Source organism: Pisolithus orientalis, assembly GCF_024613125.1.
Source record: "Pisolithus orientalis strain OTSU chromosome Unknown F5J12scaffold_9, whole genome shotgun sequence".
Lineage (NCBI taxonomy): Eukaryota > Fungi > Basidiomycota > Agaricomycetes > Boletales > Pisolithaceae > Pisolithus > Pisolithus orientalis.
This window is the reverse complement of record NW_026260790.1, coordinates 390,468-661,867: the sequence shown is the minus strand read 5'-3', so window position 1 is coordinate 661,867 and position 271,400 is coordinate 390,468. Positions and strand designations below refer to the sequence as shown.

General features: G+C 47.1%; 61 protein-coding genes and 1 non-coding gene across 62 annotated transcripts; 36 read left to right on the top strand and 26 right to left on the bottom strand.

Annotated features, from left to right (window-relative positions):
- Positions 1-6,097: 6,097 nt before the first annotated feature.
- On the bottom strand, positions 6,098-9,098 carry F5J12DRAFT_781787 (uncharacterized protein; the record flags this gene model as incomplete). Its single annotated transcript, XM_051742616.1, has 10 exons — positions 6,098-6,226; positions 6,281-6,289; positions 6,445-7,116; positions 7,268-7,301; positions 7,334-8,083; positions 8,135-8,145; positions 8,174-8,251; positions 8,599-8,740; positions 8,791-8,840; positions 8,994-9,098. 10 exons carry the CDS (start codon positions 9,096-9,098, stop codon positions 6,098-6,100), a joined length of 1,980 nt encoding a protein of 659 aa, XP_051601402.1.
- A 1,714-nt stretch (positions 9,099-10,812) lies between these two features.
- F5J12DRAFT_781786 (uncharacterized protein) lies at positions 10,813-11,635 on the bottom strand (the record flags this gene model as incomplete). Its single annotated transcript, XM_051742615.1, has 3 exons — positions 10,813-11,204; positions 11,251-11,440; positions 11,480-11,635. 3 exons carry the CDS (start codon positions 11,633-11,635, stop codon positions 10,813-10,815), a joined length of 738 nt encoding a protein of 245 aa, XP_051601401.1.
- Positions 11,636-12,993: 1,358 nt separating this feature from the next.
- Positions 12,994-13,504, top strand: F5J12DRAFT_781785 (uncharacterized protein; the record flags this gene model as incomplete). Its single annotated transcript, XM_051742614.1, has 2 exons — positions 12,994-13,248; positions 13,301-13,504. 2 exons carry the CDS (start codon positions 12,994-12,996, stop codon positions 13,502-13,504), a joined length of 459 nt encoding a protein of 152 aa, XP_051601400.1.
- A 1,283-nt stretch (positions 13,505-14,787) lies between these two features.
- F5J12DRAFT_718839 (uncharacterized protein) lies at positions 14,788-14,961 on the bottom strand (the record flags this gene model as incomplete). The annotated part of the gene is made up of 1 exon (XM_051741132.1): positions 14,788-14,961. A coding segment is annotated over one exon (174 nt), but the record flags the coding sequence as incomplete, so codon positions are not given.
- Positions 14,962-15,545: 584 nt separating this feature from the next.
- Positions 15,546-17,684, bottom strand: F5J12DRAFT_781783 (uncharacterized protein; the record flags this gene model as incomplete). The annotated part of the gene is made up of 10 exons (XM_051742613.1): positions 15,546-15,811; positions 15,912-16,037; positions 16,260-16,329; positions 16,381-16,543; positions 16,597-16,760; positions 16,827-16,870; positions 16,899-17,218; positions 17,265-17,281; positions 17,421-17,513; positions 17,568-17,684. The coding sequence occupies 10 exons, from the start codon at positions 17,682-17,684 to the stop codon at positions 15,546-15,548; spliced, it is 1,380 nt and encodes a 459-aa protein (XP_051601398.1).
- A 382-nt stretch (positions 17,685-18,066) lies between these two features.
- Positions 18,067-22,151, top strand: F5J12DRAFT_781782 (uncharacterized protein; the record flags this gene model as incomplete). The annotated part of the gene is made up of 19 exons (XM_051742612.1): positions 18,067-18,155; positions 18,209-18,488; positions 18,542-18,831; positions 18,877-18,887; positions 18,914-18,986; positions 19,031-19,096; positions 19,127-19,320; positions 19,369-19,447; positions 19,574-19,665; positions 19,713-19,805; positions 19,885-19,973; positions 20,134-20,228; positions 20,290-20,434; positions 20,845-20,919; positions 21,114-21,169; positions 21,323-21,389; positions 21,493-21,597; positions 21,799-21,817; positions 21,946-22,151. 19 exons carry the CDS (start codon positions 18,067-18,069, stop codon positions 22,149-22,151), a joined length of 2,124 nt encoding a protein of 707 aa, XP_051601397.1.
- A 583-nt stretch (positions 22,152-22,734) lies between these two features.
- On the top strand, positions 22,735-23,119 carry F5J12DRAFT_891297 (uncharacterized protein; the record flags this gene model as incomplete). Its single annotated transcript, XM_051747474.1, has 2 exons — positions 22,735-22,926; positions 22,973-23,119. The coding sequence occupies 2 exons, from the start codon at positions 22,735-22,737 to the stop codon at positions 23,117-23,119; spliced, it is 339 nt and encodes a 112-aa protein (XP_051601396.1).
- Positions 23,120-29,826: 6,707 nt separating this feature from the next.
- On the top strand, positions 29,827-30,267 carry F5J12DRAFT_699670 (uncharacterized protein; the record flags this gene model as incomplete). The annotated part of the gene is made up of 2 exons (XM_051740482.1): positions 29,827-29,985; positions 30,037-30,267. Coding segments are annotated over 2 exons (390 nt in total), but the record flags the coding sequence as incomplete, so codon positions are not given.
- Positions 30,268-31,183: 916 nt separating this feature from the next.
- Positions 31,184-31,828, top strand: F5J12DRAFT_692322 (uncharacterized protein; the record flags this gene model as incomplete). Its single annotated transcript, XM_051740398.1, has 1 exon — positions 31,184-31,828. A coding segment is annotated over one exon (645 nt), but the record flags the coding sequence as incomplete, so codon positions are not given.
- A 450-nt stretch (positions 31,829-32,278) lies between these two features.
- F5J12DRAFT_891296 (uncharacterized protein) lies at positions 32,279-32,803 on the top strand (the record flags this gene model as incomplete). Its single annotated transcript, XM_051747473.1, has 1 exon — positions 32,279-32,803. One exon carries the CDS (start codon positions 32,279-32,281, stop codon positions 32,801-32,803), a length of 525 nt encoding a protein of 174 aa, XP_051601393.1.
- A 3,135-nt stretch (positions 32,804-35,938) lies between these two features.
- On the top strand, positions 35,939-36,154 carry F5J12DRAFT_718819 (uncharacterized protein; the record flags this gene model as incomplete). Its single annotated transcript, XM_051741130.1, has 1 exon — positions 35,939-36,154. One exon carries the CDS (start codon positions 35,939-35,941, stop codon positions 36,152-36,154), a length of 216 nt encoding a protein of 71 aa, XP_051601392.1.
- Positions 36,155-37,287: 1,133 nt separating this feature from the next.
- Positions 37,288-38,704, bottom strand: F5J12DRAFT_821737 (uncharacterized protein). Its single transcript, XM_051745324.1, has one exon. It carries the CDS (start codon positions 38,344-38,346, stop codon positions 37,297-37,299), a length of 1,050 nt encoding a protein of 349 aa, XP_051601391.1. The 5' UTR covers positions 38,347-38,704; the 3' UTR covers positions 37,288-37,296.
- Positions 38,705-41,911: 3,207 nt separating this feature from the next.
- Positions 41,912-42,097, bottom strand: F5J12DRAFT_718876 (uncharacterized protein; the record flags this gene model as incomplete). Its single annotated transcript, XM_051741136.1, has 1 exon — positions 41,912-42,097. The coding sequence occupies one exon, from the start codon at positions 42,095-42,097 to the stop codon at positions 41,912-41,914; it is 186 nt and encodes a 61-aa protein (XP_051601390.1).
- A 3,449-nt stretch (positions 42,098-45,546) lies between these two features.
- Positions 45,547-45,705, bottom strand: F5J12DRAFT_718537 (uncharacterized protein; the record flags this gene model as incomplete). Its single annotated transcript, XM_051741116.1, has 1 exon — positions 45,547-45,705. A coding segment is annotated over one exon (159 nt), but the record flags the coding sequence as incomplete, so codon positions are not given.
- A 513-nt stretch (positions 45,706-46,218) lies between these two features.
- Positions 46,219-47,568, bottom strand: F5J12DRAFT_781777 (uncharacterized protein; the record flags this gene model as incomplete). The annotated part of the gene is made up of 6 exons (XM_051742611.1): positions 46,219-46,527; positions 46,583-46,685; positions 46,965-47,014; positions 47,061-47,177; positions 47,239-47,473; positions 47,537-47,568. The coding sequence occupies 6 exons, from the start codon at positions 47,566-47,568 to the stop codon at positions 46,219-46,221; spliced, it is 846 nt and encodes a 281-aa protein (XP_051601388.1).
- Positions 47,569-48,422: 854 nt separating this feature from the next.
- F5J12DRAFT_904923 (uncharacterized protein) lies at positions 48,423-51,670 on the top strand (the record flags this gene model as incomplete). Its single annotated transcript, XM_051748596.1, has 15 exons — positions 48,423-48,505; positions 48,686-48,971; positions 49,131-49,202; positions 49,255-49,459; positions 49,621-49,700; positions 49,731-49,868; positions 49,914-50,093; positions 50,200-50,232; positions 50,283-50,304; positions 50,341-50,459; positions 50,526-50,694; positions 50,836-50,956; positions 51,028-51,243; positions 51,271-51,414; positions 51,475-51,670. 15 exons carry the CDS (start codon positions 48,423-48,425, stop codon positions 51,668-51,670), a joined length of 2,064 nt encoding a protein of 687 aa, XP_051601387.1.
- Positions 51,671-74,372: 22,702 nt separating this feature from the next.
- On the top strand, positions 74,373-77,729 carry F5J12DRAFT_781774 (uncharacterized protein; the record flags this gene model as incomplete). The annotated part of the gene is made up of 17 exons (XM_051742610.1): positions 74,373-74,545; positions 74,592-74,674; positions 74,725-74,808; positions 74,872-75,030; positions 75,067-75,158; positions 75,256-75,326; positions 75,401-75,603; positions 75,653-75,792; positions 75,912-75,999; positions 76,054-76,093; positions 76,142-76,452; positions 76,509-76,564; positions 76,860-77,013; positions 77,060-77,160; positions 77,256-77,317; positions 77,432-77,477; positions 77,619-77,729. The coding sequence occupies 17 exons, from the start codon at positions 74,373-74,375 to the stop codon at positions 77,727-77,729; spliced, it is 1,974 nt and encodes a 657-aa protein (XP_051601386.1).
- Positions 77,730-106,658: 28,929 nt separating this feature from the next.
- On the bottom strand, positions 106,659-107,577 carry F5J12DRAFT_718814 (uncharacterized protein; the record flags this gene model as incomplete). The annotated part of the gene is made up of 4 exons (XM_051741129.1): positions 106,659-106,903; positions 106,963-107,045; positions 107,105-107,277; positions 107,398-107,577. 4 exons carry the CDS (start codon positions 107,575-107,577, stop codon positions 106,659-106,661), a joined length of 681 nt encoding a protein of 226 aa, XP_051601385.1.
- A 15,853-nt stretch (positions 107,578-123,430) lies between these two features.
- F5J12DRAFT_904922 (uncharacterized protein) lies at positions 123,431-126,338 on the bottom strand (the record flags this gene model as incomplete). Its single annotated transcript, XM_051748595.1, has 15 exons — positions 123,431-123,532; positions 123,597-123,617; positions 123,673-123,885; positions 123,953-124,047; positions 124,094-124,138; positions 124,187-124,260; positions 124,430-124,653; positions 124,703-124,944; positions 124,998-125,029; positions 125,084-125,128; positions 125,152-125,296; positions 125,344-125,495; positions 125,550-125,659; positions 125,717-126,046; positions 126,105-126,338. 15 exons carry the CDS (start codon positions 126,336-126,338, stop codon positions 123,431-123,433), a joined length of 2,064 nt encoding a protein of 687 aa, XP_051601384.1.
- An 85-nt stretch (positions 126,339-126,423) lies between these two features.
- F5J12DRAFT_821710 (uncharacterized protein) lies at positions 126,424-127,318 on the top strand. The gene is made up of 5 exons (XM_051745323.1): positions 126,424-126,547; positions 126,599-126,704; positions 126,754-126,969; positions 127,022-127,126; positions 127,178-127,318. The coding sequence occupies exons 1-5, from the start codon at positions 126,459-126,461 to the stop codon at positions 127,268-127,270; spliced, it is 609 nt and encodes a 202-aa protein (XP_051601383.1). The 5' UTR covers positions 126,424-126,458; the 3' UTR covers positions 127,271-127,318.
- Positions 127,319-127,361: 43 nt separating this feature from the next.
- F5J12DRAFT_t89 lies at positions 127,362-127,433 on the top strand. The gene has a single exon. It is a non-coding gene; the product is annotated as a tRNA-Met (tRNA).
- Positions 127,434-127,505: 72 nt separating this feature from the next.
- On the top strand, positions 127,506-127,998 carry F5J12DRAFT_718782 (uncharacterized protein; the record flags this gene model as incomplete). Its single annotated transcript, XM_051741127.1, has 2 exons — positions 127,506-127,779; positions 127,832-127,998. 2 exons carry the CDS (start codon positions 127,506-127,508, stop codon positions 127,996-127,998), a joined length of 441 nt encoding a protein of 146 aa, XP_051601382.1.
- Positions 127,999-128,065: 67 nt separating this feature from the next.
- Positions 128,066-129,322, top strand: F5J12DRAFT_821703 (uncharacterized protein). Its single transcript, XM_051745322.1, has 2 exons — positions 128,066-128,959; positions 129,022-129,322. Exons 1-2 carry the CDS (start codon positions 128,285-128,287, stop codon positions 129,082-129,084), a joined length of 738 nt encoding a protein of 245 aa, XP_051601381.1. The 5' UTR covers positions 128,066-128,284; the 3' UTR covers positions 129,085-129,322.
- An 8,478-nt stretch (positions 129,323-137,800) lies between these two features.
- Positions 137,801-139,681, top strand: F5J12DRAFT_565980 (phosphatidylserine decarboxylase-domain-containing protein). Its single transcript, XM_051740081.1, has 4 exons — positions 137,801-138,050; positions 138,103-138,963; positions 139,015-139,166; positions 139,231-139,681. Exons 2-4 carry the CDS (start codon positions 138,120-138,122, stop codon positions 139,438-139,440), a joined length of 1,206 nt encoding a protein of 401 aa, XP_051601380.1. The 5' UTR covers positions 137,801-138,050; positions 138,103-138,119; the 3' UTR covers positions 139,441-139,681.
- Positions 139,682-140,134: 453 nt separating this feature from the next.
- F5J12DRAFT_565940 (uncharacterized protein) lies at positions 140,135-141,140 on the top strand. The gene has a single exon (XM_051740080.1). The coding sequence runs from the start codon at positions 140,472-140,474 to the stop codon at positions 141,069-141,071; it is 600 nt and encodes a 199-aa protein (XP_051601379.1). The 5' UTR covers positions 140,135-140,471; the 3' UTR covers positions 141,072-141,140.
- Positions 141,141-141,210: 70 nt separating this feature from the next.
- F5J12DRAFT_904919 (uncharacterized protein) lies at positions 141,211-141,998 on the bottom strand (the record flags this gene model as incomplete). Its single annotated transcript, XM_051748594.1, has 2 exons — positions 141,211-141,868; positions 141,922-141,998. 2 exons carry the CDS (start codon positions 141,996-141,998, stop codon positions 141,211-141,213), a joined length of 735 nt encoding a protein of 244 aa, XP_051601378.1.
- A 372-nt stretch (positions 141,999-142,370) lies between these two features.
- On the top strand, positions 142,371-144,828 carry F5J12DRAFT_821685 (cyclophilin-like domain-containing protein). The gene is made up of 13 exons (XM_051745321.1): positions 142,371-142,507; positions 142,560-142,605; positions 142,658-142,685; positions 142,740-142,813; positions 142,872-142,985; positions 143,041-143,106; positions 143,166-143,189; positions 143,245-143,272; positions 143,329-143,481; positions 143,544-143,638; positions 143,692-143,816; positions 143,875-143,963; positions 144,029-144,828. The coding sequence occupies exons 1-13, from the start codon at positions 142,433-142,435 to the stop codon at positions 144,570-144,572; spliced, it is 1,461 nt and encodes a 486-aa protein (XP_051601377.1). The 5' UTR covers positions 142,371-142,432; the 3' UTR covers positions 144,573-144,828.
- On the top strand, positions 144,827-145,971 carry F5J12DRAFT_565846 (thymidylate kinase). The gene is made up of 3 exons (XM_051740079.1): positions 144,827-145,125; positions 145,231-145,339; positions 145,421-145,971. Exons 1-3 carry the CDS (start codon positions 144,984-144,986, stop codon positions 145,839-145,841), a joined length of 672 nt encoding a protein of 223 aa, XP_051601376.1. The 5' UTR covers positions 144,827-144,983; the 3' UTR covers positions 145,842-145,971.
- Positions 145,970-147,747, bottom strand: F5J12DRAFT_565762 (UBC-like protein). The gene is made up of 7 exons (XM_051740078.1): positions 147,446-147,747; positions 147,309-147,390; positions 147,242-147,255; positions 147,092-147,184; positions 146,866-147,032; positions 146,564-146,708; positions 145,970-146,460 (listed from the first exon to the last, which is right to left on the bottom strand). Exons 1-7 carry the CDS (start codon positions 147,470-147,472, stop codon positions 146,101-146,103), a joined length of 888 nt encoding a protein of 295 aa, XP_051601375.1. The 5' UTR covers positions 147,473-147,747; the 3' UTR covers positions 145,970-146,100.
- Positions 147,748-148,011: 264 nt separating this feature from the next.
- F5J12DRAFT_920510 (WD40-repeat-containing domain protein) lies at positions 148,012-150,356 on the top strand (the record flags this gene model as incomplete). The annotated part of the gene is made up of 10 exons (XM_051749264.1): positions 148,012-148,088; positions 148,139-148,387; positions 148,447-148,669; positions 148,743-149,043; positions 149,101-149,308; positions 149,356-149,482; positions 149,531-149,803; positions 149,862-149,983; positions 150,033-150,154; positions 150,287-150,356. The coding sequence occupies exons 2-10, from the start codon at positions 148,181-148,183 to the stop codon at positions 150,354-150,356; spliced, it is 1,653 nt and encodes a 550-aa protein (XP_051601374.1). The 5' UTR covers positions 148,012-148,088; positions 148,139-148,180.
- Positions 150,357-151,715: 1,359 nt separating this feature from the next.
- Positions 151,716-153,309, bottom strand: F5J12DRAFT_821666 (acetyl-CoA acetyl transferase). Its single transcript, XM_051745320.1, has 5 exons — positions 153,165-153,309; positions 152,825-153,113; positions 152,388-152,774; positions 152,011-152,337; positions 151,716-151,954 (listed from the first exon to the last, which is right to left on the bottom strand). The coding sequence occupies exons 1-5, from the start codon at positions 153,288-153,290 to the stop codon at positions 151,830-151,832; spliced, it is 1,254 nt and encodes a 417-aa protein (XP_051601373.1). The 5' UTR covers positions 153,291-153,309; the 3' UTR covers positions 151,716-151,829.
- Positions 153,310-153,666: 357 nt separating this feature from the next.
- On the bottom strand, positions 153,667-155,250 carry F5J12DRAFT_821664 (uncharacterized protein). Its single transcript, XM_051745319.1, has 4 exons — positions 155,011-155,250; positions 154,662-154,957; positions 154,501-154,602; positions 153,667-154,451 (listed from the first exon to the last, which is right to left on the bottom strand). The coding sequence occupies exons 1-4, from the start codon at positions 155,068-155,070 to the stop codon at positions 153,926-153,928; spliced, it is 984 nt and encodes a 327-aa protein (XP_051601372.1). The 5' UTR covers positions 155,071-155,250; the 3' UTR covers positions 153,667-153,925.
- A 22,525-nt stretch (positions 155,251-177,775) lies between these two features.
- Positions 177,776-179,582, top strand: F5J12DRAFT_718578 (major facilitator superfamily domain-containing protein; the record flags this gene model as incomplete). The annotated part of the gene is made up of 7 exons (XM_051741118.1): positions 177,776-177,955; positions 178,007-178,072; positions 178,129-178,291; positions 178,353-178,488; positions 178,544-178,703; positions 178,758-179,280; positions 179,335-179,582. The coding sequence occupies 7 exons, from the start codon at positions 177,776-177,778 to the stop codon at positions 179,580-179,582; spliced, it is 1,476 nt and encodes a 491-aa protein (XP_051601371.1).
- Positions 179,583-179,790: 208 nt separating this feature from the next.
- Positions 179,791-180,294, bottom strand: F5J12DRAFT_891262 (uncharacterized protein; the record flags this gene model as incomplete). Its single annotated transcript, XM_051747472.1, has 2 exons — positions 179,791-180,191; positions 180,252-180,294. 2 exons carry the CDS (start codon positions 180,292-180,294, stop codon positions 179,791-179,793), a joined length of 444 nt encoding a protein of 147 aa, XP_051601370.1.
- A 1,742-nt stretch (positions 180,295-182,036) lies between these two features.
- On the top strand, positions 182,037-184,249 carry F5J12DRAFT_821629 (major facilitator superfamily domain-containing protein). The gene is made up of 7 exons (XM_051745317.1): positions 182,037-182,337; positions 182,394-182,459; positions 182,517-182,677; positions 182,741-182,875; positions 182,931-183,090; positions 183,145-183,667; positions 183,769-184,249. Exons 1-7 carry the CDS (start codon positions 182,161-182,163, stop codon positions 183,966-183,968), a joined length of 1,422 nt encoding a protein of 473 aa, XP_051601369.1. The 5' UTR covers positions 182,037-182,160; the 3' UTR covers positions 183,969-184,249.
- A 599-nt stretch (positions 184,250-184,848) lies between these two features.
- On the top strand, positions 184,849-185,259 carry F5J12DRAFT_718557 (uncharacterized protein; the record flags this gene model as incomplete). Its single annotated transcript, XM_051741117.1, has 1 exon — positions 184,849-185,259. A coding segment is annotated over one exon (411 nt), but the record flags the coding sequence as incomplete, so codon positions are not given.
- Positions 185,260-187,078: 1,819 nt separating this feature from the next.
- Positions 187,079-188,896, top strand: F5J12DRAFT_904911 (major facilitator superfamily domain-containing protein; the record flags this gene model as incomplete). Its single annotated transcript, XM_051748593.1, has 7 exons — positions 187,079-187,255; positions 187,317-187,382; positions 187,442-187,602; positions 187,666-187,800; positions 187,859-188,172; positions 188,195-188,596; positions 188,649-188,896. 7 exons carry the CDS (start codon positions 187,079-187,081, stop codon positions 188,894-188,896), a joined length of 1,503 nt encoding a protein of 500 aa, XP_051601367.1.
- Positions 188,897-189,117: 221 nt separating this feature from the next.
- Positions 189,118-191,471, top strand: F5J12DRAFT_821601 (uncharacterized protein). Its single transcript, XM_051745316.1, has 7 exons — positions 189,118-189,347; positions 189,398-189,673; positions 189,724-189,912; positions 189,964-190,388; positions 190,442-190,509; positions 190,561-190,745; positions 190,808-191,471. Exons 1-7 carry the CDS (start codon positions 189,195-189,197, stop codon positions 191,384-191,386), a joined length of 1,875 nt encoding a protein of 624 aa, XP_051601366.1. The 5' UTR covers positions 189,118-189,194; the 3' UTR covers positions 191,387-191,471.
- Positions 191,472-191,512: 41 nt separating this feature from the next.
- On the top strand, positions 191,513-195,156 carry F5J12DRAFT_904910 (small nuclear ribonucleoprotein; the record flags this gene model as incomplete). The annotated part of the gene is made up of 6 exons (XM_051748592.1): positions 191,513-192,457; positions 192,495-192,806; positions 192,829-194,128; positions 194,177-194,500; positions 194,553-194,968; positions 195,025-195,156. 6 exons carry the CDS (start codon positions 191,513-191,515, stop codon positions 195,154-195,156), a joined length of 3,429 nt encoding a protein of 1,142 aa, XP_051601365.1.
- A 107-nt stretch (positions 195,157-195,263) lies between these two features.
- On the bottom strand, positions 195,264-196,458 carry F5J12DRAFT_565331 (carbonic anhydrase). Its single transcript, XM_051740077.1, has 5 exons — positions 196,406-196,458; positions 196,164-196,355; positions 196,017-196,111; positions 195,887-195,960; positions 195,264-195,831 (listed from the first exon to the last, which is right to left on the bottom strand). The coding sequence occupies exons 2-5, from the start codon at positions 196,266-196,268 to the stop codon at positions 195,431-195,433; spliced, it is 675 nt and encodes a 224-aa protein (XP_051601364.1). The 5' UTR covers positions 196,269-196,355; positions 196,406-196,458; the 3' UTR covers positions 195,264-195,430.
- A 576-nt stretch (positions 196,459-197,034) lies between these two features.
- F5J12DRAFT_718740 (RNase P subunit p30-domain-containing protein) lies at positions 197,035-198,403 on the bottom strand (the record flags this gene model as incomplete). The annotated part of the gene is made up of 5 exons (XM_051741123.1): positions 197,035-197,354; positions 197,429-197,508; positions 197,561-197,973; positions 198,025-198,197; positions 198,247-198,403. The coding sequence occupies 5 exons, from the start codon at positions 198,401-198,403 to the stop codon at positions 197,035-197,037; spliced, it is 1,143 nt and encodes a 380-aa protein (XP_051601363.1).
- Positions 198,404-198,469: 66 nt separating this feature from the next.
- F5J12DRAFT_821585 (acetyl-CoA carboxylase) lies at positions 198,470-206,079 on the bottom strand. Its single transcript, XM_051745315.1, has 15 exons — positions 205,965-206,079; positions 205,831-205,913; positions 205,705-205,723; positions 205,012-205,656; positions 204,718-204,963; positions 203,566-204,665; positions 202,806-203,513; positions 202,662-202,783; positions 202,460-202,606; positions 202,307-202,410; positions 202,088-202,256; positions 200,767-202,030; positions 199,176-200,722; positions 198,718-199,127; positions 198,470-198,665 (listed from the first exon to the last, which is right to left on the bottom strand). Exons 1-15 carry the CDS (start codon positions 206,002-206,004, stop codon positions 198,637-198,639), a joined length of 6,633 nt encoding a protein of 2,210 aa, XP_051601362.1. The 5' UTR covers positions 206,005-206,079; the 3' UTR covers positions 198,470-198,636.
- Positions 206,080-207,544: 1,465 nt separating this feature from the next.
- On the top strand, positions 207,545-208,179 carry F5J12DRAFT_920503 (dynein light chain type 1-domain-containing protein; the record flags this gene model as incomplete). The annotated part of the gene is made up of 2 exons (XM_051749263.1): positions 207,545-207,809; positions 207,941-208,179. The coding sequence occupies 2 exons, from the start codon at positions 207,545-207,547 to the stop codon at positions 208,000-208,002; spliced, it is 327 nt and encodes a 108-aa protein (XP_051601361.1). The 3' UTR covers positions 208,003-208,179.
- A 3,207-nt stretch (positions 208,180-211,386) lies between these two features.
- On the bottom strand, positions 211,387-215,735 carry F5J12DRAFT_821574 (ARM repeat-containing protein). Its single transcript, XM_051745314.1, has 16 exons — positions 215,651-215,735; positions 215,518-215,589; positions 215,370-215,459; positions 215,165-215,298; positions 214,840-215,109; positions 214,746-214,788; positions 214,566-214,682; positions 214,382-214,509; positions 214,218-214,329; positions 213,852-214,169; positions 213,246-213,801; positions 212,833-213,176; positions 212,693-212,782; positions 212,644-212,656; positions 212,293-212,552; positions 211,387-212,234 (listed from the first exon to the last, which is right to left on the bottom strand). Exons 1-16 carry the CDS (start codon positions 215,654-215,656, stop codon positions 211,593-211,595), a joined length of 3,195 nt encoding a protein of 1,064 aa, XP_051601360.1. The 5' UTR covers positions 215,657-215,735; the 3' UTR covers positions 211,387-211,592.
- Positions 215,736-215,797: 62 nt separating this feature from the next.
- On the bottom strand, positions 215,798-217,323 carry F5J12DRAFT_821573 (uncharacterized protein). Its single transcript, XM_051745313.1, has 5 exons — positions 217,101-217,323; positions 216,920-217,046; positions 216,671-216,859; positions 216,204-216,618; positions 215,798-216,145 (listed from the first exon to the last, which is right to left on the bottom strand). The coding sequence occupies exons 2-5, from the start codon at positions 217,037-217,039 to the stop codon at positions 215,934-215,936; spliced, it is 936 nt and encodes a 311-aa protein (XP_051601359.1). The 5' UTR covers positions 217,040-217,046; positions 217,101-217,323; the 3' UTR covers positions 215,798-215,933.
- A 945-nt stretch (positions 217,324-218,268) lies between these two features.
- F5J12DRAFT_904904 (glycoside hydrolase family 25 protein) lies at positions 218,269-219,243 on the top strand (the record flags this gene model as incomplete). The annotated part of the gene is made up of 5 exons (XM_051748591.1): positions 218,269-218,440; positions 218,494-218,628; positions 218,684-218,753; positions 218,801-218,878; positions 219,021-219,243. The coding sequence occupies 5 exons, from the start codon at positions 218,269-218,271 to the stop codon at positions 219,241-219,243; spliced, it is 678 nt and encodes a 225-aa protein (XP_051601358.1).
- Positions 219,244-219,733: 490 nt separating this feature from the next.
- On the top strand, positions 219,734-221,528 carry F5J12DRAFT_821563 (uncharacterized protein). Its single transcript, XM_051745312.1, has 4 exons — positions 219,734-220,160; positions 220,217-220,458; positions 220,515-220,734; positions 220,809-221,528. Exons 1-4 carry the CDS (start codon positions 219,936-219,938, stop codon positions 221,385-221,387), a joined length of 1,266 nt encoding a protein of 421 aa, XP_051601357.1. The 5' UTR covers positions 219,734-219,935; the 3' UTR covers positions 221,388-221,528.
- Positions 221,529-222,357: 829 nt separating this feature from the next.
- F5J12DRAFT_781756 (uncharacterized protein) lies at positions 222,358-223,954 on the top strand (the record flags this gene model as incomplete). Its single annotated transcript, XM_051742609.1, has 6 exons — positions 222,358-222,479; positions 222,876-222,940; positions 222,980-223,159; positions 223,325-223,446; positions 223,716-223,746; positions 223,848-223,954. 6 exons carry the CDS (start codon positions 222,358-222,360, stop codon positions 223,952-223,954), a joined length of 627 nt encoding a protein of 208 aa, XP_051601356.1.
- A 1,126-nt stretch (positions 223,955-225,080) lies between these two features.
- On the top strand, positions 225,081-230,227 carry F5J12DRAFT_718867 (P-loop containing nucleoside triphosphate hydrolase protein; the record flags this gene model as incomplete). The annotated part of the gene is made up of 23 exons (XM_051741133.1): positions 225,081-225,283; positions 225,330-225,402; positions 225,455-225,647; positions 225,698-225,871; positions 225,922-226,105; positions 226,165-226,379; positions 226,431-226,469; positions 226,522-226,605; positions 226,658-227,788; positions 227,844-227,887; positions 227,940-228,004; positions 228,063-228,190; positions 228,240-228,268; positions 228,315-228,388; positions 228,444-228,526; positions 228,582-228,622; positions 228,671-228,979; positions 229,033-229,337; positions 229,391-229,514; positions 229,567-229,700; positions 229,753-229,808; positions 229,869-230,052; positions 230,119-230,227. 23 exons carry the CDS (start codon positions 225,081-225,083, stop codon positions 230,225-230,227), a joined length of 3,981 nt encoding a protein of 1,326 aa, XP_051601355.1.
- A 223-nt stretch (positions 230,228-230,450) lies between these two features.
- On the top strand, positions 230,451-232,349 carry F5J12DRAFT_821517 (Dihydroorotate dehydrogenase-domain-containing protein). The gene is made up of 6 exons (XM_051745311.1): positions 230,451-230,887; positions 230,954-231,026; positions 231,083-231,141; positions 231,195-231,505; positions 231,572-231,804; positions 231,862-232,349. The coding sequence occupies exons 1-6, from the start codon at positions 230,522-230,524 to the stop codon at positions 232,305-232,307; spliced, it is 1,488 nt and encodes a 495-aa protein (XP_051601354.1). The 5' UTR covers positions 230,451-230,521; the 3' UTR covers positions 232,308-232,349.
- Positions 232,350-232,545: 196 nt separating this feature from the next.
- F5J12DRAFT_718454 (uncharacterized protein) lies at positions 232,546-234,242 on the top strand (the record flags this gene model as incomplete). Its single annotated transcript, XM_051741115.1, has 3 exons — positions 232,546-232,787; positions 232,853-233,387; positions 233,442-234,242. The coding sequence occupies 3 exons, from the start codon at positions 232,546-232,548 to the stop codon at positions 234,240-234,242; spliced, it is 1,578 nt and encodes a 525-aa protein (XP_051601353.1).
- Positions 234,243-236,078: 1,836 nt separating this feature from the next.
- F5J12DRAFT_891249 (uncharacterized protein) lies at positions 236,079-237,747 on the top strand (the record flags this gene model as incomplete). Its single annotated transcript, XM_051747471.1, has 3 exons — positions 236,079-236,290; positions 236,358-236,892; positions 236,947-237,747. The coding sequence occupies 3 exons, from the start codon at positions 236,079-236,081 to the stop codon at positions 237,745-237,747; spliced, it is 1,548 nt and encodes a 515-aa protein (XP_051601352.1).
- A 2,202-nt stretch (positions 237,748-239,949) lies between these two features.
- On the top strand, positions 239,950-241,967 carry F5J12DRAFT_564626 (uncharacterized protein). The gene is made up of 3 exons (XM_051740075.1): positions 239,950-240,426; positions 240,492-241,026; positions 241,081-241,967. Exons 1-3 carry the CDS (start codon positions 240,215-240,217, stop codon positions 241,879-241,881), a joined length of 1,548 nt encoding a protein of 515 aa, XP_051601351.1. The 5' UTR covers positions 239,950-240,214; the 3' UTR covers positions 241,882-241,967.
- A 166-nt stretch (positions 241,968-242,133) lies between these two features.
- On the bottom strand, positions 242,134-244,198 carry F5J12DRAFT_718870 (MFS general substrate transporter; the record flags this gene model as incomplete). The annotated part of the gene is made up of 12 exons (XM_051741134.1): positions 242,134-242,525; positions 242,580-242,681; positions 242,734-242,822; positions 242,917-243,179; positions 243,232-243,352; positions 243,409-243,475; positions 243,536-243,595; positions 243,650-243,716; positions 243,766-243,808; positions 243,857-243,885; positions 243,930-243,998; positions 244,064-244,198. The coding sequence occupies 12 exons, from the start codon at positions 244,196-244,198 to the stop codon at positions 242,134-242,136; spliced, it is 1,437 nt and encodes a 478-aa protein (XP_051601350.1).
- A 1,364-nt stretch (positions 244,199-245,562) lies between these two features.
- F5J12DRAFT_891246 (uncharacterized protein) lies at positions 245,563-246,452 on the top strand (the record flags this gene model as incomplete). Its single annotated transcript, XM_051747470.1, has 3 exons — positions 245,563-245,791; positions 245,856-246,263; positions 246,352-246,452. The coding sequence occupies 3 exons, from the start codon at positions 245,563-245,565 to the stop codon at positions 246,450-246,452; spliced, it is 738 nt and encodes a 245-aa protein (XP_051601349.1).
- Positions 246,453-248,022: 1,570 nt separating this feature from the next.
- On the top strand, positions 248,023-249,944 carry F5J12DRAFT_564535 (uncharacterized protein). The gene is made up of 3 exons (XM_051740074.1): positions 248,023-248,424; positions 248,489-249,023; positions 249,092-249,944. The coding sequence occupies exons 1-3, from the start codon at positions 248,192-248,194 to the stop codon at positions 249,890-249,892; spliced, it is 1,569 nt and encodes a 522-aa protein (XP_051601348.1). The 5' UTR covers positions 248,023-248,191; the 3' UTR covers positions 249,893-249,944.
- A 1,249-nt stretch (positions 249,945-251,193) lies between these two features.
- Positions 251,194-252,953, top strand: F5J12DRAFT_821443 (uncharacterized protein; the record flags this gene model as incomplete). The annotated part of the gene is made up of 5 exons (XM_051745310.1): positions 251,194-251,471; positions 251,540-252,074; positions 252,143-252,491; positions 252,514-252,734; positions 252,786-252,953. The coding sequence occupies exons 1-5, from the start codon at positions 251,239-251,241 to the stop codon at positions 252,951-252,953; spliced, it is 1,506 nt and encodes a 501-aa protein (XP_051601347.1). The 5' UTR covers positions 251,194-251,238.
- Positions 252,954-253,155: 202 nt separating this feature from the next.
- F5J12DRAFT_781748 (uncharacterized protein) lies at positions 253,156-253,805 on the bottom strand (the record flags this gene model as incomplete). Its single annotated transcript, XM_051742608.1, has 2 exons — positions 253,156-253,263; positions 253,488-253,805. 2 exons carry the CDS (start codon positions 253,803-253,805, stop codon positions 253,156-253,158), a joined length of 426 nt encoding a protein of 141 aa, XP_051601346.1.
- A 1,658-nt stretch (positions 253,806-255,463) lies between these two features.
- On the bottom strand, positions 255,464-255,853 carry F5J12DRAFT_698907 (uncharacterized protein; the record flags this gene model as incomplete). The annotated part of the gene is made up of 1 exon (XM_051740475.1): positions 255,464-255,853. A coding segment is annotated over one exon (390 nt), but the record flags the coding sequence as incomplete, so codon positions are not given.
- A 6,953-nt stretch (positions 255,854-262,806) lies between these two features.
- Positions 262,807-263,049, bottom strand: F5J12DRAFT_718605 (uncharacterized protein; the record flags this gene model as incomplete). The annotated part of the gene is made up of 1 exon (XM_051741120.1): positions 262,807-263,049. A coding segment is annotated over one exon (243 nt), but the record flags the coding sequence as incomplete, so codon positions are not given.
- Positions 263,050-264,896: 1,847 nt separating this feature from the next.
- F5J12DRAFT_904895 (uncharacterized protein) lies at positions 264,897-266,149 on the bottom strand (the record flags this gene model as incomplete). Its single annotated transcript, XM_051748590.1, has 5 exons — positions 264,897-265,229; positions 265,263-265,495; positions 265,520-265,536; positions 265,571-265,577; positions 265,951-266,149. 5 exons carry the CDS (start codon positions 266,147-266,149, stop codon positions 264,897-264,899), a joined length of 789 nt encoding a protein of 262 aa, XP_051601343.1.
- Positions 266,150-270,660: 4,511 nt separating this feature from the next.
- F5J12DRAFT_891242 (uncharacterized protein) lies at positions 270,661-271,109 on the bottom strand (the record flags this gene model as incomplete). Its single annotated transcript, XM_051747469.1, has 2 exons — positions 270,661-271,020; positions 271,083-271,109. 2 exons carry the CDS (start codon positions 271,107-271,109, stop codon positions 270,661-270,663), a joined length of 387 nt encoding a protein of 128 aa, XP_051601342.1.
- Between the last annotated feature and the right edge of the window lie 291 nt (positions 271,110-271,400).

The following is a 271,400-nucleotide window of genomic DNA, read 5'->3' as shown; positions in this document are numbered from 1 at the left end:
TAGGGGAGCCATATACTCCCTGAGGCTGGAACAGGAATCTGTCACTAAATTCCACTGACCTCTGTGACAAAACCCTATCACTCTATGCCTTTGGACACTTTTGGAATTCTTCCTGCTCATAACCTTGTGCTTCCTCCCAACCCCTGTTGCCTTCAGAGTTCCTCCTGACCTTCAGCATGTTGCCCAGTCATCAATAAGCTGATCCAGAAATTCCACATTCACCCAGAGTCATCCAGAATTCAGTAGCTGAGCCACATCACCACTCATCCATGCCAGTTGCCTCTAAAAAACTCCAGTTACCCCTGTCACCCCAAATTTCACAAGCTGGACTTCATGCCAGTATGCTCTGCCCTCCTATGCTTCCCCTTCCTGCCAGCTCTGCCCCTCACTTGTACATGTACCCTCATTCTGTTGGAAGATACCCCTTACTGTTGTCCCATTTTACTCTCATCTACCACTTGCTGGACTATTTCACATGCATCTGTATTTCACTGATGTCTTTCATCCTTTCCTTTATTTTCTGGTCTTTTAGTTTTTCCACCCCACCTTACTCTGACTTGTACCTACATCCCTTGTACTATATAATTCTGATGTAATGTTGGAAACATAACACCCACTTGTAGAGTCACTATCTGTGTGTGTTTCATGAGTTCAAGAGTTCCTAGAGTCTAAGTGCATATATTGAGTCTACAGTGTCTACAGCATTTCCAGTGGTCTTTGTGTCTCCTGCATCCTCCATTCCTATGCACCTTATCCTGTTTCTCTCTCATCTCCATACACTCTCCTCATTGCATAATGGCTTCTCAGAATTTCATATACCCATCTCGCTGTTCCTCACATGTCCACATCCATCTGGAATTAAATTCCATGGCCCTCACATGAATACCTCTCCCTTTCTAGTTTTATTCTCAACTTCTCCTTCCGCCCAGCACCCCTTGGGATGTTCCTAGGGAATTCTCTCTACAGCCCTCCTCTAGTTGCACACTTCCCAGAAGTCATGTCCCACACTGAGTTGGGGGTAGCTGTGTGGACCAGCTGGGAGAGTTGAGGGGCACCATTGGCAGACATGATATGATTGAGAGGGATTGATGATGGGGGGGAAGAATCCAATTGATGTGAAGGTTTGAGCTGTGCACTAATAATTATATACTTAGCAGCCATGAGGTGATTATGTCATTGGTCCAGATGCCTTTATGCAGCATTCAACAGTCTTCTCACATTCCTTGGCACCATGCTTCATTCACTTCTACATGGAATTCACCAGTGTTCCTGAATCCTTGGCACCCCACCTTCTCCATCACCATGCAGCATCATTGTTTACATCTTCTGTGCCACATGGCTGACCAGGGACAGTCAGCATCAAAGTCCCCCACAGGTGTAAGGAATCCGTGTTCCTTGGATGCATAAGCCCCTATCATCAACCATTCCACAACTATCATTATGCCCCCAGACCACTCACATCCACTGATGCTCATGTGCTGTCTTCCTGCCTACCTTGCTACCTTCCCATGCCCTTGCTCCCTCTTGTGCATCATGATACCTGCAGCCACTGTACTCCTGTTGCTTCCTTTCCTTCAGACACTTTTCTTTACCACAGTCTCTGTTCCTCTTGCACTAGTAGTATGCCCTTGGCACTTGTTGCAACCTGTCCTATGTGTATGCACTGTCACACACCTTTCCTTTGTTCATACCTTGTCTTACTTAGGTTCTGGGTTTGCCTGGACTATAAAGCCCTGTACTTAGGTACAGAATGATGTTGGAGTTTATCACTTTTACCTTAGTTGTGGTTCACCAAGCACAACATTACATAATCCAAAAGCGGACACTTAGCAGTTTATTTTTTTTTAACTGCACCTCAGCTTCAACCAACTTGAAGTCTGAGGTGGGACTCCTTCCATTCATTATATTGGAACACTTACTTACCTACCTACAGTATATTCCTCTCTATAGGTAGTTAATTGTTCAGCTTCAACCAACTTGAAGTCTGAGTATATTCCTCTCTATAGACTTGACAATCCTGCAGCTCGTCATCCTCCAAAAGGTTATGAGCCCCACCTGCGAGTTCTAATCCTAGGAAAGTTGAACATGTCAAGTCTGGTACAAAGTGTCTACTATGTCTGGTCTGTCAGCATCCACTTCTGGTCCCTCAAAGGTCCCAGTCTCCACCTCAACAGTAACCTCTACTACACCTTTGGGTAAAGCTACTCAAGCCTCCAGTTAACTCTATGACATACTGTCCCTTGAAGACAATGGTTTGAACTTCCAGACATGGAAGTACTGAATTATGATGATCCTAGATGTCTGTGGACTTTAGGAGCTTGTAGAAGGAAAGTTGAAGGCACCTGATGTAGCAGTTGATCCAGTTGCATGTGCAGACTGGCACTACAAGGATAAAGAAGCAAGGGCTCAAATCATGCTTACTCTAAAGGATGACCCACTTAGTGGTGTTCTGCATGCCACAATGGCAGCAGAAGTCTGGAAAAAGCTATGCGAGCGCTATGAAGGCAAAGGGAAACAAATGATAGCCTACCTTATAGGCAAACTATTTCATGGTACCCTAGCAGATGATGTCTCAATGGAGACACAGCTTAATGCCATGTGGCAGAAGGCAACAATCCTAAAGTCTCTTGGACAGCCCCTTGAAGACTCTCTTGTTGCCATAGCCATGGTCATCTCCCTTCCAACCTCATACTTAACCCTTTGCACTATACTCATGTCATCCGATGAGAAACTAACTCTGGACTCTGTCATTTCCCAAGTCTTGATAGAAGAGAAGTCTTGCTGCACCTCTTTGGCACAAACTGCCCTCGTAACAAAGACACCTAACAAAAAGGGAAAGAGGAATGACAAGAAAAAGAAAAAGGCTTGTGGCTATTGCAAGAAGATGAACCATGTCGAAGATGACTGCTACAAGAAGAAGGCTGATGAGGCAGCCAAGTCCCTGTCACAGGCTGAAAAGGATAAGCCTAAGGAGGACAAACTTGTTGCTAAAGTCACACGCATCTCACCTGCTGAAGACAGTGCCCTACAGCTCTTCATGGCCACTGACAATGGCAAGAATCTACACATGCACTGGGTCATTGACTCTGGTGCCTCTGTGAATATGTGCTGTCAGCATAAATGGTTCACTTCGCTAAAGATGCTCTCACCCCCACAGCCTGTAGTCATTGGAAATGGGAGCACAATTCCTGCTACTGCCATTGGACAGATTGAACTTCATATGGATCTTCCAAATGGGAAGACCAGTAGAATCCTACTACAGAAGGTCTACTTTGTTCCAGATCTCAGTGCAAACCTCCTCTCGGTGGCATACCTTGCCACTAGAAATGTCCAGGTCACCTTCATGGGTGGAACATGCTCAATCACCGATGGTACAGACACTGTAGGTGTGGGTCATCATCAAGGCTCACTCTACATCCTTGCAGCAAGGACTCCCTCTCTGAGTCATGGAACACTTGTCATACAAGGACCATCTCCACTACTTGACCCTACCCTTACTTTCCTGGCACTCGCAGCTGCAGCACCAAAGTCTGTAGCCACACCTGACTTGTGGCATTGACAACTTGGGCATGCAAATACAAAATCTGTGCTTAAACTGGTTAAAGCAGGAATGATTGAAGGCATGGAGCTTACCAGCACTGAGCACTTGAGCTCTGTATGCCAACCTTGCCTTGAAGGGAAGCAACACCATAAGGTGATACCCATCAGGTCAAACATTGAAAGCCCAACAGTACTCTACCAGACATACTCTGATGTATGTGGCCCCATGGAGACTACAGCCTGAACTGGACACTGCTACTTCATAACCTTCATTGATGCTCACTCGCACCACCTTGTGGTTAAACTAATAAAATCCAAGGATGAAGTCTTCCCCTCAGTGAAAGACTATCTTGCTTGAGCTGAAGTCGAGACTGGCAAAAAAGCAAATTATTTTTGGAGTGACAGAGGTGGGGAGTATGGCTCAGATGAGTTCAAGGCCTACCTCAAGTCAAAAGGGGTCCACCACAAGAAGACAAATGCCTATACCCCACAGGAGAATGGCATTGCCGAGTGGATGAACTGCACACTTGTTGAAAGTGCACAGGCAATGCTAAAAGATGCTGGACTGCCAAATAAATATTGGGGGGATGCTATCCAGTATGTGGCCTACCTAATCAACCAATCACCAACCTGTGCTATCTCCAAGGATGTCACACCATATGAAGCCTTTACAGGGATTAAGCCATCACTAGCCCATATCCAAACCTTTGGCTGCACCACACACGTACATATACCTGAGGAAAAAAGAAAGAAGCTAGATGCGAAGTCCTTAAAATGCATTCATCTGGGCTTTGTGGAGAACAAGAAAGCATACCTATGCTTACACCAGCCCACTGGTTGTGTCTTCGAATCCCAGGATGTAGTATTTGATGAGGGAAGCACAGCAGCAGGCCTAGATCACATCTGGATAGAAGAAGATCCTGCAGGCATGGTTAGTAAACCAGTGAACATAAGAGGGAATGCCCAAAAGGGCAATATGTCACACCTGGATACCATCAGGGCTTCAGGCATGGAAGGCCATGCTCACATGGAGTCTGATGATGGGGATCTTGAGTCTAGTGAGGCAGAGAGTGAAGATGTTGTCCATGAGGTCAAAATCGAGTGAAATGATGCACCTGATCACTCAGGATCAATGGTAGATCATTCCCCACAGCACTTGGAGGGTAACATGCCAGGCAGCAGCCAGAGTCCTAAAAAAGCGCTTGAAACAGCCTCAAAACCATCAGTAAAGTGAGCTAGGACGACACTGAAACCTACCATGCATAAAGCAACACCCCTGCAGCCCTATCCAACTCCAATTCCACCTTGAGAGACCTGCAGGTCCACCACAACACGAAAAGCACCACCTAGAGATGATGATTATCACTTTTTCATCAATTCCTATGACAGGACAACCTTACCTAGTCAACAGCTTGCAGCACCAGAGGGTTCAGGTGCAGAGAGTGAGGGTGGAAGCCCCATCAATGAAGTCACTTGAGAGTGAGAGCATGCACATGGCAACATGAGGCTGAGGTGGCTGAGACGAATGAGGAAGTGGCTTACAAAGCATCCACAACACATGACAATGAACCTCACTCATTCAACGATGCAATGTGATGCACCAATGCAGATCAGTGGTACACTGTGATGATTGACAAATTACAGACCTTTAAGTCCATCGGACTGTATGAGGAAGTTGCCCTGCCTCCTGGCCATAAACTGATTGACTCAAAATGGGTCTACAAGATCAAGTGAGGGCTGACTGGTGAAATTGAGAGGTACAAGGCTCATTTGGTAGCCAAAGGCTTTGCACAGGTACATGGGATCAACTACACAGAGACATTTGCACCTGTTATGCAAGCTGGGGATAGGTTCAGGACAGGGGCCAGGGATAGCTTAAGGCTCAGCCTTAGCTATAGAGTAGACTCAAGGGGTAATACAGAATTGAGGGTAATACTGAGTTGATATTCTGACTGAGGTGCTATGAAGTATGTACAGGGGTTAAATACATGAAGCTGGGCCAGAGTAAAGGACATGAAGGCAGACTTGTGAATAAGCGATTATCAAGATGATTGCAAGGTATGGACAGCTGTGGGGGCTGTGCTGAGAGTAATAGTCAAAGTCCAGGTGACCAGCATAACCAGGGTTGCACACAGGATTTGTACAGTAAGCAAAAGTCAGATGAATGGACTAGACTAAATATAGCACAAGCATAGGAGCACAGACTGGAGTTGTGTCCAGGTGACCTGGACATGGACCTGGGAGGACCAGGGTGGAGCAGTGCAAGGCTGGGAGGCCAGAGTGGACCAGAGATAGGGGTAAAACACCAGACTTGAGTTAAGGTAGGGCTCAAACAGTTTCAATACATATCATGTGATGTGACAGAGTGTGACAGAGAGTTGGCAAAGAGCCAGCACTGGTCCAAAGTGTGGCAGCTCTGGAGCATTGCTTCCATAATAGGAAACCTGAGGCTCCAACTTTTGGTATAGTCCATTAAAAGATTGTAGCATTACTGTTGTATGATACTTCATCTAACCTATGGTACTTGCATTAGAATTAGTTTACCTTCTTTTCATTATCAAATTCCTCTAAGATTGTTGATGGCAAAACCTGATGTCCATGATATCTCTTTGCAGCCCATGCAGCCTGCTCTCCATTCAACCCCTTGTGATATGCATCCATAAACCTGTGGGATTGAGTTGAAAATCTAGATGTGTATTAGCTCATTCCAATACTATGGTATATTAATAAAATTACTTACTTTCACATGCTATCCAATGGTACAGAATCCAGTGCCTTTATGACATTCATCTCCAGCTTGGATTCCTTTGATGAAGGTGGATAACAGCAGTAGGTCTGTTTTGCATACCCCCAGCACTGTTCAATAAAATTTAATTCACAGTGAAATTTAGGCAGACAGACCACATGGAATCCCCTTGCTGGGCATGTGGATTCCAGGATTGTTTCAATATTAATGAAATCTGGTTGATTAAATAGAATCTGGTGGCAGCAGCACATTGTTGCACTTGGCTCGCAGTGCTTGCATTGTGCCTTCAAGTGTGTGATGTTAAAGCCCAGTTCTATCAAGATCTGTGCCATCCCCTTAAATTTCCCAGAATGATGATGGCCATCTGGCCAGTAGAACTCCTGTGGTGTCTCATCTTTGAAGAATCCATATGTGATCCGAGCCTTTGTTGTCAGTGGTTTTCCATTGGGACCCAGCACAGCCTGTCCACTTGCATCTTGGACTGGCACATCAACCCCCCACTCTCTGCATCCCTTAGGCATGTTTTGTGCTGACAAAGAGTCCTCTGATCGTTTCATGTGAGTGGATGCATTATCAAAGATAAAGACATGATCTTCATTTGGATAGTGTTTCTCAAGGATAGCCATTGCTCTTTCAACATGATGGATGGTCTGATCATTTGAAAAATACCCATCATGGCCCTTTCCTGGATGAAACAAAATCCTGGCCAACTCAGTTCCATCAGGTGAGCACAGCCATCCATGATCAGCTGACACAAATTCAGCCACCATCAGAGTTGGCCTCTCTCCTTTTGGTTGTGGAGTTGACATCTTGCTCATGTGTACCCAGCCCTTTTTGCATCAATCATGAGCATAGAAGATTGATTCATCATGGAACCAGATGATGACAGTGGGCTGTGAGTCCCCAGGGGCACAAGGAAGCACCTCAACAAGCTTCCCCTCGATTACCTGCCAACTCCACATCCTTGGCTCAAGTGCATACCATGAAGGAAGGAATTTGTTTTGTCAGAATGAAACTACATCCTCCCTTTCATGGCCATCAACATACTGACCCTTACAAGTCACAGTCCAATGAAATCCACATCCAGCCATCCATTGTTTGGCAGTTGCCAGTGAGATATTTTTTCGGAGTCCATGCCACTGCATTACATCTGGCTGTGCAAAATAATCAATGATTGCAGTGGCTGTGACATTTTTCCCCAGAGATTGGAGGTGGGTGACTAGTTCTGATTTCAGATCTTCATCATTGATCCTGGATTTCGTCCAGGAGACCCCATATTTACTCAGTGGTAAGCTCACATGATCCAGGATAAACACCGTTGACCATTCCCTCAGTTTCCTTGACATGTATGTTCCCCATCCAATAAATGTGGCTGTCTTGTTTGCAGCTGTCATCCAAGTGCCACTATCAATGTATGCCCAAAGGAAATATTCCATCCCCATTAGTCGCTTTTCAAGAGATTTCATAAGTTCATTTGGTCTTTGTCTGTGTCCACATGTTCTCAGCAGTCTTAGCAACTCCACAACATCCACCAATGCACTTTGTGCCTGAGGGACTGTTGGGATCATTGACCAGAGAATGCAGATTGTCACCAGGCAATTGGAAACATAGTGAAACTTAGTTTTGGGTGACTGGAGGTGAGCTGGATGTGCATCTATTGCACCACAGTTGAAGCTGATGTGTCCATCATTTCTGTTGTCTCCATCAAATGATTCAAACCCATCCAACTCCACTGCTGACATATGGTCACCAAAATGCACTTGCAAACTTTCATACCCCTTGATAGTGTAGAAATATCTGTAGGTAGTCCTCAGTAGTGTCCAAGCTACTACTGTATATTAGCAGTACCTGTAGGCAGTCTACAGGATATCAGTATAGTAAACATACTAGGAACAATAAGTTCTTACCCTCAGTAGTGTCCAAGCTACTGAGGGAACAGTGTAATGACTGCAGTATGTGTGCGCTCTAGGGGCTTATGTAAGCAGCCAAAACATCATACCAAAGTGAACAGAAAAGACAGGGGAGAATATATCTCCAACAGATAGGGCCCAACCCATCTGGTTCCCCATTGCAAGTTGGGGGCTCAAGCTCTGGTTCCAAGTCTGAGTCTGAATCTGAGTCTGAGTCCAAGTCATCCAAGTCCAAGTTGTCCAAGTCCAGGTCAGGCAAGTCAGGACTGTCAGGTAATGTTTCTTGTATTACTGGAATAGATAACTCGGTTGATCCACATGAAATTTCACAGAGATCTAAGCTAGCAGGGGGAATCTTACACCAGTATGGCTCTAGTTGCACAATGCAGTGAGTAGACTTACATTATCTTTGTTCTCCTCGGCCTTGATGAAGTCTGACACACTCTTCTTCTTTGCCCAGCATCCAAGGTGTGCAAGGCCAGCTTGCATCCTCCTTGAATGCTTGGGCATTGGGCCAACCAATGCACCAGAGAGTGTGGCAATGCTTCAGACAATATTTGTACATGATATTAGACTTAACAATACTACTTTTACTTTGTAAAATTATCTCCTTCTTTGTTGCAACTAATTTTGATATTCTGAAACTATCAAAATCTCAGTACTGATGATTTAGACAATCTGACAGTTTGCATTTTGTAATTCTAGCTAGTGTTCATTTTCCTATTGTTTTTTCCTTGTTTTGTCACATTTTATCATGCTTTGTCATGTGACATGCATCAAAACTGTTTCTGCCCTACCTTATCTAGGCCAGAGTTGGGTTTTCCAGGCTGGACCAGGACTGGACTTGACCAGAGATAGGGGCTAAGGGTCTGGACTGGACCAGGATTGAGTCTGAGAGTCATGGATGTGACAGTATGTACATCCCATCCTTGTCTGCCCCCTCTCAGCCCATCCAGCCTGGACAGCACATTCTTTTTGTCAGTATGACCCCTAGGAGGACATTTTTTGGTCACCTCAGGTCTGTCATTCAGCTAGAAAGGTCTTATGTGGTCATTTCAGTCTCTCTGGTCTGAGAAGCATATGGATCCTTCCTCCCTGCTCCCTGCAACATCTTCATACCAATCTTGTCCTTCATTCTTCCAAAATTGTGACAGCTGCAGTATAATCTACTGTTCTGCACTCTCCCTGATCGCATCCATGATGAGTATGATGCACATCTTGCCTTCTTATTGCAAGATACAGCAGAAGATGCTCCTTCATCCTCTCTTCCAACAGAGCCTCATTCATGAAGTTTTTATTCACTTCACTGAGAGGACAGTTGGGGGGGAAGGTTGCAATCCCTTATGCTCCTGTCACACCACAGACCCCCAAAGCTTGACCCCTTTCTGACACTTGACTCACCCTGTGCACTTTTGGATGTACTATATGGGCATCAGATCAGCACTGCCTCTCTGTCATCCCACCTTGGCCTAGAAGTGATCTCTTTGAGATGTGCCATGCACAGCCTCCCCCTAATGAGATTCCAGTGTGCTTTCCCAGTTTCTGACATCACTTGACTCATATTTTGAAATTCTGACTGTCCTTGACTCACCTATTGCCAATACTTACCAATCTTTTGACTTTGCTTACTGACTCTTTGCTTTCTGGCTTACTTATCCTTACCAATGCTTGCAAATGCTTTCTAAGTTGATTACTCACCCCTTACATTCCTTACTTATCAGCTACCAATCGCTTACCAAGTGTTTACACCTTGTTTTCCATAGGCAACACCCCTGTACTGTATATAAATCAATGTACTTAGATAATAATAATAAAAAGAAGACATCAGAGAGCCCCTCTTGCTCACATTTTTATCATCTCTTAGTGAATCATTCATCAGCTTTGATAGTTGAGACTATCAGTGTCCTATATGCATTGGCTTGGCTGGCAAGCTTCCATCTATGGGGCTTATATATCAGTGGCCCATGTAATATGGCTCAGCTGGACCTGCAGTGTTCCATTTGGAATGGTGGGAGCATATTTCAGTGTGCCATGCAGATTGGACTCAGCCCAAATAGGAGTGCCCATGTACTATGGATGGCCCATAGTCCATTGTACCATGTACTTAGGGTAGGCCCAGATATCATGATCCAGTAGGACAGGCTGGATGAATATTGCAGTGTTTCATGGTGTATGGGAGGCCCATGATACAGTGTCCCATTTGTCTTGAGTCAGCCTGTGTATTATGATCACCAATCATGTGGTCTGGCACATATGCCACAGTCTTGTGCACAACAAGGAAACCAATTTCCCAGTGTGCTGTCTGACTGGATTTGGCTTGAATTGAAGTGTTCCAACAATTACTGGCCAGCCATAGTCAATATGTGGGAGAGGTAGATGGAAAATAACTTGGCTTTGGATGGCATATAATATCTATAGAACTACCTTTACATGGACCCCCTATAGGATATGTGGAGGTTATATGGAATGTCCCACTGGACCTGCAGGCATCAACCAAGTCCAGACATTCTGTACTCTCATCCAATCCCCACAGGGTATCCCTATCCAATTGTGTATGTTGTTCCTCATGTAGTAGGCAATGCAACATCAGTTCCCACCCACAGAACTAACCCCATGTCAAAGAAGCTGGCCAGAAAATGCAACTACAGAGCCAGGGATGTAAAGGAACTGAAGGCCAAGCATGGGGATATCCAATACACAATCTTCATAATTGCCAACCATGACCAGCATGTCATACCAATTGGACTGTGGGTGTGGGTCCTGGAAAAAGGGTGTAGTCCAGTTAGAGATTATGGAGACATTAGTAAAAACTAACAGCCAGTGCTGCAAGGCATCTTGCATATCTTGGTTATGCTGATTGGACCATGTGTCCAATGACTGCATGGCTTGCTTGCCAGTGTCATACAGGCCTGGGTGCATAATCAAAAGGGCACTGGACAGGATGGCAGCTGGGAGGTAAGACCACTGGGACCATTCATGACCAGCATCCATCTGTAGGTCAGCAGAAACTGATGGGGCAAAGTTCAAGGTCTGGATGCCACTTGAGAGACATACTCCTGAGGTAATATAACCATACCATATGCCCCTCTTGGTGCCTAGCTGGGGAAAACTCCAGGCACCCCAGTGACCATGAAGTTTGATTGAAATATTCAGCATTTTTCTGCCAGGAGCCACTTATCATACTCTTCAACAGTGCATGGTGAAGGGGGTCCAGAGTGGCAGGCATGTGTGTCTGCAGGGATGCCTGAATGATATAGAATGTCAAGGAAATGTTCAAACTGACTTGCAAATCATTGGTGAGGGCACTGGGAAGGTACCACAATGCAATGGTATCACTGGTACCAAGGATTACCATAGCTTCAACCACAAAGCCAGTCAGACTTGATGGATGTGCCACCAGGTGGCCTGCCTCCCAGGTTTCATCAACCCCCAATCCCATAGCAGAAAGGCACTCAGACAGTCAGATCAGATTGATGCTGCTTTGCTCTGCAATACAATTTACATTTGATTTTACATTCAGCCAGGACATCAGCTTACTTCTATTATTGTATGCTGCATGCATGCTGGCCACTATCTGATTCATAGCAACAATGCCATGTGTTGGAATGTGGAGTGGAGGATTTGGTTTGGGGGCATGTGATCCTGGGAAGGTTTGACTGCAGAATTCCTGGTGCATATAGTGTGTAATATCCCAGGTTGCACTGTAATTTATTGCCATTAAGAACATAAGATGATATGGAAAGCATGGTGTTGATGAGGGGTTAGCTGGTAGCTGTAGTGTGTAGTATGGAAACCATGGCTATGTATGCCAGCATGGTTACACATCATTGGTAAATGACCATTCTGGCCTTTGAAAACAGGTGCCACTATGGCAGCATAGTACCTCCAGCTTCCACATATTATTCCAGCATGGTACAGGTACCAAGATAAAGGCAATAGATAGCAAGTTCTGCTATGGCTCTGGCACTAGCTACACTTCCTACCACACCAGTTGCATTTCATGGTGTTCATGTTTCTTTATACACCATGCCCAAGCATTGGATGATGGACTGGGGCCTTTCCACCTAATTGTGTATTCTACAGCCATTGAGAAAACATGATGTGGCCTTTTCTAGTACAGGTCTGGCAGTGCCAGTAATGCATGGATACAATGTTCTGCTACAGCTACACTTCCTACCATGCTGGTCATATTTCAGTGTGTTGACCTTTTGTTATACACTGTGCACAAGCATTGGATGATAGCCTGGGGCCTTTCCAACTCATGTCTATTCCACAGCCATTGAGAAAATGCAACATTGCCTTTTCCAGTACAGGTCTGGCAGTGCTGGTAATGCATGGATACACTATGGTCTTGTTATTGGTCTTCTTCAGGTTGATTTCCAGCCACTTGGCTCATAACAGCTGCTGTGCCAGGATAGGCCACTTTCTATTCTGGCCTCCTGGGATGTGATTATTGACAGTCTCTTATCTTGTGGTCATCACATGTGTCAGCCACATTGCTATGTAATAACATTTGCATGCAATCCAACTCTGCTCTGAATCACCATGGATGTCAGGACCACTAATCTATCCTACCTCTCCATGATAATCCAATACATTGGTGTCCCATTTAGACAGTTCACATATGCTTTGCAACAGGCCAACAACCCAAGCAATCAACTACCAGATGACTGGTATGGCAGGTTCAGGTGGAAACAGTGAGTTAGTCAAAATTGATGCTGGTTTGTTGTGTCATGGACTTGTCCACAGCATATATTGAAGCAGGTCCTGGCTACCCACAATTCACATGGGACAATAATGAAGGTCCCACATGTCACCAATGAACTGCTTTGGTGGTCAGCCATACAAAATATGGGAGAGACTGCCCTGATGGCACACATCATGGAGTTGAATGTCCTGCAGATCAAAACTGGAGAAGTGAAACACATGATCCACACTGGTCCTATACCCCATACCTGGTGCATGAGGGACCCTACCCATCTGGATGGCTATGATCATCAGTCATTGGAGGAAGTTTTGCAGGAGGCCATGGAATTCTTTGTTGGGGTTGAGGTGTGTGGTGGGATTTTTTTCAATCATTCCATTGAATCCATGTGTGCCATAGGAAGGAAAAGAGTGTCTTCCACTGCTGTGTGACATGGACCAGATGCCATCAGATAGCATTGGCCAGTTGATTGAAAGCTGTGATGAGATGATCCATCAGGAGGAGGAGATTCACCAAGTCCATGGTGTGATGGAATTCTGCAGTGAATGGCTCACCCTTTTTGACAGGATTGGACAAGTACAGGAGCAGCTTGAGGACTTCTGAGTCAATTCAGTTACCTGGCCAGGAGCCAGCAATAAGTAGGGTGCTGTCCTCATTACACATCTCATTAGAATCTTGGTATGTAATTTCCCTGTCATGACCATGACATCGACATAAGCCCCTAACACCTACTCCGCCCTCTTCCGACATGTTCCCACGCTTCTCCGCCCTCTTCCGACGCATTCCCACGCTCCTCCGAGCCTCCTGACACCTCTCCAAGGTCCCCTGTCCATAGTTCCAACCAACTCTGCTCAACTCCACCCTCAGGCTGGTCACATGGAGGCCAGACCTTCATCTGTGCCTCCTCCAAGGCCTTGGTCAGCCCAGTGGGCTGTTGGACTTGTGGCCCTGCATTCCAGATAGGGTTCTGCCCTTGTGTTGGTTTTTCTGCATTCTTCTGCTCCTTTGGTATTTACCCTCTCTCCCTCATTGTAGTAGTTTCCTTGTCTTGGTTAAGGTCCCCATCATCCCTACCCTCTATCCCTTGTGTCAGAGGGACTGCTAACCTGTTATATGCTTATTGGTTTGCATTTTACACTGCACTGCCCTTGACCTATGTCATATATAAGGCCACATAGTACTCTGATGTAATCAGTATGAATATTGAATACAGTCCCCACCTTTGACTCCCTCTCAGTTCCCTCTGGAGTTTCATCTCCACTCCCTCTGAGTCTGCTCCACCTCTGAAATATGAGGGCTGAGCTTGCACAAGGGGGCAGTGCACTAGCTGAACCCAACACCCTCTCATCCAACCTCCAACTCTGACCTCTGCCTCCAAAACTTTCCTCCATACCCCTCTGCTCACTGTTCATTGAATATCTCACCACTTGGTGGTCAGATTCACTTCAGACTTTGACCACTGTACTCTGCAGCACAATCCACTCCTACTCCACCCTAAGAGGAAGTCAGGGGTGTTGTGTGACCCTGACACCCTGGTTTAATATTATCTAGAGATGTATGTACATTACTCATCCCATTCAAATCTTGAAGTACATCCTAGTGTTCTGGCTAAATCCTGATACATCTGGGACTGCCTAGCTGTATAGCATGCAAAACTGGTATTGCCCACTGCCAATGCCTCCATATGCTGGCCACTCCAGAATTTCTCCTTGTGTAAGAAGAATTTCTGTGTCCACCTGGTCTCCAGTGTGAATAACTCTAGCTCTTCTTCCCAGTGATCCCATAGTGCTTTTGTATGCAGCCAGTGGACTCAATAAGCTGTGAGAATTCAGTCAGTTCAGTATTTCACACAAGCCCAATTGATCTGCCTACATTCTGACATCCTGTCATTTGTGGCAGAATCTTGGGGAAGGAAGGTCCACAGTCCAAAACCAGACCAGAGTGTTGTCACAATGACCTCTTGCATTTGGGTCTGCAATTGTGGCACTCTCAGTCAGGTCTGCCCTATTCAATTCTTGGTATTTGCCAAGAATGTCCTCCCCAGCCCCCAGTGCAATAAGTTGCTTTCAGCACTGGCAATAGATGGCAGCATGCCACTGAACCATTGCCTCTGCATTGGATATCTGGCCCCATGCCCAGGTTGTCATTTTGTAGTTCCCTCCTTTCTGGACATTTGTACAAAATATCATGGCCTTGTCCACAAGGGCAAGATGCAATTCATGCAATTCATCATTTGCCTGGCCCTGTCTCAGATGTATTTCCTGTTCCACAAGACTGCTGAGGCCAATGTCATGGAAATACTGTACTCTGATATATGATGGCAGTGGAACATCACAGACCTCCTGGTGATCAGGACAACCAGGGAGGAACAGATCATCAGTTTTGTCATTACTGTCCCTGTCAAATGGGGCTATACTTCTGGGCCTTTGCCAGGGGTTAGTCATTTCTGATGACCTGGGCTGCTCCATGTACTAGTGCATCAATCTGTGATTGCAACTGGTCTGCCTCTGTTGCCCTGGCATCCATCTGTCATGTATCCATAGCAGGTGCTATTTGAGCCTGCACAACCTTTAATGCCCATGCAATCCAGGTAGCTGAACCACATGAGCTGCTGAATGAACAGTCATTATGGATTAGGTCAATCTCAATGGCTTTCATGGTGGGTGCTACCATGATGTATGTAAGTCACAGGACAGATGATACAGTTGGCCCCCTTACCCTTCTCCAGCCAGACTTCATATATGTCCATGGCTTGTGGAGTATTCCACTGGCATGACTTCCCCACAAGTTCTTGTTCCACCCATAAATGATGCAAGCCATCTGGTACCTTGCTATCCAACTTGCCAAATTTATCTTGGATTGCTGCTAATGACTGCTTGGCAACCTTGAACTTCTGTTTCAATGCCAATGCTATGGCAAGTACAGTGAGGGACAAAAGTGTTGCAATGTTTGTGAGGTGTGACTTGCTGCTGATGTAGCTTGGGCTATTCTGCACAGACAATCATGATACCTATACCATTGGGAAGGGGTGACTCTAGGCTCTCCAGTGCACTATGGTTCAGTCCAAACAAAGCCACACATGCTGAGATACACCCTATTCTTTCCAAAAAGTGCATTGCAATGCTTTTGTCCCTGACTGGTAAAATAGTGAAAAGTGATCTTTTGATGGGATTGAGGGCATGAAGGATGGGAAAATATGATTACATAATAAACCACATGATCCTCTGGATGATTTGTCAGCATGTAAACAATGACAAACATTGGACTTGTACCATTAACCCTCCCTCTTTTACCACAACTCATGAAATCATCTCTCTAGCTCACATGGTCATTTTCTCAAGGAATTATTATCAAATACTGGTGGATTCCAGCTTATTCCTTTGTGCATTTGCTTGATTAACAGCCCAGTGGTTATTGCAGTCAGATTTCTGCATGATGCAATCAGTCCAGTGTCTTTGGAGAGATCATGGAGCACCCACTTCTATTTGATTTATGGTCCCAGTCAAGTATTCCTTGTATGGAGCTGATGTGTCCATGAAGCCATTTCCATCCATGAGCCAGACCTCTTCAGCAGCATTCTTGGGCAGCATATGCTTCACCTTGAAGTTGCTGTCCATCACAAAGGTCCTAGCAAACTGCCAGCTATGCAAGTCAAGCTAACAATGTGTATTTGCAATAATAAATAGAATACTGACTCAGAGAGATCAATGTCCTGATCCAGTACCTTGATCCCTGGCTGGGGACAGGCAGAGCAGAAGAGGACAAGTTCACCAGCCCAGAGATCAGGTGACTGTTGATGGAATCCCTGCCATTTCAACAGCTTTAGGACCCTCACATTCTTGACACCCTGAGCAATTCCCTATACCTATTCTTCAACTGACAGGAACAATGTGGCATATGGTAAGACAGGGGTGATTGCACTCACCAGCACTAGGTGAGGAAACATGCTCAAGGTGACTCTCTGAATTGCTATAATAGTTCATGGCAGAGGCTCCACATTCAACATTGTCCCTGATGAAGTCCTCCAGCACTTGGAAAGTGAAAGTTGTCCTCAGTGCCTTTGTTGTAGTGGGGAATAGGCTGGCCATGGTAAGCTGAAGATGTGAATCCTCAGACCCAGGGCAGTTGCAATACTGCACATTGCAAAAGTGCATGCCACCAGTGTCCACAACTGTCAGATAGCTTCTATCATTTGGTGGGTTGAGATGTGCTGGTTGTTGACTCTCCTCAATGTCCTCCCACTCTTCATCTACATGGCTGGCAGCATCCTGCCAGGCATGGTGCTCTGCCATGGCCCAAGTGTAGCACCAAACCAACCTATGATATCAGTCATCACAGATGATGGGTTGAAACCAGAACTCACAAGCCATAGAATGAAGTCTTCAAAGAATCTTCCATTCCATTTGTGTACCTGATGGAATGGTCTGAGTTTGTGCTGCTTGATGCAACATGTTTCACAAGACAATGGGCAATGCACACAGTCCATGCATCTGTATGGTGCCCCTTCTGCTTTACACACAAAACAAGCCATGACATCAGGCAGGGCCTCCATGTCCAGGAGCACAGACAGGTATCTACTCTTATAGGGCAGCCATTCTTCCAGATAACTGTTCTGCAATACCATAAGGCACACATCACCAGCACCAGGATGTTTGATAATGCACACCTGGCTTTTTGGAATTCTCAATGTCCTTAGTGGTGATGCATCATCCATGTAGTAATATATGTTGGCATCATTACCCTGGACTAAATTGGGTTCCTGGATGCTCAAAGATCCTGCCATAGTAGGTGATTCATTTCTTTGGCCATTTGCATATCTTGCCTTCTTTCTCAGAGTAAACTTGACCATCCCTTCTTTGGATCCCCTGGTTGTTTTCACCTTTTTCAGGTGACATGGGTTACCAGGGTGGCCACTGTGGCTCAGGCCATTTGTGACATGCCCATGTCTAGTATCAAGTCCTTGCAGGATGTCTGCAGGCCCTATTGTGATGCCTGGCCTGACTTTTGGGTCAGATCTTGGAATCAATGTCAGAAGATCCAATTGGGATCAAACTATACTTTATCTATATATAGTAGCAGATTAGATGATAGATGAATCAGCTTACCATGTTTGGCCATGCTACTGATCAACTGGAACAAGACCATACCAACAATTGGTATGTATCATGACTGGAACCTTACTCACCCCCTGGAACTTTATTCAAGAATTGGTGACAGTAACTATGAGCAATGGACTCCAAATTTTCTTTCAACAGTAGGTAACATTACCTGCAACTAACCAACTCCAACATCTTCTCCAACATTCAGAATGGCCAGCAGCAATCACAGTACTAATTGTGTTAATACCTCAGATGAGGAGGACTTTTCCTCCAATGAGGAATCTAGCTCAGATAGCATGGAGACTGCAAAATCTGTGCCAGGAAAGCTGAGACTGGATGAACTTCAAATCCTCCAAGACAGTCTGAAGGATTGGAAGGAAGCTGACACAAACAAAAGGGCCTCACTGATGGAGGGAATGCAAAACAAAATCAAGTGGCTGGATGCCAACAAGAGCCTCAAACAAAATGAATGGAATAGAAAATGGATGGTAAGCTTGACAGTTTTGATGTGCTTGCAGTCAATGTCAAGTATATTTTACAGGCCATCAAGAATTGGATGTATAATAACAATCAGTCCTGGGCATGGAAGGCCCTGGTTAAGTATGGCTCCAAATGGACCACCCTGAAGGTGATCAAGCTGCAGCATAAGAAGGATATCCAGCAAGTACTTGTGAAGGCCAGAATACAGCCCAGGACATCAGCTATGATCAAACACTATCAGCCAGCTATTCAGAAGGTAGTCCAGTCATCAACCAAACCTGAATTGGACCAGGCAGCCCATTTGGCAAAAGAGTGGAATGAAAGAAAGCTGCCACCCAAAGCCCAGGCAGAGTAAGCATCCAAGTTCTCACATGGGTAATACTAACTTAAATGCAGAGTGGCAACAAGTAAGGGCTGAAAGCATGCAAAACAGTTTGGACACAACATGTGGAAGCAGTGTGGGATGAGAGTGGTGATCATAAGGATGGTGAAGTGATGGTTAGAGTGTGAGTACTTTCCTGACAGGCTTCACTGTATCTGACCAGTGTAGGAATGACTTCAATGACAAGCTGAGTGATGGAGAGCTCTATTTGGATTGGGAAGACCTTCATGGAAAGTAGTCAGCCTACACAAAGAAGGCCTTCAGGGCCAATGGTACAGAGGATGGCAGTGGAGAGGATGAGGCCAGTCAAACCATGGTAAAAGCATGGAAAGGAAAAAAGTGGTCTCAATTCTCCCTGTCCACCAATGACAATGGCACACCCATTCTTCCAAATCTCTTGGACTTATGGACACCAGAATTAAAGGACATCATGAGGGTGTTCATAACTGGCCATTATTGTACATGCCAATTTCCATGGCTGATGAGTTACTAACATCTAAACACAGGCTTGGCTTGCTGGAAGATGAATGCCAGCATACCTTGGGCTGCAATAACTGACAACCAGGCATCATATTTGTCTTCTAAGTATCTTCCTCCCAAAATCCCATTCAAAGAGCCCACCAGGCTGACACAGCATGAATAAATTGAAACCTTGGAGTTCTGGAAGGAGCAACAGCAGGAGCACCCAGAAGATGTCTTCTGGTTCTGAAGGTGGAGATCTCAGTATGGTTCCCTGGAGGAGCTGGTCACCAAACAACAATTCTGGTCAGAAAAAGCCAAAGGGAAGAGACCCTGGACAGAAGGTGAGGCCATGATCAATTTGGATATACATAACTGATTGCACATTAAGTAAATTCTGCTGATGGCTCTGACTATGGACATCACTCAGAGGAGGAACCAGCTCCTCCCACAAAACCTTGCACCAAATGGCAATGGATAGATGGTATGTCAGAGCCAGTCAGATTCATTACTGGTAACCATGACATGACCTTGAAATTGTGCACCAAAGATCATCCCACCAGAACATCCAATGCACAGGAGGACAACAGATGAAGGAACCAGTCCACATCAGACTGGTGCAATACAGCTACTGCATACCCCAAGCCAGCTGGTAAGTGGTATCCAGCAACAATGAATATTGCTGATAGATATGTATCAGACAATCATGCCAATGATGGTGGCAATTTAACTGCAAGGAAGCCCAAGCCCAACCCAAAAATCAGATCCAATGGTTGGTTCCCATGCACACTTGGTTAATGCTCTCATTACAGCATTCTACAGCAGCCCAGAATGATAACATGGTCATATCCAAGTCCCACCATGGAAATGGTGGCAGTAGGGAAGGGCTGACACCTAATGATTGGAGGTATACATCCATCACACAATTACACATGCTTATCCATGTCAGCAGTTGATCTGGTGGGTAGGAATTCAAACACCAGGCCTAGAGGCCATGTGATGGACAGGGAAGATAGACTGTTGGATCAAGCAGAAGAGAATGGTGTGGCTTGTCACCCAGAGCAGAATTGGAGGCCCCCACAGTGGCCAGATGATAATTATCCTACCCCAACTGTGAGGAGGTGAAGGTAGAATTGTGGCCAGTACCTAATGTTGTCACATAGACTTGCAACAAACATATATAATGGTATTGTACACAGTGCAAGAATTACTGGTGAATTACCAGCCCCATAGCTACCATGTACCATCACCCACTGTTGCAATCCAATCCTGGCCAATTTGTGATGACAGTGACCATATTGTATTGCCACAATTACTGGACTCCCCAGAACATCACCACTTTTCCATTCAACATAATGTTCATTGAAATGAGTTAGATGAACAAATTATAGCTGGTCTGGTTTAAGACAGTAGCCTCTACCTGCCAGCTCTTCCTGCAGAAGATCTGCTAACTGATGCTGGAATCTGGTGAGCATGGCATGCTGCTCAACATGTGATTGCCACTCCCTGGTTGCATCCACCAGGGTATTGGCATAATACCAATATGCAGTGTAGGAATAGGTAAGATGAAGTACCTAGAACTAGTAATATGTCACTGGGTGAGTGTGTGCTTGACCCAAAAGGGAGATTCTGTTTTGAGAAAAGAAGAAGTGTAGCAAAAGGTGTAAAAAATGCGAAAAGAACAGGAAAACTTAGCCCTGGTTGCTGCCTGTTATACCAAACCTCTTGCCAATCCTCCTGGCCCTTTGGGTACTTCCCAAAGTAATAAATTCTGACCTCAAAAACTTGCCAGAATGTGAGAATAGAATACCCTGCTGCTGAGGGACTCAAACATGAATTACTTGTATGGTAAGCTGAACTCACATGAACACAGCATGTGTGCTTAGTCAGCAACATAGCTACTTGCCACTAAGTCCAGTGGTACACAACATGAAAACAAAAGAAAGAAACAAAACAAAACACCCCCAACCCCTATCTCCTGACCAAGATGATTTCTTGTAGGGAATTCAATCCCATTCCCTACAGCAGTGATCAGATTGGCATTGTGTGCAGCATTGATGTCTGGTTGGTGTGCCCCACTCCTAGCCACAATACTGGAGATCCACCTTGACATTTGAACTGGTAGACATGTTTAGCTATAGTTGTGTAGGAATTTCTGTACTTCTGTTCAGTTTGTGGAGTATCAACTCCCAGCTGTATGGCAAACTCCTGGGAGACTGCAAAAAGCTCCAAATGTGAAAATGGGATTGGCACTGGTGATGGGGATCTGGCTGGCAGTATTGGCATGGAGCTGAGTGATGCAGGAGTGTCTGAATGGTCCATAGGTTGCTGAGGACCAGAGAAATCACCACCAGGCGATGCAAATGTTGTTGGGCTGGGAACCAGGGTAGGATTGTGACAAGCTGGTGACACTGAGGGAGTTAAGGACTGAAATGGGGGCCCATGCAATAAGATGAACAGTAATGATGATTGGCCAGCTGCCTGAGTTGGGTAGATGTAAGTTGATGATCTTGTGGCAGCAGGTGACTGAAATGCCAGTTCTTGTAAAGGACTGACTGGTGGGGACTGAAATGGTGGGGGGGACCCCCAAGCCAGCTCATGCAATGGAGTAGCTGGGGCAACAGGCAGTGGTGATTTGTCCCATGCCAGCTCAAGTAACAGGGTGCTGTCAGAGAGGCATGTTGATATGGAGTCCCAAGGAGGCTCAACCAATGGGCTACCAGAGGAGGGAGACAGTGCCAATGACTCCAATGCTGGCTCTATCAAAGGTGGTCTGGGTGAACCAGAGGACTGGAAGGAGGGTTCCATTCTGGTTGTGCATATTGTTTGAGCCAGGGACAGCTCAAAAGGTGGCTCGCATAATGGGGATGATGGCACATCTGGCAGGTCATCTTCAGTAAACATTTCCTCATCCTCATTGAGAGATGTGAGCTGCTGCATATCATGGCATGATGGAATTACTGCACAGTCATTAGAAGTAATGATCCTTGGACTGGTTGACTTATGGAGTTTATCTGGACTGCTGGAACTGAATCTAGCATTTCTGGGAGCCATATGAAAGTTCAAAATGTTGTACATGCCATGGGGATTACACTGATGTTTGAGAATGATTTCAGTACCAGTGATAAGATTGTATTACACAATATTTTTTCACCAGTCATCATGCAGGATGTGCAAGTGCATACATAATGGAAATGGGCACTTAGTGGAATGACTGTCAACTGCCATACATTACTCCCACCAAAATATGTTCAATGGTTAAACCAGTACATTGAATATTGTAAATCACAGCATCACCAGAGTGAGCATTTGTATTGTGCTTATGTAAGCCTGTTGAATGGTGTATGCTAGCTAGTGAATTCACCACACCACTCAAGCACCCACCACCTGCACACCTAAGCTTTAACAGCACTATGTCTACCACCAACACCAGCACCTTTGTCCCAGCACAATTGACTGACAACATCCAGCCAGTCATCACCACTGAAAATGCCAAGCAGATGGTCAAGGAGGCTGCCAGGGTTACAGTGCAGGCACTGAGAGGACTTCAGGGCTGGGATGCTAAGCACTGGGGCAAAGTGGCTCAGCTTGTGTGGGCCCAGCTGGTAAGTGAAATTGCAGCCATGATATCCATTCCTGACATCTATGTAGGGAATGGTCCACATGGTTGTTGAACATCTACCCCCAGCATTTGAGATCCCTCCACATCTTATTGCTATTGATATGCACATGGTTGACCCAGCAACAATCTTTGCCACACAGATGTGGCCACCTTTCAACCAGATGATGACAGCATGAGAGGCTGATGTGAAGGATCATGCATGGTATCACCTTCACCAGCAGCCCAAGTCTCACCCATATTGCAAGGTCATGGAGGAACTTACCTGGCCTTTGCTGAGGGCTGAGCACCAGGCAGTCCATGGATGAGGGGAAGGGGAAAGAATTGGGTATGGATGAGGATCAAGGGATTTGGCTTCCAGGTGAGCACTAATTCTGAGGATGGCACTCGGGTGGACCACTGATATGGGATCCAAAGATGGACCCACAGACCCTATAGCTAGGACCACTGGAGTGGCAATGCAGAAACTGGGAAATGAGGAGGATCAGAGCAGGGAGACAGTATGGGGCCATAGCCAGTCAAGATGTGGCCAAGCCTGTTTATGCCAGTGGTCAGACCAGTAGAGGCCAGAGCCAGTCAAGGAGACCAACAAAGAAGGTGAAATCAGCAGTCAACAAGGATGTGCAGGACTGGTGAGACATCAACAACCCTCCTGAGTTCTGGGAGGTAGTGCCAGAAGCTGACTGGTGTGTGAGATGCTGGGAAAGGAGTTGGCCCTGTATGGTGCTAGCTGGCAGGGCATGCTGGCAATGCCACTGTACCAAATACTCATGCAGCTTGCTCAAGGGGAGGGGAGACAAGTCTGAGATGCAGCAAAAAGCCTCCCATCCAAGGCCTCACCAGCAATGATCCCCAGAAGACACTGCTGGCCTTCCCACCACTTCAATGCTTGCTGTGCCAGCTCCATTGACTAGTCAACAAGCCAAACATCAAAGGGCACCAAGCTGAAATCAATCCACCAGTCCATCCAAAGTAACAAGCAATCATTTGTCTCCTGGCCCATGGACTGGCTACCCCAGTAAGTTATTCACAGTCCTATATTTTTGGCTAAACAGTTGAACTAATATTTCTATTGAGTAGTGGAAATCATTACTCTGTCATGGCTATCCCAGTCATGGTCTTGTGCAGGCAGTGTTGCAACAGAGCCACCCATCACTCCAGCACCAACTACTACAACTGGTGCTGATGAGCCATGCCATTGTGACAAGTGTCAGGAAGAGGTTACTGTCCTCAAGTGGGAGAATGCTGACATGAGGCAGGAGATAGAGATAACCCATACTGAGCTCACTGCTCTCCATTAGGTGGTAGATGCCATCCAGAATCACCTATTCCTGGCCCCAAACATGCTTAACCATCCTCTGGTCCCCTTTCACATCACTTCCAACCCTACACCAGTACCTCACATGCCAGTCATGGTGGAACTTGGCACTGCCACCAGAGTTGTAGAGGTTCAATCATCCCAAAGCAGCTCAAGACAGGAGTCCACTGAACCCCCCCTGGCTTCATTTGAGGGAGGTGCTGGCTTGGAAGTACCTCCTTCAAGTGTGGAACCTGTGCATGGACCTGCTGGAGGTCCAACAATCTCTATTACTCCACCACTGCCAACAGTAGGATTGGAGCCCAGACAGGAAGGTAGGATGGAGGTCAACTAACATTAATGTATGTCTCATTGCACAATCTATTGATGTTTTTTGTTTTGTTTTTGTACTTGTACTTTGTTAGCTCCAGCAATATATTCTGTATTGTCACAATGTAGTGCAATCTCCAGGAAGAAGTGGCTACTCCTGATGGTAGTTGTTACTGTATGATTCAGATACTGGAAAACCAATCTGGTATGGTGATGGCTGTACCAGTGGTGTGACAAGAACTAAGGGCCAATGGAGTCATGGTTCACCTAGATGTTTGAATGATGACTGGCTGGCATAACTCCATGGTTTTTGCTGTGTAGCTTGATGGTGTGACTTTCATGGTACTCTTCTGGCTTGCTGGTGGCCATAAGGCATTGAATTCACAGTTTAAATGTACTGGGTAGTTGGGTAGTCCTCTGGTCATTACCAGAGCCACCATTGCAGTAATACATGCATCTCCAGCATGGTACTGGTACTGGTATGCACATACACTGTGGTCCTGCTCCCAGGAGGTCAGGCATGGTATTGTTGCCAGGGTCCATGGTACAGCATTGGGCCCAGGATGGCTGGTATGACATTATTACCAGGATGGACCAAATAGTATAATTTCTGGGCTGGCTTCCATGGCATTGGCACTGGGATGGTGTTCATGGCATTGGTGCTGGGATGGCTTTCATGATGGCCCCATGGCATTGGGGATGTGCTGGAACACATTACATTGGTACTGGGACAGCTTGCATGATGGCCCCATGGCATTGGGGATGTGCTGGAACACATGGCATTGGTGTAGTGCCAGCTCACATTACATTGGTACTGGGACAGCTTGCATGATGGCCCCATGGCATTGGGGATGTGCTGAAACATGTGGCATTGGTGCCAGGATGCCTTCCATGGCATTGGTCCTGGGTTGGTGTTGGCCTGGCTGACATTGCATTGGTGCCAGGATGCCTTCCATGGCATTGGTATTGGGTCTGCCCACATGGAATTGATGTTGTGCCAGCCTGCATGGCATTGGTATTGGGCCTGTTCATATTGCATTGGTGTTGGCCCAGCTCACATGGTAATGTTGCCAGGATGGATGGCATGGCATTGGTGTTGTGCTGGCTCATATGGAATTGGTGTTGGGCTGGCTTGCATGACATTGTTGCCAGGGGTGAACTCAGGGGCTGAGCCCATCCATACCTTATAGGGACACCTAACTTTGGGCTTACCTGGGACTACTCATATTGCAGTGGCTACACCTACCCTGTGGAGCACCTGTATCCCATGGTGACCATAATTCCACAGCTAGCTTGTACCCCATGATGACAATTCTAACCTCAGCCCAGCCATTCTCCATGGTGACTCCTACTCTTGGGCTCAGCTTTATGCTATGGTGACATTCATTCATTGGGCTCTCCCATAGTCCATGATGACACTTACTCCCCAGCCTGCTTGTAACTGACAATGACAATTCAAACCACAGCTGCATCATTCCTCATGACAACATTTACTCTCAGGCTCAGCTGTACTACATGGTGACACTCATCAGTTGGGCTCTCCCATACTACAAGGTGACAATAAGTTCATGGCTCTCATGTAACACACATGCACAAGCCATACATGGGCTTGACCTCTGCTGGCCTGTCAGCAACAGCTGATTGTCAGCCTCCACTGACCATCTCATACAGCCTAACCAGGTGCATGGGCTTGATTGTTGGTATGCAGCAATGGTAGATGAGCTGAATATGTTTCAGAAGCTCAGGCTGTATGAGGAGGTTGGACACCCCTCAGATCAAAAGATCATCAGTTCAAAGTGGGTATACAAAGTAAAGCAAGGACTGACAGGCAACATCAAGAAGTACAAGGCACTAGGGAGTTCACTCAAATTCACAGAGTGGACTATACTGATACTTTTTCCCCCATTGCAAAGTTTACTACCATTCAAATCTTGCTTGCCCTCACAGCCAAGTATGACCACAAATTACATCAAATGGATGTCAAGTCAGCCTTCCTGAATGGAAAACTTGATGAAGAAGTCTTCCTTTGACCACCTCCCAGGTTCTGTACATCTGCAGATGTTATTTGGTGCCTTCACTGTGCCCTCTACTACAGACTCAAACAAGCTCTGAAGGCTTGGTATACCCACTTGAGGGAGGTATTTGAAGCTCTGGGCTTCACATGCAGTGATGCAGACCATAGTTTGTTTTACAAATTCAAAGATGGAATTCTGATTATAGTTGCTGTCTTTGTGGATGATAAGCTCATCCTGTCAAAGATCCATGATGCTATTAACCACTCAAGACTCAGCTCTCCTCAGAGTATGACCTATCAGTTTTGGGTGAGCACAATGGATCTTAGGAATGGAGATCATCCCAGACTGTGATAAAGGATAAATTGAGCTCTCACAGGAAAGATATATCAAATCTATACTCCAGCACTTTGGGTTGTAAGATATGTATCCTGTTGGTACACCTATTGAGCCTAGTCTCCAACTTGAAAAACTTGAACAGGCCAAGTTGGACATTGCACACCATCAGAGTGCTCTTGGAATCTTGATGTATGTATGATATGTTAGCTACTTGCCCTGACCTTGCCTATGCAGTGGGTGTCCTTAGCAGGCATGCAGTGACTCTGGGTGAGCACCACTGGGTGGCCCTCAAAAGAGTCTACTGCTGTCTCCAAGGGACCACTACCTTGCATCTTCACTATACTGCAGCTTCAGGACCACTCCAGTTGGGTATGCCAATGCAGACTGGGCATCTGATGTTAATGATCACCATTCTATCACTGGCTATGCATTCATCTTATGTGGTGGTGCAGTGAGCTGGTTGTTGAAGAAACAAACCTCTGTTGCTCTTTTGAGCACTGAGGCTGAGTACATGGCTGTTTGGGCAGCTGTGATGCTGCTTGGTGAAATTGACATGGCTGCATGAGTGAACCCCACCCCTCTCCATGTTGACAATCAGTCAGCAATCTTGTTGGCAAGAAATGCAATGTTTCATGATCATATGAAACACATTGCCATTTGTCATCACTTCATTCAAGAGAAGATTGAGTCAGGGGATGTCTCTGTGGTGTACTTGTCTACAAACAAGCAGCTGGCAGACATCTTGACCAAGGGGCTTTCTAAAGATAAGCACATTTGTTTTTCTATTGGCTTAGGGGTTACTTATTGAGATATTCACTGTTGAGTGGGTGTGTTGGTGCACATTAATTATATTTCTTACACTGGTAATATCTTACATAAGCACAGTCATTTCAGCACATTGGTTTTCCTTCATGTGCCTCAGTCTTCTCCCAATAGAAGCCTGAGTATCTTTCTCTTTGTTAGTCTGTCCCTACTCAGAAACTACCCCACAAAATGACCATCCAAGAGTGAGGTTGGCCAATTCCACCTTCAGGGGTGGGATCATCCAAGACTGAGGTCAGCCCATCTCATCTTCAGGGGATGGGACCATCCAAGACTGAGGTCAGCCCATCCCACCTTCAGGAGGTGGGACCCTCCACCAGTGAGGTTGGCCCATCCCACCTTCAGGGGGTGGGATCATGTTACAGCCACCCTCACTTCCATATGTTGGCCTACCCATCATCAGGGACAACTGGCCAACATCAGTTAGTCCCACCTTTAGGCCAAAATGTACACATTGGATGACACAGTTTCAGGACTATGGTTGACTGGACTATGAGAAGGGATGTGCTAGGAAACTTGCCCCCAAATTTATCAGCCCCTTCCACATACAAGAGGACTACTGCAACAACACCATCTTGTTGGATATTCCCATGGAACTCAAACAATGTGGAGTACACCCAAGAGGTGGGCATCCATCAAATGTCAAACACTCACCCAGGTTTGGTGGTACTGCTTATGAGTACCTGGGGTCCTACTTTTTTTTTTCTTTTTGAGAAATTTTGCATGTCCTGCAGCATTTTCATTCCAAACAAGTTTCTACAATGTAGCTCTGCATTTTAGCCTTTATGATAGCAGACAGACCCACCCAAATATATGTTGTCTCCATCATTCCAGACACTCAATTTGTGATATATCATTGCAATTTTGAGACTTATGAGCAATTTAACTTACCAGTACCCAAACCTGGATTTGGCAATCAGCCATCCTAATATGTGTCCAAGATCTAGATCAACATGTCTGTTTACTGTAAGACTTGGTAAGACACATTAAACATGTCTTTCTTGACACACTCATCCTCCCTCATTATCTATGTACCATACCACCCCATAGTTGTCTCATAGAGTGTCTTGTCACTGGACATCAACTTCTAATGGACATCAATACTGTATCTCATAATCCCTCAGCACCATTCAACTCTTGGATTGCATGTGAAAGGTCTTAGCCAATGGACATAATATTTAATCATAGAACTCTCCCCTTATCATCTACTCCCCCATCACCACTGCCTGGAGCTTCCCAAAGCAATGATGAACTTTCCACCCCACAATTAACATGAGGCATTGTACAGGAAGCTTCCCCATTTGGGATGCTCCTGCCTGACCCATGGCTCTCATGTCCTCTATCTAATAACTCCCAGCCCTCACTTGTCCTAGAGCAAGCAACCCCAAACTCCATTTCCCAAGATCAGATTCATGATCTCTTGGAGATGGGGACAAGCAATGCATTTTTCATTCTCTTTCAGCATGGACACTTACTTACTCAGGTTGTTGGTGGATATCACATCCTTGAATTCCCTCATTGTAGCCAATCCATTAAAACAAGCATTCCAAGGATGGTCATGCTGAAGGAAAGCAGCTATTTCAACACCCTGACTAGCCATTACCACTGCAAGCCATGTCTCATTGCTGCTGCTCACAAGGAAAAACAAGCAATGTCTACTGTTATGGATAAAATCAGTTCACCCATGACCACCCAGCACTTGGTAACCCCTTCTTTCACTATATGTAAGGACAAGCTCTTCAGATTCACTGTTTTCTAATAGGTATGTTCTTGATCTGTTTCGACTTCTTTTCCCTGGCTGAACAGTTTCCTACAGACAACTGTAATGCCAAATGTCATGGTTGGATGCTCCCCCACACAGCCCAGTTCTCCTGATCAGAAATTCACATCACTCCCTACCATCCTCATGTCTTGGTCTCTCCTTGTACTGGTTGAGTCCACTGGGAACTGACATCCAAGTGAATATTCCATGGTCCTGCACAGTCATGGGGGGTCCTCACAAGCTTCCATTCACTATTAACCCCATTGATGGTCAAGTCTTTGTGAGATCTCCCAAGTGGCATGCATTGCACAGTCTGACAATTTACCCTGCTCTCCCTGTGCAGGACTTGACATCAAGATCCATGACTTGGGCAAGACAATCACTTCATACAAGACCTGCACTCAGAGATCCCTCCTCACTATTGTTCAACTGCAGGCTCTCATTGATGAGCACAACAATGAACTCAATCAATGGAAATTCAAGGTAATTATTTACTTCTGTTACTGCTCTTTTCATTACTAACCAGCAAGACAGTCTCTCAATGATACCAGAAGAATCAGCCATACTCTTGATACCCTCAATATGCATTCAACACTCATTATGGCACTTTCGCAGTCAGATGCCCCTTGGCTTCATCACATACTTCACACTCTCCACATGAATGGTGCCAGCATTTGCACAATTCTTTGCCAGATCAAAGACACTATCACAAATGGGTACAGGCCTCATAGCTACAATCAAGACAAACTTGACATTGCACTACTTTGTTTACCATGTTGGAGGGGGGAATCTCCTATCTGTGCTCACCCAGCATCTCTGCATACCCACTGTGCACACTGTTTGCTGCTAATCAAGCACAGTCAAGATAACCCCAACCATTGGCCCCATCACCTGTGTGACTATCACCAACAATATTTGATTGGTTGTGATTGAGATGCATGCTGCTGCCAGTCTTACTACTCCCTGTGAGGTGAGCCTTCTCACAGATGACATTGCACTCAAAGAGGCTGCCATGTACCATCTGGCTGAAAATGGGGTTGGAGGTTACTGCTGGAAGCATGCCAGAAATGTATACCCCTTCCTTGACACCTACAAGTCTGCAGAACAGCTTGCCATAAAGCTCTCTACAGGTGATGTCCATCTCAGCAAGGAAATGTCAGTCATTGTCACCCACTGCTTTGGTGAAGACCAAACATACCCACTTCTTGCCACACCATTGTGTAAAGAGGAGGACCATGTTGACTGGGAGGACCTCATGAATAAGCTTATCAATACTTGGTATGACACTGATGCTAAGCCTGCTGTGGTCATTTGCAACTGACAGTGACACAACACATCACAAAGCTGGTCATGAGGTTTTCATGGCTATTAAGTTAACTCTCACATCTCCACTCTATGGCATTCTATCAGGACTCCCTGGACCCAACCTATATACTGGCCCATATGAGATGACAATGGATTTTGACTACAAGCATCTTCTTAAACATAAGTTTTCCTTGTGGCTCAGAATGTATGAGACTAATGCTTTTTCTAAGGGGTCTGTACAGCACTTGGCTTGTCACATGGAATTCTGCTTGATAATGGGTGACTTCTTACTTCCAAGATGTTCCTTCACTACTTGACCTGGCTTGATGACATGGATGAAAATCTGGCAAACAGGTTGCTATTCCATGATGACCCCCAGGATGTTCCTCATGCCATTGAATTCATTCAGGCAATTGTTTGCCTCACAGAGATAGATCCAACCTGGCCCCTGTATACTAGACATGGTGGGATCCCAGATGACAATGCTGTCATCAACTTCAAGGCCATCAAGATGCTTGTGCATATTCTACATCATTTGCTCAAACTGTTCATCAATACTACACTCTCACTTTCTCAGCAGGTCAGCTACATCAGCACATGCTGCCACCTCCTCTTTTGTCAGTATCAGCTCAACCATGCTTCATTCTTACTGAACCAACTTTACTACAACATAATGATGGCTGTGAAGAACATCATTTTCTGCATCATGAAGCAACTCTGGCTTGACTCCTCATCCAAGTTCTCCCTCCTCAACGTTGGGACAGATCAAATTGAAATCTTGTTTGCATTGATCTGTATGTGTGGTGGACACAACAGTGCTGTGAAGTACAAGCAAGGTATGGACCACCTTCACTCAGCCTGTGATATCAGTGGTGTCTACTTGCACAATCCTGATCTCCACCATGGGCATCATCAGCTCAACTTAATGCACTCAGAACACATTGACCATATCAACCATGATATGTGGCAGGGTGACACTGTTGTCCACAACTGCAACTTGCAGGGTGTGTGGTTCAAGGGATGTGCTGCAGCAGTCACCATTCTCTCCTCCTCTCCCTTGTTCCCAGAAGAATATGAGTTCAATGCAATATTTTCAGTTGAAGGAGTCAACTTGATGTGCATGTTTGGTGGAGGAAGTATCCTAGTATCAACCAAGGGGATGAGGGCAAAGACAGAAGCACCTTGTTACATGCAGACTCAGGAGGCAAGGATGCTCCACCTCAGGTGCCAATTGTTGATACTCTCAATGAAGAACCTTGAACCATTGGGACCAATGAAGAAGATGAAGAGCCTTCACTCTCTTTTGAGGATCAGCTTGAGCATGAGGTGGAGAATGGACTTGTCAGTGAAGACTTCAAAGGTCCATTGTCATCTGCAGAAGCTATGATAGATGTTGCTGACAATCCATTGCATCCACCTTCCCCCTCTGGACTATCTCTCATATAAGGGAAAGTGTGTCCATAAAGCATCCATGTGTTGGCTCCTACTCAACAAGGACTTCTCTGCCAAATTGCATGACCAACTCATTCATGTCCATGGTTTCACTCTGGTCAACAAACTTGCCAAGAGTCTTCAGCCTTCAATCTTTTCTGACATGGATCCATCCTTTGTTGTCAGCAATCCTTTCATTACTCACATTTGTCTTAATGATCAAACAACATCCTCAGCACTGGTTCACTCAACAAACATCTACAAAAATGGCATTGTGTGTAATGACATCCATATCAAGACTCTTCATGTGAACAGGTCAAAGATCAAGGTCTCTGGTAATGTCCTCATACTCATCCCTTCTGAGTTGAACTTGATGTGGATTTGGATGGTAGTGTATCTCAAAGCTTTGTCACCTGTTCCTGGGCTTGCTGTCACCACTCAGAAGGTCATAGAAATCTCCACAACCAAGTCACTTGTTGAACTTGTCAATCCCAATGTCATTATGGCATCTGCCCACCTCCCTTCTGACAAGGCCAAGGAGAACAACTCTCAGGACCTTATATGATCACTCAAGAATGAGCCCCTCAAGGTGGCAGTGGATCTTATTTGGAAATGGATGTTGGAGATGAAGATCCCCATATCAACCATTGCACTACATCAAGTGGATTCCACAAATGGGCTATTCCCTTACTGCTTAATGGATGGTGAGTGATGTGTTTTGTTACTTTGTTAGTAATCTTATACATTTTCAGGTTCTACTCCTCTCATTTGTGAGGTGGAAACTCTGCAACTATCATCTACCAAGGCCATCACAGTGATTTGCCCATGATGGACAACTTGTCCCCTTTCTGCTTTTATGACTTGTTTATGTTGCTCTGATGTTGTACTATAGCTCCAGTGTCTGGCTCCTCACTGTGCATTGATTGTGCCAGCCAGTATAGCCTTCATTGCCTGCCTACCCCATCTCTGACACTGTATGACTCTTATTTATTTGACTGATTGTTCTGTTGACTACTGTGGATATGCATTGTGACATGTCTGTCATGACTGGTATGGTACCCTTGTTTAGGGGTATATAAACCCATGTACTTTACCTTGTATCCTCAGTTTTTCAATAGCTTGCAACTCAGCTAACTTCCTTCTCACCCATCCTCTGTTCTCTCTCCATGCAAACAACCTTAGGGACTCACCAGCAGACTGAACCTCTGTCAGACATCTGAGATAACTGAGCCATAGGGGTTATGACAAGTTTGGCCCATAGACTCCCCCTCACACACTTCATGCCTATTCCATTTGAAGAAGTCACTGCGCTCGGGCATAACAGTTTGCATTGCCATCCTCTTGAGTACACCCAGCATTTCATGCGAGCTTACTGTGTATCCACATGCCAAATGATGACTGACAATTTCCAGGCTGCCAGTTCCCACACATAGTTAGTCTGGGAAAAGTTGAAGGGCACATGGCAAAGCACATAAATGACCACCATGGTCAAGGCCCAGACATGTTGTTCAAAGTAGTATAGTGGGGATTCCATCTGGCTACCCTACCCAGAAGTGGAATGACTCAAAGCCCTAACACACTACCTCAAGGCACAGGGCACCTCATCCATCAATGAACTCCCAAGGCAGGTGAACCATCTCAACAAAGAATTCACCTTATCTGGCACTTGGTATGATGAGACCATTCATGCATGTGCATGCTTGACCTGACTGATGATGTAGTAACTGGTGTTGCTTTGACAACATCAAACTAAGTAATGCCCACTCACCAGAGCATCTCCTCAGGTTTTAACCCTCACAAGAAAATATATAAAGGGCAGCGAGGGCTCTCAACCACCCAGTGCTACATCCCCACCAGAATGCCATGCCCTGTATTCTGACCACTCCAGCTTGAACAATTTTGGGTCATGGCTGAGACCATCCATGCCAGAACCTTTGATCTCACCAGGGACTGCCTCCCTGCCAGATATGTCACCTTTTGCAAGACTAATACTGAACATCTGGACCTGGCTTTTCATTACACACTACCAGATGGGTTTGTTTGCAAGCCCCTTCATCCTTGGGGACATGGAGCAAACAGTCACCAAGACTGCTGCAAGAGAGGGAACTTCCTCTCTGGGATGATCTTCAATTGGTTCAAAGCTGACACCAGAGCTTGTAAGAAAACACCCGAAATGGTATCTAGATCACAAGCTAAACACAGAATAGAAACCAGTGCCACTACAACTGTACATGCTAACAGTGGGCCCTGAAGGGGACACCCATGGAATGTCCACTCTACCCCTCACAAGGGCAACAATACCCACAACATGACAATGCAATTCACTCCCTACCAATGACCTGCCATCTCCCAAGGCTTGACACAACTTCACCCCACTGTTGGCATTCAGCATACCTTCCCAGGGACAGCAGCCTGCAGGGACAGACACAGCAAGAGTGCCATCAACCCCACTTCCACAGTTTGTAAGGAGCCTGGAACTCTGGATGAACTGCTTGACAAAATCATCAACACTGAAGCTGTTCCCACAGGTGGTGATGCTAGCACCATTCTGTGGGGTTGTTTCTGAGTAGTGACAGACTAATAAGAGAAGATACTCAGGCTTCTATTGGGAGAAGACTGAGGTACAACTAACCTAATAAGAGAAGATACTGAATAGCTTCAGTAAGGTAGCTGTAACTCATAATAAGGGAACCTCACCTCAGGCTTCTATTGGGAGAAGACTGAGGTGCACAAAGGGAAAACAATGTGCTGAAATGACTGTGCTTATGTAAGATATTACCAGTGTAAGACATATAATCAATGCACATCAATACACCAGCCTCAGTCCAGGTACAAAACTCATCATTATCCTACTGCTCTATCTCATCCTCATGAACTTGATCCTAGTCATCTCAAGCATGACCATTTGATCTCCCCAGAAGATCAGGAGGGCAGATGTAATGACCTGCACTCCTGCAGATACAACAATGGAGCCAAGTTCAATATGTCAGCCTTGACACTTCCTCTTTAGTACGGTCCTTTGTGTACATAGTATATGAAGACTCATGTAGTAGGTAGGAGGGAACAGTTTTACCAAGAGACCCTTGGCCAGTTCTGACAAACAATGCTTGAGACCTTGTGATGGAAACCCTCTTACCACTGTGACCAAGTCGTGCAACTGTCACAATTGTCTTCATGTGTGAAAGGTCCATTCTTTGCAAAGACAAGCATAAGATGCCAATGAGTGTTGAATGCATCAACATAGACATATCCAGCCAGGCCAGTGGTCAGCATGATTGCAAGGGCATTGAGAATGTGAATGGTGGTATTGGTGTCACAGTTCCATGTAGCCTTGTTACTGTACTTGCTGGCTCCTTCATAAGGCATATCAAGATCTGAGTGGATGAAGAGAAAGAGCTGCTCAAAGATGCTCAGAAAGATGGTGTTGGTCACTCATTAAAACATTCTGGTGGTTTTATTGAGGTGCCATGTCATGGATGGACATTTCGCAATCTGCTGGTCAGTGTCGCCACAACCCAGAAATGCACTGATAACCTGCAACAGTCAATAGCAGTAACCTCAATGAATAGCACACCTCAAAGTTGCTAGAGGTTTGGCTAATTCCTCAGGTGTTTGTCAGGTGTTTGTGGTGAGTTTTCAGCTGAGAATATCAGTATTCAAACTCCAACTGCTCTGGTCTAATGCATTGTCCATAGCTGTCATGGAGTCTGAGCTGTCTGCTCCTCCTCTGGCATCACAACCCACCAGATCAGCAACAAAAGCAGTGGTCCCTTGCATTATATGGGAGAACACTTATGCTGCATGGACTGATCATCTTATCGAGTGGTGTAGGACCCATGAAGCAGAGTGGAAGAAGTTGTTTTCTGACTCCACACAAGATGCTCAAGAGGAAGGTAGGATTAAGCAACAATTGTGACATGGGAAGAATGTGATATATGTTGAGATTGTGAAAGTGATCTTCTCAGTTGATGAGTCCCCCAGATTCCAAGTCCTCACTCAAGACAATCCAGCTGTTTTTGCCACTCTGATCCATAGTCAGCTTGACATGTACATGCATATCTTTTTAACAAAAATTCACTGCTCAACTGTTACAGTTTAAAAATGAAGTACCAAAAGCAGAATGCATTACTTGGGCAGACAGGTGCCAGGTGCACCTACAAGGATCTCACAAGCAGCAACAGCACAAAAAGTATAATTGGTACATAACTATTTCATTCCTAAAGACATTAGTTTACTGATTGTTATCAGTGATGATTGAGAGGGAGTTTCCTTGGTGGGGTGAATTGCATGGGTGGTGATGCACAAATCCTGCCTACAACAGCACCTGGAGTGCTGCTGATAGTGGGCAGGATTTTGCTAGGTGCACAGTTGAACTCTTCAAGCTGCAGCCAAACCCACCATCTGGAGATTCTGTCAATCCTGCTGCAGGCCTGCCAAATTCACCTCAGCTGGAGGAGGGTGAAATAGAAGGGGATGGCAACATTCATACTAATAACAACTTTTTTGCAGACAATTCTGAACTGATGCATGTTGACAGTGACCCCCCCTTGTCACACATCAAGATGCCATCATTTCCCATACCATCCCCCTCCCCACTCTTCTCTGAGTGAGAGCTGCTGCCACCTGTTGTTCCATCAGCCAACCCATCACATCTCCCCCATTTTTCTGAATGGTTGTCACTGTCATCCCTCCCTGCTAATTCTGAGTGGTTTTTGCTTGCTCCCCCTGCCATCCTTTAACTTTTCTGAGTTGTCTCCTGTCATATCTCCTCCCCCCTCTACTTTTAACAGGGTGAATTCTATTAGCTTGAACAATGACCCCCCTCCCTTTGTATCCCATCATCCAAAACTCCAGCCAGCATGTCCATCCCTCGAGCAGGATCAACCCCTCCTGAAATACTGGTGAGCCTCCACTCCAAATATGGACAAGTCTTCCAACTCCAACATTGCTTCATCCAACATGTTTTCAGCACTTTGTCTCTCATTGTCTTCCCCCCCCAGCATCACCACTTTCTCCAATGACAGCAATTCCAAGCTGTCATCAAAGCCATCCCCCATTCTACCATTTCCAGCCCTTGATGGCCCGAGGGTGGTAAAGTTGTCGCTCCGACCCCCTGCCCTCTTCCTCCGACTCGCTCGACCGATGTTCATCAGAGAGCCTTCTCTGATTTGGAAACAGTTCAGCAAGAGTGCGAGACAGGCGCCTCCCGACTCCTAGCAGGACGGCTGCATCGATATCACTCCTCCCACCACTCACCCGAACATGGTCGTACGAGAAACCTGGCAAAGCCCAAGCGGCGTAAGGCTTGCCATGGGACCCACTCGTCAACCATTTTGTTCTGAATGTCTTGTTGTATTTCCAGATCCACACAGTGCAGCATAAGCAACTCCGTTTACTACATCCGATAGGCTGCTGACGTGTATGATCCAAAGCATGGACCGGGTTGCTGAGATGAAGCAGGATGCGAATTTCCGCATGGAGCCGGGTAGTGACGGAACGACTGCTGTCCCACACCTGCCGCATGTTCTGAACCTTCTCATGCAACGCGGTCGCCGTTTCCGGCGCGAGGGGGACACCGCCGAGTGCCCGTGATATGACGCCCATGTAGTTTTCGTCCAGATCTAGCCTAGTCTCGCAAGTGCCCTCCATACGGCCGACCCAACGATGGTTAATGCCTTGCGAGAAACGGCGCTGGGCATGCTCGATGAGGGTGCTGATGTCGTTGTAATACTGGGCAACCTTAGCAAGGCGGCGTTTCAACTTTTCTGCCTCCAGTTTCCGTTTGTGATACAAAACGTCGTGTTCTTGGCAGAGCCAACGTAGCAGACGGGATCTTTTGAGAACGAGGACGGCGATCACAAGATGTGCGTAGCGGTTGCAGAGGTCTGGCGTTTCTCTGATATTCTGCAAGTTGAAACCTTTAATCATGTCGGTGATAACCGTCAAAAGATCGCGCATCATTGTCTCAGCCGAGACTTGGTTTCCATTATACTTCAAGTCGCGATAGTCCGTAGAAGAGGGAAATTCATCCTCAATGGATGATGCGGGTTGGTAGACCCCTAGGACTCGGTTGAGGTTGTCAGAGGATGTGTCCACAGCTTCACGCATCTTCACGATCCGCTTCGTGATGTTCTCCCCGCAGCGAGTAAACAGGAAAGGCAAAACATCAAGAGCAATGTTCGTGGGAGTGGTGATCAACCTGATCAGCTCAAGAGCAGCCTGACGGTCTTCGTCGGTGGGAACAGCGTTCTTTGCTAAGACAAGCGTGATACTCCCACAGGTGTCGAATGCAGCAGCAAAGACATCTCCGGGCCTTCCGGTGGTCAGTGCGACCGCGATAGTGTCGAGAACGCGAATGGTAGTACTGGTGTCACTGTCCCGCGTATGCTTGCTACTAAACTGACCAGAATCTTCATAATCCGCATCGAGATCCGAGTAGCCGAAGTGATGGAGCAGCTGAAGCTGCTCGGAAAGACGGACTTGGTCGCTCATCAACACATTCGGGGGGATTCGAGATGCCATGTCGTGGATGGAATGTTTCGCAATCTGCTGTTACAGGCGGACTGGTCAGTGTCGCCACAATCTGAAAGCACCCCAATAACCTACGATAGACGATAACAGTAACTGGAAGGGGTTCTGAGGGTTCTTGGACACCCGGCGATACACGTAGATAAATATGATGTAGATCCTGAGTTGAAATATTTCAACTCCGAGCGCGGGCGTGTTCTCCAGTGAATTTTCTAGTTTAGGATTCCCTCGGTATTGTAATTATCACAAGAATAACAACGCTCTCATTGCCAAGATAACAATAAGAATAAGAACCGCCGGCATCTATGCCGCTAGAACCCAAGAATAGCAATCAGGACCACCAGCCGCAGTGGCCTTAGACTATGCCGCTGGAACACGAGAATAACAATAAGGACCGCCAGCCGCAGTGGCCTCCGCTGCCGGAACACAGGAATAACAATAGGGTGGCTTAAAGTTGGCGCCTACGCTGCCATCGCCGCCTACGCCTACAGCAAGACTACCCACAAATTAGCTGTAGGCGTAGGCACCAACTTTGAGTGACCCTAACAAGGACTGCCAACCGCAGTGGCCTCTGCCGCCGGAACACATGAATAACAACAAGAATCACACCAGCGGTTTGGAGAATTCTGATGGCCCAAAATGGAAATGCGACGAACATCATGGGTGAAGTACAACGCAGGTGGCACTGGTCTATTCATCTCAGCTTAGTATAGGTCAAATTCAGCCCTAGCAATAGGTGCTCGTAATCTTTGTTCCTATATTTGTGCTGAAAGCGATCCGCGTCCGGGTTTTTGGTAAAGGAGGCACGGGAAAGTACAGGACAAAACGAAACTACCAAGCAACTGATGGGATCGGAACATCTGTGGAGGGCATGAGGCAGAACATGGGAGGTGGGGAGGGTGTCATAGAACTACTAGTTCTAGGATGGGCGTGTGTGATGGAACACCGAGGGTGATAGTCACATGGTAAGTTAGTTTTGGTCGGAAGGGTCTCAAGCTTTCTCAGCAGGATCTAGCCAAGTTGTCTCTTAATAAAACTGGGGAATCATCAGGAAATTAATTGATGTCTATTGTGCCTGTCATGTACACAGATAGTCAAAAAAGTCCAGATAGTTGCCAGGACTATTTCTAGTAGATTCTATTTCTATTTTGACTATCCAGTCTATTTTTGACTATTCATTGACTATCCACACTATTTTTTTTTGACTTTGACAAAAACTAAGTAGAAAATAGCTCAGCCACTGCCTGAGTATGGGCAAGATGACTGAGGGTTTTGTAAGTGAGAGAAGTGAAGTATATATATGTGTAAATGAGCTCATAAGAACAAGGGACAAGGGGTAAGAAAAGATACTAGCAGTGATACATAACCTGTCAAAAACAGAAGCATGGGAAAAAAGGCCAGTTCATCTAAGGTTCATCTAAGGTTCATCAGAGGTTCATCTGCTATCCACTTATGTAACCTTGTCACTTCTTGACACTCCCACTCAAGCAAAGTTGAAGTCCCATAGCCTTGGTCATGATGTCAGCTACCATGTCTCCAGTTGGGACAGCATCAGTGTAGCCATGGAAATCCATGTCCATGGAGATGTCTGAGCCATCATAGACTAGCTCTAAGTCCTTTGTGGCTTGCATGTAGCATAGGACCCTCTTTGCCATCTCCCATTGTGTCTCAGTGGGTGCTGCACTGAAATGGCTGAGTACTCCAACTAGGAATGCGAGGTCTGGCCACATTCCAAGCATGGCATACATCAGTGAGCCTATGACAGTTAGGTAGGACACATGCTGGCCTTCAATGGTTATCTCTGGGACTGGTGGTCCATCCTCTGGTATGGTCACAGTCAGTTTTAGGTTGTGTGGCAGTGGGGTGTACACTGGTTTGCAGTTTTTCATGCCAGTGTGTTCTAACACAGTCCAGATGTACTGTGACTGGGATAATGTGATGGTCCAGTTTTGCTGGTCACATTGGAGTTCAATCCCTAGGATGTACTTGGCCACTCCAAGGTCCTGCATCTTGAAAGATGATGCTAGAGTGGATTTTACCTCATCCATGAGCTTCTGGGAACTTGCAGCCAAGAGTAGGTCATCCACATAGACCACCAAGAAACAAACCTGTTTGCCCTTTTGGAGAACATACAGGCAGGTCTCAGCATCCAGCCAGGTGAAGCTGATTTCACCAAGTTTATGGTCAAGGGTGTCATTCCAAGTCCAGCCAGCCTGCTTAAGCCCATAGAGGGAGCCCTGAGCTGTGAACAGTAACTTGGTTGTATTGGGACTCCAGATGGTGGGGACATGTATAATTCTTCCTCCAACTCACCATTTAGGTAGGCAGTGGAAACATCCATTTGGTCCAACTCCAGGTTATGCTTTGCTGCCAGTGCAATGATGATCCTTACAGACTCTAGGTTTGCTACAGGGGCAAAAACCTCCTGGTAGTCTACACCCTCTCCTTGGGTGAAGCCATGGGCAACTATTCAGAGTTTGTACTGCTCTATCTTGCCTGCTTGATCATGCTTGATCTGGAAAACTGGCTTTGAGGTGATTGGGATAACTCCAGCTGGGACTGGGACTGTCTCATACACATGGTTGGAATTTAGGGAAAGTAGTTCTTCTTCAAGGGCTGATCTCCAGAGGTGGCTATCTGGTTGAGAGAAGGCTTCATTGAGAGTCTGGGGGAGGTCATCATTTGATGGACCAGTACCTGCAACTCCAGTGAAGAAAGTGCCATTATCTAGTAGTTCAGACAGGAAGGCACCTGGGATTTCAGGCTCAGTTGGGGCTGGTGCTTCTTCATGACTTCAGTGTGCTGCTTCATCATCTAAGGTCCACTGGTAATCTCAGTTTTTGTCTGCTGGCCTTTTCTCCCTTGCACTCTGACATGAGCCAGGCACCATCCTAGCTGGGTGACGTGGTGGTGATCTGGGTGGTTGGAGTATTTGCTGTGGTGAAGTCTGAGGTTCTGGTAACTGGACTTGCAGTTCCAGTGTATGAGGGCAGCTACCTGGACCAGGGTCTGGATTTATTTCCTCTGGGGCTGGTGGGTTGATATGTGGGGGTGGTGGATCTCCTCCCACTGCTCCCACTGGCTCTGGTAATTGTGGAGGCAGGTTGATGTCATCCTCTTCTTCTTCAGGAGAACTGGGGTCAGGTCAGTGGAGTTGTGGTGGGATAAGGCCCTCCCACTGTTTGCCAGTGGGGTCTGGTGTCCATGGCCTTAACTCCAGAAGGCTGAGGGAACCAGATTCATCAAACCTCACATGCTGGCTAGAGGACACAGTGCATTTCTGTAGGTCCAGGAGTTTGTAGGCTTGTTGTCCATGGGTGTAACCAATCATGATGGCCTTTTGGGCATGTGGGTAGAACTTTCCTGGCTGCTGGTCCCTTGGAATTAGTGCATATGCTGGGCACCCAAAACTCTGGAAGATGGTTGGGTCCACTCATCAGTTGAAGACCACTTCATATGGTGTTCATCCTTTGATGCCTTCAGCTGGACTTCAGGCAGTGACATAGGCTGCTGTGGCCATGGTGTCAGCCCAGAAAGACTTTGGCAGCTTTGACTCTTTGAGTATGGTGTTTGCCAGGGTTGACAAAGTCTGGTTCATGTGCTCTGCAAGTCCATTTTGCTCTGGGGTGTCTGGCACTGAGGTCTCATGCTGGACACCATCAGATTGGAGTTGTTCCTGGAACTTTGCACCAGTGAACTCTCCACCATTGTCACTCCAGAGGTACTCAAGAGCCTCAGTGGTGAATGACTCCTCTCCTAACTCCTGCTGGAAGTAAGTTTTGATGTCTGACCTCCACTGCTAGTAGGCCTTTGCAGCTTTGCTTTTGTGCTTTATGAAGTATACCCAAGGGAAGCATGTGAAGTCATCAACTATCACCACCCAATACCAGTAGCCTTCCCTGGAGGCTGGTGTGATGGGGCCTCCAACATCAGTGTGTACCATTTGGAAAGGTCAGGTAGTGCAAGGGCCTTTGGTGGGCTTGAATGGTAGTTTCTTCATTTTTGCTGTTGTGCATGGCTCACAGAACTCTGGTTCTCCAGTCAAAGAGTTGATGCCTGGGAGTTGGCCCTCCCTTGTCATGTGCCAGAGCCAGTCAGTGGAAATGTGTCCCATTCACCAGTGCAGCAAGTTTATGTCAACTGTGGCATGTGCACTCTCAGCTGGTATGACTGGGGTCACATTTGCATGGTAGAGGTTTTGCTGGTGAGCACCAGTCATGACTGGTTCCCTTCCCTGGTATATGGAGCAGGTATTTGAGTCCCCTGGGAAGTATGTGGATAGACCAGACTTCACCAACTTGTTTACAGAGATGAGGGTTACCTTGAAGTTGGGTACATATAGGACATCTGAGAGGATAAAATCATTTGTTGTGCCAGAAACCTTGGTTTTCAGTGTTACTGTACCAATGCCAGTGGCCTCAACAGTGGAGCTATCACCAAGGGTGACTGGTCTGCCAGGGTTTAGTTCCCTGAATGAAGTGAACCATGTCCAGTGATGGGCCATGTGCAATGTGGCTCCAGAGTCAATGATGCTGTTTGGGGTTTTTCCAGGAGCTGGCTTGGTCAATAGGTAAGCATGAATACAGTTGATTAGCTTTTGGGATACAGATGCGGTAGCTACATGAGCAGAGTCTGGTGGACTGGTGTCTGGTGCCATCTCAGCCATATTTGACTTCTCACCCTTCTTAGCTTGTCCTCCACCTTCCCTTCCCTTCCACAGCTCCTTTACCCACTTTTGGTAGGACCAACAGTTGTTGGTGCTGTGGCCAGAGCTCTGATGGTGCTCACACCATTTGTCTCCAGTTGACCCCTTTACTTGGGCCTTAAGGCCAGTTTCCAGTGCCCCAGAGAGTGTCAGTTGGCCAGCCTCAGACATGATGTGAGTTTCTACCTTATCAAAGGTCAACTTGTCTGGTTTGACAGTGTTGATGATGGCAGAGGTGAACATGCTCCACTCTGGGGTTTTTGGTAGTGAATTGAGTAAAGTGAATGTGAGTAGTTTGGTGTCAACAGCAAACTTCATGCTGGTGAGCCAGGATTCTGTGGTCCTCATACCAGCAATGTGGTCAGATATGCTCATTGTGCCATCCCAGGTGGAGTCTAGTGTTGGAGTTTATTGCCTTTACCTTAGTTGTGGTTCACTGAGCACAGCATTATGTAATCCAAAAGCGGACACTTAGCAGTTTATTTTTTCCTTACTGCACCTCAGCTTCAACCAACTTGAAGTCTGAGTATATTCCTCTCCATAGACTTGACAATCCTGCAGCATGTCATCCTCCAAAATCTAGTAATTGCCAGTACAGATAGTAGGCATTGGCAAGGTTCAAGTCTTCATGTAGCACTAACAGCACATCATATAGGGACTTTGCTGTGGTGTGTTTTTGGGTTTTGATGAGGAGGGCATCTGATAGTTGATCTTGTATGATGCTGTGTGCCTTTTCATCACATTCAGTCCACTTCTGGAGTTCCTCTGGGTCTGGTGTGGAAGTGTGGATGCTGGTGTTTGTGCCAGACTTGGATGTAGATGTGCCAGTGCTGGTACTGGTGACTGGGCTTGAGCCAGGTTTGAGGTCTGTGCCTAGTACAACCCCTAAGACCTTTCCACAGCAAAGTTGGACAGTGATTCAGAGTTTCCAGATCTCATAATTGTTTGGCCCTGTTAGTATGGGCAAGTCAGTTGCAGTGGTGCTAGTAGTAGCTGACATCTTGAGTAGTGAAGCTCGGGTGCCTGTTATGCAGGTAGGTCAGCAAACCAAAGGATTTTTGGGGGGAAATTTTTTTTGGGGGGTGCAAGTCATCTGGTGTTGTGTGAGGAGCTAGGATGCGCCCTCAGGGCTCATAACCTGACAAAAACTAAGTAGAAAATAGGTCAGCCACTGCCTGAGTATGGGCAAGATGACTGGGTATTCACCTAAGTAGAAAATAGCTAACATATAATTAGTAAAGTGTAAAACAAATGCAAGGGATAACTATACCTCAGCCACTGCCTGAGTATGGGCAAGACAACTGGGGGTTTTGTAAGTGAGAGAAGTGAAGTATATATATGTGAAAACAAGCTCATAAGAACAAGGGACAAGGGGTAAGAAAAGATACTAGCAGTGATACATAACCTGTCAAAAACAGCAGTGTGGAAAAAAAGGTCTGTTCATCTAAGGTTTGTCTAAGGTTCATCAGAGGTTTGTCTGCTGGCCACTTATGTAACCTTGTCACTTGTTGACAGACTATTTGTACTATTTGTGACTTTCCAGACTTTTTGTGAGGGTGACTTTTTTGACAATCTTGAAGCAGGCTCACATGGTTCACAAATAATGCATCATGAGATGTCATTCATTTACCACAAAGCATAGTAGAAAAAAAAATTAGAATGGGCATAGTAAGCACTTGTGTCTCAATTCAAGCACAAGTGGGGATCAGACTTGAAGCAGTGGAATGAGCATCCAAGTGATTGGGGGAGGGGTGAGAGAGAGAGTATGCAATATATGTATGAAATATTTCTGCACTGTGCAATGTAGGGGATTCCAATGAGGGGACATCCAGCCAAGTCTGTCCTGTCAACTTGTCAGCAAGATACTCATAGCATACACAAATCTTACAGATACTTTGACATAAATCAGTATTAACAGCAGAATAAAGCTCATCCATCAGGTCACCTGGAGAACTGCCATTGTCCAATGTCTCTGTGGAGGGGATAATGAGGGTATGAGCCATAGCAATGATCTCACTCATCATGGCATTATTGCATTTAGAAATGGATGTGTGATAGTCATGAGTGCTGGTGCCTCAATTCCACTCAGAGAATGCCAGTGCACTCGATGACTCCTTCCCAGACACTTTGTTGAGCTTGAGTGGAGTTTTTGCCATCACCCTCATACCATGGGTACTCATTTGATCATTGACTTGCACCTCCCCCCTTTGGAATAGCCAAATGGCATGTTCAAGCTAAAGTAACAGTTAAAACTGCAGATCAAGGACTGACAAAGAGTTACATACTGTGGCAGCACAAAGGGAATGTGCCCCTCTGACAGCATGTTTCTTCATCATGTTGGTGCCCAGTCCTGGAATGTCAGGGCATCTGATACACAGCCAAAGATGGGCATGTGTGAAGAGTTGCAGAATGAAGTGTGATCAATAAGCATGTGCTGGGTTTGTCACATTGAGGTCTTGATATAGGAAGGAAAGCACTCCATCCATGAGTTTGTTGCAAGTTTGCCTGACAGCAGTGGTGGACTGTGCATCATCATCTGGATCCAATGCAAGAAAATGAGCAATGAGTATGATGGTGGTAGAGCCAAAGTTGCTGCTCCACAGACTGAGTTGCCAAGTTGCCTGCCCAAAAAATGAGTGAAGCATCTAGTTTAAGTATAAACAGAATAATCTTACCAGCATGGAAGTCAGTGTCCCTGGGCATACTGCATGAGAATTGAAATCTGAGACAAGGGAGGTCATGATAATTCAAAGGGCAGTCATGAGCTCCAGATCTGGGATTTCCCACAGATCGGGGAAGAACCTGGCCCACATGAGGAGAGTGGGAAGCATTTGTTTCAACCATCTTCTATCCTCTTGCAGCTCTTCAGGCAATTTTGCATTGACAAAATGTATGCACCTGCAAGTTGTGCTGTTGGTCCCTATTGAAAGTGGCCAATCTGATGTGGAACTTGCTAAGGCCAACTCCCTTGATTCTTGAGTCATAGCTTTAGTTCCATGCTGGCTCCTGTCACTAACCTTCACTTTCTTCACTGGCTTGTCAATTCTGATATTAGTCTGCAACTTGACATACATAGGTTAGTGATGACCTTAAGTGAACCAGAGGACATACCATTGTAGTAACATGTGGCTCCTTTACAACCTTCATGTGAACATTTACATCATGGAGGTCACAGAAAGGGCCCCTGTCATCTGCTGTCAGGAATGTAATTTCCCTACTGGGGGAATTGTTTTATTTTGTTTGTTTTATTTTGTTTTCATTCTAGGTATTTTTCTGCTAGTGGTACTTAGAATTTCGCTTTTTGGTTGCTTAGTCAGCCCTACCTAGTACTGGATGTAGTTAGTTTTTTTTTAAAAAAAAACAATAGATGAGTTACCCTAAGATGAGAGATGAGTTCAAGCAGGTCATTCCCTGCACCAAGACAGCCTTAGAAGCCTTCAGATGACTACCAGGATCCAGTCCCAGGTTATAGAAGCCCCTTTGGCCTACTCACTCCCCATCAGATTTCACCCTTCCCCTCACTCTCCCATTTAAATCCTTTTCCTACACTGCATTCTCAACTTTGGATGAGGAGACATATGTATTCAACATTGTCACAATCAGCATGCCTGTGCTTTAAGCTGGCCTGCACTGCATGGGAAATAGGATTTTTGGCCTTGAGATCACTCTTGGCATCAGCACTTGTGTTAGTAGTGTGCACCATAGCCTAGAAATAGTACCAGTGTGTGAGAGAGACTCATGGGCTTTCATGATCAAAAGAAAAATACCTCAACAGGCTTCTGGTACCATGTAAACTTGGCAGAGATGGTAAGGGGGTCCCTGAAGTATTGTTCATCCTCATCATGGGCCACTGCAGGAATGTCATTGCTGATCATATGGTTAGTGGTTTGAACTTGGGAGCCCAATGTTACAGAATTGTGGGGGGTACCATTTCCAACAGGTGTGATGCTGCTGGCCCAGCTCTTGACATGACCAGCCAAAAGAGTCCTATTGTTCAGGGCACTAACATTCCAGGTAAGGTTCATTCAGTGAGCAGTAGGAGCATCATGCAAGAGAAGAGCACACCATACTGGGACTTTCCTGGGTTGGGTGCACATGCTGAAGTTGCCACATTGTCACCCAGCAGTTCAGTAGTATTGTGTTGTCTTGGCAGCTTATTGCTCAAGCCCAAACAATCATTGGCAGTCACATGGTAAGAATCTACTTCTATATTCACAACTGTTGATTGATTATCAGCATCCAGAACCAATGAATTATGAAATTTGCAACCACACCCTCACCATGAGGCAAGTCAGATATATTTGTAGGTCTGCTTTGCCTGCCCTTCAGTTTCAGTTTTGGCTTCACAGCTTCACTTTGACAGCATCTTGCATTGCCTGCTCTACCTCCATGGTTGCCTCCATCTCTGAGATCTGGGTGCAGCCCTGTTGAACTGCAGTGGTGCAGGTATCACTCAAACCCTTTGCATGCAAGTCATTGGCTTTCTTCTGGCTTGAAGTGTGTCATTTAACCTGCACATCAAGAACTATGTGTCCTGGGTGCAGATTAGCCTTCTCTCTTTGTGGACAATGACTTCTAGAAGAATTGTCAGCCAACATAGTACCTGCAATACAAGGTGGCAGATGGAGACAGAGCAAGGTGAGTTTAAACTTCACTTCTTTATGCAAAAAAGAACTCACAAACAATGTACCTAGTTTTCTGTACAAAGTCCTGCTTACCTCAAGTTAATTCACCCATGCTGTCCCAATGTCTTTCCTTAGATTGAAGATGCCTGCATGCCTGACATTTAGCATGCTATGACACCCTTGTGCTGAACTGGGGTGTAACTGTTGGTTTAGAAATCTCTCAGATCTTACTCAACACATGTGCATGCATCATCCTGGTTTAGGCCATGTTCCCCCAAGTTTCACTGTCAGCACAGGGTTGCCTGACCATTTGGGACAAGACTACAATGGAATGGACCACAATGCAGCCATGTTTCCTCCAGCAACTGAGTATGACATTCCAACTCCTGGCCATCAAGAACTCAGTGATGTTGATGGTGATGGTGGTGGTGATGACTCTGACTCATTGGGCCAGGAACATGAGAGTCTAGGGCTGGAATTCATTGATCCTGCATGTAGGACTTATTGCAATTTTCATCCAGGTCTGAACAGTAATTCACATATATGCTATGATAACTACTTTGACTAATACCTCATCCATAGCATGAAGATGTGATGCCAGCAGTCAATATCTGTTGGATGATGCACCACCACCACTGTCTGCAGAGAGGTCTTCTGATGACTGGTCCCCCTTCAGAAACCAGCTTGAATTCAAGCTTGCAGATTTTCTCTTTAGGCAGGCCAAAATGCCTGCCAAAAAAATCAACACATTGCTTGAAATCTGGGCTGTGTCATTACTTCCCTTATGTGGGGAACTGCTATTCACTAACCAGAAAGACCTTTATTGTGTCATCTACAGCACATCCATCAGCAAGGTCAAGTGGGAGAGTTTTGTGGTGTGGTATGCTGACAATGGATGAGATGGACAAGACAGCAATATGGCTCCTTAAATGCTTGACAGTTACAGTGTATGGTATTGAGATCCACATAAAGTCATCCACAATGTCCTTGCTCACACTGACTTAATAGGTCAAATTGACTATGTACCATACTAGGAGTATGATTCTACAAACAATCAAAGGTGCTGGGAGGATTTCATGTCAGGAGCCTGGGTGTGGAACAAGGTGGTAAGTAGTGCCCACTTCAGCTTGAAACTTGATGCTAACTTCACTCTCCTAGGACAGAATCATTAGTGAAGATCCAATGATGGCTGGGGCGACACTAATTCCCATTATTCTTGGTAGTGACAAGACAATGGTATCAGTAGCAACTGGCCAGACTGACTATTACCCCTTGTATCTCTCCATCAGAAATGTTTGCAACACTGTTTGTCATGCTCACTGCAATGTGGTAGTCCTCATTGGGTTCCTGGCAATGCCAAAGAGTAAGATCCCACATTCTATGAGTTTGTATCACTGCTAACATACCATTTAGCCACTAGAGAACATGCTGGTTCCTCTGCTTTCTGAAATTTCAAAAGGCAGCTTTTCCACTCCTTGCTAACATGCATTCTTTGTTCACTTTGACCCACCATGAGTGTCCCAGAAATAATATTATGTGGCAACAAATACTATTGGTGTGTCATATATGCACTAGCAGCTTATATAGCTGACTATGAGGAACAAGTTCTGTTGTCTTGTATCATATAGAATTAGTGCCTGAAGTGCCTCACACACCAGGAGAGTCTGGATGATGACATGCTCCATTATCATCATGAGCATGCCAATGCTGTGATCAAAGAATTTGACTTTTGTAAACTGTGGGACACATATGGGATTGTTGGCAACATAGTGGTAAGTGTAACCCCATGTTTTCTTTCATTTTCTAATCAAAGACAGCCATTTACAAATGATTTTCCACACACAGACATCTATGGCATGCTTTCACCAGATACCCTCCACCAGCTTATCAAAGGTGGGTTCAAGGACCACCTGGTGGATTGGGTCAAGTGTTACCTAATCCATGTTCATGGAAAGACACAGGTGGAAAAAGTCTTGGACAAAATTGACTGGCAGTATGTGACTTCAATCAATATTTGTATCTACTTCATGGTGTTTCAGGATCACAGCTGTTGCCCCATATACTGGGCTGCAGCATTTTCCTCAAGGTTGACACTTCAAACAGTGGACTGGCAACAATTCCAAGGGCCTTATGAAGGTGTGCTCATCTGTATTTCCTTCATGTGATTATTGACCAGTCCTTCTCAGGTTTACATCACAGCAATTGAAGGTTATGTTCCACAATATGTTGTCTTCACATTTTGAGCCTTTCTGGAATTTTGTTACCTTGTTCATTGGAATGTTATCACTCAACAGATGCTTGTTGAAATTGATGATGCACTCAGGCACTTCCACCTTTATTGTGAAGTCTTCTGGAATGCTGGGGTAGTTGATACCTTCTCACTGCCATGGCAACATGCTATGAAGCATTAATACCACCTTATCTGTCAGTTCAGTGCACCAAATGGCCTCTGCTCTTCAGTTACAGAGTCCAAACATATTAAGGCCATCAAATGGCCTTATCAGCACACTAACCACTTTCAAGCTCTCAGACAGATGCTTTTGATCAACCAGAGGCTTGACAAGCTCATCACCACACATGCTGGCTTTAAAGAACATGGTATGTTAAATGAACCATTACTATCACATGTGCTTGGGGCTCTGGGTATGAGTATTAATCCTACGATTCACCCATTTCTGATGGGCATTCAGGTCAATGTTCCAATGATGCCAATGATCCATACAACCAAGTTTGGGAAAGCCATGACATGGCCAATGAAATTGAAAGAACAAACAGGGAGTTATGAGGAGGAACCAGGTGATACTGTTGACACTCCCAGGTCAGTCAAGGCCCATGTATCATTGGCTCATACTCATCATATGTCTTAACCTTATACTCTGTACATACTCAGATGCTAACTGGTTTAAATATCTTAGAATGTAAGTGCACAAGGACAGTAGGTGCCCTAGCAGCTGAACTCTGCCTGCCACAGCTTCTCAACATTCTGCACCATTTCCTCTACTTGCAACTCTTTCCCACTGATGATCTGGATGACATCCCCCTTGACAAGTGCCCACTCTATGATGGTAGCATGCATGTCTACAACTCTGCATGTTCCACTTTTTTTGCACAAAGCAATCTATGTGGCCTCTATGGCATGTGCTGTGAGTACATTCATTCCTGCCCCATGTGGAGGAATGAAGGACCCTGTTTTGACTGTGTCTTCATTGTAACCAATCCAGAGGCAGAGGGTATGCATGGACTGGACATTGCCTGCATTCTGTGCTTTTTTTCATTCAAGTATCAAGGCACTTTGTATCCATGCACTGTCATACATTGGTTCAACTGAATGGGGGATGGCCCAGACATAGCTACAGGGATGTGGATTGTCTGCCCAAGTTACAATCCACACAACATCCCACATATCACCATCATTCACATTGATGTGATATATCATGTGGCCCATCTCATCCCTGTTGATGGCACCCATGACATCAACACCAGGGACATCAAGCCTCATGACTCCTATGATATGTTCAATTCCTTCTATGTGAACAAATTTGCTGACCATTGTGCATTTGAAATTGTATTCTAGCTTGCCATGGTATGCTCAATGTGTGCTCAAGAACCACCTGAATCAATCAGCCAAATTTACCATGTAACATTTGCTATCCAATTCCTGACCAAGAGTCAAAGCAGGTTCATCTATCAAGTTGACTGGTGGCAGCTTGTACTAATTAGTATCCCAGACTCTGCACTGGACACATGCTCACCTGCCATCTGAACCAACCCATACATCTCTGAGGTGTGTCATCTCATCTCATAGTGACTACAGTTGCTAAAGAATGCCCAAGCGACTGGTGGTCAGCTTCCTGCTGCCCCTGGTCTGCAAGACATTCACCCAAATGCCTATGCTAACCCATCTACACTTCCACCTGGCTTGAGTGGCCCTCTGCTCCTCCTTCAGTTGACTTCCACCCACCCCCTACTTAGGTCTGACTCCAGAGGTCTGGGAAATAATGATAGCCTTCATTTTCCCCTGCCTCCTGTGCCTGTTAGCCATGCCTCTCCTCCATTCAGGGGTCTTCCCCCTCCTGTTTCCATCAATGAATCACAGCATCCCACCTCTCACACTGCACTTTCCCCCATGGATGTCAATGCCCCCATCACTGTGACTTCTCTGGCCCTTCCCAGGATAGTGTTGGTCATGGTGCCACTGGTCACCCATGTGTCTTGCCACACCACCCTGTCCCACAACAGCAGCTCCTGACAGAAGAACTATAATCTTCTGCCAACCAGGATCTGGCACAGCACTCAGAGTACTTCAGCCACCCACTACATGTCCCTTCAGGATCTGTGTCACCTGCTCCCCATCCCACTTGCCCTTGCTCTCTTGTTTCCACCTTCCCAGCCTACCCTCCTCCAAGTCATCAGCCAATCAGGCTGGCTCAGCTGAGCATTCTGGCTTCCAAGCATACACCCCCTTTGTATCCACACAACCTACATGCAGCAAATCACAATATGGCCTGGGATTTCCACAGTCCTCACCCAGAACACCACTGTGACTGGGAGGATCATGACCACCATGGATGTTCTGAATATCTGACTCACCCTTTACAGCAACCTTACTATGCCTCCCATTCCCCAGGACCTCACTGTGCTCTAAGTCCCATGGAGACATCCCCTCACTCTGCCCATCACCCACAGCCCCATTGGGACTCAAAGCCCCCTGGTGGCCCATCCCATCAACCTCTGGGTCCTCCTGAAAGTGGGCACTGGTGCTATGATCCCACCAGATTCAACACACATGAACATCTGGTGGAGCAAGATGTGGAGTCAAGAAGGCACTCAAGTTCAGTTGTTAACTCACCAGAGGCAGTACCTTGTGTCCCACTTCATACAAATATTCACATGTCTATGTCTCCAGAGCCATCATCAGCCAACTTGAAGAACAGGAGGAAGAAGCTGCAACTGATGAAGGGCAAGGATTCAAACATGCAAAGTACTGGTGGGTCCATCCCTAGTGATGCCCCAAAGAGGAAGAAGCATCAATGTCAGGTCAAGGATGACTCTGCCTGTTTGGATTCAAACAGGTTACCCACTAATCTACCCTCATCATTCAAGGTCACCCCATTCTCAGTGAAGGATGGACCAGATGTGGCAAGTTTGATGCAGTTCTGGACATTGTTTGCTACAGCTGTCACTGACTAGTGCCACCCCACACCTGCTGTCCTGAGTGGTACATGAAGATTATGATGAAGGCATTGCTGATGCATTGGTTAACCTGTCCCAGACCAGTCCTGCCAAGCAGTTGGCTTCTGTGCATGACAACTACAATGTGATGATGCACTTGCCAACACTGTCTAATGCAAGCCACCACACCATCAATTTGCCACATTATGCTGCCCCCCATCATCAATCTGCATTGTCCTCCAACAGTCCTTCACCTGCTTCATCCAGAGCATCATCCCTCAAGTGCCTACTCAGTCCTGCAATGGAGGAAACAGACAGTAAGTGCACTCAAGTTGAGAGTGTGAAGTGAGGTAGTGGTTTGTCTTCTGGACAACACACCCCTGTTCCATCTTGCTCATCTTGCTCCTTCCACATGCTGCCCACACCACACTCACCTGATTCTCATCCACATAACAAGAGTCACTCAAACATTTCCAAGACAAGGATTCTCTTTTGATGGATGCATGTATTTCAACTGTGGTGGGTGCAGGCAAAGACTCAATGAGTGAGTGCTTGCAGACAGTACTCAAAAGGTGTTAGAATGACCATGTGGCCAACCATCTGGGACATGAACTTGAGAAGCAGTTAGGTGTTGTATATGACTTGAGTACTAAAAGAACAGAGACCCCTGTATATACAGTATATGGCACAGAATAACACTTTCTTTACTAATACTACTACTATCTTGACTAGTTTGACTTTTGAACTTTTCAAGAATTACTATCTTGACTATTTAAACTATTTTGACTAATCTAAACTTTGTCTGTATTGAGTGTGACCAGAAATAGCCATAATAGTTGAAATAGATAAATAATTCCATAAAAAGCACAGGTGGTATTTGGTTAACTTCCTGATGATGTGTCTATGAGTGCAGGTCTTTTATATACCAATGTACATGAGGGTCAGTACAGAAAAGGGAAAGAGACATCAAAGAGAATGTGAGGTTCATGTCAAGTCATTGGAGATTTATAGGGATCTGCATGGGTACCTGTAACCAACACAGGTATCTGTACCCATACCCATGTGGGTGTGGGTGGGGGTCTGGCTTTCAGACACCCACAGATTTCCATACCCACACCCACAAGCCAGGGTAGCCATGTTATGTTTCACCTGGTCCTTGCCTGCTGCTTTCCTTGTGTTGATCCTATGGCCTATACTTGTCTTTTCTAGCCATCTTCTCTTTGTTCTGACAGCCTACTATTACCACCACTAGCATTAGTCTCTCATGCCTTGCTGCATACTCTTGTTGTCATTGTTCAACCATTGGCATATTTGCTTATGGACATGCAGGCTGTTGAGAATACAGGTTGACATCACACCCAAATGAAGAAACAACACTATGCCTGAGGGTGGGATGAATGTCATACCCAAAAGGGGGGGAGGGGTAAAAAGACATAGCAGGAATAAGGGCAGAAATACCCTGATGAATGATATATCAAATACATGACATAGATACAAGGTAGCTATTGCACAGGAAGTAATCTCGATGAGATGAGAACATCTGCTTGTCAACCTGCCTACTCACCTGACCACACTGAACTCAAGTGATAATGCACAGGCCCAACCTTGCACCTCTGCCTAAGAGAGTTACATCAGCCTACCAGCATGCATCATTGCTGAAAGGTTATGAGCCCCATCTGCTCATAACTTACCCATCACTGAGTCATCACCATAGAGCTAAGAGGGTCCAATCACCTATCTGCCTGAGGGGAGAGAAGAGAGATATCAAGAACAAGGGCACCAGCCAATCTGTAAGGCTTGCTTCCTAAACAAGATGCCACCCCTAACACACAGACCAGCAGACTAACATGGTCAATGACTCTTGTGGGACCAGTGGCATCAGCCACAGTTCCGAGGATGCCTTTGGTAATGTCACACTCACTTACAGACTCATCTACAGTGGTAGGCCCCTCATTGCACCCAATGGGGTTGAGCCTGGCCATCAAATGGTCCTCAATGTCAACAATGGTGATGTTGAAAGGGAAATGAAATGCTAGGTGAGAGAGGACAATAGGGGGAGATGAAGGTAGTGAAGACAGGGAAACTCACTGCTAATAGCTGGAAGCATGGAAAAAGAAGATCACTGCCATACTTTGGCTCCAATATTGGTACAAAATGGTGACAGACAATGACCCAAAACCATCTGACACTCTAGTCAACCTGTCATGACCATGACATTGGCATAAGCCCCTAACATCTACTCCACCCTCTTCTGATGCATTCCTGCACTCCTCTGACCCTTCTGACACATCTCTGCACCTTTATGAGGTCCCCTGTCCATATTCCGACCAACTCCACCCACCTCCACTCTCAGGCCAGTCATGTGAAGGCCAGACCTTCACCTGTGCCTCCTCTGAGACCTTGGTCAGCTTGTCAGGATGTCAGACTTGTGGCCCTGCATCCCAGATAGGGTTCTGCCCTTGTGTCAGTTTTTCTCTGTTCTTCCACTCCTTTGGTATTTACCCTCTCTCCCTCATTGTAGTAGTTCCCTTGTCTCAGCTAAGGTCCCTGTCATCCCTATCCTCTATCCCTTGTGTCAGAGGTACTGCTAACCTGTTATACATTTATTGGCTTGCATTCTACACTGCCCTGCCCTTGACCTACATCATATATAAGGCCATGTAGTACTCCAATGTAATCAGCATGAATATTGACAATAAAGTCCCCACTTCCAACTCCATCTGAGTCCCCTCTGGAGTTTTGCCTCCACTCCCCTGAGTCCACTCTGCCTCTGAAATACAAGGGCTGAGCTCATGCAAGAGGGCAGCACACTAGCTGAACCCAATGCCCTCTCATCTGACCTCTGACCTCCAACTCCAATTCCTGTCTCTGAAACTTTCCTCCATACCCCTCTGCTCACTGTTTGTTGAATATCTCACCACCCAGTGGTTGGATTCACTTCAGACTTTGACTGCTGTATTCCACAGCCCAACCTGCTCCTACTCTGCCCTAAGAGGAAGTCAGGCGTGTTGTGTGACTTTGACACAACCCCTTTGGAGACCTATTAGGGCTGGAAATTTTGATAGATCTATTAACCTAACTGGTGTCATTTTTTTGGGAATCCCAACTTTTTGGGCTTTCCAAAGGCTAAATAGATCTGCTTTCCAGGTCAAACCTGGACTTTTCTCAGGCTAAATAGACCCACATTCCCAAGCCATGGCCAGTTGGAAGCCATTCTTACAGAGTTACACAACTTGAGACCATCAATGATGTCACTTGCATTGGAATCCTTTCTGTGGGGTTGTTTCTGAGTAGTGATAGACTAATAAGAGAAGATACTCAGGCTTCTATTGGGAGAAGACTGAGGTACAACCAACCTAATAAGAGAAGATACTAAACAGCTTCAGTAAGGTAGCTGTAACTCATAATAAGGGAACCTCACCTCAGGCTTCTATTGGGAGAAGACTGAGGTGCACAAAGGAAAAACAATGTGCCATAATGACTGTACTTATGTAAGATATTACCAGTGTAAGAAATAGGAAATATAACTAATGTGCATCAACAATCCTAAATGATCAGAAGGACTCCTTGAATGGCAGGGGAATGGGGGAGAACTGAGAGCAGGCAGATGGTGTAGGGAGAGAGAGATGCAGGGCAGATCATAGAAGAAAGGGGAGGTAGAACTCCACATATGACATCAGAATCATCTAGGTGTTTAACTCTCAGGAGATATCCTCCTGAACAAACACTCCACCCATCCTTATGCACTCACACTAACCTACCCTGTGCTTCAGCCCACCTGGACATCTTGGATCATCAACTGACCACAGTGATATGGTACCTTCACCAGGATGTATTTAAGTAGTGGGTACCACACTCTGTGTCTTTTTTTTGGCTACTTTGCAACTCACCTCAATATATCTTCTCTTCCATGAGTCTTTCTGCACCAAGTTTCACACCCGACAAGAAGACTCTTCAACAAAGTCAAAGCAAAGAAGCAAGCCATGGGGTAATGACAAGTTCAGTCTCTAAAGTTCCATCTATCCTATTTGTGCTCAGTCCATTTTATGAAGTCACCTGGGTCAGAGCATAAACAGAAGCAAAAAACTCTTGTGGACTTGAAAGGGCTTGATGACTCCCTCCAAAGAAAGTCTCTTGCTCTTGTGGATCCTTCACACTGGCAAAAATGGAACTACACCCTTCAACACTCAATCAAATCACCCAGTCTACAGGTAGCCACTAGGCTGTAAGTCATCCCTAGATTGATGTTCACACTGTCCATCAAAGAGTCTGAACCCTACTGAAAGCCACCTGTTCCACCACATTGGGGATTGTTTGGAAGAGGACTGGGCCACAACCCTCCCCTACCATCTCATTTGTCTACTGCTACAAATCCAACAGTCACTTTCTTGTTGAGACAGCATGAGGAGGAAACCTTTGCAAGTTCAGGAGATGATGGACTCTATGAATCTCAGGTCAGTCTTAGGTAAAGCAGATCAGTCATCAAAGAAGTCTGGAATGGAGTTAGGCTATGGAGAATCAGTTCCCCAAATGGAAGGGGAACCATCAGGAAAAAGGTACACAGACTTGGAGATCGCTGAAATGATCCAAACAGCTAGAGAAGAGGCAATGCATCATGCATGTCCTGTTGATCCTTCTCTTGGTGCAACCATGGCCCTAGCACAGCTTAGCTCCAAATTTTTGGAAAGCTCCCAGAGCTCCCAGAAGGAGGGGGCAGTGATGGCTCACCAACTGGAGGGACCAAGGCCAGTATGCATGCACCCAATAGGGGAAAGGAGTTTGACATCAATTGACCCACTGAATACAATGGGAGCCACTGAACTCTGCAAAATTGGATAACTCAGGTCCAAGGGTACTTGTACCTCAACTTGCACATTTACATTACTGACCATGAACACATTGCCTTTGCCTTTACATTCATGATGAAGGGACCCATCACATCATTCACAGAGAACTACCAAAATGAAAACATATAAATGGAGAGTATTCATTATAATGACACCATCAAAGAATTCATCAAATGACTGAAGGTGACCTTCAAATCAGGTGACCAGACCACTTCTCCACAGTTACATAGATGGAGATTCCCCATACCTGCTTGGAGATTCCCCAGACTTGCTTGGAGATTCTCCCAACCTACTTGGAGATTCCCCACACCTGTATGGACATTCTCCCAACCCACTTGGAGATTCTCCACACCTGCATGGAGATTCCCCACACCTACTTGGAGATTCCCCACACTTGCTTGGAGATTCCCCATGACTGCTAGGAGATTCTCCCAACCCATTTGGTGACAGCCTCATTTGGGTCCTCATTGGCATGGAGAAAGTCCAATGGAGACCCTATTTCAGCTGGAAAAAGGCCCACCTCCAGTGGACCCCAGTCACTCTGACATATTTGGGGAAACATATATTAATTGTGGAGAAATCCATTTCTCCAGCACTATCCCATGAGAAATCCCTAGGGGGCCTGGAGAATCCCCAGGCATGGTGCTGGAGAAAAGACTTTCCCTGGCAGTGGTCAGGAATACCTGACCTGTCAAGACCTCATAGGTATATATATCTGTAGAAATATGTAGACCTCATAGGTCTCCAAAGGGGGTTGACTGAAGTGACATGTAGTGTAAACAATTGTGTTTTTCCGAGTATTTTGTGTTTTTCTCACCCAAAATTCCACTTTCTGAGAAGACAAGCATATGGTCATGATTGTATGATCAGGGGCTACAACATTTATTATGATGACATCACTCCATTTACACTTCCTTGGGTGGTAATGCAGTACCAGTACTGGCTATAGTAGTTATTAGTGTTGTGTAGTGTAGGTTATGCTACACTTTGGTAGTGCACATTTTTGACTACCATTGACTACAAAAAGTGTAGCATTGAGTGGTAGTGGTCGAGTCACATGAGAAAGGATCACATGATGCAAGGTCATGTGCAGTGATCATGTGACTGATTATGTAATGGTCATGTGCCCTGCTGTGGTCCCGTAGGAACATCAACCCATTGTCACACCCAAATAAGGAAATAATGATGCACAGAGGGCATGGGATACATGTCATAACCCCAAGAAGGGGACAAGTAAAAGGAAAATACAAAGGCAGGAGTAGGGGTGGACACACCCCAACAGACAAAATATCAAATGTATGACATAGATATATGGTAGCTGCCACAGGGGAAAGAATCCCCATGAGATGAGAATGTCACCTTGTCAACCTGCATTCCTGCCTAAGCACATTGAGTTTTAAACCTACCACACACACACACACACACACACATACTTGCTCATACCTGGTAGTTCCCACATCAGCCTCCATGCACACAACATCCCCAACAGGTTATGAGCCCCACCTGCTCATAACTGACCTTGTTGCCAAGCCACCAACATAGAGCTGAGAAGATCCACCCACTTATCTGTCAGAGGGGGGAGAAGAGATCTAGAGACAGAGACAGAGATTGGGACAGGAAGTGATCTAGCAAATGCTCTGGATGATCAGATAAGACACATCACATGGTGGAGAATACAGACTCCAAAGACGATGTAGCGTTTTCTTCTACCAAAAGTGTAGATACAAAGTCCCCCAAATCAGAGGCTCATTCTGTGTACATGTGGTTGGCTGATAGTGCTACAACATCACACATCTGCACTCATTGTGAAGTGTTCACTACCTACAAGGTACTACCAGACAAAACAGTCTCCAGGATAGGTACCAAACCAGCTGCCATACCCAGATGTGGCACAGTCACTGTCAACCTCCACAATGTGTTACACGTGCCATCATCACCTAATAATCTATTTTCAATTGGCCATTTAGATGCACAAGGTGGCTGCTCCATCAGTGGAGGAGGCCAGATCAAGTTGTACAATTCCTCAGGGGATGTCATCGCACTGGGAAAGCAGAAAAACCATTTGTATGAACTACAATTTACAATACCTATGAGGAGCAAACAAACCAGCCTTGCAAACAAAACAACCTCATGGAAGACATGGCATAAATGCTTCAGCCATATTGGGCTGAGCAGGCTGTGCTGCCTATTCCATAAGAAGTTAGTAAAAGGGTTCAAAGTCGATCCAAACTTGCCTGATTTCAATTGTGAAGTGTGTATAGCTGCTAAACAGACATGTGAACCTCACCCATCCAAGGCAGTACACTGAGCCTCAGCACTGGGAGAATTAACTCATACAGATGTGTGGGGACCAGCACAAACAATGTCTGTACACAGTCATCAGTACTACATATCATTTATCAATGATGCAACAAGGTACACTATGATGTACTACATGAAACAAAAGGGGGAGGCAACAGAACACATCAAAGAATATGTGCAGATGTTGGAAAGACAAAAGGATATATGCCCTAAATGAATCAGATGTGACAATGGGACTGAATACATCAATAATGCACTGATAACATGGTGCAAAGAAGAAGGAATACTGCTAGAACCCATGGCACTGTATTCACCATCCCAAAATGGCATGGCTGAGCAATTCAATCTCACCATCATAGAGCTAGGATGGGCAATGCTGCTGGCAAAGGACCTGCCAAAATTCCTGTGGTGCAAGGCTGTAAACCATGCAGTCTATGTGCACAATCATACATGGACATGTACCTGTAAGAAGACACCCTATGAAGTGTGGCATGGGCAAGAACCCAACATATCACACTTGCAAGAGTTCAGGACATGCGTATGGATCCTTGATGAGCACCAGATGATCTCCAAGCTGGATGCAAGATCACATTGTAGGAAAAGTCCAAGTAGCTGTATAATATGAGCTAGATGGCTTAGATAACAACAATAAAAATGAAGGGAATGAATTGTTCATCCCAAGGGATTCTGGACTGTCAAAACTAGAAGGTGAGATTCAGCACTTTATAGTGGTAGCAATTTGTGGCATGCACAGCATGGTCCACAGAGTGGTACTGGCAATGTGAGTGGTGTGAGTGGTATACATAGTTTGTGTGTGGCAGTATGCAAGATGTGTGGTGCAGAAAAAGTGAAAAAGAAACTCATAGTGACCTTCTGAGTGCCAAAAGGTACCTAAGTACAGGATTTTATAGTCTGGGCAAACCCAGAACCTAAGTAAGACAGAGTACAAGTAAGGGATAACTACACAACAGTGTGTACATACAAGACAGGCTGGAACAGAGGCCAAGGGTATACTACAGGTGCTGAAGGAATAGAGACCATGGTAAAAGAAAGAGTCTGAAGGAAAGGAAGTGACTGGAGCACAGTGGCCATGGGCATAGCATTGCACAAGAGGGAGCAAGGGTGTGGGGAAGTAGCACATGAACAATGGTGGATGTGAGAGGTCTGGAAATGTAATGGTAGTCATGGAACAGTCAATGATAGGGGCCTATGCATCCAGGGAATGCAGATTCCCTACAGCATGCATACCCATTTGTGGGCTTCCTAGATGGCCCATGTGCCATTCAGTATCTCAATACACACATGAGACAAATATGCACCTCAAGAAATTACAAATTTCATCCAGAGAGTGAGATGCCTCCTCAAGACCTGCCACCTGCAGGGGGAGTCACTGGAGGTGAGGAAGAAAGAGTTGTCAGTGATAAGATGGCACCAAAATGGAAACAGAAAGAGTCACATGATGAGCCCATGAGGCAAAGCAAAAGGACCCAGATGTCACACAACTACAACGTGTTGAACAATCCATTACCCAATTTGGACAAATTACTAAACAATGATCAAACATCAGAGAACCATGAACTCTCATCAGCAGAGTGAGTGTACTTGGCATTCAATGAAAGTACATTGGGAGAAGGTGATCCCAAACCATTATGAGTGGCTGGAATGGCAGAAAGCCATAGAAGCCAAACTACAACAATTGCATGAAAAAGGGACATGGATATTAGTAGATCCACCTGAAGGGCACAAGCCTGTATCAAATAAATGGGTATTTACCTGAAAATATGACAGGGATGGGGTACTCCAAAAATACAAGGTGAGATTAGTCACCAGGGGGTATTCCCAAGTCCTGGGAATGGATTACAATGATACATATTCCCCAGTCATCAGACTAGAAACAATACACCTTATCTTATCATTAGCCAATGCCTCAAAACTGGGAAATCCAACAGATGGATGTGAAAGGCACATATTTAAATGGCAAACTAAAGGAAGAAATATACATGGAGCAGCCTGAGGGTTTCAATGATGAAACTGGATGCCTATGTAAATTAATTAAAACATTGTATGGACTAAAGCAATCTGGACAAGAGTGGAATGAAGAGCTAATTGGCCAGTTACAGACCATCAGTTTCACTTGCCTCCACTCCAATCCCTGTGTACACATAAGGAAAACCTTGACTACGATCGAGATCATTATGGTATGGGTAGACAACCTTGTACTTGTCACCAACACTGCTGAACTTATGACTAAATTAAAAACACAACTACAAAATGTATTCAAGGTAACAGGCCTTGGGGACCCAAGCAAATTAGTTGGGATTGAGATCACATGAAATCGCACCAGTGGAATGATCACTCTCAGCCAGGCATGCTATATAGAGGAACTACTACAAAATTATGGAATGAACAATGCAAATCCAGTCAAAACCCCACTTGATCCAGGCATGTGGCTAAGTCCACATGATACTGAGACTGAAGGTGTACCAAGTAGCAATTACATGACACTGATAGGACACCTGATGTATGCATCAGTGGCCATGAGGCCCAACATAACATATGCAGTCAATAGACTTGCATCCTTCATGGCAAATCCTGACTTGTCCCATTGGACAGCAGCAAAAAGAGTATTAAGATATCTAGCAGGAACTAAGAGCTATGGGGTTACCTATAAGGCTGACCCAGCTCATCCCAAACATAATAAACTAATTATGTATTCAGATGCTGATTTCACTAATGACAATGATCAGGTATTGATCTCAGGCTACATAGCCATCTTCAACCAAGGTGCAGTCACATGGTATTCAAAGAAACAGAGCCACATAGCTCTCTCCATGGCAGAAGCTGAATACATATCAATGGCAAATGCAATGTGCAAAGTCATATGGCTATGAAGCCTACTGTGTGAGCTAGGTTGCCTACAATCAGAGGCTACAACACTCTACAGCGACAATCAATCAGCGCTAGCCATCACAAAAAATGTGCAGTACCATCAGCAGTCAAAACACTTCAACACCAAAAACCATTTTATTCATGACTGCACAAAAAGAGAGATAATCAACTTAAAATATTGCTCTACAGCCAAAATGACAGCTGACATCTTCACTAAAGCATTAACCAGACCAAAACATGAACATAACAGAGAAGCCTTGGGCATGACCCTGGCTTGAGGGGGAGTGTAGGAACATCAACCCACCATCACACCCAAATAAGGAAATGATGATGTGCAGAGGGCACAGGATACATGTCATAACCCCAAGAAGGGGACAAGTAAAGGAAAATACAAAGGTGGGAGTAGGGGTGGATGCACCCCAACAGATGAAATATCAAATGTATGACATAGATATAAGGTAGCTACCACAGGGGAAAGAATCTCCATGAGATGAGAATGTCACCTCATCAACCTGCATTCCTTCCTGAGCACATTGAGTTTTAAGCCTACCATACACACACACATACTCACTTGTACCTGGTAGTTCCCACATCAGCCTCTGCACACACATCATCCTCAACAGGTCCAAATGTGATGCTGCCCAAATCACATGATGTGTGATCATGTGACCACCACTGCCATGGTCCCATGACCTGAGATCACATGAAAATGAGTCACTGAGTGGGACAGTTGTTCAGTAATGTGATCAGGCACCCTGGGTGACTGCAGAGGTCAGTCACATGTAGGCATGAACCCAGTGTCACATGATGTCATGTGACAGTACTCACCTCATGTTCAATGCTGTGAACCTGGAACATGACTAAGCTGCCCCTGAATGCATGCTGGTCCAGAGTGTGGCTGTGCTACCACATGAATCATGTTACTACTCATTCATTCCTTGATGGAATGGTCTGTTTTTGGTAGGTGAACCAGTCTACATAGTGTCTACATCATGGCCAAAGATCAACCAATCAAAATCTCTGGTTGCTGGGATATAAGAGAATTGAAAAAAGTCAGCAAATATCATGCCATGCATCCCTCACTGAGTGTATGCCATATTTAATACCTCAACTAGATTCCACCTGTCTACTTCAATCTATGTACAAGATTCCAGGGCAGTCCATTGGGAATTGAGTGAACAGGAAGCCAATTACACATCCCAGATGCATGGGAAAACCTCAAAAAGCACAAATAAAATAGTGGAGATTGCCAAAACATATCAAAAACATTTCATTGCTCACTCCCCAGTGGGGCTATGACTACCTGAAGGTGTAATTGGCTTCCTGTTCACTCAATGCCCAATGGACTGCCCTGGAATCTTGTACATAGATGGAAGTAGCCATGTGGAATAGACACTATGTAGACTGGTTCACCTACCAAAATACAGACCATTCCATCAAGGAATGAATGAGTAGTAACATGATTCATGTGGTAGCACAGCTACACTCTGGACCAGCATGCATTCAGGGGCAGCTTAGTCATGTGCCAGGTTCACAGCATTGAACATGAGGTGAGTACTGTCACATGACATCACATGACACTGGGTTCACACCTACATGTGACTGAACAATTGTCCTGCTTGGTGACTCACTATCATGTGATCTCAGGTCATGGGACCATGGCAGTGGCAGTCACATGATCACACATCATGTGATTTGGGCAGCATCACATTCGGACCACAGTGGGGCACATGACCATTACATAATCAGTCACATGATCACTGCATATGACCTTGCATCATGTGATCCTTTCTCATGTGACTTGACCACTACCACTCAATGCTGCACTTTTTGTAGTCAATGGTAGTCAAAAATGCGCACTACCAAAGTGTAGCATAGCCTACACTACACAACACTACTAACTACTATAGCCAGTACTGGTACTGCATTACCACCCCAGGAAGTGTAAATGGAGTGATGTCATCATAATAAATGTTGTAGCCCCTGATCATACAATCATGACCATATGCTTATCTTCTCAGAAAGTGGAATTTTGCATGAGAAAAACACAAAATACTTGGAAAAACACAATTGTTTACACTAAATGTCACTTCTCCACAGTTAGATGGAGATTCCCCATACCTGCTTGGAGATTCTCCCAACCCCCTTGGGGAGTCCCCAGACTTGCTTGGAGATTCTCCCAACCTACTTGGAGATTCCCCACACCTACTTGGGGATTCCCCATACCTGCATGGAGATTCTCCCAACTCACTTGGAGATTCTCCACACCTGCATGGAGATTCCCCACACCTACTTGGAGATTCCCCACACTTTCTTGGAGATTCTCCCAACTCACTTGGAGATTCCCAACACCTACTTGGAGATTCCCACACTTGCTTGGAGATTCTTCCAACCCACTTGGAGATTCTCCACACTTGCATGGAGATTCCCCACACCTGCATGGAGATTCTCCCAACCCACTTGGAGATTCTCCACACTTGCTTGGAGATTCCCCACACCTGCTTGGAGAATCTCCCAACCCACTTGGACATTCTTCACACTTTGTTGGAGATTCCCCATGACTGCTAGGAGATTCTCCCAACCCATTTGGTGACAGCCTCATTTGGGTCCTTCTTGGTATGGGGAAAGTCCCATGGAGACCCTATTTCAGCTGCAGAAAGCACCATTTGGTGTGGAGAAAGTCCCATGGAGGCCCTATTTCAGCCAGAGAATGCACCATTTGGGTCTTTTTTGGGCATGGAGAAAGGCCCATTAAGGCCCTATTTCAGCTGGGAAATCTCTCCTTATGGTCTATTTTGCATGGAGAAAGTCCCATGGAAGTCCTATTTCAGCTGGAGAAACCCTCATTTGGGTTGTTTTTGGCATGGAGAAAGTCCAATGGAGGTCCTATTTCAGCTGGGGAAACCCTCATTTGGGTCCTTATTGGCATGGAGAAAGTCCAATGGAGACCCTATTTCAGCTGGAGAAAGGCCCACCTGGACCCCAGTCACTCTGACATATTTGGGGAAACATATATTAATTGTGGAGAAATCCATTTCTCCAGCACTATCCCATGAGAAATCCCTAGGGGGCCTGGAGAATCCCCAGGCATGCTGCTGGAGAAAAACTTTCCCTGACAGTGGTTGGGAATACCCAACCTGTCAAGAACTCATAGGTATATACCTCTGTAGAAATATGTAGACCTAATAGGTCTCCAAAGGGGGTTGACTGAAGTGACCAGACCACCCTCATGATCCTGCATCTATCATCTGTGGAACAAGGCAAGCAGCAGTTGGAAGCTTATATTGCCAAGTTCATGGGGTTAGTCAATAAAGCTGGTCTCAAAGAGGACTTGAGAGAAGGAGGGATCTTCTTTGGGTGGGGATTGACAAAGGAGTACTGTGACTGGATACCAAACACTGGTCAGGCCCAAACTACCATTGTGGAATGGATACAGTCAGCTGGAGAAGCTCATACCACCATTGCCACTAAGATGGTCCTGGAAGAGAAGGAAACAACAAGTGATTGACAAGTTAGGTTAGGTTAGGGGGGATGTGAACTGCCAAGCAGCCATTAGCCAGGTTTATCTGATGAATAAAGACAAGAGGACAAAGTGTGGTGACCAGGGAGTGGTCAGCCACAGCACTTTTGACTTGAAGTCTCATCAGTGCTTTCTTTGTCTTTATATATGGAGGCATTGCAGATATGGGAAGTATCTGCCTTAAGCAGGGCAACAATGGCACAATAGTTGGTGCACCCATTCTAGGTCACTGCAATGTGGCAAGCATCTCCTCACTTCATGTCTGCACTACAGGAAGGCCAAGGCACTACATGCACACTTCATGATTGAAACCTATACTTCAAGTACAATAATACCTCCTAAGCTGGTAATCCCTTTGTTCCAACAGAACAGATTCCTTATCTATGATGTGTCAGTTCTGCAAGAACTTTGGATCATAGAATGCCTTGCCTTATTAGGACATAGTGAACCTTACATAATGCTTCTGATGAGGTGGAACTCAAGAAGATGCTTTGAGGTGGTGATGACATATCTAATTAAGCTAAATGGGATAGGGGCTTGGACAAACTCCCAGTCTGCCTCAACTGCTTGCAGAGCATGGGGCACTAAGCCCAAGTTGGTAAAGACCTTCTGCATGTGCCCATGCAATGTGTAAACTTCAAATCTTTTCACACAGCACTATCTCAACCTGTGAGACATGTGGTCCTACTAGCATATGATGGGAAAGCTAGGAATGCATACAGCCATGGCTACATGTCATGCAACATGTCACTAACACTCATCTACCCAAATACTTCCCTGAGGAGCCACATTAAAGTAAGATTAGGGGTTATGTATGGTTTACACCAATTAGAGTTAGAGGTTAAGTTAGGTTTTGGGTTGGAACCAGCACTGACAGAATGCTGGTGATTCTTTGGCTGCCTCTGAACACTAGATCCTGGTCAAGAACTCCATATCAGTGATGTCAATGTTGACCAATTTGGTCCAATATTGATCATTGTTGTTACCTTGACCCATATTGTTCAACTCAGAAAGCAGGCTTTCCTTCCAAGCTTGAGTCATGTCAAATAGGTTGTGAGTTCACATCCTACTGACAATCCAATTACAGTCACAGAGACTGGCATGGCTTATGTCAAACAGGTGAGAACTGCAAGTTTTCCCAATGACAGGGTACCACTCAAAATGGTTAGTCCACCATTCCAATGGACTTGCAGAGGTACAGATGTTTCTCCACACCTCCCGGGTTAGTCCTTTGGCCATACTAGGGTTGGGGTTTCAGCCCAGAGCGCTTCCACTGGCAACTGGTGCAGATGTACTAGCCCCAGGCTGGGGAGGAAGCAGATGTAGATATCCATTCTCATGCCACCTTCTTGGTTGACCTCCCATGCTTTTCCCCTAGGGATTCCATGAGCAGTCCTGCACCAAGAAGCCTCAGCAGCTTCCCATGCAGTGTGTTCTGTGTTCTCCATTCAGAGATAGATGGAGTTCAGGAGTTCCATCCAACAAACTGTGATAGTCTTGCCAAGTTCATTGACATTGAATGCATACCATGCTGGGTTGAATTTGGTTTTAAGGACAAGCATGGGCCATGAGTCATCTTGTTGTCTGAGACAGTTGGCCCACCATGCTGCCAAATTATTCTTAGCCCAAGTTCTTACCAACTTTTCTTGATAACCATGTGCCATATAAAGACCCTGGAGGTCATTGATGGCTCTTATGTAGTGTTCAGTTTAATACTCTTCATTAGCTCAGGAACCTGAGCCAACCTATCTGGTAAACTGGAAACAAGGGCTCTTCAAGTGAGCAGGCAGACACACAGGTTAGTTCCCTGATTGTCTGGGCTTCAGCACTCAGCAATTGTATGCCAAGTGTGGGACACATCTTCTGGGAAGTGAGCAGCTAGGGGAAGGCTGAAGGGAAAATTCCCCAGGATCATCCCAAGGGGTGCTGAGTGGGAAGAAGTCAAGGCTGACACTAGAAGTGATAGGGTATTCATGCAAGGGATGCAGAATTTAGGCTTGCAGACATGTGAGGAACAACAAGATGGGTATATGAAATTCCAAAGGGGAGTCTTGAGCTGAGAAGTGTGTATCTGGGATGAAGGAGACACAAGATGAGATGCAACAGATTAGAGGATGTGGGAGGTGTGGAGAGCTCTGAAGACACTGTAGACACTGTATACTCAATAGATGCTTCAGACTCTGGGGACTCTTAGACTCATGAAAGACACACAGAGAGTGACTCCAAAAGGTGGGTGGTATATTTCCAACACCACAGCAGAATTATATAGTACATGTGACATAGGTACAAGTTGGAGAAAAGTGGGGTGGAATAACTAAAAGCCCAGAAAATAAAGGTAAGAATGACAGACATCAGAAAAGTACAGGTGCATGTGAATCAGGCTAGTGAGTGGTAAACGAGAGTACAGTGACTTCCAAAATTGATTCAATGTTTGCACATTTTGGGTTGTTTGTTGAATTTATCAAGAACAAAGACAAATAAGACCAAAGTGTAAGTTGATGACATAAGCCATTTGCACAGGACTATCCATCAAAAAAAGACTTATGTTATTTGAATCAGAATGCATAGAGGTATATACAATTTAAATTGCCATGTCATTGGATCAATTTTGGGTGTGTATCAGAGATATAGAAACTGATAATTTTAATACTTTGTATGACCTCCCTTGGCTTTTATCACTGCTTGGACCCTTCTAGGCATACTTTCAATTGAATTCTGACACACCCCTGGGTCTATATTATTCCACACCACTGCCACTCTCTCCCAAACCTCCCAAACTCCCTTTGGCTGTGTTAAGTACTTGTTGAGCTCCTGTTGGATGTGATTCCAGAGGTGTTCAATGGGGTTCATATCTGGAGACTGTGGAGGCCAGCCTAGAACATTGATATTGTTGTCCTCCAACCACTTCTTGGCCTTTTTGGAGGTATGTTTTGTGTCATTGTCCTGTTGAAAGATAACATCCTTCAAAGGAATTCCAGAATCTCCCAAGCTAGGAAGCAACTGGCTCTCCAAAATGTCCACATATTGGTTGGCATCCATCCTCCCCTCAATCTCTGCAAGGTGGCCAACACCTTCCCAGCCCATAAATCCCCATACCATAATGTTTTCTCCTCCATGCTTGACTGTTCCCTGTATCTCTCAATAAGCCCCTCTCCTGCCTGTTTCCACACCCAAACCTTCCCATCTGACCCAATCCTATTGATTTTGGTCTCATCTGACAGATCACCCTTCTCCAGTCCTCCACAGTCCATTCTTTGTATTTCAGAGAAAAGGCTAATCACTTCTTCCTGTGAGTTATAGAAAGGAGTGGTTTTTATTCTTTGTTACAGCCTTGAATGAATGTTTTCTGAGGACCCTTCTGACTGTTTGTGAGGAGCCTGGATTGGAGATTATGGAATTGATGTTCTTTGTAACCTCAACAGCATTGGTGGCCTTGCCTGCGGTGATTTGTGTAATAATAGCATGCTGAGAGGTGGATGAAAGCTTAGCAGGACATCCAGAAGAAGGTGCTTGTTGATCAGGAAGAAGGTTCTTGAGCACCCTGGAGACTGTAGGCTGGCTGATACCCAGCCTGGAGGCAATAGTGTGAGTAGAATGACCATTACAGGCCAGAGAAATGATGTTTGCCTTCTGAGCAGAGGAGATGGGGTGCATAGTATAGTTAAGAAGCATTGACAACATAGACAGTGGTTAAATAGCTTGGACTGAGATGGTTGCTAAGGTACAATAACCATAGCAACCATCTTTGATGATTTTTGAAATTGTTTTATGTGATATTGGTTGGATTCTGATGGATCCAATACATACAGTGAGGGACAAAAGTGTTGCAATGTTTGTGAGGTGTGACTTGCTGCTGATGTAGCTCAGGCTATTCTGTTCAGATAATCATGATACCTGTACCATTGGAAAGGGGTGACTCTAAGCTTTCCAGAGCACTAAGGTTCAGTCCAAACAAAGCAATACATGCTGAGATACACCCTATTCTTTCTGAAAAATGCCTTGCAAAGCTTTTGTCCCTGACTGGTGAAATAGTGAAAAGTGACCTTTTGATGGGATTGAGGGCATGAAGGATGGGAAAATATGATTACATAATCAACCACATGATCTTCCTGATGATTTGTCATCATATAAACAATGACAAACATTGGAATTGTACCACTAACCCTCCCTCTTTTACCACAACTCATGAAATCATCTCTCTAGCTCACATGGTCATTTTCTCAAGGAATTATTATCAAATACTGGTGGCCACCACAGTGCCATCAGTATAACATGCTCTCAGAACCATCAGTCCCTTAAAAAACCTGCTGTCAGTCATTCCCTGGACTGTTTCCCCCCCCATGCCTGGTGTGTTCTGGGACTAATCAGTACTTGGAAGGCTGAAAATGTTATGGAGGTCAATCTGGCACTTCAGAACATGATGGACAAACCAGTCCCCTCTCAACCAATGCATTTCTGGCACAGGAACACTGGTATGGAAGTTGGGTTGAGACAAAACCTCCTTGTGCTCTGAGCACCAAAAGAGGGTTCACTAGATCTTGCTCTGATCTGAACTGTAGATGACTGGGGAAGGATTATTTGGTCATATGTGACCAAAGGCAATATTTAGGGCCAGATGGAAGCACAGGATTCTGCTCCATGGCAGTTCAGTAGCATATCCTTCTGATGACACCCAGGGGTAAAGAGGATTTTGTCTTGCCCTAATGTCCATACCACTGTCTGATTATCAAGAACAAATAGCCTCTGATGGTACTAAGGAGGAAATTAACATTGGAATCATATTACAGGAAAATGAATGCTTACACCAGACACTTGGAGGATAGGAATGAACATCTTCAGAGAACTCCATAACCACTCACACCTCTCACGATCTGACAAACCAAAGCCCACACATTTATGTGGGTGATATACTATCTGACATGGCCACTGATGACCATAAGCATGGAAAACAGAGATGCCAAACTTCAACCTGGAGAGTATTCCCTCATCAAGTAGCTTCCACTTGTGGCAACTATGTTCCAGTTGACAGCCAATGTCATATAAGAGGCCAACAGTTGTGGTGGTAGGCAGATGTTCAAAGAGATGTTTCAATAGCACCAAGGCATAGTGCTGCTTTTCTCCTGCAGATGTCATATTGACCAGCCAGAGAACATGATCATGGTGACAAAGCAAAGCCATCAGCCCTGTGTCTGCAAAAAAGCAGGTGTTTGCTTTCTTGCACTTTTCATCTGCTGCATGGAAAGAATCCCCACACCCATCCAGCACTGAGATGGGCACTCTCATCCTGTCCTCAAAACTGTCCCCTTGTTTTTGATGTGAAGAATGATGGTGATCAGATGGAAGAGATTGCTGTTTCTCAATGAAAATTTCCATAGCCTTCACCCCTGATTCAGGAATCAATACAGTGTTGGTAGGATTGGAAGGGTCATGGCCAGCAGAGTCCTTATTTGTTTGCTTCTGGGTGAAACATGCATCCAAGCAGATAATGCAGTCAAGGCTTTTGGAGGTCAGAATTAGGTTGGCATCAATAAACTTGCCATTGACTCACTCATCCTGCTCAGCATTAGCTCTCTGTGGCACACCTCCCCCAAAACATAGTAGACAGCAAGCACATAGGTAGTCACTTGGTTGAGACCTAGTGTCTTGTTGAACAGAGGCTTGGGAGGAGTGAACCAGGCCAGTAATATGGTCCTCCATGTATATTGTTAACACAGTATACCAATGGTATGCATTGCTGAATCATTGTCAAAGGTTATCCTGATGATTGCATGGTAAGAATCCCTTATACTGCCATGAAGAGATAGATAGAAGTGTTTAACTAGTAGATATTAGTACTTCAATAAGACAATGTATAAGGGGTGTGTGTAGTATGGGAGCACATAAGGGGGACAGATAATATAATGATTATCCTATGAATACAACATACCTTGGACTGCAGCTTGTACCCTTGGGCATCTAGAAAACTTTCAAGTGCTTCACACCATGCAGTTGTGTTGGGGGTCAACTGCACAAAGAGTTTCCTCATGAACTCCAACACTTGAAGATCAACTGCAAGAGTAGGAGAGATAGGGGAACACACAAATAGACCATGTCCCATGAAGTGTATAGGAGCTGGGGTGCATGCACAATAGGTTATCTCAATTTCCTCCAAACCTATACAATGAGTGGTATGTGTTTACTTGTCCTGTCCAATGCACCTGCTCTACATATTTTATATAGTAGATCATATCATTATCCTTGTTCATCAGATCTGGCCTATGAACTACCATGCAATGCTGTTCACCACCAAGGCCAGAACTAACCTTCAATATGACTGTTCCTTGAACTGCACTGGTAACAACACTTTGTCTCACATCACAATCTGTGGTACATGTTTCTCTTCGTCTCTGCATCATTTCTTTTCAGCATACCTTCCTATCATAGATATGTTTTATGATCTGTCTTCATCAGGTCTACTGAGGTTGCTTACCAAACAGAGGGTCAAAAATATGCTTCCATGCTTCCATGCCCTGAACTAGTTTGTTCGCTCACATCAACATGTAATCATTTGGTCATCATTCCCTTGCATAGCCACAGCACTGTTAGCACCTGCATCCAGGTAAGTTAAGGTGCCAGCAGATGCTCTGTTACCATTATATATATATATATATTACTTCCCTCTGGCTTGAAACATGCACTCTACTGGCTAACTTATCACCCTGGAGCTTCTAACAAAGTGCATCAGTTTTTCTTTTATCATAATCTTGTTCATATGTTTTTTTCAGTTATTAAATTTCGTTCCATCAACCCTGTGTCATTGCCATTTGTTCATTCCATTGACCCTGTGTCATTTGACATTTTCCCTTGATGGCTGTAAGGTTTTATGAGTCATCCAGGAAGAAGCCAGTGCCAGTTCAAAAGAGGTGCATACACCTTTTGGCCAAAAAACATAAATAGGCACTAACTTGCTTTCCTCCCCATCTCTTCTTCTACCCCCAGTCATTTGTTGAATCACTGACCATGTCCACTCCTTTTTGCTCTTCATTTGGTTTTATACTCTTGCTTGAATTTGAATCAGCAAGGAACCAGGTGACTACATGTTCCTGGAGGACTCCCCCACTGTGTGACTGCATGTCTGCTGTGTGATTCTCGCTGTGCCTCCACAAATGTTGCCCTCTGATCCCTCTATGAAGATTGGCTCCCCCATTGGGGTTCACAGGTCAAAAAGAATCAAGTGTACTGCAACATCACCTGGTAAAATCCAACCTGGGCAAGGTGCAAAGAAGTGCCATTGCACCATCAAACCAAGTACATATGCATAATTTACCCTGTCTTCCATGCTCATGCTCAGCCTCCTTCCAGCAGCACCAACTGGAAACCATGATACTGGTCCTGAGGTTAGAGCTGCATTAGGTCCCTTTTTTTTTTGGCTTGCTGACCTTCATTTTCAGGAGGCCAGATCTAGTGTAGCTCGATGTCCAACTCACAAGCCACATCCACAGCATCCCTCGCAAGGTTTATCAGAAATGGAATGCAAAGAAGAGTATCTCAATTCCTTTTGCTCAACAATGGTTCCACTGAAAGATGGTACAAAATTGGACTGCTGTACTGCCCTCAAGCAGCTCCATGGAGGCATGACCACTATGCAGGATATAGTGGATGAGGATGATCATTCAGTGTTGCTGCTAGCTGTCCCCTCCAATACTCCTTCAGACAATGAGGATCATCATAAACAATGTAAGTTTGTATTCTCTTGCAACCATATTCCCTCTCAACATCACCACTAGCTGTCCCCCCCAGTACCACTTCAGATGCACATCTGCACCATGGCCTCCAGAGCATGTCAATGATGAGGATGATCATGAACAATGTAAGTTTGTATCTATATGCAACCATACCCCTTCTCAACATCACTACAAGCTGTCCCCCCCAATATCCCTTTGGGTGTGCATTTGTCCCATGCCATTCAGAACATGTCCAGCAACAGGGATGATCATGAACAATGTAAGTTTGTATCCTATGAAGTCATATTCCCCTTAAAGGCTGACCCCCCAAATACCCCTTCAGCTTGTCACCCACCCTGTACCCCTCAGAAGGTCTCCTACAATGACCAGTCCACAGAGAGTGAAGAAGATGAGCAAGCAGTGGCAGTTGTTATGCATAGTGAAGACCCTGCTGACTTTGGAGAAGTTTACCATGCAAGCAATGTTGACCACCAACCTTCAGGTATTGTATTTAATGGCACTACTTTTATTTACATAGCACTTATACTCCAAACAGACAACAGTGACAACAAACATAGTGACAGTGACTGGTCCACCACTGTGAGGTACAACCTTAAATGTCAGCAGATGGTGAGAGCAATTCAAGCTGGGAATTATGACCTTGACACTCATCCATCCACCCCTCCTCTTGACTTTCCTTCTTCTGAAGATACTGTGGACACTGAAGGTACTGCAGACACTGAAGATACTGGTGAACTTAGAAAGCACAAAGGGAAATCTACTCATATTCTGCCCAAGGTCAGTAGACACTCTGAATCTGATGAGGATGGGCTTGCTGCAGAGAATGGGCCCCTGACTTTAACATGTGGTAGGCTCCCCATTGATGCCTTACAGAAGGCACAGGCACTTGGTGCATGCACCACTCAAGAGGTCCAAGCCATTGCCAATGAATATGGAAAAACACTTGTGTTGATTATGGCTGCCACTGGGCTCACTGCTAAGGCTACCCAGGCTGAATCAGTTTGGAACATACATCAGGCTTGGTATGCAAGTACCAACCCTAAATTGTCTGATGGTGAGTACCTTTGTGTTCAATTCCTTCCTTGATCCTGACTTGGTCATAGAATCCATGAATGATTACTACAGCTGCCAGATGAAACATTATGAGAGTCGTAAAGATGAGGGAGAACATCCTGAGCTGTGGGCAAAAATTTGGAAGTTCTGGGATGAGAGTATCAATGGTACCAAGGACATGAGTTCAAAGGTAATGGTCAGCCAGGTAATGACATGCAGGGATTTCTTCACACAATCAGTTCATGATGTTCCCCTTTCCCCCCCCTGTTTTTTTTTTCTGATTCATGGCATAATTATATCTTCATGCAGGCACAAACATGGAGTAATGTGGAGGGCATCCATGTTTTTGGATGTGTCATTTATAGTAGAAATGATGAAGCTGTGCACCAAGCTCAAGGTGTCTTTGCTGGCTCTTTGCTCTGCATGTAACTTGCAAGTGAGAGGCAGACAGATGTTGCAAAATTATTGGATTTTCTCTCTACAATTATCAAGTGAGTACAATCATTGTGGGTTGGATTTGCACTGACAATTTACTCTAGATATAAAATCCTTGACTCTGCTGCTTCTGTCCTGCTACCCAACTTTGCCCTGTTATCACAAAAGTCATATGACCACACTCTGCTCTTCATCCACAAGCATACCATTGTTGATTGGCCAGCTGGAGTTCCAGCAGTTGGTCCTGATTTCAATGTGAAGCACCTCAATGCCAATGAGCTCCATGCTCTCACTGTTCCATTTTTGAAAGAGCAGATGGAACAAGATTACAACTTGGAGGCTCCAGCAGAGGAGGAAGAAGACCACTTTGTGCCAGTACCTGCTTCATCATTTTATCTCAAGCATTGGACAGCTGGTGAGTATTACTGATCTTGCACAATTATGCTGGCCTGACTAACATGAATTATTCAGACCAGCTTCAGCTGTTGCACAAAGCTGACCCAAAAGCCTTTGACATTCCATTAGTAGTGAATATGCTTCATCACTCCCTTCACCTCATTTCTGACTTGCAAGCATTTGTCAAAGCACTCCCCCCAACAATGCACCAAAAGGGCCCTGACCAGGAGGCAGCCCCTTGTCTCCCCCCATTCCCAGCTGAAGCACAACCCTACATATGCACATGAGCCTGTGCAGCACCAAACACCTGCAATGCTTGTTGACCCCCTCCAGCATCTGAGTATTCACCTCTTCCTCCCTCATCACTGCCTGACAACTCACCTTGCTCATCTCCTCCATGAGCTACACATGATCCTGCTCTGGTAGCACATCATCTACAACATGGTGCCTCCCACAGCCACTCTCCAACCCTGCACTCCCACTGCCACCCCTGCCACTGAAAACAGAAGTGTTGTTGAGAATATCCAGAAGACAGAAGCAAGAATGATGCAGGCCCATCACAGGGAAGGTCCCATTGCAGGTATGCCATTAGTCTGACCTGAATGCATTATACTGACCCAATGCAGTGTGGTTGAGTATGTTTATCAGAGCCCCCCACACAAGAGACACCACTATCCACCTGATGATGAAGATGGCTACCCCTGTAATCATTATATCCACTACTGAGGTACATTATGTACACCTATGTTACATACCCCCATCTCCACTGATTACATGCATAACCCAGTGCTTGTTGATGATACCCCCCTCCCCATTCATTAGTACTATGGACACCAATCCTTACCTTTCAGTGAGCACCACCCCACATGGCTGTTGCTGCGGAGGTATGTCATATGTATTTTGATTACCATCCCATCCCCACTGATTCTATGCATGGCCCAGTTGCTCACCAATGATACCCTTCCTACCCTTGTACTTCCCATTCATTAACACTGTAGATACAGAGTCAAAGACTTCATCCCCACTAATTCTATACATGGCCCAGTGTGTGCCAATGATACCCTTCCTACCATCATACTTCCCATTCATCAATACTGTAGATACAGAGTCAAAGGCTCACTTCAGTCACCCCCCCCAGGGGACCTATTAGGTTCATATATTCTTATAGATGTATCCACCTAATAGGTGTTGACCACCTGGGTATTCCCAGCGACTGCTGGAGATTCACCAGGCCCTGGAGATTCTCCAGAGCAAGGTGTCAGACATAGACTTTCTCCAGGATTATTACATCTATAAGAGAGTGCCTGGGGTCCAAATGGGGCATTCCCCAGTGGATTAATAGACCAATTTCCTGGGCATCATGGGGGTTTCCCCAGCCTAAAGGGACCTGTTCCCAGGTCATCCTTGGGGATTCTCCAGCCTAAATGGACCTGTTGCCAGGGCACTGTTATTATGGCAGGGCATGCCACCCCATGTGCCAGGTGAATTGGTGTAAGTGTAGCAGCACTCTGGAGGCTGCAATGCAATGTTGTAGATATGTTTTGTGAATCTCCACTATTTTATTTGCATTTTTTGGAGTTTTCCCACACATCTGGGAAGTGTAATTTGTGTGCTGTTCATTCAATTCCTGATGGATTGACTTGATACCTTCTACACAGGTAGCTGGGGACATGGGGCATGCATCTGAGGTATTAAGGATTGCATAAACTATGTGTGGGATGCATGCTGTGATGTTCTTTTGCTTTTACCATTCCCCTTATATCTCTTCAACCAGTGACTTTGATTGGATAATCCTTCAGCATGTTGTAGATACCCCCTAGACCATCCCACCTGCAAAATTACAGATGCATATGTCAAGAATTGAATGAGTGGTGACATGATTCATGTTGGAGCACAGCCACACTTAGCATTCAGGGGCAAGTTAGTCACGTGCTAGGTACATAGTGCCAGATGCAAGGTAGGTGCAGTCACATGGTGTCATGTGACTCAGGGTTCACATCACCATGTCACCCTTGTGACCACATGACCAGAGGTGTGGATGCAGTCATGTGAGGTCACATGACAATGATGGCATCAATCATATGACTGCATCACGTGATCTGTTATGTCATGTGATCAATTGTCATGTGACCTTCGCACTCTGGCTAGACCCTACACTTTTTGTAGTCAACAGTAGCCAAAAATGCACACTACCAAAGTGTAACCTAGCCTACACTATTCAGCACTACCAACTACTACAACTAGCACTAGTAGGTGTTAACACCCCAGCAAGTGATAATGGAGTGATGTCATCATAATGAAAGTTATAGCTCCTGATTGTGCAATCATGATGGTATGCCTATCTTATCAGCAAGTGGAAAATTGCATGAGGAAAACACAAAACACTTATGATCAGTGCCATGCCAGGAGAAATCAATGGCAGCCCTAGAGTCCTTAGGCATAGTACTGGAGAAAACACTTTCCATGGCAGCAGCTGGGTATACCCAACCCATTAATAAATAGACTTAATGGGTCTCCAAAGGGGATTGACTGACATGCCTGCAGTCTTCAAAGCTATCATGGGACATCCCATTGGTCTCCAGAGAGGGGAATGGGATGTCCCATGGTAGCCTCTGAAGGTATCATGGGACATCCCATTGGTATCCAGGGAGGGGAGTGGGATGTCCCACAGTAGCCTCTGAAGCTATCATGGGACATCCCATTGGTCTCCAGAGAGGGGGGTGGGATGTCCCACAGTAGCCTCTGAAGCTATCATGGGACATCCCATTGGTCTCTAGGGAGGAGGGTGGGATGTCCCACAGTAGCCTCTAAAGTTGTCATGGGACATCCCATCAGCCTTGAGGGAGGGAGGTGGGATGTCCCATGGTAGCCTCTGAAGCTATCATGGGACATCCCAATGGCCTCCAGAGAGGGGGATGGGATGTCCCACAGTAGTCTCTGAAGCTATCATGGGACATCCCATTGGTCTCTAGGGAGGAGGGTGGGATGTCCCACAGTAGCCTCTAAAGTTGTCATGGGACATCCCATCAGCCTTGAGGGAGGGAGGTGGGATGTCCCATGGTAGCCTCTGAAGCTATCATGGGACATCCCAATGGCCTCCAGGGAGGGGAGTGGGATGTCCCACAGTAGTCTCTGAAGCTATCATGGGACATCCCATTGGTCTCCAGAGAGGGGGGTGGGATGTCCCACAGTAGCCTCTGAAGCTATCATGGGACATCCCATTGGTCTCTAGGGAGGAGGGTGGGATGTCCCACAGTAGCCTCTAAAGTTGTCATGGGACATCCCATCAGCCTTGAGGGAGGGAGGTGGGATGTCCCATGGTAGCCTCTGAAGCTATCATGGGACATCCCAATGGCCTCCAGAGAGGGGGATGGGATGTCCCACAGTAGTCTCTGAAGCTATCATGGGACATCCCACTGGCCTCCAGAGAGGGGAGTGGGACATCCCACAGTGGCCTCTGAAGCTATCATGGGACATTCCACTGGCCTTCAGAGGGGGGGGCTGGGATTCATCTAGTATGTATGATCCACCACCCACAAACACACTGATTGCCCAGTATTCTTCAAATCTGTGCATAATACATAAGTTGTATTACATGGTTTTGGAATGGTGGTGACTCTCACATATCCCCCCACTTTGACAGGTGTGCTCACCATCCTGGATGATCATGACAGCTATGTATGTTTTTCCAATCAGAAGTGGCATTTCAATGTGAATATGAACTGCACTTTTTTGAGCTGAGGACCCCTGACACCTAAGGCAGTCATGGGACAGCCCAAAATATATTACCAAAGGGCTGGGATTATAGGACATCCCAGGTCCTGAAAACTGTAAATAGCCCTGGGACATGGCCAGATGTCCCTGGAATGACCTGGTCTGAGTGGCTTTTAGCTTGGATGATTTGGAGAAAAACTTCAGCCTAAATGCTTATGAAAATGGGTTACCTGAAGTGATGAAGTCATGAGAGATGTAGCAGTTGGTGTCCCTCATCATGTCTCACCTACAGTCCCTGCTCCACCCCCATCAACTTTGTAGTCACCCCCTCAGTCACTTGATTCCACTCTGCTGTATCCTGAGTCACCCCCAGATGGGTTTGATGTTGCCTCAGCCTTTCCTGCATTCCATCCCATTCCTGTCCAAGCATTCCCACCTCCTACCAGTCCCTTTCCTTTTTACCCAGGAGCTACAGTACACTGATGTGAGTGGATTGGAGGATAATCCTACTCTTGCCCAGATTCATCACCAGATCAGAAGAGAAGAGCACCAGTCACTTGTCTTGCTTCTTACTAGCCTTGCTCATTGCACTCCCCATCTGTCCTCCCTTTATCTCAACTCAAACCATGCACTTGCTGGAGAAAGAGGTACCAATGAATCAGGAGTTTACTTCCAAGACTTCCTTATGCTTGATACTCACTTGGTCTGACAGGTTCCCACCCCACTTGAGCATTAACATGAGCTTGAAGGTTCTGCCTATGTCAGATTCTATCCTTGTCTACTCCCAGAGCAATCTCTAACTCAGAGCAATGCATCTCCACCTCCAGCTGACTCAAGTCTACCTGCTTCATGTGTACTCTCTAATGGCATTACTTGTCATGACCATGTCTAGACCACCCTAGACCAGCTCTATCCCAGTCTCAACCAGTCTTGTCCAACCCTCACCCCAGCCCTGGCCTTAACCCTTCAACCTAGAAATGTGTTAGCTTTTGAGGCACTGCAAGGCAGTGCCCAGTTGAGTTGTCCACTCAGTTGGTACTGGGCTGGTGTAATACCCAGCCCAGCCACTAGTCCTGCCATGGTTCCTGGTAAATCCTTTGTTCATAGTTTTGCTTGATAATATTCTTTGTAACATCCTACTTACCAATCCATTTACCAATCATTGCTGTACTGGTGCAAACCAGTCCCCAGTGCTACATTACACTTACTTTACCTTTAGTATTTAAGCCATAGGATAAACTGTTTAGCCTCAGCCTGAAATCAACCTAGTCTCATCTTAACCTGGTCTCCTCTGTCTTCTGCCTCTTGACTGGACTATGGCCCATGCAAGGGAATAGCACTGCACCTTCAGTTGCTAAGTCCAACAGTCCAACCCTCTAGTATCTTGCCTACCTCCCTGACCTCTGACTGGACTCTGGACTGGCTTTGGACCAGTGATGAACCAGACTTAACAGTATTTCAGACTGACACTTGTGTGGGTCACTACCCTTCTGTCCAAACCTCAGCAATACCTTCTTGGCATGCCTACCCAAACTAGAACCCAAGCAGCATGGGTATGTGCTACCACCAATCCAGAATCTGCCTCAGCTGTCAACTTGTGCTGCACTGCTGCCCTGGTGTCCTTAGGGACAGCCAGAAGGTTTCCCAGTGAAGTCAACAACTTCAGGGGCTTTTCAGCCCACAAATCCACTACACCCATCCCTGATCGACCTCCTGCACCCACTAATGATCTGATTGATGAACCAGATAACTTCAACCCCAGTGGTGATGACCCTGGTGATGATGGTCCTGGCAATGATGGGCTGGGAGATGACCCAGATAATGACAACAAAGATCCCCTCCCAGAAGATGATGTCAAGCCCAGGGCAACCATGCTTGATAACCTCACTAAAGCCATAGAGCTTCTCGCATGCAATGCCTGCACCAGCTCTGAGTTGTCCTCTAGGACCAAGCTGTGCAAACTGGACACCTTTGATGGGACAGACCCAAAGAAGCTGTGTGCTTTTCTTATCCAATGCAAACTTAACTTCTGGGACCAGCCCCAGGCCTTTCAAAGTGATCAAACCAAGGTCACTTTCATGCAGTCATTCCTGAAAGGGATGGCTCTTGAGTGGTTCAAACTGGACCTACTTGGGACTGAAGACCCAGAGGACTGGCCCTACTGGATGGACTCATGGAAAGAGTTTGTCATAGAACTCCAGACTACCTTTGGACCCCATGACCCAGTGGCCAATGCTGAAAGCCAGTTAGACCACCTCCAGATGAAAGACAATCACTGGGTCAACAAGTACATGGTCAAGTTCAACTGGCTTGCCTCACAAGTCTGGGGATATGGTGATGGCACTCTGTGCCACTTCTTCTACACCAGTCTCCCTGACTGCATTAAAGATGAGGTCTGCCAGGTCAGCAAACCCAGAACCTTGCATGAACTTCGCCACCTGGCCCTGGAGATTGATATGTGCTACTGGGAATGCAAGGAGGAAGTTCAGTGGTCCAGTAAGCACCAGGGGTCATCCTCTGGTAACAAGTCAACTCCCAACACCAGTCACAACTCTCAGTCTAAGCCCAGTCAAGAGAAAACCAAGACCAGCAATAACTCTGGAAATGGCAACTCCAGTAACCAGTCTTCACCTAAATCTGCCTCAACCAGTCAGACCAGCTCAAACACATCCAAGCTGGACTTGAGCAAGTTGGGAAAAGATGGCAAGCTGACACAGGAGGAGGACAAACACTGTAGAGACAACAACCTCTGCATGTTCCATGGGGGCACCAGACATTTCACAGATAAGTGTCCCAAGAAAGCCAGGAAAGCCAGAACTCACACTGTGGCCACCTCTGAGGCAGCACTGGCCTCAACCTTGGGCTCTTCCCCCAAGGCAAAAAAATAGGTAGCAGCTCTCAGGACTCTGCACAGACTGAGAGCTGCATTGACTCCAGCTGTGCACTCACAGAGGCTTGTCTCAACACATCTGCTCTATCCAATCCAAATTCATTAACTCCCCATGTTTCTTTTGTCAGTCACAGTTTGCCCCAGTTTTGTACTCTAGTGGACTCCAGTTCCACACATAGTTTTATAGATAAAAAATTTGCCAATCAACACTTGTTTACCCCTTACTCCATTGTAGGCAAAGTCCAAGTAGCTGTATAATACAAGCTAGATGGCTTAGGTAACAACAATAAAATGAAGGGAACAAATTGCTTGTCCCAAGGGGTTCTGGACTGTCAAAACTAGAAGGTGGGACTCAGTACTTCATAGCAGTAGTGGATCATGGCATGTGCGGTGTGTTCCACAGAGTAATACTGGCAATGCGAGTGGTGTGAGCAGTGTACATAGTTCATGCATGGTTGTTGCAAGGCATGCAGTGTAGACAAAGTGGAAAAGAAACTCATAGTGACCTTCTGAGTGCCAAAAGGTATCATTCTCTACCTACATACAGGGCTTTATAGTCCAGGCAAACCCAGAACCTAAGTAATACAGGGTACAAGTAAGGGGAACCTGCACAACAGCATGTACATACAAGACAGGCCTGAGCAGGGGCTGAGGGTATGCTACTAGCATAAAGGGAAAGAGACCATGGCAAAAAGAAAAGAGTCTGAAGAAAGGATGTCACTGGAGCACAGTGGCTGTGGGTATAGCATTCTGCAAGAGGGAGTGAGGGCATGGGAAGGTAGCAAGGTAGGCAGGAAGACAGTGCATGAACATTGTGGATGTGCTGACATCAAGTAGCTGCCTCTCACAGTTGTTGAGGCTGTTGCATACTGAGGCCACAGAGTCACATGCAGCCTACCTTCACCTTCAGGTGCATGTTGACCAGCTCACTGAGGCATTGGAAAAGATTGGGGTGGAGTAGGAACATCTGCAGTTAGTCTAGATTTGCTACATTGTCTTGTCTGCATATCAGCATGCATAGTGCTAAATATACCGCTGTCTTCCCTTTTGTGCAAGGCTGCAATGCAAAACAACTTGAAGTGCTTGAACACTCTCCACAGGACAGAGCAGCCATGGTAAGATACAGTGCATGGGGTACTGCCTGACTTGTCTTCTTCATGCAGCTTTCAAATTCTCTCAGTGGTAAGTGCTCTTGGTATGGTATTGATGGTAGGATTCAATGGTGTTTCAAAGAGGGAATGAAGGGACTGTTTATTGGGTAGCTGGGATGGTGTAGGGAATAAGTACTCCCTACTAAGGTGATTTAATTATTTTATCTTTTCTACTGTGTTTTTTGCTTTGATTTACATTGGTGATACTTAGCCAACTTGTGTGGCGCATTTTTGGTAGCTTAGTCAGCAATTTTTGCGCACTAGTGTAGGTCTACAGTACAAAAAAAAAAAAGGAGGAACCAGACAGTGAGACAGTGAAATCAAAGACTGCAAATGAAAGACTGTGACAAGCCCTTGTTGAGGCACTCCCAGACAACCTCCAGATGCTGTTACTCACTCCTTTCACTATTCCATTCATTCTGCCCAACTCAAATCCACTCCCTCACCTGTTTTCACTGATCCAAGCTCAGAACCCATCCAGGTTGAACTAGACCCTTTCTATCTAGCCCTAGGAGTCCCCTGCAGTCTCCCTAGCTTCGCTTTTTACCTAACCTACAATGGTCTTTGGGTATTAAATGTAAGGAGACAGAGAAGAAACTGAAAGGAAAATGGACCAAGGGGCACATGCTGACTGTGCAACCAAAGAGGAAATGCATGGCTTAGTTTCAAGTACCTGTGGTATACAGTGGCTGAGGATGGTATCAGTGAGACTAGTAAGAGAGGTAGGAGAGATGTTGTTTTAGCTATATACTTATTTTTGTTATTTTTCTGGACTGTTTTTGACTTTTTGTTAGCAGTTTTCATTTTCTTTGAGTGGGGACCAGCTATCAGTAGAATCTCCAGATGAAACCCAGGGTGAAACAGAGGTCTCCAGATGAAAGCTGGGGTAAGACAGATGGAAGGAAATGAACTATGTTTGATATCAGATGGAGTGAGTGGTATGCAGGGGACTTTGAATGCTGACTGTCCCCAGTCAGTGCAGGAGAAGGAATGAGGGTAGTGGAAGAAGCCACAGAGAGGTGGGTGAAGCTGCAGAGGGAGCTAGGGGTATCATGGGAGAGGAGGGTATGGAGGGAGGGCATGATGGACAGGCTGTGGGGACTGGAAAGGGCAGATAGTCAGCTGTCCAAGGCAAAAACCTCTACCTCATCATCAGTGGGGTCATCCTCAGCCTCATCAAGAAGGTGGTCTAGTTCTTTGTCATCTAACCCAGTAATGCAAGTGACAGTTGCACAGGTTTGAGACCGTGGGTGATATGGAAGGAGGCAGAACACAGAAAAGTGGAGCTTGGGGATGGAGCCATCCAACTCAGCCAGCAGGTATGAGCCCCCAGTGGTCCATCAAAGGATGACCATGGGACCTGTGTACTGTGGCTTCATTTTCCAGTTCAGTTCTTTCTTTACATGGGAGTTGCAAACAAGCATGAGGGTGCTGGGAGCAAAGTTATGGTCTTTAATGTGATGCTGAAAGGTGACTTCGAACTGCTGGATGGACTGGAAATGTGTGTGGAGGACATTATCATGGACCTGGTCTAGGTCATCCTGATGCTTCTGTAACCAGTGTGTGTGCCAGGCAATCAATTCTGTGGTAGTCAGTGGTGTCGCATCATTGTGGGATAGGGGTAAGAGGAAGGTAGCCTCAGCAAGGTCAAAAGGGACCAGCAGCTCAACACCATGCACCATGAAGTAAGGGGATAAACCTGTGGACTTCAGAATGGTGGCCCACTCAGCCCAGAACACAGAGTGCATGACAGTGTGCCAGCAGTGGTTGTCATTCTCACAGCTCTTCATGATAGCCTTGCATACATTATAGTGGCAACACTCTACAATGCCATTAGCCTGTGAGTTGTAAGGAGGAGATACAGATGTGACAAATGTGATATTGCATGGCTAGGGCATCTAAGGCTTGAATGAATGTGGGACCATTGTCAGTAATGATCCTGGTGAGTGGTCCCCAGTGGCATAGAATGTCCTTGAAGATGAAGGATGTGAGTGCAGTACTATTCTCCATGTGCAACATGTGCCATTCAGGATATGAGGTGAGCACACAATGAGCCTGTACTATGTAGCAGTAGCTGCCAGCTTTGGGCATTAGCATCATGTCAATGTGAGCTTTATGAAACAGGCCCCCTATCATAGGCACAGTGGGAGGTATGTGCAGTTTCTGCATCTGACAGATCTGGCATTTGTGACAAGTGTCATAACCATTGTCACACACCAAAGGTGTTTGGTGAGGTGGACATGGATACAGCTGGTGAATGGAGATGAAGACCATAGCCCTCATGCAAAGAAGGACAGCCAGAAATGTTGGCAGTCATCCCTCACACAAGAACAAGTCATCAGTGCCAAAGAAAAAGAAAGGGAGTGAGTTAAGTGCTGGTTAAAATTCTTACACACCTGTGTACAGCATTCCGGTTTTTGACATATCTCTGCTATTTCTGCAGATACCGAGACCATTCCCACACTTGCTTGTAGTGCTCAGCCACACACTCCTACCTTCCAAGATTGGAAAGGATTTGTGCACTCCACACATTTCTACAGCACTCCCTCCAAAAGATGCTCATTTTGCTAATTCTTCTGATATGGCCACCTCCATGTCAATCATTTCACTTGTCCCCTTTGCTAGGGACCATGGCTACATATATCTACCAGGAGTTCCTACCAGCTTCCATCCTGAAGCATCCTGGTACATCCCACCCTTGTCTGTGCCCTCTCAGCCCATCCAGCTTGGACAGCATGTTCTTTTTGTCAGTATGACCTCTAGGAGGACATTCTTTGGTCACCTCAGGTCTGTCATTTGCTTGGAAAGGTCTTATGTGGTCATTTCAGTCTCTCCAGTCCAAGAAGCATATGGATCCTTCCTCCCTGCTCCCTGCAGTGTCTTCATACCAGTCTTGTCCATCATTCTTCCAAGATTGTGACAGCTACAGTATAATCTACTGTTCCCCACTCTCCCTGATTGCATCCATGACAAGCATGATGCACATCTTGCCTCCTTGTTGCAAGATACAGCAGAAGACACTCCCCCTTCATCCCCTCTTCCAACAGAGCCTCATTCATGAAGTTTTTATTTGCTTCACTGAGAGGATGGTTTGGGGGGGAAAGTTGTGATCCCCTATGCTCCTGTCACCCCACAGACCCCCAAAGCTTGACCCCTGTTGACATCTGACTCACCCTGTCCACTTTTGGATGTACTATATCAGCATCAGATCAGCACTGCCTCTCTGTCATCCCACTTTGGCCTAGAAGCAATCTCTTCAAGATGTGACATGCACAGCCTCCCCCTAATGCAATTCCAGTGTGCTTTCCCAGTTCCTGGCATTACTTGACTCATACTTTGATGTTTTGACTGTCTTTGACTCACCTATTGCAAATACTTACCAATCTTTTGACTTTGCTTACTGATTCTTCGCTTTTTTGGCTTGCTAATCCTTACCAATGCTTACCAATGCTTTCCAAGACAATTACCCATTGCTTACATTCCTTACTCATCAGTTACCAATCACTTACCAAGTGTTTGCACCTTGTTTTCCAAGGGCAACACCCCTGTACTGTATATAAATCACTGTACTTAGATAGCAAAAAGGGAGAAGACATCAGAGAGCCCCTCTTGCTCGCATTTTATCATCACTCAGTAATTCATTCAGCAGCTTTGATAGTTGAGACTTTATTAAGGGTCTAACTATTGTCTACTTCACTTATCCTTGTCTATCATCAATATACTTCGCTCTAAGCCCTCCCTGAGCTCAGTGCAGCTCAGGACATTGAATTAAGTCACCATCCATCCTTCTGTAGGCTGACAGCAGTCTACCCTATTGCTTTCTCTTGCATTCCTGCTCCTTCTTCATCAGGAGCACCCCCATCCCTCAGCACTCGTCTTTGAGTGTTGTAGCTCGCAAAAACCCACCCAAATCAAAGGTTCTACCATCTAGGTACCACATAGGCACACCACCACTCACTCTTTTTGTCTTTTGTGTTGGTTTTCACCACTGAACCACACTTTGACTCACACCATGTGTTCACTCTAAGTCCTTATGCACTCCACACCCTCTTCCACTGGTCATTCACTCACTCTGCACCAACTCCACTCAACTTCTGTCAGTTACAAACCATCTCTGCTCCAATGGCTGTTGGACTTGTGTTGCTCTCCTACCAGACCAAACAGACTGTTCTCTGAAGGGTCATGTGACTACCCTTGGACTCCTCCCTGACAGCTTGCAGTCAGGTACTCCACAGCACATGCACCACATGGTCCAGCACCTGGTCTGTTTCCTTTTCTGGATGTTCTATGTTACCCATTCATATGTCCTCCATCTACCCTTCATTCATCATCTAGGAAGTTTTACTTGAAAATTTCTGGGTCTCTATATGTCAGTTCCCATTCCAGTTACTGTACCTCTGTAGTAGTTTAAAAGCATGTATCATACCCCACTGTTCCTCAGTACAAATATCGACTTAGTTGCTACTCCCTCTGTCTCTGTCTTCTGTCTGTCAGAGTTACCTCTGATTGTCTGTCTGTACTCTCCCTCTGAAATATGAGGGCTGAGATCGTGCAAGGGGGTAGTGCACGAGCTAAACCCAACACCCTCACTTCACTCTGCCCTTACCTCAGCAGATTTCGTTCTTGCCAACACTCTGCCAGTCGGAGTTCTGCTCTTTCTGTTGAACTTGCTTCTGAACCTCTCCCCAGACCTTGTCTAGCATTGGAGCTGGTCAGAGTAGGCCCAGACTTGACAACAAGTGCAAACATACCATTTGATGTCCTTGACAAGCAGAGGCCACCAAAAGTGGAGGAGATGGCAGGTGCAGACAGTGAAGACACCTTTGTGTCTGAGGTCATCATGTGCTTCTTTGATGAGGCAATACCACTTGGACTTGTCAACAATGAGCTGGTGCTGTCCATGTGGCTCTCTACACCATAGGCTGCCATCTAGGAGGAAGAAATGGCTGGCAGAAATAAGGAAGGATGAGTACTGTGCATCAGTAAGGTCAGGAGGTTGCTTTCAGGTTGTGAGGAATGCATGGATCATTTCTACCTTTGCTTTGCATGTGTGAGCCTTTGCAGACCATGGGATGGCAGGGTTGTCAGAGGTATCAGAAGGGTTATCAGCATCAGCTGTCACAGAGAATGTGAGGTTGAAGGATGCAGGCAGCAGGAGGCTTGCCCAATGGTAAGTGGGTGGTGTTTGGCAAGGATGATCTTGATTGGAAAGAGACATAGGAGGCAAGCAGTCATTGATGGCCTCTATAGGGAATGAGTAAAAACAGTCCAACCAATCCTTGTGGTTGTCATCCTTGGGTAGGTCAAGTTCTGACTGCAGACAGCAGGACAGGCCATCAGGGCTGGCATGCTTGTCTGTGGGTACATGCATGAGTTTGAATGAAAAGAGCAGGATACCAGCAATCCAGTGATTGATCATTGTGTTAGGCTGCAGACCTGGGTTATTTATCATGCCCTCGATATACTTTGCATCTACCTCCACAGTGAAGTTAGTGAGACCAAAGATGTACATGCATACTGTGTGCAACACATGGAAGAGACCATACAACTCAAACTTAGCCTGGGAGTAGTGGCTTTCCACTTTGTTGAGGGTGATGGATCCAAAGTGACTAGGGTATCATTTTCCATCTTCACTGAGCTGGTAGAGGATTTAGCCAACTGTAATGACAGAAGTGTCAACAGCTAAAATGACTTTGCAACTGCACTCATAGTTGATCCACCACAGTGTGGGGGACTTTACAATTTTGTCCTTGAGTCATTGCATGACAGCACATTGTGGCTTGTCCCATGTGAATGGTATGTCTTTCCATGTGAGTGCAACTAGTGGCCATGTGATCTTGGCAAAGTCCTTGATGAAGATGTGGAGGACACCACAGACACCAAGGAAACTGCAAACCTGAGTCAGGTTGCAGCACTTGGGCCAGTTGCAGATCTTTTGCACTTTGCTTTCTTCAGGAACATGACCTTCAAAGGTGCACTTGTGGCCAACAATCACAGCAGGAGGAGCAGCTAGGATGAACTTTTTTGCTGAGATAGTAACTCCAACATTCTGCAAACACTGAAGGATGTGGTTAACAACTACACAGTGATTCCAGATAAAGATAAACCTCTGGATCCCAGGGTTCTCTGGGATAGTCTCATAGGAACCATCTGTGCACTGATAGCAGGTGGTCTCAGATTTTATGGGGACATCATCTATGAAGAGCAAGGTATGATGTGGGATCTCATCCTGAAGCATGAATGCAGTATCTCCCTGGTACACCTGGACTGCATTTGCATGACCTTGTGGTAAAGTAGTAAGCCAGTGCAGTCTGAGCAGGGTACTGAAGGTGGTAAGGTCATGGGAGTCAATGTGGAGCACACACTGATCATACCTGGAGCAGAGCTCCATCATCACATACACTGCATATCCAGCAAAGGACCCTGCAAGGTGTTCTATGAAAGGCAGGACAGACACGTTGCAGTTGGTCACTGCATTTGGGGGCTGTAAGTTGTGCACAAGGTGAAGAGACTTTCCATCTTTCTTTACTACACAGAACCAGTGAGAGCAGTAAGCTGCTGTAGAAGGTTCATACATGCCAGACTTGATGTGATCTTTGATCATGTCAATGACTTGGGCATGTATCATGCTCAGAATAGGGATGTTGCATTGGACCCAAGGTGTGTGTGGGATTGTGGGGATCTTTACAGGTGGGAAGTAGTGTTCATCTAGGTGTCCATGCTCTGTGATGTCCCAAGCAAATGTGGGCTTGTGGACCAAAATGAGCCAAGTCATGAGTTTAAGTTCTTCTGGCCAAAGCCAATCTGCAGGGTCAGGATCAAGCTCCATGGCCCATTTGGCAGTGAAGTGGTTTCACACACCAAAGGTGATTGGTGAGGTGGACATGGATACAGCTGATGAATGGAGATGAAGACCATAGCCCTCATGCAAAGAAGGACAGCCAGAAATGTCAGCAGTCATCCCTCACACAAGAAAAAGTTGTTGGTGCCAAAGAAAAAGGAAGGAAGCAAGTTAAGCACTGATAAAAATTCTTAAGCACCTGCATATGGCATTCTGGTTTTCAACATATCTCCACCAATTCCACAGATACTGACACCATTCCCACAGTCACTTATAGTGCTCAGCCACACAATCCTACTGTCCAAAATTGGAAAGGATTTGTGCACTCCACATGTTTCTACAGCATTCCCTCCAAAAGATGCTCATTTCACTAATTCTTCTGATATGGCCACCTCCATGTCAATCATTTCACTTTTCCCCTTTGCTAGGGACCATGGCTATGTATATCTACCAGGAGTTCTTACCAGCTTCCATCCTGAAGCATCCTGGTACATCCCATCCTCATCTGCCCCCTCTCAGCCCATCCAGCTTGGACAGCATGTTCTTTTCATCAGTATGACCTCTAGGAGATGTTCTTTGGTTGCCTCAGGTCTGTCATTTGCTTGGAAAGGTCTTATGTGGTCATTTCAGTCTCTCCAGTCCAAGAAGCATATGGATCCTTCCTCCCTGCTCCCTGCAATGTCTTCATACCAGTCTTGTCCATCATTCTTCCAAAATTGCGACAGCTACAGTATAATCTACTGTTCTCCACTCTCCCTGATTGCACCCATGATGAGTATGATGCACATATTGCCTCCTTGTTGCAAGATACAGCAGAAGATGCTCCCCCTTCATCCTCTCTTCCAACAGAGTCTCATACATGAAGTTTTTATTTGCTTCATGGAGAGGACAGTTAGGGGGGGAAGGTTGTGATCCCCTATGCTCCTGTCACCCCACAGACCCCCAAAGCTTGACCCCTGTTGACATCTGACTCACCCTGTCTGCTTTTGGACATACTATATCAGCATCAGATCAGCACTGCCTCTCTGTCATCCCACTTTGGCCCAGAAGTGATCTCTTTGAGATGTGACATGCACAGCCTCCCCCTAATGCAATTCCAGTGCACTTTCCCAGTTCCTGGCATTACTTGACTCATACTTTGACATTCTGACTGTCTTTGACTCACCTATTGCCAATACTTACCAATCTTTTGACTTTGCTTACTGATTCTTCGCTTTTTGGCTTACTTATCCTTACCAATGCTCACCAATGCTTTCTAAGATGATTACCCACCACTTGCATTCCTTACTCATCAGTTACCAATCACTTACCAAGCATTTGCACCTTGTGTTCCATAGGCAACACCCCTGTACTGGATATAAATCACTGTACTTAGATAGCTGAATGAGAAGAAGATGTCAGACAGCCCATCTTGCTCACAATTTATCATCCCTCAGTAATTCATTCAGCAGCTTCAGTAGTTGAGACTTTATTAAGGGTCTAACTATTGTCTACTTTGCTTATTATCATCTATCATCAATCAGCTTCACTCCAAGTCCTCCCTGAGCTCAGTGCAGCTCAGAGCATCAAATTAAGTCATCATCCATCCTTCTGTAGGCTGACAGCAGTCTACCCCATCACAATCTCTCACATTCCTGCTCCTTCTTCATCAGGAGCACCCCCAACCCTCAGCACTTGCCTTTCAGTGTTGTAGCTCACAAAAACCCACCCAAATCAAAGGTTCTACCATCTAGGTACCACATAGGCACACCACCACTCGCTTTTGTTGTCTTTTGTGTTGGTTTTGGTTGGTTTTCACCACTGAACCACACTTTGACTCACATCTGGAGCCCACCACGAGGGGTGGTCATTCCTGGATCAAGAAAAACCTTGTTTGTGTTCACATCCTTCATATTCCTGCCTCCTAGGTTGTCATAATTGCCAAAATCTATCACTTTTCCAATCCAAACTCCTATCCTTCTTATCTCATCAAGTCTTGCTTGTAAACCCACCTCATATCTTGCTTCTATGTCATCTACTACCTCTGCTATTTATCCACCCATGCCTCCAGCAGCTCCTCCAGCTGTTTCTGTTCCTCCTGCTTGCTCTGTCCTTACTTTGCCCTTGCTTGGCATGAAATCTGCTCCAGAACTCTTCCAAGGAGACCATACTCATGTTCACACTTTCCTGGATCACTATGAATGACTCTGTGCTTTCCATAATGTCAGTTCTGACCAGGAACTGGTCAAGTCAATCCTCCAATTCTGTAATGTTCAGGTTAGGGACATTATTGAAGAAATGGCACACTACTATGCTCCTAGCTGGGCTAACTTGAAGGCTGATCTTCTCAAGTACTTCAATGCTGATCTATTGGATGAAAGGTTCTTCAAAAGGCATCTGCTCATTTTGACCAAGAAGTCATTAAACTCCTAAACCCACATACATCATTTCTTTGCTCAGATACTCATGTAACATCACTTACTATGCCTCCTTCAGTCTCAGATTTCCAGAGTTCCTTTTATCTTGATGTCTTCTCTCCTTTGTTATCTAATCCTTTGAAAGTGCCAGATCCACTTCCTATTCAGAAAACTGAAAAACAGCTTTACTTTTACTATTCTTTATCCAACTTTCTTGATTTGCTATGTTTTAGAAAAGGCCTTGCTACAGATACAGAGGACTCAGCCAATGAAACAGGTCAGCTGGTGTATGGAGTGTACAAGTGTGTTGATCATAAGGTCAAGCTGGTACCTGGAGTCTATCCAGAGGACACTCAGGTCCATTGCCAGTTTCCAGAAGACCCCCTTGCATCACTACACCTCTCACTTGTCACCCTCCTGTGTTCATTCCCACAAGGAGGCTTACTCAAGAGCACCTTACTTCCATGAAGATTAATGCTGATGGCTTTCTCTGGCCAGAAGAGGAAAAACTTTTTTTGCATGTCATGAAGCTTAATGAGTGTGCCTTGGCATTTGATGAATTGGAGAGAGGAAACTTTCATTCAGACTACTTTTTGCCTTACATCATTTCTGTCCTGCCACATGAACCATGGGAGTTTTGTAACATTCCAATTCCCCCTGGCATATGAGAACATGTCATACAGCTTCTTCAGGAGAAGATTGCTGCTGGTCTTTACAAGCTGGCCCAGCCATCCTATCACTCCAAATGGTTCTGCATTATGAAAAAGAATGGCAGGATCCACATTGTACATGATCTACAGCCTCTGAATAAGATTACAATTTTTGCTCATGCCAGCAGAATGTTTTCTGGCTTGAAATCTCAGATCTGCCAGCCTCATGTTATCATTCTTGGTCAAGCATGCAATCCTCATGGTCACTCTCCTGATGACCACAAGGTGAAGAAGGTCATCAACTGGCCAATGCTCACTATGCCCAAAGATGTCTGCTCATTCCTAGGTCTCTGTGGTACTGTTCATATCTGGATTGCAAACTACTTGCAGTTGGCTCACCCACTCATTGACCTCTATCACAAGAATGCTCCATTCATTTGGGATCAGCCCCAGTGAGATGCATTTGATGCCTTGAAGCTTGCCATCTCTTCACTCCTGCCCTTTGCCCCATTGACTACTCATCTGACCTGCCAGACATTCTTTCCATTGACACCAGTAACATTGCCATTGGGTTCATTCTCTCTCAGTATGATGAAGAAGGTCACAAATGTCCTGCTCACCATGGCTTGCTCCCCATTAATGAATGTGAATCTTGCTACAGTCAGCCTAAGCTCAAACTCTATGGTCTTTTCAGAGCACTTTGTCACCATTGTCTATATCTCTATGGCATTCATCATCTATGGGTAGAGGTTGATGTGAAGTGCATCAAAGGTATGCTCAATGATCCAGATCTTCAGCCTAATGCCACCATCAATTGCTGGATTGAGGGTATATTTCTCTTTGACTTTAAGCTCATTCACATCCCTGCTGTTTGTCACCAAGCCCCAGATGCCCTTTCCAGACATCAACCTACTGAAGAAGAGTATGAAGAAGGTGAAGCTGATGCAGAAGAAGCCAATGAGTGGTTGGAGAGTATTCTTTTCACAGATGCCCATCTGTCCTTGGTCTGTGCAACTTGTCAATGACTTGCACATGGAGTAACATACACCATTACCCTCCAGTCATTCCTTTCTAATGATATGTCTCAAGATGTCCTTTTACATTGAGTCCTCCACTTCCTTCATACTACAGAACTACCCCCATTCCCTTCCAATACTGCTTGCAAGTGCTTCATTTGCAGATCCCTCCAGTTCTTCCTTTGTGGAGACCAGCTCTTTAAACATTGAGGTCCCCATCCTCCAGCCAAGGTCATTTTCAATCCAGAACTCTGTGTCCAGATCCTCAGTCATCATGGAGTCTTTGGAGTCTTTCAGGCAGTCAGACAGCACTTTTACTGGCCTCAGATGTACCAAGATGTCACCCATCATGTTTGCTCTTGCCATGAATGCCAGATCTGAAGCACTCATAAAGCAGAGGTTCCCATCACCATTTCCACTTCCCCCAGAATCTTTATGAAGGTCTATGTCAATGTCATGCTCATGCCCAAAGCATGTGGTTATCACTATCTTGTCACAGCTCAAGATGAGCTTTCCCTTGCTGCAGAAGGTTGTGCTCTTCATTGTGCCAATGCAGACAGTCTTGCTAAATTCTTCTGGGAAGAGGTCTTCTGTTGTTATTGTGTTGTTGCCAGGTTGTCACTGATAATGGCAGTGAGGTCAAGGGTGCCTTTGAGAAACTCATGAAGCATTACTCCATCCCCCAGATTCACATCTCCCTGTATAATTCCAAGGCAAATGGAGTTGTAGAATGTGGTCACTTTGTTATCAGAGAAGCTATCATCAAGGCTTGTGAAGGAGATCTTTCAATTTGGCCATCCAAGGTCCATCATGCATTCTTCACAGATAAAGTCACTACTCATCACTCCACTGGATTCAGCCCCTACTTCCTGCTACATGGTCTTGATCCTGTCCTGCCCTTTGATCTCTTCAAGTCTACCTATCTTGTTGAAGGATTCTACTCTGGAATGACTTCTCAAGAGCTCCTTGCACTTCACATTCATCAGTTGGAAAAGAGAGAGGAAGATATCAATTCCACTTTCACCACTTCACAGAAGTCTTGTTTACACTCCAAGGGTCAGTTTGAGAAGAGGTATGCTTTACAGTTGATGAAGTTGGCTTATGAGCCAGGAGATTTGGTATTGGTTTGCAACATGCAGGTAGAGAAAGAACTGGAATGCAAGTCAAAGCCATGCTACCTTGGTCCCTATGAGGTTGTTCATCACACCAAGGGAGGCTCCTATGTCCTTAAAAAACTTGATGGCATTGTTTCTGCTCAAGGTGTCATGGCATTTTGACCCATTTATTCTCACCACACTCCCTTACCAAGTGTTATGGAAGAAGAAAGAGGTGAAGATGAAGATAATAACAGCAGTAACAACAATGACAACAATGATGATGAAGATGATGCAGAAGAAGATGAAAACAAAGAAACTGATAATAACAATAATGACTACGACTCAGATGACTGTTCATGATCTTTTCATTTCCTTTTCATTTCTTATGACACTGATCTCCTGTCATTCCTTCTTTCATTTTTCTTTTTGTTTTCCCTGGGTTCCCTGCATTGGTCACAACCAGGGACAATTGCATTTCTTCTTGCCAGTGGATGTCACACACCAAAGGTGTTGTGGACATGGTTACAGCTGACTCTGCCCAACTTGTCGATGAGTTGCACACAATGCCCATGCCATGCAGATGAAGACTAAAGGCCTCATGCATAGAAGGACTGCTGGACATTAGCAGTCATCCTTCACACAAGAATGAGTCATCAGTGCTAAAGAGCAAGGAGGAAGTGAGTTAAGCATGCATTGAAAGTTTTTAGCACCCATGTACTGCATTCCAGTTTTCATCATATCTCCACCATTTCCAAAGATATCAACTCCATTCTCACACTTGCTTAAAGTGCTCAGCCATGCAATTCTGCCTTCCAAATTTGGAGAGGATCCTCACACCCTATGCATTTCTACAGCACTCCATCCATCAGACACTCATTTCACTAAGTCCATCAGATATGGCTGCCTCTTTGTCAATCATCTCACTTGTCTCATTTGCCAGAGACAGTGGCTATGTGTATCTGCCAGGCATTCCCACCAGCTTCTGTCCTGAAGCCCCCTGGTTCATCCCATTGTTGTCAGCCCCATCTCATCCTGTGCAGCTTGGTCAGCATGTTCTCCTTGTCAGTATGACTTCCAGAAGGACATTCTTTGGTTGCCTCAGGTCTGTCACTCAGTTAGAAAGGTCTTATGTGGTCATTTTGGTCTCCCCAGTTGATGAAGCATATGGATTGTTCCTCCCTGCTCCCTCACTGTCTTTATTCCAATCTTGTCCATCATTCTTCCTGCATTGTGACAGCTGCAGCATAATCTACTGTTCTCTGCCCTCCCTGATCACATCCATGATGAGTATGACATGCATCTTGCCTTCTTACTGCAAGATCCAGCAGAAGACATCCCCCCTTCTCCTCCTCCTCCATCAGAGCCCCATTCATGAAGTTTTTGTTAACTTCACTGAGAGGATGAAAGGGTGGGAGACATGATCACTTATGCTCCCATTGTCCCACAGACCCCCAACACCCTAGCCCCTTTGATGCCTGACTCATGCCCTTCAATTCTGGAATTAATACTTCCCTGTCTGGAAACACTGTCCATCTGACATGACATCTTTGGATCTATTGATGTCTCCACTGAGATCTGACTTGCATCACCACCCCCTAATGTGATATCAGTGTGCTCACTCAGTTTCTGACTCTATTTGACTCATTCTGTGATATTTTGACTGTCCTTGACTCATTCATTGCCAATACTTACCAATCTTCTTTGCTTGCTTACTTTTCATTTCTCACTTACTCATCATGATTACTCAGTCCTTACTCATTACTTACCAAGCATTTGTGCCTCATTTGCCATAGGCTGCACTCCCCCCACAGTATATAAAACCCCATGTACTTAGCTACAAAAAGAAGCAATCCAGAAGTCACTCAGCAGTCAGTTCAGCTCTCTCAGGCATAACTCATCATTGACAGTTGAGGCTCATTCAGAGGAGTCTATCTGTCTTCATTCATATACTTGGTAGTTGAGGCTCATTTGGAAGGGTCTATCTACCACCATTCTCTATCTGAAGTATCATCTGTGCTTGGTCAGCACATATGCTTAGTCATCCATCCACTCCTGCATAACTTGTCATTGACTTGTGCCAGGAGCACATTTTATTGAAATCCATTTTCCAGAATACTTTCAGCTGAACACCTTCACTCTGTTCAGCATCCCCCATCCAGTCATCACTTGCTTGTCTTCTCCTGCATAACTCATCATCAACTTGTGCCAGGAGCACTCTACTTGAAGTCCCCACCCCACATTAGATTTCTTCTGCCCTCCAGGTTCTGCAGAGGCAAACCACCACTTGCTCTTATTTGTCTTTTGTGTTGGTTTTGGTTGGTTTCCACCACCTTTCCACACTTTGACTCACAACAACTCATCAAGCACCTCTGGAAGCTCATCGAGCTCCAGCAAATCTTGTCAATCTCCAACAGGTCATGAGGGTGTCAGTGACAAGGGAGATCCAAGTGACAGAAGAGCCATAGTCAGCAATCACATAAAACAAAAATGAGATCCAGATCCCACAGTAAGACTACCTTGAAACCCATCCCACCTAACAAGTATGACAGGTCCAATAATTCTCACATGTTCCATCACTTCATCACAGAGGGAACAGCATATGTAGAGGATGGGCACATTGAGACAATGAAGCGCACATTCATACTGTTGCATTACCTGACAGGAAAAGCACATGAGTTCTATGTGCATGAGGTATCTGGGGACCCTTACAAGTGGAGGCTGTCCAATTTCTTCACTGAGTTATTCAAATACTGCTTCCCTATCAATTTCCAAATGCATCAGCAAGAAAAACTTCAGTCTTGCTATCAGAACTCCAAGACTGTTAAAAATTACCTTTATGAGCTGAATGAGATCTGGAATATGATTGGAGAGATGAATGAACATACCAAAGTACACAAGTTTTGGTTGGGACTCTGCTGAGAACTACAGCATGACCTATGGAAAGAAAAGTTGAACCCTGAAATCTTGATGCTAAACAAGGTTGTAGCCTCTGCAGAGATACTTGAGATTGCGCAATCAATAACTGGGGACTATGTTCATAAGTTGCAGAGACAGTGAAGTAAAAAGTGTACTGTCAAAAGTGCAGCCATCTTGACTGGTGAAACCAAGACCCAATACAAAGGCAACCACATACCTGTGAAGGGAGATACAAAGGCAATGGGAACACAAAGGACTCAGCACCCACAATTCCTCTAAGACTGGAGGACAATGCATGAAGTGTCCAGATAGGCATAAGCACAATAGCCTGAAGCTAAGCAAGGAGGAGCAAGAGTGCCATAAAGCAGAAGGCCTCTGCTTTATCTGCCACAAGTCTGGACACTTCTTGAGGAACTGCCCTGATTGCCATACTGTCTCTACATCCAACAAACCCCCAGGCTGTCAAAGTCACACAACACCCCTAACTTCCTCTTAGGGTGGAGTAGGAGCGGGTTGGGCTGTGGAGTACAGTGGTCAAAGTCCAAAGTGAATCTGCCCACTGGGTGGTGAGATATTCAACAAACAGTGAGTGGAGGGGTATGGAGGAAAGTTTTGGAGACAGAGGTCAGAGTTGGAGGTCAGAGGTTGGATGAGAGGGCATCAGGTTCAGCTAGTGTGCTGCCCCCTTGCATGAGCTTAGCCCTTGTATTTCAGAGGTGGAGTGGACTCAGAGGGAGTGGAGACAAAACTCCAGAGGGAACTGAGAGGGAGTCAAAGGTGGGGACTTTATTTGATATTCATACTGATTACATTGGAGTACTATGTGGCCTTATATACAATGTAGGTCAAGGGCAGTGCAGTGCAGAATGCAAACCAATAAGTGTATAACAGGTTAGCAGTCCCTCTGACACAAGGGATAGAGGGTAGGGATGATGGGGACCTTTACTGAGACAAGGAAACTACTACAATGAGGAAGAGGGTAAATACTGAAGAAGTGGAAGAATGGAGAAAAAACCAACACAAGGGCAGAACCCTATCTGGGATGCAGGGCTGCAAGTCCAACATCCCACTGGGCCAACAAGGCCTTGGAGGAGGCACAGATGAAGGTCTGGCCTCCATGTGACCAGCCTGAGGGTGGAGTTGAGCAGAGTTGGTCAGAACATGGACAGGGGACCTTGGAGAGGTGTCAGGAGGGTTGGAGGAGCACAGGAATGTGTCGGAAGAGGGCAGAGAAGCACAGGAACATGTCAGAAGAGGGTGGAGTAGGTGTTAGGGGCTTATGTCGGTGTCATGGTCATGACACAGGCATTGCAAGTTTTGGAGTGGATGTTGACTTTGGGAATGTTGAGTGCCAGTGTCAATAGGCTGCATCAACTGATCATGACTTTGAGATCTCTGTAAATTTCATTCAAACTCAGGGACCTAGGGTTGAAGAAGAGGAGGACATACAGTGGCTCAAAAAACTGTCTGCATGTTTGTATGTTTTACATTAGTTATGACTAAACACAATAACCCCTAACCCTAGCCCTAAACCATGAGTGTATGAAACAAGGCACTTACTCTTGGCTTTCTATTGGTCCATGAATCAAGTGATTTGGATAGGAATTGATAGAATAGCAGCCATTTGAAAATGACATGTCATGCAGACAGTTTTTTGACTTAAAGTTTTGATTATATATATTGACCCTGGCATGCTGTTATACTGTTACACACATCCATCAAGGGTTCTATTATGTTACCTTTATGTAATTAGTATGATCCAACATATATAAACCCCACCACCCTCTGCTCATTTTCTCATCATCACCATGAAGTCCATTTCCACCTCTCAAAGACAAAACACCATCTCTCTTGCCTCTCTTGGCCTGTCCACTAGGAAGATTGCCTCACAGACTGGTCTAGGGAAGTCTACAGTATCCCAGGTTCTTCAGGAAATCCAACCAGAGAGGTCTAGGCTTCATGGTGGTCACCCTCCAAACTTTCCTCTACCAACAAGAGAGCTATTGTTCAGCAAATCCTTACTGGCAAGGCCACTCATTTCATCAACTCTATTGTTGATAGTCCTGTTTCTTCTCAGACAGGGATGGCTTTGTCAACTCTCTATACATTTGATCTCTCAACACCACATAAGGAAGACAGATGGTGCCAAAAGGAAATCTATACCCTGACATCACATCTACCACAGCACAAACAGTTGCACTGTCTCTCCAACCTTGTTTTTTTTTTTTTCAGCCTCTGAAGTGAGCATCTCCACTGATAAATACAGTATTCAAGAGTTGGGATTTGTACTACAACCATCATGTGACTCTCCTCAATCAAAACTCAAGTGTTGCATGGTGAACAAATGTCATATCCATGACTCTTGGACTCAATCCCAGTCCAGTCCAGACCCTAGCCCCTATCTCCAGTCAAGTCTGGTCCTAGTCCAGCCTAGAAAACCTAACTCCAGGCCTGGGAAGCCCAACTCTGGCCTAAATAACTCAAGTCCAGTATTTTACCCCTATCCAGTCCTCCCAGGTCCATGTCTGGGTCACCCAGACATAACTCTGGTCTGTTTTCCATTGTTTGTACTATATTTAGCTTGGTCTTCTTGTCCAACTCTGCTTACTGTACAAAACCTGTGTCTGACTCTGGTCATGCCAGTCACCCAGACTTTGACTATCAGCCTCAGCACAGCCTCTGTGGCTGTCCACACTCTTGCTAATCATCTTGCTAATAGCTTATTAACAAGTCTGGCTCTATGTTCATTACCCTGGACCAGCCTCATGTATATAACCCCTGTACATACTTTGTAGCACCTCAGTCAGAATATCAACTTAGTATACCCTCAACTCTGTACTACACTCTGAGTCTACTCAATAGCTAAGGCCAAGCCTTAAGCTATCCCTGGCCCCTGTCCTGGACCTCTCCCCAGCTTGCATAAGGTACAGCACATAAGCTGAGACCAAGGGAGGTAGACCAACCCTGGACCAGCTTCCCCCTGTGCACACTCCAAGACTGGTCAGTTTCCCATGCTCCTGGCCTTAAGCCAGTCCTCTGGACTTAGCCCCTGACCTCTGGCATTGACTCCAGTCCAACCAGACTTGGCCCCTGTCTCCCAGCCTTGACTCCAGTCAGCCAGACTTAGCCCCTGTCACCCAGTCTTGAAGCCCAGTCACCCAAAGGTAAACCCATACTTCACAACAAACCATGACATCAATCTCAGTCTCCCCACATGCTACTTTTCAAGATGTGCATCTATGACAAGATCATTATCAATGCATCATCACTGTACTGGTTATGCTTCGGACAACTACCTGATGCACTATGTGGACAAATATTTCCTGGTCTTCATCCTGTGTGATGTAGGAGAGTCAGGTATGAGTGCCAGAAGTGTCATCACCTCTATGTGGTCTGTCATATAAGATGGGAGCAGTGATCTTTTGTGATCCCTCTACACCTAACTGACTGAACAGGGAGAGGTCTATACATGGCATTATTCTTGCGATCCTATCTCTGCTTCACTGACATCAGCTTTGCACCAGTTGGGAAGCACAGGTTGCATCCTAATCCCACTGTTTTGAGTTCTTGTTTTTGTGCATGTGGGTGCTCATCTCTTGCTCTAAGCTTTGCGACCAATCCATAATCCCACTGTAGCTTCACCCTTGGAGAACCCAATAGTTTGAAGAAGTGATTCCAAGTTAAAGCATGGACCAGATGTTACAGGTAAGCTGCCTTCTGTGTTGTGCTCTCATTTGGTGCTGAGACACAGGTAGTTATTTTACTGCTAAGAAAACCTGTGCATTGAAGGAAGATGGCCATTCCTTCTTCACCTGGGGTCATAATCACCAGCTACTAAGCTATTGAATTAGTATACCCTAACCTGTCCTGTTGTTATATTCCCACAGGAGATTTCTTGTCATACTGCCAAGATTTTCATATACCTTGGGACAGCCACTGGATCACATCAATGGGCTGGTTAATAAGTTGGATGAACCACAGCTTCCATGAAGATTGATGCTTGTAAACTGTACAGATTTTGTATTCATGTATCAAATGACACCAAATTGTTGTTGGACTTGGATTCCATTTCCTATGATAGTTGCTTGTCATGTTTGAGTTTGTGGTCCAGCTATGGTGAGCACATGTCATAGCTGTGCCTTGACCCTGGCCAGACTCAGCCTCATGTTCATTCAGTTTGGCCTTGGCCTCGCCAACCTCATACCTCCAGTTAGTCTAGTGCAGTGAACACTGCTTTGCAGTGTGTGTCACTTCGGTTAAGTTCTGCCCTGTCCCAGTCTCCATTGTCTTTGTCATACATTACTAATATTTGTCTTACCAATCATCTTAGCAATCTTTGTGAGACCAGCATTACTGGTCTCTGTACTATAGTTGTCTCTAGTATATAAGCTCATAGATACTCAGCCTGTACCCCTCAGTCTGAAATCAACTAAGTTACTCTGGTAATCTCACCTCAGCCTTGGACTTGGACTGAGACCCACACAAGGGAATAGCACTGTAGCCTCAGTCACTAAGTCCAACCAGTCCACCCCTCTGTACCTTTGTCTTCCCTCCTGACTCTGGCCCCTTAGCCTTGTGCCCACTTCAGTCTCCAGTCCAGCCTCAACCCAGACAACCATGAACTTGACAGCACAGGTCTAAAACTAGAAGTTACAGTTTGTGAGGAAACTCACCCAGTCCCCAACAAATTGATCAATTGGCCTAGTCCTTGTCATATTCTATGTCTTGTTTCTAGCATTTTGCTCAGCCCAGCCTCAAGCCCAAGGCCAAAGAGAATTGTGCTGTATTCACAGTTGCTAAATACAGGCAGTCCATACCTATAACCCCTGCCCACATCTCCCCCCTCCCAGCTGGCCTTGCAACAGGACCTGCCAATGAAGAAAAACCAGACTTGACACACAAGCAGGACCAACATCTGGCAGGAACTGCTTATTTAGATTATTATATGCATGCATTGCTGTGTGGTTTGCCAATTTACTAGGAAGTGGGGTGTTAAGTGAGAGGGCAGTTGTCATAATAGAGAGAAAATGGTTGGGTCAGAAAAGGGATGGTTAGGTAGGAAATGTTCATTATGGCTGCTGGGTAACTTGCACAGGGGTTGAGTTGCACTTGGACATGAGTCATAAAGACAAAATAGAATGGCATAGAACTTAGGTAAAGTTTGGCTGTGGATAGCTGAGTGGCATGGCAAAGGACATATATTTGATTCATTTTATACAGGACCATTGTATCTTCCCAATATTTCCTGGTGTGGAAATGTGGGGATTGGCAACATGAAGATTGGTGGCACATCCAATAATAAGGGAGAAGCCAATGCCAGGGTTTACAAGCTCCCCCCCACAATGAAGGATTCCAAATGATCACCATTGGTGGCCTGAAAATAATATCTTCATTTTTCATATACATGTCACATGAATGAGAAGTGGAGGGACTCACAGCAGGCTCAGTAACAACTTGAAAAATAAGCCCTCCTATTTGACCTTTGCTAACAAAAATACAGGTAAGACAGAGGATGATTGTTATTGAAGAAATGGTATCTGACACATCTGATTTTCCTGTGCAATACCCACAAGGATTGGGGATAAAACTTCCACATCTTTACCATGATGCTGAAATGCTGCTTTGATAAGTTTGGCAACAGTATCTTGGACACCTGATGTTTGATATGTTCTGACAGCCAGTTCAAGGGTTGCCTACAAATCACCATTCATGTTGTTGGCCTGCAACAAGAAGTACAAGTATTCAAACACAAGGATAGCACCTGCAATTGGGGGTTATGGGTGTCAAATCATGACAAGAGATAAATCACCAATGCCATATGCTGCAATAGATTGCATTGAAGGTTGTTGTGAGGTGGCCAAAGTGGGCATTTGGACAGAAGAGGAGTAATGAGTCATGGTGGGCTATAATGTTGTCAAGTCAGGTGAGCTGTTTATCGCAGAAAGAAAGAAAATAAAACAGACCACCTTAGCAAAGTGTGATGGGACCATGTCAGGCAACATCAATGGGAAACAGGGCCACAAACCAACTGCAAACTTTATCAATAATCATCATATGAATTGAGGGCAAAATGAATACACACATTCTACACCATGTATTAGCATAGGAAAAAATTCTGAAGAATGATGACTAACATGCTGTTGGATGAAATTGGAGATATGAGGGTCAAATTGAAACTCCACACAAATGTTGACTTACATCCCGGGATAATGTAAAATATAAATGTGGAATGGATACATCAATTGACCTCACCATCTATATATGTAATATGGACAAGATTTTCAAAAATCAGGGACCATAGTCAGAAGGTGGGAGTGAACATGTTCAGAATGCTTCCACCACCCGCCATGGCTCCACTCACCTCCTATGCATGCAAGTCCAAAAGGGTGGGGTGAAGATGGTCAGATTGCTTCCACCACCTGCCATGGCTACACTCACCTCCTATGAATGAAAGTCCAAAAGCATGGGAGTGAACATGGCCAGAATGCTTCCACCACCTCCCATGGCTCCACTCACCAACTATGAATGCAAGTCCAAAAGGGTGGGAGTGAACATGGTCAGAATACTTCCACCACCTGCCATCATTCCTCTCACTCTCTATGAATGCACATCCAAATGGGTGGCAGTGAACATAGTCAGAATGCTTCTGGCACCTCCAGCACTTGATCCCCTCACATGCTATCCACCCAATGCCACAGTCACATTAGTATTCATTATGTCCATTTCTTTTTACAAATTCACACACATTCTGTTGAAAAATCAGCATCTCCTGCATTCCACTCTCTATCTTCTTACATATGGAAACCATCTTGAGAGGTAAAATGCCAGTCCTGCTGGTGTGATCTTGCCCACCCAGTCCTTCATGCACATCTTCAGTGTCCTGGCACATATTAGTACATTCTTATCATTCAGCTATATCACTTACTTTGTTCATCAGGAAATTAACACTTTACTATTTTTGACCTTTTTGTGACTTTTTTTGACTTTTTTGTGACTATTGTGACTATTTGTGACTTTTTGGGAAGGAACCTACTATCTGTACTTTTTTTTTGACCATATACAGCATTTTGAAGAATGAAAAGAGAACAGAATCTATTGAGACAACTAAGTGATGATGTATCTAAGCCAAGAAGACTAGAAAATGTCTGAAAATTCAGAGATATTGAGCCATTGGTGTGATGCACACTGTCTGAGAGAAAAATCACAATATCTCTTTGGAACCTCCATCAATTTGAATGTATGTGGTATCTACTGAAAGCTATGAATTAGGTGGTTTGAACAAGACCAAAATCAGCAAGAAAAGTGCAGCCACGCCTGCAGGACATGGGTAATGATAGTAGATTCCTTCCCAAAAAGTCACATTAGTCACAAAAAGTCAAAAATAGTAAAGTGTTATTTTCCTGATGTTATTGCAAACTCTATACACAGTCCTAGGTTCAATTGCTGTGTTGATATGAGGAGCTGCTGCAGTCCTTCACTCAATGCATTTGCTGTGCATGTCAGTATGGTTGCACAATCTGCACCCTCTTCTTGCATTCCTGCAGTCATTTTCTATCAAGTGTGTGCCATTGCTGGGTGATGGTGAGGATACTGACCAGTGAGTGACAGATAGTCATCAGGTGGATACCTTAACTCTTTCAACCAACTATTGACCTTCACAAGACACTCATTCAGCTTCCTTTTTTCAACATCTGCAGCCAATTCCATTGCATCATTTTCATCTGAATCATCACCCATGACCTCCAGGAGAGCATCCAACACCAAGGTATCTGTTTTTATCAGCAATACAATTACAGGAACTGGGACAACAACACTGAAATTTAAACACATGAAACAGAGTATAGGATAATTTACACACCATTCCCTGTATTGCACTCATCAAAGAACTTCCTTTCTGCTGCTGTGACCATCCTGTGGCTTTCATTCAAAGGAATGCAAAACCTAAATTCATCACAGACACCATGTCATTTCAGTTAGGGTGTCCAACATAGTGTCCCTACCATATGGCATGGATTCTCTTGTCAAGCTTGGTTGTCTTCGCATGATCCATGATGAATTCCTTCAGCATGCCAAACTGCTCTTCACTTCTGGCCTCAAATCCATGTGAGTCATGGAATACAAAGTGTGGATTACTCTTAAACACCAGCTCATCCTCGATCTTGTGCTCGCCATGCTGGAAACATTCAACCATTCAACATGCACTGATTCACAAGTCACCTCACCATTAGTGAACCCTGCACCACAGCAGCATCCACCTGAATATAGCCCAACATGTTGTTAATCTCGAACAAACACCATGAAATATACTCTCCTTCTCTCCTTCTCCATTAAAAATTTCTGGTTGATCCGTAGTATTACAGACCCTCTGCAGGATTTTCGTTTTACCTGCATTGGCTCTGCCCATGACCAGAATGCGAAAGCGATCAATGTGATCGATGTGCTCTCTAGCTTTCGCAGGATCTAAGCTAATCATAGGGGATATAGTGGTTGACACTGATGATCAAGGTTCTTAGACTTGTCCCATGACCAGTGAGCAGCAAGTACAACACTTACCCCCAGCTACTTCTTCAGTGCATGCAGGAACAGGAGTATCTGCACTCTCTTCTGGAAAATATGGAACTGTGGGTTGTGCCTTGATTGGTGCAGGAGCAAGAGCACGTGTACTGATTGACAGAGAATCTGGCCAAGTAACTAAGTACACTAAAGCACCACATAAAGAACACGTGAAGCAACCTTGAGTAGTGGCAGGAATGGGAATGTCCATCCTGCTAGGGCTAGGGCTCAGAGAACATGAGTGAGTGTTTTCAGCCGCCATGTCAGCATGAACATCCCCAATATTGGGTGAGGGAGAGTCAGAGACTTCGACAGGAACCTCACTCGGCACAGGGACATGGATGTCTGTACTGGCTGGAGGCTGAACAACCCCAATGGGAGCCAGATCTTGTGGAACAGCTGCATCGTCGCTCAGAGAAGGCAGCTGCTGAATACAACACAATGCCTTGAACCATCCAAGAGTTATGAGTAATGAGAAGTCGCAGTTATTGGAATGTCGCAGGAGCAGCAAGCATATGGTTCGAAATGAAGTTGGACATGTGGAGAGGGCATGAAGTTTAATGCGGCCTGTTGCTGGTCGATATCAATGCCCCTATCAGTAAGTAACCAAGTACAAATGTGTTCTGTTGGTGGCAGCCTCTTCTGACACAAGGAGTACACATTCTGATTCAGAAAATGGTTTGTGTCAAGTCGACACTACTGTTACATTCCCTGATCTATACTGCTCAGGTGTCTGTGGTCATGATTGAGTGTATTGTAAGGAAAGATAGAACTGGACATATTGGAGCCTAAAACTAGATGTTTGGCAAGAGCAATGCATAAGAAACCACAATTAGAAGTGTCTAAGGAAATCAAAAGTCAACAGTATGGATGGGGGGGATTTGGATACATCCCATGTATCCGGTGTAAGCAAAGTGAGTAGGATAGCTAGATAGAATATGAACAGTAAGAAACATTGCAGGGGGGAAGATCATACCACATCGCGAGGGGAATTTAGTCAGGCAATGGCAATCTTGATAAAACTTCTCCACTTCCATGAAGACATGCACTCTTCCAAATTGGCCTTTAGATTGATGAAACTACACAGAGGAAACCATGATTCAAGCATACTCTGTCATTTGTGTCCATGAGACATGGCTGTGGAGGCAGGTGAAGCTCCGACAACATTGCCTACAGGGGAGGATGCAGCTGGGGCCAAGGTTGACATGGCAGGAAGTGACAAACTGCTTGCCAATGCAGAAGGCTCAATGATGAGCATCGTCCCAGATAAAAATAATGGCACAGACCATGCAGATGAGGGCAAGAATCATTTCCAGATACACTGATTATTGTCTGCTCCAGGCCATACTTTGTTGCTCATGAAGAGACACGAAGAATTGGGAGGGCTCTGCCTTTCCTCAGCTCCTTCATATTGCACAGAGGACAGGCTACAGTATGAAGAGCAAAGACAAGAGCACTTGCCTTATAACTTGAGTTAGCAAGTAGGTTTTGGGTAGAGTTTTTAGAGGCTCTTGTTCTTGGTAGAACAGTAGAATGAATATAGAATTTGATAAGTAACCAGGGTCAAAATCCCTGAGTTTATATACATGTTTCCATACACACAGACCAGTAATGTATATGGAAACTGTTACTATGTATAGTAAGGAATAGCAGGGAATGCTATGGAATATGACACAATGAGTGATGTCATTATGATGTCACTGTGGAGCTGATTGCTAAGGCAAGTCATGTGATATAACACATGTATCAAAACATGTATGTCTAGATGAATCTAGACATCAGATATATTATGATATTTCCAACACTCCCCCTTGCTCTAGAATGGTAGGTTAACCAAACTAATCAATGAGCAATTACTTTCAAATTTTTGCCAAGTCAAAGACTTTGTAAGACCATTGGCTTTTTGTTTGTCAGTTTGAATGTATTCAATATGAAACAAACCATCTTGTATGCATTCACACACATAATGCCATTGGATGTCAATGTGTTTGGAGTGTCCATCTGAGACTGGATTCTCAGCAATAAAGGGAGCACCCATATTGTCACAATATAATATGGTCTTGTCTGTTTTGAGATGAAGTTCATCAAATAGCATATGAAGCCATTTGATTTGACGAGCAGCATCACAGAGAGCCATATATTCAGCTTCTGTAGAGGAGAGTGCAACAGTCTTCTGTTTTCGTGATTGCCAAGAAATGAGGGAAGTGCCAAGGAACATGGCAAAACTGGTTGTGGAATGACATGTGTCTTTATTTGAAGCCCAATTGGAATCTGCAAATCCAAAAATTCATGACTCAAGTCCAGAATAATAAAGCACTATTTTTGGAGTGGATGCAACATAGTGAACTATGTGCAAGGCTTTATTTTGGTGATCCTCAGTGGGATTTGCCATATATTGAGACATGTGGATTACTGCAAAGGCAATATCTGGACAAGTTCTGAGTGCCATATAGAGTAAAGACCCTATAATTGACTGGTACTGGGAGCAAAGTTGGGAAGTTGCTTGATATGAAGAAGGGGCTTTTTCTGGTTGAAATCCTGAGGGAAGTGGAGTGTGAACATTTTGAGCAGTCTCCATCCCAAAATGTTTAATGACCTTTTTCACATAGGGAATTTGATCAAGATAGAGCGCTTTCTTTGATTGATCTCAGTGAATTTGAATTCTGAGATATTCTTTAACTTCCCCAAGATCACAGGATTCCCATTTCTTCATGAATTCTTCTTTCTTGGCTTTCAGAAGATGTTTGTCCAATCCTAAAAATAAATCATCATTGACATAGACAAGGAAAATGACAATACCAGCTTTGGAAGAATAGATATAAATTCCAGCATCCACTTTTGAGCAAATATAGCCCATGCAAAGTAGAGATGCATGTAAGGCTTTATTCCATGCAAGTGCTGCTTGTTTCAAGCCATAGAGGGCTCAAAGCAGCTGATAGACCTTGTGCTCTTGACCCGAAACTTTGAAACCTTCTGGTTGCTCCATATATATTTCTTCATCAAGGTTGCCATAAAGAAAGGCAGTTTTGACATCCAGGGCTTCCATTTCCCAATTTCTTTGGGCAGCAAAAGCTAGTAAGATTCATACAGTTTCAAATTGAGCCACTGGAGAGAAGGTATCTTCAAAGTCGGTACCAAATTCTTGTGTAAAGCCTTTTGCCACAAGATGAGCTTTGTAGCAACCATTGCTTTTGATAGCAAAAACCCATTGACACTTGACTGGTTTCCAATCCCTGGGAGGATCCACCAATGTCCATACTTGTCTTTCTTCAATTGATTTTAATTCATCCTTCATGGCATCAAACCATTTCTTTTGCAAATCAGGAGATAATTTTAGAACATCTTTATAATGTTCTGGTGATTCTTTAATGTGAGCAGTGAGTGCAAATTCAAAAGGGTGCATCCAGCTTCTTGATCTGGCATTCCTTTTGGAGATTCAGGAAGTGGAGTTAAGGGAGATAAAGGAGAAGTAGGAGTAGTTCCTTGTGGATGTTCAGTCCACTGTCTAGGAACCTGAGGAGATACCAAAGTTGGTGGCAAGACCAGTGAAGGTGGTCTGTGCTCCTCATCATATTGTCTTCTAGCTTCTTCTCATTCCCTAATATTATGCTCAGCATTTCAAATCCATTGTTGAGCCTGATTGTGGTTTTGTTGGATATCCTTTTCTATTTGAACAGGAGGTCTATCTCCATAAATGTTTCCAGGATGGGAAACAGGGATAAAACAATATTTTGGACATGGTTCTCGGTCTTTGGATTGTTGTGGCTGAGCTCTCCAAACATTTCAGGAGTCACCAGGAATAGAATAAGGAGTATGAGGATGACAAAGAACTCGAGGGTCGACTGATGGTGCAGCAGCAGGTGCTCTTCTGATTGGTTGATTAGAACCAGAAGCTCTAGGCTGGTCCACAGCTTTTCCCTGCTGTGGGTTAGATGATGTGGATGGACAAGGTGGTTGCCAGTGATGAGGCAGCAATTGGATCTGATCAGGATCTGGTAATGAATGAAGGCTTTCAGAGTCAGATGAATCAGATGATTCAGATGATGAGTCGCTTTCAGAACTGGGGTCAAAGGTATCAGTCTTTTTAGAATCTGAGAAAAAAGGAAAGGAGTCTTCTACAAATTTTGCTGTACAAGAAAGAATGATCTTTTGACCATTTATGAATCTATATCCTTTAGTATTTGGTTCATATCCCAAAAATACCATTTCGACAGTGTGTGGTTCCAATTTGTCTTTTTGTTGTTCTTTGGGAACCCATACAAAGGCTTTGCAGCCAAAGGTGCAGAAATAAGTGATATCAGGAACTTTTCCTAAGAATAGTTCCACTGGAGTCTTGAATAAGATCCATTTTAATGGAGTGCGATTGTACACATGGAGTGCACAGTCAAAAGCAAAGTTCCAGAAGTGTTTTGGAATGCATGCATGATGCTGAATAGTAGCAGCTTTCTCAGAAATGGTTCAATTAAAGCATTCTGCATGACCATTTTGTTGTGGATGATTGGTGATCAACAATTGATGAGTAATACCATGTGTAGAAAGGAGTGCATTAAAAGTAGAACCCATAAATTCTCCCCCTCAATCCAAACAGAGTGCAAGAAGATGGTAACTGGTCTGCTTCTGGGCAGAGACCATCCAATTGGCAAAAGCAGTGTAAGTGTCAGATTTGTTGCAGAGATAAAGACAGAAGCCAAAAGAGGAATAATCATCCAAGAGAGTAAGGATGTAGGTGGAGCAGAAATAGGATTCCACAGGTAACACCAGAAGATCAGCATGAACTAATTCAGGAGGTTTGGTAGCACATTTCCAAGAAGGTTTAAAAGCTTCAGATGAAAGTTTGCCCTGAGCACAACCTTTACAAGAGGTAGGCTCCCCCTGTATTTGTAATGTAGGAAGACCCAATTGCTGGAGATGGTGAAGAATAATATTGGTAGGATGGCAATGCCAATTATGCCATAAAAGGGTCAGCAATGTCCTAACCAGAGGGCAAAGGACTGCATATGCAGTGGTAGGTGGAAGTGGTATGCCCACAAACCAGTGTAACAGTGAAGTTGGAGAGGCTAAGCATGCCTCTAAGACAATCTGGCCATCTGGTGCTCGGATCACCTCGTTGGTAAGTGTCACTGTGCTGTGATACCTGTTTTTCAACAGCACATTTCTCAAACATAGTCTCTTTGAGAACAAAGGACTGTAGACTACATTATGGAGGGGTAAATTCTGCCCATTTTCAAGGCAAATAACCACTGTTCCTTCACCAAGTAATTGGACTCAACTTAACCCAGCAGTTGATGCAAGGGAAGGAGTTTTAAAAGCTTGAAAAGTGAAGAAATCAGTTTTAAAAGGAGTCACATGATGTGAAGCTCCAGAATCCAACATCCAAATTGACTCACCCTTTGGTAAGTTCTTAAATGATGCATGCACACCCAAGGGGTAGCAGTCAAAAGCATTGTATGCATTCCTATTGAATTCACCAGGGAAATATCCCAAAGCTGATTCATTGGGGTCATACTTGATATCTGGATTATGCTGAATACAGAAAGGTTTACATGGCACTGGAGTAGGCACAGATTCATAAAATGTCTGTAAAGACATAGGGTGGTTTTTCTTTAATACTCGGACAGATCTTCAGTTGCGATGATCATGTCCTCAAACATATCCAGCAATGTGACTAGCATGCCTGTCTGCCTGCAGAGATGTCCCACCATTTCTCTCAACATTCCCAATCACCACCATGTTCTCACGAGCCAAAATGGGATCTGCCACTCAATTTGAGGGCAAGCTGGGACTACAAGGACATATCCTGTCCTTCCCAATAACAGGAAGGGGAATCTGCCTCTGATGAGTTTGAACTCTCCCATTCCCAGGGTTCCTGTAGGGGTGAGACCACTCAGTGTAAAGCAAGGGCTGCTTGGCAACAAATAGAACATGTGCAAGGTGAATCAGTTTGTGGGATGTTGACATGAATCTTGACTGACTCAACTAGATCTAATTGATGGTTCTGAATTTCTTCAAGATACCAAGACACTAGTTGGCCTGTGGAGGCATCTACTGGGAGATTGGGAGTAAGCTTGACCAATTCCATAGCAGTAGTTATATCTTGGTGAGTAAGGTCTGGATCATATGTCATTGTTTCACCAATGACATGTGAACCAATATAGGTGTTAAGGTTGTTAGAATATACATTCTCAACTGGAGCAGGTTGCTTGGGAGAAAGTTCAGGAGTAGTTTTGCGAGGGATTTCAATAGCAGTTATATCAAACTCATCTGCAGCATATTCATATTGTTGATAGTCAGGGATTTCTTCAATATAAGCAGATTCAACATTTTCCACTCACTCAACTTCAACATTGTTGGCATGGGCTTTGCCCTTGCCACATCTATGGTTTTGTCCTCAGCCATGGCCTGAGGAACTGGACTGTTGTTGTTGCTGCTGTGGGTAAGGTGTAAAACCACCATGTCCACGATGATTTCCTCTGCAATTTCCACGACCTTTGCATCCTCTGTGGAATGATCCAGAACTGCCAGAAGAACCACCTCCATGGTGATCCTGTGTATTGTGCCCACCATGGCAAATTTGACAAAGCAGTGGCTTATTCATGCGAGCAAGAACAGAATTTGACTCTTGCTTGACAGTAGAAGTGCCTGAGGTAGAAGGTTTCTCCTGCTGAGGAAGCAGGGACTTTCCAGATTTATCACTCCAGACTTCTATCATGTGAGGTATGACAGTATCAGTGGATAATTGTGCAGCAGCAATAGAGGAAAGGATATTGATGGGTGCCTGTTCCCAGGCTTGGGACATGGAATGGATGAGAATGAGGGCTTTCATTTTATCATTGAGATCTATGCCCTGGCCTTGAATAGTGGCTATAATCATGGTGATCTCAGAGATCTTCAACATGATGTCATCCTTAGGTTTGATCTGAATACAGATCAACCTTTGAAATTCCATGAAGGTTGCCATGGTGGAAGGTTCACCATATTTGGACTTGAGTTCATCCCACTTTTTTTTGGAAGTGTCCTTCCCATCAATAGACATTGCGATCATTGGATCGCAGTATAGCATAATGATTCCTTGTGCACAAGTATCGGAGATGTGCCAAGGTTCCTGCTGCATGACATCAGTGGGTAAAGGTTTTGCACCACTGACAATATTCATAATGCTGAGTGTTTGCATATAGGCTTTCATATGAACAAACCAAGAGGCATAATTGACTCCATTGAGTTTCAGAATCTGTTTGGATAATCCTTCAGACATCTTCAGAAGTCCATTAGCAAGTGTTTGAAAAGGAATGACTTGACAGGATGAGTCAAATGTGATGGGGGATTTAATAAATGATCCACTTGGCATTTTGGTCTGTGAGCAGAAGCTCTAGCAGATTGGGACTTGCAATTACAATGAGGTTTGGGAATATGTGGACAAGGATTTCACCATTCCTTTATGATAGAAGTGCCTCTCTCTGTGAATCTCTGTAAGGAAATGCAAGGGTTGTGTCTTTCAAGGAGATCAAATTCTAGGGGACCAAAATAGTGGTACCTGAAGAAACTCCATGCCATGTCATGTAGCAGAAGACCATTCCTTGTGAACCCTAAAAAAGGTTTGGCACAACTATATGGAAAAGGAAAACAGATTTGATGATGGCGAGATCCAGTACATCCATATCATACAATTATTTCAAATGAAGAATATGAGTCCCCAATGATACAACTATCAGTTGCCTTGTGGTAACACCCTCCAGATGCATATGGTACATCTACTGTACTGGGAAGAGGATAGGAGTGCATGAGTGGCATGAGAGCTGCAAGCTCTTGCAAGAGCTGTAGCATAAACTCTGCAGCTTCATGGCTGAGCAAGATAGTTGAAATCACCTTTCTCCGTGGTATGTTCGAGATCTCGAAGAACATCCTCCAAGGATGGCCAGTAAGCATATTCTCATCTACTGGTTGCTGTAATCCATCCAAGATGGCGATTAGCAGTTGAGTATCTTCCAACTGTACCCATATCTCCTTGTAACTTAAACTCTCAGCAGAAGGCAAAGAGTTTCTCATCAAATCTATCTCCACCAATTCATCTTTCATGGAACCACCTAGGGATGCACCAGATGTCTGTGGTGCCATCAGCCCAAATTCCTCGGAAATGGCACTCAAGATGTTTGAGCCAAACCTGAAGAGGCAGGATGATCCCACAAAACTTGGGACCAAAGAGGATGTGGGCATTATAGGTGACATAGATGAAGGTGTCATGAGTAACCATGAAGGCAGGGATGGAGAAGAGCGAAGGATCTTCATAAGTCACTGAGGGAAGATCACAGCCATTCCAGTTAGCAATGGCATGAGGAGAGGACAAATGGGAAAGTTTAGGAACAAAGTCGGTGAAATAGCCATGATATGTGACATGAATTCTGGGAGAGAAATACAGCGAGTCGAAGCCAGGAAAGTGGGGCATGAGGTGCCATGCTGTTTCCATGACTGACAATGGAACCAAGTAGGTTGCCGTTTGAAGAACACCATGGAAGAAGGGACAGCTTCGCACCACGAGCTACAGTCTCATACATACAGCATCTCCATAAACTCTATGATCTCTTTAACTGCATACTTCCTCCATTTAGCCCCCTCATACATTCCATCATGGTGTTCAGCGACTTGAGTTTCCAGATGTTTAGCAATGACCAATGACATACTTTTTAGAGTAAATTAGTTCCCATAATTAAGCAAAGAATGGCACTGTCACACACCAAAGGTGTTTGGTGAGGTGGACATGGATACAGCTGATGAATGGAGATGAAGACCATAGCCCTCATGTGAAGAAGGACAGCCAGAAATGTTGGCAGTCATCCCTTGCACAAGAACAAGTCATCAGTGCCAAAGAAAAAGAAAGGGAGCAAGTTAAGTGCTGGTTAAAATTCTTAAGTGCCCATGTACAGCATTCTGGTTTTTGACATATCTCCACTGTTTCTGCAGATACCAAGACCATTCCCACACTTGCTTGTAGTGCTCAGCCACACAATCCTACTGTCCAAAATTGGAAAGGATTTGCACACTCCACACATTGCTACAGCACTCCCTCCAAAAGACACTCATTTCACTAATTCTTCTGATATGGCCACCTCCACATCAATCATTTCACTTGTCCCCTTTGCTAGGGACCATGGCTACATATATCTACCAGGAGTTCCTACCAGCTTCCATCCTGAAGCATCCTGGTACATCCCACCCTTGTCTGTGCCCTCTCAGCCCATCCAGCTTGGACAGCATGTTCTTTTTGTCAGTATGACATCTAGGAGGACATTCTTTGGTTGCCTCAGGTCTGTCATTTGCTTGGAAAGGTCTTATGTGGTCATTTCAGTCTCTCTGGTCCAAGAAGCATATGGATCCTTCCTCCCTGCTCCCTGCAATGTCTTCATACCAGTCTCATCCATCATTCTTCCAAGATTGTGACAGCTACAGTATAATCTACTGTTCTCCACTCTCCCTGATCGCATCCATGACAAGTATGATGCACATCTTGCCTCCTTGTTGCAAGATACAGCAGAAGACACTCCCCCTTCATCCTCTCTTCCAACAGAGCCTCATTCATGAAGTTTTTATTTGCTTCACTGAGAGGATGGTTTGGGGGGGAAAGTTGTGATCCCCTATGCTCCTGTCACCCCACAGACCCCCAAAGCTTGACCCCTGTTGACATCTGACTCACCCTGTCCACTTTTGGATGTACTATATCAGCATCAGATCAGCACTGCCTCTCTGTCATCCCACTTTGGCCTAGAAGTGACCTCTTTGAGATGTGACATGCACAGCCTCCCCCTAATGCAATTCCAGTGTGCTTTCCCAGTTCCTGGCATTACTTGACTCATACTTTGATGTTTTGACTGTCTTTGACTCACCTATTGCAGATACTTACCAATCTTTTGACTTTGCTTACTGATTCTTCGCTTTTTTGGCTTGCTAATCCTTACCAATGCTTACCAATGCTTTCCAAGATGATTACCCATCACTTACATTCCTTACTCATCAGTTACCAATCACTTACCAAGTGTTTGCACCTTGTTTTCCAAGGGCAACACCCCTGTACTGTATATAAATCACTGTACTTAGATAGCAAAAAGGGAGAAGACATCAGAGAGCCCCTCTTGCTCACATTTTATCATCACTCAGTAATTCATTCAGCAGCTTCAATAGTTGAGACTTTATTAAGGGTCTAACTATTGTCTACTTTGCTTATCCTTGTCTATCATCAATATACTTTTCTCTAAGCCCTCCCTGAGCTCAGTGCAGCTTAGGACATTGAATTAAGTCACCGTCCATCCTTCTGTAGGCTGACAGCAGTCTACCCTATTGCTTTCTCTTGCATTCCTGAAATAGCACCTAGAATATATGCCTGCAATGTTGCAGGCCACTACTGCTGCCCTTGTAATATCATAATGGTGGCATGGTGCCCCTCGAGTACCATTGTCATAGTCCAGCAAGCCTCTACCACATATGTAACTTGTACTGCACAATGTCACTGTTATAGATTATGTAGAACTAGCATCCTGTGTCCTAGATTTTGCACGAGGTGCTTGCTACTAGTCTTGCTGCAAGGTGGTGGATTTGGGGTAGGCCATTGAATGTTCCAGCCAGTTAGTGGAAGTTCAATGAACTTGCACAACCCAAAGGGGCCATGTTTTGTGAAGTGGGGTGTAGTCAACAGGGCTAATCTGGCATGAGCCAGATCAGACAGAAAGTAGCCAGTGTCATGGTGGGCATCACTGCAGAAGCGACCTTTTATGTGAGACTAATTGACTTGGTGTGGTCACCATTACCATCTATGGCCAAAGCTTTCAGCCACCTTTCAGTAATTACAGCTCCATCCCCTGCAGGCGAAGTTTCCACCCACAGCCCTGGTGAGATGGTGGTCAACCTGTTCCTGTCAGTAGGCTGATTCTCATAGTTACCCTTTCCTTCTCCTGACCTATCTCGCTCGTCTTGCAATCTTGTGTTTCATCTTGTTTGCCATGATTTTCTCTGTACAATAGGATGTGTGCCATTTACTCCGTAATTCATCCAGGCTGCAGTCACTGCATCAGTAAGCAGATAGATGGTTTAAATCTGTCACTGACTGGTTTTGACTGTGATTCCACCATTCCCTGCCCCCCTGATGCATAGCCTTTCTTCACCATTTCACTCTCGCTGTGCTATGTCCATCCAGTGTCTGTCTTCTGGCTAATCTCCCATGTTTACTTGAGGTCTCTTGCAGACATCCCCAGAGACCGCCCCCCTGCATGACCTTGACAATGATCCATCTGCCTACTACTTTACACTATGGACAGGCAGGTGTGACATGGTCAAGTTGCGGTCATCCCTGTATCTTGAGCTAGCAAGCAGCTCTGCCGGGTCAGTAGTGGCTCAGACATGGCATAGTTGTCGATGGACCTCTCACAAGCGAAAAACTTCCATGTTGTCACAATCGACCAGTTGGACATTCTGTACCTCAGAACTGAACAGCAATTTGTGTGTCTTCTTGATCCACGTTGCATACTCTTGCTGACATACCTGCACAGCAGATGTGAGAGGCATATCGCATTCACCCCTAAATGTGTTCCTCCTCTCCCTCCTAAGCTTGCTGTGTCAATCATGCCCCGGTGTGAGTCAAAGTGAGGTTCAGTGGTGAAAACCAACCAAAACCAACACAAAAGACAATGAAAGCGAGTGGTGGTGTGCCTATGTGGTACCTAGATGGTAGAACCTGTTCTTTGGGAGGGTTTTTGCGAGCTACAACACTCAAAGATGAGTGCTGAGGGTTGGGGGTGCTCCTGATGAAGAGGGAGCAAGAATGTGATTGAAAGCAATAGGGTAGACTGCTGTCAGCCTACAGAAGGATGGGTGGTGACTTAATTTGATGTCCTAAGCTGCACTGAGCTCAGGGAGGGCTTGGGGCAAAGTATATGGATGATAGATGATGATAAGCAAAGTAGATGATAGCTAGACCCTTAATAAAGTCTCAACTATCGAAGCTGATGAATGATTTACCGAGAGATGATAAATTGCGAGCAAGAAGGGCTCTCTGATGTCTTTCTTTTTTTGCTACCTAAGTACAGTGACTTATATACAGTACAGGGGCATTGCCTATGGAAAACAAGGTGCAAACACTTGGTAAGTGATTGGTAACTGATGAGTAAGGAATGTAAGCAATGGGTAATCGTCTTGGAAAGCATTGGTAAGCATTGGTAAGGATAAGTAAGCCAAAAAGTGAAGAATCAGTAAGCAAAGTCAAAAGATTGGTAAGTATTGGCAATAGGTGAGTCAAAGACAGTCAGAATGTCAAAGTATGAGTCAAGCAATGTCAGGAACTGGGAAAGTGCACTGGAATTGCATTAGGGGGAGGCTGTGCATGTCACATCTTGAAGAGATTGCTTCTAGGCCAAAGTGGGATGACAGAGAGGCAGCGCTGATCTGATGCTGATACAGTACATCCAAAAGCGGACAGGGTGAGTCAGATGTCAACAGGTGTCAAGCTTTGGGGGTCTGTGGGGTGACAGGAGCATAGGGGATCACAACTTTCCCCCCCAAACCATCCTCTCAGTGAAGCAAATAAAAACTTCATGAATGAGGCTCTGTTGGAAGAGAGGATGAAGGGGGAGTGTCTTCTGCTGTATCTTGCAACAAGGAGGCAAGATGTGCATCATACTCATCATGGATGCGATCAGGGAGAGTGGAGAACAGTAGATTATACTGTAGCTGTCACAATCTTGGAAGAATGATGGACGAGACTGGTATGAAGACATTGCAGGGGGCAGGGAGGAAGGATCCATATGCGTCTTGGACTGGAGAGACTGAAATGACCACATAAGACCTTTCCAAGCGAATGACAGACCTGAGGTGACCAAAGAACATCCTCCTGGAGGTCATACTGACAAAAAGAACATGCTGTCCAAGCTGGATGGGCTGAGAGGGGGCAGATGAGGGTAGGATGTACCAGGACGCTTCAGGACGGAAGCTGGTAGGAACTCCTGGTAGATATATGTAGCCATGGTCCCTAGCAAAGGGGACAAGCAAAATGACTGATGTGGAGGCAGCCATATCAGAAGAATTAGCGAAATGAGTGTCTTTTGGAGGGAGTGCTGTAGAAACGTATGGAGTGCACAAATCCTTTCCAATCTTGGAAGGTAGGATCATGTGGCTGAGCACTACAAGTGAGTGTGGGAATGGTTTCGGTGTCTGCAGAATTGGTGGAGATACGTCAAAAACCAGAATGCCATACACGGGTGCTTAAGAATTTTATTGGTGCTTAACCTGCCTCCTCCTTTTTCTTTGGCATTGACAACCTGTTCTTGTGCGAGGGATGACTGTCAACATTGCTGGCTGTCCTTCTTCACATGAGGGCTATGGTCTTCACCTCCATTCATCAGCTACATCCATGTCCACCTCACCAAACACCTTTGGTGTGTGACACCGTCCTGAAGCGTCCTGGTACATCCCACCCTCATCTGCCCCCTCTCAGCCCATCCAGCTTGGACAGTGTGTTCTTTTTGTCAGTATGACCTCCAGGAGGATGTTCTTTGGTCGCCTCAGGTCTGTCATTCACTTGGAAAGGTCTTATGTGGTCGTTTCAGTCTCTCCAGTCCAAGAAGCATATGGATCCTTCCTCCCTGCCCCCTGCAACATCTTCATACCAGTCTTGTCCATCATTCTTCCAAAATTGTGACAGCTACAGTATAATCTACTGTTCTCCACTCTCCCTGATCGCATCCATGACAAGTATGATGCACATCTTGCCTCCTTGTTGCAAGATACAGCAGAAGACACTCCCCCTTCATCCTCTCTTCCAACAGAGCCTCATTCATGAAGTTTTTATTTGCTTCACTGAGAGGATGGTTTGGGGGGGAAAGTTGTGATCCCCTATGCTCCTGTCACCCCACAGACCCCCAAAGCTTGACCCCTGTTGACATCTGACTCACCCTGTCCACTTTTGGATGTACTATATCGGCATCAGATCAGTGCTGCCTCTCTGTCATCCCACTTTGGCCTAGAAGCAATCTCTTCAAGATGTGACATGCACAGCCTCCCCCTAATGCAATTCCAGTGCGCTTTCTTAGTTCCTGACATTGCTTGACTCATACTTTGACATTCTGACTGTCTTTGACTCACCTATTGCCAATACTTACCAATCTTTTGACTTTGCTTACTGATTCTTCGCTTTTTGGCTTACTTATCCTTACCAATGCTTACCAATGCTTTCCAAGACGATTACCCATCGCTTACATTCCTTACTCATCAGTTACCAATCACTTACCAAGTGTTTGCACCTTGTCTTCCATAGGCAATGCCCCTGTACTGTATATAAGTCACTGTACTTAGGTAGCAAAAAAAAAAAAGACATCAGAGAGCCCCTCTTGCTTGCAATTTATCATCTCTCAGTAAATCATTCATCAGCTTCGATAGTTGAGACTTTATTAAGGGTCTAGCTATCATCTACTTTGCTTATCATCATCTATCATCCATATACTTCGCCCCAAGCCCTCCCTAAGCTCAGTGCAGCTTAGGACATCGAATTAAGTCACCATCCATCCTTCTGTAGGCTGACAGCAGTCTACCCTATTGCTTTCTATCACATTCTTGCTCCCTCTTCGTCAGGAGCATCCCCAACCCTCAGCACTCATCTTTGAGTGTTGTAGCTCGCAAAAACCCTCCCAAAGAACAGGTTCTACCATCTAGGTACCACATAGGCACACCACCACTCGCTTTCATTGTCTTTTGTGTTGGTTTTGGTTGGTTTTCACCACTGAACCTCACTTTGACTCACAGCACATCTCACTCAGTTCCTCTTGTTGAGTATGATTCATCATTGCTCTCACCATCACCCATCTCTCCTCATTCACTGGTGTTCTCAGACAGTGGAGTGGACACACATAAGCTTCATCACCAGTGTCACACGTCTTCACCTGCATGCTCAGAAAGTATCACCTCATCAGCCAGAATGCAGAGTAGAATGGAGGGGAAGATTGGGATTGCAGGGCCATGGGTGTGGAGGTGGACACAGAAAGAGTAACTTCATGAGTATGAGCAATGGTGAGGACAAAGAGGGTGACAGCAAGAGCAACCGACAGGATATAATTGTTACTTGCCCTGGGGGAGAGGAGATGCGGCTTGCACTGACCATTTGTGTTGAGGATGTGGGCTCGATGGGGGATGTTGAGGATGAAGTGTTGGAAATATCATAATATATCCAACATCTAGATTCATCTAGACATACATCAGTAAAGCTAAGCATTCAAAAACTGTCTAATGTGCATGCTGTAATTTGGCTGAATTTACTGATGTACATGTTTTGATACATGTGTTATATCACATGACTTGCCTTAGCAATCAGCTCCACAGTGATGTCATAATGACATCACTCATTGCATCATATTCCATAGCATTCCCTGCTATTCCTTACTATACATAGTAACAGTTTCCATATACATTACTGGTCCATGCATATGGAAACATGTATATAAACTCAGGGATTTTGACCCTGGTTACTTATCAAATTCTATATTCATTCTACTGTTCTACCAAGAACAAGAGCCTTTAAAAACTCTACCCAAAACCTACTTGCTAACTCAAGTTATAAGGCAAGTGCTCTTGTCTTTGCTCTTTGTACTGTAGCCCATCCTCTGTGCTGTGAGTCAAAGTGTGGTTCAGTGGTGAAAACCAACCAAAACCAACCCAAAAGACAAAAAGAGCAAGTGGTGGTGTGCCTATGCAGTACCTAGATGGTAGAACCTTTGATTTGGGTGGGTTTTTGCAAGCTACAACACTCAAAGAGGAGTGCTGAGGGTTGGGGGTGCTCCTGACAAAGAAGGAGCAGTTTCTGTCAAGTGTGCAATACACAAGATTATGCTTACCTTGAGAGCAAGCCACTGTATTGGAGGATAGAAACATCATGAAGTTGGAGAACAAAACAGAGGACCTCAAATGACATACCCTTTCAAGACATTCCATATGCTGTAGGATTGTGTTGAGCACTAAGTACCACAACCACCAGTGGCATCGAACTCACGAAAATATGGTGACACGGGGCCACACTATAACTCTTCTTGACGCCTACCTTTTGCAGCAGCCCGCCAGTAACCTGCTGCAATTGTTTCGAGTCCTCGACATGGATTACCTCCATGCAAATGGAGCAGTCGCCAAGTAGCTGGCCCGGTGCCTCGGGGTCGTGCATGTTTGACGGCATTGGGGGATGGTAGTCATACATTTGTGCCGTAGCGAACTATATAAAAAGATGAGACGTCAGATACGGAGGAAAAAGCAGTGCGTTTGGGGATGAGAATACAAACCCGTTTCGGCAGAAAGAACGCGAGGCCAAGGGACTTCTGTAGGGGAACCACACCGACTTGGAACAGAACGAACGCAGCGAGGGAGTATACCCATCCTATAGAGACGGTTAGACTATGCACAGCGCTCAGAATAACACTCACGTCGTGGCTCTATATCCAATACCTTCGTCGAATTCGCCAAAAAATCTATAGCTTTGTTAGAACCAGCAAGACAGACGAAAAAAACAGACTCACAGAAAGGGAACCACAGCCTACATATTGACATGCCAATGAGGTACTCGGCACTCAACGAACTGCTCCTCCCACATCTGACGGAGCGAACGATCTGTGACAGCCAAAATAACGAATACATAGATCCGACGAAAAAAAGAGCCAGCGAAGGCGACACGATTGCGCAGACGATGAATGTGAGACAGATAAGTAATCCAATCCGTTAGTACAGTCAGCCAAACAAGTAACAGGTAATAATCAGCCTACGTACAGATGCGTGCCTGTGGGTCTGAATACAAATTCCGGGCAAAAGCAGTCAGGAAGGAACGGGCCGTGAGCGGAGGGGGTGTTTGAGGACGTTGTGCTGACTGGGCAGTTTCAGCTCCTGGTCCATTGTCCTGTAGAGCCGGCTGTGGAGGTCTCGGTGGGGGTATAGTAGTATTAAGTGCATCTCCTGGGGCCTGGACTTGGTTGATAAGGGTTGCATGGTGCTATAGCGAGACGTCAAACACGGCAACAGAGGCAGCGTAAAAGATTTACCGCTTCTATGGAAAAAATTATAGAGGAGGCGAAAGCTGGGATAATCAACGCGAGCGAGGGTGTTCCATGTGCCAAGATAGCAAAAGTGATGTGTGCAGCGAGAGAAACCGCGTCGACGATGGCCTGGGTGTAGAAAGTCCAGACCGACAGACGTTGAAGAGCAGCAGGACTATGTGTACGGTCAACGTGACGACACGATAGAGCGAGCATCATGAGGGAGATAACTCCTGAAATACTCCCATCTGTACCATTGCCGATGAGAACGAATCTCCTTGTAGGGAGTAAGGCAACCTACAGTTAATGACTCTTCGGAGAAATGTCTGAGTTCTATGAGAGGGTTGAATGATTAACGAGTAACAAACAAGAAGCACCTCCGCTAACCTTTGTCCCTCAGCATGATGGAACCGAAAGAGCATGCCACATTCCCTACTCAGCAGGACACCGTTGACGCGAAGGGGGAAACATTTGGTGTCCATTTTCCCGTTGGCGATTGTAGCTCGCTTTCAACGTCAGTCATGAGTTCTTCAGAGATTAGGGACGGTTCGATCTGAGCATATACTAAAAATCCACAATCACTATGAACTCCACTGTTGGCTATCACATCATGAACGGAGTCCAAGGACAAAATACTCCACACCAACCTTCCGAAGGCTCTTGGTCAATGACCCCATTGTCTATCATGGTCTTGATTTTGTCTATCCGTGACTGAAGTTCATTTCGCACGACAAGAGTAGTTCCATTCTGTGACTCCTCGGGTACGATTGCCGGGAGGTACCTGATGTCGATATGATGTCTGAAAGCCTATAAGCCAATGGAAGTGCCAATATGACGACGAAAGACTAATTACCCGGGAAGTTCAGCAAAGCCATATACCGAACCATTGGCTATGAAATGGACACCCTCAAAATCAAGCCGCACCCCGTTACCGCTTGTCGCATCAACAAAATCAATTCTTCCCTAGGTACGGAATCCTCAGACAGATGGACCAAAGATAGCAAGATGGAATTATCGCACATGAGCTATTGCCAGCCTGTCTGACACACCTTCTTCTACAGCCGCACGGTCGATGACACTCCATGCCATTTTTCGTGTTGCTTTCCAATCCTGCGTGCCTAAGTAGTTTACAATCTCCGTCATGTTCATGTTTGCCATATACGATTCGGCGTGCGACGTCCAGGGAGCCTGGGTGTCATTCAAGCTCGGAAGGGTGATGTTGTGAAAGTCGATTTCCCCGCGGATAAACCTAGTTATATTTGGAAAGTATGAAGCACTAGATGGGTCCAAACGAGACCCGAGTGTCAAGTGTGACTCGACGAGAGACCGAAGTGAGGGATTTCGATCGGGCTGATTGTGCCAAGGTTTGGACGTTAACCTCGACTCGACGACTAAGGTGCGCACGTACCATGGAAAAGTTGGTATCGGATCCGTTCATCCAATTCGTAAAATTGGACAGCTGATAAGTAAGAGAGCGTAACGCATCGTAGTGATGATTCCGAGCCAAGAACTCGTCTCCGCTGTGGTTCATGAGCAGGAAAAGCATAAAGATAATAAGAACAAAGGATGGAATGGAGCTCCTCTGCTGCAGCTGCGGCCTCATCGCAGTCTGCACATTCTCGGCTTCATCATCACGGTCCATGGCATGAAAGCGATTGAAGCTCGGCGCTGAGTCGCTCGCTGAGCAGGTGAGTGTGCCGCGGCAGCACGTGACTTCCCTTCAAGGCAATCTACGCGGTCGCGTTGAGGTCGACTACAAATCATGGCGATAGGAACACAAGACACAAAAAGATGGACACATTTTCATTCCGCATTGCAGCTGGCAATAAACAGAGCGGCGCACAAGTGGACGTAAGTTATGAGCTATCGAAGTACTCTGTCTGTCCGTCTAACCGCGGGAAGATACGAGGATTTCCAGGAGTGCTTCGCGCTGTGGTGCAAAGAAGAGCCACATGGCGCGGAGGGAATATTTAACACCATATCCCGGCACATGGAAGACCAAGTGCATGTCAGTGCGTCGAGTATTTCTATTTCGCGAGACTTAAGTTGTACTCCAGGCAAGCTGTGAACGGTTGTTCAAGGATTACAACGTCAGAGAGAACATCAACACGCTACACGCAGTAGTCACAGAGGCACGAGCCAGAAAACAACGTGGAGAAGTCGACAGGAAGGATTTATGGAAAGAAGATTTGGATCCTCGGGCTGCAGTACGTGCCCGCACGGTTCCGGTATTGCAGGCAGAAAGAGAAAGACTGAAAGAGACACTGCACAAGGCAAGCATCGAGGCTATGTCCCGCGGCACTTCTGTCTGACGCCAAGTGGCAGCTCGAGGAAGAGAACATTGCCCTATATGAGGAGACTATGAAGTATGCACAGAGCGATCGCGAAGCTAAGGAACGAATACGAGAACTATTGAAGCACGCGGACGAGGTACTTCTTCGATCTTGCCATGCATACATTTCGTACTGAGCCGTCTTTCAGGTTTACTCCAGATGGAATAAGATTCCCCACGATGAGATAGGGTTATGGAGTCTGCAGGTGGCGGAGAACTTAGCGACTAATCGACCTCCCTAGTGGTATAATTGAAGTATCTCTATATATTGTATTCCCAGCAACTGGCGGGCAAGCAGTTGCTTATCATCATCTCGGTGCCCGGAGATATCACAGCAACATGGCGCAGAGGAAGCGCGCGGGGCTCATAACCCCGAGGTCACTCGATCGAAACGAGTTGTTGCTAGAATTATTTATTATTTATTATTCCTATTTGTTATGTAAGCGCTCACCCCTGTCTCTTGTTCACTCGCTAGACATGGCGGCGAATGCGCTGTGGGCCCACATCCTCCAGAAAAATACCATCTGTCAAGACCCGACGCCACCGATAATCCCACCCTTGGCACCAAAAGACGCGACTGGGACGTCTATGCGCATGCTCATATACGACACTCAATCTACATTGGAGAAATTCTCCGGGAGACTCGATACACTTATGACAAGGGTGGACGACTGCAGGAACCAAGTCATCAACGCCAACAAGTTACTGGATCATGAGCGCGACAGGGTAGTCACGGAGATGGTTGACATCTGTACGATATTGCAGTGGCCCTAGTCCTCGCACTTACCATTTCTCCCTAAAAGCCTGCCGATCCCAGAACGAACTCAAGTCACATATGGGAACCCCTGCGCAAGCTCATGCGTTGGAGCTTACGCACGCGTCACAAGTGTCTACAGAAAACAGCATTCGGGCACTGGAAAAACGCATAGACGCACTGCAAACGGTCAGTTCGACTGGGTATCGGTTATAGCATCTGCGACTCTAGTCCATCCCAGCAGCTAGTTCAGTCGCATACAAGTGCATTCGAATCGATTCAGGACCAACAAAAGGCGATTCAAGCACATCAAAGCGCTCTATTGAACGCTGTGTTGCCCCTCTTACAGCTGCTGCAAAATTTGCCTTCGCAATTCGACCAATTAAAATCCTCTCTGACAGACGCTGTATCGAGTGCTGAGGCTAATCTTGGGACGAGCATTGGCACCATTAAAAACGCCATCCCGTGTCTTACATTGGATCATGCGCAACCAAAGCCTCCGATGGGTCGTGAACTAACATCCAAGCAACCCAACACTACGCCACGGAAACGTACTAACACATTCCACGAAATAGAAGGGCGTTCGAAAGCCACCGGAAACGCCACTTGTTCTACTCACTCTCCAAAGAGAATACGTCTCAGCCCAGCTCCGGAACGTGCCGTTCGCGCACCTCGCTTGCCTGCTACAACCTCCAACGAGAATTTATCGCTCGCGCCCCGTCATTTCACAAGTATTAGCTCTGAGGATACTTCTCATATGCGGTCCAGGAATTCGACGCCCAAATTGCTTGTGTCCAAACCAGATAATGAGAAGGCGGAGTCAGAGCGCAGCACTGTTCTGGAAAGAAACGCGCCAAAAACATTTCCGAGCGTGATTTCCATATCCTCATCACCCCTTTCTGACGCCTCGGCTCCTATGCCACCCTGTCCCTCAGCTACCGTCGGTGCAGGATCATCCCCGGCATTCAATAGCACCGAGTCCCAAGCACGAAAGGATTTCTGGATTCTTCCAAGAGTCATCCCCTCTCACAATCCTGTCAGGCCACCCAATCATCCCTTAGATTCGGCGCTTCCGCCGCGATCTAGCCCTCTCACCTCCGACCGGCGCGTGGTTTCGTCGACGCGGACGCCACCTAAATCTATGAGCTTGCGTGACCGCCGTACCCAAATGACACTGGTGCGTACCTTACGATTGCATGCTTTACGATATTTGACGCTCTGTCGATTCTCGATCTTAAGCTTGGGCGTCCTCAGACGAAACGATTCATACCCATTGTTGCCTCATCTGATGAGGAATCATGATATGATAGCGCGTTCGCTTCTCATTTTCGCAAACTATGGACGGATTGTATCCCGACTTTCTTCCTTCCCTGCTTAGTGGTATTGCGCAGAGGAACGGGAAGTAACGAAGAGCTAGGCACGAACACTTGCCTTTATTCAGAACGGTAGTAGATTTGAAGTAGGCTTGTTAAGCATTGAGGGGCTCAGTTGTCGAGTAGACAAGTGAAGAACGAATACTTGATTCGATGGGGATTGAGGAAGAAATCCCCGAGTTTATATACATGAGTAGGTATGCATGGACCAGTAGCATAAAAGGAAACTACTACTCAGTATAGTAAGGAATAGCGCAGAAGGTCATGGAATATGACGTATGATATAACATCACTATGACATCATTGTGGAGCTGATTGCTAAGGAATGTCATGTGATGAACAACGTGTTGATACACGTGTAAGTCTGGATCAATCTAGACGTCGGAACATATAGTAATATTTCCAACACTCCCCCTCGCTCTAGAATGGGAGAGTAACCAATCCCATTGACGAGCGATTAGTTTCAAATTTCTGCCACGTTAAAGATTTCGTAAGACCGTCCACCTTTTGTTTGTCAGTTTGAATGTATTCAATACTGAACAAATTATCTTGAACACATTCGCGAACAAAGTGCCATTGGACGTTGATATGTTTGGAACGACCGTCCGATACAGGATTCTCAGCAATAAAGCGAGCTCCCATATTATCGCAGTATAGAATAGTCTTTTCGGTCTTGAGTTTAAGTTCATCAAATAGCATAGACAGCCATTTGAGTTGACATGCAGCATCACAGAGAGCCATATACTCGGCTTCTGTAGAAGAGAGTGCAATCGTCTTCTGTTTACGAGAGCGCCAAGAGATTAGGGATGATCCGAGGAACATAGCATAACCGGTGGTAGAGTGACGAGTGTCTTTATTTGCAGCCCAATCAGAATCCACAAAACCATAGATTCGAGATTCAAGTCCTGAATAATATAAAGCCAATTTTGAAGTAGATGCAATATAGTGAACTATATGCAAGGCTTTATTTCGGTGATCTTCGGTGGGATTCGCCATATATTGTGACATGCGAATAACCACAAAGGCGATATCAGGACGAGTACCAAGAGCCATATAGAGTAATGACCCTATGATTGACTGGTATTGTGACCGAAGAGATGATGTGGCTTGATAATCTGATGGTGCTTTTTCCAGTTGATATCCTGAAGGTAATGGAGTGCGAACATTTCGAGCAGTCTCCATATTAAACCTTTTGATAACCTTTTTAACGTAAGGTATTTGATCGAGATAAAGTTCCTTTTTGGATCGATCACGGTGAATTTGAATGCCAAGATATTCCTTGACTTCACCAAGATCTCGAGATTCCCATTTCTTCATAAATTGTTCCTTCTTGGCTTTAAGAAGACGTTTGTCTGATCCTAGAAAGAGTCCATCGTCGACATAGATGAGAAAGATGACGATTCCAGCTTTGGAAGTGTGAATATAGATTCCAGCATCCACTTTTGAACGAATATAGCCCATTGCGAGTAAAGATTGATGGAGGGCTTTATTCCATGCCAGTGCAGCTTGCTTTAAGCCATATAAGGCTCTAAGCAACCGATAAACCTTGTGTTCTTGACCCAAAACTTTGAAACCTTCTGGTTGCTCCATATAAATTTCTTCATCAAGGTTGCCATATAAAAAGGCAGTTTTGACATCCAGGGCTTCTGTATCCCAATTCCTTTGGGCAGCGAACGCAAGTAAAATGCGAACAGTTTCGAAGCGAGCCACTGGAGAGAAGGTGTCTTCAAAGTCGATACCAAATTCTTGTGTAAAGCCTTTAGCCACAAGATGAGCTTTATAACGACCATCGCTTTTGATAGTGAAAACCCATCGACACTTGACTGGTTTCTGATCTCTAGGAGGATCCACCAAAGTCCATACTTGTCTTTCCTCGATTGACTTTAGTTCTTCTTTCATAGCATCAAACCATTTCTTTTGCATATCGGGAGATAATTTTAGCACATCTTTAAAATGTTCCGGAGATTCTTTTATTCTGGCAGCCAATGCAAACTCAAAAGGATGCATTTCAGGACCAGGCATTTGAGCATGTTGGTCTGGCATGCCTTTAGGCGAAGAAGGAGTATCCGGTAACGGAGTAAGTGGAGAACCAGGAGATGTAGGAGTTGTTCCTTGTGGATGTTCAGTCCACTGATGAGGAACTTCAGGAGGAACAAGTGCAGGAGGTAACCTCGGAGAAGGAGGTCTTCGTTCTTCTGCATATCTCCGAATATCTTCTCTGGAATTGTGAGCATGTTGCTCAGCATTACGAATCCACTGTTGTGCTTGATCCTGATTTCTTTGAATATCTCTTTCAATGTCTACTGGGGGTCTGTCTCCATAGAGATTCCCAGGACGAGATACTGGTATAAAACGACGCTTTGGACGAGGTTCTCTGTCATCGGCAGGAGGATAAGCTCTACAAACATTGCGCGAGTCTCCTTGAATAAATTCAGGTTGATGAGGATGTCTAAGATGACGAGGGTCGACTGGTGGTGCAGCAGCAGGTGCTCTTCTTTGTTGTTGAGCTCTAGGCTGGTCCGCAGCTCTCTGCTGTGGGTTTTGTTGTGGTGGAGTATTAGGACGAGGTGGTTGCCGGTGATGAGTCAGTGGTTGGATCTGATCAGGATCCGGAAGTGAATGTAGGCTTTCAGAGTCGGAAGTATCTGAATCATGGTCGTCTTCGGTATCGGGGTCAAAGGTTTCAGATTTGTTTTGACCAGAGCAAAAAGGAAAAGAGTCTTCTATGAATTTTGCAGTACGAGAAAGAATAATCTTTTGTCCATGCAAGAACCGATATCCTTTGGTATTGGGTTCATAGCCCAAAAATACCATTTCGACTGCATGAGGTTCCAATTTATCTTTTCTTTGTTCTTTAGGAACCCATACAAAGGCTTTGCAGCCAAAGGTGCGAAAATAGGTAATATCCGGGACTTTTCCTAAGAATAGTTCAACCGGAGTCTTGAAGATAATCCTTTTAAGAGGAGTTCGATTGTACACATGAAGTGCACAGTCGAAAGCAAAGTTCCAGAAGCATTTTGGAACACAAGCATGGTGTTGAATGGTCCCAGCTTTCTCGGAAATGGTCCGATTAAAGTGTTCTGCACGACCATTCTGCTGAGGTTGATCGGCAATAGAAAGATAATGGGTAATGCCGCGCGAAGAAAGGAGCATCTTGAAAGTGGTACCCATAAATTCTCCCCCTCGATCCGAACGGAGCACAAGTAGATGATGTCCAGTAGTATTTTGCATAGACACCAGCCAATTGGCAAAAGCAGTGTAAGTGTCGGATTTGTTGCGAAGGTAGAGACAAAAACCGTAAGATGAATAATCATCCAAGAGGGTTAAGATATATTTGGACCGAAAATAAGATTCAACAGGTAATTCAAGTAAGTCTGCATGGACCAACTTGAGAGGTTTAGTTGCTCGTTTCCAGGAAGGTTTAAAGGCTTCGGAAGAAAGTTTGCCTTGAGCGCAACCTTTACAAGAGGTAGACTCCCCCTGTATTTGTATATCTTGTTTTAAACCTAATCAGTGAATATGTCGGAGAACTGCATTCGCAGGGTGACACATGCGATTATGCCAGAGAGACTCTTGAGATTCCTTGACCAGAGGGCAAAGGACCCCATAGGCAGTGGTAGGTGGAAGCGGTACGCCCACAAACCAATGAAGAGGTGAAGTCGGTGAAGCGATTTTTGCTTCAAGGACAATCCGGCCATCCGGTGCTCTGATAGTTTCGCTAGTAAGAGTCGCTGTGCTCCTATACCTGTTATTGAGGAGCGCATTTCGTGAACATAGTCGCTTTGAAAACAAAGGACTGTAAACAACATTATGTAGTGGAAGATTACTGCCATTTTCTAGGCAAATAACCACTGTTCCTTGACCGAGAAGTTGAACCTTTTTAAGGCCAGCAGTAGAGGCCAAAGGTGGATTTTTAAACTCTCAAAAGGTCAGGAAATCAGTTTTAAAAGGAGTCACATGATGTGAAGCTCCAGAATCCAACATCCATAGTGACTCACCCTTTGGAAGGTTCTTTTTAAGATTAGCATATGACACACCCAAAGGGTAACAGTCATAAGAATCGAAGGCATGACCATCAAACTGTGAGGGTAAATACCCAGAAGCAGATTCATTGGGATCATACTCGATGTCTGGATTATGCTTTATACGGAGACTTTTTACAACAGGTAATTCTGACACAGATTCGTGAAATTGAGATAAGGACATAGGCTTAGCACGCTTTTTAGCGGCTTTTAATAATATGGATTTTCGGAGAGATCCTCCGTCTCTACAATTCTGTCCTCGAAGTCGAGGGGAAGAGAGATTAACAGTCTGTTGTTGCGTCTCAGATGCATAGCCATGATCCTTTGCATTCCAGTTCTCCACCATACTCTCGCCAGCCAAAACGGAATTTCCCACTCGTACTGAGGGTTTGAGGGAACCACTCGTACATGGCCCGTCCTGCTCAGCAGGGGGAAGGGAAATCTTCCTCGGATGAGAGTCCGAGTTGCTCCGTTGTTGTGATTCCGACAGGGATAGACCCAGTCGGACGCAAGGTTTGGCTACTCGGCGACAAATAGAGCATTGGCAAGTATTAGAACTAGGAATGTTGACACGAATCGGTACTGACTCAACTTGATCCGGTTGGAAATTTTGAATTTCCTCCAGATACCAAGGAGCAAGATTTCCGGTTGTGACATCAACTGGATAGTTGGGGGATTCCCCAATTGCTTCCATCACCATAGTAATATCTTGGCGGGATAAATCAGGATCATATGTCTCGGTGTCAGTTATGACATGTTGCCCGAGATATGTATTGAGGTCAGCAGAATAAGCTTGTTCAACCGGAGTAGTATCCAGGAGAGAATATTCAGGAGAATTTTCGCGAGGTGGAATATTTAATGCTGTGATATCTATATCACCAGCATCGAAAGCAGCAGTGGCATTTTCATAAAATTCCTGACCCTGAGCAGTATACTCTGGTTCATAGGAATTTTGGCCATAGTAGGAATCTTCGGGAAGTTTCTCTATATAAGCCGCGTCGATAGGTTCAGCACCTTCGACTTCTAAATTGTTGGCACAGGCTTTACCCTTGCCTCAGCGACGGTTTTGGCCTCGGCCACGAGAACCAGAACCTTGCTGCTGTTGTGGAGTATAGGGAGTATAACCTCCATGTCCACGTCCACGAGTTCCGCAACCTCTTCCGCGACCTCCATGGTAACCGCGAAAGGATCCTGATCCTGATCCAGATTGATGATCAGAAGTATTATGACCACCTCTGCAAATTTGGCAAAGAGGGGGTTTATTCATGCGTGCCAGAAGTGAATTAGATTCTTGTTTTACCGTGGTCGAAGATGACCCAGCTTTATCCTGTTGAGGAAGCATAGTTTTGCCCGAACGATGGGCCCAGACTTCTTTCATGCGAGGTATGACCGTATCAGGAGAAAGTTGATCAGCAGCAATAGAGGACAGAATATTAACCGGTGCTTGTTCCCAGGCCTGAGTCATTGAATGGACAAGGATGAGCGCTTTCATCTTATTATTCAGGGTGATACCCTGAGCAGTAATGGCAGCAAGAAGCATATTGATCTCAGCGATTTTAGCCATTATGTCATCCTTTGGTTTAATTTGAATACGGATAAGGCGTTGGAATTCCATAAAAGTCGTCATCGCCAAAGGAGTTCCGTATGATTGATTAAGTGCCTGCCATTTCAAATGGGCAGACGCTTGTCCATCAATTGACATTGCGATCATCGGATCGCAGTAAAGCGTAAGAATGCCTTGTGCCCGGTTGTCAGAGACATTCCAAGCATCAATGGCAGCCTGTCCAGCAGCAGCGCCTGGTTGAGCAATGGTGCCGTCAACAATTCCCATGATTCCAAGGGTTTGCATGTAAGCCTTCATAAGAACCGACCAAGAGGCATAGTTAAGGCCGTTGAGTTTTGGGATCTGCTTTGAAAGACCTTCGGACATCTAGTGTCAAAAGTCCATAAGCAGATGTTCATATAAGAACGAGTGAGTCGGATGGATTAAAATGGATGGAGGATTCAAGTCATGAAGCCGATTCCTTTTGGGTCTGTGAGCAGATGCTCTAGCAGCTTGAGATGGACGATGCTTGCGAGTACCATGGGCTTTAAAATAAGGACGAGGATTCCTTCGCTTTTGCATTTTGGTTTCCGGTGCCTTTGTACCTTTCTCAGCGAATCTCCAAGAAGAGATGCAAGAAATATTGTGCTCTAGACTTAGAAAGTCTAGTGGAGGGAAATAATGGTATGCCATAAAACTCCAATTGCAATCATGCAATGGAATTCCCTCTGATCGAAACCCAAGATAGGGATCGGTGCAAGAATATGGTACATTTAGGCAATCAGAATGGCGAGGATGGGAGTCCTTAACTAATACTTCAATACATTTGTATGACTCGTAAAGATTACAAGTATTAGTTGCCCAATGGTTTTGGCCACCTGATACATACAGTGCGTCCAGCGAGTTTGGAAGAGGATAGTTTCTGACGTATGGTGTGAGCCTCACGAGCTCTGCTAAGAGCCGTGGTGCGAATTCCTCGAGGTCGGGGAGCCGAGAGATAATCAAAAGTAGTGTTGGCCATGCAACGTTCGAAATCGCGTAAAATCTCTTCTGATCCAGGCCAGTAAGCGAAGTCTGTGTCAGAGGGGGCGAGACCCCATGAAAGATGCCAGTTAGAAGAGTTATATCGCAGGGTACTTCCCACATCTGCCATATCCCTAAACCGTCATATAAACCTAAAGAGGTCACTATCAAAGCAGTCTCCTCCGCGTCTTCGTTCACGGAACCACCTTGGGACACATTGGACGTCTGTTGATCTGTCAACCCAAGTTCCTCGGAAATGGAACTCAAGATGCTGGTTCCAAATGCGGAGAGAAGGGATGAGGCTGTTGAAGCACGGATCATAGAGGGGGTGGACGTTATAATAGACGTAGATGAAGGTGTCATGGGTGACAGTGAATGCAGGAATAGACTCGAGGGCAGGATCTTCATAGTATGCTGAGGGAAGATCACAACCGTTGAAGTTAGCTATGGCGTGAGGAGTCGACGTATGGGAAAGTTTAGGGAAAAAATCGGTAAGGTAGCCATGGAAGGCTAGGTGGAGCCCTGGATAAAAGTATGGCGATTCGAAACCAGGAAAGTGGGGCATGTTCTGCCACGCTGTTTCCACGGTATCGATGGGAACAAGGTACGTTGCAGGATTTGGCTTTTTGAAGAATGCGACCGAGGAAGGAACCGCCTCTCGCCAGCTAGAACACTCCCGTACATACAACATCTCTGTATACTCTATGATCTCCTTTACCGCATACTTCCGCCACTTTACATCATACATCCCATCTCTTTGCTCAGCGATAGCGAGTTCCAACTTTTTGGTGACAACGAGAGACATCTTTTTAAAACATTAGTCCTTGTTCTGCGACAAAGCAAACGAGTTTTTAGAGTAAATCAAACTCAGCGATGTCTTCAGCGACAGCAAGAACGACGTTAGGATTAAACAACTCATTGACAGCTGCAACATCCTCAGGAAGAGGAGTCGGTGCACGTCGAGGAGAAGGCAGGTTACGCGCTTCCAACTCGTCGTACGGCAGAACAGGGTCAAGATCAGCATCGTAGTCGATGTCAGGAAGATGGAAATGGAGATAATGGGGAGGCGGAGTTGGTGGACGAAGAAGAAGGCGCTGTAAAAGCAGCCTGCGAACAATCTGCTCTTGTAGCAAGAGTTGTCGCCTTCGCCACCAGGCGGAGAGACCTAGAAAGGAAAACCAAAAGGCTACGGAGCGAATGGCAAGCTCCCATAGATAAATCGGGTCATGTCCACCATAATGAAGTAAAAGCACAGTCTGGTTAAGGCCGGCTACAACAGTGACAGCAAAAACTACTACTACCGTCCCTAGCGCATCTAGGCCTACGATATCCATAGTGTTATGCCCGTCGGCAGTGAATGCTCTATGCAAATACCGCAAATAGCTTGCCACCTAGTTATAGGCAGGGCTCATAACCTATTGCGCAGAGGAACGGGAAGTAACGAAGAGCTAGGCATGAACACTTGCCTTTATTCAGAACGGTAGTAGATTTGAAGTAGGCTTGTTAAGCATTGAGGGGCTCAGTTGTCGAGTAGACAAGTGAAGAACGAATACTTGATTCGATGGGGATTGAGGAAGAAATCCCCGAGTTTATATACATGAGTAGGTACGCATGGACCAGTAGCATAAAAGGAAACTACTACTCAGTATAGTAAGGAATAGCGCAGAAGGTCATGGAATATGATGTATGATATAACGTCACTATGACATCATTGTGGAGCTGATTGCTAAGGAATGTCATGTGATGAACAACGTGTTGATACACGTGTAAGTCTGGATCAATCTAGACGTCGGAACATATAGTAATATTTCCAACAAGTGGTGCTATTGTTACTGTTTTGAAGCCTGACACAGCCATAACGGTTCAGCATGAAAGAAGAAGTTGCTTTCTCGGAATCTTTAAATTTCAGTGATCCTCCTCAAGGGGCTTGTAGCAGCTTTGGATAAGCAAGGTCAGAGAGCTTGTCGCCACAAGAAGTTTCGATGCTGGGACAATGCTGGGAGGTGATCTGTTCCCAGAGCCTGCTGGTCTCGGCGCGACCGACTGGCAACCGTGCCCGACACGAAAATACGCTAGACTGGTTCTAACAATAGTACCTTGACAAGTTCAGCACCGTAGATTGACCGATATAGTAACTGCTAATCCACATGCGCGTTCCTGGGGCTTCATCATCTGAGGTCCTGAATCAGGGGCCTCTGCCCTGTCATCGCCCATGAAACACTGAACTGCTACCTTCAACTGATCTTACAGTGGTGACGGGAAGACGTTAGAAATTCTCCTTCACAACAACTTGCGATTAACAACACGGTACATGCCAGTCGTCGAATCAGTCATGTCCACGGTACTGATGAGCCCAAAGTTGCAGTTATCTCTCATATGTCGTCTCTTGAAGAAGTCGAGATCGTCAAGCCTATCGAGAACATCCATCCGGACAACCTCCAACGAGTACACAAGGACGTCGTCATTCATGTATTCCGACAACTCGTAGAACACTCCCATCCCTCCAAGGGGAAGGGTGACGTCACGACCACCGTCCATGCTTTTGCCCACTCTCGGGTTGAGTGGCTGCACAAGGTCGTCCCAGAGCTCGAGACCCTGGCCGAGAAGTACCATATCGGCAATTTCGTCGCCATCAGAGGCACGAACCAACGGTTTTTCGAGAGCATGCCAATCTACGCACGCTTGGGCATGCACCTGCTGTTTTATGGGAAGGAACAGGTGAAGTTGCTGGAAGGAAACAAACTCGTCGAAGATACCCTCCGCGAACAGAGCATTCACCAAGGAAAAATCTACGATTCACCTGAATCCGCTAAGAATATACCGTCCTTTATCAAGATGTACAACATCCAGCTGGATGAACTGCTGGAGCCGGATATCCACAAGTATCACACTTTCAATGAATTCTTCTCTCGCAGGCTCAAGCCAGGCGCACGTCCCGTTGAGAACGTAGATAACCCGAGGGGATTCTGCAGTGCAGCTGACTGCCGCCTGGTGGTATACCAGACCATTAGTCTCGCAGAGAAGTTTTGGATTAAGGGAGACGAATTCTCTATACCGTCACTCCTGGGTCTCGGTCCCACCGATCCTGTTTGTGAAGCGTTGAGCGGTGGTTCCCTCGCCATCTTCCGCCTCGCGCCTGCAGATTATCACCGCTTCCACTCACCAGTTGATGGAAGAGTTCTGACTGAACATCGGGATATCCCCGGTGAATATTACACCGGTGAGTTCGCCGCCTTCTTACCCTGAGAAGCCACCTATAAATTCGCTGTAGTGAATCCCCAGGCTGTCAATGAACCTAACCTTGACGTGTTCACCCGAAACAAGCGCTCCGTCTTACTTCTCGAACACGAGGTCTCAAAGAAGCCGATTGCAATTGTCGCCGTCGGCGCACTCCTGGTTGGCAGCATTGTCTGGACTTATAATGTAAGCACCGGTATTTAAATCATGGAACAGTGATATGTGGCGATTATTTAACTCGGGGTTTCAGAATGAGATAAAACGTGGTGACGAGGTTGGCTATTTTGCGTACGGTGGCAGCACTGTAATTACCGTCTTCCCACCGGGGCTCATTGAATTTGACAAGGACCTCGCCCTGAACTCGACTGGAAAGAGTGTAGCTGCCAACGGACAAGGAAGCATTGAAACTCTCGTCAAGGTTGGGTACTCGCTGGGGAAGATTCCAGATACTGTGGAGTAAACTCGAGTACTGTCGCTGACCGATGTCAAGGCGCCTATCGATAACCAAGTACAACTGTGACCTGCTGGTGGTGGCTTTTTCCAACAAGAGTTCACGTTCTGCCACAGGAAATGGGTTGGTCAAGTCGACACTACTATTACATGCTTCGATCCATACTGCTCGGGTGTCTGGTCATGATTGAGTGTACCGTGAGGAAGATAGAACTGGACATATTAGAGATTGCAAGAGATGACATGTGAAGTGTGTGAGAGTGGTAAATGTCGAAGGAAAAAGAAAGAGGAATATTAGCATGCGATTCTGGAGTCTAAAACTAGATATTCTGCAGGGTAATGCACAAGAAACCACAATCAGAAGCATCTAAGGAAATCAAAAGTCAACGGGATTGATGGGGGGGATTCGGATACATTCCGTCATTTGTCTAAGTAAAGTGAATAGGGCAGTTGGATAGAACGTGAACAGTAGGAAACATGGCGGAGGGAAGATCATACCACGTCGCAAGGGGGATTTACAGTCAGGCAACGCCAATCTCGATAACACTTCTCCGCTTCCGCGAGGACACGCGCTCGTCCGAATCGGCGTTTAGATCGGCGCAGGGCAAGTAACAATGATATCCTGCCGGTTGTTCTCGCCATCGCCCTCTTCATCCTTGTCGTCGCTCATACTCATAAAGTTACTCTTTCTGCGTCCATCTCCACGCTTCACGGCCCCGCAATCCCAATCTTGCCCTACCTTCTAGAAACGCTAACACATCCATTCTGCTCCGCATTCTGGTCGATGAGGTGGTGCTCTCTGAGCGCGAGGGTGAACACGCGCGACGCTGCTAATGAAGCTTATGTGTGTCCGCTTCACCGTCTGAGAATGCCCGTGAACGAGGAGAGAAAGGTGGTCGCGAGAGCAACGACGAATCGTACCCGACAACACCGAGTGGAATGCGCGGCGGTATGAAGATCGGGGCGAATCAAGTGTTGAGAGTACGTTCAGAGATTATGTATACGAGGATATAGAGGGTGCAAGCGAAAGATACGGACGCGATGGCTGTGCCAGTCCAGGGCGTGATGGGCTCGGGGGGACCCAACGAAGGAGAAGGCGGCTGCGACCCCGCGCTCGGAGGGTTGTTGAGTAGTGAAGACATACCCGCCGATGAGGACGCCACCGAAAGTCTGGGAGTGATATCAATGGCACCGGCTTCGGAGAGGGTATATTTCGCAAATGACTCTCGTGAAGGTCGCCCGGACACGACCGGCACAGCAAGCTTCGGAGGGAGAGAAGGGACACGTTTAGCGGTGAATGCGATATGCCTCTCACATCTGCTGTGCAGGTACGTCAGCACGAGTATGCAATATGGATCAGGAGGACGCAAAGGTCGCTGTTCAGTTCTGAGGTTCAGAACGTCCAACTGGTCGATAGTGACAACATGGAAGTTTTCTGCCTGTGAGAAGTCAGTTGACGATTACGCTGCGTCTGACTCGCTATGGACCTGGCAGAGCTGCTTGCTAGATCGAGATATGGGAATGATCGCAACTCGACCGTGTCGCGTTTACCTGTCCGCAGTGTATAGTAGGCAGATGGGTTGTCGTCGACATCGTCGAGGGGGACGGTCCCTGGGGATGTCTGCAAGAGACCCAAAGTGAACAAGAGAATGAAGCCAGAAAACGGCCCCACAGACACTGGGTGGACACTACACAGCGAGTGCCAGAGCTCACCATATACATACATACTAGGGTGCATTTTGTTCATCTGGTTATCGTATTGCACATTCTCGAGTCCTCGCTAAACCCCATTACATTCCTTCTCCACATCAGCGAGTAACGTTCCCCACCTTTCACCGTGCCAGCTCGCGAATTTCTCCCATTCATCGTCGTGCAACACCCTCTTGAAACAGAAAAGGCGAGATGCAAGGAGAATGTCTGCATAGGAAAAGACGTCTCCCATCAGCCACTTTCCCTCTTCGCTGTCGTACCACTCCTTGCAGGTTTCCATTGCACGCTCAATAATAGCCCAGTGCTCATCGCGTTTTGGTCCCTCAGGAGAGAATTCGGAGATCTTCTCCTTAGCTAATGCTTCCTTCGTGGTGATGAAGTACTCCACGCTGGGTTCGTTCAAGATCTGGCTCACGCGGAGGAAGCGGAATGTGACGGCAGTCTTCTCTAGGTTGGCAACCGTAGTGTCGAAAGCGCGAATGAGACCTTTGCTCTTGTTGGAGAATATGGGCTTCTCGGGGTATGTCTTCTCGAGATACTCGGCAATATCCCAGGAATCGGTAATCAGTGCACCGGTGTTGGGATCGCTAAGAACAGGCAGGGTGTACAAGTCTCTGCCGTCCGCGAGCTTGTTTTGTCTTGCTCCGATCTCTTTCATTCTCGGAGCGATATCCGGGTACTCCACCCATTCAACTCGAAAGGGAAGGCCCTTGTAACCTAGGACGAACCTATTGGCCAGGTTATGCTTGAATCAGAGGGAAGACATGATAGATCTACTTGCCTTGGCTTCGCGATATTGGGAGACCAATGATTCCCTTCAAGTTTGGACGGGATGTCGTAAAGGATGAGAGGTATCATTGGTGCTCGGATGATGGTGACATAGGGTAGACTCCTCCAATTCTTATGTGTTTCTTGGACGCCTGTGAGTCATGCGGTGTCGCGTGTGTGTGCTCCGTCAGCAGCTGATAGACATGACGCAAATTTGTGAAGATAATTATGTACCGAGCATCGCCCCCGTGATTGGTGCCGGTTTGTAGTGGCGAATTCACAAGTGATACAAAGAGTACCGTGACGGTGAGCCACCCCTGTTTGACCAGACTACGTTGGACTTTGAAGTACTGGGGGGTGGCCCTTAGTCCTAGTCAAATCCGAGGTCGAGCGAACATTCCGATTGTGCGCAGATTCAGAAGTACAGTATGTAGCCAGGGGAATGATCAGAATAGGGTTAGGGTTATACTGCTACCATTATAAACTGTAATCGAACAAGTTCCACCGCTACTCATACAAGTTGAATGGCTCTCCCGACGAAAGGACGTGTCTTAATCCACACTACGGCAGGAGAGATAGATATCGAATTATGGTCCAAGGTACGCACTCCTCGAGAACAATTGATTTACATCGGGAACTAATACTGGCCAGGAAACCCCGAAAGCTTGTCGGAACTTCATTGCACTCTCCCTTGAAGGTGTGTGTTCCTCGCGCCTTTACCTGTGTGCTTTCATACGAAGGCGACTTAGGATACTATGATGGTGTAATTTTCCACAGGTGCTGGTAAAAGCTTTCTTCTACTGCGTACATACATCTGAACTGCTACTCAAGAGTCGTGCCGGGGTTTCTCGTACAAACGGGTGACAGGACTGGTACAGGTGCTGGTGGAGAGTCATTTTATGGAGGTGATTCAGAGATATCCTCTTTCTCCTTGTCTTTGTCTACTTACAGTTTCCCCGATAGAACCTTTCGAGGATGAAATTCACCCTCGGCTGCGGTTCGCCCACCGTGGTCTCGTGGGCATGGCAAATAGCGGAAAGAAGAACACGAACGACTCTCAATTCTTCATCACGCTCGGTGAGTGCCGGTTAAGATCATGTCCTTGTAAACTACTGACAAAACTCGCGGGCAGATCGCGCGGACGAATTACATGGGAAGCACACACTATTTGGGAGAGTGGTTGGCGACACGCTCTACAGTACGCGTTTCCCTCTATCCGTGTATTGGTACATTGTCCAATTGCTTTACCTACAACAGATGCCCTGAAGATCGGCGAAATGGGTAAATGCAATTCCAATCCTCCTTGACCTGAGTTTGCTTCTTACATCTTAACCAGAGCTTGGTGAAAACGAGCGACCGCTATAGTGCGTTAATCTGTTGTATGTACACTCTGGTTAGTTTTCATTCGCTTCCCATAAAGTCCTCCGAAGATCCAGTCCATCACCATTATCGAGAATCCCTTCCCCGACATTGTTCCACGTATTACGGCAGCCGAGAAGCGCGCCCAACGGCGTGCACGCGAAACTGCTCAGAAGGAACGTGAAGAAGCCGAACGCCGTCGAGGTGCTAAAAAGCAGGTTCTTGTCAACAATGCTGACAAGAACTGTGTTGCTTACCATGCTTTGGCGTGTGTAGGAACGTGAAACTTCTGAGTTTTGCGGATGACGAAGAAGCAGACCAGGACACGGAACCAGCAGTACGAAAGAAGAAGGATATAGCACGGCCTGACTGTCGGTACCATCCTACGTTTCTACTGGACACGATCTGATCGGTGCCGCCGTAGTGATCGACAATCCTTCTCTATCAACGCTCCCGGCTCTGGATGTACTCCGCCCTCCATCACCTCCGGCCAAGAAAGCTCCACCTATAGAACGAGATGTGTCATCGAAACCAGAGGCTATGTCCAAGGTAACGAGGTACCCCCAACCTGCTACGTATTATGTGGCTTGATATCTTCTTTCAATAGGATCGACCGAAGGAGAAATCAAAACAACAGCCCGACATTGACGTAACCAAAATCCGGGAGCAACATCGCCATGAAAAGGCATCTCAGAAGTATGACGTGGTGTCCTTGCTTATTCTCTTTGAAAACTAACTCACTTTCCTCTTATCATGCTCAGGGACGCACAGCGCTCCGAGATAGAGAAGATGGAGGCTGAGATTCGTCGATTAACGCGCCGGCGGGAAGGCGGCGATGATAGTGAAGAGGAGGCCGAACAGCAGAAGAAGAAGAAACCGAAATCGTATTTGGAGGAAGAGCTTTCCAAGTATGCGAAGGGTCGCGGGTTACGGAGGAACGCCAAGGACGGGAGAAAGAAAGATGAGGGTGGTGTACTGGCCGCTCTAAGTAGCTTCAGAGGGATGCTGCAGGCTGCAGGACCGGCGAACTCGAACCTGGTCGAGGACGCAGACGGTGAGAAAGGTGAGGAGAAGGTGCCTGCAACGAAAGGTGGAGAGGACTCTGGAATGGAGGTGGACGATGATCGAGGGTTCATGAGCCACGTTTTGCAATTCCCAAAAGACGATGGGGAAGAATCGAGAAAGGCAGAAAGGGATTACGAGGTGATTGACCCACGGCAGCGCAGTGCAAAGGCACGGGAGGAAGAAAGAGAGCGAAAACGAGCGACAAAGAGCAGAAACGGCCCCGGACGATCAAGACGGTAATCCAAGACCCATCATTAGTCTGTTGTCAGACATATACTTGTTCGTCCAATCTTCGTCCGGTATGTTATTTGTATTCCGTGCAGGAGTGATTTTCGGAGGAAGTTAGTGCAAAAACTCCACTTTAGTGGCCGGCATGAATATGGGAACGCACTGGTACTTAGAACGTGGTGTTTCTGACTGATTCCATCTGCGCCGAACGATGGTACACTGCGGAATACGCGCCCGAGAACTACGCAAGTCAGCACCTGCCAAGCTAGCACCTCTTTGATAGTGTGATTTGATGGCATCAGTGGGACTTAAGTCGCCGGAGCGCCATCATATAGCAACGACTACGGCTAGTTAACCGTTAACTAGTGACTACACCGGCATCAAGCAACCCCAGAGTCTTTTCCAGGAGTATTTTGCCCTACCATGACTGCCACGAGTCGAGGTGCTTTTATTGTCATCGAAGGGTTAGACAGGTCCGGTAAAAGCACCCAAGCTGCTATCCTCCAAAATCGATTGCAAGGACCCGAACAGTCTACAACTAAGGCCGTGCTGATCAAGTTTCCCGGTAAGCTTAATCCCCTCCGTGCTGTGTCCTCGACTGTCTTACCTGAACGAAAACAATATTGTGCCTACCTAACGGTTCCCGGCATTCTTGGGTCGTATATCTCAGATCGGACGACAACCATCGGTAAGATGATCGATGCTTATCTACGCTCACAGTCCGAGTTCGACGACCACGCCATCCATCTCCTGTTCTCTGCCAACCGCTGGGAGCTTGCGTAGGTTCTTCCTGTACCCAGTGCTTACCAGTACAGGACCTAACGTGCGTGCCGGTATTTTATATATAAAAACCCACGTAGCTCGACGATCTACGCGCATCTAGCAGCTGGAACGACTGTAGTCGCCGATCGCTACGCATTCTCTGGAATCGCGTTTTCGGCGCGCAAAGGTCTTCCGTACGATTGGTGCAGAGCACCAGATATCGGCCTCCCAGCACCTGATCTCACCTTGTTTCTCGATGTCGAGCCAGGAGTTGCTCGCGCAAGAGGCGGATACGGGGAAGAGAGATATGAAACGGAGCATGTACAAAGGGGCGTTCGAGCGGTATTCGAGCGGATTGGGGAAGAAATGAAGACAGACGGTCAAGGACAGTGGGTGGAGATCGATGCGAGTAGAGAGAAAGATCTCGTCGCCAGAGATATTTGGCGAGCTGTAGAACCACTGTCAAGAGGAGTAGCGTCTTCACTCCGGAAACTTTGGGAGAGAGATCTGACAACATGACATGCGTTTCTATAACACCTCCATATCTTCCACACCTAAAAAAACTACAAAATAGATTTTATGTAAAATATCATGAACTCAAAAGAATGGACCACAGGAACGAGATTGGGGGCAAACATTGACACGGATAGGGAGTGTAGTGGGCGGAAGGCATTGTTATTGACACAGGAAAGATCTTCAAGGTGTATAAAACCCAACTAACACCTTGGTAGGGTGACGAAAGATGATGAAGAAAGGAAAGGATCCAGCCAGTGAACTTTCAATACGCCGAAGAGATCTTCGAAACAATTACAGCAAGTGCGATCAAAACACCCCACCTCCATTTCTCCCATATTACCTCGCGCCAAGACGCTGCCCAACCTTGAGGGACAGGTGGTTTATTAGCGTGCGTGATGGGATTGTGAAGTTCGGGGATCGCAGGTCCAGCATTCATGGCAAGCTGCAGTGGGGTGCCTGGCGTTCGCCTTAACACCAGCTGTGGCATAGGCACTGCCAGGGTAGACGGGTTAGGAGACAGAGCAGCATTCGCAGGCTGTAATGTGGAGGTTGATGGTGTGTCAGGCTTGCCACGCTCCTGTTCTCCCATATTTGGAAGATCTTTGAGCGTGGGAGTACAATACTACCAGGCAGGTAGCGACGGGATACAAATATCATGAGAAACGCCATAGTAAAGCAATTCATGAGTTACAGGTTTATGTTAAATTGAGGCAGATGTCACTTACATCTGGAAATGCTTCTCTGAACCTCGCTTGAATGAGGTTGAAGGAATGACTCTTAGCAGCGAGAGTGCGTTTGTGAGAATCTGACGACGTCACAGATCCTGTGGTCATCTCGTCCGACAGCATAAAAGAAAGAAGGCCGGTCAATCTGCAAGGAACCGCTGGGTCAGCCCATCAGAAAATCATACGGCTCGGGATCAGCCACCGGTTTACTGAAAATTTCCAGCACAGCTATGGTGCACCCATCACGACAGCTCCCCCGGTGATGGCATGAAAGCCGAATGGCAACCAGAATCTCCACTTACATTGTAGCGACACTCCAAGCTGGATTCCACTGTGAAAGGCGCCGGAGTAAACACCATTGTAACCCACGTGTCAAAACAAAAGATAAACTTACTGTGCCAGGATGGAAATCAGACATTGAGAAGCATATCTTCTTATCTGGTTGGAAACGTCCACTTGGTGTATACATCTGTAGTGATGTGCATGTTGAATCACCGTAATAATTAAGTAGATAAAAAGAGTGCGAACCTTGATGCCCGGGGGTTTGAAAGGATATTCTGCGGGGAACAGGAGTACTCCATGGTATTCTCCACCTGCGTAGGGAGAATCTGGGGGCCCGCGCTAAGACCACACTTGGTAAAGATGGTGGCATCGAATAGCTACATTGATAACACTCACGATAAGGTAGTTCCCTGGCGTAGGCATGTCAGAGGGAATACAGGCACATAAACAAGGGTAAACTTACATGTGAGAATGTTCTTTTCATCCGGTGCGGCCCAAACGAATGGCGGCGGCTCCCGTTGCATGTTGATGTATTCCTTGCTAAGCTGCGGACAAAACAACGAATCAGGAGGGCGATTTTTACACGATCTATGTTCTTACCCGCTTCTGGGCTGCCTTGCTTGCCATTACGAAGAAAACGACGAGGACGAGGAAGTGACGGGTGTGTAGCGTGGATGAAGAACTGACGGCGCCTGCAAGCAGCGAGCAGCCCGGAGTCAGGGCCAAACAAAGACTTTGACCAAACAATATATAATCCGTAACCCTAACCCTAGTCAGAGACGATGTGCTTTGTCGATTGATTTTAGAGGCAGAACCGGAGGGACGGGTTTTCTTGTGCTAGATGCGGGGGATCCATTGTGGACAAGCATCACTGGCAATGCTTTATACTCGAAGACACAAAGGATCCATTCACAGCTCGACAGCTCGACGTGCACTGCTATCTTTCTGTCGTAATCCACAGTGACTGTACTCTCCCGGAGGTATGCCAACTGTTAACCACTGCAAGACTCACGGATCAAGCGCATAAGGTAGGTATAAGGGGGCGCATCGCAGTGCAGTGCACCATATTGGTTGGCGGCACAGCTTCTCATTGGATCAGATTATGCGTGATTAAGACGCCGGCAGGGCAGGGATGGCTAATTCTACAGTACCCGTAGCACAATCACGGACTTTCTCGGATGTGCAATTGGTGATTGTGGACATCCATCCATCCCCCTGAGTCAGGATATCACTGATCAACAAAGTCAGGGGCTATTTTTCCCAGATTGGTGTTTGTCTTATTCAAGCACACAGAACTTTTCGCCAGCTCTCTCTTGGGATAGAGTTGTATTGACTATGGCTGCCGTTCTCCCTCCGGTGAAGCGACAAAAAGTCTACCATGGTGTCCCCGAACCACCACAAGAACCCCCAAAGCCATCGCCCAACGTCATTGTCCAGTTTGTAAACGAGGATGACGGAGCTCCAATTGCGCCTGCAGTCAACCTACCGGCTAATGTAGCACGGGAGAGTTTGGAAGCATTAGTGAACCAACTTCGCACCAAGGTAAGTGTGTTATCTTGTAGAAACGTTCCGCAGCTACCTGTCACACATCCATCACACAGGATGACGACGAACATGTGCCGTACGCATTTCATGTGGCATTGCCTGCAGATGCTTCCAAAGGCGACGCACCCACGCGTATCGTCATCTCGAAATCTATAGAGGCCGACGTGCTTGGTCACCCTTCGCTTGCGTTTTCCGAGGAAGACATTCTTGTCGTAAGATGTGCCCCTCAATCTGTGTTTAAAGTGAGGCCCGCAACTCGGTGTTCCAGCACATTATCCGGTATGTCACAGGAGACCACAGTAATCACAGCTGAGATACATTCGATCATGACCGGGTTTATGCTGTCACACAGGACATTCATCGCCAATTCTGTGCGCTTCCTTTTCTCCCACCGGTGCTCTCCTCGCGACCGGATCTGGCGATACCCATGTCCGACTATGGGATCTCAATACCGAGATGCCTTTTCACACACTTGTCGGTCATACTGGATGGGTACTTTGTGTCGAGTGGGACCCGCTTGAGCGGAAACTCGCTAGCGGCGGCCATGACGGGCAGGTCAGGCTATGGGACCCCAGGACAGGAAAACCAATAGGTGAGGCCATGAAGGGTCATACAAAGTGGGTGACGTCGCTGGCATGGGAGCCTTTGCATTTGTGAGGGAAACAGTCTATTATTACGGATTTTTTGACTGTGACCATTCGCCTGTACAGGAATCCTTCTGCACCTCGGCTCGCATCCTCCTCCAAGGATGGAACAGTACGAGTGTGGTCTATCCTGACACGTAAATTGGAGTATGCGCTTGGAGGCCACACGGCCAGTGTTAATGTTGTAAAATGGGGTGGTGGAGGGAAGGGAGGGAAGGGCGTACTATACACAGCAAGTAGCGATCGGACGGTGAGAGTGTGGGACCCACACGGAGTAAGCCCTAGGATACCTGCACTTAAGTCACTGCTCACTTTATTCAGGGTAAGCAACTCATGGTCCTTAAGGACCATGCACATTGGGTTACTACACTCGCTCTGAACACCGACTTCGTGCTTCGAACTGGGCCCTTCGATCACACTGGCAAAAAGCCCGCATCCAACGAAGATGGTACATGTTGATCGTTTCAGTCTGACAGTTGGCTTATAACCTCCACAGCTCGGGACCTGGCGCTCAAAAGATACGAACGGCTTGTTAATCACACACCTGAGCTCTTGATATCAGGGTCTGATGACCACACCCTTTTCTTGTGGTCCCTCTTCTCGTCAGGTTCCACCTCTGCGGGTGGAGGTGGAAAACCAAAGCCTGTGACTCGGCTGACTGGACACCAACGCCAGGTATCCCATGTCGCGTTCTCGCCCGATGGGCGGTGGGCGGCAAGCGCTGGATGGGACAGTGCTATACGATTGTGGGATTGTTCAGGTAGCGAAGGTACGGTTTGGAGGCTGTCACTTGCTGACATATCACGATGTTTACTAATTATCCCCAGGCTCTGGGAATTTAGGCAAATTTGTTGCCACTCTCAGGGGCCATGTTGGTCCAGTGTATCGGCTTACATGGAGTGCCGATTCCCGCATGGTAGTAAGTGCTAGCAAGGACGCTACTGTCAAAGTAAGCCCTTTATGCACTGGTCGACAGTATCTGCTGATCTGATTACAAGATATGGGACCTTAAAACATACAAGTTGAAGGTCGATCTGCCTGGGCACCTCGATGAGGTGTATTGCGTCGACTTCGTTGCTGACAAAATTGTGAGCGGCGGCCGCGACAGGACTTTAAAAATGTGCGCATTTCATTTCCGATTTGTGTTCCCCCCACTGGATTCAATGTGTGTTAGATGGAAGAATTAGGTGAAGATGTTGGAGGTTGGGTCGTTTTCGATATTTGTTGACAGATCATTGGCTATGTCCACCAGACGTTTTGATGGAGTTGGTACTACGAAGGGAAATATGACGTACTGGTATTTGCTGGTGGTATTGGCCTGATACACTCTGGCCCCAATACGGGTTATATTGCTGATCCATTTCAACACACTTGCAGTGTGGCGGTTGTACAGTGACAGATACATGATTGCTGTTACTGATGGCACTAGTCACCCGGTTATTACCGTTGACCATACCATTAACATCTACCAACAAACCTCGTGGGCATTTCGTATGAACACGTTCTTGGTCAGTATCTGCGCCCTCCGGTTCCACCAATATCGGAAGGGGGAAAGATCATCTCGAGAATGCCGTATTCCCTGCACAACTAATTTTCTGCGGTGGGACAGGCTTTTCATAATCAGTGGGTCCATTACTTCTGACCATACCGTTTATTGTCCATTACAGCAATATGCTATAAACATCATTGCTTGCGGCGGGTCCCGCATTCGTTTCTCTAGGCGCTTGCGTCAGGTGAAGTTAATGGCTGACCAACAAACTGCGGTCGGCTGGGCTGAAGACATCGCCATACAGCACGCAGCGGAACGCGTTACACATGTTCGTGTGTCCACTTGGTTTAAATGTTGATTAGCGTCTGGAGTAAGGGGGTTTACGGGGAGGTCGGAGGAAACTTTTTTTTTTTTTTGAATACCCGCAGAGCCTATGCATAATACCTGGGACACTGATGCGTGCGAACCGTTGCTGTCTTGCCCAGGTCCCGACGATGGACGTTACCACATCGCACACCCAACTCTCCGTTTGCACAGCCTGACATCCCACCCCTGCAACTAAGCGCCACTGTGCAGCGCATTCCATGTTCCCGTGTATTTGAATACCGTTGGCCATCCTCCGACGCTAAGGGGTTGAGCTGCAACATAATTTACTCAGGAATCCGATATTCAATGATTATTGCTTGATTTCATTTACGGCTTCGGGGATCGCGACCCGGTCCTGCGTCGACGCTCTTCTTCTGGAAGGCTCACCTCTCTATACCTCTCAGGGAACCCCCCATCTGTGTAGGTATGCTTGTCATCGGTAGCATGTATCCAGCTCTTCCGTAGTGTTTTTCGGTCGGTTTCTGTATTCACCCTCTATCCTTCCGACTTGACCTCGGGGCTAGCGCTTCCCAGGTCAGCCGGTCATTCGGCCACGTTGGTGTGGGGGTATGACCCGGTGGCTGGACGTCGTACACTAGTGGACGACAGGTAAAATGATCGCTGGCAAATCTGTCCTTACTGATCCGGTTATATAAGAGAACCAGAAGCGTCCGGGGATTTTCAGAGTGCAATCATGATAGAAAGCGTTTACTCTGTCCCGAAGCGTACTATGGTCCAACCTTCCGGGGAAGGTCAGAAATTGGACCCAGGGTCTTTGAACGTAGTGGCCCGTTTGACAGAGAAACGTTGGTATGTAACACCAACTTCACTGTTGTATACCAGACTGGTACTTTACTTCAGTGGGTCCTGTAGTGTTGCGTCACCAAGACTCTGGATTACATTATCACACTATACTTCGAATTATTACAAGTGGAATACATCAATGCTCGCTGACGAAAACGGCCGCCATGCCCATCCCGGAGCCAATGCACATACTAGTAACAAACACTCTCTCATTCCTCTGTCTGGAGATGCTGAGACCCGTAGCGATTTGACGTGCCCCGGCTGCAAGATCGATAAGGTGGGTTTCAACATCCATGGCAAAAAGAAAATGTACGTACTGCATCCAAGTGGGTGTCCAAAGGCTATAGCTCCACCGTTGATGTTCACCTTGTCGAACGGGATGCCAATCTTCTCTACAGAGTAAATAGCTTGCGACGCAAAAGCCTCGTTGATCTCGTAGAAGTCGACGTCTTCCTTGGATAGACCGGTTTTCTCAAGAACCTTAGGAATTGCATATGCAGGGCCCACACCCATGATCCGAGGCGGAACACCAGTCGCAACAGCCGCGACGTACTTGCCAAGGATTGGAAGTCCAAGACGTCTGGCAACAGATCTACGTGCTAATACGACCGCTGCTGCGCCATCCGACACCTGCGAAGCATTACCTAAATAGGACATGAACAGAAGACAGGTAGGAGTCGTATCTTTGACCTACCAGCATGTGTTGAACCATCCTTCTTGAACGAAGGTTTCAATTTAGCAAGGCTCGCGGGAGTGACGCCGTCACGTATCCCGTCATCTGCGTCCACTACAATCTCTACTTCCTTCTCAGTCTTTGGGTCGGTGATTTTAACTTTGAGAGGGACGATCTCGTCCTTGAATTTTCCGGCTTTCTGAGCTGCTGCAGCCTTCTGGAAAGACTGAGCAGCGAACTCATCTTGCCTCTCCCGCGAGATGCCGAATTCTGTGGCGACATTCTCCGAGGTTATACCCATGGGAATGAGACAATCCTCGGCTTCCTTGTTGGTGAGAACAGCCTCTGACCAACCATCAGGTAGGGATCCACTACCCCATCCGAATGTCATGGATTCAACGCCAGCACCTGGAAAAGAATGAGCTGCTGCGATAGACAAATGTGTGCACGTCATTTACCAATTCCGATAGAAATTTGGCCGGCAATGATTTCGTTGGCAACCTGGTTTACAGCGGCGAGGCCGGAAGAGCATTGCCTGTTCACAGTGTTGAGTGGCGTAGTGTGGGGGATGCCGCAATGCAACGCGGCCATGCGGGCGGCACTAGCACCTCCACCGGGGGGAAGGACGTTACCGACGGCAATTTCCTCGATGAGAGCTGGATTCAGGCGAGCCCTGGTGTAGGCTGCTCTCAGCACACCAGACAAGATCTCCTCAGGACGCGTGTCCTTGAAGCCACCCTTCCTGCTCTGCAATGGAGTTAACTAGTGCATGCACATGGCTTCGAGTGTAGGACCCACCTTGGTGAGAGCGGAACGGACAGCAGCGACGATAACCACATCGTTGTCGTCCTTAACGAGAATTCTTGCCTTTGCACTTGACGAGGGCGACATCGTTGGTGAGCTGGTAACTGATGCTGGGGACATCCCACGGGCGGCTTTTCATAGCCGGTTAGGTGACGTATCATGTGTTTGTTCACCGGGAATTTGATTAGTCATACATTCCTCGTGGCACACGCGGGGTGGCCGCGAGATTTGGCTTTCCAAGCTTCACTGGCACCGGTGGACAAGCACATGAAAAGTCGCACAGAACAGCCGTTGCAAAGTCCCGGACCGTCAATCTGCTGCAAGTTCCTCTTTGGCACTACCACTGCTACCTGGCCCACCTAAGTAAAAGCAATGATCCTGAAGGATCCTCACGAGACACCGGCATCCTTAAGTGGGCATAGGCCATGTGAGATTCGCAGTTGTTACAACTGCGGAGCGGGCTCTGCAACAGAGAATGGTTCGTCAATCAAGTGTTCCGATTTATTTTGCACAGATGTGTATTTAGCATCACTTCGGGCATCGCGGGTGACAGTCATGGCAACCACGCCGGTCGCCAAGACCCACGGTCGAATGAGATGATTCACAATCTAGTGGGAATACAGTACACACCAAAACGATAGACTGTGGCAGTCAGCGCCACTTCATAATTACGACGCCATCGTCTACTGCCAATGAGAAGTGAACCCCCACTGAATGGATGCTATGCAGTCACGAGCAACTGAGAGAATTGCACCCTACACAGTGGGCGTGGGTGAGTTTCTATGACCGGCCCAAATGGCGTAGTTTTCATCTAGGAAGCCCTCTACTCGCGTGATCTCCCAATTCCCCAAGGTCAACCACAAGTTGAGAAATTCCCGAATGACGTCTTCTTGCCGCAGTTCAACCACAACGATTACCCAAGTTCGACCAGGAGTTGCGAGGGCCTCAATCGTGTCAACGAAGGGGCGGAGAAGGGAGGGATGGTAGATACAGTCTGCCGCTAAGATCAAATCCCAGGTATTGTCCTTGTTTAGCGTTGAACTTGGACCTGGAAGTGGGCAGTAGCGTATCCGGGAAGGACCTGAAGGCAGAGATGCGAGGGTCAACCAATCCAACTCTTCCACGATGAGATCTGTGCATTGCGATCCAACAGCCCCGTAGTTTGGACGGGAATTTAATGTTACGTTCTTCCGGATGAGCGGGAGTAATGCAGCAATGTCGGTTGCTGTATATGCTCGGAACAGGGGAGAAAGGGCAATCCCAAGCAACCCTGTCCCCGCACTGCTGCTAATGAGACATCGCTGCAATGGGTAAGCATTCTAGAACACACCCGAGTTCAAGGCAGTTGCATTCGGATAGCCTGCGGTAATCGAATATTGTACTTCCGGATGGGAAGAAATACTGATGAAGGACTGTTCTGCAAAATTCGACACTTCACCGGGTTTAAGTAATCTCGTACACGAGTGTATGACAAGTCAAAAGACAACTAACCTGGCCCTCCAGACGACGCTGCCAGTGTCGCCTCTTCTGCTACGCAGGGCAGTCTTGTCCTGAGCGATCTCAATCTCGATGTCAATTGATTTCTTCGAGCGCTTTTGTTTTGACTTTGGTGATTGTGAGATATTGCACAACTGTTGGTCCTTGGACATTTCGGTGGCGTCTTCGAACAATCCAAGATGAATGGTAAGGGTGTCTTTTCGAGAATCAACGTGACCAAGTCCGCGATAACCATCAGGACCAGTCAGCTTCGTGCATGCCCGATTGAGACTCGTATACAGGAGGAAAACCTAAGAAGAGTGACAGTCGAGCACCTGCAGTTGGGGAAATGCGGGCTCCCCACCTCCTCGTCCGCGTCAACGATCGGAGTAGCCCCAGGTGGAAGCGTAATGAAAGAGCTCATCGAGTAGTGGGTCAACTGAAGCCGGTGGCAGCCACCTCCGTACTAATACGTACGTAATCTCGGTCCCACTTTTGAGTCCTCGACTCGATTGGCTGCAGAATCTCTGGTTTTTAGCATGCAGCAACAACCGAGTGTAAGAACCCAATAGTATGGAAAGTATCATGCAACTGTACACGATGGTGACCCTATAATAATATTTCCTTCCGACAAGCCCAAGCCGAGAATAGTGTGCGGTTCCAAAAATGGAACATGTAACCCGCACGTGACGACGCGACTTGTGCAGTTTATGCATCAACAAATCCACTCGCATAATATAAGGTCGTAAAACTTACTGCAATGTCCTAAAATTCAGTACAACTGATACATAGTGCTGTCTCCGTTATATACAACTATGTATTGCACTATAACAAGCGGCCAAATACAATGTGGATAAGGGTCGCAACCCATCCATTGGCACATGATATTTTATAGCCATGTATCTCGGTGCCATTCGATGCATTTTAGTATGTTGAATTGTATTCCTCGCCATACTTTATTACACGTTCCACTGGATTTCATATGAATGCAATGACTTCTATTGCATGGTATACATTACATGATGATGCAGTCCACTGAGAGCAAGTTAGAAGCCGACAACGCTAGTACAACATTCAATGCATCCCGAAATGAGCAGCCACGCACCAGTTACAGGAATAAACGATGACAAGGTATAAGAGGGAAGCATTCGAACAATAAAGTAGGGGAAATGAAGGCAGTGTTGGGACTACTTGTGCTTGACACGCTTACGTGGTGGCTCAGCCTTGTTCTTCGAGCGCTGACCAGCACTGCCACCTTGAGATTTCTTCGTGGTCGTAGTGGGCTCTAGAGTGGGGTCCTTTCGTATGGTCTCAGTAGCTTCAGGATCCGTCAGTGGGCTCCCAACGGTCTCGCATTCATTACTTGGGTCATGGTGAAAATTTCTGTGACCGGGCCTAGGCCCTGGAGGTGATCTGGGATGGAAGCTGGTGTGATGGTCAGGTGGATCGAAGTCGTTATGTTGTGGCACTGAATGGGCATCATCTCCCAAGCTTGGTTGGATCTGCAGATCATGGTAAGCCAATGGATTGATCCGAAGCAGAATGTTGCAAGTACTGCTACCTTGGCGCTGCTGTTCTTGGGTGGCAGAGTACCTTCATCATGGCGAGATACATGAACCATGGGTATGGGAGACATGGTAACCTGAGGCCCGTTGCGACTGTCAATTGAGTGCTGCACACGTTCTTCGGTACAACGAGATTGGCGACCCGCAACCGGGGAGTCAAGGAAAGAGTCCATGTCGTCATCCTCTGATGAGTCATCCGAGTTTGCTGCTGAGATTGGTCGCCTTCGCTTGGAAGTTTGGCTGAGGCCAGGCACCTGCCTTCAAATGCGAGTAAACCTAGTTGACCGTGATAACACTCTGATGAAGTACATACTTATTCCACCAGTGAAGCGTCTCTTGGGTCCATGGATGATCTGGTTGATCTTCCAAGACCTTGACAATCTTGAGAAAGAGTTCATAAAGGTCAACACCTCCAATTGCAGATGTCCGCTGCTCGGCGGAGCTGAGCGCGAAGTAGTACTGAGAAACAAGAGTTAGCAGACAGAGAGAATAAGAGCCGTAACTCCATAAGGTGACCTGTATCGCAGCGTACGCAATTGTGCGAGGTGTCGGGTCAGGCAGGCCGTGTGCTACACCTTGCGGGGTTTTCGTGCCTCTGCGAGTTGGGTCCAGTGCAGATGATGGACTTGTGAAAATGTGACGAAAGGTCTACCAGTAAAGACTTCAGCCAAGCTCGCACACAATTTTCAAGTTCACATGAATACGTACCCGTACTAAACCTTGGCTTCGGAGAAACCCTTTCTTCTTGTTGTTTGGGTCAAACATTTTCACGTCGTAGAGGCAAGCTGGAAACTTGCGATGTGTGATTTTTCATGTCCGATCGTGAACCTGGTTCATGAATAGTCTGATCATATGCACTGCATGAGCAGAAGGAAACGAAGTTAAGGTAGACATACTGAGGGTTTCTATCAAACTCTTCCAGGTGTACAATCGGGCAGAGGTTCCGTGCAGTAAGAGGATGGTTCCATCCACGGGTTGACTTGGGGTCACCCTTCCGGATTGGTGGCTTCACAGACTGAGTCATGGGGTCCTCAAGCATATATGTCAGCACGTCCCACTTGAGGCTTCCTGTGTCATTTGTTCGCGACCGAGCAGCAGCAGCGACAAGCTGGATGAAAATTAGTGAGTTTGAGACATGTCAAGTGCATATATGCACCTACCTCATCGATGAAAGTAGAAAGTGAGTCGCGCTCATGTTCAAAGCCTGAAACAAGCTCACTTCCATTATCAATATGCGAGATGAAATTCTGATAAAGTGCGATATGATAGTCTTTCTCATTCTGACTGCCAAATGCAAACAATGTCAGTGCAGTGCGTCACAAGCAGGGCATTAGTCATACGTGTATGCAGTGGAATCCTCATCTGGCTCCTCAAGTGGATCTGGAAACTCATTCTGGATCCCATCCCAGAGCACTCGTTCAAAATCCACGAAGGGGTCCATACTCATAGGGAAGAAAAACGCAGCAGATGCAAATGGTGACATTGCATCTCTGAAAGTCATCAGCTGGGGAGTCCTATGCTCATATAAACACAATGAATGTACCTCTATTGCCTTGGGTTAGACAGACTATCAAGCAACTTTTGAAAGGAATTGTTGAACATGACGCCTCCAGGCATGATGGTGATAGGGGAATATGAAATGAGCCGCACTACATGGTGAAGCTGCATTTCAAGCGGAGACTAAATTCACACCCCCGCCTTTACTCCTAGCGCCCACTGCCCCGATTCCACCATTGATTGTATTACATTGCAACAAGTTGCAGTAGATTGTATCTGCATGGTCCATGCTCACGCAGCGTGTGTTCCTTGTATTCTTTGCTATAATGGCTGCTTTTGCATGTGTAGGATGTAATCGTTCATTCAAGAACAGGACTGCCCTTTGTAATCACAAACGAGCCTGTAAATTCAAGATATCGCAGGCAGCAAAGTCTATCCTTTCAAGGCGGAAGGAGGGATGTACTGCCCATCAAGCAAACCAGGCACTGCAGAAGGAACAGGCTAAACACATGGAGCTGGCAAATGAAACGATTAGTGATGATGTAGTAACCATAGTAAGGCACCTCTCAATACTTAATTCGAAACACAGTATTATCTTACATATGTATGGTGTCAGGATGTGGCAGATGTCGTGCCTGCCGAACCCTTGTCACCCGAGTACCGGGTTTCTGGGTTGCCCAACCGTCGGCGTTGCTTACCAAAGAGGTTTCGTGATGATCTACCCCCGATTCAAAGCACTGCTGCCATAGCAGTCGCAGCAGCCAAATCCCCCAGGCCTGTTGAAGAAGATCATGACATTGTGCTTGACATGGAGACTGAGAATGGGTCCCCTCAAACACCTTTGGAGAGCCATATCACCACTGAACCAGACCATTATGGAGTTTACCGCACATACTTCGGACCGAATCTGCCTACTTATGACCCTGATGGCATTGCCGACATCAATCACCTTTCAGATGCACCAACTTTCCCACTCCCTCAAGACCAGCAACACCGAGTTGCATCATGGTGGTCTGGATTTGGCTCATCATTGCGCTCTGTCCAAACTGACTATTTTGCACCATTCCTCAATGCAACTGTATTCTGGCTGATAAGTTGGTTTTATAATGGGACTAATGTGAAGTCACTTGCAGATCTTGATCGCCTTGTGCATGATGTAATCCTTGCCCCGGATTTTGACAGAGCTGATCTAGAGGGTTTCTGAGCTGTAAAAGAAGTAGAAAGGATTGATGAACACCAGGGTGACCCCAATGATCTTGAATCTGCTTTCTTGGCAGCGGCTGGATGGAAAGAAACTACTGTACAAATACGACTACCAGCAGATGGCATTTTACATGCATCTGAAGACGAGGCACCCCTATTCAACATACCAGGCCTCTTTTATTGCAAGCCACTCGAGGTTCTCCAGTCAGCACTTTGTGAGATGTCAGCAGAACAATTCCATTTGTCCCCATTTCACACATATGCCACTGATATCGACTCCTGTGAACTACCAACACAGCGCATCTACTCAGAGATCTACAACTCGGATGCAATGGTCAAGGAACACCACAGAGTCCAGGAGCAATCACGTGCAACTGGGTGTACTCTGGAAACTGTAGTTGCAGCAATTATGTTCTGGTCGGATTCAACACACCTTGTGAACTTTGGCACTGCATCTCTTTGGCCAATCTACATGTATCTTGGAAATCAGTCAAAATATATACAAGGCAGGACAACATCATTTGCCACACACCACCTTGCTTACATTCCAAAGGTTTGTCCTCACTATTTTTCCTACTGGTTCATTTATTGTTATTATTATTATTATTATTATTAACATTACTTGTATAGTTGCCTGACACTCTCCAAGATTTTTATTACCAAGTGTTTAACAAGGCTGCAACTTTGGAGATTCTCACCCTATGCCAACATGAGATAATGCAAGCAATATGGTTACTGCTTCTGGACGATGATTTCATGCATGCCTATCAGTTTGGGCTGGTAGTCGAGTTTGCTGATGGGATTCTGAGGTGTGTTTTTCCATGCATCTTCACATACTCAGCTGACTACCCTGAAAAGTAAGTTCGTGCTGTGCTTTGCCAATATGTATCTCATCTCACCAACAGGGTACTTCTTGCATGCCTCAAGTTTCTGGGAGGATGCCCATGTCCTTGTTGCCTCATCAAGAAAGATGAAATTTCAATGCTTGGGACAAAGGCTGATCAAAATCTTCGCTCTAAAAGGGCACATGTTGACAACAACAGATTTTGGTTTGTGGTGAAGAAAGTGTGGGAGTGGCTCTTTGTAAAGGATTTGAACATAGCAAGTGCAGCAGTAAAGCACTTGCTAATGCTGGAGTCACTTGTTCCAACAGTAGTAAGTTTTCAAGCCTGCCCAAACTATGTGATAACTTGTAATTGCCTTTGAATACTTTAGAATGCCTTCTCAACTTGATTCTCACAATTTGGGGTCAATTTTTTCTCCATGTTTGTGCCAGATCTACTACATGAGTTTGAACTTGGAGTATGGAAGGCTACCTTTACACACCTTCTCCATGTGTTGTATGCCCATGGTGAAAATGCTATCCAAGATTTAAACAAACGGTAAGCAAGCACTACAAATAATGGTATGTTTGTTGTCAAGCATTCATGTTACAGGTACTGCCAGATACCCCTGTTTGGGCAAGGAACAATTTGAAAGTTCAGCAACAATGTCTCTGGCATGAAGCATTTGGCTGCACGAGACTTTGAAGACCTACTTCAGGTGTGTTTGTGGTCAATCTCTTTCCACTGAATGATCTCATGTCTGAGTGTGAGTCATAGTGTGCAATTCCTGTGTTTGAGAATCTTCTACCCCATCCTTTCAATGCCATTGTTCTCGACTTACTCTTTGAGCTCGCTACTTGGCATGGACTAGCTAAGCTGTGCATGCACACAAACTCTACTCTAGATTACCTTGACACTTCTACAACACGCCTCGGCCAGATCCTCTGTCAGTTTTTGCATGAGACAAAGAAAGCTTACCAAACCCAGGATCTTCCAGCTGAAGAAGCTGCTCGTGGGCACCACAAAGCAGCCATGCTACTCAAATCAGCAGCAAAAGATGCATCTGGCAGTAGGAACCTGACAGAACCCAAGCCATGTAACTCAGACTCAGCAGGGGGAAGTGGTGTCAACAGCAAGGGAAAGCAGAAAGCTGAGGGGCCAAAGCTGTGGTATCTGAACCTCTCCACATACAAACTCCATGCACTTGGTGACTATGTCAACACCATTTGTCAATTTGGACCCACAGACAACTATACAATGCAGTTGGTAAGTTTCCAGCAAGCTACAAGCAATATCCAGTTGTGTTAAGTTCTCTTGCTGTAGGGTGAGCTCGAGCACCGATGGTGTGGGTCGAAGTGTGGTTCAGTGGTGAAAACCAACCAAAACCAACACAAAAGACAATGAAAGCGAGTGGTGGTGTGCCTATGCAGTACCTAGATGGTAGAACCTGTTCTTTGGGAGGGTTTTTGCGAGCTACAACACTCAAAGATGAGTGCTGAGGGTTGGGGGTGCTCCTGATGAAGAGGGAGCAAGAATGTGATAGAAAGCGATAGGGTAGACTGCTATCAGCCTACAGAAGGATGGATAGTGACTTAATTCAATGTCCTAAGCTGTACTGAGCTCAGGGAGGGCTTGGAGTGAAGTATATGGATGATAGATGATAATAAGCGAAGTAGATGATAGCTAGACCCTTAATAAAGTCTCAACTACTGAAGCTGATGAATGATTTACTGAGAGATGATAAATTGCGGGCAAGAGGGGCTCTCTGATGTCTTCTTTTTGCTACCTAAGTACAGTGACTTATATACAGTACAGGGGCGTTGCCTATGGAAAACAAGGTGTAAACACTTGGTAAGCGATTGGTAACTGATGAGTAAGGAATGTAAGCGATGGGTAATCATCTTGGAAAGCATTGGTAAGCATTGGTAAGGATAAGTAAGCCAAAAAGTGAAGAATCAGTAAGCAAAGTCAAAAGATTGGTAAGTATTTGCAATAGGTGAGTCAAAGACAGTCAGAATGTCACAGTATGAGTCAAGCAATGTCAGGAACTGGGAAAGTGCACTGGAATTGCATTAGGGGGAGGCTGTGCATGTCACATCTTGAAGAGATTGCTTCTAGGCCAAAGTGGGATGACAGAGAGGCAGTGCTGATCTGATGCCAATATAGTACATCCAAAAGCGGACAGGGTGAGTCAGATGTCAACAGGGGTCAAGCTTTGGGGGTCTGTGGGGTGACAGGAGCATAGGGGATCACAACTTTCCCCCCCAAACCATCCTCTCAGTGAAGCAAATAAAAACTTCATGAACGAGGCTCTGTTGGAAGAGAGGATGAAGGGGGAGCGTCTTCTGCTGTATCTTGCAACAAGGAGGCAAGATGTGCATCATACTCGTCATGGATGTGATCAGGGAGAGTGGAGAACAGTAGATTATACTGTAGCTGTCACAATTTTGGAAGAATGATGGATGAGACTGGTATGAAGACGTCACAGGGGGCAGGGAGGAAGGATCCATATGCTTCTTGGACTGGAGAGACTGAAACGACCACATAAGACCTTTCCAAGCGAATGACAGACCTGAGGTGACCAAAGAATGTCCTCCTGGAGGTCATACTGACAAAAAGAACATGCTGTCCAAGCTGGATGGGCTGAGAGGGGGCAGACAAGGGTGGGATGTACCAGGACACTTCAGGACAGAAGCTGGTAGGAACTCCTGGTAGATATATGTAGCCATGGTCCCTAGCAAAGGGGACAAGTGAAATGACTGATGTGGAGGCAGCCATATCAGAAGAACTAGCGAAACGAGCACCTTTTGGAGGGAGCACTGTAGAAACGTGTGGAGTGCGCAAATCCTTTCCAATCTTGGAAGGTAGGATCGTGTGGCCAAGCGCTACAAGCAAGTGTGGGAATGGTTTCGGTGTCTGCAGAATTGGTGGAGATATGTTGAAAACCAGAATGCCGTACACGGGCGCTGTTATGCCCGAGCGCAGTGACTTCTTCAAATGGAATAGGCACGGAGCGCACGAGGGGGAGTCTACAGGCCGAACTTGTCATAACCCCTATGGCTGAGTTATTGCGAAGATCCGACAGAGGTCTTGTCTACTGGTGAGTCCCTAAGGTTGTTCGCGTGGAGAGAAGACGAGGATCAAAGCAAAGTAATTAGCTCAGTTGCAAGCTATCAAAAAACTGAGGATACACGGTAAAGTACTGTGGGCTTAAATACCCCTAAGTATGAGTACCATACCAGTCACGACAGGCGCGTCGCGACGCGAATCCGCAGCAGTCAACGAACTAATCTTTGAAATAAATAAGAGTCATCCGGTGTCAGTGATGGGGGTAGGGAAGGAAACGATGGCTATACCGGCTGCGCAATCAATGCGCAGCAAGGAGCCAGACACCGGAGCTATAGTACAGCAACGAGGCAATATAAACGAGTCAGAACGAGTCAGCGGATCAACAACAGAACATATCATCAATCAGGAGAGCGGTGAACGTCACGGATCACGAGTGATGAGTCTCGACAGGCGTTGGAAATACCTGGACAGCAGGTGATCCGATCTCCCCGTTGTTCAACATGCGCACTCCTAACACGACGACGGTTATTAACGATGCGACGAGGCATGTGACGCACGTGACCATCAAGAGTCGAAAAAGGTAAGACCCCTGATGGAAGCGTAACATCACCCCCCCTCTAAGGTCCTCAGACCCTTGAGGACGGGTCGGAAGTCGGGTTAACTGGGGCGAACGGATAAGGGTCGGCGAGTAGTGTAAACGCGGGAGCGCGTTCGGTTGGCGACGGGCGACGAAGGCGATGGAGATGACGGCTCCTTGAGGGCCGGAGTATAGCGGGAACTGCGTCCGTTGCGGCATGACCAATGTCCCAAGTAACAGGCACTGGTAACAGGCATGCTGGTAAAGAGGGTGGTCGGGCGGGACGGGTGTCTGTCCTCCCAGGTAGAAGCGAAGTTGGTCAGAAGGGATGGGGACGAAGGGAGCCGAAGGGAGAGGATCGGAGGTGTGGACGGTGTTAAAGTAGTTCTTGTGAATTCCGGCCCACTGATGCATCCTGTAAGAGTACTTCCCAGGCGGAGTTATGAGTCCCTGTCCCCAATCGTGAACCAACCTCTTTAAAAAGAGCTCCTGAGTCGACGTATTTTAACTCTATCGCTCGCCATTCCTTTTCCTTCTCCTGATCCATTACGTCCTTCTTTAATTTGACCTCGGGTACCTGGGCTTCTTTCGGGACGATCCGGTCAAGGATCCGAGATGCCGGAGGCACGAGGAAGTCGTTAACTTGCTGTTGCCGTAAATGATGATAGGCTCTGCCAGTGATGGCTTCGGTAATTTCGGAAGAAGCCTTCTCCAACATTTCGATCATGATTACCTCCGAGAGAGGTGCCACCCCGATGAGTTTCCGAGTGCGTATCTTGGATACCAGCCCGTTGATCACGTCTGATGCTCTGTAGACTTCAGACAACAGCCCAAAATACTTAACTTGTTCTGGTGTGCACCCGTTAACGTCGTCCCCATCGTGGAAGACGTCAAGTGCCCTAACAATGTCCAAGTATTCAGCTGCTGGGACTGGTAATCTTTGCTGGTCAGCCCTGGAAGCAGCGGTGGCGGCGGCTGCAAGTAGATCGAGGGCTGGGCGATCAGCGCGGTTGGTGTAGGTGGTGAAGGCGCTGCGAAGGTCGGCAGGTTGGGAAGCATCGGTGCTCCTCGGCTGGGTTGCTCCATTATCGGCGTCATTGTCAGCAGCGCGCTTTACCCTTTCCCTTTGGGCTACTGTCCTCACTGAGGGGGACTCTGACCTTCGGGGCAGGGATGCGCTTGACGGTGATCCCCTGGTGTGGACGCGGTCGCAGAGAGCGGGTGAACTGCAGGCGATGCCGGACGGGGCTGGGACAAGGGCAAGGAGTACCTGGAGATATGAAAGCCAGAGGGGGACATTGGAGGTGAGGCTGGGGCATAGATATCGATGGGGGGAATGAGCCCGTCGTCGTTGGAGTAAGAAAGGGGTTCTGTGGAAGGGAGGAGGTCGGCGTAGTCATTCTCGGTATTGACAGAACAAGGAGAGTCCATTTAATTTCGAAGATGGCGGGCAAGCTTGTACTGGTCGAGCACTTCTTTAGCGTGCTCTTTTAAGTGTTCCTCGGGTTCCCACGTATTTGACGAATGTGGGAAACCCTTCCACTTTACCAGGTATTTTCGCTTCCCTCGGCGGCCATCTAGCTTGTGATTCAGGACTGACTCGACCTCCCATTCAATTTCATCATCGACCAACTCGGGAAGAGGTGCTGCGGGCGCAGTCCCATATACCTCGTTTTCGACGAAGGGGAAGATCCGAGAACCGTGGAAGACCGGGTGTACCTTCCAACTCTTGGGAAGGTCCAATCGGAAAGCGACCAGGTGATACAACCTGAGTCACCTTGAAAGGTCCGAGGCGTTGGGGCGCAATCTTGTCGCATTGGTTTTTGATGCACAAGTTAGCGGTATCCAGGAGAACACGGTCGCCAACCTTGGGCGCGACATATGTCCCTTTTGAGCGAGATTTCATCAACTCCTGTGCCCTTTTGTGGGCAAGGATAGCGACATCTCTGCTTGCGGCCAACCGCTCTAATCTTTCCTCGACCGAGGGGACCGGGGTTAATCTCGTCTCAGGGTAGGGCGACGGGTCGTATCCGAGAAGGAGGGAAAAAGGGGTCATTTGATGGACCATATGGATGCGGGAGTTGTGCGCGAACTCGGCTGGAAGGTAACTTGCTGCTCCAGGAGTTCGGGAATTCCGAGCAATAAAGGCGTAAGTATCCTTCAACCTCTTGATTTACCCGTTCGCTTTCTCCATTGGTCTGTGGGTGATACCCTGTAGAAAGTTTTGTTTTTATCCCTATAGCCTTGTATAATTCCTTGGTAAACGAGGAGGCGAACTGCGGACCTCAATCTGAGATTACCGATTCCGGTAGTCCAAATCGAGCGTATATGAAGCAATGGAACAGTTTCGCCAATCCTTCGGAATCGATTGTCTTGTGACAAGGAACAAACAGGGCGGCCTTGGATAGCCCTTGATCGACTACCATGAGAATAGAGTCATATTTTTCATCTCCCGAGACCGGGAGGTCCGTAATGAAATCCATTGAAATCTGCTGGAACAGGAGTACTGTGCTGGCAGTTTCATGGGGTGTTACCGGGGGTTTTGGAGGATGGGTGATAACTTTGCTGCCTTGACAAACCGGACATCCGGCGACGTATGCTTTGATGTCTTTTCCCATTCCGTCCCACCACACTTCTTTCCTCATTTTGGCAAACATCGCTTTTTGTCCGGGATGTCCCAAAGACTCGTGGTCGTGATAAGTCTTCATACAGTGTTGGCGATGATCGGGGGGAATATAGAGGTGGGTAGTCCCGAAACGTTTTGTTCCGTTGGCGGCAATAGTTATGTTTTCTTTAATTTCCGGGCCGTCTTGCTTCTTCGAAGCGTCTTCCTTGATCTGGGTATACAGCTCGGCGGATACGGCAAATACACCCCTAGCTCCTTTGACGATTTCCTCAGGTGGGCGAGCTTTCGGGGACCCTTTCTCCTTTGGCAATTCCTCATTTGGGCAAGAATAAGGTCGGGTGTTTGAACGAGACCATTCCGTTCGAGCCAGGAGGCAGCCAACTCATAGTAATCTATTGATTTTCTGTTGTTTTATAATTTTTGTGAGTGAAAAAGTGGGAGAAACCAAACGAATTTGGCTGTCCACCCCCTTCGAAAGCCAAAGGTCCAGCGGTAGGACCATGGCCACGGGGGCGGGCTCCGCCGCTTCGCTCTTGCGAGACAGGGTGTCCGCCGGAACCTGCAACTGGCCTGCCTGCCAGGAGAAGCGGATCAGGTAGGACTGTACTGTAGCAGCCCATCTTGCCTGGTGAGGGGTTAACTGTTGCGGTTCGCGGTCATACTCGAGGTTTTTGTGGTCGGTAAAGACCACCGTAGGTTCGACTGGGGATAGGAGGTATGGTCGGAAGGCCTTTAAAGCCCGAATGATGGCTAGCATTTCCAGGTCGTACACCTGGTAACGCTGCTCTGCACCGACAAGGGATTGGGAGAGGTACGAGCAGGGATGCCACTCGTCATCGGAGCCTTTCTGGGCGAGAATCGCACCAGTACCAAGTTTCGAAGTGTCTGTAAAGAGTGCGAACGGCTTCGAAAAGTCGGGAATCATGAGGACCGGAGCGGAGCATAACAAGCTTTTCAGCTTCTCGAAGGCAGCATCCCTCTCCAGAGTCCAGGTATAGGAGACCCCTTTTTTTGTTAGGTCATGAAGGGGTCTGGCGATGCTTGAAAACGATGGGATAAACTTCCGATAGAAGTTACAGAATCCGAGGAAACAGCGAAGCCTGGTTAGATTGTCGGGGGCTTCCCAGGTGTTAATCGCATCAGTCTTTGTCGGCGAAGTTTCCATGCGACCTCTTCCTATGACCATTCCCAAAAACTCTATTTCTTCGGCCTCAAAGACGCATTTGCTGATCTTGAGTCGAAGACCTTCTTTTTGACAGATCATCAGGAACTCCCGGACATGGGTCCGAAGTTCCTCGCGAGTTTTCCCATGGATTGCGACGTCATCCATGTATCCTACCTGTTTACCTCTTTGACTTTCGAAGGTTCGGTCCATGTAACGCTGAAACGAGGGAGGTGAGTTACATTGTCCGAAGAACATTACTGTGGGTTCGAAGAGACCCCTAGGAGTTATGAAAGCTCCTTTCCATTCGTCTCCTTCTTTAACCCAGAGGTTAGTAAACCCCCATCGAATGTCAAACTTGGCATAGTATTTGGATTCGACAAGCTCATCGAAAAGAGCTTGTGCGTTCGGCAGCAGGTGTGCGTCCTGAATGGTAAAAGAGTTAAGATATCGATAATCTTGAATTAACCTCTTTTTGCCATCCTTTTTGGCAACGAAGAACACCGGTGCTGCTTGCAGCGAGGTTGATGGTCAAATCTTTTTACACTTCAAGTTTTCTTCAAGAAATTCGTCCAAGACTTTTAGTTCGTCGGGAGACATTGGATATACCGCTGCTTTCTTTGGTTTGAAGTCCTCTTTAAGCCATATTTCGTGGTCCAAACCCGGCCTATGATGAGGTAGCGGTATATCTTCTTCCGAGAAGACTTGGGCGAATTCTTGATAATCTTTTGGAAGCTTTACTTCTTCTTTTGTGGAGGCCAGGGCGGCTTCCAGTTCTGTGGACAAAGTTGTTTTATTAATATTTCTTACCTCTGGTTCCCGTATGGAACCATCCTTGTTGAATTTCACTGCATACCCTTCGTAGTAAGGGACTTGGCTGTAAATGTAAACGTCAGTTTCCCGAGTTGGTACGAACCCATCATCCCAACACGAGATCTTGTTATTCTCCCAGTCCATTCTTGGCTTGTATGTTTGAAGGAACGGCATCCCGAGGAGGATATGTTCCTTGCCTACCAATGGACCGACATAGCACTTGATCCGTATTACTCAGTTCTTGATGATGATGTGTATCGTGACCTTGCAGGTTATCCATTCGACATCCTTCCCTGTGAAGGAGGTAGTCTTGAAGTGATTCTTGACGCGATACATCGGAATCTTCAATTTTTGAACAATTTGTTCCAAGATGAGTGAAACCTCTGCACCCGAATCGATGCAGACCATTACTCCTGCTCTGTAATCCGGCAACCATACTCTTCCCAAAGGCGAACCAATTCTCATTTTTGATTCATCATCTATGGTGGTAGTACAGACAGCGGATAACATAGAAATGGGACCCACGTGAGGAGTTGCCGCGGTCCCATTTAAAAATTTACCCCATGCGCTTTCATCTCATCATCTGTTGCCAGACGATTTCCTACGTAAGCAGTCTTCGTTCCATCGGCGGAAAGGACAACTCGAATGCCAGGGGGATGCGCAGGTTTCTGGGATTTACAGTCACGCTTGAAGTGACCTTTTGCTCTGCATTCGAAGCAAGTAATATTGTCGTTTGATCGGCGTACGTTTCGCCTTCTTTTGTCAACGTCCATCGCATCAGGATCTTGGGAATTTCCGCGATAGTGGATAAACTTTCGCTCGTACCGGGACTCCTTCCCTTCAAGGATATGCTTCGTTGCGATCGCAGTTCTTGCTTCTCCCGCGCACTGGATCCACTCAATTACCATGGAAGGTGTGTGCCCTGAGTTAAGAACCCATTCGCGATATTCCTTGTTGAGTCCCTTCCCGAAGAAGATCCCTGCTTCTCGTGACTCTTCTTTCAACTGGGCCTTGTTGACAAGTCCGGTAAACTCAGCAATATACGCTTCGAGTTCTCTTTTGCCTTGAGTGATGTCGGAGAGCCGTAAGATGGCAAGGGCGGTCTGATCGCCGGACTCGAACGTGGCTTTAAGACGCTCGACGAACCTCTGGAAAGTGTCGGAGTACCAGATGGTTCTGTCTAAAAGCTTGTTCTCGTTTTGGTAGTTTTCAGCGAACGACACGGCGGCTCCTTTCGTCATATATGTAAGGGCAAAGGAAATCTTGAGCGATTCCGTGTTGTAGACATGTTTATTGAGGTTGAGGTAACCTTCAACTTGCATGACCCAAGTTTGAAGCCCATTGTGGCTTCCGTCGTATTCTCTGGGATGCCCGACATTAAACTCCCGACCTCCATTGGGTGGGCGGACATCATACGAGTTGTCGCCAGCTTCGCCCAAGGCCTTACCCTTACTGGACCCACCAATGGGGTTCTCTGGGGGAATTACCTTTCCGAAATTTCTGGCGTACCAGGCTCGTAGAGCCGAGTCTGTAGGCGTTCCTGTTGGGAAGGGATCACTCGACTGACCCTGACCAGCAATCTTGTGCCAGTCCTCTGCCAAAGAGTGCATCTGTCTTTCCAACCTTTCCTTCAGCTCCGCTTCGGAGTATACCTTCGGCGGCATCTCAGGGGCTGATTCTCCGTGACCGATCGTCATGGACATAACGGGTGATTTGCATGCTTCTTGTTCTTCCTTGAGGACTGATCCGAAAGAAGTCTCGGACTTCTGATCATCTTCTTCTTCTTCTGAACTAAGCGCGACTTCCGATTCCCTAAAATGGGACAGATAAGATAACCTAGGATTACTTGCTGTGGCGGACGGCCCAAGTCTTCCTGGTATCGGCGGTAAAGGCGGGTTCCTACCGAGTCCTAGAGGTGTACTACGAGGAGGAACCGGTGTCTCGACTTCTGGGGATTTGACACTTTGACGGATAGTGACAACGAAAGCTGAGGGAGGATTTATTTCCCAAAAGAAACCTGTCAGCATAGAGGGGTAGTGTGCGAGTGATTTTACACGTAGGGAACCACGAGCGCTGACTCTAGGGAGGCGATCTATTAAAGCCTAATGGCTGCCTGTAGAGCAGTGAATTTGGTTAAGGGTAGAGGGGTGCTTCTCAATTTTGTTATCGACTTGTTTAGGTTCGAGTTGAGAGGTGGGATGGAAGGTGAGTTAGTCTTTATGCGTAGGGAGACCGACGAGCCTTTCTTTCAAGTAGGGGGTTGGTTTGTTGAAGTTCAGAAACCAGAGACAAGTAGACTTTCGCGAAGAGGTCAACGAGTCCCAAAAGCTGCGTTGAGTTTTTTGATTTTGTTATGCCCGAGCGCAGTGACTTCTTCAAATGGAATAGGCACGGAGCGCGCGAGGGGGAGTCTACGGGCCGAACTTGTCGTAACCCCTATGGCTGAGTTATTGCGAAGATCCAACAGAGGTCTTGTCTGCTGGCAAGTTCCTAAGGTTGTTCGCGCGGAGAGAAGACAAGGATTGAAGCAAAGTAATTAGCTCAGTTGCAAGCTATCGAAAAACTGAGGATACAAGGTATGGTACGTGAGTTTATATACTCCTAAGTATGAGTACCGTACCAGTCGCGACGGACGTGTCGCGATGCGTATCTGCAGTAATCAACGAACTAATCTTTGAAATAAATATGAGTCTACCGGTGTCAGAGATGGGGGTAGATATGGAAATGAAGGCTGTACCGGCTGCGCAATCAATGCACAGTGAGGAGCCAGACACCGGAGCTTGGAACACAACATGTAAGCAATAAATAAGAGTCAGAACAAGTCACTGGGACATGAAAGAAGCATCTCGTCAATCAGGAGAGCGGTGAACGTCACGGATCACAAGTGATGAGTCTCGACAGGTATTGGAAATACCTGGACAGCGGGTGATCTGAGTCGTCCTTGCAACATATGCACTCCTAACATGACGACGAGTATCAGCGACGTGACGAGGCACGTGACGCACGTGACCGCGAGGAATTGAAAAAGGCTAGACCCCTGATGGAAGCGTAACAGGCACTTAAGAATTTTATTGGCGCTTAACTTGCCTCCTCCTTTTTCTTTGGCATTGACAACCTGTTCTTGTGTGAGGGATGACTGCCGACATTGCTGGCTGTCCTTCTTCGCATGAGGGCTATGGTCTTCACCTTCATTCATCAGCTACATCCATGTCCACCTCACCAAACACCTTTGGTGTGTGACAACGGGTCAAGCAATTCTACCCAAAAGTTAACAAGTCTAGATTCACAGCCAGTATCTCAAAGCAGCAATGCTGGGAGCGGATCCTATTCGAGATGAATAGGTGTTATCAGTGCCAGTTGGAAAGTGATGCTTCAGAGAACACACAACAGGCTCCACCATTGAAGGGAGGATCATGTGAATCTCACCACCTTCAGTTCGACAAGTCAGAACCACTGTCATACAGTGACCCAAAGGCTCACTATCACATGTCAGAGAGTAATAGGAACTATATTAACCTGCCAATGTGGCTTGGTAAAAACAAGGGGGACCCAGCCTTAGAAGTAAGTTTTATTTTGAATACTCCCATGCCATGGTTCATCAGAAACAACTGATCATTGGCCCCATGAACAGGATTTTTTACCTTGGCTCAAAGATCATGTTCTCACCCGACTCCTGGGCCAGGCTTATGATGGCGATGAACAGTCATTCACATCTGCTGAGTGCAGCAATGTGATAATTTTCAAGGACTGCATCTACTGCCACAAGGTTCTGTGGGTCAACTATACAACATATGACATGCGGCATGCCCAAGATTCTCTCAATCCACAAAACTGTGCAGATGTCATGGTCTTGGCCCATGAGGATGATGAAAGCCATGAGCACCCTTACTGGTATGCATGGATACTTGGTGTATTTCACATGTTTGTTGTTCACAAGGGTTCTGGGTCCATGGAGCCCCAGAAGGTGGATTTCTTGTGGGTATGATGGTTTGGGCATGACATGTCACACAAGGCCAGGTGGCGTGTCAAGTGACTCCATCGCATCAGTTTTATTCCTCATGAGGACCCTGGTGCATTTGGATTCCTTGACCCTCATCATGTCATCCGTGCAATTCATTTGATTCCAGCATTTGCACATGGCCGGACAGATGAATACTTGCCACATTCACTTGCTTGACAGAAGGAGGGGAATGGCAGAGACTGGGTTTACTTGTATGTGAACATGTGAGTCTAAAATGTCTCATTCATGTCTGATGTTGACCTGTCGAACATTAATCATCCATAGGTTTGTTGATCAAGACATGCTGATGCACTTTCGTGGTGGCAGTATTGGCCACAAATCAACCCACACAGCTACAAATGTTTTCAAGCAGGATTGTGACGATCTGGATAGGACCTGTGATTTTGGCACTACAGACAATGAAGAACATGAAAATATAACTGGAATGTCAACTATTGCATCACCAGATGATGAAATTCAAGCTGAAGATGATGAAGAATCACTCAAAATGGAAGAGTATGGATGTGATGGACTTGAACAAGTGGAGGATGAGAGCAGAGGTGTGGGAGGTATGGGCAATGATATTGATGAGCCTGATCTGGAGGAAGATGAGCCAGAGTTGGGCCTGGAGGATGGTGAGGATGAAGTGTTTCCCCAGGATGAACTTGTATGGGGTGACTATGGCAAGCTCTAATCAGGCAGGCAGCCACTTGTAAGACTTTCCTTCATCAAATGTTAGTATGCAGGACTCATTGCTACAGGTTTCATAGCAAACAGGTATTTGCCTGCCGTTGTCTGTCCTTGAGTACCTACCCCTTGTTTGCCCATGTTGGGGATTGGTTGCGTGGTGGTGGTATCGTTAGCATGTCGCAAGTATTAGCTGAGGTTCGAGCTTTGGGTGCTCTGGATGTGGCATGTTCGTTTGGTAGTGACCCATCCCAATAAATTTCCAATACCTCCTAATAGATTCAAGTGCAACCTTATGGAACTGCCAGTACACTGAAATCTCCAGAATTCCCTCAATATAATGGTATGCAACCCTAGTACTACCTAGTGCAATGCGTCCGAATGTACAGGTGCACTGCTGGTGATTACATAATCTGAATTGAGCAGAGTCCCGAGCACTCCGACACTGGCATTTTGGAATACATGACGAGCAGGATACCTTTTATATTATTCTCTGTAGCTATGCTATGCATGCATCTTAATGTAATGATAAACAACACTTCTGCCTTGAGCTACATGTCTGCGACAAGAATGTATCAAGTTGGATGTGGCTACCACTGCGTACATAAGTATCCATACATAAACTGGTCGAGCAGTTTGGAATACATGACCACTGGAATATCCTCATCTTAATCAAACATAAAATGCCTCTGAATGTAATGATAAACAATGCTTCCACATCGAGCTACATGTCTGCGACAAGGATGTATCAAGTTGGATGTGGCTATCAGTACTTACATAAGAATATGACACGCGGTTGGTTTTGTCGATCAGTAGTGGTGCTCAAAATAAACTGAGTTGGAGTGATTTTGGCACTAAACCCTAGCTGAGTTGGCTGAGTTCAGCACTAAACCCTAGCAGAAACTTCAGCCACGACTTTGACAAATTTCAAGTTCTGATTTTTTAAACCTCCACTCACTTTGCATTTTTGGAGTGCTGTGCTACACAGCATGACATCATGTCTTTTTATATTCAACATCTAAGTTCGAACATTCACTCGCGAGTGATATTTGTGGGGGGCAGCTCGGATATGGTATTAGATATGAGTAGATAACACTGTCCTCCTTCTGCCACAATGGTCCATAAGTCTGCTTGTCAAGAGACCCTAGAGATCCTGGGCGATGCAGCAGTCAGAGTCGCCAAAATGCAGTTGCAGCAGCTAGGGACTTACATGGAGGCCAACAACAATGACTCCAATTCTAGCATGTCAGATGGCGACTGGACAGATGTCTTGTCCAAACCCTTGTCCCCGATGATCTTATCTCCAATTTCATCCATGTCCACCTCGTCGTCCTCATCCCTCAGCTCACTCCATTCTGTGAAGAGGATAACTGCTCCATATACAGTGGCGCTGCAGACCATTCAGGCACTCTATGATGAGGTCCACATGGCACAAGTCTTTGAGCGACCAGGCGTACCAATGATGTGTGCATCTCAACTGCCACTCCTTGATCATTTTGCTATCCACTGACCACTCTTGTTCTGGAAAAAATTGTGTGTCGATCCTGTGATATTCAATGACATTTTAGACCAAATTAGTGACCACTACATATTTTTGAACAAGTCAAACAACAAACAATTACCTGTGGCCGTTCAACTCACAATTTTCCTTTTCCACATGGGGCACTACGGTAATGCATCTTCACCTGAGGATGCTGCCCAGTGGGCAGGTGTTAGTGTTGGAACAGTCATCAATTGTACTCACTGGGTAATGGCAGCACTGCTGGACAAGCACGACAACTTCATTTATGTGCCAGATGTGCAATCCCCAGAACTGAGGCATGCATGAGAATTTGTGGAGTCATGAACTTGCTGGTCTTGGAGAAATGGAGTTTTTGCTGCGGATGGAACGACTGTTAACCTTTATGCATGACCGAAGTCATTCGCTGACAGCTACTATGACCGCAAATCAAATTTCTCACTAAACTGTCAGGTAGGTGAGTATGATGTCATGCAGAAACAGACAACTTATGGGCATGCAGGTTGTAATAATGCTGCACAACTTGGCCATTGTTGATTATGCGCTGGGGAATCCAGGGAGTGTCCATGATGCGTATGCATTTCAGGGAATGCGGATCTTCAAGGATCCAATCAGTGTTATGCCACACAGACACTGGACTTGGGCTGATACAGCATATCCCTCGGAGAAGTGGTGTGTTGTGCCATTTAAAAAGCCACAAGGGGGGAACTTGACAAAGCGTCAGAACACATATAATCATTATGTTTCAAAGGTATGTACTTACCAAGTGTTCCATGGCACATCCTTGACAATTCAGAAGATTCGAGTCAGGGTAGAGCATGCATTTGTGGCCTTGAAAGGCCGGTTTCAGTCACTGAGAGAACTCCATATCAAAATTGGTAACAAACCAGGGAATATGGATCTGGCTGTGTACTGGATAACATGTTGCTTTATCCTGCACAATATGGTTGTGCAATTTGAAGAAAGGTGCTGTGAAGAGTTGGGGTGAGGGACAATGGATTGGGCAATGAGGGAAGGGGAGCCTGACGAAGGGAATGACAACGATATGCTGCTGGCCCTAGAACCAGGATCAGTAGGACAACAATTCTGCGCACACTTAATGGAGAGGTTGATCATGGAGAGAGGGATATGAATCTGAATACATTTTGCATTTTGTAAAAAAAACAAAGGGCGACGGTGACAACTTGGACAAATGGATAAAACATACTCGTTTGTCCTACAAGCGACATCAGGTAAGGGACGGAGGAAGATCTGCAGGAGTAATTATCGATGACATAGGAGTAGCAGAGGACAATGCTTGGCCACCAGCAGCGAGGGCCTTCTGAGCCTCGATCTCCACAAGCTTGAGCTTGAGCTTGAGGACCTCGGATTCCCTAGAAAATGCCTCTGCATCCAGCTTGTGGAGCTGGATGTCATGGTTCCACATCTCCAGTATGCAATGGTGGATCTTGTCAGCTTCACTATGTTCGCACTGACACTCACGCTCATTGTGCTCAATCTCCTTCATATGCATGTGCATGTTATATTTTGCAATGTGACGTTCATTCTTGAGAAGAGTGATCTGGTATTCTCAGTCAGAAGTATCTCCTGAAAGTCCTTGCAACTTCTCTGCTAGCGTGACCTTGAGCTTGGAGACAGATCTTGCATTTCCTGAGCTTCCCCCTGATGCCACAGAACCAGGACCATGGCCATGACTCTTAGTGACGATAGACAGTGGCAATGACATTGATGTGACCGTTGAAGTCGATGACGGGACGCGCTTGGGGTATGGGGAAGAGCGGAACGTACTGCGATTTTCCCAGGATGGTGTCTTGTGCTTCATAGCAGGAGGATTAGGTTGCCAATTATGAAAGTCACTTGGGCCACTGAAAGACTAGATTGTTCATGTTAGTTTTTGTACAGTGCGACCACTTAGGAGATATCAGTAACTTGCCTTAGCAAAAGATGGGACCGCCAGCGAAAAAGTATTTGATTGGCTTGGGCCTGCTGTTGGGAGGGAAGAATCATGCATCCAGTCATCGTCACATTCTTCTTCATCGATATCATGCCCTCTTGTTTTATCGCCACCGGCCTCCTCTTCCTCCTCTTCCATACACATGTGGTCATCATCAGTGACAACACCAGGAAAACCTGGATGTTCCATCTGCTGGACCATGGTCTCATCGTCATCACACTCTCCAAACAAATCTGGCACAGACTGGGAAGTACTGGAGGGAGGGGGGGGGGGTACAGAGGGGGAATCGGGTTGAATAATCGCAAGAAAATTGCCAGCACGATCGAGGCCAGGAGTAGAGTTTTGCAGTTGGGTGTCGATTGATGGAATTCCCCTCCACATTTGATCACATTCCTCGAACCAAGGGAAATGCGCAATGGCATCAACTGAAACCAGATCATCAGTGGGACCAAATGGGAACACGATCTAACAGACTCACCCAGCAGGTTTGGATACCTTGCATCACCAGGAATGATCCTGCCACCAGTGGACTTGAAACAATCAAGTTGCTCTCAATATCTCTTCTTTAACCTGCATTGACCATTGAGTTATGCCATCTCCCATCATTAGATAAAGACATACATTGCAAGGCATGCATAGACACTTGTATTGAACTTCTCCAGCTGCATCTCATACCCACTGCAATATTCTGGATCATTCACAAAAAGCACCTTTGCAACGACAGCATGAATTTCTTTCTTCATTCGCCCATGGGGCTTTCTGAGGGAAGCAGAGCCTTCTTGCACACTTTGCTGCTTAGTGCTGCTGAATAGGATGGCACGATCGGCAGGATGTTGCAAGAGCCAGCTCAGGAGTGTGCTAGTGAGGTGGGAATATCATTCCCAGAAAATGGTTTCCCTCGATTCCTGCGGAGGACCTCCCAGGGTAGTCATCATTTGCTTGTGAGAGCCAGTAGCCTGGGACTTGGATCCCCTGGTCTTTGGCTTCCCTCTCTGGGATGTAGAGATCGTATTTTGGGGCGGGGATATAACTTGAGAAGGGAAAGGAGGATTAGAACCTGTGTTTCTGGCTGGAATCTGAGGGGGAGTCAATGCCATCATAGTCGTCCATCTCACTTGCAGGCATGCAGAGCATCTTGTGCATGGACAATGGGGAGGCATTTTCAAGTGGAGCTTGAATTAAACCACATGCACTGGACCCACTTGCCATGCTCACACTGATTCCTGGGCCAAATTTGTTTGACTCAGATTTATTTTGAACGCCACTAGTGCCATCTGCAAAAGCTAAGCGTCAAGTTGGCTGGCCAACTTGACGCTTAGCGTTTACCCGGTGAAGTAACAGTGCGTGCCGAGCTCTCAAACAATTCAAAAAGCTGTCCAAAGTGTATGCTATAATTCGACCGTTTTACAGATGCTGGTCTCGTGGCACTAACGTCACTGCTTATTCGGAACGAGAATGAACCACTCACTAGGACGTACTTTGGGGGTTTCCGCTTGTCAAGTACCCGGGTTCCTACTCAATGGGAGCCGATGATGGGTCCAGGGACTTTGCGGAGACGAAATTTGCTTGTTAACAGCAGCAACCCCGAACAACTGTTCGACACCAGTCCTTGCCCTCGGCGTGATTGTGAACGATGGAATCCCAGGAAACAGATGATGAAAAGGCTCCCTTCATTTTAACACCAGATGACGTTCAAGATGAAAGCCCGAAAGCAACAAGAACTCCTCTGCCATGGCGGCAATTCTCCATCCTTTTATTACTGCAATTGTCAGAGCCTCTGACATCACAGGTGATTGCACCATTCTTACCCCAGGTGAGTGAACTACCGTTAGCGCAGCATCAACCGCTCAGGATCTACCTTAAGCTTATCAGAGAGGTCGGTATCACACATGAGGATGATTCCAGCATAGGACACTATGTTGGCTTGGTGGTCAGTCTTATGTTTTAGAAGTGGCAAACCATGACTCCGAGCGTTTGTTCTTAAAGCATTCTCTATTCTTTATGACCGAAGCATGCACGGTATTCCATTGGAGTCGTGCGTCAGACCAGATCGGACGCAAACCAGTCCTTATGACTGGACTTCTCGGACTCTCGATGTCGATGTATTGCTTCGGACTATCTAAAACATTTTGGGCCCTCGTTCTCAGGTGTGCTGTACGACTATGCTCACTCCAGGAACAAGGACACTGATTAAACTACTCTTGGTGAAGTCGTTGTCCTGAATGGCGCCCTGAATGGGAACATAGGGATCATGAAGAGTATGATAGCAGAAATTACCGATCCAACGAATATGGCTTTGGCGTATAGTATCATGCCTCTTGCGTGGTTTTTCGGAACCACAATCGGGTTCGTCCCATTGCAGTTCACCCACAGTTATCCAGTCCGTTCTGATTTCATCAAGGCCACTTATCGGTGGATTACTAGAACATCCGGCGGAGAAATACCCCACGGTTTTTGGAGGCTCCACATTCTTCAAGGCATACCCATATTTCCTTCCATGCTCAGTTTCCGCAACTTTTGCTGTGATATGCTGGTTTATCACTTATTTCTTGCTGGAGGAGGTTAGTTCCGCCATCGTTTTCTCGTTGGGGTTGGGCTAATCATCACACGCATAGACCACCACACCGCAAATGTCTGCAAAAGATTACATCCTTGGTCGCAAGTCCAAGCCTCAGGGACCGAACGGAAGATCACCAGCAGCAACGGAGAACGGCGTTCATTGTGATAATAACGAGGGTCAACTACCTCTTCGGAAACTCTTGGTTCCCAACGTGTTGGTTGCTGCGGGCTGTTATGCCTTCATCGCGCTCACCGACATTGCGGTCCGCACGGTGTTACCCGTTTACTTTGCGGTTCCTGTGGAAATGGGTGGACTGGGACTCGGCCCTTCGGCCATCGGTACCACCCTTTCACTATTGGGAGTTGCCAGTGGTGTCTGCCAAACGCTCTTCTTTGCATGCTTACATGATCGATTGGGTCCAAAGTACCTGTACCTCATGGGATCATTCTTATATATCCCTGCAATCGTCCTCTTCCCTGTGATGACTTGGGTAGCGCAAAAGAGAGGACTGGACGGTCTTGTCTGGACCCTTGTTGGATCCCAGATAATGTTATTCATGTTTTCTGGTTTATCGTTCAGTGAGTATTGACTTTTTTTCGCACCGTTTCTAGTGACTCACGGGTTGCGATCAGGCGTCACATTCATATACATTAATGCGGCTGCCCCAAACCGCGCTTCTATTGGTGCAACTAACGGCCTTGCACAGATGATGGTGTCCGTGACGCGTGCGTTAGGCCCTGCAAGCGCTAACTCGGCATTTTCGTTGAGTATCCAAAGGCATGTAATGGGAGGTTACCTCGTGTATTGGATGATGATAGTGATGGCGAGTATTACGCTGGGAATTGGGTTCTTCTTACCGAAGAAACCGTGGAAGGTTTGAGGGCTGTCTGCGTGGGCCTTCGCCCGCAAAACATAGAAAAACGTGCCTCCAACCGCCGTTGATAGTGCATGTCTACAGCAGGAAAGTCTGCAGCAAGACGTATCATTGCAAGTCTGGGTTGAGTGAAGCGGATCGCAGGAGGTATATTATCCTATTGGGCTATCTTGCTTCCTACTTTTGTCAAGTCACCGAAGTAAAAGTACTCCATCTACTCCAGCAACTTGGTACGAGTCCATGTTGAGGCTACAGCAACACAGTATACGCGGAGCAAGCCACCAATATAGAAATAACAGAACGCCCAATACATCATATCCCCTGAGGGGAGAAGATGGAAATCGGGAACGAGGGCGGACGCGCCCCAACGGGCAGACATATCAAATACACGATTCAAATTTAAGGTAGGGGCTGCCTCGTCGTCCCGCAGAGCCATCCTATCCTCGACACCTATCTGTTTGTCAGCATAGTCGCGCCAGCTCCGCTTCTGATAATCCGACTGTAGGATGCTGATACAGGACTCGATGAGCGACACCGCAGACAATGTCGAGGAAGTTCTGAGTCTTCCTGCGACCGAGGGACCAACCCAGGAGTTGAAGAGGTCTTTCCCAAACTCTTAGAACCTAGCCAGAATATCAGGTTTCTTCGAGAGTACACGGTAACTCTTGGCGATACCTCCTTTGCAGGCCCGGGCTTTGATGATTTCGGGAGAAGGCATGCGTGTCCACGGGACTGGTGTCAGCCTTCGTGTCGCGACTCCAACTTTCTGCTGCACAACTTCAATGTGCAGCAAAATGCACTGGCATCTTTGTGTCCTATTCGTGTGGGTGCTGACTTGACATAACGGATTGATATAGCAGACCAGATTTTGACTGGTCGTGTAACAACCTGCGTGATACCTGTAAGTCCTTACATATTTCTTCCTTGAAATTATGAAGTAAAGGTTGTAGATGCTTGATCTCGTGATTCCGGCGTCCTTGTGTATGTCCATCACTATGTGCGATGCCGGGGCGCTCTTCGTGCATGGCCGGGTGGGACTTCGAGCCTCACCTTCCGGTGGACTGTTGGATGACTGTGACTTCAGTGTCTGATGTTTTTCTCATCTCCTGGTTGTGGTACCTGTCCCGCTGTTAACCCTCGTGGGGTCGAAGTGCAGTTCCCTCGCCCTTCTGCTTTCCGTGCGATGCCCGTCCGTTGTGTCCGGCGCGACGTACATGTGTGGGTCTCTGTCGGATTCCTTCCCCTATGTGGTTTTCGGTCCTCAAATTGGACAGCCTCGGCTTGTACGCCTTCATAGATCATTCCATCATGACCTCTCTTTTGGTGTACGTACTTCTTCGGTATTGCGCAAGGTCGTCGGGCATCTATCAAACCAAACTCCACCTCCAAGACTCTCCACTGCGTGTACACAACTGCTGTTCACTGTTCCGGCAGCACCTCCTTTGCCTGCTAAGCACAGAACTTATAGTCTGTTCAATGATAATTCCTGCTTGACAATACCGAAGGCTTCATTGTTGCAAAGGTGGATCTGCCGTCTGCCGTATGTCAGAAGACCTTCCAGGAGAATTCCCCCTACTTTGTCTTTCCCAGCGATTCCTCTTCTGATTTGTACGAGAAATCTCTTCCCGGCTGCCCTGCTCGAGTCCTTTTGTGGCTAGTCTAGGACTCGTTCCGTCTCACCACGAGATGCATTCGGACAGATTCTTCAAGGCTTTTGGCGTGGTCTGCTCGGATTATGTTGGAGACACCCGCAAGACTTCTGCCGTTCAGTAAGTGTGGTCGTCTCTGGTTGTGTGGATGCTTGCGTCTTGATACCCGCCTCTCGGATGTAGGTATGTATGTAGTCGATGACAATGGGGCGCGAACACTATCTCCGGTTGTTAATACTGCCATTTAGTTCGTTGGCGTCTTCCGTGGGACTGCTGACATGGGGGGCTTTCCGCGTCCCATGAGAGTATCATCCTTAATGTTGGGTTTCAGGAGTCACCTGTGGGTGCCCGCTTGTTATTGTGTGATGGTTTTATGTAGAGCATTCCCTATGCAGACTGGGCTGCCCAGCTCCCAAAATGTTGGATAGTTACTGTACGTGAGGCCCTTTCCGGTCAGGCTGCTCTTCAACATCCTCGCGAGGTATGCAACTGCTTCACTCATTCTTCGTAATGCGGATGCTGCCGAGGTGGCCTCAGGGCATTTGGAGACAGCTGCATATCTCTCGTGGTCTTGAACCAGAAAATTCCTGTCAGCCAACTTTGGGAGTGGATCAAGCATTTCGGCCCGGAAGCCGGTGGCCACTTCTGCGCTACTACTTAGTGGGTTAGTACTGGTAGCAATGGGAAGGGTTGCTGGCACTTGGCATAGACCGTTTTGCATGGTAAATATGTGCTATGCGTACAGTGCGAGTTCGGGACGCGAATGGACAACCCACTAGGGCAGGGCGGGTTTTCGTTTATCAAGCCGGGGCCCGCACTTTGGGAGCCGATGGGGGCCCAGGGAACTTTGCGGAGACGGAATTTGCTCGTTATCAACAGCAGCCCCGAACAACTGCCCGACAGCACAGTCCCTGCCCACGGTGCGACTGCGAATAATGTATCCTCAAGAAGTAGACGAAGAGACTCCCCTGATACCAACACCAAATGACGCTCGGGACGGGAGCCCGAAAGTGACAAGAACTCCTTTGCCATGGAAGCAATTTTTCATCGTTTTATTATTGCAACTGTCAGAGCCTCTGACATCGCAGGTGATTGCACCATTCTTGCCCCAGGTGAGTAAGCTACCATCAATGCAACGTGAATGCGACATCTCAGGTTCCACCTTAAGCTCATCAGAGACGTCGGTATCACACATGGTGATGATTCCAGCTTAGGATATTATGTTGGCTTGGTGGTAAGTCCTTCGTTTTAGAAGTGGAACTATGACTTCAAGTGCCTGTTCTTCCCTAAGCATTCTGTGTTCTTCATGACCGAGGCCTGTACGATATTCCACTGGAGTCGTGCGTCGGACATGATCGGGCGCAAACCAGTGCTCATGACCGGGCTTCTCGGTCTCTCGATGTCGATGTATTGCTTCGGACTATCTAAAACATTTTTGGGCCTCCTTTTCAGGTGCGTTGTGTGATTATGTTTGCTCCGGAGACCATGCAGCTGATTGAACTTCTCTTGATGAAGTCGTTGTTTGAATGGTGCCCTGAATGGGAACATTGGAGTCATGAAGAGTATGATAGCAGAACTCACCGATCCAACGAATATGGCCCTGGCATGTAGTTTCCTTCCTCTCACGTGGTTTTTTGGAACCACAATTGGGTTCGTTCCATACCAGTTCACCCGCGGCTATCCAGTCCGTTCTGATTTCATCAAGGCCACTTATCGGTGGATTATTAGAACATCCGGCAGAGAAGTATCCCAGGGTTTTTGGAGGCTCCACATTCTTCGAGACATACCCATATTTCCTTCCGTGTTCAGTTTCCGCAACGTTTGCTGTGATATGTTGGTTTGTCGCTTATTTCTTCCTGAAGGAGGTTAGTTCCGCCACCGTTTTCTTGTTAGACCTAGGCTGATCATCACACGTGCAGACCACCACACCGCAAATGTCTGCGAAAGACTACTTCTTGAGGCGCAAATTCAAGCCCAAGGGACCGAACGGAGGATTACCAGCAACAACGGAGAACGGCGTTCATTGCGATAATAACGAGGGACAATTGCCTCTTCGGAAACTCTTGGTTCCAAACGTGTTGATTGCTGCGGGCTGTTATGCCTGCTTCGCATTCTCCGACATTGCTGCCCGAACTGTGTTACCCGTGTACTTTACAATTCCTATAGAAATGGGTGGACTGGGACTTCGCCCTTCGGCCATCGGTACCATCCTTTCACTACAGGGATTTGCCAGTGGTTTCTGCCAAACGCTTCTCTTTGCGCGCTTACATGATCGATTGGGCCCCAAAAACCTATACCTCGTGGGATCATCTTTATACCTCCCCGCGATCGTTTTGTTCCCTGTGACGGCTTGGGTGGCACGAGAGAGGGGACTGGATTATGTTGTCTGGACCCTTGTTGGAACCCAGATAATGTTATTCGTGTTTGCAGGTTTCTCGTTCAGTGAGCATCAATTTCTTTGCACCATTCCTAGTGACTCATGAATTGTGGTTAGCCGTCACCTTCATATACGTTAATGCGGCAGCCCCGAACCGCGCCTCTAGTTGGTGCAACTAACGGCCTTGCACAGATGATGGTGTCCGTGACGCGTGCGCTCGGCCCCATAGGCGCTAACTCGGCGTTTTCGTTGAGTATCCAAAAGCATGTGATGGGTGGTTACTTCGTGTACTGGTTGATGCTAGTGATGGCAAGCGTTACGTTCGGAATGGGGTTCCTCTTACCGAAAAAACCATGGACGGTTTGAGGGCCGTCTTGCACGGCCGTTTGCGCGCAAACCGTAAAAGACGCACTTAACTCTCAAATGTAGACCAATACATGCATTGGTAGCCTGTACTATGTACATACTGCGGAGTACTTCCGAGTGTGTGTACCTACAGCAGGTAGGTTTACCGGATACTGGTCACCGGTTCATAAGACAGTAATGTGGATAGCACTGTAAGTCTGGATGGTCGAGTTCATGATCGCTGAAGCAGCAGGTGTATGTATCATCCTAGACTACCGGCTCAACTGACCTTAGCACTCTCGACTATGCTTGCTTCCCATTTTCGTCAAGCCGTACCGTCCAAGTCAAACTTTATTATCTGCTTCGCCAGCCGCACGATGTCAATAAATGGCATATTATATTTCCATCGACATAATTGAATACTATAGGAGATGGACAGGCCGTGTGATGCCTGCTGTTCCTTCTTCATTTCTCCCTTGAAATTATGAAGCAATAGTTACAGGTACCCGACCTTACAACCCTAGCAGCTGCCTTATGTATGAGCACCACCATGCGCAGGACTTCACGGTTCAAGCTTTACCTTTGGGTGAAGCAGTTGGATGGCTGTGAATTCAGTATCCGATGTTTATCTCGCTGTTGCGTGGTCACGGTGCGTGTCCTCTGCTGTTGACTCTGGCAGGGTCGTAGCGCGGCTGCCTTGCTCCACCTTCACTTTCCACACGATGCCCGTGTATGTATTGGGCCTCTGTCAGTTACCCCCCCCTGCGTGGTTTCCAGTCCTTAAATTGAATAACCTTGGCTCGCACGCCTCCAAGGATCGTGTCATCGTATCCTCTCTTTTGGTGTATGGTTGCTTCGGTGTTGCACAATCTCGTCGGGTGTCTTCCATCAAGCCGTCATTTCCAAGACTTTTCACTGCATGTACAAAACTGCTGTTCACTGTTCTGGCTGCACCTCCCTGCCTGGTGAATTCAGAATCTATACTCCGTTCAATGATAGTATCCTGCCTGACGATACTGTAGGTTTCGTCGTCGCAAAGGCGCATCTGGCGTCTGCCGTGTCTCAGGAGATGATCTTGCTGGAGGTCTCACAGTTTCTTGTCTTTCCCGGAGAGCCCTCTTCTGATCTCTACGAGCATTCTCTTCCCGACTACCCTGTTTCATTTGTGGTTGGTCTAGGGCTCAAAGTTTCGCCTTGCTATCGGGCGATGTTTCCAAGGATTATGTTAGAGACAGCCGCAAGACCTCTGTCGTTCAGTAAGTGCGGTCGTCTTTACTCGCGTGGGTGCTGTGTTCCTGCTTCTCGGGCGTAGGTGCATATTCGGTGGCAACGAGGCGCGTTGGAAGCGAACACCCTCTCCAGCCGCCGATACTACCGTTCAGTACGTTGGCATCTTCTCTGGGATCACTGGTGTGGGGCGCTTCCCGTGCCTTTTGAGAGTATTGTTCTTATTATTGGAGTTCAGGAGTGACTTATGGATGCAGTGCCGTAGCCTGCAGTGGGGGAACGAACTTTCAGTTCATTTACTGTGGAGTGCGGCGGGTCTAGTGGAAGCATGTCTGCTCTGATTGAATGCACCGTAGGAATTCATCTTCTGAATCAGCTGCTTCCTCTGTCGCCGTCCCATGGGCACCATTTTTCTCCTCTGGATCTTCTACTGGTGAGAGTAGTGGGCGGGGTTTCCCCCCTTCATCTGTCACATGCAACAGTGGTAGTGTTGAATGTGCAGACGTCAGGGAGTCTTCGTGATCATGGAGTTGCTCCGTCCATGGTCACGTCTTCCGCCGCCGCCGCCGAGGACTCAACGATACGTCCCGCCCTGCGAACACGATCCCTTCCGTCGACGAGGTTGGTGACGCTGTGGGAGGGAAGGCGAAGGGCAAGGGAAACACCAACTGCGTTTAGATAAGTTGCATCTCATCTGCTGTATTCTGTGGACTTCACCCTTTTTACCGAAGATATAGGTAATGAGGAAATTGGCGTGTTCTTACATCGCGTGCCCAGTACTGTACGGTACCTTCTGACCCGCTCCAATATCGTGTAGTTTTTTCTGTTGCACACATTGAACAGAAAGTGTATTGTCTCCGCACTGTATGCTTTTCTGATTGCACCCGTCGTCGCTCCGCTTATGCTCTCCCGGGTTCCGCAGGTGTATCTGGTGTCCATTATGGGCTTCTTCCTATCATGATTCATGAGTGTCACTCTGGATAGGTATGTCTGACAACAGATGATTGATTAACAGGGCTCATTTCCACACCCCGGTTGATGTGGGGGGGAACAAAGAGCTGGCCGAGATGGGATTCTCCTGCTCACTAAGGAAGTACCGGGTTTGTGCTGTGGTTCGTACGGCCGCCGCATCTGCATGATGTCCCCCCCCTCCTTTGCCGTCCCAGGTTGAGGCTCCCACCCACCATCCGGAGATCTCTGGCCATTCAGGGACAAATGTATAAATACTCTCATAAAAATTCTACCGCCCGCTGGCTGTTGCACCATAGCTATATGCAAAACATTCCTAACACAGATTGGGCTGTCCAGCTCCCAGAAGGTTGGATAGCTGATGTAAGCAGGGCCTTTTCTGTGGTCGATCTCTTTGCGGTTGGCCGTCAACATTTTCGCGAGGTATTTGCTAATGTGCCAACTGATTCATTCGTTCTTCGGGATGCGGCAGCTGCCAAGGTGGTGACAATTACTATGTCTTTCGGCAACGCGTTGTCCGTTCAGGTTGGTGGGAGACAATTACAGCATATCTCTCGTCGTGCTGGGATGAACCAGACGTGTCAGCCAAATTTGGGAGTGTCAAACATTCCGGCCCAGAAGCCGGTGGCAACTACTCCCAGTCTCCCACCCACCCTTGCTCCTTCCACCGCTTCTGCGTTGCTATGACGTAGTGGGTTACGGCTTACAAAGTACAGCATCGGCGGGGGTTGCTGGCACTTGGCGTAGACCGTTCTGCATGGCAAGTGTGTGCTGTGTGTCTGCGCGTTCGGAACGCGAATAGACAACTCACCAGAGCGGTGCAGGTTTTCATTTAGTATTGGCAGCCGATGAAGGTCCGGGGAACTTTGCGGAGGCGAATTTGCTTGTTATCAACAGCAATCGCGAACTCCCTCCCCACGATACGACTGTGAACAATGCATCCGCAAGAAGTGGATGAGGAGACTCCCCTGATACCAACACCTAATGGTGTTCAGGATGGGAGCCCGAAAGCGGCAAGAACTCCTCTACCGTGGAGGCAATTTTCCATCCTTTTATTACTGCAATTGTCAGAGCCTCTGACATCGCAAGTGATTGCACCATTCTTGCCCCAGGTGAGTGAGCTACGCGCAACACCATTTCGCACCAATTCGACATCTCAGGTTCCACCTTAAGCTCATCAGGGACATCGGTATCACACATGGCGATGATTCTAGCTTAGGATACTACGTTGGCTTGGTGGTCAGTCTTATGTTTTAGAAGCGACAAACAATGACTCCGAGCGTCTGATCTTCTTACAGCATTCTCTATTCTTTATGACCGAGGCGTGCACGATATTCCATTGGAGTCGTGCGTCGGACATGATCGGGCGCAAACCAGTGCTCATGACCGGGCTTCTTGGTCTTGCGGTGTCGATGTATTGCTTCGGACTATCTAAAACGTTTTTGGGCCTCCTTTTTAGGTACGTTGTGCGATTATGTTCTCTCCAGAGACCAGGATGCTGATTAAACTACTCTTGATGAAGCCGTTGTCTGAGTGGTGCCCTGAACGGGAACATTGGGGTCATGAAGAGCATGATAGTAGAAATCACCGATTCAACGAATTTAGCTCTGGCATGCGGTTTCACGCCTCTTGCGTGGTTTGTTGGAACCACAATTGGGTTCGTTCCATAGCAGTATACTGTGCACAGTTATCCAGTTCGTTCTGATCCTATCCAGGCCACTTATCGGTGGATTACTAGAACATCCAGCGGAGAAATACCCCACAGTTTTTGGAGGCGCCACATTCTTCAAGACATACCCATATTTCCTTCCGTGCTTAATGTCCGCAGCTTTTGCTGTGCTATGCTGGTTTATCGCTTATTTCTTGCTGGAGGAGGTTAGTTCGCCTATCGTTTTTCTCATTGGAGTTGGGCCGATTATCACACCTATAGACTACCACACCGCAAATGTCTGCAAAAGATTACATCCTTGGTCGCAAGCCCAAGCCTCAGGGACCGAACGGGGAATTACCAACAGCAACGGCGAACGGCGTTCATTGCGATAAAAACGAAGGTCAACTGCCTCTTCGGAAACTCTTGGTTCCCAACGTGTTGGTTGCCGCAGGCTGTTATGCCTGCCTTGCCTTCTCTGACATCGCTTCCCGAACTGTGTTACCCGTGTACTTCACAGTTCCTATAGAAATGGGTGGACTGGGACTTGGCCCTTCGGCCATCGGTACCATTCTTTCACTACAAGGACTTACCAGTGGCGTCTGCCAAACGCTCTTCTTTGCGTGCTTACATGATCGATTGGGCCCTAAAAACTTATACTTCTTGGGATCATCCTTGTATTTCCCTGCGATCATTCTCTTCCCTTTGACGGCTTGGGCAGCGCGCATGAGAGGACTAGACTACATTGTCTGGGCCCTTGTTGGGTCTCAGATGATATTATTCGTGATTGCAGGTTTCGCGTTCAGTGAGGGTCGATTCTTTTGTACCGTTTCTAGTGACTCACGAATGGCGATTAGGTGTCACTTTCGTATATATCAGCGCGGCAGCCCCGAACCGCGCTTCTATTGGTGCAACTAATGGTCTCGCACAGATGATGGCGTCTGTGATGCGTGCGTTAGGCCCTGCAAGCGCCAACTCGGCGTTTTCGTTGAGTATCCAAAGACATGTGATGGGTGGTTACTTCGTGTACTGGATGATGATGGTGATGGCGAGCGTTTCGGTCGGAATGGGGTTCCTCTTACCGAAAAAACCGTGGAGGGTTTGAGGGCCGTTTGCACGGTCGCTAACTCTCACTTGTACTAATATAAATGTTCGTAGGTAGCGTATGCATACCGTAGAATTCTTTCAAACATATTCAGAGCAGACAAGTTTGCCGCAGAAGTACCTGTCGCCGATTCATGAGACCGTAACGTGTACAGCATTGCTGCAACTTTAGGTTGGGTACTGAGTTCACTACTGTCCCTACCAGCTTTCGATCATGCTTGCCACTTCCCATTTATGTCAAGTCACAGTCAAGTGTAGCTGCTAGTAATAAGTTCAAGAACTCAGCGTCTACCCGCACGATGCCAATACAAGGCTCGATCAGTGTCACTGCAGACAATGTCGAGGAAGTTCTGAATCTTCCTGCACCCGAGCGGTTAACCCAGGGGTTGAAAAAGGTCTTTTCCAAACTCTTAGAACCCAACCAGAGTATCAGGTTCCTGCGAGAGTACACGGTAACCCTTCTCCGCTGTTTGATAGTTTGCATATTTTTAACGGCTGTTAGACTGCGATCGAGCGCAGATTAAAGCGCGATCCCTCCTTCGCGGGCACGGGTTTGGATGCTTTCGGGAAGGCATGTGTTTCTGCAGGACTGGTCATGACGGTGTCGGCCTTCGTGTCGCGACCGCCGCCTTCGGCTGCGCAGTTTAGGGAATTCCAGCTCGCGCAGCAAAATGCCCTGGCATCTTTGTATCATATTTGTGTAGGTGTTGATTCGGCAGAACGAATTGATGTAGAAGACCAGATTTTGACTCTCGGTGTGACAGCCCGCCTGATGCCTGTGAGTACTTCCATATTTTTCCCCTTGAAATTATGAAGCAATGGTTATAGATACTTGACCACGACAATTGGGACTTGCGGTCCCTGTCAGCCTGTATTCTCATCACACTCGCCGCTGATACTGCGTACGTGGGGTGCTTAACTACTTCTACACGAGGGGAGATCGCGGTCTGCTTGTGTTTGGTAGTTTTGCGAGACTTGGAGAGAATAGCTGACCGCATTGAGAACCATCCCACTAAAGTACGTTCTGTTTTCTCAAGTGCCTTGGCTTGGTAGTGAAGCATAAAGTAGATGCTCGGTGCCGTGGATATCAACGAATTCCATTCCCCGCTTGCACACCAGCAACACGTTTTGCGTGGTATTGGTGACTTTTTGAAGCCACATCCACCTCACACTTCCAAGCTCCGCCTCGACTTATTGAAAGAAAGGCCCGAGATACTCGATTACTTGTTCGATTGTGCTACCATGCCAGGTCTGCCCGGCTACCCCCTGAGCGCTGCTAATGCTACCGCTTGCGAAGTACTGGCGAGGCTAATTGAATGGCCTCCGCATCTTGTTCCGGGTGTATCGACACAGGTGGACTCCGCCATCAAGGCACGAGAGTGGAAAATCCTGTCACAGTGTCTCACTATCGTCACTTCACGGGAAGATTGGATGGAGAAGATAGTCGAAGTCTGGATGAATGTGGTGGAAACTACCCACCAAGATATTAAAGCGTATGGTTCTCGTATATGCGTTTTTTCCTGCTCCTCTGAGACTTTCCCTTCAGGATGTTTGAAGAACACTTGGAGGGGCCGCCGTTGGATGAAGCCGTCGAATCCGTTTGTCAACATCGAGGTGAGTTTGGAGGGAGTTGTTAAGGTGGGATGATGAGCTTACGCTCCGTAGGGACGGTACGCGTGAACTTACTACGAATCATTATCAATTTAACCCATGCGGCCGAATCCTGCGGTATCTCCAATGCTGACATAGAGTCTTTTCTGCACATTGCATACACAGCGTCTAGTAAGGTCCTTCCGCGAGAGGAGTCTTACCGTCGACACGATTACCTGATGTATATGGAGCGCGGCGCGGTGAGTTTCAAGCTCTCGATTCACTCCAGTATCTTCACGAGAACATTTATTCACTATTAAAGGATCACGGCGAGTGCATATTGGGACCAACAGCCCTTGCACGACTGCTCGTCCTGCTTGCTCAGCGCAAAACCCTTAACAGTATCCAGGGATTGAAGAAACCACCCAATGGGCTATCTTCGTCCACATGTCTCAATCACGTACAACACATCACAAATCCTGATGTCATACGGCGGTTCCTGACTATTGCATTGGAACGCGTGAAGGCCAATACTTCTGTGGGACGCGAACGCGCGAGCAAGACACAATACGAATTGGCGCGGCACGCATTCGCAACCTCGGCAGAGCTAGCCGCGGCTTTGGTAGCATTGGACATTCACACTCAGGGTCAGTACAGTAAAGAAGTCGTCGGCGCTCGAAGGGAATTGGTTATCGCTTTGGGGAATGCGTCTGAGATGGCGTTGAGACAGAACGTGTATTTGATGGGGCTGAGCTTTGCATTTGGTGCCCTTAGCGCTGCTGAAAACATTCCTGATAGCGAAGGCTTGGACCCGGCGATAGTAGAGAAGAATAGGCGACGTGTTATCTTAGCTGAGGAAGGGAGGCATAGTTTCTTTGCCAGCCTATCAGCGCCTACTTAGGACATTTAGGGGTTATAGATTACTAAGATTTGTTTGTATGTGTTTGGTGTATTGTTATTCAGACTCAGCTGCTGCTGGGCTCGGCATTGAGTCGAGTCGGTGACTGTCCTTTGAAGCATAGCTGCCATGTCGCCAACGAACTCACCGAGGCTAGTGGACTCTTTCACAGCACCAAAAGAGGTCTTGCAAGAGTTTGCAGAACTTGCAGAGGAGGACAATGTTGACCCATTTGCTGAAACAGCCTCCAAACGTCAAATTGCAGCTAGGCAGTCTGACTACCACAACCGTCGTTTCAACCGGGTCGCACAAGACGGTGTCGACGTCTTCAAGCAGGTGGATGAGGGTGCAGAGGTAGAGGGCGGCTACAAGGATGCGATGAGGTTGGCTAGACTGGAGCAAGAGGAGGCCCGGGTGCGGAGGGCAATCGAAGAAAAAGAGAGGAAGGAGAGAGAAGAGGGGAAGACGAAAATGGATTTGGACAAGACTCCTCCCGCTGCAGAGCTTCAGGACGTCGCAATGGAACTCGCTGCTGCTAAGGAGTTGGCTGAGGCCCGGGAGCGGGAGGCAGCGTCGGGTGTAAAGCGAAAACGCAGGTGGGATGTCACTGAGCCTACCGACGAAAACGTAGACCCAAATAAGCCTGACCAGGGCGAGTGGTCGAAGGACGCACTTGAGGCTTCTGCACCGAAAAAGAGGCGCTCTCGTTGGGACGCGACGCCGGCGGAAAATATAGCTGCTGTGGGCGAAACCCCCAAGCGTTCTCGCTGGGACCAAGTTGCCCCCGTACATGAAGCCCCTATGACCCAAATTATCATGAATGCCCCCGGCATTATGCACGACGACAAGCACAACCGCTACCTTACGGACGAAGAACTGGACGCCATTCTTCCGTCTTCAGGGTACGTCATTGTCACTCCTCCGCCAGGCTATGCGCCGATGGTTGCACCTCGGAAGTTGATGCCCCCATCTGTAACCGAAGTTGGGGGCTTCCATATCCAAGAATCTTCTGACGCTGCAGCAATAGCTGCGGCAGCAGGTCTGGCGCCAGAACTTCCCACCGAGATACCTGGCGTGGGTAATCTTGCATTTTTCAAGCCCGAGGATGCAGCAGTACTTTGCCAAGATCCTCAAAGAGGAGGATGAGACACAGCTTTCGGTCGACGAAATGAAGGAACGCAAAATCATGCGACTGCTGTTGAAAATTAAGAACGGCACCCCTCCCGTCCGTAAGACAGCACTTCGCCAGATTACGGACAAAGCTCGCGAGTTCGGTGCCGGTCCACTTTTCGACAAGATCCTTCCACTTCTGATGGAGCGTACGTTGGAGGATCAGGAACGGCATCTCCTCGTCAAAGTCATCGACCGCGTCCTGTACAAACTTGACGACCTTGTACGGCCCTACGTTCATAAAATTCTAGTCGTTATCGAGCCGCTCCTTATAGACGAAGGACTACTATGCTCGCGTTGAAGGCCGCGAGATCATTTCCAACCTCGCGAAAGCGGCTGGCCTTGCACACATGATTTCCACCATGCGCCCAGACATTGACCATGCCGATGAATATGTGCGCAATACCACCGCCCGTGCCTTTTCCGTTGTCGCGTCTGCACTAGGTATCCCGGCGTTGCTTCCCTTCCTCAAGGCCGTTTGTCGTAGTAAGAAGTCGTGGCAGGCTCGTCACACAGGTGTCCGTATCGTTCAGCAGATTGCCATCATGATGGGCTGCGCCGTCCTTCCTCACTTGCGCAGCCTCGTCGGCTGTATCGCTCACGGACTCACGGACGAACAGCAAAAAGTAAGGACAATGACTGCCCTTGCTATCGCTGCCCTAGCCGAAGCGGCTGCACCCTATGGAATCGAGTCTTTCGATGAAGTTCTACGGCCGCTGTGGCTTGGTATTCGCCAGCATCGCGGAAAGGGTCTTGCCGCCTTCTTGAAGGCGATTGGTTTCATCATTCCTCTCATGGACCCAGAATATGCTTCGTATTACACGAAGGAGGTCACGGTCATCCTGATCCGTGAATTCCAGACGTCGGATGAAGAGATGAAGAAGATCGTCTTGAAGGTCGTTAAGCAATGCGCCGCCACGGAAGGTGTAACTGCCCAATACATTAAGCAAGACATTCTTCCGGACTTCTTCAAGTCGTTCTGGGTTCGTCGCATGGCGCTGGACAGGCGAAACTATCGTCAAGTGGTTGAAACGACTGTTGAACTCGCGCAAAAAGCCGGAGTTGCTGAGATTGTAGGGAAGATTGTGAACGAGTTGAAAGACGAAGCAGAACCCTACCGTAAAATGGTCATGGAAACTATCACGAAAGTCGTCGCCACTCTCGGTGCCTCCGATATCGACGAACGTTTGGAAGTCCGTCTAGTCGATGGTATCATATACTCTTTCCAGGAGCAGACTACGGAAGATCAAGTCATGCTGGACGGGTTCGGTACTGTCGTCAACGCTCTAGGTATCCGTGTCAAGCCGTACCTTACGCAGATCGTCTCTACTATCCTCTGGCGGTTGAACAACAAAAGCGCCAAAGTTCGTCAACAGGCCGCTGATCTCACCACGCGACTCGCTATCGTCATCAAGCAATGTGGCGAGGATCAGCTTTTGAGCAAGCTTGGACTTGTATTGTTTGAACAACTTGGAGAGGAGTATCCTGACACGCTCGGTAGTATCATTGCAGCCGAGGGCGCTATCGCTAATGTGGTCGGTATGACACAAATGAACCCCCCGGTAAAAGATCTTCGTGAGTATTCATTACCTTTTGATTACTCAATGTCTGACCCATATATAGTTCCTCGAATGACCCCCATTCTTCGTAACCGTCACGAGAAGGTTCAAGAGGCGTCTATTAACTTGATCGGTCGTATCGCGGATCGTGGGGCCGAGTTTGTTCCAGCCCGAGAATGGATGCGTATCTGCTTCGAGTTGTTGGATCTCTTGAAAGCCCACAAGAAAGCCATCCGTCGCGCTGCTGTCAACTCGTTCGGATACATCGCAAAGAGTTTGGGTCCTCAAGACGTGCTTTCAGTTCTCCTTACCAATTTACGTGTGCAAGAGCGTCAGAGCCGTGTGTGCAGTACGGTTGCAATCGCTATCGTAGCTGAAACTTGCGGACGTGAGTTTTCTTTCTTGTCATCACACTCCAACTTGCTTACGTTCTCTTCCAGCATTCACGTGTATACCTGCCATTCTGAATGAATACAGGACGGCCGAGTTGAATGTCCGTACTGGATGTCTCAAGGCACTTACCTTCGTGTTCGAATACGTCGGCCCCCAATCTGCCTACTACGTAGATTCCGTTGTCACCATGTTGGAGGATGCATTAACAGATAGGGACCTCGTTCATCGTCAAACAGCGAGCGTTATCGTGAAGCACTTGGCGCTTGGCTGCGCTGGTCTCGGCTGCGAGGACACGATGCTTCACTTGATGAACCTTGTGTGGCCGAACTGTTTTGAGACGTCACCTCACGTTATTGGCGCGGTTATGGACGCTGTTGAAGCGATGCGACTAGCATTGGGTCCCGGTGTACTCCTTAGTTACACGCTGCAAGGTTTATTCCACCCGGCTCGTAAAGTCCGAGAGGTACGTGTCCCTAAATGTTCCTGCTGCCTTACCAAGAGTACTCATCCATTCATTAGGTGTATTGGCGAATCTACAATTCCCTGTATCTCGGCGCGGCGGACTCTTTGGTGCCATTCTACCCTGACTTGAGTGAACTGAGTGAGGGTCAAAATGTATATGATCGGCACCCACTGCAGATGTTCGTATGATTGTATTGTAGAACCAAGGCTATGGCCCATGTAATTCTGCTGCTTTCCTATTATCGCGACACCTTACAGATTCCTCGGTTTGAATAAATTAGTTGACAGGTTTCGTGGTTATGTAACAGTTCGAAGCCCCTTCAGAATACTCTGGCAATTTCCACATCCAATCAAAATTCTGTAGTATGGTTTAAGACATTTGACTCTTGTTAGCAAAAGGCAGGGGACAGCGTAATAGTACATTGAAGTATGAATCCAATTTCTTTTTTCTCAGAGATATCGCTCAAGGTTTGATCTCTGAAGTTGGTACTAAATTCTCAAGAATTCCAGTTGTGAAGTCGTACAGCAGTCCGTGCACCAAGACGGGCTGGTTCCCGGACAATTTTAGGATGGTCTGCCTCAGGCTGAGCAGATTCTCCACCTGAAGTTGCACATTCTCCATCGTAGCCCATTCGACTGATCCGGGCGATCCGGGCCAGAGCTGTTTGAGACGTTGTATTAGAGGCTCAAGCCACGAGTAGATGGGGTTGTCGGAAGAGACATCTCCACAACCTCCTGGTGCGCCGGAAAAAAGCTCCGCCCCTTCTTTCTCGGTGAGGCAGATGCGCTCAGGGAGAGGACAGGGTTGCGCTTGCTCATGTGCGTATATCACACCACCACACTTTTTATGGCCGACGACTGCCACTAGACGAGAAAATATATTAGGGGAATTTATCACGATAGCGATGGAAGGACAGACCATTTCGGACCCCCAAAGCTCCAATGGCATATGCCAGGACTGCCAGTGCATTGGTGTCCTGTGTTGGAAACTGGCTAAGAAACCGACGTCAATGCCATGCACATGTGTGAGGTCAGTGTAATCAATTTACTTGGCGATATTCCTATGGACGAAGATTTCGCCGGGCCTGGCAACTGTAATGTCCCCCTCCAAAATTCTAGAGTCTGAACACCCGATCCAAAGCAGCTGCCACAGGAAATGAATAAGGTAATCCGAGAGAACCCGCAACCGGCTTTACCTTCGGTCTCTGGGGAACATTGGGGTCCGGAAAATAGCAAGGAGTTTTAAGTTTTCGTGACGGTCGCCCACTGTGGGTTGACTCGAAGAATAGATGGAACAACATCTCGTACGTCGCGGGAGGAGCATTCCGAGTCTGTGTGACACTCAGACATAGTAGGCGGATCGTGTTTTCTGTGAAGTGAGAAAGGTCCTGAGGTCTGTTTCGAATTTTCACGCTGCACGACTCTTTTTAAAACATACCAGGGAAGCGGTCACGAGTATTGTGATCGTTATCAAAGTTCATCAAGCTGCCAGCATCGCCCACCGGAATCAAGGGGCGGAGATGGGCGTAACCGCTCTATTCGGCATGAGTGACTCAAAGACAGATGCGAATTTCAAGCTTGGGACTTCAACTTGGTCACTACCGACCTCCATTCCATGACCACGAGGCAACATGTGCAGTTCTGCATCAATATGGAACGCGCCGAATTTGTTATGTTTCTCAAACGCTTGGGCACAGGGAACACAGTATTTCACACTGCGCGCTTTTCCCCGTTGGTTGTTTCGAGGTACCATACCGTTACGAGCGCTTAGTATATTTTTGGTGCGGAACAGGGAACACCTGGGGGCATGCGATCACGTCGGCACTCACCTTCCATCACAGAATCGCTTGCCATGAGATTCGTGGAAACCGATTGCGATAATGCAATTGAAGATGTGAGGTACCATACCGTTTCGAGCGCTTAGTATATTTTTGGTGCGGAACAGGGAACACCTGGGGGCATGCGATCACGTCGGCACTCACCTTCCATCACAGAATCGCTTGCCATGAGATTCGTGGAAACCGATTGCGATAATGCAATTGAAGATGTGATGTCAAATGAGTAAGTTTATGTTACATGTTTACCTTTCTTTTTAGGTGGCCGACTAGAACCACTGATACCAAGATTAGGCGGTCCGTTAGCTGGACCACCAGGGCTGGATGTGGCACCACCAGAAATGCTTTGTTCGCGAGCACGCTTTTTAGACCCACAAGTGTCCACTTCGACGTCTCTTGGAATATCCGTGGTTACAGTACGATTATTAGACGGAGGTTGAGGCGTTTGGCTTAGGCAGATGTCAGAATCTTGGGTGGCAGGACCGGAAGTTTGCGGGGGGGGAAAGACTAATTTCGGTTCAGATAAGACAGCACGATATGTTCTACGTGTTTCTTGAAGAAGGGATGTGACGTGGCCATTATTAGCTTGCTATATCACGAAGGAATGACCAAGGAGGAAAACTCACGAGCCCGTATGAGAAGGGACTTTGGCGTGACGGCAGAAGCGTCGTGAGCCATGTTCTGCGCCAAACCAAGAAGGCATATGCTGCATAAGGTCCCTCAGCGACGTGTACAATGTAGCCGGACAAGACACTCACAGATTTTGCACGTCCCTTGGTCCACGATAATCCGCTTCTGCAAGCGCGCCGCTGCTGACAATTATCCCCTTTCCCTTGGTGACACGGACTACTTCTCGTGCAGCGGCCCACCAATTCCGTTTAGCACTCGATCCCGTGTCGCTTACCCCCAAAGCCGATGAATTTGCTCCACTCTCACCAAGAGCTCCAGCATAATTGATTTCGAAGACTGCACCGTTCTTGATTGCGGTGCGCACGAGGGTGTGTTTAAGATGAAATGGAAGTCGCGGCAATGTCAGCTGGAGAGTAATGATGTGGGCCGTCAGAGGTGAAGGGAGACTGTGTGTCAGACACGCCGAGGAAAACGTTGCTGCAGTCGTCGGCGCGAGAGCAACGATGTCATATGGTTCGATGACTGAGGCATTCGCACTAGCCTGAGGGTACGGTGAGAACCCAGGTCGGGAGATAAGAGAGAAAGTGGTTACCAGACCAAAACCTTTTTCACTTTCTTCGTCGAGAACTATGGTCAACCTTTTCAAGAACAACACGCGCGGCCGGGTTTTTAGCTGCAACAACAGCGTGTCGAGGACGTTGACGTGCGTCTTGGGGTCGATCTTCTTGTTGACGGTCTGGTTAAACGCGATTACATTGTATCCCACTACACTCGCAGTCAGTCCTGGGGAATTGAGGTCGCAGAATTCACTCACGATGAATGAGAAGATCAACTCGGGCCTCGATAGTGGCTAACTGAGCAGGAGTAAACAGGGAAACGGTCTGCTGTGGTTGTTTTCCTTTATTCTTTTTCGACTGGGATGCGCCTGTGACTTCATGTGCGACGACTGGGACGTTCAAGTCGTAATACATTTTCTGACGCGGTGACCGACCGATAACCACAAGTCAGCGGGACCCCGGTTGAAGTCAATTTGCCGAGTCGTAAGAGTCATATCCATAGCTATGATAAAATGGTATTACAACAGATCTAATATGTTGTGTCTCTACTCTGTGTAGTAGCCTTATGTAAATCGTGTGCATGAGTACGTGGAAAGAGAGGTTCGAGACGATAGTCATCAATTAATATCCTGCATTCATTCCAAAGGTTAGTTCGCGTATGTATACGATGGGGGCCCTGTATGTCAGTGATCAGGTGATACAGTTGTAGGAGCAAAAGGATACCCTACCAGGTGAGCGAGTGTTTTGAAGAGTGGATTGCACAAGTTGGCGTTCATCGTCAGACAAGGAGTCCATGAGTCGCACGAGGCCATCAATCGATGCTTTGCGGTCCTGCTGAGCGGCGTCAAGGAAACGTTGCAACAGGTACTCTGTCCTGAGCTGGGTCACGGCTGGCGCAAGGTCGAGTTCCTCCAAAGCTGTCGCAAGGGCACGGTTGTCTGCGGGATCAGAAGCACACACGAAGGAGTCCAAAACCTTGGTGAGGAGCTCTGGACTAGCCTCTGGGTTGGCCTCAGCGAGTGTGTCCAATGCCACAGAACGTGCAAGTCGTGCCCGAAGAGCCCAGTAGAAGAACCGACGCGCTTGCTTCCACACGGCAGGTTTAGCGCACCCTTTGGCTTCCATGCGGCCGGTCCGACTGTGAGGAGTAAACACACAGCTTCAACTAGAGTAACGAATCACTTACTCGTGCAGGTCAGCATATAACAACGCAATTTGCTTGTAGATTGGTTGAAGAAGAGTCTCTCTTTCCGCCAATGCCTGCGACGCGTTAGCTCTCTCTTCTGCAGTTTTACTGGAATCCTTGCTGTCTGCCTTGAGCGACGCATAGGTCGAGTCAAGACGCTCCATCAGAGACAAAATCTTATCGCGGCGCATCTTGATTTCGATGATGCCTTCGGGCTCGAGCACACCGGCACGGGCTTCGACATCTGCGTACATCTCCATCATTTGCGAATTGATAGAGGGATCGAGGACGACCCATGCTCCACCGCGTAATTCGCCATTCGGGACGATGTAGACGAAAACGGGTTGCTTGTAGCTCGATAGACCATCAACAATCTTGGAACCCTGCTTCAGGACTTCGTCGTACATATCCTGCTGACCGCCAGAGAAACCACGCCAGTTGGCAAAGATGATGAGAGGGAGCCCTTCCCGATTGAAGTCGAATATAGCCTGTGCTGTCTTGTAAGCTGAATTGGGATACCAGACTTGTCCCGCCTCCATCACACGCTGTTCGAAGGATGCAGGGTTGGCGGGATCTGCAGGGACAATTCGCTCGATCGTCCGAGTCTCGACAGCAATTACCCCCATGGGTATACCCCCCAATCTTGCACGACCAACGACAACGGTTTGCGCCCAACCACCAAGCGTTTCCTGGAAAGAGCCTTTGTCGAAGAAGCCAGGCAAATACTGCGATGTCTGTTCATCTTCTTTACCCTCGAGCATCCAACGAGGATCATAAGGACCTTTCGGTGGTACATAACCAATCTCCCGATCCCACGTGTCCGGGGTTTCACGAACAGGAAGAGAGTCACCCTTCGCCCGTGGGACATATGACAACCACTGGAGTATATGTGTTACACCTTCTAGGTCGCTGCTAGCGGTCAAGTGGGAAACTCCGTTCTTGTACATGATTTGAGTGCCACCGAGCTGCAAGTTCGACGCATAGACTTCCCGGCCCAGGACTTTGTTTAGTGCAGGGGCACCAGTCAGAATGATTGGTTGACCCTCGACTTGGACCGCACGTTCACCGAGGCGAACCAAGTAAGCACCGATACCGACAGAACGTGCAGTTACCAGCGTGATAGTGAAAATATCGTCATATGCGCGCGACGTCTCCCCAGCAATAAGACCAGATCCCTTCAAGGACTCCACACCGAGGCCGTCCTGGAGACCGATAATATCCGTGATCTTGTAGCGGAGCTCTCCATTAACCTCTACCTCTTCTGTGCGGATGGCAGAGGCAGCCTTCTCCTGCACTTTGAGGAAGTTTTCGCGAGTCAGGTAGAGATATTCGAACCCTTTCTCTGGCTGGTCTTCTTCATACCAGGCGCAAGAGAAGAGGTTCATAACTTCTTCGGCCAACCCTATGCGCGCACCGGAGTTGGCAGAGAGGTAAATTCGAGGGAGACCATGAGCCCTTGCATATTTCGTTGCGAGGTAGAAGAATTGATCTTCTACTGGACCAAACGAGCCAATCTTGTATGTAATGTCATTTGCGATGACGACAGGCTTGGCGACCCTTCTGGGAATTCGGGTGTCCTCAGGGTGAACACCCACGCGATCATACCGAATGTATTGTTTCCAGGAGCACGATCAACTTCTGTGAGCTCGTCGTGTTCGTCCAAGACAAGCTCCTTCGCCTCTAGGAATTTCTTGGGGAGGTTAAGAGACGAATCCTGGCTGCGCGCCTTGATCCAGATGTTTTGAAGCGCTTTAGAGAATAATTCAGGGAAATCGTAGACGTATGTGGTGCCCACAAGGTGTGCCTGGTAGCGCTTGGGCTGCAACGACTCCTTTGTCGGGTACGCATGGCTGACAGGCTGAAGGTGAAGAGGACCCTTCTCCCCAATTGATTTGAGAATTGTGGTGCCCTTATCAGTAGTAATTTCCTGGTACGCATTGAAGTTGACCACGAAGCCGGAGACGTTCTCGATAATACACCGGATGGGAGTGACGTTGCCCTCGCTATCCTCAAGCGCAATGCGAATTTCTGATCCAGTGACATGGAGACGCCAGAGTCGCTTACCGTGACGCTCGATGAAGCCCGAGATAGCCGCCAAAACGTCCTCATAGGAGACTGCCAGGTTGTATACAAAGTTCATGAAAATGTGGTTGCAATCCGCGTTCCGGTATTGGGCGTTAACAACCTCGAGTGCATCCAGGATACTGGTTACAAGGCGGTCAGTCTCTGAGATGAGGTACTCCGCCATGCTCATCGATCCACGGAGACGGCCAGGACGAACAAGAGCACGGATAAAGAACCGGCTGTCTAACTGGTTTTCGCGAGCCACGGCATGGTAAATATGAATCTGCTTTGTTTCGACAAAGACGGGGGTGAGCTTGTAGTTGGAAAGGCGACTGAGTTCAAGCTGGAACGCCAGGGCAGGCTCTATGTTACGGATAGCTTGCTCTTCCAACCAGATGTGGTTGGAGCTCCGGAACGTGAAGTACATGGGGTACTGGCCGCGTCGGCAGATGAGAATGCTGATACGACGAACACCTCGTTTGACCAGAGTGGGGTTGCGCTCGTTGACGAATTCGGTTAACTTCTCGGCCCATGCTTCCTCTGGCATGTCATCCGCCTTCTCGAAGATGCGCAGGGCAAGGTTCACGACGTTCGGGGGCTCCACGCTACCATAACGACTTTGGAACTCGCCGACGTCGAAAATGGGAAGAAGAGCTGCCACTTTCTCAAAACCACGTGAAAGCGCCGCTGAATTTGAGAATGAAGCGATGACACCCATACGGACGGGTTGTGAGTGGTTGCGACTGATCAGGTAAGTCAAATCGCTAACTGATCCTTGGCGCCTCGGGTCACTGTTCGTGCGAGTCAGTGGCTGAACATTGCTGAAGATCAGCGACTTGGACACTTACGGTGCATTCACTCGGGGCGTCGCCGGAGGGGAGTGAGAACGACCTAAATTGAATTGCCAAGTCACCGCCGTAGGAACATCTCCGTCATCTTCGCCATCACCCTCTTCATAGTCTATGGACAGCAGTGAGTATGCTCGGTAGGCACGGCGGACGTAAACTTCGAGGGCGGCTGTTCAGGGTGTCAGTAAAGCTTCCTTCTTAACGATCCCAACAACTTACCCATGGTGACATGGGGATCTGGGTGCGCGAAGAACGAAGGAAGCACATCATAGACTGTGTAACGAGAATCGCTAAGCTCGCGTAATACCTCGGCGGAAGGAGCTCTGCAACGCGTTAAAACATATCATGTTTCGTAGGATTCGGTTTCCTTACCCGCTTGCGGCCCCCTGTTCACCGTAAACGCTGGAAGTCACAGAGGCTTTCAAGATGGCCTCCATCTGCACGAGACGCTCCTCATACGATGGCATTTGCCCGAGGATCAATACCTCACGAGCCTTCAACGAAACACTCGTCGACGATCTATTACCTTTTAATCAGCATAGTCAACTGGGGGGAAAAATACGTAAGGACTGACTTAGACTCGAGCGCAGCGAGACTGCTCAGAACTTGGTAGAGCCGACTTTCGGGATTCGACACGGGCAGACCGCTTGACTTCACGTAATCCAGGATGGAGAGAACAAGCTTGGATTTACTCTGCTGCCTTGGTGTGACTCAGGACGAGCGCGACAACTTTATCAAGATCGTCCTTGTACTGTTCCCGAAGATTCAAAACACGAGCCTCTATACTTCCGCCAAAGAGCTTTTCCGTGGATTCATAGGCGGAGAGTAGATTAGCAAGAGTGTACACCTCATGGCCCTTGAGTCCACCCATGAAACGCTCGAGAACGTCGTATAGTGCACTCAGCTGCGTGCGGAACATGGCTCGGTCCTGAGGGAGGATCGAGTCTTGAATGTAGTGCTCCAGAACTTTCTTGATGCGAACGGCTGGGAACTCTTGCGCATCACTCTTGGACTTGGCAGTATCAATGGCTGCGCGAATGCCATCTTCAAGTCTCGAGGGCATACGACCAGCAAGCGCAGATAGGATGGCAGTAACCTCGGAGTAGGGCAATTCGGGGTCATGGAGCACTTCGATCAGTTCCTTGAATGTCGACGCCATGATGGCCTGATTATCGTAACCTTCAAGGATATCGTTGAGGGTACCCATGCAGCGCAAATACCGTTGATGGGGTTTGTTGCCTACGATACCAGGGTAACCCATCGGCGGGAGGAGGCCATCGAATGGCTTGGCATGTTTAACGCGAGCAGGATCATCGAGCGTCAAGATACCAAGAATGTCACCAGGCTCGAGACTGACGCCAGGCTGCTTGACAAACTGCACGACACCATCCTCGGCGGCGACGAGGGGCATGTACATTTTCATGACCTGCCAGATATCATCAGAACGGAATTTAAAGTACCGTATTGGGCAAGCAAACCTCAATTTCAGCATATTGTTCCCCGGCTTTGATGTGGTCGCCACTGTCAACCAAGAAGCGGATCAACTTTCCAGGGCTGGGACTCCGGAGTTGGGTAGGATCGTTCTCCTGCTCGATGAGACACGTTTTAGAGTCGACCATCAGACGCAGTGCGCCGACTTCCTCTCTCCAATATACGGAATGGCTACGACCGTCGAGAACGACAAGCAAACCGCCATCCGCGAGAGGGCGCCCGCCCACCATCGTTCGGCCACCATTTAAGAAAAGCGTCCACATATTCCTCGATGACCGTGCACATGTAAAGGTATAGCGGGTGTTCTCGTAGATGAAGTCCACGCTAAAAACAGTCTTTAGCAAGTCGCGCACGGGAACTTGACCCTTGTCCAGGATCCGTTTATACTCGCTGAGGCATGCTTCAGCAGCGAGATGAGCCTTAGTGACGGCACCACAAACAACGGCGAGAATTGCGTCAGGGCGCTCGGCAGTCAGCTTGCTGCTGATGAGCGAGTCGAGCCAACCCGTGGTGAAGGTGTTCTCTTTAAATGCCTCCAACTCAAGAAGCTTGATGAGGTACTCAACAGTCGTCCTAAAGTCACCGCGAATACTGAGTTCCTTGAGTGCAACAATCATGTTCTTGCGACTTTCACTGCGATCTTCACCATACGCGAAGATATGACCGAATTGTGAATCAGCGAATTCGTGAAGTCCACCAGCGGAAGCGACGGAGAAGTAACCCCAAACATTTTTACTCGAGCGGAAATTAAGCTCTTGCAACGATCCTGATGAGGGCTTAAATCCGGCATCTGGGTTTTCGGCAGTGATACGGACGGCGACGACATGGCCTTTTGGCTGCGGTTTACGCTGCAGCTGATTCGATTCCGGCTTTATCATGTCAAAGTCAATCTCGGATGAAGCATTCGGACCAACGCCGAACAACTGCCTGATATCCCGAATGCGGTGCAGAGGGAGACCCATGGCAATCTGGAGCTGCGCAGCTGGGAGGTTGACGCCAGTGACCATCTCGGTTGTAGGGTGCTCGACTTGCAAACGAGGGTTAAGCTCCAGGAAATAGAACAAGTCCTCCGAGGGACTGTACAAGTCTGGAACGGTTCATGAATAAGAACCCGAGATTGAAAAAATTGAGCTGCATACATTCAACAGTACCGGCACTGACATAGCCAACCAACTTGGAAAGCCGAACTGCTGCACGTTCCATTTGCTCAAAAGTGTCTTCCTTGGCGATAGTGACGGGGGCCTCCTCAATGATCTTCTGATGACGACGCTGGACGGAACAGTCGCGTCCAAACAAGGAGATGGCATTTCCATATTGATCAGCTAAAATCTGAACTTCCAAGTGACGAGCTTGTCCGGCGAGCTTCATAATGAAAATTGGCGAACCTATATTGTGTTAGAATGTTTTTTAGGATACAAGAATAGTATATTTACCGGGGATTTCTCCAGCGACTGCATGGAACGCGTTTTTGAAAGTGTCAGGATGTTCGACCTTTCGGATACCCTTCCCTCCACCTCCTTCACTGGCTTTTATCATAACAGGCCACCCGATTTGTTCAGCCCGGATCAAACCCTCTTCCACCGTTGTCACACATGCTGACTTGTAGACATCGTCGGGCACAGTGACAAAGCCTTGCTCTGAGAGTGCCGTTTGAGTTATGCCCGTGCCAGACCAGGCCATCGTCGGGACATCAGCACTCTGTGCGACGATCGTACTCGAGATCTTGTCTCCCAGGCTTCGCATGGCACTACCAGGTGGACCGATGAAGACAATCCGATTCTTAGACGCAGCAAGACTCTCTGGCAGTCTTGGGTTCTCGGACGCATGGCCCCATCCAGCCCAGACAGCATGCACGCCTGCACGCTCGGCGACATCGACGATAAGGTCCACGTTGGCATAGTTATTGTTGTTCGTGCCACCGGGTACCTCAATGTACTGGTCTGCCATTCGAATGTACTCTGCATTGACCTTCAGATCTTCAGGAGTGGCCATGACGGTGAATTCAACGGCTCTCTCAGTGCCGAAGGTTTCGTAACTCCATTGGCGGATAGAGCGGATCTCCTTAACTGCAGCGATACCTTTGTGATGGTGAGCAACACCTCTTGATAGAAGAGGTATCTAATCACCATTGTTCGCAATGAGAACCTATGAAACAAAAGAAGTCAGCACTCTCGTTTCCAACTCAGTCAGAGCAAGTGGATCCGGGCCACTGTGCCCTAGCCCACTCCATTGGGTCAATGATAATAACTCACCTTTGTGATAACAGTATGGCCGCCGTGGGCTTGGACAAAGTCTTTAATACGACCAGCTGGAGCCTTGTCCAGCGAATTTCCTCCTGCCAGGTCAATTATGCAACACGTTTCTTTCCACAAAACATCGCACATACCAATGAAATGCGCTATCTTCGAGGAGTCGTAAGGTGGCATCTGGAATGAAATCAGAAAAGATGAGCGGGAAGGAAGAGGGAGTGGACAACTGAGCGGGACTTATATGATGGAGCCTTGATGCTGTTTTACCTCTTTACACACTGCCCCAAAAAGTAACACACATCTGGGGTTACGTAACCATTTATGTCTTTCCAACAGGATGGACCTGAAACCCAGTGCACTTATGTCGCGGAAGGGCGTGACCAGACTACTATGAGATTGGATTTGGCAGGACGCGTTGCAATTCATATCATGAAGGTGAACATTATTCTTTCGGGCCTGAAACCTCTGCAGTGAAGCGGAAAGCGCAAGTACTTCGACGCGTCACGGTTTATGTAAATCCTCCCCAAGGAATTAAATGGTCCTCGATTCATCGCCGGTCCGAGGCTAATTCGAGCCAAGCTTCACGCCTTCAGGTCTCGATGCTGATAATCGTAAATACACGGGAGCATGATGCAGAAATATTATGTCGTTGACATGTATATAATCCCAGATTCCCTGCCGAAGCGCTGAGCGTAGGACGTCCAATTATCACTACTGGCCTCATACCTCGATATTCCTTGATTTTCCATTGGCCTCGCTTGGGTTCACCTTTGTAATATTGGCTTCGTTTAAACGGTGTAAACTATGTAAAGCTATATCCATGTATAGCTGCTCGACTTGATCCACCAGTCGATGCCAGCCCAATGCTGCTGTTGCAAGCCTATGCAGTTACAGTGTGTTGTTTCGTGGGATCTGCCAACAGTGCTGTCCAAAACCTTGACATAAGACCACAACGATGACCATAGGACAAGGCAGGCCGGAGAGCCATTGTCGCACGCTCCAGTGATGGCAACACCCAAGTGCGCAACCGTGATGATCTCTTGATGAGGGGGGGGCAGATTATCTGATTAATGGTTATCGATTCGGCCAACGCCCAGCTTAGTTGTCTTGAGATCATCGACGATGAGCAAGCGTGTGGTTGTGAAATGGAAAACCCATAATGAGAGCGGAGAACGGGGCCTACGTACAGAAGTTGCCGCTAATCGATCAATGCGTTGACCACAACCCATGCGGTCACTGATCCATCACACGAGGCAGTTGCCGGCTGTGAATGTCATTCACCGGCAGTTCCACATTCATGTGCTAAGGTTGAGAGCGTAGGGAGTATGTATCGTCCCAGTACACAAGTACGCACAGGACAGTGTGTGATCGTTGCTCGATCCGGCCAAGGATGACGGTGACCTTTGATATACTCAGTTATGCCGGTCAAAACGAGGAGCAAAATGAACTGACACGAGGATGACCATGTGGAAGCCGAGTGCAAGAAGAAGCCCCGCACCACGTGTTACCCATACCACTACGTAGTGCGCACAGGGTTGGCACAACCCTTCCCGCAACCCACCACCAACTACACGTTCAAATCGTCGGACTGTCCTCGTTACAACCACAAGGCAAGCGCTTCCATCTCGTATATATACTACCGCCCTCAACGTCTACTTTTTTAATACACATTCATCGGACATCCTTTCAGTCAGTCACTTGATCTTCTTTTACACCGATGACCGACACAGCGCTCGCAACCACTGAAACCGGGGCTTCCCCCAGAGAAAACGGCGGTGCCTCTGGCCCAAAGGCAACCATAAAAAATGTTGACATGGAAGAGAAGATGCAGCGGGAAAGCGTGGAAATCGCCACTGCAGCTCTCGACAAGTACAGCATCGAGAAAGACATCGCCGCACAGATCAAGAAGGAATTCGATAGCAAGTATGGTCCTACCTGGCACGTAGTCGTGGGCAAGAACTTTGGAAGCTACGTGACGCATGGTAAGCAGAGTTTCTCGATTTCTTCGGATGCGGTTATTCCGCATATCGGTCGTCCTCGTGCGGCTGGTTATGCGAAATACTCGTCTCGATCTTTGCTTTGTCCCTAACATACGTTAATTGGGGTCTACCAGAAACGAAGCACTTCATCTATTTCTACATCGGTGCCCTCGCCATCCTCATCTGGAAATCATGAGACCCTCCCTTGGTTTCCGTAGACCTTGTACGTCTGCTTCCGGTTTCTTCCGCATTCGCTATGTGAACGAGGCACTTTCAGTAGACTGTTCAAGTAGTATCTTGAACTCTATTGTAAACCGTTTTCGACCAACATTACCCACTCCTCTTCAACTTCTTGTGATTTACTATGCTTCTCGTGTACAATCGCATTCCGCTTTGTCACATCTGACATTCGATTGCGTGATGTACTCATGCCTGTCCGTAGGAAGATATCTTGCAAGTCCGAGGGTGCAGATCACTATTTGCATACATGTTACTCGGAACACTACATTGCTATCGAATAGACGCTACGAATCAATACACACACGACTATGTAACCGGCTGTGGAAATGCTCTACGGTACGAATTATAGGAGCTGCTAACGCTTGCGGGATCGTACACTGTTGCTTGTCCTTTGCCCAACCGATAGGGTATAAATGATGTTCCTCACCCGACTCTTGCGATCCAGTCTTAGTTCCCCGCAATTACTTCCACTACCACCCTCACCAAACACTCGTCGGTCTCCATGCTGAAGATTCCAACATGGAGTTCACCAATATCATCCTCAGCGGGAACACCGTAAAACTCCACTGCCCTCTTCCTCCCCTTTGAACTTCCGTAGCTTTTGAGTTCCACTTGCATAAACGCTGGGAGTGCATCACCCGAAATCAGCCTCGCTTCTAATTTTCGACGCCGGCCCCCGGAAATTTGTATCGGAATGCCAAACTTGAACGTCTCTGCCACAGCGCACGAGGAACCTCGGAACAGGTATCCGCCTGATTTCTGCTATGGACTCGGCCCGGATAAGAGGACTCAAGTGATTGCGGAGGAGAGGCAGATAGAGCTTTCGACGATCCTTCGCCGAGAGCACGGACATAGTGCATGGCGAGGTCGAAATCGTCGAAGCTGGGGGGATAGGTGTCCGAATTTCTCCCCCCTTCGGGGAATTGAGAATTGTGGCCTTCCAACCCCCTAAACACCTGGTTGCGGAGTGGGTGGCAACGGTCGGGGAGATAGGGCGGTAGACCGCTGCAAACGAGTCCACTGCTTTTCGGCCTGGGTCGCTTCGGAGGATTGCGCAGAAATGTTCTGGGCCCCCACGTGCTTTCCCATTTTGTCTACAAGTGCACTGTCATGGAGGAAAGTAGTCAGCTCCATTTAAGTGAAACGATTATTCTCGTTGTTACCTCCGCTGAGCGAGTCCCACAGCAGGGTCGCGGGAGTCATGTGGGGGGGCAAAGTCGGCTCTCCTCCTTGGCACTGGTCGGGTGGACGCGGAATCTAACGGGGATGCAGTGAGACTGGCCAACCCACTGTCCGTTAAGTCATCCTCGTTGCAACAAGCAGAACCCGGAGCCTCTCCGTAGTAATTTTCTTCCGCCGATGAAACCTCGGCTCGAGAGTGCGTGACGTGTATCGAGATCGGATTGCTGATGGCACTAGGCCGAGACGATATTCGCCAGAAGCTCGTGGTCACGCTTCTCGCCGTCTCCCCAATCCTTCTAAAGAAACCGCGCTTCTTCGTGGTGTCGTCGGCAGAATCACCCTGGCCTATCATGTCTGTACCATGCGGAAAGCGTCGAAGTTCGACACCAAAATTATCGTCGGCGGAAATCGTAGACAAGGACCGATCATGTCGAACTACCGTCAAGTTCGTCGTCGGTGCCATACCCGTTTCTACATCGACGGCGCCAACTCGTTCGGCATGGCTGTGTTCGCAAGTGTGTTTCTCCCCACTGTCAGGGCTACACCCCCAAATGCTGGCACGTTTACCGACGGCAGCAGACCCCTGCCTTCTGACGTACCACCTGATGGATACGACAGCACCGGCGAGAAGTACGCCACCAACGATACCGAAGACGAGGGACAGCACCAAGATCGTGCGGGAGCGAGAAGGCTCACCGGGTCCACCACTCCGTTCCCTTGCTAGCATAGGAGACATCACGGAGAGCATTGCGTGTGATGTTGAATGCTTGGCACTTGAGTAGGCAACAAAATCGACTCGGATATCGGGGATGTCAGAATCCAGAGGAATATAGCCTGTGAGTTGTCCACGGAAAGGGTCAAAAGCGAAGAAGGTGCTAGCCCTTTCGGGTTCAAATGAAGCACCGAGTATTATGTCGTGATACAGAGCTTCGGACTTGGAGACATGAGGCGTAAGATCAAAATGGATGTCATCGCCAGGATCCCCTTTGAGGATGCCTACGTAGTAAGTGGTGAAGAAAGGCGTCGCGATGGCCACAGACATGCTTGTATGCAACGTTTGATTGAAGGTCGAGGTCAACTTCACAGGGAAGAGAGGTTGTCCGTTCACTCCGTCTTTCCAGTTATCAGGGTCAAAACCAAAGAGCGTCTTCGTATTCTCGTCATACTTGAACCAATCCGGAAACGTGGACAAGTCAACCTGCAGGTCCGATACATTGGCAGGCTGGATAGGATTTCCGTCGACCAGAACGCCGGAGAGGGATACGGAAGTATCGAGAGTTACGTTAAATTCGCTTCCGGCGGCGACATCGATGGTTGGAAGACCTTGTTGTGCAGACAGCTCGTGATCCGCAACGATTAGGTCGAATATGATGCAATCGGAGGAATAGCCTTCGAACTCGGACGCAAAGAGGGCGATCTCAATGATGAAGTACGGAAGCCGCGCCTTGGCTAGGAGCCACACCATCGAAGGTGAGTAACGAAGGGTCGAATCCTTATCCAGGGCGGTAGAGGCGTCCTATCGGAGAGCAGTGCACCGTAGTACAAACCGCTCGAAGGGGAAAACACGTCGCCCCGAAAACCGATGCCAAAGGTACCGCGAGAATGGAACTCTTAACGCGGGGTTACCAGTTGACAGTGCAGAGCCTGGCGCAAGGAGGTATGCAGAGGACAAAGTGGGATTTCCTTCGTGGAATTGCTGACTGATGTTCTTGTGAACACTAGAGGCAGAGAGGCCGGTTACATAGAGTACAAAACTCGACGCATTCACGCTTTGCAAGTCGCTCGCTGTCACCGTGATTTCTTCTGCACTTCCTTCCGCGACCCCTGGCGTTCCAGAGAACGTGAGGGTGTTGCCATCGAAGTGAAGCCAGTCGGGTAATCCAGAAGCAGAGTAAAAGAGGGGTCTTCCAAGGGTACTAGCGAACGTTTTTGGACTCGTCGTCCAGGAGAAAGCCTGGCCGCGTCGAGCGATCGAGGGGAATTGGCCGTTCAGGGGGTTCTCGACGATAACCGCGCCTAAAACTACATACACTACAGCAAAGAATAATACTGAGGTGACAAGCATGACGATGGAAGTCGTGCTGGACGACTAGAGGTATTAGGAAACAAGCCGGCCAGCGACCACGATAATGTCGGGATATGATGATGAGACGCGCTCTGTTGACTGACTTAAGTAAATTGCATTTTGAATTTGGTCAACAACTAACAACAACGCGCTGGTCACGACTGTCACGTGCACTTTACAAACCGCGTTCAAGGAGTCATCAAAAGCATGGAAGGAAATTGTAATCTAAACGATGGGCAAAGGATGCAAGCCATGATATCCGTAGTGAGAAGCGGGGTGGATTAGAATGAAAAAAAAGCCTACGCTCCCGGAAGGAAGACATTCAAACCTGCAGCACGTACTTTGGCTGGTTCTTGCGTGTTCAGGAAACTAATAAGCTGAATAAGCTCCGCCCGGGCATCTTCACCTATCTGATCCGGTACGTTCGGGTCGAGAACATGGGAAAATACAGCTAGCAAGTGGTCGAGGTAGGGACCCAGAGACTGGGGATTGGCACGGAAGAGGTGGAACAAGGCGCGGAACACAGGTCGGTTCTCAAGGTAGTCGTTCTTCAAAGGCAAGGCTGCAATGAGGACAGGAAGAACCTGATCCAATGGCACTGCAGCTGTGTTGCGAACAATCATCCTGGACACGGCGCCTGCAGCGTTATCCTTGGCATTCAGACGAGCCGCGGGGGCATCTGCCGGGACGTCGAAGATGGGGCGAAGAGCAGCAAGAAGTGGGGGGTACTGGGGTGACAGATCCACTTCTGAGTGCTCAATAAGGAGACCAACAGCAAAGGAGGCGTTGCTTTGAACTTCGGCTTCGGGGTCTCTGAGACCTTTGTAGAAGAGCTCCATGAGGGGCTCGGTAGATGGCGTAACAGCGTTCTTCATCCCTGCGATAATCTCCGCCAGACATCCGATAGCGGATGAGCGGTCGCTCAATGACCGCGAATCCTTCTGTATAAAATGCATGTTGTCAGACATAGCATGAGCCACTATCGTATTAACTACTCACGTAGAATTTAGAGATCAAGGGGAAGTATGTGTTGAATAATTGAGCAAAGTCAGCACCAAGAGCGTTGGCTAGCGCCGAGACAACATCCCCCGCGGCGGATACAAGAACAGAGTCATATTCGGCTTGGTCTTCTGGAGCCTCTTCGGTTTCATCTTGGTCAGGATCTTGCTGGCAGAGTGCCTTTTGTTCCAAGATTTGGACCGCAATATTGCAGAGTGTTTCGAGTGCTACGGAGATAAGCAAAGGTGATATATAGCATTCTGGGCATCTAACTCACAGTTCTCAACGAGTGCCGGGCCCAATTTATTGATAGTCTCAGCAAGCCCAACACACAACGACGCCACAACTGACCTGGATACGAGAACTGGTTAGCTTCCCCGCATCAAGCAGGCAAGATTACATACTTATTGTCTTCTGTGTCATACATATCCATCAGGGGCGGAAGGACATGGCCAACCAGCTCTTTGACAAGTGGTTGCAGGGGAACGGTCTACGTCGCCGGTTTCAGCAGCAACATCTTAGAAACCACTATCAACTCACCACAGCGACACCGGGTTGCCACTCTTGGGGTTCGCTAAGTTCGTAGAAAGTCCGTACTATTTCAAGCAGGGACTCAGTAGCGGATTTGCGGATCCCTTCATAGTAATGGGTGAGCAGGCTGACGAGTTCGACAACACACTGCTCGACATAGGGTAAGAAGTGGCCACGGGTTGCGAGGAAGAGTGCACCAATGGTGTCAGCGGCAATTTCCTTTTCGACGGCGATAGCACTGTTGACTTCAAGCATTTTGTCCACGTCGATATCTTCCATTTCTGCTTCAATGTTCCCATCCGAGTCAAGGACAGCAATGGGACTGGAAGCGGAAGCACCCGACGCAAACGCAGCTGCATCAGCGGATAAGGCTACATTAGTTCATGAGCAAGAAGCATCATCAAGGTATACGCGTCATTTACCTTCAGAGTCCTTGTCTTCTCCGTGTTCTGACTGCTTGCAACTTGCCAGAAGAGGAGGAACAACCTGAGGCAAGTACTGCGCGAATTCCTCCCCGAATACGCGAGCCATGACCGAGAAGAATAAGAAGCTGCACTCCCTCAGACGAGGGCTACCCATTTCGAGACCCTGAAACGCTTGCTTCATTAGGTCAGCGAAGTACGGTCGGAAGACATCAGTGCCAACGGCCTCAGCAAATGTTCCGACAGCATCCATTGCAATTCCTCGCAACTCGCCCTCTTCTCCTTCACCCCCCAGGACAAGGAAGTGCTGAAGCCTGTTCATAGTAGGCTCAAAGTACGGTAGGAACTTGCTCTTGGAGGCGTGAGCGGCGCTGCCGATGGCGCCAGTCACGACCGTCTTAACAGCGATAGGAGCTGTGTCCAAGAGACCGGCAAGCTGTTCCATGATGAGACCAAGGTATTGATCAATGGTATCCTGCAAGATTTCGAGAAGAGCGTCGAGGGCCGTACAAGCAGAACGCTGAGTGGTCGGGTCATGAACTAGATTCATGATGGCCTATCAAGGTGGCATGAGCATCGTCACTCGGACAGATACGAGATACATACAGGTATTAATGTTCCATGCTTGGCCGCACAGTCTTCCTCGAGCCATTCACATAGACAGCTGACAGCAACACAAGTGGCCTTCCTGACAGAACTCTCGGGGTCGTGAAGACCCGTTTCAATGATCGGCCATACATGATCCATGAGAGGGGTCATGAATTCACTGCACCCTTCGACAGCAACACCGAGGGCGAGCATGGCACCACGGCGACAGTTGGGGTCTGGAGAAGTGAAGTATTGCTGAATAAGAGTACGAAGCGCAGGGAATACTTGGGTCGGAGGAAGGTTTGTGGCCAAACCGTCAATAATGCGAAGGGCAGACTTGGCTATGTTAGATGTGTGCACACAGCAAAATTCAATTCCACCTACGCGACACGGAGCATCTTCGTCCGAATCTTCTGGCTCAGGTTCAGTGGTAATTGGCATAAGGCCCTCGAGAATAACGGCAGCCAAATTCTGGTTCTGAACCTTCGACTTTTTGCTAAAAATACAATCAGCAAGGGCCTGTCGGAGAGTCGAAGCTGGGAACTCACTATTGTATAGTCCAGTTCAAAGCATTGAGAGCCAAAACACGGAGCTCGGGACTCAAATTCCTGTTTCCACCGCACTGCAGGAGGAACGACGCGAGGTCCTTGATGTGAGGACTAAGAAGAGGGATTTCCTGCACGGATAGTGAATCAGCTGTGGCGCAGTACCGATCAGCAGCAAAAGACCTACAAGAATCAAGAGCGTCTCAAAGACATCGAACAATTGCCTAGCATTAGCCTCATCGCCGGTCTCGAGGGTCTGGCCAAGGACTTGAATCATTTTAGGAATGAGAGCTTGGAAGGATTTCTGGTTAGAAATGTCAGTGTGATGTGCGATCTGTCGAATGACTGCTTGCGTACGATATCGGACTTTGTCTTCGGTATCAATGTACTGCGCAATAACACCAAGTGCTCTGAAGGAACAATGAATATTCCTCTGGGCTATATCGTATTTCATTCCTTACCGAACAGTAGTAATCCGCACTTCGATACTATCAGGGTCCGCCATGAGCAGGGAGAACAGGGAAAAGAAGTTTTGAGTTTGCTCTTGGAACCCTTCCACGATGGTCTCTAAGACCGTGAAGAGGATATATATACCAACTTCACGATGTGAAACTTGCGTGGACGTGCAGGCTTGATGTAGGAGTGGTAGAAGCTCCGGCCATGTTCCCAACGGGATCTCAATTGATGCGATGGCTGCCACCACCCGCGCTGCAGCATGACGCACGAGCTTACTGCATAGAATGGGACATCACTACTCGATGCGCCCTTCGATCAGACAGTACGCACCCTTGCTCATTAAGGATCAATTGGGGTAAATTTTGTTTGATCTGTAATCGCTCATCTTGAGGGAGTTGTGTCCACAAGTCACCACTTCTTTGCTGCACTCGTTTTCGCATTTCAACCGCAGCCAACTGACGGACCTATATGGCACGGGAGTCAGTAATTCGAGATCGATTAAGCTGTTCGCGTGAACTGTTAATGTATGACCCACCGCAAGTTCAGGAGAGCTCGCTAGGATGCTTGCCAGAGCAGATATGCATGCTGGGTTTTTGTAATATTCAGTATTCAACCGTGCAGTTGCCTAGAGACCATGAAAAGCGGTTGGACGACGATAAACGCGTACGATCGATTGATCTTACAGTTTTAAGCTGATTGGTATCGTTGCTCGTAGACTGCACGAGTAGAGCGTGCAAACCCTGCACAAAATTTGGCTGTAAAATTTTCCGATGAGTGTGATTTCCATGAAGATCTACTCGATACAAGTATACTTACATCCATGTCGTGAGGACGTGAGGAACGAAGAACGAAGAACGAAGGGGAAGATATAGATGAGATGTATTTTGGTCGCGAAATGCCACCCCCTTCAAATTTTGTCGGGGTTCCAAAATTTTTGCCCCTCACCATATCAGTGCCAGAATACCCCTGTTCATAAGTACTGTACATATATCCCGTTGTTCGATCTCTATGATACACACATTTTTGTTCCGGCGACCAGCGCTATGACATAGACGAGCAAGCAGTTCACTACATGATAGGTCCGAGGTACACCTTCTCGCTACGGCGAACCAGCACCAGTAAGACCACCTGTTGCACCAGTAGCTGCAATGCGTGCCTCGGCTTCTGAAAGGGTAGTACATGTGACTGATGTCCCAGGAGAATTGACAAGTGGAAGGGCTGCACAAGTGAGAGTAGCTCCACAGGACTGGAGAACAAATGAGCTGTTAACACATCTTGCAAAAGAGCCCTGGACACATGCATTCGTGTCTGCTACGAAAAAAATTCAGCATGGGATGCATAGCAGTACTAGAGAGAAGACCATGCGTACATGTACAGGAAGAGCTAGGCGTCAATAAAGCAAACTGGGCATTCAACTGCTGAGCAGCCTTTCCATTGGATAAGCGAAAGTCACCAGCGCTAGCAGGTGTTGGCGAGGAAACGGTGGCAACAGCAATCTGGGAGGTGGGCGCTGGGTTGCCAGTGTTGGCTCCCCCTACTCCAGGATTCTGTGTGATGCCGACAAGTTGACTTCCGTCAGGGATGGGACCAGATGGGTGGGCAGGACAAGAACCAGCGGGAGACACAGGTGCGTTCATGCCAAAGGGAATAGTCCCACTCCCACCAACAGCTATGCCACCAACGAAAGTCTGTGGGTTATCACCTTGGAACTGGCACTGGAAAAGACCACTGAGCTCTGCATTTCTGGGAGCTGACTGGCAGTACGGAACGCTTTGCGCTGTGGGCTGCAATATGTGTAAGGAGAAATTTCCCAAGTGCTCAAACCAGAAAGCATACAGAATTACGTGGCTGTTGCACAAATATCTGGGCTAATTCAATCATGTTGGCGTTGTTGTTGAGAGTTTTTGCAAGGTCAATCATCTTATCAGCAGCATTTTGTTGATCACAAGGACCAGCTGCGGCGAGAAGTGTGCTAAACGCTGCAACGGCCACCGGGTTGCATTGTAAACCTCCACCAGCAGTAGTCTATGGAACCACGGTCTCATCAGAGCACTCCTATGTGTGAAGAGACTCGGAGATACATACACAGGCCTGCTCCCACTGGACAGTTGAATCGGAAATAACTTGGGCAATCCGCTTCCCGAGCGGCGACGCCCCAGCAGAAACAGCAGCCAAGACGAAGATAAGTAAGGCGAGAGATTGCATTGCTGCACTACACTCCCACGTGAGTCTGAGCAGGAAAATCGAGCAACACCAAACGGCATACCAGCAGCGAAAATTTTGTGCAACACGAATAAAATGGGATACCAGGAGGTTGAACAACGGGATTCAAGTCTACCATGGCTTTTGTACTGTGCTAAGCGCAGTGCTAATCACAAAATTTTCCTTCGTCCAAGTGTGGGTCAGACCGGTCTGTCAACAATGTGTCATTCAACGATCGGACTCGAGTCTAGAAAACAATAATACATATGTCACCGTATACCTGACACTTTCTGCTGCAGGTCAGTCCCTGGCGACCGCGCAGTAGGAACAAGAACTTCAACAGTGGTCACGCATTTTCATCTGTGACTCTAACCAGTGGTTAGTAGAGCTCTCGCTGCAGATCAGGCTAAAATATCCAAAAATGTCTGCCACCAGGCAGTGAGAGACATCCTACCCGTAGAGGAGCAGCAGAAAGACCGCATACCTTGGGTTCATCGCCCATGAATTCGCAGTTGGCAGGTGGGGCCGCCGCTCAGCCAGTCGGCATTACGTTGTAACACTTACAGGACAATTTGCAAATTCCGCGTTTCGGTCTCTGCGGCGCTACCAACACGGACCGTTGACATCGTCAGTCGGCCCGGTCGGCTGAGTTTGATTCAGACTCGGCCAACATTCAGGCCGACAGCTTGCCCAGATATGCATTATCTTTGCTTGTTCCAAGCCAATGACATGCATTTCTCACAGCCACTATTACCATCTCCTACAGATGATTAGCTTGATATTCCCTCACGCACACACTTTTTTTTAGGTTGACAGCCCAACTCACATGCCAGTATCGCCCCATATTGTGTAAGGTGCCATTTGAGACTTGCAACAACCTGCCCTCCACGCACTCGATTGTTAAGTGACGCACACGGTAGAGGAAGCCCATGAGCACGTGGATAAGGCCACGTTGGTGACTTCAACATGGGAGGAGACTCCCCTTTCACATCTGCTGCGCTTGAGGTCATGAAGCTAGCGCTACCAGCAGTCTCGGGACACAATACCATTTTGCGGTATTCGTAATTGCTGCCACGTACTGATACAACGAACGAGGATCAGCATTTTGCTTAGTCCCTGGGAGGTGAGCGCCTTTGTGTTCTTTGGCCTGACTACACAGGCGCTGAAGAGGCGAAATCCATAAAATGGCCGTCCTTCGTGCTCTGTCCGAGTGAGGGCAACCCGCGATCATCATGAAATACCTCGCATCTCTTGTTTCTGTTCTAGCCGTCACCGAAGGAAGCCCAGTCAAGCATGCATACCCGCAAGGTATTGACGTATCTGATTATCAACCTAACATCAACTGGACGACTGTGGCCAACAATGGTATTGTATTTGTGTACATCAAGGCTACGGAAGGAACATGTCAGGAGTCCATTTCGTTGCTGCTTGTCTTGACCTGACTAAATGTTTTGTAGCCTATATCTCCCCATCATTCAGCTCTCAATACACTGGGGCGACAAATGCTGGACTGATTCGTGGTGGATACCACTTTGCCTATCCAGACAAATCTAGTGCCGCGACGCAAGCTAACTATTTCCTTGCCCATGGCGGTTGGTATTGACTATTTGACAATTTATTTTCACACTCACAATTGTACCATGCTAGGGGGTTGGTCCGCTGACGGGATTACCCTACCTGGTGCACTTGATATTGAATGTGAGCATATTTTTACACCGTCTGGTGACTGGGACTGATTCCTTAGACAACCCTAATGGCGCTGAGTGCTATGGGTCTGACTGCTTCCGAGATGATTACCTGGATTAAGGATTTCTCCAACACGTACCACGCTGCCACCAGCCGGTAAGTTGCCTTGAACCTCTCCCTCGCATACCAACGCCCACGTCCGCTTCAGTTACCCAGGTAATACTACATTTCCTCTCAATGGATATCAACCCTCATTCTCCACTTCAGTCATTTACACCACAACGGATTGGTGGTCTAGCTGCACTGGAAATAGCGCCTCCTTCGCCAGCGACAATCCGCTTTGGATCGCAGACTGGTCTTCAACTCTCAGAACTCTCCCTGCCAGATGGGCGTACGCTTCATTCTGGCAGTATGCTGACTCTGGTCCAAACCCCGGTGATGCTGACCTCTGGAACGGTGACATGAGCGGTCTTCAGAGACGAGTAACCTGTTATCGCTTCCACGTTCAGTTTCTCACCTGAAAATAGAATGGCTCTTGGCTCTTGAATGAATACTTGACATCGGTCAGGAAGTCGGGTTTCTTTGTGCTTTATTGTGAACATGTGTATTTCATTTCCGCGTGGTTGTCGTTAAGTACGGTGGAGCACTCCGCTATGTATGTATATATCATCTTCTTTGTTGCAACGTTGCGGGGGCCGTAGTGATGGTGCTTTAGGCGCCGTACACACAGCAGGGACAACAGCACTCCGGTATGTATCCAGTGTACGTACGTGCTTGGTCAGAGTACTAGTCATGTCAACTGCGACGACTGGACAAGTACAGCTTCCGCTAATTTCCTGTGCAAGTCTCGCAGAGGTCCGCTACGGCGACCATGTTAATGCATACCACGGAACGCGAACCAATCTAGAGGCGGTTAAATTAGAGCCATACGCTGATCTACTACTACTGCAAACGTATCCATGCCGCTGGTATCTTCGACAAGTTCGGCTTTAGTGTTGGCGCGTGGCTGTGCATCCGAGCTCTTATCTTCCCCAGTTTGGGTTGTCGTTCACTGCATTGTCACTGCTGATCCGATTGGAGCTGGGACTGTGAGACACGCCTGTAACATGATACTAATAGCCCTGCAGGAACGGACTCGCTGCTAGAAAACCCCTCAGCTTCGAAGCCTTTTCGCAGGCCATTACCATCCTCTTGGCTTCTCAGGCTCTTAGTTATGCCAGTGAACAGTAGCTACTACCCACTGCCGAACGGCGCCAATGGACATCCTCCTAGAAGCCCTCCACCATTCAACCGGTCTTTCAAACTGAGTCACTTCCCCCAGTCGTCAGTTGGGGACGAGCAGTCCAGTTCGACGCTTAACCCTGGAGTTGTCATGGACGGGGGAACTATGGTCAGCGAGCCGACCCGGCACCCAGATCTTTGGTTCTGCGATGGATCGGTGAGGTTAAATGGTTCGCGTTCCGCAGTTTGATTTTCACCTCGTGCATTCTTGAGATTGTTCTCAGGGCAGAGAATACTCTCTTCCGCGTCCACAAGTCACTCCTTGCACGTCACTCTGGTTTCTTCCACGATCTATTTACTCTCCCACAACTGGTCGCCAAGGATCCCTCGTCGCCGCGTGCAATTGCTACGCCCAACGTCGATCATGCCGGGGACATAGAGGGTTGCCAAGTGCTTGCTTTGCATGATGCCGCAGAAGACGTCGCGAATCTACTTACAGCACTCGTTGACGGACCGTATGTCACGATTTTCTCGTCACATGGACATGTTTAGACTGAGTTTTCCCATCAAGAAATTTCGGACAAAACGACCCTGCCGATTTTGAGCTCGTGTCTGGTATCTTACGACTCTCTACGAAATATCTGGTGGACTCTTTACGAGAAAAGGCACTCGACCACCTCGCGGTGGCTTGGCCGACTACACTCAAGGGCTGGGATGCCCGCGAAGATATTGCCCGGGCCCAGGAACTCCGGGATGGGTCTGCGGCGGTTAGGATATATCCATCCCCGATCGTGAGAGACCTCTCCTTGCGCATCTTGACGTATGCAATATACCGTATTACTAAGTTTGATCACCCATTTACTAGGCTGTGATCGACCTGGCCCGAGAAGTCAACGCGCCTACTCTACTCCCGTCCGCGTTCTACGACCTTTCCAGATATCACTTTACGCAGATTTTTGATTACGGAGAGTCCTTTGACGAGTCCGCATGGCGGTGTCCATTGTCAACTGCAGACATGCAGCGACTCGCGTTAGGGAAAGAGGCGTCACAGCATGCCGTCACCACGCTCATCAGGTCCATGAGTTCCCTCTCCCACTCACTTCATGGCCACCCTCTTGGTTATCACTCACACACGCACAACCACGTGCACCGTACATGTAAACGCGATTTCGCGGAACTAGTGGCTCTCGCGACACAACATTATCTTTTTGATCACGAACGTGGATGTATGGATCCTTTGTATGTTGCAGAGGAGCTTGGACAGCCGTTGTATGATTTGGGACAGCCGATAGCGACGGACGATTATGGCCGTTTTGGGGGCTCGCGGCGGGGGATCGAGCAGGCTGAGTGTCAAGCATGTGCACGAGCCCTAGAGTTGTGGGCAGCGAGGGAGAGGGAACGGATGTGGAAGATGATTCCATTATGGTTCCGTCTAGACATCTGAGTTGCTGGTCTGGCACGGGTTGCCATGTAATTGTAGATACCCCGTACCGCTGCAGTATTTCATATTTGTATAAGCAATGTGTAGAACATAATATTCACGTCGACTTACTGCAATCGCACTAGTGCCCTGGGACGCGAGAGCTGAAACAGGGCAAGTTACATTCGATCAACGTCATCTTAATCCGGACCCATCAGCAACCCGGGCTGTATATGACCACACAATTTTAAACGCACCGCAGCTACGGAAGAGGGTAAAGGAACCCCAACCAAAATGGACATATAACATGGGTTGCGGGGCAAACCTGCTTTAATTTTACCCCTGTACAACGGCGAAACATGCAAAACCTTTGTGTCTGAAACAAGTCCCCCTTTTTCAACAGGGGCGTACAGGACAACAGTCGCGTGCTCAGGCCTGCGGGGGACGGCTCCAACGGACCGGAATGGCTGTCGAAGAACCTCGAGGTGAGTCATAGGATGCGCCAGACCGGAGGGTAGCACATTGGAGTGGATCGTTAAACCAAGCCAGAACAGGGAAGGCCAATAGCCAGGGAACAAGAAAAATAATATAAAATATATAAAATTCACTTACGATCAATATCACTGTCGGTTTCGGGAGTTGTTGTACCCAAAATTTGACTGGATCACAACCCGATTTTTCTTGCCGAATGTTCACTGAGCGCATTGGAAAACTACGGAGTGCCACCGGGCGGAACTTCCTCGGAACAATGCAAGCTAATAGGTCATCCAACGACGGTGACCACCCTGTCATTAAAATCTAAAGGTCATGGTGGCAGAATGGAGGGCAAACGTGTCGACGCCACCAGTATGCGGGTATATAGTGGCTAGTCACTGGACTCTGTCAGACCTAAACCATGCATGGTATCGAGGACGTTTGAATATACCTTTTAGTGGAAGGAAGACAATGAAAAAACGAATTTTTGATCGAGAGCGACCTACCAAGTCTCCGACACATGGCCACCCCCGCTCGCCAGTGGCGAATACTACTCTCCTGCGAGTCTCAGGCTCGTCGCAGGCCGACAATAGGTCGCGTAGATAAGCCTAAGGGCTGTGGAACTCCAACGGCTGTGAACTTGTTAGTCTTGTCTCCAGGCCACCAGACCGCTCAACCTAAACGACGTTGCCAGTCCCGCCTCCTGACCCCCCGTCGTCAGGTGAGTGAGACTGTTTCCTATTCCCATTGAACGATGCAGACCGTAGACGGTCCCCAGCTGGGTAATAGGCCTGACTCACCCCAAGATTGAACGGAATTGAGACAGGTGCTCAGTCACTAAAATTATATCAGTCTTGGCGTACATATCTTGTTCACACCATTTGAGTCAGAGTACTTACAAGTTTCTGTCGAGACACACGTGGGATCCCATTTGGATGAGTCTCTATTGTTTTTCGGCTGCGACATTCGGGGAAGGATATAATTCCAGGAACTGCCATTTAGCCTACAAAAGCGATACCTCCTATAACGTTTAACAAGGTTTTACACCGCTTCGGTAGTATTAGGCCTCAAATGTTCCACGCGCTCTCTTGTCCAGTCCCCCGGTAGGTTCGCGGGCAAATTGCAACAATGCTGAATTCCAGGGTGGTCATGGGTCTTGGATTATTTCGGACAGCGGGCTTCCGACGCCAAGAGGCCTGAGACACCGGCGTGTCCCCGGACAGATTTTGGCTACGGAATAGCTTGTCCACCAGAGTCTATGATCCGTGTGGATACTCGACATATCCATAGACCGAACAATTCCCGGAGACTTGACCTGGCCAGTATTTAAAGGACCCAGTTTCCGGGACATCCACCCGCACAGTCTTCTTCGAGTGTCCTCACTGAGTAGCATCACATATCAGCGCGCTACACCAATGTTGACTTCGGAAGCCACTCGCCTCTTTGCTTTGTTTGAAACCCTTTATCTCCTTTTCCTGCACTCCCAGGAGTGGTTCGTGCGGTTCGCGTACGGCATTCGAGGACTGTTAATGTTGGCCGATTCACTGCAAAAGTCACAACATCTACTGCTCTACACGACAAGTACAATGCACTGAAACCCATATGCCATGTGAGTAGACCCCGATCTTCCGTGACCAAGACTGACGTCCACACCGCAGCCTTCCACCCTACCCGTGTCCATATGTGTACACTTATAACTGTCCTTAAACTCGAATAATTATGAACCACTCCTGCCTCACGCTACGACACCAGGCTCGTGAGCGTGATTCAACTCCATGATTCCTTCCGACGCTGACGGTTCTGTCAACGCATTTCAGGGCATTAGATAATGGCGGGAGTTCTGCTATTCGAAGCAGATAATATTCGTGCTTATTGTAGCATATTCTTTTGGCAATTGGCGTTTTCGGAGGTCAGAAACTGAATTCATAGTCGTTGTATCTCATTCGTGATTCGTCGCTATTGTACGTTTACAAGTTTTCCTGGATGCTATAAAACATCGTTTGTTGGCAGCGACGCCCGGCGGAATGCTAAGAAAGCAGGAGGTTGGGGTTGAGAAGCCTGAAGTTGGCGCCTTTCCCGAACCTATTGATCAAGCTATCAACGTGGAGTTTCTCTAGCTTTTCAGGACACATGGACAACAGCGCGCGTCGCTGTGCAGGATGACATCAATTCCGTATCTACGCACCCGAGGGGGCCTCGCCAGCGTCCATTCCTCGCGATACCTGAGATGAGAATGATTGCAAGAAAACATGGCGTTGTCCTCCGCAGTAATCTACACCGCTTGATGTGTACGGACGCTCTCCGGATACATGAACGCACGGCCCACGTTGCACGGTCCTTGTTATTGTTTTTCAGTTATTGAAATGCCCACGGTGCGCAGGACCAGCTCCGCTATTCAAAGCTGCTGATATTCGTTTGCTTATTGTAACACATTCCTTGGATGTTTTCAGAGGTCAGAAACTGAATTCATACCCGTTGTATCTCACCAATGAATATTCGTTGCTAGTGTGTGATTACGAGTTTAGTAGCTCCCATGTCATAGTGATTCGCCTTGAGTGAATTGATAACTCGATACGATCCGTCGTCTTGTTGCGTGAGTATATTATGTATGAGGTCGTTGACCGGTCGATCACACGTTTGTAACGAGGGCGGCTGCGTGTTCTGGATAGCCTCTGGTGCATGAATTGGCAGCTCGCTGCGGTAGATGGGTGCCTGACGATGGTTAGCCTGGGCCACTTACCAAGTTTGAGAAAGTGAGCTAACATTCTGCGATCAGTCCACACAGACTGCGGCGCAGAGTCAGGGTAGAGTGGCGTATAGGAGGGGTCCGACGGAAGCAGATTCACCGATGGGATGCCAGCGCGGGTGTTCCAATGACCGAGTACGCGCTCTCATTGGATCTTTTGGCGTAGGCTGAATATACGAACGCTGTCAAAAGCAAATTCGAGTCTCTGCAGGTCGGCCACTCGCATAGAGGAGTACTGGACTTGTAACGGGCATGGAAGGTGCGGTGCGTGCGCGTTCCACCGGCATCCTAATCGCTGCCAAGAGACCTGTGGGAGTCATATCTGGACTCGAGGTGACCCGCGTACTAAGTTTCCGTCACAACTATTATGCTGATCCTTGTGACCGGTTGACGGTCTCTTTATAATGGGCCTGTTCATACGAAAGTAGCCAGCCAAGGAAGCCCACTGCTAGTAGACCTCTACGCAGGTTTCGCCGCCTTTCTTCGTCTGACCCATCATGGCAGACAAGGGTATCCCCATTCTTTCAGAGAAACCTTCCTCCATCAAGGACACTAACACTGCCAGGACTTCTCGCAAATTCGAGGGCTTCTTCCAGAGGAAGAAAGATAAGGGTGAACAGGAAAAGGTCAATGTGACGGATATTGGCACCAAATCAGCGGAACAACCTCCACCACCCGTCGGATTCACTCAGCTCTTTCGGTGCGTGTCATACTACACGTCCGTTATTCCCTCATCCATGTGCTAGATATGCAACTCCGTTAGAATTGTCCCTAAATGCTATTGGTGTTGTCGGCGCTATAGGTGCAGGGGCCGCTCAGGTATTCCGTCACTGTTTGACTCCCACCCATTCACTGACTGGCACGGCCCTAGCCCCTTATGACTTTGGTTTTTGGAAGATTGATTCAAGATTACGTTACGTTTGCCACTGCATTGGAAGTTTATCAGTCCGCAGAGACATCCGGAAACGCCACCGCAATATCCTCTGCCAAGCAGAATCTTGATTCCGCAGCGAGTGGGTTCCGCAGTGGAACTGCCCTGGATGCTTCCTACTTGACCTACATTGGTAGGTTATTGACCTGTTACATTCTGAATGTCACCCAACTTTTGTTCAAGGTGTCGGTATGGCTGTATGTACATGGACTTACATGTATGTATGGAGATATACCGGCGAGGTCAACGCGAAGCGCATTCGTGAGAAATACCTTCAAGCCATCCTTCGACAAGACATGGCATATTTTGATCACATTGGAGCCGGTGAGGTGGCTACTCGCATTCAAACGGATACCCGTAGGTCCTAAGTCATTCCGCGTCACTCTGCGCTTTCTAAGTCAGAATAGATTTAGTCCAACAAGGGATATCAGACAAGGTCGCACTCATGGCCAACTTTTTCAGTGCTTTCCTCGTCGGTTTTATTCTTGCATATACCCAGTCTTGGCGTCTGGCTCTTGCCATGTCATCGATCTTCCCATGCATAGGAATAGTCGGTGGTATAATGAACAAATTTGTTACCAAATATGTACAGTGAGCCATCCTTTGCGTCCAACTTGCTTGTCGTCTCGTTCTAAATAGCTGGGACAAAGGGAGGCGCTTCAGTATGTCGCTGAGAGCGGTACCATTGCCGAGGAAGTCATTTCTACTATCCGAACTGCGCAAGCTTTTGGTTCACAAAAAGTATTGGGAGGTCTCTTTAACAAGAAGATGGATTCAACTCGGACCGTGAATGCGAAGGCTGCAATTGGGAATGGGTGCGGTTTGGGATTTGTTTTCTTCATCATTTTTGCTGCCTATGCCCTTGGTACGCACCTTTGTATGTCACCATGCGGTTTCTGACGAAAAAAAATGGTAGCTTTTGATTTCGGTACAACTCTGATTAACGAGGGTCGCGGTAAGTATCACATTCTCGTACCTGATAAAACAGACTCATGTCCCACTTTCAGCGACCGCTGGACAAGTTGTCAACGTCTTCATGGCCGTCCTCATTGGTTCATTCTCTCTAGCAATGTTAGCACCGGAAGCACGGGGTGAGCGTATAGTACGACATGTTACGAGCTGAGTTTTCTGATGTATCCCTAGCTGTAATGAACGCCTGTGGGGCAGCCGCAAAATTATTTGCCACCATCGAACGTGTGCCCGATATTGATTCTGCCAGCCATGACGGACTCAAGCCGGAGAAGGTCGTTGGTGAGATAACTCTAGAGGATGTGCGGTTCACCTATCCCGGTCGACCCGACGTTCCTGTTCTCAAAGGCGTCAACATCACTTTCGAGGCGGGAAAGACAGCAGCGCTCGTTGGGGCCTCTGGCTCTGGAAAGTCGACCATTATCTCGCTTGTCGAGCGTTTCTACGACCCTCTCGGCGGTACTGTTAAACTCGACGGGGTTGATATCCGCGACTTGAACATAAAATGGCTCCGCTCCCAGATCGGCCTGGTTTCTCAAGAACCGGTGCTATTCTCGACGACCATTAGAGCTAATGTTGCTCACGGCCTCATCGGCACCCCCTACGAGCACGCATCAGAGGACGAAAAGTTCAAACTGATCAAAGAGGCTTGTATCAAGTCCAATGCCGACGGCTTTATCAGTAAACTACCACAAGGCTACGACACCACTGTCGGCGAACGTGGTTTTCTTCTTTCTGGTGGTCAAAAGCAACGCGTGGCTATTGCGCGTGCAATTGTTTCCGACCCACGCATTCTCCTGCTTGACGAGGCGACCAGCGCTCTTGATACACAATCTGAGGGCGTTGTGCAGAATGCGCTTGATAAAGCATCCGCTGGCCGAATGACGATTTCAATTGCGCACAGACTCTCTACTATCAAGGGTGCTGACCAGATCTTCATCATGGAGGACGGCGTCGTCTTGGAGCAAGGGACTCACGAGGAACTCATCGCCAGGAAAGGAGCATACGCGCGTCTCGTCCAGGCTCAGAAACTCCGGGAAACCAAAGAAGCACAAGGCGACACAGACATTGCTGTGGTCATTAGCGCAGAAGACAAGGGAAAGGCCGTTGAGGATGAGGCCCCGCTCGGCCGCCGCGATACTCACCATTCCGTGACCTCGGGACTGGCCCGCCAGAAGAACGAAGAGAGAGAGAAGGCTGAAGTCGACGAAAACTCCTATGGTCTATTGTATCTTTTCAGACGCATTGGATGTCTGAACTCGGATGGTTATCATTTATATATCATTGGCGCACTAGCAGCAATGAGTAAGTCCTCGGTGGGCCAGGTGGCAAGCGATTGCGAATGCTGAACGTCTTTTAGCGACCGGTATGGGATTCCCAGTGTTTGCTATCATTTATGGTAACGTCAATATCTGTCTTGCGATCGAAATGCGTGTACCAACCTATCGTAGGCAAGGCGATCTCTGGATTCTCCCAAACCGACCCTTCTGCAAGACGCCATGCCGGAGACATGAACGCCTTGTGGCAAGTATTCTGATGCTAACCTGTACATCAATCGTGGTGAACGTTAATTGCACAGGTTCTTCGTCGTGGCTATCGTCTCAGGCATAGCTACCGGGATTCAAAACTATGTCTTTACTGTAGCTGCCTCCAACTTGACAACGAAACTTCGTTCCCTCACCTTCCGTGCGATTCTTCGCCAAGATAGTAAGTTATTCCGATTGGCTTTCAAAATCGCCCACTGACGATTCATCAGTCCAATTCTTCGACAGAACAGAGAACAATGTGAATACTGCGACTATTTTTTAGAAATTTGCTGATAGTACATTAGACTGGCGCACTCACATCTAGCGTGAACGATAACCCACAAAAGGTCGAAGGTTTAGCTGGAGTCACTCTTGGAACGTTTGTATCAAACCCTCGATAAGTCGTGTGAACTCATGCTGATGGCCATTGGCAGTATCATCCAGTCCATCACGACCTTAGTTGGTGGTTCAGTCGTTGGTTTGGCGTACGCATGGCAGCCAGCTCTCGTCGGAATGGGTTGGTTACTTATACTGCCTTCCATTGGGCGCCACCGCTGACTTATTCCTCTTAGCTTGCGTTCCTCTTGTCTTCTCTGCAGGTTTCGTTCACCTTGTGAGTCAATACGAAACCTGACCAGGACGACACGCTGACCCTTTGTAGCGCGTGGTTGTTTTGAAAGATCAGCAGAACAAAGCTGCGCACGATGACTCTGCCAAACTGGCATGCGAGGCAGCTGGTGCCATTCGTACTGTTGCGTCGCTTACTCGGGAAGACGATTGCCTGAAATTGTACTCGAGCAGTCTGGAGGAACCTCTCAGAAACTCAAATAGGAGTGCGATCTGGAGTAGCCTGATCTACGCGTTTTCTCAGTCCAGCACTTTCTGGGTAATCGCCCTCGTCTTTTGGTACGGCTCCAGGCTTGCGTCCAATTTGGAAATATCAATTACCAATTTCTTCACTGCACTCGTTGTATGCATTTCGCGGATACTCGGTGGGATCTATCTGAATACAGAGCACATTAGGGTGTCACTCTCGGAGCCATGCAAGCCGGGGGTGTCTTCTCGTTCGCACCCGACATGTCGTCGGCTCGTGGTGCAGGTGCAGCTATTATCAAGTTGCTGGACTCTACCCCCGAGATCGACGCCGAAGCTACTGAAGGGTTGACGTTCGAGGGAAGAAGCGTCGATGGCCAGATTCGCCTGGCAGACATCCATTTCCGCTACCCCACGAGACCTACCGTTACTGTCCTTCGTGGCCTGAACCTAACGGTCGCACCAGGTACCTATGTTGCACTGGTCGGTGCGAGTGGTTGCGGGAAGAGTACTGTGTGAGCCCACGCGCATTTCATGTTGTATCCAATTAGTGTTGACGCCTTCGCAGCATTCAGTTGATCGAGCGTTTCTATGACCCTTTAGCCGGACAGGTTCTTCTTGACGGTCAACCCATCACCGAGTTCAATATCCAGGACTATAGGAAACAGATTGCTCTGGTTTCACAGGAACCTGTCGGTGTCAACGACACGATGATGAGACGGCATGACTAATGCCTTCTCGCAGACACTTTATGCTGGCACCATCCGCTTCAACGTCTTGCTCGGTGCAATCAAGCCGGCTTCTGAAGTCACGCAAGAAGAGATTGAAGATGTATGCCGAGATGCTAACATCTTGGACTTTATCCAATCATTACCGGAGTAAGGAGCTGGCTTGGTGTTTCCACTTCCAATCTGATTTTTGGCCCCTTAGCGGCTTTGACACTGAGGTTGGTGGCAAGGGTTCACAGCTTTCGGGTGGTCAAAAACGTGAGCACCCTCTACTCCCGCGTATTAGCTACAGGTGACTAACGACGTCCGTCATCACAGAGCGAATCGCAATCGCTCGGGCTCTTCTTCGCAATCCCAAGGTTCTGCTGTTGGATGAGGCAACATCTGCTCTTGATTCCGCCTCGGAGAAGGTCGTGCAAGAGGCTCTCGATCGGGCTGCAAAAGGCCGAACGACGATCGCTATCGCCCATCGCCTGTCTACCATCCAGAATGCGGACTGCATGTAAGTATCGCCTTTTGTGTTTCCCTCTCGTGTTACGTTGGGGAATATTGACTTGCTCCTGCACAGTTACTTCATCAAGGAAGGCCGTGTCAGCGAAGCTGGTACCCACGATGAACTTCTCGCGTTGAGAAGAGACTATTACGAATACGTTCAGCTGCAGGTGTTGAAGAAATAGACACTTCGGCGTGAACATTCGATACCTATAGACAGGATTACATGATTACCACAGTGATACCAGCTCAGTTTCTGTACCTGTAATTGACGACCCAAACTGTATACTAATCTCCATCAGAGGGACAGAGAATGACGGAATGACGGTCACGACCAGTCAGTGACAAGTTTAAACAGGTTTGAACCATCTACTCACTTCCTAATGCGCCCCTCCCCAGTGAGAGTCCGGTTGCTTGTGAATTCAACAAGTGCAAACAAGCTTTCGGCCAGCCTCCTGCGAGTTGGTCCGAATAGCGGTATGGCGGGGAGTATGGCGAGTCTGCCATTGAGAAGCATTAGACACCAGCACACTCTGCGACAGGGATTCACATTTCATCGGCAGTCCGTCTTCCAGCGCAGACCGTTCACGTCATCTTCCTCGCAGTCGGCTTCGCCTCGTTCGCCACTCCGAACAGCATCTTACACCGTCCTTTTTGCTGTCTCTGCTGGTCTATTCGCCGCATACTACCTTGACGCCCGTTCTGCCATTCACCGCTATGTTTTGACACCCGTTCTAAGGTATACCTTTGATGCCGAAACTGGACACAAGATAGCCGTTAAGGTGCTACGGAGCGGACTGGCACCGCGAGATATTGTCAAGGACGATGATATTTTACGGTCGGAGGTTGTGGATGATAATGACTAGACCGAATATCGTGCGCTCACCATGGCTGTTTTGCGTATCTAACAGATACTTGGGTTCGACGTGTCCAATCCGGTTGGACTCGCTGCTGGCTTTGACAAAGATGGTGAAGCTATAGACGGTGCGCGTAGTCACGCGTTTGTGGAGCGCTCTACCCTCACTGATATTGATGGCTAGGTTTATTCAACCTTGGGTTCAGTTGGGTGGAAATAGGCAGCGTGACTCCAAAGCCTCAAGTGAGGGTTTCGTGCGACCACTCTATTTTACCGTCCTTCACATCGTATGACAGTCTGGAAACCCTCGACCACGGGTATTTCACCTCCCCACCGATTCCGCTCTCATAAACCGGTACGGTTTCCCATCACAAGGTGCAGCCGCTGTTGTATCGCGCCTGCGAGCTCGCATACCCACCTTCTATGATGCCAACGAGACATCCACTAGCGCGTTGCGCTCGGGAGCTGTCCTTGCTATCAACCTTGGAAAGAACAAGACGTCACCCGCAGATTCTTCTGAGGACTTCGTGTCTGGAGTAAACGCTTTTGGTCCCTATGCAGACGTCTTGGTGGTCAACGTGTCCAGTCCCAACACCCCTGGTCTTCGGTACGTCACTCGCGCAATCGTGTTCTATATCGGCGTGTTCACTACGGCTCTCTCATGACTCCTCAGTGGACTGCAAAACCGGGAACTTCTGGAAGGTTTGCTGAAGGATGTGGTGGGAGCTCGGAATGCCCTGGAGCCGTCGCCAGTTACCTCACGTCGACCGCGCTTGGTGCTTAAGATAGCACCCGACCTTGAAGAATCTCAGCTTGCGGAGATGGCTGAGGTTATACGAAATAGTAACATTGATGGTGTCATCGTCAGTAACACGACTATCGCTCGGCCATCCTCGTTGACAGATCGTGAGTGACTAATCCCGCGAATGTTATGTGCCTGCACCACTTCTGCTATGCTCGCAGAAAACAAGGCCGAGACAGGTGGCTTATCTGGTAAGCCGGTAAAACCTTGCACCCTCCGTGCCTTGAAGACGCTTCGAGCGCATCTCCCTGCCTCTATTCCGATCATTGGTTGCGGTGGCATCAGCTCCGGCGCTGACGCTCTGGAGTATGGACGTGCAGGCGCATCGTTCGTCCAGCTGTACACTGAATTCGGGTATGATGGTGTGGGCACGTGCCGGCGAATAAAAGACGAGCTTGTATCATTGCTGAAGAGGGAAGGGAAGACGTGGGGAGACGTGGTTAATGAATCGGTGGCGAGGTTGAGCTGGAAGGAGCCAAATCCCCCTTTACCTGCACCAGTCCGCGAAGGAAAGGCAACGGTAGGGAAGCTGATAGAGGAGGCAGAGGTGCTCCAATCCCTGCTAAATGAGCTAGGTGAGAAGATGAGCGGTAGCGCAGAGCCCTAGCAATACATATTCGGCCAACCGAAACCAGTATCTAGTATCAGAACTACGTACTGGCATCCAAAAAGCTACCGCAACCTGTGGTCCGCAGCTCTAGGATCTGATAAGCCACGATTAGTGTTTTCTTCAGAGCAGCACGTCATCTGAGCTGACAATGAGCTTAGAAATCGCGTATGGAAGGCCAACTAAGTAAACGAATATCTCCCGTCTTCCGGTTCCCCTCCGTGTTTGATAGGTGAACATGAAGTTCGAACCTCGACTGTTGGCGTGCTCACTCCTAGGTTCTTTGTTCTTCCGATTACTACCACTGGGGTGTTTGCCGCCGGACGGTTCCCAGCGAGATGCTTCCAAGTCAGTTGCTATCGTTGGCGCAGGGAGCGCCGGACTGGCGATGTTGAAATCCCTATTGGATCTGACGATCGAGACTCGTGCAGACTGGGACATAGTAGTATACGAGCAACGTAGGGATGTCGGGGGAATATGGTGCGATCTATTCTTGCTTGTTATGCCTATTCACGACGCTCAATCCACTGGATGCTGGTTGCCAGGTTGCCAGATCCATCACCGCCACCTCCTCCTGAGCTACCGGAAACTCCACTGTATCCCCTACTGCACACTAATATCCCTGTCCCCATGATGACTTACCCCGGCTTTCCGTTCCCGCCTGGCACGCCCCTGTTTCCCCTACACGAATACATACAACGGTATCACCAGGATTACGCGACACTCCATGGCCTTTGGCCATACATCAAGTTCAACCATACTGTACTGTCGTCGTCATGGGTAGGAACGCCACGGGCTGGGCATTGGGAGATCGTCATTGAAGATCATAATGGTGACCGGGTGAAAAGATCATTCGATCATCTCGTCGTTGGGAGTGGGCATAATCATGAGCCACATCTTGTGGTATTCGCCGGCCAAGAGACGTGGTTAGAGAATGCTAAGGGCGGACCGGAACGTGAAATTCTGCACTCCATATGGTACCGCGACCCAAGTCGGTATGTCAACCGAACCGTCGTAGTGGTAGGTGGAGGGGCAAGCGGACTCGACATGGCGTCTCAGGTATCGCAGTATGCCCGCAAAGTGAGTGTCATCCTGTGATGGTTCATCATGCAGTCGGTGCTTGAATAATTTTAGATTTATCTCAGTACCCGCAGTCCGCCGGAGGGGGTGCCGACAGGACCCGTGGAGATGAAGCCTGGGATTTCACATTTTACCTCGGATGATGTTGTCTTTACGGATGGTTCGATGGCGCAGGACGTGGATACGGTTTTGTTAGGTACGGGCTATGATCTCCGGGTACCTTTCTTAGAAGAGGGCGGGGAAGTGATCGTGAAACCAAGATCTAACGAGACGGACGGACGCAGACTTACCACCAACCTGCGTTATCTGTTCCCACTCCACAGACATATATTTTCTCTGTCGGAGTCTTACCCAACGAACGCACTGGCTTTCATCGGCCTCCCGATATTAGCCCTGAGCTGTCCGTCGGATACTGCGCAGAGTATCTACGCCTCCTCGATCATTGCGAATGGTAGCCTGCTTGCGCCCCGATCTGAATTGCTGAGCCAGCTTGCAGACAGCGAAGAAGATCTTCGGAGGAGAGGGTATGATCCGTATTACATTGGACACAGGATGGTCGACAATTCCACGTTCGATTATCAAGACGGCCTCATCAAAACTCTGCGATTGAAGAAGGGATTGCCAGGGAAGATTACCCCTTTCGTCGAGCCTTGGAGAAGGGAAACCATTATCTACATAGGTAGCATGAAGCGAGGGTGGCGGAGGCTGGAGGGACTTGGACTAGCTGAGGAGTGGCTAGACGGAGTTGAGAGTGAAGAAGAGTGGGCCGATCTTATGAGACGAGTAGGCGTATGGCAGAGTGATTGGGAGACGGAGCACCAGTTGGTATTCCCGAATGACATGCTCATATATTGATGGATGACAAGACTTTCTGTCTTTTACTATCTAATCAAAGATGAAGTGTGATGGACAAGTCTGAAAGCGAAGAAGGCCTTATGACATGAATGAGCACATGGCGGAGAGATTGGGAGACGGCATATCAGCTAGTATTTTTCTAACTTGAACTGTAATCTTTCTTTAGGGTAGAGGAAAGCAAGGTAAAGGACAAGTTCTAGAAAGGGCCCACCCCTCACCAGACATAGCAGTTCGTCAGACACCCTATATATTGAATGTTTCTCATCCTACCTTATGTCAGACCCAGAAAGAATCGACACAAAAGCAGTCCAGTCTGAAAGTACTGCCGTACCTTCAAGTTGCATTCCAAAAATTATGCTCCACATGGTGACCATAGTAGGGTGGTCTGACATGCTACAGGTACGAAGGTCAGAACAACACAGTGTGGGACTAACTTATAATCAGGGGTAACTGCATAGCTGTGAAGAAGCTACGAAGTTTCTTCGGCTTCCTATGCTTACATAAGACTGACGGATACAGCCACGTTGTACTGCGGCGGGTCAAAAATAGATATCACTTCCCACGGCAGTCTGATCCGGCCCATACGGTATACTCCAACATAGCGCGACAATAATAATCAAGGCTAGAACGTTTCATTACGCCGCAGTGCGCACTCTCCGTAAGCATATATATACCAAGCTCCTCATTATTTCCTCCGGGTAACCGTGCGAGGAAAAGCCCGCGTTTATTACATAGTACCAGCGCACCGGGATCGTGAAAATTCGTCGCCTTCAGATCTACAATCTGGTAGGTGAGCACTGTCAAACAGGCACTACAGCCTGTGCCCCGCAGCTCTAGGATCCTATAAACCGTAATGCAGAATCAGTGTTTCCCCAAAGTTATATCACATGGTACACGAGTACGCGGGTACGGTGTGACGTAACCTTAACCCAGTGTCACATCCTTAGCTGCTGAAGTTTTAGTTTGACTTTGCGAGTTGCATTGTAGTTGCAACGACATCAACACACCGAGAGAAGAAGGAATGGAAAGAGGTTGGGCTACCATCCGATAACCGGTATGTGCCTGTTTTCTGTTCAAAGTCGTCATCCCTGCTTCGCTTTGCAACCCTCAAGATCCCGTCAAAGCCCCGGAACGTGATTATCATTTGCGCTCATCCTTCTTTGCAAAAGACCGAAGCCGTTAGGTCCCTTCCTGACATATCTGATCATTTTTGATGATGCACAGACCCAGATCGCGCTGACAATGTCACCAATGAGGGTGATTGGGATACCGACCCCCTAAGACTCCGACCTCAGACATACTGAGTGTCGGGGAAGATCCCAAGGCAGAGCTAGCTAACACTCCATAGCCGTAACTGGTTGGACGTTGAGTGCTGATATATCGAACTTAGCGACACAAAAGGAGGTGGTTCTTGCCTGTCTACACGTGTTATCCACTTGTTTCCTTCCAACGCACGAAACATCCGTCAGAGTGACGGTTAGCTGGTCAGTAGTAACTTCTGAACGAATATAGGATGTCACTCTTTGATCGTGCTGCCCATGGATACTGGATCGTTCCGCAGGTCGGACTGGCGGTGCTACTGGTGAAGAACCCACACATATCATTGGGACCGAGGATGAGCTTCTCAACGAACATAGGATCTCACTTCTTGACTAACACCACAGGTACTCAACAATGCCGTCGGACGGGGCGATGCTACGGTGAATAATCCTACACATCATTGGCACCAAAGATGAGCTCAGCAAGTATGCGTGAGGGCGGAGGGGGAGGGGGTAGCTATATAAATGAAAACCACCATGACGTCTTTCAGTTCTCCTTCATATTTGTTAAGTGAACATGAAGTTCGACCTTCGACAGGGATGTTTGCCCCCGCACGGTGAGCTCGAAACTCACTGCGTCCAGCAAGGTGCTTCAAAGTCAGTCGCTATCATTGGCGCAGGGAGCGCTGGACTGGCTATGTTGAAATCCTTGTTGGATTTGCCAGTCGAGACTCGTGCGGACTGGGATATAATTCTGTACGAGAAACGTGGGGACGTCGGGGGAATATGGTACGGTCTGTTCCTGCTTTTTTTTTTCCCCTACACGAAATTTAGTGTGTGCTGGACATTGGAATAGGTTGCCAGATGCATCACCCTCTCCTCCGCCAGCAGTACCCGAAACTCCACTGTATCCGCTGCTGCACGCCAATACTCCTGTTCCCATGATGACTTACCCTGGCTTTCCGTTCCCACCTGGCACGCCCCTTTTCCCCTTGCACGAATATATAGAGCAGTATCACCGGGATTACGCGACACAGTATGGTCTCTGGCCATATATCAAGTTCAACCATACTGTGTTGTCATCATCATGGGTGGGAACGCCGCAGACAGGACATTGGGAGATTATTGTTGAAGATGGCAACGGTAACCGGGTGCAAAGATCAATTGATCATCTCGTCGTTGCCAATGGGCATAACCACGCGCCCCACATCATAGTATTTCCAGGACAAGAAGCGTGGCTAGAGAACGCTAAAGGCGGACCAGAACGTGAAATTCTGCACTCTGTATGGTACCGCGACCCTAATCAGTATGTCAACCGAACTGTCATAGTGGTGGGCGGCGGAGCAAGTGGAGTCGACATCGCGTCTCAGGTGTCGCAGTATGCCCACAAAGTGAGTCCTATCTGTGATGATGATGGTTCGTCAGTTGATGCTTGAATTTTCTAGGTTTATCTCAGTGTTCGCAGTTCGCCACTGGAGACTCCAACTGGACCTGTGGAAATGAAGCTTGGGATTTCACATTTTACACCGGAAGCCGTCGTCTTCACGGATGGGTCCGTGGCGCAAGACATTGATACGGTGCTACTGGGTACCGGTTATGACCTACGGATGCCTTTCCTAGAAGAAGGCGGGGAAGTGATCGTGAAACCAGGATCTAACAAGTCAGACGGACGCAAGCTGACCACCAACCTGCGTTACCTGTTCCCGCTCCATAAACATATATTTTCCCTGTCGGAATCTTACCCGACGAACGCACTGGCTTTCATCGGCCTCCCGATATTTAGCTTTAGCTGTGCCTTGGATACTGCACAGAGTATCTACGCCTCGTCGATCATTGCGAACGGCAGCCTGCTCGAATCCCGAGCTGAATTATTGAACCAACTTGCGGACAGCGAAGAAGACCTTCGAAGCAGAGGGTATGACCCGTATTACATTGGACATAGGATGGTCGACAATTCCACTTTCGATTATCAAGAGAATCTCATTGACACTCTACGATCGAAGGGAGGACTACCTGATCAGAATACCACTTTCGTCGATCCCTGGAGAAGAGAAGGCGTCTATTACTGGGGTAATGTCAAACGAGGATGGAATAGGCTGGAGGCACTTGGACTAGCAGAGAAATGGCTAGAAGGGGTTGAGAGTGAAGAAGAGTGGGTTGAGCTTATGAGACGAGTGAACGCATGGCAGAAAGATTGGGAGACGGTTCACCAAGTAACATTTCCAGATGAAGAGCTCATATATTGATGGGTGATATGACATTCTATCTTTTACCATGCAATCGATGGTATCCAGAGTGTGATGAACAGGGTTAAGAGCGACGAAGGGCTTATGATACCAGTGAACGCATGGCAGAGAGATTGGGGGATGACACACCCGCTGGTATCTCTATAACCTGATCTGCAATCTTTCTCTGGAATAGGAGGAAGAAAAGTAGAGGACAAGTCCTGAGTGGCCGCCTGCCACCGGAGACGCAGTTCGTCAGAGATCATATAACCTTGCGTCAGACCCAGAAACACTCAACATAAAAGTAGTCCAGTGTAAATAGTAACAAGTCCTAAATAGAATCACGACTGAGTGCAGCACGCCAATAGTCATCTGTAGGTACCATGGTGACCACAGCAGGCAACGTACATACGATCTGGTCCCACACATTACAGATACGAAGGTCAGAGCAACACAATGTCGAAGGCATGGACTAATTTTCATTTAGGGACAGATGTAAAGATGAAGTGGTTACGAGATTCCAACAAAAATTCTGCGGCTTCTCATGAAGATGCTCACACAAGAATGAGCGATACCATTGGTCGCCCAAAAGGAGAAATCACTTGACCTCGAAGCTTACCCGGTGGTGTGGGATTTTCAGTACTAGCGCTGTCTACATACCAGCTCCGCTTTCATTTCCGATGTTGTTTGTGTCCTTACCAAAATGAGCAGCAGGTTGAACTGGACCATGTGCACCTCAGGGCATACGAAGAATGAAATCAAGTCAAATGCAGTGCACATAGAGATCTCACATATCATCCATCACAAACTTCCTGCAGACAATAGACTCCAACGCAGCAGAATCCTCTTCAGAGGGTAATCCTGGTCGGGCTTGTTCGAGAGCGCAAACCAGAAAGAGAGGACCGTCAGCTTCGTCTCGAAGTCGTCCGTCGTGGTGGTGGGGGGGTTTCAAGGCACGCTACATATGATAGTACGCACCAAACTCTAACTGAGTCTTCAGGATAACCGTGAAAGGAAATGCCTGCGTTTATCACATAGTCTGTACCGGGGTGGTAAAAATTCAGGTCACCTTCCATCTATACATATTTTAGTGGGTGGCCACGTGTCGGCGAATAACCGACGCGCTCGTACTGCATGTTGAAGAGAAGAGAGAAAACGTGGGGAGACGTGGCTATGTAATGAATCAGTAGCGAGGTTGTGATGGCATGTGTCTAGGCCGTGTCATCTGATGTTTCACCTCCATTTTCGACATTCTGTTGTCTACCACTGGGCCCCTGCACGTTAGGCCAGTATATATATTCTGTTAGACGCACTACAGAAGGCTCCGGTCACACGAGGTTGATCTGGAAGGAGCCTGATCCCCTTCATCTGCATCAGCCAGCCCGCGAAGGAGCGGGGAGATAGAGAGGTTCCATATCACTGCCTCTCTTTCTCGGGCAGGCACAAGAGGCGGAGACGCTCCAATCACTCCTGGGTCGGCTAGGTAAAAAAAATGAGCGGAACTATGGAGTCCCAGCGTTATATATTTGGCCGACCAAGACCAGTATCCAGCTACTGCTAGATACTTCTGGCATTGAAAAGGCTATGGCAACCTGTGCCCCGCAGCTCTAGGATCCGACAAACCGTAGTTAGTGTTTCCACGATGTTGGGGTTGCACATGGTACAGTGTGACGGAACCCGTACCAGTTCTCAGCTGCCCAGGTTTCAATTTGACCTGGTGAGTTAAATTTAGTATTGTAGTTGCAATAACTGTAACAGACCGAGAGACGGAAAAATGGAAAAAGCTCAGGCTGTCATCCGATAACTGGTATGAGACCATTTTCTGTTAGAATCGTCATGCCTACTTCGTTCTGGAGCCCCAAAGGTCACGCAAAAGCCCCCTGAACGTGTGGCTATCATTAGCTCTCATCCCTCTTTGCAAAGATCACCGCCATCGGACGCTTCCCGATATATCTGATTATTTCCAACGCATGCACAGATCCTCATTCACTAACCCAGATTGTGTTGGCAATGTCGGTGGCACCACAAAAGGTGATGGGCGTGCTGCCTCCTCAAGGACTCCCACCTCAAACGTACCAAGTTTCGAGGAAAACCCCGAGGTAGAGCTAGGAAAGTCTCCCTAGCCGGAATGTTAAGTGTCGGCGTTTCACATTCGGCGGCAGAAAAAGAGGTAGTGCCTGCTCATCTAGACGTTTTATTCAATTCTTTCTTTCCTTCCAGTGCACAAAACATCCGTCAAACTAGCGGTTCATAGCTAGTCTGTATAGCTTCTCAACGAACATAGGATCTCACTCTTTGACTAACACCACGGGTACTTAACAATGCCGTCGGACGGGGCAATGCTACGGTGAATAATCCTACACATCATTGGCACCAAAGATGAGCTCAGCAAGTATGCGTGAGGGCGGAGGGGGAGGGGGGGAGAGAGCTATATAAATGAAAACCACCACGACGTCTTTCAGTTCTCCTTCATAATTATTAAGTGAACATGAAGTTCGACCTTCGACAGGGATCTTTGCCTCCGCACGGTGGGCTCGAAACTCACTGCGTCCAACAAGATGCTTCAAAGTCAGTCGCTATCATTGGCGCAGGGAGCGCTGGACTGGCTATGTTGAAATCCTTGTTGGATTTGCCAGTCGAGACTCGTGCGGACTGGGATATAGTTCTGTACGAGAAACGTGGGGACGTCGGGGGAATATGGTACGGTCTGTTCCTGCTTATTATTCCCCTACATGAAATTTAGTGTGTGCTGGACATTGGAATAGGTTGCCAGATGCATCACCCTCTCCTCCGCCAGCGGTACCCGAAACTCCGCTGTATCCGCTGCTGCACGCCAATACTCCTGTTCCCATGATGACTTACCCTGGCTTTCCGTTCCCACCTGGCACGCCCCTTTTCCCCTTGCACGAATATATAGAGCAGTATCACCGGGATTACGCGACACAGTATGGTCTCTGGCCATATATCAAGTTCAACCATACTGTGTTGTCATCATCATGGGTGGGAACGCCGCAGACAGGACATTGGGAGATTATTGTTGAAGATGGCAACGGTAACCGGGTGCAAAGATTATTTGATCATCTCGTCGTTGCCAATGGGCATAACCACGCGCCCCACATCATAGTATTTCCAGGACAAGAAGCGTGGCTGGAGAACGCTAAAGACGGACCAGAACGTGAAATTCTGCACTCTGTATGGTACCGCGACCCTAATCAGTATGTCAACCGAACTGTCATAGTGGTGGGCGGCGGAGCAAGTGGAGTCGACATCGCGTCTCAGGTGTCGCAGTATGCCCACAAAGTGAGTCCTATCTGTGATGATGATGGTTCGTCAGTTGATGCTTGAATTTTCTAGGTTTATCTCAGTGTTCGCAGTTCGCCACTGGAGACTCCAACAGGACCTGTGGAAATGAAACCTGGGATTTCACATTTTACACCGGAAGCCGTCGTCTTTACGGATGGGTCCGTGGCGCAAGACATTGATACGGTGCTACTGGGTACCGGTTATGACCTACGGATGCCTTTCCTAGAAGAAGGCGGGGAAGTGATCGTGAAACCAGGATCTAACAAGTCAGACGGACGCAAGCTGACCACCAACCTGCGTTACCTGTTCCCGCTCCATAAACATATATTTTCCCTGTCGGAATCTTACCCGACGAACGCACTGGCTTTCATCGGCCTCCCGATATTTAGCTTTAGCTGTGCCTTGGATACTGCACAGAGTATCTACGCCTCGTCGATCATTGCGAACGGCAGCCTGCTCGAATCCCGAGCTGAATTGTTGAACCAACTTGCGGACAGCGAGGAAGACCTTCGAAGCAGAGGGTATGACCCGTATTACATTGGACATAGGATGGTCGAATTTTCCACCTTCGATTATCAAGAGAGCCTCATCGACACTCTACGATCGAAGGGAGTATTACCAAACCAAACCACCAGTTTCGTCGATCCCTGGAGAAGGGAATGCGTCCCATACTGGAGCAATGTCAAACGAGGATGGAAAAGGCTGGAGGCACTTGGATTAGCTGAGGAATGGCTAGAGGGGATTAAGAGTGAAGAAGAGTGGGTTGAGCTTATGAGACGAGTGAATGCGTGGCAGAAAGATTGGGAGACGGTGCACCAGGTAGAAATTCCAGATGACAAGCTCGTGTATTGATGGATAACATCATATTCTATCTGGTACTACGTAATTAACGATCATAGAAGTGTTATGGACGACGTTGCGACCAAGGAAGGTCTTATGATATGAGTGAGCACGTGGCAGAGTTTGGGAAACGGCACACCAACTGGTACTTCCGGATGACGTGCTCATACAAGTATTAATGATATGGTTCAACTATCAGCGAGCATTCGAATCCAGCAGATCATGTTCATTGGAACCCGCCGCTTGAATCCATTACACCATGAGTTACAGGGTGTAGACGAACCATGCACTGCGATCCCCCAAATGTTCGGGCTCCTCACCTTTCACCATGGAAAGTCTTGTCTCCGCCTTCGCACGGTTCTGATGTGAAAGATAGAACAGATTCAGAGATGCAAGGACGACTATACCAATGGACATGACCATCAGTATGATTGTGGCTGTCGTGTAATTTGGGCCAGGTGACAAGGAGCCAAGCAACCAGATGGCAAGAATGCCGCCTACAGTGCTTGTAACGGACGCGAAGGCAACGCTACTTGCCCGTCGGATGTGAGGTGCACTGTTATTGACAATCCAAGTGACTCCAGCTGGAGCAATGGCGTATGTGCCAGTCACAGAGAAGAAAAGTGAAGCATAGCGGACGTGTTGGGAAGTGCTCGCTGAAGTGTCAAATCAGTATACTAACGGGAGTATTAAGGAACATTTGACTATACCATAGAACATGGAAAACCCTATTAAGCACCAGAGCGAGAAAAATATCATCGTAAGGCCGCGGCAGCCATATCGATCAGAAACGAATGCAGAAATCACAGAGGCTGCAGGGTTGACAGTAAATCAGCAAAGTACCATACACTAATCTATGCTTACCCAAAAATGCAAGGACGAAGGGGGGAACGCTCATAAGTTGTGCCTTATTGCCAGTGTACCCCAGGCCAGCAACGATTGTTGGTTCAAAGCTGCAAATTCAAAGTCAACCAAATAGACACCCGACAAACGTACGGACTGACACTGCAAGACCAAGTAGTTGTGTTCCTGGTTCTGATATGTAACACGTAAGGAGACAAGATGATAATTGACACACCATTGAAAAATGTGATCACACTGAGCAGCAAAACTTGCGGGGATTTAAATGCTCGCAATACTTCTATCCAGCTGAAGTCATCCTTCCTTTCATCCTCAGAGATAGCCTTGCTGCTCTTGAGTTTTGAGACAACGTAACGTCTTTCCTCCGAGGATAAAAAACCCGCAGTCTCTGGAGACCGAGGAAGGACGAAAAATGAGATGATACCGAATAGGAAGGTGAACATCCCCTCCTGAAAACTCCATGAATATCCTGTGCCATGAAATGGAAGGGGACAGGCATACAACGAAGAATATCCAAGTCCACCCTGGCTTCCCACCTATTCCGTCCATATGTGTTATGGCAGCAGCTAGCAATCCACTGAAGGCCCCTGTCAACGAGGCTGCGGCAAAGAATGTAGTTATCCTGGAAAGAAACTGTCATGGACAAAGGCATCGAAGTGTTGTAATTCATAGTCTAACCTGATCTGCAATCTTTCTCTTGGATAGAAGGAAGAAAGGTAGAGAACAAGCCCTGGAAAAAGGCCACCTGTTCATCAGACGTGGCAGTGCGTCAGAGACCCTATATTTTATACATTTCTCATTCTACCTTGCGTTAATCCCAGGACCAATCGACATAACACTAGTCCAGTGTAACTAGTGACGAGTCCTAAATGGAATCGTGACTAATCTCAGCACGCCAATTATCCAAAAGTCCGCGTACCTTGCATTCCAGCAATTATGCCCCACATGGTGACCATAGCAGGTAGCATGCGATCTGGTCCGACACGCTACAAATATAAAGGTCAGAACAACACAATGTCAAAGATGTGGACTAACTTTCAGGATCAGGTTTGAAGGCAACTCCATAACGATGAAGGGGCTACAACGTTTCAACAAAAACTGTGCAGCTGCCCATGAAGTTGCTTACACAAAAGTGAGCGTTAAAGCCACGGTGAACTGAAAAGGGTCAAAAAGGGAAATCACTCAACGTCAAAGCTTACCTGGTAGTCTGAAATTTTCAGCGCTGTCTGCATACCAGCGACAAGTGCATTTCCGATGTTATTCGTATCCTGATTGTCCGGGATGCTAAACTGAGCGCGATGTCGAACCGGACGACACGCATCACGAGACGTACGAAGAACGAAATCAAGTAAAACGCGGTGCACAAGGGGAGAACCCGTCTATCAAACTTCCTCCAGACAACATCCTCCAAGACAGCGGAGTCCTGTTCAGAGGGGTCATCCCGGTCGGGTTTGTTGAGCGCATTCATGTACGTTGGGAATGAGAAAGAGAGGTCTCCCAGCTTCGTCCCGAAGCCGCCCATCATGATGAAAAGAAGCTTTCCTTCCACATGTACATGTCAATGCAGTCCAATATATAGGTTAGAACGCTTCGCGCCGCCTTCTCCGGAAGCATTGGACCCTCAATTGCTGTAAGCTTTGATCAAAAAATGTTCGTCACACGTACGAACCCTACTAGGGCTAACCACGTCCTCAGGGTAGGAAACGTTAGTGGAAAAGCTTGTGTTTATTGGTACCGAGGATGCAACAATTCATTCACCTTCCATCTATGATTTGGTCCGCGGGTTGCCGCGGAAAGGCCTGACATTCGCTGCTTACCATCACGCGATACAGGTCCGTAAGCAATGCACAGTTTTCAGGAACTAACAACAAAACTTCTTTCCCTGGGTCTTTATGTAATGAACGTTCGCTACAAACCATAAGTAAATGATGAAACATGCCATGTACCGGTGACCGGTGACAAACTCGTGGACGAGGTCTGTGTTGACACCGGCCCGAGAAGCCGCCCGGTCCGGAAAGCGCTGCATGCTTTAATCTCGTCATCTTGACTGTCAGACGCTAGCCTGACGCACTGAACTTTCCGGATACCAGCTTGTCTATGGGGCTTGAGTGTACCTCGTTGGACAGATCTGGTATCCAGGTTACAACAGACTACTATATACGTGCTGAAGATCGAACGGCGTCGTGCTTTGCAAGTCATTCTGATGTTGCAATAGTGCATGACCTTTCAGTAACCATGGTCGACACGATATACACTCTGGAACGATATAATACGGATCAACCTCCGTTCAATCCCCCAAGGCGATTGCCTCGTGCCAGCGGCGTGGCACAATACCATAGTCCTTAGTCTTTTTAAGTTCTTCCCCACGTTGCAACCATCACACTACCTCGAACTCAAGCCCGGTGCCTGACTTTCTGGCAACGACTTGTGGAATGCCTTGTACGCCTCGACGGTCAATGTCAGTTACCGATGAAGCTGTGTGCTTGGCATGGTTCAATGGGCGTATCTCAGCCTTCCTGAAACACGTGCGCACAGGTGTGATTAAACTTTCATGTTCCGTGATATATCATTATATGATACTCGTTCTTCTCCTGTGATACCTAGGCTTTGTACCCTGTAGTAGGCTGCACTTCGAGATGGAAGAGATACGAAAAATACGACCACGAGAAAACGAGGACTTCCGACTCTACACATGCTGTATGGTCATTTTTGGGCCCCTGGTTGCGCCTAGCTATCCTTGTATCCTACGTTCAGCGACATTCTGCTCGGAAGTCTGAAAGGTTATAAAGATTGTAGCGCAGTTCTAACCTCAAACTCCTCTCCACAGGCGCCATGTTTAGAGTAGTCCCCCGTCGGCAGACCAATAAGTTTAGAGCGACAGTTACCACCTACACACCTCCTACCAATGACGATTTCCTCCTGAAAGGCCTGGAAGGACCCCTTGAGACACTTTCTCCTGGCGCAGTACCCCATCCTTCTCGTAGGGCGCAGCTACGCAATGTCAAGGTGGTTGCATCCTACTCATGGGTCAAGGGGCCAATACCTAGCATCGCCGTTCCAGGTGGGCGACGCTGGTTAAAATGCTTGATCGAAGTTAGTAACTTGCATATATTATGCGTTACCAGGTTATCCCCGGATTTGGAGGAAGACCACCGTTACGACTGTTCCTGCTGACTCCGGTGTCCATTACGTCGATCGTAACGCATCGTTCATGGGGCATCGTTCGCCTCTCATACCCATATTTGCTGCTGTCGACTCACTGCATAACGACTTCCAGTACCGAGACCTAGATCTTATGACAGACAGGAAAAACTTGCGCAAATTGTTACGTTGCATCAACCAGCAACGCGGAAAGACCTTTCTCATTGATGTCGACTTGATAGGGAAGACATGTCTCCTTACACGTCGTGAAGAAACCTTAGTGGAGACTATCGAAGAATTCTGCGGATACGGTCACGAGTATGAACTCGCCGCAACTAAACCACATCGTGGTTTCGAAGACGAGATAAGTCATCATTCGCATCATCAACTATGTAAGTCACTGCGAATATGACCAGTTAAAACTTGTACTCAGTACGTGCTAGGAATTCGGGGGACTTAAAATATTACTTCGTTACGAAGTCGATGCCTGTACGAAGCCGGAAAGCGAGGATGATTCTTTCCTCGCCTCCTTCCTCCGTACTAAGAAGCATCGGGTCAAGAAGAGCATCAACACTATCTGATGACTCAGCTTACTCCAGCCGATTCGGGATGAAAATAAAGATGACATCACCTCGTTTCGTCGTTCCTCAGTCAAGGATAATCGAAATCAAGACCAGAGCTGTGCACGAGGGACTGGACTGGAAAGAAGTTTATCTCCAGTTATACCTGTCACAAACACCTTACTTGTACCTGGCAAAACACACACGTGGCACATTTGGTCGAGTGGAGAAGATACAGATCAATAGCCAGGGGATGGCAGCCCGTGCAAGAGCCACAATGACTAAATTCCAGGAACTTCTAAGGTACATTTTGAAGGCCATACGAAAACATGGTCAGGGAGTGCCCCTATGCTTAGTATATCGCGCAGGGAAGTTGCAGTTGTATAGACGCAGAAAAAGGACTAGACAACCTTTCGGGAAGGACACTTTGAGGAAGTTCCAACATGCCGCCACAATCTGATGAATTTGCTGAAGCGAGATGAAAGAGCAGTTTGGTGGGGGCGTTATGGTGGCCCGTGGGTGTAGGTGGGCACCTTATTCACCACGCAGTATGTATAAGTAGGCTTTCATCTACGCCTGGAGATTCTCGGCTCAAGGAGCAGGGACGGGGAAGAGGCTAGTGGCCCATGTAGTACTACAATAGTGATCATGCAGATACAGGTCATGTGACTGAGTTGAGTTCGGTCTCCTCGCACCCGCCATCAATGCATCATGCATCAGGTCCGAGCGCTCGGTTACCCTCAGCCCTCTAACCCCATCCCTTCACCCGCCCGACGCGTTTGCCTCTTCCATTAGTGGCTTGGCTTCCCGCTGACCTCTTCGGCTCCTAGCCCACCCTTGGAGCTCACGCCCGGCTCTCGAGTCTCGACAGCAATCGTCTCTTGATTGTCGAAGGGCCCGATTGCGTCGTTCTTCATTATCTCTGGAGTGAGGAGTTAATGGGGTCGCCAACTAAACATTAACCTCCGCCATGAAATGAGGTCCCTCAGGTACAGATATGTACCTGCATATGGCAGCCTGAAATCCAAATGACCGCACAATGCAGGTGACGCGGGATGACACAACAGATATACTTCACAGTGACTCAACTAAGTGGATCCATAATCGACAGGACCTTAGAAGCAGAGGCAACGAGTGATGCATGCCTAGCGCAATTGAGTCTTGGGGCAAGGCTGATCTCCGATAGCTCCACTGATGCGTAAGACACGTGCTTATCCCAGGTGAGTATTGAATTCTTTTATACTGGGCTTTCTAACGTTGAATGTAGTAGTGGATACTACCAGAACAGTGTGGTATGTTTAATGCAAGCGTATTGCATGATCTACACCGCGGAACTGCGTAGAAGCGGTTGATATCTTCTGGTGCCATGGGACGAAGTGATCCATGCAGAGCAAAGCAATACGTATGTACGTCAGACGTCATATCGTCTTCCCGCCAGGTAGCGAACCAGTTGGGTGATGATAAGTTGATGGAAGACCAGACTGACCCTGAGATGGCGGTTGGCTATTGCTCTGATGAGTGCTTTGTACCATCGCAAGTGTGTGTAGTGCTGATCATAGTTAATGGTGGAAGAAGAGGGGGCGTCAAACGAGCACAACGCCAGCGATTCAACGACGCTTCGTGCCTCAGTTAACTTGGAGCGCCATAAATTGATGTTCGGATCCGAACAAGACGTCGCTGGCACTGATAAAGAGCTCACAAAACGTACAGGAGCAGTTAAACCATCGTTTGGGTCCCCTTCATAACCGACTTTGGTGACCATGGTCGACTTTCCACAATTGGTGTGCTCACTCTTGAGCTTTTCGCTCTTTCGACTACCACTACCGGGGTGTCGCTACGGCTTCGAGCAAGGTGCCTCCAAGTCAATCGCTATCGTGGGAGCGGGGAGCGCCGGACTGGCTATGTTGCAAACCCTATTGGATCTGCCAGTTGAGACTCGCACGGACTGGGGTATTGTTCTATACGAGCGACGCAGAGATGTCGGGGGAGTATGGTGCGGTCTCTTTTTATACTTAAACCCCTCCACGAAACTCAAACCGCCGTGTGCTGGATGGCAGGCTGCCAGATCCGTCACCCCCTCCTCCGCCAAAGCTACCCGAAACACCACTGTATCCTCTGCTACACGCTAATAGTCCTGTTCCCGTCATGACTTACCCCCACTTTCCGTTCCCACCTGGCACCCCTCTTTTCCCTACACACGACTACATAGAACGCTATCACCAGGATTATGCGACCCATTATGACCTCTGGCCGTATATCAATTTAAACCACACCGTGCTTTCATCGTCATGGGTAGGGACACCCCATGCAGGGCATTGGGAGATCGTTGTTGAGGATCATAATGGTGACCGGATACGAAGATCATTCGATCATCTCGTCGTTGCGGTTGGGCGATACCACGAGCCACATATGGTGATATTTCCAGGACAAGAAGCATGGTTAGAGAACACCAAAGGTGGACTGCAACGTGAAATCTTGCATTCGATGTGGTACCGTAATCCTAGTCGGTATGTCAACCGAACCGTCGTAGTGGTCGGCGGAGGACCAAGCGGAGTCGGCATTGCATCTCAGGTGTTACAGTACGCTCATAGAGTGAGTTCCATCCATTCGTAGTGGTCCTCGGTCGATGCTTGAACCGAGGTCTGTTTTCCTTGGTAAAGGTTTACCTTTCTGTTCGTAGTCCGCCACGGGAGATGCCAGTGGGACATGTGGAGATAAAGCCCAAGATCTCACATTTTACATCGGATGACGTCGTTTTCACGGATGGGTCGACAGTACAAGACGTCGATATGGTCTTACTGGCCACGGGCTATGATCTGCGCCTGCCTTTTCTAGAAGAAGGTGGGGAAGTGATCGTGAAACCAGGGTCTAACGAGACAGATGGACACAGTCTTACCACCAACCTGTGTTATCTGTTCCCGCTCCACAAACATATATTTTCCCTGTCGGCGTCTTACCCGACGAACGCACTGGCATTCATCGGCCTCCCGAACACGGTCTTCATCCGCTCCTCGGATACTGCACAGAGTATCTACGCAACCTCGATCATTCGGAATGGAAGTTTACTCGCCTCACGAGCGGAGTTGCTGAGTGAGCTTGCAGACAGCGAAGAAGGCCTTCGGAGGAGAGGGTATGATCCTTATATCGGGTATAAGATGGTGGATTATTCCACCATTGAGTATCAAGACGACCTCATCGAGAGCCTGCGATCGAAGGGAGGATTGCCGGAAAGCAATACCAGTTTTGTCGAGCCCTGGAGAAGAGAAAGTGTTAATTACCTGGGGGGTAGCCTGAGGCGAGGGTGGAAAAGGCTAAAGGCGCTTGGACTTGCAGAGGAATGGTTAAAGGGGGTTGAGAGTGAGGAAGAGTGGGTTGATCTTATGAGACGAGTGAACGCGTGGCAGAGAGATTGGGAGACGGCGCACCAGCTGACATTTCCAGATGACACGTTCATATATTGAGGGATGACATGACATTCCATTTCTATCGCCATACAGAGCCTTGTCTCCCCCTCCACACAGCTCAACCGTGAAAGATAGAACGAGGTTATAGATGAAATCGTGACTATGCCAACGGACATGACAACGAGCGTGATCGTGGCTGTCGTGTAATTTGAGTCGGGTAACAAGGAGATGAAACCTGAGACGATGCTGTCTTCACAGATGAGTCGACAGTGCAAGACGTTGATACGGTTTTACTGGCTACGGGCTATGATCTGCGCGTGCCCTTCTTAGAAGGCGGAGAACTGATCGTGAAACCGGGGGTCTAACGAGACAGACAAACGCAGGCTCACTACCAACTTGCGTTACCTGTTCCCGATCCATAAACATATGTTTTCCCTGGGAGTCGGCCTGGCTCCTCGATCTGGAGGTTCTTCATGGTAACAGTCTTCCGATCGTTAGGGTGGTGCGATTGCGTCATTTTTCATTATGCGTGAAGTGAAGGGTTAATGGGGTCGCTAACTGGTAACCACTAACCACACCATGAAGTGCTGTTCTGCAGTACCTACATATTTCTTAGTTCGCAGCATGAAACCCGAACGACCGCGAGACGCAGCCTAAGGCAGGATGACACGATCGACGTGCTCCACTATGAACCAAGTCGATCTACAATTGTGGAAGCAAAAGCCACACGGCTAGCCGAATTGGGTCAGACCTTTGGCACGATCGATCTCCGACAACCTACTCATAGTAAGATATGTGCCTATACCAGGTGCCGGTGAGCACCGAATGCTCTACGCTGTATTCTCGATGTTCTATGTAGTAGTGGATACTACCCGAACAGTGTAGTGGATCAAAGCAATGCTCAAACGCACGTCAGTCATTAGATCGTCTCCGGGTGAGATAGCGAACCTCCTCAACAGTCAGGAAACAAAAGTTAATAGATAGACTGAACCACCCTTACCGACTCATCGAGGTGAAAGCTTGATACCCGATGCATAATTGGCACTACCAAAATGATGATTGGCGATTGCTCTGATGAGGGCTCTCCAGCTGTGACGAGTTGGCTTGCTGCTCAATGGTGGAAGAAGAGGGGGTGTCAAATACTAAGCTCGGACAAAGACTCGCCTTGGTGTGGGTCAGCTACGGGTTTCTTTTCAGTACCGTCACACCACTGCCTTGCCTGCAGTACCCAATTCGTAGAATAAATTCTACGTACTACGGCGTGCCTGGTGCCTTGGCTAAGTTAGAACGCCATATATGATGCTCTCTCCTGAGCCACCCGTCGTTGGTACAGGTAAAGAGTTCAGTTGGAGGATTAGGTCCCCACATTGTTCGGGTTCCCTTCGTAATCGACTTTGGTGATCATGGTCGGTTTCCGACAATCGGTGTGCTCACTCCTTGGCTATTTGTTCTTTCGACTATCACCGCCAGGGTGCTACCACGACTTCAAGCAAGATGTCCCCAAGTCAGTCGTTATCGTTGGAGCGGGGAGCGCCGGACTGGCTATGTTGAAAACCCTGTTGGCTCTCCCAGTCGAAAGTCGCTCGGAGTGGGATATTGTTCTATACGAGCGACGCAGGGACGTCGGGGGAATATGGTGCGGTCTGTTTCAGTACTCGTTATGCCAGCCACACGAAACTCAATCCACTGCATACTGGATGGCAGGCTGCCAGATCCATCACCACCTCCTCCACCTAAGCTACCCGAAACTCCATTGTATCCGCTGCTGCATGCTGACACCCCCGTCCCCATCATGACTTACCCCCACCTTCCGTTCCCACCTAGCACCCCTCTTTTTCCCTCACACGAATATATAGAACGCTATCACCAGGATTATGCGACCCACTATGACCTCTGGCCATATATCAAGTTTAACCATTCTGTGCTGTCATCATCATGGGTGGGAACACCACATGCAGGGCATTGGGAAATCGTCGTCGAGGATCATAATGGTGACCGGATACAAAAATCGTTCGATCATCTCGTCGCTGCAGTGGGGCTAAGCTATGCGCCACATATGGTGATATTTCCGGGACAAGAAACATGGCTAGAGAACACCAAAGGTGGACTGCAACGAGAAATCTTTCATTCGATGTGGTATCGCCACCCTAGTTGGTATGTTAACCAGACCGTCGTAGTGGTCGGCGGAGGAGCAAGTGGAGTCGACGTCTCATCTCAGGTGTCGCAGTATGCCCGTAAAGTGAGTACCATCCATTTGTAATGGTTCTCAGTCGATGCCTCAATCCAGGTTGGTTTTCCTTGGTAAAGGTTTACCTTTCCGTTCGCAGTTCGCTACGGGGAGGGATGCCAACGGGACCTGTGGAAATGAAACCTGAGATTTCACATTTTACGTTGGATGAGGTTATTTTCACGGATGGGTCGACAGTGCAAGACGTTGATACAATCATACTGGCTACAGGCTATGATTTACGCGTGCCTTTCTTAGAAGAAGGTGGGGAAGTGATCGTGAAGCCAGGGTCTAACGAAACAGACGAACAAAGGCTTACTACCAACCTGCGTTATCTATTCCCACTCCATAAACACATATTTTCCCTGTCAGCATCTTACCCAACGAACGCACTGGCGTTCATCGGCCTCCCGGGATCGCCTTTCCGCCGTCCCTCAGATATTGCACAGAGTATCTACGCGACCTTCGATCATTGTCAATGGCAGCCTACTCGCGCCCCGGGCAGAGTTACTGAGCGAGCTTGCAGACAGCGAAGAAGACCTTCGGAGGCGAGGGTATGATCCCTATTATATCGGACATAAGATGGTCGACAATTCCGCGTTCGATTATCAAGAAGGTCTCATCAAGACGTTGCGATTGAAGGAGGGATTGCCGAAGCAGAACATCACTTTCGTCGAGCCCTGAAGAAGAGAAAGCCTTAATTATCTGAGTGGTAGCCTGAAGCGAGGGTGGAAAAGGTTAGAGGCACTTGGACTAGCAGAGGAATGGCTAGCAGGGGTTGAGAGTGAAGACGAGTGGGCGGATCTTATGAGACGAGTGAACGCATGGCAGAGAGATTGGGAGACGGTGCACCATTTGGTATTTCCAGATGTCATACTCGTATATTCATGAATGTCATATCACTTTGTCTTTTGCTATCCTAATCAAAAATAATAAGTGTGATGGACAGGGTTGAGGACAACGAAAGCTCGGATCGATCTTGTGATACGAGTAGACACATGGCAGACAACTGACATTTCCAGATCACATACTCATACCATTTCTACCAAGCAGATGATGTTCATCGGAGCCCGGCTGCTTGAATTCTCGTTCTTCACATCATGAGCCACAAAGTGTAGACGAACCATGCACTACGATCTCCCAAATGTTCGGGTTCGTCGTCTTTCGCCATACGGGTCCTCGTCTCCGCCTTCATACGGTTCTGTCGTGAAAGATAGAACAAGGTTAGAGATGAAATTGTGACTATGGGCGTGGACCAACTTTTTAAGATCAGGTTTGAAGGTAACTCCGTAGTGATGAAGGGACTATCCAATCTGATAAAAGATTCCGCAATCGCCAACGGAGATGGTTACACGAAACTGAGCGTTAAGGCTACAGTGTACTGCGATGGGTTAAGAAGGGAAATAACGCAACGTCAAAGCTTACTTGGTGGTTTGTAATCTTCAATGCTGTCTGCATACCAGTGACATGTGCATTTCCAATCTTGTTCGAGTCCTGATTGTCCAGGATGCTAAACTGAGTGGGACGTTCCCAGAGAATGTGCATTGCGAGGCATGCAAACAACGAAATCAGGTAAAACGCAGCACATATGGAGAGAACCCATTCACCAAACGTCGTCCAGACAACAGAATCCTGTTTAGAGGGGGCATCATGGTCAGCTTTATTGTGTGCATCCATGTACACTGGCAATGAGATAATGAGAAAGAAAGAGGAGTCCTTCAGCTTTGTCCTTGAACTGCCCATTAGGGTGTGAGGGAGAGAAGCGTCTCATGGCAGTCAAATCATGCATGCACATTCCAGCGGAGGGCGATATATAGGTTAGAACGATTTGCACCACCTTCTTCAGAAGCCTTTCATGCTCTAAACCTGATCTAAAGGTGTTCACCGCTCAAATCAAGCCATAACCGGGAATGGAGAAGCCTGTGTTTTGCGCATCTGTAGCCCTCTGGTCATAAAAATCCACCACATGTTGTATTTATAATTCGGTGCACTGGTGGGGGAAGACTTGACATTTGCCTGCTCACTATCATGCGACAGGTCAGTATAGTATTCAGAAAACCACATAGCAACAAATTTCTTGCACTGGGCCTTTGAGGATCTCATCATCACTCGAGTCGCTCAAGTTGTAGTGGTGCATAAAGATGAAACTATCAGCAACTGGGAACCTGGTGAACCCTGAGAATCTCACATTATGGAGGTGCCACAGTCACAGTCACAGCTGCATGTGACTGCCATGTAAGGGCATGAGCATTGTTATTGCAGTTAAAATTAGTTAAAATTACAAAATAAAACAAAGAAACTTGTTACAGACAATGTGTAGGGCATGAGGCTGCAGGTGAGTGCTGAGTTGAGCTTGAGAGGGCTCTTGCTGTTTGTTCATTCTCCCCCTGCCCATTTCCCAGTCCCCAGTCCCCAGTCTGCCCTCCCCTGCAATAAACTGTCTTTTAAGTTATTTTGGGACCTACAGTGGCTCAAAAAACTGTCCCAACATTTGTGCAATTTTGACTGATGGAAGTGTAGCATGTCAATGACTAAGAACTGGTCCAAGTGGTTAGTGTTGGGGTTGAAGCCCATGGTCTGGGCTTTCTAACAAGTCCAAGGTGATGATGGCCAGGTGAGAACTGGTGGAGGTATGACCCTTTTGGTGTGGTGACTCATTGGGACAGTTTTTTGAGTTTGAACCCAGTCTGCATAGTTTGAGTTTAACAAAGTTTAAAATGCTGTAGTGGGCTTACTAATGCTTAGATAATATACAATAGCCCTCTGGTTGCTCCTGGATGCAGGAGGGCACTTCTGCACATGATTCACATTATTATTAAAATGCAGATGCTACACTAGGGAAATGTACATAACTACTTGTTTCTGTAGGTTTTATGTTGGGTGGTAGATGTCATATCTGTTCAAAGGGAAATGGTTAAGTGGGGTGGAAGGGAAGTTTATGCAACTGTTTGTTTTATGAGGTGGTGCTGTTTATGAAGGCAATATATAACTACTTGTTTCTGTAGGTTTTATGTGGGGTGGTAGATGTTGTATCTGTTCAAAGGCATGAGTTAATGGATTATGAGGTGGGAGAGTGTGGCATATGAGCAGTTGTTTATAATGTGGAGGATGGGTGGGACACATAATGATGAAGAGCCACAAACATGCCCTCTGGGAGTCCAGATGGTGTCAATGATACCCAAGTGGTAGAATGTGGTGAAAGGCAGGGAGTGCCAACAGGGCATGGTAGTGAAGTTGAGTGATAACCAGCCTCTGTCATTTAGGGATTGGACTTGGCTTCTGCATGTGAAAGGAGGGTGGTGGGTTTCCTTGCAGGAAATGAAGCAGAGTCCTTGCTGTTTGTATTTGAGAAGAGCACACATGTAGCTGGGGGGAAAGCACCTCTTGTGGAGGCCTGTGGTGTTGATCATTGTGCAGTGACAAAGGGTGAGGCTAGGGTAGGTGCAGAATAGGGAGTTGGCACTGAAGAAGTTCATGATGGTTGTTGAATGGAATTGAAAGATTGGGGAGAGCACAGAGGATGTTCTGGAGATGATGATGATGACAAGTTTGCCATTGTTACTGAAAGTGGTGACAGTGAAGATGGTGGAGGGGGAGTAGTCATTGAGGCAGGCATGGCCCTGGCAGACAATTGTAAAGTGATGATTCTGCAGAAGGTTGTATAGTTGAGCTTGGTGGGAATGGGAGACATAAATATCAAGGTCTGACAATGGCCAACTGCATGTGTTGGCAGGTAAGACCATGTGAAGTGCAGCTGATCCAGATATGACAGCCTTGCATGCAGAGAGCATGTTGGTAAGTGTCTTTGAGCTGGGGAAGTAGGGGCTGCAGATGACATCAAGGCAGTATCTTAAGTACCATCTGACACAGTCTGCATTGGTTTTGGACATGGCAGCCAGGGATAGGAGGTCCCTCAGATCACAGTTTTTGAAAACTGTTTGCAAGAGGTCAGTGTTTGCAAAGAGTGGGAATTCTGCACTGTGATGGTGGGCAGTTGACATCTTGTATGATGTTTGGAGATGGTGACAGTCTGAACTTTATGAGGTTGATTAAGATGAGGTCACAGGTCAGTTTTAGGGGCAGGGGGGCAGGCTTCATATGTATAGATGGCATGTATGACAATGATGGAATTGTTCAAGGCTCACTTTATCTAAATGTGAATTTTACAATGTCAATTATACATGGCAGGTGGTTCTAAGAGGGAACATCATCATTTTTAGTGATTGTAATTTTGAATTTGCAATACTGAATAAATTTAGATTTATGATGTAGCATGGCAGGCAAATTTGGTGAGAAATGCAATGTCAATGTCAAAACATTGGGGAGGTAGGAAGAATAGCAGGGATTAGTTATGGATGATGGGCTTGTCAGTGGTGGGGGGGGCAGGGGATCTGTTTGTTCAACCTGGAGGTGGGTTAGATGATTGGAAAGAATGTGTGGGGGAGGAAAAATACATGAGGAAGGCATCTAAAATGTGGTTGAGGTCATGTTCAGGCCAAATGTGAATGGGGTGACCCTGGTGGTTGAGATGAATGAATAGGTAGGACACTTGGGAGTGAAGGTGTTGATGATGGTGACAGTCAAAGATGACACAGAAGTGGATGGTTTCAAGGTAGATGTCTGTTTTGGAAAGAGTGGCATTGACAGGGAAAATGTTGGTTTTAACATAAAACTCAACATTGTCCTTGAGATGTTTAAATGCTACAAGGCATTGACCACTATTTTCATGTGCTGAGAAGAAAAATGTGAGGACACTTGTCATTTTTGGGACAAAAGGCATGGTTGTTTGACATGTTTTTTTTGGTTTATTTATACTGTGATTCTGGTGGTGATGAATGATTGATGAGGTTTCCCCCCAAAAAACATGAGCAGAGGAGTGATCTGTTGGAAATGTCAGTGGGGTTGGGGGTTCTAGATTTCCAGTCCAGCAATTTCTACACTGCTGCCTCTGGATTGGGTTGTGTCAGGAATGCTTGGCTCTTGAAGAAGATAGATGGCCTGTAGTTTGAACTGAGCTTTAGAGATTGTCCAGTGACCTTTGTCATTCCTTTTGGCAGTACCATTGGAAGATTAGGACAAGTGCATGTTTTTTGAGGTACAAGATACCTAGTTTTTGCATTGTACTCTTACTTTTGAGGACCTCCCATGCATCAAGATGCTTTTGAAAAGTGTGGGCTAAATGTGTGGTCAATGAATGTTAAATAGAAAGTGAATAAGGACACATGGTGCCACCTGACCATGGACTTTGTCAGTGGACTGCCTGGATGAGGCTGGGGTCATACTCATTAATTACTATGAAATGGTTTGTGGTGGTTAGGAACTGAGGCTGGACAGGGTAAAAGTCATATGTAGAGTGGGCATGGACAACTCTGATAGCAATTGGTTCACATACTGTCCAAGAGTTGAAGAGAGCAGAAGGATGGTGATTGAGCATTGATTGTCAGGAGCACTGTTTTTTATAAACCATGTGTTCATGATGTGGCCCAGGACCCATATATTGATAGGCTTGTTTGTCTTTGGATTGCAAATGACCTTGCTGCAGTCCTTGAATGCATCTGTGGTACCCCATGTTGCAGTTGGTAGGAGACATCTAAGTGCAAATGTGTTAGCTTCAGTGTTGGAATACATGGAAAGCATCTGGATGTATCTTGGGGTAGTGAGGTAGTTAGATATGGTCTGCACAGAGCAAGGACTGTACTTCACTTTAGAAGTTGCTCTGGACAAGTGGAGGTGTGTTGGGGATTGAGTTCAGATGATACAGCAGTAGGTATTATGCTGCCCATGGTGGCAGGCATGGTAGTTAATTCAGCTTGGATTGTTGCCAGTGGGTTGGAGTGAGGGGACATCAGTTGGAACAGACATGTCAGTGCTAGGGAGAGTATCTGTAGATGGGGTTGAGGTTGGTGCATGATCACAGCCTGTGGGTGTGGAGGCTGTTGGCACTTGCTGTTGAATAGGCAGCTCATTGCTCATGGATACATAGTGCACTGTGGGGAAGTGGCTGTTCACATGCATTTTGAAGGGGAAACTTCTTTAGACTGAGGTGCATCTTGTTTGGGTGGCATTGGGAAGGATGCTGATGTGGTGGTATGCAGTTGTCAGGCAGGAAAGGGTGCAGTGGATGTTCATAGAAATGTTGGGGACAGCAGAAACACCAACAGAATGCAAGGGGGTCATTGTGATGCAAGAGGGGATTTTCCAGAGTTGGCAATCAGGAGTTAGGCAACAGGAGAGGGGCAATTTGCAGGAGAGAGTAATGCATTCAGACTTTTGTTGATAAAAATAGGATTAGGTTATAATGGTCTAGGTGTATGTTTCAATTAGGAATCTATTCTATGATGCCTGAGTAAATAATAATTGCAATGGTTGATGACATCTCATGTTGATGTCATCACCTCTCTTCAGAAACAGGGACTGGAAAGAATTAGACTGTCAAATTTCTGGAGCATGCAGGTTTAGGTGGGAATGATGACATACATTTCTTACATGGCAGTTGTGCATGGCATGGATGTGGTGGAATGATGGTGACCTCATTGTAGGAGCTGAGGTGGTAGTTGTTTCATGCATACTGCAATCTGACAGTAAAGTGGGGGAAAGTTCTTGGGTGGTCCTGTTGGTGTGCATGTATCTTACTTCAGGTGCCTGTGTCCTAGCAGACATGGAGCTCCTGTAGGCTAATGGAGATGGGGATGAGTGTGATGTTGGAAGAGGTGAGAACAGTTACAAGCCTGTATGGTATGCACCACTTGGAGATGCAGGAATTTGCTTGCAAGTCAAGAAAATGCATAAGTGAGATTTCCCTGCCTGTGTTTGAATCACAACAAGATTCAAATTCAGTGTTGACTTCAACAAAGTCTCCATGGGACAGCAATAGCTTTGTGAATCAGCAATATTGATCCTGCATCATTTCTTTCCAGTATCTCAACAGGCCCATTCCATTCCCACAGATAGTCTGGGAGCTTGGGAACATGTGCATTTTGAGTGTCCATATTATGTACTGAAGTAATGTTCTGAGTGGGAGGTTGTTGTAATTCAAGGGGTTGCTAAAGAATGGGAGTGGACATAGGGGAACAAAGACCAAGGTTTTGGAGGGATGTATGGTACCTTCATAAACACCTTTCTCTGCAAGTGTAGGTGATGACAGTTCTGAGAAGGGACCAAGGTTGCAGGGCAAACTAGAGTATGAAAACTCAGTCTTTGAAGTAGGGTGAAGTCTATTATTAACCAACCTAGAGTGTGAAAACTACTCAAGCTGGTAAGTAAAAGTAGGGTATAATACCAGTAAGGAACATTACCTCAGTCTTTGAAGTAGGATGAAGTCTGAGGTACAAGGAAAAATGAAGTGGCTAAATTGTATGGAAATATTATGTAAGCAGCACTCACTGTATGGAACAGTAGTATGTTCCAACAGACAGAACTGAACAGAAGGCAGGGGGAGTTTGAGAATGCAACTGGCAAAGGTTGCAGAAAGGTTCAAACAATCTAGTTGATTATACCATGCTACAGTGTTTCCAGCACTGCACAACAACAGGCTTTGTACAGCATATGCCAGCCTTTGCAATCACTGCAAATGGTTCATACCTGAGGCAAGGAGGGAATATATAAAACAGACCTGTCCCAATTTCCAAAATCTCTGACACAAAATTTGTCCAGGAACCCATGGATCTGGATGGACACTGGGTACAAGACACCATACAGTTCCAGAATAGGCAGGGTCTTGTAAATGAGCATGTGTGATTGTCTTTGGTCTGTAGAACTTGGGTTGTGAGCTATGGTTAGCCCATTTGATTATATGGCAAAGCAAGGTCAGGAAAAATTCCCATTGCTGGAGCTTTTTGATGAGTGCATGGCTGTGGATGACTGGTTGTAGATCTTCTGACCAGAGATCCACACCAAGCAGGTGACCAACTGATGGTAGAAAAGACATGTGGAAAGGAAAGAAAGATGTGGCAGGTATACAGTGACTGGGGCACAGATTTTAAACAATGGATGAGAGAACAACAACCATTTTGGTAATAGGTGAAATAGCTGTGGTCTAGACATGATTAGCCAAGGATGAAGTAGATGAGAATGTCACTGTGGCATCAGGACCATGCTCAGGGTAGGCTGCAGCCATAGCAGCATTGAGATTGGCCAGGTGATCCAACTCATTCCAGAGATCATGCTGCAGATGACCTAGATTTTGCCTGTGGAGAGAATGATTGTAAAATAGCAAGTCTAGATAAAGAACATGCATGAGACAACATGACATATGCATGTTGCACTCCCCTTGCACTGGCTAAATTGACAATCACCTTGTCGAGGGTTGATCCTTCTGCCTTGTAGTCAGTGAATGGCCATCCAGGGATCACAGGAACCTGACACTGAGTGATTTGGAGCCTACCCACATGGTTGGAGAAATAAGGAAACATACAGGGTTGAGGGAACACAGTGACAATGTGTGGTTCCTCTCCAGGCAATTGAAGGGCAGACACAGGGACAGTGACATACATGCAGCAGATTACCTACTTTCCTTGTACTGTAGAACAAACAATGTCACACACAATTCCATGTGCACCATTTACAACTTTCCCCATGATAAGAAGAGGCATTCCAGGAAACAGAGGCAGTCATCCAAGATAATCTTTGGATTCCTTTGGTCGCAATAATGCCAGATGCTCATCTTCCTTGCCAGTAATGCATTCACCATCACAGAAGTGTTCAGCATAACAATACTCAAACAATTGATTGGTACTATGAGCAAATGACTTCACCATTTCTTCATTCCAACAATCATGCAGGCAGTGCTCCTCAAAGATGATCAGAGCATCAGAGAACCACAAGAAGTCTTGTTTAGAATTTTTATATAATTCTGTAAGTTGTGTTTGTTGTAGATAATTGTCATGACCATGCCTGGACTACTCTAGGCTGGCTCTACCCTGGTCCCAACTGGTCTTGTCCTGCCCTTGCCCCAGTCCTGGCCTTTACCCTTAGACCCAGAAATGTGTTAGCTCATGAGGCACTGCAAGGCAGTGCCAAATTGAGTTGTCCACTCAGTTGGTACCAGACCAGTGTAATACCCAGCCCAGCCACAAGTCCTGCCATGGTTCCCAGTAATCCTTTGTTCATACTTTTGCTTGATAATATTCTTTGTAACATTACTTACCAATCAGTTTACCAACCATTGCTGTACTGGTGCAAACTGGACTCCAGTGCTACATTACACTTACTTTACCTCTAGTATTTAAGCCATAGGGTAGACTGTTTAGCCTCAGTCTGAAATCAACTTAGTCTCATCTTAACCCAGTCCCCTCTGTTCTCTGTCTTCTACCTCTTGACTGGACTATGGCCCACACAAGGGAATAGTGCTGCATCTCCAGTCACTAAGTCCAATAGTCCAACATCTCTTGTACCTTCATCTTCCCTCTGACCCCTGACTGGACTCTGGACCAGTTTTGGACCAGTGACAAACCAGACTTAACAATAATGCAAATTGGAAGTTGGACTGATGCTCAAAGTAATTGCAGAACCACATCTTATGTGACCAAGCATCTTGATGAACATTGGGTCTGCTCTGGCATGTTTGTTTTGAACCAGTTGGACTACATGAGTCAAAGATCTCCACAGAAATGCCCCAAACAGTCATTGCTGAGATTTGATGGTTTCAAAGGTACATCTTGCCAAGTTGTTTACCACTGTGTGAATACAATGCAGTACCATTCACTGGACAGAGCTGGGCCATATCACCTGCAAAGATGATGTTGATGCCTCTGAAAGGCAAGTCCTTCTTGGCAGGACTGCCTGCTTTTGCAAGACTGATATGATTTACAATGTCAGAAAGGAGTTCTGCAGAAACCATCAACACCTTGTCCAAGACTAAATGCAAGACATTGCACCAAATCTCTTGCAATTTGTCCATGTCTACATTCTGCTCACCATTCCCTTGTTGCTGTTGCCTTTTGTCATTCCCCAAGGAGTGCAAATTCATGAGTGTCAGTGCATGAATCATGAAACCATCTATAAGACATGCAGCACTACCTGTTGGTGTGCTCAACAGAATCTCCTGTGAATGACCCATTTGTGCAAATGCATCTACAATCACATGAATGATGTGGCTCTTCCCCAAGCCCCTGATACCAGTAATGAACATCAACATTTGTTCTGGCTCACTGCGAAGCATGTATTCAACCACAATTGTGAAAGCATGTCTCTGTTCAGGATTTGTTTCTAAAGACCACTTTGTAATCATGTCCAACATGAAGGTATGCACAGAAATATCATCAGTGATGGTATCTGCTGAGTGCTGTTCATTTTTCACAGACATCACAGAAAGGTTTGGCACATTGCTTCTTTTGGTCATTTGTGCTTGCTTTTGAATCCTCAAGCAGTTATCAATATCATTTCTATCCTCTTCAGGACATCATTCAGGTTGTTTGCATTTTTGCTGCACATTCATGTACATGTTATGTAGTGTAATTTGATCCTCCATATCAGGACTAATTTTGATAAAAAGACCCTCTATTTCATCCAAACATACACTTGAATGCTCGTGACAGTGAAGTTGATGAGACATTGTGATGATGTCTTGTTCATCCTGAGGTAACACAAAACTTCCATGATCATTTGAGATGTCATCATCTAATGTCTGTGTGTCAAACTCCATCACACAGTCCAAGGCCGAATCCAGAATAAGAGCTTCTTTCAACAAGTTGACATCATATTCACCAGGGTTTCATATTTGGAAACCCTTTTTATTATAGTCTCCTCATATGACATCCTTGGCATCCTTACATTTGAGCTCAATTAAAAAGTTTGAGATCATTAGAGAAGCTGCATCAGAGAAATCATAAGCATTAAATGCCTCTGTCCAACACAAATAACCCTGCAATAATTCAGAAGGGTTTTGCCATGCAAGGAATAGAAGGAACATAGCATGACGAGATTCCTCCATGTGATAATCTGGCCTCCATGGCAAAGGAATGGAATCACCAAGGAGAACAGGAACCACAAAGCTATTATGAACACAGAGCTCATGTGTCCCAAACTGTGGGTGACTCTCATTAGCAAAAAGTGCTCGAAATCAGTGTGAATCTGAGGTGGTGAACCCAGTATCTTCTGCATGCTTGGTGTGTAGGTCATACATGCTACTCCCCCACTGCTAGAAGAATGTCTTACCTTCTGTGTTTGTTCCAGGAATTGCTGCAAAGTCATGCTATCAAAAGGAGGGATGGTAGGTTGCATTAAATAGTCTAGGGTTTCTGATGACACAGACAGAGAGCCTTGAGAAGTATGCACTGTACATGTAAATCCATAAACATTTCCTGGGCAATCAGGGGTACACTCTCCCTCACAGTTGCAGTCACCATTGACATGGCACTTGTGTGCAATAGTGATATCCATAGATTCATGGAAGCATATGGTATGGAATTCATGTGCTGTATAATAATCACCTCCACCAATCAAATAACTCATAACTTGTTGGTGCAAGATCTCATGCCTACCCATCATAGCATTAACAGTCTTTGTCAGTAAGTTTCATTCATGCACAGAAGCCAAAGACTCAATGTCATCCATGAAATGCTTCTGGTGGCTGTCTATGGTAGCATGAATCACCCTGAAGCCCAACATGGACTTGTAAATCATTCTCCATGATATAATCACTTACATAGTAAGTCAACACTTTCACTGCAGCTCCCTAAGTCAATGAATTTAATGTCCATGTTACACTGCAAAAGGAACAGTGTAATGTCATTATAGTTATTTATATGCAGGTGAAGTCAGTGGAGAAGAATAGACTGCATTTCTGGATCAAGATAGGACTGCATGTGCATGGTTCCATCAATTTGCATTTGACAATTTTCATCTCCAGGCTCCTCACCTGGCCAAAGATGTTTGAAGCAGGTTGGTGTATGCTCATGCCAATTGCATTCAATAGCTAGGCCTTACATGAAGTCATTGAATGCCTCTAAGAACCTTTCCTTTCCAAGCTCAGCAATCTGAGGAGACTGTCATAAATGAGGATCCAGTTCATCATCTCACCAGACTGGCTTGTCAGGCTCTGTCTCAGTAGGATTGATACCATCTGGAGATGTTCCAGGAAGCTCACATTTTATCAGGTCTTCTAGCCAGCTGAAAACTGAGGCACCAAAGTCTTCATCTTCATGCATCATAGACCACAAATGCTCTGGATTTGGATGGCCTTCCACCCACAACAACATATGGTAGTGAAGTGTCCCCCTTCCCTGGGCCTCCACCATTCCATAATATCCAGAACACTTGCCAAACAAACTGACCCCCCTATTATATTTGAGCATGATGTCTATGAAACCACAAATAACAATATTGAATGCCCTCACCACAGCAGCAGGATATGAAGCAATGCAGACTGCCCATCCATATGCACCCATTCCCCTGCCACTGAGCCACATTCATGCCTCCATAATGAGCAACAAGGACACTTGTCACATTGTGTGGATTCAATATTAGAAAGAATGCTGGGGTGCCTAACTGTTGAGTAAGAGAGTGAATTTCATTGTGATGGCACAACTTATACCCATCACTCCCTGGCACAGAATGGCAAATCACATTCAATTCTTGAAAAAGATGCAGAGTGCCTCTCTTGCCAGTAGAGTGCATGGTCACCTTCAGATCTCATTCCAATTTTTCAGCCAGGGAAATTATATTTAACTCTGCATCCCAGACATCATTCACAAGGGTATGATGTTGGATGGATGGAATGCAAAAAGCAGTATTCTCACTTACCACCTGTTTTTGCAGAATATTCCAACATATGAATGGAAAAGTCACATCCTGCATGAAGGGTGAGTCCACTTGCCATAACAAATTTTGAAGCTGTCACTGGAATGAAATTTGCTGATCAGGTTGTTGTGCAGGATGATTAAAGCCACCAATCCCCCAAGGATCCAAGTGTGGAAATACCACAGTCAAATAGCCAGGCAAGTTCTTGTTCAACAACTCCAAACCTGAACAGCTCACTATAAACTTTTTGTGACTTAGGGCATGAGCCAGTGTGGTTGCCTTCATGGCCCACTGCAAATGCTCAGAATGATTGCCATCAGTGTATGCAACAGACTCCATGATGAGATCAGTTGCTAACACAGACCAATCCACACTGCCATTGGCATCTACAAGCCCATCCTCATTATGAAGGTGAGTGATCTCTGTCCCCTGTAACACACTGGTGTCCTCCACACCACTCACCAACCATGTTAAATTCTCCTTGCTGAACATAATTCCCTTCTTCATATACCATTCATTATTTGATATTAACCATTCAATCATAGACTTCACTCTCCTTTTGCTAACAAGCACAGGCAGGAGTTTACACAAGGCCTCTGCAGTTGGATGGAATGCCCCACCTGCAAAAACCATGCACACTGCCCCACAGAGATTGCACCACATCAGAGGGAGGACAGTTGACAACCCAGTCAGATCTTGAGGTAGAAGTGTGACATTACCTCTGTTGAAACACTGACTTGCTTCTTCAGGAATGCAACCCCCTTGAATACTTTTTGTCTGATAGTGATGTGTAATGACAGTAGCACAATGTAGGGAATGTAATTTCCCTACTGGGGGAATTGTTTTATTTTGATGATTTTACTTTATTTTTGTTCTAGCTATCCCTCTGCTACTTGTTCTTAGAATTTCGCATTTTTGTTGCTCAGTCAGCACTACCTAGTGACTGGCATAGTTTTCCTTACAAACAATAGATGAGTTACCACAGATGAGAGATGAGTTCAAGCAGGTTGTTCCCTGCACCAAGACAGCCTTAGAAGCCTTCAGATGACTACCAGGATCCTTGCACAGGCTATAGAAGCCCCTTTGGCTTACTCATCCCCTCAGATAATCCAACTACCCAGTCTTCTCCTCTTGTTTTCCCTTTTCCTACAAAAAGAGGCAGCAACCAGCATTAATTCCAACAGACTTGCACACTGAATACTTTCCTGAACCTTGAGTGGCAACTCCACATCTCCATAATGTTGAAAATTTGCAATTGTGTCCTTGGGTTGCCATGGGGAGCTTGCTGTCAATGACTTCTGACACAATGTGCACACATGGATTTGCACAACATCCTGCAAGCAATGCATCCCATGGGGGCAAAGAATTGCACCACTGTATTTTCCTATATTGTATGACTGAGGACAACAAGACTCCAGTAACCAATCATTCTACAGCACTGAAAGCACTTCTGACATTGGAAAAATATCAACTAAGTCACAACTTTGAACCATTTGCACACACACAGCACAAAAGCATCCTCCATAAGAGACTGCAGCAATATCCTGTTCTGCCATTCATGAATAATATCAATTTTGTTGTCCAAAGATTGTATAGGAGGATACCTGAGTGACTCCTCTACACCACCAGTTATTATCAGTTGTTGTTGAGCACACACCTCACTTTGCTGCATATCTCTAACCTTGGCAAGGTTACTCTCTAGGGAAACAGCAGGCTCCAGACCAGGTGCTGTGAATGACTCACGATGTGGCCTTCTTAGCCAGTGGAACATGTACACCAGCAAAGGACAGGAAAATGTACAATGATGATTGCATAGTGCATCAACACACATCACTCAAAGTAAGTTACTATGCAGAACCAAATTGTGATGACTGGCAATAGCTCTGAGTTGCTTCAACATCAAATACAGATACTATTTGACAAGCTTGCAAATGGAGCCTGTGCAACACACCAGCATGGTGCCTTTGAGGTCTGCTGAAGTGGCACAAAAATCATCATACACAGTAATGCACTCAAATGCATATTCTCACTGCAGGAACTTGTAAGAGATTGCAGAACTGTTACTGACTCCAGTAATGTCAATAGACTAGCAGTGCATGCCACTGTCCATGAGATGTGCACAATCTCCCATGTGCCTCCACATAGTCTGCTAGATGTAATGTACATCAACAAAATCCCCATCACAAATTGAGTTAACCCCAGAGTTCCCACTGCCAACATGTGACTAGAGGTCAGCCCAGCATGATCAACCCCAACAAAGAGTTTACAGACTTGGGCCTAACAGCATCCAGGAATATCACATGGTCTATTCAATGATTTTTCAGCATACAAACAATGCCAAACAATGAATTGGGACCATCAAGGCTCCCTCTTCTACCACAACTCATGACACCATCCTCCTGGTCTGTCTGGGCCATTCACTCAGAGTACTCTCCAGAAATATTGGTGTCCACTGCAGTAGTGTCATTAGGGTATACTTACAACACCATCAAACCCTTAAAAAATCTGCTTTCAGCTATCCCTGTGCTGTTTCCCCCATTCATATCTGACATGTAGACCACTTGATATAACCTGTAAAGAAGTGACATAATGAGAGTGGCTACTGCCCAACCTAGTGCTTCTAGGCTGTTGAAAGGCATAGTCATTTAGATGTCTCCAGTGATCAACCTATGTCCTTAAGACAATAGCATCCAAGCCTAGAGCTCAGGGCTCATAACCTATTGTGCAGAGGATGGATAACAGGGAAAGGCTAAGATGAACACTTGCCTTATGAATTAGTTGAGCAGTAGCTTGAAGGACTTGTTGGTAGTTGTTGTAGCAACAGAGAATTTGAGTAGACATTGAATTCACTGAGGGACTTAGCCTCAGGAGCCATAGTGTATATACAGTTGGAACTGCACATGGACCATGTAGCACATGTTCCAGAACACTACTGTGAGGGGAATGAAGTAACTACATACAGTATAGTAATGAAGGTCATGGAACATCATAGAATAAGTGGAGTGATTGGTAAACAATCAGTCAGCATGAGTAATAGTGATGATGTGTAAATCACATGATTGGTAAACCAATAAGTGGAGTATCACATGAAAGTGTGATGGTCTAGAACCAGTGTGTAAGTTCATAAACTTCCAACACAGACAAGTCAGTGACTTAACCAAAGAGAGCATGAATTATTAGTTACCTCTAATTGCTGGTGAAACTTTGGGGGATTCAGCTCCACACCTCCCCTGGTATTGGACACCTTGCATCCCCATCTGGGGATGTTGTGCTGGGGTGGAAGTGGCTGTGGGTGAAGCAACTGGGTTGATAGTAGAGTTGACAATGTTTGATTTCATGTTGGAGGTAGTTACATCTGCCTGTTCATCTTCTGCATTTCTGATGTCAGCATCACCACCTTGGCCACTCTGTGACCTTTGGTGCCCTTCACTAAAATGCCCTTCATCAACATGCTCTTTGTTAACATGCTCTTTATCAGTGAGCCCTTTGTCAACATCCATCTGTGACAAATCCTCAACCTGTCAATGTGCCTATTGTAGCAGCCACTTTGTCTTGTTCTTGCTCTTTGGAATTATTGACATTTCTCTAGTGCCATGAAAAAATATATGCAAAGAATGCTCCTCATCACCATCAGTGTGACCTTGCCTTCTGAAAGCATTGGCTTCTAGACCCTGCAGGATAATGGTGTCAAATACAATGAGAACTAAACTGGTAGTCAATGCACCTTGACAAACTGCTGGAGGGCTTTCTCTACATCTGGCTCAAGTGGTGGATATTTAGCATCACCCTCATTCAATCAGGGTCATCCCATCCCAGTGGGCAGCATTCCACTGCCTTCACCAAGTTTTGTGTTGCAAGGGCATCAGCCTTCAAGGTCAGACTGTTTTTCAGGCTTAGGAGGACATCACCAATCTGCTTGGAGAGTCTTCATCACTGATGGGTGCATGGGGGACTTGATCTGTGAAGGAGAACTCTGCTTTTTTTCTGTTTTCCACAAAAAAGGCTAGTTTAAGGGATGGAGAAGCTTGGACAATTGAGAATGGAGATAGTGAGCACCAGACCCCTCAGTATTGAGTAACTGCAGCCTGTACTCTTTGATAATTCCCCACTCCAGAACCACAGCACCTGCCACATTCTGAAATTCATGCAGTCTGGAGTTTACAGAGACCTTGCACCAGGCCCAGGAAGTATGATACACCAAGTGAATGCCATCAATTTGGCAATGCATGGGACTGCTAAGTGGAATAGCATCCTTGGATTTTATGGTGCTTTGCATGGCCTTGACAAGTTGAGCAGCTTGAGTTGATGAGTTTGATTGTTCAGGGAACAAAAGGTTTTAATGGTATATGTCATTTCACCATACACCTTAGCAAGTTTTATCAAATTATGTGCATTTCTCAGATTATAATGATTCATAAGACTCTAGAAGACCTAGAATGAGATCCCAATGTGGATATCAGCTCTATCCTGGCTATTCATCAAACTCAGTATCTGCAGTCCTGGTCTCCTGTTGCCAAGTCTGGCAGCCTCCACCTGGCTTGGGAACATGCTCAGAGCCCATCTGATCACCATCACTTTGCCAATACACTACACATTTCTCCTGAAGTATTCCAAGTCATCTTACCACCAATTGAAGATCACCCAATCTTCTACAATCAATTAAACTATTCCCAGGAGTCTGTTGAGGTCCAGTTGGGTGTTACTCTGTATCATATGGGTCAATGTAGGAATGGGGCTTCTCTGGAGGATATTGCATGCTTTGCAGGGTGCTCAGAGGGTGCAGTTGAGCTGTACATAACATGGTGCTTCACTGCCATTGAGTCCATCCACAATGACTTTGTGTGCCTGCCCACTGACAAGGAGAAGGAGGAGGAGAAGTGTTGGATGGATCAACATCTTGGATTTAAGGGGACATGGAGAGAAGGCTGGGTCATGTATGATGGAACTGTTGTGGTTCTATATGCAACACCTGCTCTCAATGGTGATGCATACTATTGTGCAGAGGATGGGAAAGGGACAAGAGCAATAAGGCTGAACACTTGGCTTGTATTGATCAGTTGGGGCAGTAGGTTTTGAAGTAGGGGCTCAATTTTATTGATAGAAAGAACAGTGTGTTGTTCAATGGGGTCTAAGGCAGAATACCCCAAGTTTATATACATGTAGACCTATGCATGGACCATGTAGCATATAAGGAAAGTACTACTATGTAAGTGGAGAAGGTCATGGAATATGATGTCACTGCTGAATAAGATATGACATCATTGTGGAGTATGCTGAGTGAGCCAAGCATGTGATATATCATGGACAATCTAGATTGTCAGAACTATTGTAATATTTCCAACACAAACTTTACTAGGAAGTCAAGCTATGGTCTTAATCTGCAGGTATGTATATTTTTCTTTATTGAGAAATCTGTATTCAAGATTTCATTGCTAAATTGGGAATTTACCCTTAAACCTACAAATTTTGGATTACTCTCATGGACTGACAGGATCTGCTCTGATGCCTGGGCAGTTGAGAGTACAGCAGCAGCAAAATATCCTGACTGGTTCTTCAAGGGTGAAGAGTTTGCCTGAGTTGACTCTGCCTAGTGTTGCTGGTGTGTCAGAGAATCCAGAGAATGATGGTATACCACAGGGATGGATTTTTGAACAAGGTGGAGAGGGAAAAAAAAAGCAAAGGCTCATTGAAGAATTACTGGCTTTCAAAAATATGTAATCCAGTTACATCTAACTGGCTACTATTAAATGACTGACTGTCAATGAATGTGATTTAAAAGAAAGGTGATTTAAAGAGTGACTGTGGTCAGTATAAGGAGTGACTCAAGAGACAGAAAGAGTAACAAAAGATGGAATGAAAGTTAAAGGCCCAAATCATCATCCCAGTCAGGAGAGTACTGACAAGCTTTTTTGGCAGGACAACTGTCATTACCACCACTAAGAAGGGCAATCTGCTCATCATACTCTGCTGTCCAGATCCCTTCCTTGAATTCTGCCAGAAGAATCTCACAAGTCTCAAGATTCATCTCTTGATGAGCATGAGCATTCACAGCCTCAAGGTTGGTTCTAATCAACAAGGTCAGTAACAGATGCTTCTGGATGTCAAGTAGAGCATCTTCAATGGTATGCTTCATTGACACTTTCTGAATGTGTTCTTTGGCCTTGGCAAGATTTTCCTGAGTGATTGAGGAAGGCTTGGGACCCTTCTTGGCAACTGGAGTCTAGAGGTTTGTGAAAAAATTCTCATGCTCCAAGGGATCCTGGGATGAGCCTAAAGCATCACCCTCCATAGTGGTCTGAGCTTGGGCATGATTCAGAGCATCCTGCAGGGTTTGAATCTGAACTGACTGTGAGGCAGTAAATTCCACCTGAGGCTTGTCAACAGACTGGAGGTGAAGTGTCCTCTTGCCATGAGGACTAACTCCAGTAGTCACAGCAATTGGAGTGACATTGGAATGAGCAACAAAAGTCCTGTGGAGCTCAGGGAAAGGGGGAAAACTCCTGATCTACACCAAGGTTAGTAATGGGAGGTTCAAGGCATTAGTACCAGTGGATAACATACCCCAAATATTTTTGGCCTCTTCTGATGTGCTGTTATTGG

What these genes read in the sequence shown, in the direction of transcription:
- F5J12DRAFT_821737 (XM_051745324.1), bottom strand. Translation starts at nt 38,346, where the DNA reads ATGCGTGAAGCTGTGGACACATCCTCTGACAACCTCAACCGAGTCCTA.
- F5J12DRAFT_821710 (XM_051745323.1), top strand. Translation starts at nt 126,459, where the DNA reads ATGGCGATAGGAACACAAGACACAAAAAGATGGACACATTTTCATTCC. An exon ending in TGAAAGAGACACTGCACAAG is followed by an intron (nt 126,970 to 127,021) that starts GCAAGCATCGAG and finishes GCCAAGTGGCAG; the next exon opens with CTCGAGGAAGAGAACATTGC. An exon ending in TATTGAAGCACGCGGACGAG is followed by an intron (nt 127,127 to 127,177) that starts GTACTTCTTCGA and finishes GCCGTCTTTCAG; the next exon opens with GTTTACTCCAGATGGAATAA.
- F5J12DRAFT_821703 (XM_051745322.1), top strand. Translation starts at nt 128,285, where the DNA reads ATGGGTCGTGAACTAACATCCAAGCAACCCAACACTACGCCACGGAAA. An exon ending in GCCGTACCCAAATGACACTG is followed by an intron (nt 128,960 to 129,021) that starts GTGCGTACCTTA and finishes CTCGATCTTAAG; the next exon opens with CTTGGGCGTCCTCAGACGAA.
- F5J12DRAFT_565980 (XM_051740081.1), top strand. Translation starts at nt 138,120, where the DNA reads ATGTCGTCTCTTGAAGAAGTCGAGATCGTCAAGCCTATCGAGAACATC. An exon ending in CCCCGGTGAATATTACACCG is followed by an intron (nt 138,964 to 139,014) that starts GTGAGTTCGCCG and finishes AATTCGCTGTAG; the next exon opens with TGAATCCCCAGGCTGTCAAT. An exon ending in GCATTGTCTGGACTTATAAT is followed by an intron (nt 139,167 to 139,230) that starts GTAAGCACCGGT and finishes TCGGGGTTTCAG; the next exon opens with AATGAGATAAAACGTGGTGA.
- F5J12DRAFT_565940 (XM_051740080.1), top strand. Translation starts at nt 140,472, where the DNA reads ATGGCTGTGCCAGTCCAGGGCGTGATGGGCTCGGGGGGACCCAACGAA.
- F5J12DRAFT_821685 (XM_051745321.1), top strand. Translation starts at nt 142,433, where the DNA reads ATGGCTCTCCCGACGAAAGGACGTGTCTTAATCCACACTACGGCAGGA. An exon ending in CGCCGTCGAGGTGCTAAAAA is followed by an intron (nt 143,482 to 143,543) that starts GCAGGTTCTTGT and finishes TGGCGTGTGTAG; the next exon opens with GAACGTGAAACTTCTGAGTT. An exon ending in AACCAGAGGCTATGTCCAAG is followed by an intron (nt 143,817 to 143,874) that starts GTAACGAGGTAC and finishes TTCTTTCAATAG; the next exon opens with GATCGACCGAAGGAGAAATC.
- F5J12DRAFT_565846 (XM_051740079.1), top strand. Translation starts at nt 144,984, where the DNA reads ATGACTGCCACGAGTCGAGGTGCTTTTATTGTCATCGAAGGGTTAGAC. An exon ending in CGTGCTGATCAAGTTTCCCG is followed by an intron (nt 145,126 to 145,230) that starts GTAAGCTTAATC and finishes CGTATATCTCAG; the next exon opens with ATCGGACGACAACCATCGGT. An exon ending in GCCAACCGCTGGGAGCTTGC is followed by an intron (nt 145,340 to 145,420) that starts GTAGGTTCTTCC and finishes AAACCCACGTAG; the next exon opens with CTCGACGATCTACGCGCATC.
- F5J12DRAFT_565762 (XM_051740078.1), bottom strand. Translation starts at nt 147,472, where the DNA reads ATGGCAAGCAAGGCAGCCCAGAAGCGG. An exon ending in TCAAACCCCCGGGCATCAAG is followed by an intron (nt 147,033 to 147,091) that starts GTTCGCACTCTT and finishes ACATCACTACAG; the next exon opens with ATGTATACACCAAGTGGACG. An exon ending in GCTTGGAGTGTCGCTACAAT is followed by an intron (nt 146,709 to 146,865) that starts GTAAGTGGAGAT and finishes GGTTCCTTGCAG; the next exon opens with ATTGACCGGCCTTCTTTCTT.
- F5J12DRAFT_821666 (XM_051745320.1), bottom strand. Translation starts at nt 153,290, where the DNA reads ATGTCCCCAGCATCAGTTACCAGCTCACCAACGATGTCGCCCTCGTCA. An exon ending in GGATGGTTCAACACATGCTG is followed by an intron (nt 152,338 to 152,387) that starts GTAGGTCAAAGA and finishes TGTCCTATTTAG; the next exon opens with GTAATGCTTCGCAGGTGTCG. An exon ending in TGGACACCCACTTGGATGCA is followed by an intron (nt 151,955 to 152,010) that starts GTACGTACATTT and finishes TCGATCTTGCAG; the next exon opens with CCGGGGCACGTCAAATCGCT.
- F5J12DRAFT_821664 (XM_051745319.1), bottom strand. Translation starts at nt 155,070, where the DNA reads ATGAGCTCTTTCATTACGCTTCCACCTGGGGCTACTCCGATCGTTGAC. An exon ending in TCGTTGACGCGGACGAGGAG is followed by an intron (nt 154,958 to 155,010) that starts GTGGGGAGCCCG and finishes CACTCTTCTTAG; the next exon opens with GTTTTCCTCCTGTATACGAG. An exon ending in AGCGTCGTCTGGAGGGCCAG is followed by an intron (nt 154,603 to 154,661) that starts GTTAGTTGTCTT and finishes AACCCGGTGAAG; the next exon opens with TGTCGAATTTTGCAGAACAG.
- F5J12DRAFT_821629 (XM_051745317.1), top strand. Translation starts at nt 182,161, where the DNA reads ATGTATCCTCAAGAAGTAGACGAAGAGACTCCCCTGATACCAACACCA. An exon ending in TTGCACCATTCTTGCCCCAG is followed by an intron (nt 182,338 to 182,393) that starts GTGAGTAAGCTA and finishes TTCCACCTTAAG; the next exon opens with CTCATCAGAGACGTCGGTAT. An exon ending in CTTATTTCTTCCTGAAGGAG is followed by an intron (nt 183,091 to 183,144) that starts GTTAGTTCCGCC and finishes TCACACGTGCAG; the next exon opens with ACCACCACACCGCAAATGTC.
- F5J12DRAFT_821601 (XM_051745316.1), top strand. Translation starts at nt 189,195, where the DNA reads ATGCCAATACAAGGCTCGATCAGTGTCACTGCAGACAATGTCGAGGAA. An exon ending in GGTTCCTGCGAGAGTACACG is followed by an intron (nt 189,348 to 189,397) that starts GTAACCCTTCTC and finishes AACGGCTGTTAG; the next exon opens with ACTGCGATCGAGCGCAGATT. An exon ending in TGTATATGGAGCGCGGCGCG is followed by an intron (nt 190,746 to 190,807) that starts GTGAGTTTCAAG and finishes TCACTATTAAAG; the next exon opens with GATCACGGCGAGTGCATATT.
- F5J12DRAFT_565331 (XM_051740077.1), bottom strand. Translation starts at nt 196,268, where the DNA reads ATGTTGTTCCATCTATTCTTCGAGTCAACCCACAGTGGGCGACCGTCA. An exon ending in ATGTTCCCCAGAGACCGAAG is followed by an intron (nt 196,112 to 196,163) that starts GTAAAGCCGGTT and finishes TTCCTGTGGCAG; the next exon opens with CTGCTTTGGATCGGGTGTTC. An exon ending in AGCTTTGGGGGTCCGAAATG is followed by an intron (nt 195,832 to 195,886) that starts GTCTGTCCTTCC and finishes TTTCTCGTCTAG; the next exon opens with TGGCAGTCGTCGGCCATAAA.
- F5J12DRAFT_821585 (XM_051745315.1), bottom strand. Translation starts at nt 206,004, where the DNA reads ATGCCACCTTACGACTCCTCGAAGATAGCGCATTTCATTG. An exon ending in CTCGCTGCGCTCGAGTCTAA is followed by an intron (nt 202,607 to 202,661) that starts GTCAGTCCTTAC and finishes AAAAGGTAATAG; the next exon opens with ATCGTCGACGAGTGTTTCGT. An exon ending in ACGCCCCGAGTGAATGCACC is followed by an intron (nt 202,031 to 202,087) that starts GTAAGTGTCCAA and finishes TCGCACGAACAG; the next exon opens with TGACCCGAGGCGCCAAGGAT.
- F5J12DRAFT_821574 (XM_051745314.1), bottom strand. An exon ending in TTGATCCTTAATGAGCAAGG is followed by an intron (nt 215,110 to 215,164) that starts GTGCGTACTGTC and finishes CATTCTATGCAG; the next exon opens with TAAGCTCGTGCGTCATGCTG. An exon ending in AGCATGGAACATTAATACCT is followed by an intron (nt 213,802 to 213,851) that starts GTATGTATCTCG and finishes CCACCTTGATAG; the next exon opens with GCCATCATGAATCTAGTTCA.
- F5J12DRAFT_821573 (XM_051745313.1), bottom strand. Translation starts at nt 217,039, where the DNA reads ATGCAATCTCTCGCCTTACTTATCTTCGTCTTGGCTGCTGTTTCTGCT. An exon ending in TCCAGTGGGAGCAGGCCTGT is followed by an intron (nt 216,860 to 216,919) that starts GTATGTATCTCC and finishes GTGGTTCCATAG; the next exon opens with ACTACTGCTGGTGGAGGTTT. An exon ending in GCCTAGCTCTTCCTGTACAT is followed by an intron (nt 216,146 to 216,203) that starts GTACGCATGGTC and finishes TTTTTTTCGTAG; the next exon opens with CAGACACGAATGCATGTGTC.
- F5J12DRAFT_821563 (XM_051745312.1), top strand. Translation starts at nt 219,936, where the DNA reads ATGCCAGTGAACAGTAGCTACTACCCACTGCCGAACGGCGCCAATGGA. An exon ending in ACAGCACTCGTTGACGGACC is followed by an intron (nt 220,459 to 220,514) that starts GTATGTCACGAT and finishes TTTCCCATCAAG; the next exon opens with AAATTTCGGACAAAACGACC. An exon ending in GGATATATCCATCCCCGATC is followed by an intron (nt 220,735 to 220,808) that starts GTGAGAGACCTC and finishes CCCATTTACTAG; the next exon opens with GCTGTGATCGACCTGGCCCG.
- F5J12DRAFT_821517 (XM_051745311.1), top strand. Translation starts at nt 230,522, where the DNA reads ATGGCGGGGAGTATGGCGAGTCTGCCATTGAGAAGCATTAGACACCAG. An exon ending in CCCAACACCCCTGGTCTTCG is followed by an intron (nt 231,506 to 231,571) that starts GTACGTCACTCG and finishes ATGACTCCTCAG; the next exon opens with TGGACTGCAAAACCGGGAAC. An exon ending in GCCATCCTCGTTGACAGATC is followed by an intron (nt 231,805 to 231,861) that starts GTGAGTGACTAA and finishes CTATGCTCGCAG; the next exon opens with AAAACAAGGCCGAGACAGGT.
- F5J12DRAFT_564626 (XM_051740075.1), top strand. Translation starts at nt 240,215, where the DNA reads ATGAAGTTCGACCTTCGACAGGGATCTTTGCCTCCGCACGGTGGGCTC. An exon ending in GGGGACGTCGGGGGAATATG is followed by an intron (nt 240,427 to 240,491) that starts GTACGGTCTGTT and finishes ACATTGGAATAG; the next exon opens with GTTGCCAGATGCATCACCCT. An exon ending in TGTCGCAGTATGCCCACAAA is followed by an intron (nt 241,027 to 241,080) that starts GTGAGTCCTATC and finishes TGAATTTTCTAG; the next exon opens with GTTTATCTCAGTGTTCGCAG.
- F5J12DRAFT_564535 (XM_051740074.1), top strand. Translation starts at nt 248,192, where the DNA reads ATGGTCGACTTTCCACAATTGGTGTGCTCACTCTTGAGCTTTTCGCTC. An exon ending in AGAGATGTCGGGGGAGTATG is followed by an intron (nt 248,425 to 248,488) that starts GTGCGGTCTCTT and finishes GCTGGATGGCAG; the next exon opens with GCTGCCAGATCCGTCACCCC. An exon ending in TGTTACAGTACGCTCATAGA is followed by an intron (nt 249,024 to 249,091) that starts GTGAGTTCCATC and finishes TCCTTGGTAAAG; the next exon opens with GTTTACCTTTCTGTTCGTAG.